The sequence below is a fragment of the Cibotium barometz genome, chromosome 6 (genome assembly GCF_041138505.1).
Source record: "Cibotium barometz isolate CiBa-2024 chromosome 6, ASM4113850v1, whole genome shotgun sequence".
NCBI lineage: Eukaryota > Viridiplantae > Streptophyta > Polypodiopsida > Cyatheales > Cibotiaceae > Cibotium > Cibotium barometz.
Window position 1 is genome coordinate 7,396,712 of NC_141051.1, and position 228,961 is coordinate 7,625,672.

The following is a 228,961-nucleotide window of genomic DNA, read 5'->3' on the forward strand; positions in this document are numbered from 1 at the left end:
GAGCTTCTGTGATGGGGCTGCCCACCAAAATGAACATGCCTACATCCTTGAAATTGCGAATCAGCCACCACCACCACATTGTCCTTCCCCTTTGTATAAGTGATCTCATGATCATGATTTTGAAATGTACGTTTGCAAATAGTGCAGCCTATAATCATGGCATATGTGCAATTCTATCTCCCTTTGCTCCCTTGGTCTCGCAGACAAATTGACATTTTCATGTCTAAAGCCTTGGAATGCTTGTGGAAAACAAAAGTGGATAGAAAAAGCCTTTTTTGTCTAGTGGTCTTAATATTCTCAATACCCATTATCATGTTCTCGTCACGAGGAAGGCGATGCTTATACCTGATTTTGTAGCATAATTAAAGCCATGGGCTTGCATGTTGGGCAGTATGTGTGTCTCCATGCGTATTGAAGCATATGGACTTTGGGTTACCCGTTATGATGATATAATTCTTGGACATTTTGATGGCAAAATCACGGTTCTCCCTATGTTACTGCTCTCATTCAAGACTGGAAAGCTTTGTTGCACCACTTACATTGGTCGACGAGCCGGCCCCCAAACTAGAGAAACTCTTTAGCTATGGAGAACATTCATTGCAGTAGGGTGTTTGAAGTGCCTCTTGCATTATTCTAGCCAAGGAAGGCCTATAACCTTTCTGTGCTTGGAATTTACCACACACATGGAATGTTCTTGATGAGCATGGTATGTTTTTTTGTTTCCTCAATAGTCTGACATTGTCATTTGGGATTGCATCATTGGTCAATTTGGAGGGTCATTATGGAAATAATGTAACCATTACAAGCCAGTGCCTGCATTTCAAAAACAAGATAAATTACATACTGGCTTTTTAATAGGAAGCTTCTTGGATATACACCTCTTCCTTTTTAATAGGCGGCTTCTTGGATATACACCTCTTCCTTTTCATCAGCTCTTAGTTTCTAGGGCATACAAGTTCCTTCCCCCCCCCTTGGATTCATGAGCATGCGAATCATCTTTGGAATAGGTCTAAATCCTTGCCTTGATGGAGAGAAACATTGGGAAGGATATGGATGAGCAATGAAGCAATGACTATTTCTATGGAGATGTGTTATGGGTGTTTTTCTGGTGGAAATTCTTTTGGCACATAGAAACATTGTTTTAACCTCTTATAGAGGTGATGCTCTCACCCATATGAGATGGTGCCCCATCTTCTATGGTACTGCTGCCACTCTTGAGCCCTCTTAGACAGATTGTCAGGGGGCCTACGAGCACAATTTCTAGGTGGACTTTTTGGGAGGCAATTTTGGCTTTTTGGTCCTCTCTCCTACATTGCCTGAGGTCTTCTTGGATTGGATAAGATTATAAGATTTTTGGACTATCTACCATGTTCGGAATCAACTACTTTTTTTGTTGTTCATATCGACCGTTTTTCCTTCTTTCATATATCTCTTTCCCAGTCTCTCAGAGATTCTTATGATCTTATAGAGCTTGCTTTTATGTAGCTTGAGGTGTTTTTCCATTTGAGTCCTGGATGTACCACTTTAGGATAGCTATGATTGTAAATTTCCTTTATTAAATGAAGTAGTGAATTCACTTTAAAAAAAGTGTGTGTTGTGAAGGTGCGATGGGGATTCTACCACAAACCAAAAAAAGGGGGGGGGGGGGAGGAAAAAAAAGAGACCCTTCAAAGAAAGTGGGTTTTTTGCGCATTTCCTCCACCCAAGAGATGCATCTTTTAATGGACTCCTCACAACTTCTTTTTTTTCCAAAAAAGAGACTTATATTAAGTATGAATTTTTTTACAAAAAGGGGAAATTTTAGACTAAGCAAGGGGGAAATCTCAACCAATCGGGTGCCTTGTGCTGCCAGCAAGGCCCCATATGAGATCGAGTGAAAAAAATGCCATGATCCCATTCTCTCATAAATTGGCCATATTTTCTCTCTGCGGGCCTCGAAGATCCCTAAATTCGGGCCTAAGTGGCCATGAGCATGTGCATAATATCACACTAGATCCTGCAAATGCACTGGGTATCATAAACCAAAGTGCCCTCCATGGCCTTAATGCATCTAGCCTTCCATATGTGCCACGTTGTGATGCTATAAATAATCTCCCATCATGTAGTATCCAACCTCTATGCTGGAGGTATGTAGCCTGACTCTGGCATGTCCTAAAGAAGACATCGTCGACCCACTTGGTTGCTAGGTAACCTACATGATCATATCTCTTTCGTTCCCTTGAAACTTGATTTGCCAAGTCAAGCTTTCTGCTACTCCAAGGCTAAAGTTTGCTTTTAATGCTCATGAGCACAGGGGCAAACTATCCTATTGGTAAGATGTTCCTGCCAACCTGCCGACCAAGATATATGGTAGCGCATCCTCTCTCGGTCTAGGTAAACCCCACATATAAACCCTGATCTGTCTCCAAAGATTCACTAATCCAAAATCCTACTAATTTGTGCTAATTAATAGAGGCACCTATTGCCATGCAAAACATCTCTAAAGAAATGCGGAATGCTAATTAATAGAGGCACCTATTGCCAGGCAAAACATCTCTAAAGAAATGCGGAAAGCTCAAAGACAAGCCTACAAAGTCTCTAAAAACATAGGCAGTATCATGCTAACTCAGAGTCCAGTAACTTCTCCTTTGTGCAAAGAGGCAGCTTGAAGCTGAGACCCTTGGGGTAGCTCTGAGAAACCAGCTTATAGCCTTCACTACTAAAAGGTAGAGTAGTGGAGCTAAGGGAAAACCCTGCCTTGCAGAGCAGGTAATCTGAAAGCGGTCACCATGCCCTCTGCAGGCTCAAATTGTGTTATGGGCCTCCCTATACATACATGAGACCCCTCCGATCCACTCCTGGGATGAGAAACCCATCTATGCCATCGTGCATTCCAAGAAGTCCCAATCCACTCTATCATAAGCTTTTTTAAAGTCTAGAAAAAGAATGGCAAGGGGTTATTGGCTAGATTTAGCCCACTCCATAGCTTCCCAGAATGAAAAGATGTTATCAAAGATACTCCTTCCTTAGAGGGAAACCATTTTGTGTATCATAACTCTCTAAAGAACAGGAAAAAGCCTCATGCTAAATGCCTTTGCTTAAATTTTGTAAGTAGAACCAAGCAAAGTATTGGTCTTATCCCCACCTTTCGAGAAAAGGTGGATAAGATTCTTGATGATAAAAGGGGGTATCATACCAGAACACCTTATCTCCTATAGAGCAGTAGTAATAACATCATCACCAATATAATGCCAAAACTGCAAGAAGAAGGAAGGAGAGAGGCCATCATCCCCTAGGAATTTTCCTTTCGAGAGGGCGTGCAAAGCATGTCTCAGCTCATCCTTCAAAAAAGGGGCATCCAAAGAGACAAACATATCATCTGTAATAAGCCTAGGCATGCTCTCCCAAACTAGCTATTGTGTAGCATCTCTATCCAAAGAGTGGGCCTACGTAGAGAGTAAGGTCTGATTAAAATCTGAGGCAATACTCCTCACCTTATTTGGATCAATATGAAATTCTCCGTGTGGGAATCCTGCAAAGCATCTCAAACTGTCCCTATTGGGCATAGGTCCATGTGCTGATGAGAAAAATGATTCGTTGCATCTACCACCCATTTGTGACCAAAATTCCTGATTAGCATGAAATGAAAACTCAGCCTGCCTTTCCATGGCCACCTATAACTCAGCTCTGTTTAGTGGACAAAAGTTCTGGGATCCAAGAGGACACAGGATGCTTCTCGTGTTCCCTCTAAAGCATAGCCAACCTGTCTGATAGCTCGCTCCTTGTCTAGAGCCTCTTCTTTCTTGGCCAAAGAAAGATAATGAGAGTGATAGTTAGTCCTCTCTACGTCTAAAACAAGCCTCTCCCATCAAAATGATCACAAAACCTCCAAATCTCTCTAACCTCATGGGAGGTCTCTGCATCTTGATAGAGAGAGTTTGGTATGTGGGCATGTGGCACACCCTTTTGGCTCCCAAGTTCCCTGATGCACAAGACAACTAGGAAATGATTTGATTTGGTAGTACCTAGCAAGATGGTAATAGAGCCTCCTCTATCCAAGCCTCAAGCATCCACATAAAATCTATCCAACCGTGTAAAGATACATCCATCCTCGCTTCTACGGTGATGCCATGAGTAAGATAAAGAATTAAGCCTCCTCTGGAAATGATCCTTTGTCCAACAATCCCTACCATAGAAGGAAAGTATAAATCTCTCCCAGGAGGCTCTCTCCAAGGAGTGTGTTCTACCCTCACGGGCACCCTTTTTGTCCAATGGCTACTCAACCATATTAAAGTCTCCTCCAACAATCCAATGATGAGCCAGGGGTAGAAGATCTATGATCATGCTAGAGGGCCACCCTCTCTCTCTCCGTACATTAGGCACATAGATATTCAAGATACTAGCTTCAGTCTCTCTTGCATAACCATAATCCATTGTACCCTAGCATGTATGATAATACCATGGCCAATAACATGTGGCAAAAGTGAAGTTAACACTGAGATGCATACCCCACCTTTGGTCCCTTGTGCACTAGACCAAAAAGTGTCTAGAGAGGATCTTACCAATTTTACCACACTGAAACATATCCAATTTGTGCTCTTACAAAAGCAACACATCCATAGGTCAACGAATAATGGCAGGCTAGAGCTAATCCTTAACAAGGCACTACCTACTATGCTTGGGAAGCCTCCCTAGACCCTACACATTCCATGAGATAATCCTCATGGTAAAGAGAGGGTTTTGGATCTAGACCTAAGCAAACTTTTGGCCAGAGTCTAGACTCACCTCTTGTAATGCTATAGAAGGGGATAGTCCTTGGAGCAAAGTCAGCATGTTCACTCTATCCTGGACTCTGCACACTCTCTGCATACGTGCACAATGCATGGGTGCCCTGTGGGACACCGTGACCTAAATCTTGTTGGCAACATGTCCAGTGTATCAATATGCACATTGTCCATCCCAAGCAAGGAGAACTCAACATAGTCATTTTGCCTTGATGCAACATCCTGCAAGGCTAATGTCAGCATGTTCACTCTATCCTGGATTTTGCACACTCTCTGAATATATGCACAATGCATGGGTGCCCTCTGGGACACCATGACCTAAATCTTGCACATCCCACAAGGCCTCATAAGATGGCAACATGTCCTATGTATCAATACCAAGTGCATCCTGCATATTGTCCATCCCAAGAAAGGAGGACTCAATATAGTCATTTTGACCTGACGCAACATCCTTCTGTGATGAGGATGACTATGCAAACTCATCAGCTCACTATGACCAAATACATTGTCACTGTGTACATTGTCTTTGGGAAGGGCCTCATCTTGTGCCCCAGTGTTCCCACTTGGAGAGCAGCCATGAGAGAATAGGCTGTGTCGCTTGGGGAGCGCATTTACACTGCCTCCTATAACCCCAACCCTAGGGAAATCCCCCGCAAAGTGCCCCATCTATGACAAACCTGGCACTATTCAGGTCTGCCAAACATCTCCTGCGTTGCTTCAAGGGACCATTAGGTCCAGGAAGCAGCAAAAAATCTTTAGAGGGCTCATTGTCATCCTGGGAATAGCATTAACTTAGGAAGTGAGACTACCCCTAGGTATTAGTAGAAGTGGGAAAACCTGTTATGGTGGGCACTTGTAGGACCAGCCCAAAGGCTACCCCAATGGCCTCCAAGAATGGCCAATAAGCATGAGGAAGACCTGGGAATCTGAGTGTGATAGGGTAATGATTCCGGTCTTCTCTGTTGATAGGGTCGAAGTAGCTAGTGTATGGTAGGAAGAAAATCTTCCTTGGGCCGAAAGGAAGGGGCTACCCTTGAGCACTTCTAATCTGTGTCAAATTCTACTTGGAAGAATGCTCTCCCAAGTAGCCTCACATCTTTAAAGTGGAGTGCGGATTCGGAAGGCCTTTATAGTACCCCATCGGGGGGCCTATATATGGGAGGGGAGTGAGAGCCAAATATTTTTTTGAGATGAGTGTCATCTTGGAGCCTTTCTCAATTTTAGTGAAGAGGAACTCAAGCTCGTCTTGTGAAAAATGGATGGTTTTCCTGGCCAGAGGTGGTTGACTAGCCATGATGCTAATCAGAATGAAAGGCCAACTTTTGAAACTTGTTCAGAAAGTTCCGTACTTGAGTGCGGTGGAGAAAGGGAAGCTAAGAAAAGGGGGGTGGAGGGGAGGGCAAGAAGGTCAAGAGACGGTAACGACATTAGCAATGGTGGGCACAAGAGAGGCGGGGGCATTAGAGAGATAAGCAAGAGTAATGGCAAGTAGAAGGGTGAGAGCAAGGCAGTGAAGGAAAGGTTGGATGGGGGGCAAGATGAGGTGAAGGGTAGGGCGAGGTGAAGGTAGGAAGAAGGAGGATGGGTACGCAACAAGAAAGGGATGGTGAGTAGGAGGTGAGGGCAAATAGGATGTGTGCACAACAAAGAAGGGGAGGTAGGTAGGAGGTTTAAAATGAAAGGAGGAGGGGAGCGAGATGAATGGAAACTGAGGAGAGGAGGCAAAGGAAATGTCATGTAGCACACAAGGGGGAAATACGAGGAGCTCTTGTGAGTGTTCTCTTCGCTTAATTTAGATGCAAACCTTGACAGCCATACTCCCTAGAAAAAAATGTATAGTAAAAGTTGTGTAGGCCATGGTAGATCAACAGATACTTTGAGAACAAACAATGCTCCTTTTGCTAAAAAGCTCCGTGAACCCTATTTCCCTTAAACCTTGACTCCTCTCAAGTTCTCAAAGGCTATCCTTGAGAAACCAACTATTGCATACAAATATTGACTCATTTGATTGCATTTTTTAATGCGTGGCGTGGCTCTTGCACCTAGCGTACAAGAAACTAGTTATTTTCTTTTGACAAGAACAAATCATGTATTCAACTTGTATAGCAATACAGTTATTTCAACACCCACAACAATGCTCTATTGTGAATATTGTCAATGTAGTGAAATAAAACCCCAAAAAAACACAAAAATATAGGGAAAATAGAAGAAACAAAATTCAACCCCATAATAAATTTAACTCAGCAGCATCTTAGAATTTAAGGATAGGGACAATCAATCCATGAATAAACAAGGGAGACATCAACCTTGCAAAAAACCTATACATAGTCTACTATCTGTCAATACAACCACCAGCTAAGCCTATTAGTAGTGTTTCTTTAAAATGATTGCCTTCTGAGGAGTGGTTTTGGCCTCCATTATGGCAAGGCCAAGAGTCGGGTTTTATTTCAATACACTCCAAGATTGGGCATCGCGCATTACTTAGAATGTCCACATACACCTCTTCTAGAGCCCCTCATTGACATGCATAGGGCATTTTTCTAGCTTTCTTGGAGAGATTTTGGAGGTAGCTTTGGGATTTGTGGAGACCACACATGACGACTTACTTTATGTGGATGTTGGCACATGCTGGTCTACCTGTGGTGGGTAGTTGGCCAGTGCAGATGGGCATTCTTCGAACATGCTCAATTTTCTCATATGGAATCTTGGAGACTTCTCATCATTATCTTTCGTCATCCCAATCCTCTCAAATGGTGCAGACAAATGTTTCTCAGCTTCTTTGATCGAGACCTCAGTTACATTACTTGAGGTGCATTTTGCTAATTGCAACCAAATTTCTAGGCTGACATCTTGGATACGAGGCTGCTCCGGATGATTTAGTTTTCCACATTGAGCATGGAATCTTTGCTCGCATGCGTTCTTTTGATATTTCCTCGTCATCACGAGCTGCATTCCCAAGAATCATCAAATGGCTTAAAGACTTTTAGTATCATAGGCACTATTATTAGCTGGTGTATTTGGAGGGTCAGATGTCACCACACTCTTGGAGGAGAATCTTCTTCCACTCGTTAGATTTTGGTAGATATTTAGTCCGACACCATTCACACGCTTCGTGATGGTGAATGGGACTATTTGATGACTCTCTCCTCTCAGTCTGGTGAGTTGCAGAGTCCCGCATAGCCCTATGGACGAGATTTACGAGCATATTGGCAGGTGTACTACATGCATCCGCCTTATATGCGTTTTCCTGCACTATGATCCCTTCCACCACCCCTCCCCCCCCCGTCGGTAGCACTACCCCACAGAACAGTTGGTACGATGATGAGTGTCGTGAGACACGAGCACAGCTACAGCGTGAGATTGCCATTGGGACTCACACACATAGACACGCCAGGATGATCTTTCGCCGCCTTGTGTGGAGGAAGAAACGAGCCTACCTGGCTAACTTAGAGGAGGAGATCTACCAACTCTTCTTAGGGACGGACAGCAAGAGGGCAACAGTTTCATTTGGTTACTCTATTTGACTAGACACCAACTTGAGGTGTACTCTCAGTTTTGGTCTCAAAGGCCCTTATGGCCTCTTAGAGACGTTAATATATCATTTCATTTCTCTCTCTCTCTCTCTCTCTCTCTCTCTCTCTCTCTCTCTCTCTCTCTCTCTCTCTCTCTCTCTCTCTCTCTCTCTACTCTACAGATGTAAAAAGGAAAAGTAACTGCCCCTAAGTGAAGTAATACTCCAAGTATGTCTTACAAGTTTTGGAGTCTAAATGAAGTTTATGTTTTACAAGTTTGGAGTCTAAATGGTTAAATGTTTTACAAGTTTTGGAGTCTAAATGAAGTTTATGTTTTACAAGTTTGGAGTCTAAATGAAGGTTTAGACAAGTTTGGTGTCTAAATGGATAAAGTACATGAACATGAAGGTAGTTGGATGTTTTCCTTTCTTAACAGGATATTGATTTCATCTCATGTGGTGAAAAACTTAAATTTGGTCTCTATCAGCATAGAACTTGAGAACCTTGTGAAATGTGTGTGTGTGTGTGTGTGTGTGTGTGTGTGTGTGTGTGTGTGTATTGGTTATATCAAGGCAGTGAGACATCATGTATTCTTGATGGTGACCTCTCTGACTCATGGTCTTTGGATAAGTCCGTGCGTCAAGGATGCCCTTTGAGTGCCTAATTATATGCCATAGGGACTCATCCTTTGCTTCTATATATGGATCATCTTACTTGGCAAGGTGCCCTTCATGATCTTCAATTGCCACCTGGCACAGGCTTATGCAGATGATTCTTTCTTCATACCATGTGCATGTGTGTGTGTGTGTATTGGTTGTATCAAGGCAGTGAGGCATCATGTATTCTTGACGGTGACCTCTTTGACTCGTGGTCTTTAGATAAGTCCTTGCGTCAAGGATACCCTTTGAGTGCCTTATTATATGCCATAGCGACTCGTCTTTTGCTTCTATATATGGATCATCTTACTCGGCAAGGTGCCCTTCGTGGTCTTCAATTGCCTCTTGGCAAGTATTTTGTGAAACAGGTTATGCAGATGATTCTTTCTTCATGCCATGAGATGATCCTCATGATCTCCGCGTTGTGGTGGATGCCTTGGATCTGTTTGGTACAGTTATAGGTCTCTGAATTAATTTCTAAAAATCCAAGCCTATCCCTCGCAAACCACAAGCTTGGCACAATCAGCTGATTAGATATTTGGGTTGCCCACTTGCATGACATACGTCGTTCAAAGCTGATTGGGTTTTGCAAACAATAAATTCTAAATTACAATACTGGAAGTTGGCCACATGGCCTTTACATGTCAGACTCCGTATTGTGTAGTCCATTCTCATTGCATATATACAATTCTTCTTGCCTCTGCTTGCTTGGCCAAATAAGCACTTGGATGAGTACATGTCTGATATACTGGAGATACTTTGGAAAACCAAACATAATTCTAAAGGCCTCAGATTGTTGCGAAAGGACAAGCTCTATACGCCAAGAAATTATTGGGGCATAAACATTCTCGACATTCGTAGTCATGTCATTGCCAAGAAAGCAACCTTGCTCGCTAATTTTGTAGCTCAAAAATAGCCTTAGGCACAAATGCTAGCAGCCATGTGCACCACTTTGAAGTCTGCCACATTTGGTGCATGGAAACCTAACTATTAGGAGGGGTGGTTTTTGGACAAGGAAAATACCAGGTTTCTCCTTCAGCTCTAGGTTAATCATGGATTGGAAATTGCTAACAAAGAAATCGGAATGGTGTGAAGATCACTGGAGTTTGGAAACACCATGCGTTTGTTTGCGTTTGTTGGAAAGCATACATTGGAGTCGGTTGTTTCGTATTCCAGTGGGCCTTCTTGAACCACAAAAAAAACGGAAAGCTTTCTTCCTCTCATAAAAGAATGTACGTTTCATGGCAGATTCGGTCAATGATAAGGGTTATGTTATTTCCTTCCCAAAAGCAAGCCAAAGGTATGGGTTGGGCATGCACTGCAGGCCTCTATGGCATCTCATACGCAACCTCTTGTAGCCTCTTCTGCAAGTGCCTCCACTAAATCATGAGGAGCTTTTGACGGATTTGCAAGTTGCACATGTGTGTGTGTGTGTGTGTGTGTGTGTGTGTGTGTGTGATGGAGAGAGAGAGAGAGAGAGAGAGAGAGAGAGAGAGAGAGAGAGAGAGAGAGAGAGAGAGAGAGAGAGAGAGAGAACCTTGAAGGTTTATGAGATGGGAGTATGCACATGGGAGTACATCCATCAAGAACAATGAGTCGAGTACACATCATAATGTAGGACCTTAAATTGAGATGGAATATACGCATTGGAGTGGATCGATTAAGCATTGTGAGAAGAGTACACACCATGGTGTATCCACAAAAATAATATTAATGGTAAAATACAGTTGAAAAACTCGATTAATTTGCTATAGAGACCTCTTGTGTGTGCATGAGTAGAATTGCCCTCCTACATGCAACCATACATCATCCATTCGTTTGTCTCTCGACCATAAGTATCTCTAAACAAATGTTAGACTCATAATCAATGTTACTTATACTCCAATGTGGCTTTAGAGGTGCTGAACAAAAAAGTCTCTAGTGGGTGCATGTGGTAGGTGTCCTACAATGTCATGAGCTTGGCATACCAAAGTGTTTTTCTTTGTCGTATGAAAGGAGGTGTTGACGTGCATGGTTTGGGAAAAGATGGGTTCACTTTATCATGGAGCCTGTTCAACATTTGAAAAATCCACCTCATCTTGAGAGGAGAATAAAAAATGCCACCTCTATTTTTTTAAACAATAGTAGTGATTGCATCCAATTATGAAGACAGTGCTTGTTTAAATTTGCCTTTTCCTCTTCAACCCATAGTGAGAAGGATTCATGTCAAGTTCAGTCAAAAATGTTTCCCAACATTGGTGATGTGTGGGTTTGTAGGAGTCATTGATCTCTTTTATAGCTCCTTCACCTCTAATAAAAATATGCCCATGCATTATTTACTAGGTGGCAAATGAGCTATGATATAGATTGAAAAGTCTCTTAGAGTAGGCAATAAGTACACCCCAAATCTCATACTAGAGATGGCATGTTGAAAGATGGTGCCACTTACTTTAATCACTCCATGATTGTAGATCTTGAATCGGGTGTTGTCTTGCATCTCAATTTGATGTGAATAGATTAGTAACTTTGATAGGTAATGTGCAAGAAATGTCGCTTGTTTTTTTGGATGTGAGATCATATACTTATACTAGATGGCCTTTTGGTAGATTCAAATCTAGAATCTCTATGTCTATTTGCATGCTAAGGGATATATTTAATGGAAATTTTTGATATTTTGTTGTAACTTCATTATGAGATTTTTACTATTTTTAATGTTGATATAGGAGTTATTTAGAAGTGTTTATCTTAGTTTGGTAACTCTTAGTATTTTGCCCATCCAATCTTAGAGAGAGAGAGAGAGAGAGAGAGTGTGTGTGTGTGTGTGTGTGTGTGTGTGCATGTTGAGAGAGATATTTAATGGAAATTTTTGCTATTTTTGTTGTATTCACTAATACAAAAGAAGATGAGATCAAGGTTAATAATGATATTCCTGAGATAACTACCAAAAAAACCAAGTTGGTTTTTCACGGCATGAATATCTTCAGATATTCACATCTAAGAAGTGTTAGCATTTGGAGATAAAAGACATTAGAATGGTCTAGTAGGTCAAAGGAGATGCAATTAATGTGTAAAGTATCATTCCTTTTTGTGATTGAGATATTCATGTCTAAAATTTTATTTTATTTTAACAAGTTTCATGCGTGTTAGTATTACATACCACTTATTAGGTTAAGTTAGTAGATCATGCAATTTTCAAGATTTTTGTGATGTGAAAAACCAAGATAGCTTTGCATGCGTGACTTTGTGGAGAAATTCACATCAATAGAAAATTAGTATTATGGTGCAAAATTGTGTTATTTGGATGTAATAAGGTTAGAGAAGATTAAAGATATGAGAAGTGATTATTTCCTACAAGTTTGACTTGGTGTGAAAAACCAGCTTGGTTTTTCACGTTAGGGAATATCTTAAGATATTCATGTCAAATTTTTTTCACAAAATTGGATAAGTAGTACATGGTTGTGCTTTGAAAGATGTGAATGTGCAAGTACATGTGTTCCCTTGATTGGAGAAAGTCATTTTGGCATGAAAACTAGACTAGTTTCTCATGATGACTTAAATAGTCAAGTTTTGTAGGTCTTTGGGGGGGTGAAGGAAAGTGAAAGTCTGAGGAAGAGACATGATAGCATGACTAACTTTAGAACTTAGTTTTATGGTTTTATCCTTAGATATGTTTGGCTAACAAAGTATGTGCTATGTATGACCAAGAAAGACTCTTTGGGGTCTGAGCTTAGAAAGAAAAAAGAACAAAGATTGACTAAGAGAGAGAAAGCTTGAGCATGTTTACATCTTTAAAAAATGGCAAACACTGACAAATGAAGACATTGCTTATGTTAACGACTATGCGATAATAAGAGACCATATCCAACCACCACAAGAAGGTGATGAGACCAACAAACAAAAAGGAAAACAATAGACAAGAGTGCATGCCCCCTACCTTGGTGTTGCAATTGACGTTGACTATTGAAAGTCTACGAGAGATGGAAGGAACAAAAGGCAATGATGATTGCAAAAAGCGACGTAGCAAGAGCAAGAACAACAAAGAAAATGCAATCAAAAGAATAAGACAACTGGAAACAAAAAACTTATTGCTCAGCTTCTGCTAAGGCTCTATTTCTCCTATGCCTTTCTAATCTAGAAAGTGACGGCTCAATCTTCTTTGGAGATTGCGATCTCTTTTGTGTCTTACTAATGATAATGACTTTTTCAAGTTCCTCACCTCAATTCTCCAAAAACTCCTCATGCACCGTTGTCACCTTGATGTATCTTGGGTGTCAGCCCATTCACTCCGTAACATGTTATTACTTCTAGTCTGATAACGCTTTCACCTTAACCATTTTCTAATGCACTTCCCTTTGAGCGATGATTCGCTATCTAAGCTTGTTGATAACTTTGATTCTAAAACATTACTAATGGTCATAATTCTTATTATTCGAAGCACCCTACTTCTTTGAGTCCAAATCGATGTACTTCATCAGCACAAAGAACTTACAATTTAGGTGGATAATGCTACATATAGATTGTTTATTCAAAGTACCCCAAATATGGCATGTTCATGTCTATTTTGATGGGAATCCATTTAGGATGGGAATCCATTTAGGATAAGTTTGTAGTGCAAGTTGGCCTAACAAGTCCCATAGCTCAAAGGTCATGAGATTATGTTCATGCCACAAGTAAAGTTGAGCTTGTATTATTTTTATTGATATGAACACTTCAATCCCAACCTTTCTTCTAGGAAGATTTAGATCAAGGTCAAGTTCAAGCACTAGAGATTCAAGCTCCATGGGTTTAGGTTGTGAGCTCATCCTATGAGTCAAAATACTCCTATATTGACCACATGAGTAAGAGACCACTTCGCACTCAAATGAGTCATCAGAGACACAATGGTGTGGATATTAAAGAGAAGGTATGGAAATGATGAATCATCTAACTGTTACCGTGCCTAGAGAATGATAAGAATGGTGGGAGTACCAGCATTACCGATAGCTCCTCAACCATTAGCCTTGCACGGGTACTCAAGTTTCCTATGCCAACATGAACCCAATCATTGTTAGGAATCCTTATGGGGACAAAGAGATTCCACCTCCAGTTTGTTACCACATCAACCAATCCAACCAGGAAAAACTCCTATGAGATTAGTCAAAACTGAGCCAATCTAGATAAACCTTCTGTGAATGAACCATATATGAGAATGCATAAGAGGCCTCTATGCCTATGCATTTCTCCTTTGGAATAAATCAATTGTTGACAACACGTGCATCCAGTTTTCACTAGAGCCTGGAGGAGGAAAGAATGCATACTTGAGCATTCTTTTGTAAGTAGACTTGGTCTAAGTCCCAATCATGCACCAATCTGGCATCCCTCATGAAAGGTTTGCCAAGTATGAACATCATATGAATTCCTTCATGGGGTTTTTCCTTGGGTCATGAACTTGAGCAGTTCCCAATTCCCATGATACTCCCCTACTTATTTCTACTCCCATTCTTAACAAATCAGATGGGATAGCTATGATCAAGACTAGAGCTAGCTCGTAAGCTAGTTCCTTGAAGTGTGCTATCCCTCTCCTTCTCTTCTCCTCCCCCTTCTTGGGTTGGGGTCCTAGTGATACTCTTCTCTAGTAGACTTCCCTATTCAGTGTATATTTCCTCGATGGAACCCTTTCTTGTCCTTGTTATAGCATTGTTTACATGTATGTGATGAACTCAAGATTAGTTATCATCATATAGAGTCGTTCTTTAGATTTTTCCTCGTGAACAGTAGTTGTTTCCCATTCTCCCATTGGATCTTCTCAGATTGGCTCTAAGAGTGGCATCCTCTCTTCCAAAGCTTATACAAGAGATTGGGACTTTGTCTCATACCTCCAATCTATCCCTTTCCTAGGTGTTTGGCTCTAGAGTTTGCATTCTTCAGAGGTTTCCCTATTCTCCTAAGGCCCTTCTTGCATCCAATTCTTGTTTTCTTTGATTTAGGATTTGTATTTGTCTCTAAGCCTCTTTGAATTTTATTTCTACCTCCATCTCAGTCGTTGGGAAAAAGGTTTCTCCAATCCTTTAAATACCTTCCATGTCCCTTTTTAATCCTAGGAGTGAAAGAGATTTGCTCATTAGCATGGATATAGGCTTCCCTCTATACACAAGTCTATAGGGGAGGTGATGCTTTGGCAAAATTCTTTCTATTAGGAACCTTTGAGTATGCTCATTATGCGACCCTCGTCTAAAATGAAGCTAAGATATGGGAAATCACCATGAAAGCTTGCATGTAATTAAGATGATAATCACATACAAATCCATGATGCCTAAGTGATTTAGCCTCTCACTACTAAGAGGATGGAAATAGCCTGTCATAAACCAAATCTACGTAGGCCAAAGGTGCCAAGATTGTTTAAAGGAACAAATGATCCGAAGATATTAAAAGATCATCCAAAGGTACAAAGTGCATAGGCCATGTGCCTTTTATAGTCCCGAGGTCACATATGTACATATATACATATATATGTGTTCATATGTATATATATAGATATGTGTGCATGTGTTCATATGTATATATATAGATATGTGTGCATGTGTGTGTTTTTGTGTGCATGTATATATATATATGCATCCATGTAGGAGATGTTATAAGTTGCTTTATATAGAGACCTTATTTGAGCGATTATAAGGCCTCCACATACATACATATACACATATGTACATACACAAAGCCAAAATCACCCATAACTAGGTATCGAAGCTGAGGGAAAATCAATGCCAAAACATGAGTCTTGTCGAAGTTGCATGACCCTCAGAATCAAATGGAAAGGAAAATGGGATGCCGTCTAAGATGAGGCTAAGGATACAATTGCCTGGATAAAAATAAAATCTATGCCATCATGTAAAATCCAAAGTAATGGCTCTCCAACTGCCCAGGTCAAATGGAAAATATAGAGAACCAATATTGATGATGAGGCTAACTATGCTTCCACCTGGATCAAAAGGAGATCTAAGGCATGTGAACTCTAATCCAATGGCTTCATGATGATCTGGATTAAATGGAAGGGATAAGAAACTACCGTTAATGACTCTTGCCTTTGTTTAACACACTGGCCTCCTTTCTTTGGGGTACTTGTGGTGTTTCTAGAGCAGGAAGACATAATAGCTTCCAAGGTGGCTTCAGTTGTTCAGACTTTAGATTGCCTCTCTTGAGTCTAGAAAACTCCACAATGGCAATATATATTTGGATCCCCTAGATGACAAGTTTGTTGTCCTTAACTACTCCGAATCCACTTCACATCCCATAGCTAAAATACAACTTCGTCCAAGTAGCATTTCCTCTTCTAAGGCATCTACAGGTATTACAAAAACCTTACACAAACAAGGGTTATTATTGGTGGAAATATTAACTTCTAAAATTCCAAAGGACCCTACTATTCTTGCATGCTCACTTTTAATGCTTATGTTGACTCTAATTTTGGTTTGCTTAGCTTCACCCATGTTTCATATGAGAGTAAGTTGTGATGCCCCTGAGTCAAGAAGATTTGTTGTTTTTCCCTCCATAGAGTTAACTTTCGGACAAGATAAGACTGTATTTCAAGGTCCTATTTTCTTCGATCAAGGTTAGAGTAGCCATGTTTATTTATAGTGTTAGCCCATTTTGTTTTGCTTTGGCTTTGGCTGCCCTTGTTGTTGCCTTAGCCTCTTTCTTGCGTCTCTCTTTTTTCAGCTTCTCCTATTTCTTTTTGTGTGATTCTTTCAACGGATCTTGGGTTAAGAGTCCATAGTACTTTTTAGTTTACTACCATTTATGTAGCCTTGCATCTCAACACCATCAATGGTTTTGATGAGACTTGTACCTTGGGAGGTGATCTCTTCCACTCTAAATAGCCCTAGCCCTCAATATTTTAGTTTTTTTCTTTTGGAGAAGAACCTACTCTGTACATATGTACCAAGTATCCTTCCTGCAACCCTTTTGATTTCCCCACTAAGCACGAGGGTATGAAGGATGTCAGTCCATACAGTCCATATGGAATGAATGGACTCAACAAGAGGGGTGAAAGTGCCCTCAATGGCCTCACTGCAATGAGCCCTCATCCAACAATACTGCTGATGATCTCCCATCTTTAACTATTCCTTGAAGTCCAAGATTCTAACAAGCTATTGGAAGAGTAGGAATAATATTAATCTGGCATGCTAGCCATGTATCCTCTAGAATCAAATGGATAGGCATGGTACACATCATGGACTCCCAAAGCCGATGTAATAACTCCCGAGTTGAAAGGAAAGCTCAAATCCGAGGGAAAGCTCACTAGCCCATCCTCATGATCATAGTGTGAATCCAAAACCCAAAGTATCCACCGAGAAAGCTCAAAACCCTTGGCCGGAATATTGAGACATCAGGACTCAAAAAAACCACCGTGTAGGCTAAGACCAAGATGTATCGCAAGTGTATGTAAATGGTGTGCCGCCACACAATCATCTACATCTCAAGTGGCATATGATGCACCCAAAAACAAATGTCCCGACTCTAAAGAAAATGAGGATCGTGTCAACAATCATGGAGGCCAAAGAAACACCTCTTATGGTTGGCATCGTGCACAAGAACAAATATGAATCAATGTCGTCCCACTATAGCTCCACTCAAATAATCTAAGGCATGATCCACTACATCAATGTGTAAATGGGCATGAACCACTACATCAATGTGTGTATGGGCATGATCCAAACTATACACCAAATCCTCATGTACAAATCCCTCTATGTGTATGTGATCCTCAATGGCAAAAGCACGATCAATAGGATCACCGTAAGTGTCATCGTTGAAGACTCACAATGTATCCACACATGAGAGATAAGTATAATCTCCCACAAAATCACTAACCATGGAATCCCCAAGGTCACTAAAGTCATCCTCATTAATTATGGTCTATCTCCATCAACATTAGATCTAAGAAAATCGCTAAGTCAAATGCAAAACTCTCTATATCCATATGTATAATCCTGCCTCCCCTATGGGGTCTCACCTCAGTAAAGTCATCACTACTCTCATCCTCAATGCATGACTGCTCAAATATATGCACTATATCCACATAAACATTGGAACATAAGCTATGAGAACTAGTAGTAGTGATATCATGAATGTCCCCACATAAGAAAGTCTTAGAAGAATAGCGTGACACTCGTAATGCTCGATGACATCCATGTCCTCAAGATTATGCCCACATGATCTAGCTCACACACATCACTATCACATGCATCATCATCATGTGCATATGTGTCCATGTAATCATAAGCATATGTATCATTATCATCATGTGCATGTATATCATCATGTGCACATGTATGTGATACATCAATATCATCATGTGTGTGTGTGTGTGATACATCATCATGTGTATGAGTATATAATACATCATCATCATTTAGATCCATGTCGATGTAGTCTATATATAATACATCATTTTATATATAAGTATATAATACATCATCATCATCTAGATCCATGTCAATGTACTCTACACCATCAAAAACATAATCATGGTAGCTCATGAGTGTAGGGCACTTGTACAAGTCACAAAAAGAAGACTCGTCCCATGCAAACAATGCTAAACCATTTTTGTTGAGTTAACCAAGCAATGTATCAATGAATTCGTCATGTGCGGACCATTTGGCACATATATCTACCTCATCGAAAGAATGCCTCAAGTGACTAGCTACAAGGTCGAATATCCAACAATGGCATAATTATACTACCTCGTCATAGCATCATGAAGTTGGAGAATGAGGATCTAAAGGTCTAAGCCTCAAAGTGCCAAAGATATGTGTCGGCAAATGAAATGTGGTCCAAGACATGAAATGGTAAGACGACATAGCGAGCATGTAGCCACAATAATAGTGCATAAGCACATCTCCCACAATCTGAATCTAAAACGGTGTCAAGGAGATGTTGATGATGATGTGAGATCACACCACGACAATCAAATGAAGAGAGTAGCCCATGATCGTGTGATGCCTGAGCATAAAACAGTAATGATCCAGATCCTGTGCAGAAGTACGAACACGGATCACCCACGCATCGAACTCTCAGAGGTGAGAAGTCGGTGTGACTATCTGAACACGGTAATGAGTGGGCTGTAAAGAGGGGGGCGCACTCACTGGAACAGGGGCAGAGACCGGTGGGGAAACATGGGTAGGAGAGGGCACTATGGACTATGAGGGTGTATCCTGTAAATAACTGAATTCATAGGTTTCCTCTACCATAAGCCATTAGAGAAGAGGGTAATGTGTGTCCACGTGATCTGGGAGGTGCTCTTAAACCCGTAAAAAGTGATATTCGCCCCTGAAGAAGATTGCCATAAATAATGTTGTTGTTGTAGGAGAAGCACCAAGGAGATGGTGGCTGGCAATCATACGAAAGTCTTCAACGAGAAGCGGCTGGTCCAAGACCAAAGTGCTTAAAGCGTAAGAACAAGGACTACCACCAATACACAAGTGCGTGCGAACAAGCCCCAATATCTCAAAAACAAGGACTAGCAATACACAAATGCGTGCGAATAGGCCCCAATAGCTAAAAAAACAAGGACTAGCAATACACAAGTGCATGCAAACAAGCCCCAATAGCTCAAAAACAATTCATTGTCACATGAAAAAGGCCCAATGTAAGGCGATGCCCAAATCACCTTGGAATCAATGTAGATGTGTGCAAACATCCCAAGAAAACATAAGGTGTGTGAACCACTCTCATAACACTAAAGAAAACTTAAACCCTAAGGTTTAAAAGGGGATTTTAAGATGCGCATGCACATGGGGGATGGGCTTAAGCATCCTAAAATCCTCTTTGTTTACAAACCTTCCCCTCCTACATAATTTCATCCTCGAAATCAAAGGGTGGTCGTGCACAAAATAGACACATACAAAAAGCTATAAACAAAAACCAAAATCACCCATAACTCGGTATCAAAACCAATGGAAAATCAATGCCAAAACATGAGTCGTGTCGAAGTTGCATGACCCTCAAAACCAAGTTGAAAAGAAAATGGGATGCCATCGACGAAGACGAGGCTAAGGATACAACCACCTAGATCGAAAGGAAATCCAAGCCATGCAAAATTCAAAGTAATGGCTCTCCAACTGCATAGGTCAAATGGAAAATGTAGAGAACCAATATCGATGATGAGACTATGTAGAGAACCAATATCGATGATGAGACTAACTATGCTCTCGCCTAGATCAAAAGGAAGTTCGAGGCATGCGAACTCTAAGATAATGGCTCTGTGATGATCTGCTCAACACTTTAACATTAGCATAGAGGTTGGTCAAATGTTAATATGCAAACGTAAAAATGTGCTTTAGTGTATGTGTGTAAATATGCCACCATCACGGTACTGGACCTGCAAATCCTACTCAATCATCTGGCCAACAAAAAAAACCAGATTCTTTGTATGTTCGGAACATGGAGTACATCTGCAAGGTACTTCACCTTACCATCCTACATGGACAATGGCACATCCCCAACATGGGCAATCGGATGAGCATTGCCATCCCCTTGTTTCAACAAAACCTAGTCTTTCAAGACTCTTCATTTCCTTGAACCACTCACCATGATTTGTCGTGTGGTTTTGAAGCTCCTAAATCAATATACCATACATCATCCTTACATGCTGCTACATCATTTCGAGACACAGCATTAACCACATGTTACATAACAAACAGCATCTCATTATCCTCATTATTTCTACTAGAGGATGCATCATTGTTTTACTGCACTTTTCCATTTTGCATGTCACTCTGCTTCTTATAGCAATTTGCATGTACATGTCCAGGCTTACCACAATAAAAACAACCTCATATATCGTTACGCTGCCTTTGCCAATTACCACGACCTCTTTGACTCCCCGCTGCCTCTAAACTGGCCTCTTCCACCTGTGTGTTGTTGTTGTGAATCCTAGGACTGTTGTCACTGCTGCTGCTGACCATAATTCTGATTACCGATTCAGCCACCACCTTGGCCACATCCACAACCTCTACCTCATCCTCTACCTACACTTGTATAGAAGGCCTGCTGCTATGCGAATTGTTTTTGTTTTGTGAAGACTGTTGATCTCCACCCAAGTTCTTCTCTTCAATGATCAGCATTGACACCAAATCTGTGAAGTTTGGAATGTTCTCCCGAGTTTGAATAGATGTCTTGAAGGCCTTGTATTGTGGCATGAGACCACGTAGACACACTTACACCATTACAACAGAAACACCAATTGATGTAAGGGATTCCACAATGTCCTTGATCTTCAAGGCATAATCATTCACTGACATATTTTTCTTCTCCACAGTATGAAGCTCATTCTTCAACTAAATCTTTCGTGCCTTGGTGTTAGTTTCATGCAGCTTCACCAAGGTGTCCCACGCCTCCTTAGGTGACTTGACATCCTATATATGCCCCATCATGGTGTCCTGTATACTAATAGAAAGCCAATACATGACTTTCCTTGCTCCGTGATTTCGATCCTTGAACTCTTTTACATCTGCAGGAGTTGGATTAATCTCCGATATCTCCTATGCCTCCTCATGTTTACCTTCAATGTAGTCCCAGTAACCTTTTTCCATCAGAAAATTTGTCAATCTAAATCTCCAAGCATGGAAGTTATTCTTATCAAGCTTCTCTGTAACAATCTAGTTTATTCCATCATCATTCGATATCTTTTCTACAACACAAATTTACAAAAAATAGCACTCTTGTTTGACCTGCACACAGACCGCTACAACCAGTGACCTTACTTTGCATACATACACTAATGGCAAATTTAAGGCCTCTTTGCAGTACACACAGTGTCTGCACAACTAATCGCCCTTCCTGCAGTTCCAAAAATAGAGTTCTGCTGAGAATGGAAACTTACTCGTAGTGCCTATGAACACCTGTGAACTGAAAAACGAAGGTCCAAACATGCCCAAATGCGTTCTCGGCCTAAAAATATTTCTCCAACGAACTTTATAGTCACCCTATAGCTTTGCTCTCACAAAGAAAGCTCCTCAATATAGGAGTTCGCTTACCGGTGCCTCCCGAAGAGCTCCCGACACAAGGGTGTAGTAGCCAACACAAAGGGGGAAGAGTAGATAAAGCTCTTATCCTCATACCGCTTCCTGTGCTTCTCTTACTTGCCGCTAAGCCCTTAGCATGAACCAGGATCTAATACCATGAAAAGATACAGGGGAGAAGAGATCTTGAGAGGTCTACAAAGAAGATAAAGTTACTAACACACATAATAGAGTATATACAAGCGGTCCATAATGTAAACACGCTAAGAGGAGTAGGTAGGTGTGGACTTGTCGGTGTAGTCTAGCTGTAGAATCTCTAGCGAAGATATTGCCAGCTACCAAACCTGCTAGTGATGTAAATGTTGAACGGTCTTGCAGGTGCCTCGTGAGTGTCAGCTCACGAGGAGCTTAACATCTCAACATTGTGACCCTACCTTGACACCAAGCATCATGGCTGGAAGCACGAGCACCCCCCTCGACAACACGGTGGCTACCATAGGCCCCTCGCTCTGCTCACCCCATCACATTCGACCTCATGGGCGAGCAGCCGGCCTAACGACATCCCTTCCTCCTCAAACCATACATATGGGACCAGTACGGCAAGGCGCCACCATAGCTCCGGATTAACCCCAAATATTTGGCGATTCACCGCCACCACTGGACATGGAATCTCTTTCAAGAGGAGCAGGTCAATATGATTTGCTCCTCCAGAGCGCAATAGAATCCTTGCACCGAAGCAAACATGCTCAAGCACCTCCATGACTTCATAGCAGATACGAGCAGGTGCCAGATCCTGCTGTGGTTGCCACAATCTGGTTCTTCAATCTTATCATCACTCTATTGGAAACCTTCCTGGATTGGAGCCATTACCATGAAGGCAGTCAAGGCTTGGCCTTCAACCTCAACAACGGCCCAACACTGAAGCAACTTTTTGGCTACTACAAGTGCATCCACCAGTGGATGTCTGCCTGACGCCTCCAAACTTTTGAAGATATGATGGAGACAACCTTCTGGACGAGTTATCGAGTCTTCCATCGAGCCTCCCCACATCCTACCTCACAATGTGACTTTGTCTGCACGTACTTAATCTACTATTATTAGATCTTTTGCCAACTCTCTGAGGACGTACCTAAACTAGGGAGGGGAGTATGTTAACACTCTGGTTAACATCATTTTTCAAGTGTGGTTACGTTTCTTGTAATCTACCATTTTGTAACCATGCTAAGCGCTTATTGACAAAAGTTATATGGGAAGACCACGCTTACGGCTTGTGTAATGCTGGTCATATAGTGAGCTAGATGTACATAGAGGTAGAAAGCCAATTTTGGGCCCCCAATTGTAAATTGGTGGCCAGCCATTGTAAAAAGTGAGCTCATGTATATAAATGATTTTATGGAATATGAAAAGGGACAATTCCATTTGTCTCAATTGAGTCTTGCTCCTCGATTTGCATGCCGGAGCGCCCGAGGGGGGGGATTTTCAGAGCGAAAATGTCTGGGATGTTCCCCTGGTCGTTGGGGTGCAGACCGTCCATCAATCGGATGCCCAGTCGTGCATTTATTAAGGTTTAAAGGTCGTCATTTTTTAAACTAAAAAAAAGCTCTCATGGGCCAATCCTTGAACTTTTTAGTGAGATGTTTGAGCCAATTTTGTCTAACATGCGAAAAACAAAGGTAAATTGGAACATAAAACACTTCTCTGCAAAAGAATTCAAGGAGTCATGTGTACATGAAGTCATATACTATCCAAGGGGTAAAAATAAATAAGCATGTTATTTTTTTGGTTCTAGTATAAACTTGATGGCTTGATGCTCGGTTGTTGCATCATCAACAAGGAATGCATTGGGTTCCCATGAGTAATTATAATCAAGAATGCGATTACGGATTGCTTTCAACCATTGCGTACTTCTTTGGGTGTCAGTTGTTAATGTGATAACCCATGCGATAGAAACTCCATTGCAATGTGTATACAAACAATGTAAACAAATGATACTAGAATAACGCATCATAGATATAAGCTTACAAGAAAATAGAAATAATGAATACATATATATAAGGTTATGAAATAAAAATAAAATATTTTACCTTGTACATATTTGTTTCAAAAGTGGAATTCGTGTGGAGATGATACCACTATTTCTATATTCATCCATCTTTTGAAGCTGCCAATAGATTTGAATACCCAATACAAAAGGCTGATTTCTCTCCTTGTCATGCTCTGGGTACATGAAAATAGTGCCAATATTCTCAATGCACCACATGCGCACACTCTGAGCATCATCTTTATGCACTTGATATTTGGTGGTTTCGTACTTCCTTGAAATATTCATGATATCTCTTATTGTGAGAAAGTCGCATGAGTAAATATGTAATTTGCATCTACCATACTTCTAGCATGCACATTTCTAATGTGTTGCTCTTGTACTTGAAGGGGTGTATACCCCTTCCATAACATTGTCGATACCCATGCCTTTTTTGCAAATGAAATCCATGGAGCAAAATAAGAATTCAACATACTTGAGTTGTTGCTATCTACACAAAATATCTGATTGGTTAGTATGCTCCATGTGGGTGTACTTGATGCAGGCCACAAAAGAAAATAAGTACAATTGATCAATGTAGAAATGACATTGACATCCAACTTGATGTCTACCTTGTTGCCTTCATGGCTTACTACCCTTCCCATTCTTTGGTGTGGAGCTTCAAGGAGGAGACTTGGGTTGTCCTTGCAAGTTTTTTGGACCATAACAACATTGATAGTTATGAAAAAAGGCAACATTATTTAAATAAAATATTAGAACACAAAAATACATTAAATTTTTGTTGGACTTGTTGCCATATGTATATAGGCAGTGATGTGTGTGAACACACTTAGGACCGCCGGGGCACTTTTTCCCTCTTTAGGAGGTTTTTTCCCCCGGCTTGTATATACACCCATCCTACTAGGGCTAACTAATCTTTTGTACATTGACACAATCTAATACACTTTGTGTTGTGTGCATTCTTGCTTCTTCTTCTCCAAGCTTTGTGTGCTTTCATGCAACCCTAATTCCAACAGGACTAAGAGGTTTACCATGTGCTGGACTTGAAGCTATCAATGCTTTCGTTGCACCTTAAGAGAGTTCTTGAGAATTGTTTTATGGTGCACTCTCTTGAAGGATGTGGGTGTTTCAGATAAGCATTCCTATCCTTGTACAAATGCTTAGATACGATGCCATGGGATATAAGCATATTGAATAACACCATAGGGTGATTTCTTACAAGACTCAAGCTTCCAACTCAATTGTTTTGAATTCAAAGTGGGACCTTCAGGATCTTGAACATTAAGGTATTTTGCCATTTCTATTTCCAAAGCATTATAAAAAGATGCATCAATATGTAGAGTTTCCAAAAAACTCTCTCTCTCTCTCTCTCTCTCTCTCTCTCTCTCTCTCTCTCTCTCTCTCTCTCTCTTAAAATTTAGGTTCGTTAGCACTTACATTTTTTTACCATTATCGATGACTAATTGTTAAACATTGCATAAAAGCTCTACCTCTTCTTCACGAGTCATCAATGCATATTAAGCTAAGCATGTTAAGATTTATGCATACTTTGGGGCACTTTCACCATATACATAATATAAACATTTGCATTTACATGAAGTGGGCATTTGAAATGTAGCCTTTAATAGTATAAATTCTTGATAAGTATGCATACTTTTGTGACAAGAATTCAGAAAATTACACACGAGAAAATATATACATTACAAGTAAAAATTATACTTGAAAACATGTCCATATCTAGTAAAAATATACGACGACTACCTTTACTCGTGCCTGGAGGGTCAAAATTGCAGATGCTTGCTCTTGAGAAGACGATGACGATGATGTTAACTCTACTCGGAGCCAAAGCTGCGTCGGGCGATGGTGGTACAATTGGTAGGTCGAAGAAGATCGATGGTGATACAACAAGGGGTACACGCTACAACACTCCAAATGTGTGGCATAATGTTAATAATTAATGCAAATTTGGATTGAGAAGGCTATGTTCAATGTGTGTATACACATATGTGTGGACTGAGAGAGCAAGTCAACTAGACCTTGTGTGATTCGCTTGGAATTGATGAAATGGCGATGAAATGGAACAGATGCAACCTATGATAAAAAAACCATGCAATTACCTAAGCAAACCTTGACTTTGGGTTCAAGGATAGAACATAAAAATAAGCAACCTACCTACAAAATGGAATAGGTACAACCTATGGAATGGAATAGGTGCAACCTATGATAAAAAAACCATGCAATTACCTACGCAAACCTTGACTTTGGGTTCAAGGATAGAACATAAAAATAAGCAACCTACATACACAAAGTAGGCGAAGTTCATGTTTCATGTGTGTCTATGTGTGTCTATGTCTGTGAGTGAGTGAGTGAGTGAGTGTGTGTGTGTGTGTGTGTGTGTGTGTGTGTGTGTGAGAGAGAGAGAGAGAGAGAGAGAGAGAGGGAGAGAGGGAGATGGCACATTAGGCATAGAGGAAAAACAATAATCATTTTTCTTTACACAATTTATGAAATGTGTCATTTATTAAAAATCAAATAATTTATGAGATTTATTTTTTATAATTTACTTTTCAAGTCTTTGTAAAAAAAATCTTATATAAAAATAATATTGTGCTTTATAAAATGTTGATTGATGTATGCTACACTTATAATGAATGGGAACTGAAGTGTATAAATGTATGTTGTGGAAATTTCTTTTTTTTTAAAATTGATCAAAACTTCTCTTTTACATTTCCTTAGTAAAAATTACAAAAAATAAGATTTTTTTCTAAGAAAAAGAGAAATTATGTCCCTAGGGTGGTAGAGTAATGGATAGAATTCCCATCATTCATGAGAGAGCACTAAGGTTTGAAAATAACCAAATGATGAGGGTTTGAGATGCTTACCATAGTCGAATGACACATCAGTGGTTCCACTTGGTGTCAAAATATTAGTATTTTTAAGAGTAGTGTAGATGTATACCTATCGTCCACCATGGAGTGTTGAATAAAGACAAAAAAGGCAATGCTAACTATAATAATAATAGATGTCCGGCACGTGTTGATAAGGAAAAAAGGAATTATCTTTCCTCAATAACATTACAAAAAAGAAAAGACACCTCGGTATTGTTAGCTTTAAAAAACCAAATGTGAAATGCTATAGTGTCTGATATTTTTGGCCCATCGTGTTTGTAGTATCAATTGTTGAGAGCATTACAACAAGCAGATTATGACATTTGGATTGCAACGTGTGGATACTGAGTGCTCATAAAAAGGTTCTCTTTATTTTTTCATCTTGCTCATGAGTTGCTCTTCAACTTAGTTACTTTGAGAAATTTGTTTTTCTTGCAATCACAAATAAATATAATCATTTTCTTTATAAAATATATAAAATGTTTAGTTTAATAAAAAATAAATAAATTATAATTTGCTTTTCAAGTCTTCAAAAATTGATTTGATGTGTGTTACATTTATATAATGAATCGAAACCTAAGTGTATAAATGTGTGTGAGAGAGAGAGTATAAAACTTGGATACTTTGAAACGCCCTCTTTGAATAATCTGCTTGAATGATGCTACAAGGGATATGAGACGAAAAACACCCAAGAGAAAACCAAGCTCAAGAGAACAAATGCACGTGAATCATGAGAAAATATTTCTCATTGCTTAGACCTAGCTCTATATGATGTTTCTTGCAGCACTGGTAATGTGTTGATGCATGGGAGTCATACTAGGGATATTGGGGAGTGTGCTTCAAGGTGTTAGTTTTATGGTCACAATTTAATATGAAAAAATATGTTGGCTTTACAATCACCATTTAATATAAAGAATTAATTATAAATGTTATTGGCAGGTCTTACTTCTCTTGTTAAAACTATCAAAGTATGTCTTTAGTTGCTAATATGGCATATAATCTTCATGAAAGTAAGGAACGTGTGCAATAGTTATCTTAGCCTTGTAGTCACCTTTTGATATGAAGAATTAAAGATAAAAGTTAATGTTGGCAAACCACTATCTTCTTGTCCTTTGCATTTGATATCTTGCACTATTCACAAAGCTTATTTGGGGATCCTTTTTGAGTAAACCCTTTGAAATGTTAGAAAATATATGATGAGATTGCAATTCTAACGATGTTAATCACCTAGATTGAGAAGCATGAACAATCCCACAAATAAGCATACACAATGCTAGTAAAATAAGTAAATAGATGCACTATAAAAATCATGAATAGACAATAAAAATCATGAATAGAGATGATAAACAATGAACACCGTGATTACCTTAGTGCAATAGAAAGAAGCCTTTTGCCCACAAAGGAACTACCAAGTATATTGCCAAACAAATGGTATGTAGCACAAAGCTAGAAAATAGTCTCCTCTCTTATACACAATGAGTGTAGAGACCTCAAATTTATAGATCTCCATGGAGGTAAACACTTAGGATCCCTAAGATGCCTCCACCTTCCCTTGATTATCTCACCAGACTCACCATAAAGTGACTCCTCAATCAAGGGTGGTTCCTACCATGCCTACTCTTGTTAACCATGGTAATTGGAGAACTTATGACCTTAGAACCTCTATCCCTAAGGTGCACATAGCATTATCCACTAAGGACTAATAGAAATGGACCCTCTCTTAATCTACATCCATACCATGTATGGTGTGTAGTCAAGAAGGTTACAATGAGTGTCCTAAAAACATAATTAGCACAAAGCTTAAAAAAGTGTATCAATGGGCCACATTGGCCTTATGATAGCTGCTCCCATTCTTCTTTTCTTCATTCTTGTTATTCTCCTCATCCCACTTCTTCTTGAAACATACCTTGGCTTCATGTACCTTTTTCTTGCAATAGTAGCAAGTCCTAAGAAACTTCTTCTTCTTCTTCTCATTTCTTCAAGGATCAAAGACGAGGCAATTGATACAAGGGTCATGCTAGATTGGTTTGCAAGAGCGGACACACATTGCTCATAAGCATCAAGCATACTAGCACGTAAAATTACCATAATGATGATTGGATGAGTTAGACATGATGCAACACTATATCAACTCACACACAATGATAAGAGATATCCTTTATCAATAAATAGGATCTTGTACAACTGGTAAAATGGTTTGATAACCAAACTAAATGATCCCTCACACAGAGAAGTGCCCTTTATATAACTGAAGGGCTATAATGAAAATCCCTATCCCAGATCCCAGTTACACAAAGTTTTCCTTCACCAAATAGATGCATATGAGTGCACATAAACTCTGAGAAATCAAGTGATTTTGCTAGGTGGTATTAATGGGACTCTGACTTTTCCTTTTTAATTTTTTGAGATTCCTTAGATAACTTGAGTTGTGCCTTGGTTTTAGTGTGAATAAACCTAGGCATTGGTGACTAAATAGACCCTACTTCACATAGAATGGATTGTAATGAGTTGTTCACAAAGAAATGTATACATTCTCCACTCAAGATGATGAATGAGAATGTGTCAAGGGTGTGATACTCACAAAGGTTTATTTAAATGTTTTAAATTTAGACCCTTAGAAGATAAGCCACAAAGGTAATTTTGAAATGAGCTTTCCCTCCTAAAATGGAGAAGGAAAGTAGGCAGACGGTGATGCTACAATTTCTCCTTCAAACGTGCATCGAAATGGGCTATTTTGATTGTGTTGCTATGCCTCAAGCTGCACCAAAGGATGATGCTAGTAGTTGCTTCAATAAGAAACCACTAATGAAGGGATAATTAGGGATCTAATTAGCACAAGGTTCTCTGTAGTGAACTACCGCAAAACCCAACTATAGAAAACATTACTGTGTGCTGTCAATATGTGCAGATTTGGACTGGTATTTTGCTAAGTCAAACCACCATGAATAGGGCTACACAAAACCTCACACCAATCATATGATTTTCTCCACTGTATGGCTAATGAAAGCCACTAAAAATGACTTTTCTTCTCTGCTCAATAGCCTTAATACCCCTGCCTGATAAATTTGACTCTAGGCAGCGATTTATAAGATGTTTCTACAGGTTTAGGGCTTCAACCAAGACGCCCTAAGCTAGGTTATAAAAGCCCTAACTAAATTCTTGCAAGAGGTGCACACAAGGAGGTATTGAAAGCCTCCAATCAAGGAGTATTTCACACTATTTTTGACACTAAAAAAAACAGAAATGGATACCTTTTATGTTGTTGCTCTATCATCAATGTTAAACTCCATTTTAGCTTGATGTTGATTAAGGGCTTCTTCTTGTTGATGATGGCCTTGAGAAGAATCTCCAACCTTAGCTTCAAGCTTGATCAAGGGATTCTTCTTGTTGATGATTTCCTTGAGAAGAATCTCCAACCTTAGCTTCAAGCTTATTTGTTGCTTCTTCTCTCTCAATGCTTCAAAGTTTGGCCTTCTCTCACATAGAGATTGTCACATAGAATGCTTCTCTCCTTTCACTCTCTTGTACCCAAAATGAAGATGAAGCAATGCTCTTCCCTCTCTTAATCTTATGCATGCCACTTACACAAGTATAGGGGGAAACAAATGCACGACAAGATAATGTTCACAAAGATAATGATACTCACTAAGAGTAATGAAGATGCTTACACAAATGAATGTGATTCTACTCACAAAGAGCTTGATTGGGGCTTCATTAAATGCTTCAAAGTGCCACTCAATGAGTCAAAGAAATCAGCCCTCTTGAAACAAATGCAATAAAGAAATATCTCACAAATTGTAAGAGAGAATGATGATGAACAAATCACTCATGATGACCCACACACCTCTCACGTAGAGAAAGCTCCCAAGAAGGGAGGCTCTAATACCATGTTAGAAAATAGGTGATAATATTACAATGCTAATGATGTTAATCACTTAGATTGAGAAGCATAAACAATCCCATAAATAAGCATACACAATGCTAGTGAAATAAGTGAATAGATGCACCAAGCATGTAAGAGACTAGACAGTAAACATCATGAATAGAGATGATAAACAATGAACACCATGATTACCTTAGTGCAATAGAAAGAAGCCTTTTGCCTACAAAGGATGATTGTCTCACCAGACTCACCATAAAGTAACTCCTTCATCAAGGTTGGTACCTACCATGCCTACTCTAGTTAACATTGGAGAACTTATGACCTTAGAACCTCTATTCCTAAGGTGCACATAGCATTATCCGCTAAGGACTAATAGAAATGGATGCTAGATCACTAAAATCTCAACATGAAATAGAAGTCAAACTATATTGAGGGGTTTCCATCATGTTGACAAGAAGTTGTGGTCTTGATCATTATCCTTTATCATGTGAAATAGCAGGTTACATGATGCTCTTCATTTTATTAACATTTACAAAAAAAGAATCATTTATTTTCATGTCCAAACCAAAAAATTATATTTTAGGGGCATTTTGGCCCCAAGCTACCACCTCCCAGTTGTGGATATCACCTTCAACTTGCGCACTGCTCTCAAGTCGAAGTGATTACATTTCATGGGTGTTCCTCTCTAGGTCCATTAAAACATCTTCCATTTTCCACATTCAAGCCAGTTTTATCACTTTTATGTGGCTGTCCGTTAGCTTTTCACATCCATTCTCAATCGAATTTGCTAGAAGCAAAGCGTAGCAATGACTCTTATTAGGCCGTTGTCCATTTTGCTGGATCATTCATTTATGTAGAAGATGATATGCCTTCTCCTGTAAGTTTTTATAAAACCTCCTTGATTGGATGATAGTGTCCCATTGAAGTTCCATGTGACCATGTGATCATGTGAAGTGAATATGAGTTCCCATACACCCCACATTGCTATATAAGGTTCCATTGAAGTTCCATGTAACCATGTGAAGTGCATATATGAGCCATACACCCGATTGAGAGCATCGTTACATGGTCTGCACCTCATGACATACATGACTTACAATCATTTTTGGGATCATGTAGCTAGTATAGGAAGTTCACCAAGAACTATGCATATATTACACATCTAACTCCCAAAGAAAGCTAATGTTTTACTCTTACCTTTGTAAATGGAATAATCATGTTCAGTGTTACCCTCTTGCTTGAAAGGATGGTTGTCCCTATCATCCTTGATCATGTGCACCTTAGCCATGTTAATCTTTCTCTTTTTTGGACAATCTCTATAATGAGTAGCCCTCTTTGTTGCCCCTATAACACCGGATGGTATGAGGCTTAGAATCCCCTTTGTTAGGCTTGGTAGAAGTATCAACCTTTTTTGTATTATTGTCTTGGTTATTACCCCTAGGCTTGTCAAATATTTTTAAAAAGGTTTTTTGAGATTCTTAGACTCCTTTGGAAATTCATTTTTTCCTCACAATTCATGGCTAAATATATGGAGAATGTGGATGAAACATATTCATTAATGGTGGGTCAAAGTCCAACTAAGAATTTTCTCTTTTTGCTCCTTCTCATGGACTTTCTCTAGAACCTACACCTGAAGAAGAGTGTACCAAAATCTATCAACATAAGTAAACATAGGATCTTTCATCAACTGATATAAAATATCCCAATGTTGTCTAGCTCTAGCCTTGTATTGTGGTGGTATAATTTTTTTCTTAATTAGTTTTTAGAGGATTTCCAAGTATAGGCTTTATGCGGCTATTCTTTGTGACATTTCACCATAAATCAGCACTCTCCACCAAGTTTGAGGTTTATAACGGCTATTCTTTGTGATATTCCACCATAAAGTAGCACTCTCCACCACCAAATGGTTAGTAGCACCCTTGATTTAAAAGGATTTCCATGTATGGGGTTTATGAAATCTATCCTCTGGACATTCTACTGTAAATCAACACTTTGAGTACACTTGTTTTTATCTCTTTTGGATAATTTTTTGATTTTAAAGGATTTCCAAGTTTATGAAATCTATTATTTGTGACATTCTACCATAAAAAGCAGCATTGTTTTAGGAGTACAGTTGATTTTATCTTTTTTTTAAAGAATTTCTCCCCCAAATAATAATCTCATCAAGTTGGCTAAGCCAAGAAAGTTCCAACACATGCATATTTCTTCTCGTCATAATTTTGAAAAGTGAAAACTTTACAGCTAATTTTGCTCTCCTTCTTAAAAAGACTATGCTTGAAGAGTTTCTTGGAGGTTTCCTACAGATGTGATCTTCTTTAGAGTGTCAGCATGTCTTTTAATCCTTTTCTAAGACTTTTTCTAATTCCCTTCTCAACTCCCTTTCAGTGGTTATTGTGTGTAAAGTGCATCGATTTTGTCTTGAATAGTGGGTATTTGCACGTGGATAATACATGTGCTGATTAGCTCCAAATCCAATAGCCCAAGTGGTAATAAAGCCAATCAATCTTCAAAAGTCTTACAAACCATGTAGCAATATTTTCTTCAAATGTAGTTAACTACAAGCCGACAATGAACAGCATGCATTTTGGAGATATTTTCTTTGATTTATAGGCTACCAAAACCTTACACATGAACTACCTCTCCTGGCTCTTGTAGATGTCCTTTGTTTTTTAAAAGGGAAATGTTTTTAAAAGGCTTGAACACCTAAAAAGGCCCAATTCAATATGCACAAGTAAGGAGATTAAGCTTTTTGCAAGCTCATGCTTTTTGGTGCCTTATGCTTAAGAGATGGACATCGTGTTATGTTCACTAAACTTTCATATATTTACATATATGAGTAGACCTTACCATGTATAAACAACACTATGTAATCAATTCTGGTTGAAGAGGTGAAAGAGAACAAAGTCCCATCATCCATTCTATTATAAGGGAAGAGGGTGCCGTTATATTAAAGGAAATAACATTTTTTCCCTCATATATTAAGCTTGTTAAAGCCTTAAGTTAAGCTTTTTGTATCCTTTTATCTAAAGGTCCTTCCCTTGCCTTCTCCTTTGCATAAGGGTCTTCCTTGTGAAGCTTTTTCCCTTACATCTACTACTACCGAGCTTTATCATTTCCCCTTGAAATTGAACAAAGCTCTGACTCAGGGGGGTTCACTATAAGTAAACCCTCTGTATCACGTGCATTCACTCAAGGCCTATTTTAAAAATCCCTTATTTGTGAATTTTCAAGAATAAAAAACATACCCTTTTTTCTATTCAACCTATGAATACCCCCTTTAAATGGTACCCTTTTGTATGTAAAAAATGTGTAAAAAAGGGGGTTTTAAAAATCCCTTCTGTTGAACCCACGTGCTACGCTTACATATTTACGAGTGACCCCTCTGAGAGCTCTGATACCACTAACATGATCTTGGTATAAGGAGAAATCTCTACCACATACTTAGCTATCAAATTAAAATCGAAAAACCTCTTGTAAATAAATCAAAACATAGCAAACCATATGTAAAGTATGGGAAAATAAAATCAACACAATGCAAGTATTATGTGCAATCCCCTCCCCTGAACATGAATTGCTCCATCTTGCTCATACGAGTATTTATGAATTTCATAATATAAATAGCTTAAAGAGCCATAAATAGCACACATTTGCAAAATTGGGATTGAGGTTTTTAAAAATAATAAATATTCATGCAACTACGATTGCAACCATATGAATCCCACCCCAATAAAACAAAATGGTCAGTGAATAAAATAATAAAAGGTTGGCACATGGCCAAGTAAATAATGAAGCTCCATTTGATACCACAAATGATAATATACTTGCTATGTACATACCTCCATTCATACGACACCCTAGTTAGCTCCATCGTAGTGTCTATTGTTACTGATAAATGTTAAACATGTTAGTTAAATAATCAATTAGAATCCTCACAATCAATCCCGACATGTCAACATAAATCAGCACAAACATAAACACTAGCTTAGTATATAACACGAAACCACCCACAAAACACTAATAACACTAGCATGCCCCCCACCAATATGTATACACACTGATGATAACATTAGCCCATTGGTATTTAATATGGCATCACCCATGATACCAATTGCTAGCATGATGCAATGGTATCTTAGGCGATATCCCAAATCTAACATAAAACGATTAGCTAGCTAATAGCTACAATGAGCTAATTCATTGTCTCCAAGATTGATTTACCTAAAAGATTCTTTATAACTACCTACTCACTTATGCCTTTTGACATACACCACTCCCTTGAATTCATCACTACTATAGATACACCAATACAATGCTTAATGATAAAACAATTCATTCTCTTAGCTACTACAAAATCCCACCTTGTTTGACTATGTAATGAAGGGTTTAATAATACCCTAAAAACATGTTAAAAAGTAGCATATGTTCATTTAGATGGAAAAAACTTATAAAGAGGGGTGAAGGCCCACCACCATGAGCTAGTACTTTTGGATCATTTTGTAACTTTTGACATTATCTCTCTCTTGGAGTACATTGGTACTACCTCTATGGCTTTCATAATGGAAGCTGGCTCATAATCCCTTTTGTGTGGGTTATCACATGGCCTCTTGGATATGGCTCAAATCCAACTATATCGTGTACTTTCTTTGCTCTATACTTCATGATGATGATGGATGTTATTGCAAATGGATGTTATACTACATGATGATGATGGATGTTATTGCAAATGTTAACTATGGCTATGGCTTTCTTGCATTTTCTTTCCACCTTAATGTTTCATGTCTCCCACTCTTTTGCATTGGTACCAGAACTTTAAATTTGATCATGGGAGTTTTCTTTTCATGTTTGGAAATAAATATTTAAAAATAAAAAATAAAAAATAAAAAAATGAGCATATGCATGCGATTTCTTGGCTTTTCTTGATTTTCGCACACTTTTCAATTTAATTGGAAAAATTTCCATAAATTTTGGGGATTTTGGTTAGATTTGATGGAGACCATCACATTAGGGGTCTCTTTTGAAGGACACCTTCAATTTTGGCTATTCTAAGCAAGAAAGATCTAATACATGTGGGCTTTGGGAAATTTTAATCACTCTTTTTCAAAAATAGGACAAAAAGGAGTCTCTCCATGAATTCGTTTTTTTTCCTTTCTCAAGATTCCATGGAAGCTCCATTATTAGCCTTTTCCCTCTTCCATGCCTCATAGAACTAAGCCATAATCACCTCAACCATATGCTAAACCCTATGAGCTTCACAATAAGTGCCATATTCACGTTGATGCCTTCGTGACTCACAATTTGCCCCAAATACTCCACCTCCTCCTCCATGAAAGAGCATACAACTTATGCTCCCTCAAGGCATCCAACACTTGCCTCAATGCTCCTTCTTAATCTTGTTATAGATGAGAATATCATTAAAGAACACCAACACCCATTTGTAGAGGAAGGGCTGATGCACCTTATTCATGAGTGCTTGGAATGTGGTGAAAGCATTTGACAATCCAAAGGGCATAGCCATGAAATGAAATAGCCCTCTTTCGATGTGAAAAGGTATCTTGAACTCATCTCCTTCTCTCATTATTTTTTAGTGATGCCCAGATTTGAGATCTATCTTAGAGAAGAACTTAGCTCCCTTAAGCTCATCAAGTAGATAATCAATTCTAGGTATAGAATTGCGATTTTTGATTGTAAGCTTGTTAAGGTCTTTATAATCAATGCACATCCTATTTGTGCCATCCTTTTTCTTCACCAACAACATGAGAGAGGCAAATGGGGATTAACTTGGTTGTACAAACCCCATCTCCATGAGTTTGTGCAACCTCCTCTCTCTCAAACCTAGAGAGCCTATACGATTTAGCATTTGGCTCAAGATTAATCATATGATCAACATCTCTCTTGGGTGGCAAACACTTAGGGAGCTAAATAAATCCTTATACTTCTCCAAAAGCTGAGCCATGGCTTTGTCAAAGGGGCTATTCACCCTCATTTTCAACATCCTTGATGAGTTGTAAAACATAGATAGAGCTCATACTCTTCATTTTCCTCTTTTGTAAGTGATGAGGGAAAGCTTTGAAAATCCAATGCCATTGAGTGTTACAAGTTGTCCACCATGCATAAACTTCATAGAAAAGTCTAATGAGATTTCCCCCAAAGCGCTCAACTAATCACATCTCCATATCACATTAATAGGCCCCAATTCCAACATGATGAGGTTGGTTTGCATAGAATATTGGGAAATGAGGATTCAATACATGGTAGCAACTTCATTCTCCCCATTTGCCATTTAAACTCTTAATATATGTGGAAGAGCCCTATGGGTTGTAATTTTAGATTTTGGATGGATTTTGAATTGACGAAGCTATGTGTACTCCCCGAATCCACCAAAATATGAGCCACTCTTCCATTGATAGTACATTGTAACCTGAAAGTAGTGGCTCTCTTGCATCCCATAAGTAATTTATGTGTTATGGAACATACATGGGCTGATTCACCACCCATATCAAATAGAAATTCATGATCCCCATAGAAGGAAAGTCTTCCACCACCTCCTTGTGATCCACATAAGCATTATCTACCACATCATCATTTCCAAGCAAATGTTATCCTTTTCCATAACAGTCATGCTCACATTAGCTTTCTTGCCTTTGCACACATGGTCTTTACTCCACTTCTCCCTACATGTAAGACGTAGATCTTTTCTCCTCAACCCTTGAATCTTTGAAGCATCCAATTGTCTTAACTTGTTGGGAGTGCATGTGGTGGGCTTCTTGTCATTGGAGAAGGGCCTCTTTTTGTACCATAAATTTGAGCATGAAAGTTGCGTATCCTTGGCTGTCCAGGCCCATACACCATTGGAAACTTGGGTATAAAAGAGGTTTATGTAGAAAAAGAGGTCCTTCCATTATTCCATGTAGTAGTAGATGACCTTTGGAAGCTCTTGTTAGCTGAAATTTGTTGAGATTGCTTGTACTTAGGCTCACAAAGCTCCGCAAGCCTCATTACTTCCTTCAAAGAGGGTGATGTTTGCACCAACACATCTGCCTTGATGAGAGGATCCAATCCATGGGTTAACTTCTTCAACTTCATGCCTTCACTAATTCCTTCCACATACATGGAAAGCTTCATGAAGCTCTTAATATACTCCTTCATGATTCTGAATTTTTGTGTGAGTTTATACGATTGTTCCAATGAAAGCTAAATTCATTTCTCTTCCCAAGACCTTAGTTCATTCCCTTCCTTCACCATATGCCTCCATATTGATGGGCATAGTCTTCCATGTGCAATGAAGCAAATTGCACCTTATCTTCCTCACTCTTTGGGTAGAGCAAAAAATAGGTTTCCATCTTCATAACCCATCCCTTCAACTCGTTGAGGGGTTGATATCCTTCATGTCCTTTGGAGTGTTGGAAGAGGGATCATCCTTGTTTGTTTAGTTATTACACATGCTATGAGTGACACGGTGCCATGGCATGCCCGCTTTGGTCACTTGAATTTTGGTAGTTTGTTACGCCTTAAAAAAGGCAAGAGATGGTGTTAGAATTGCCAAAGCTTGAGGCTCCATCAAACATGTATGTGAGGGGTGTGTTTTGGGTAAGTTATGTAACGGGCATCATTCATGAAATATGTCCAAAAATTATAGCTTATACATAGTGATGTATATGGTCCCATGAGGACATCATCGATCAAGGGATATCTCTACCTTGTGACTTTTATTGATGTGACTAATCCATGCACACTTGGGTGTAAAGTCAAAGGTTTTTACATGATTTAGACACTTCATTTCTATGGCTGAAAACATGTCTACATGTAAAGTTGACACCCTTCATATAGATTGAGGGAGGGAGTATATGTCAAAGGAGTCTCATGTATATATGGCTAAAAAAGGCATAAAACATCAATGCCCAATGCCTTATACACCTCAGCAAAAATGTGCGGTTGAGCGGAAGAACATATCTCTCATGGAGATGTCACGTTACATGTAACAAAACAATATTTTTCACTAGCACATGTACACATTGGGGTTGAGGCACATAGGCGATAGGCTCTATCTTGTTTAGAGCTTTCATGGCTAGATAGTGAGGTAGGGAAGCTACAACAGATCTCAAGGCTTGATGAGGAGACCTTTTCAGCTACACAATGATGAAACACAGAGCTTGCTCTCGAATATGACCTCTTTGATGAGAGCTATCCTTGCATGGATGAGGAGAATGCTGGGAGCAAGTAGTTTGAGGAGTAGGAGCTCAGCACAGTGTGGAACTTCATCAGGTGATGTCATCAAGACACACATGCTTGAAATGTTAGAAGTACTCATCGACAGCAAAAGAGATTAGCCATAAAAAAATCAACTGGCTAAGGCTTCACCGAGTGTGGCCCCACCACCATCGTTGCTGAAGCAGCTATGAGCACACAAGGAAGAGGAAGAGACTGAGGGGAGCTAGCAAGTCCATAAGCTTCAGTAAAGGCAGAAGCTTCGTTTTGACTATAGCTTGATAAACAACTGAGATAGTGGCAGCTTGGTTGCAACAAATAAGCAGCAACAAATCACGGGCTTTTGTGATGGGTAGCGTAGAGTTATACATAGTATGCATGCTAGCCTTTTATCTTTTGTCCTTGACTACGTGTCAAGAGAACACAGTAGCAAATCACGGGTTTTGTGAGGTGGGCAGCACAGAGTTACACACAAAGTCCATAGATAACTAGGCAGTGCAGCACAATAGTGCAACAAACATTGTTTGATGACTCAATCCTAAAAAATGACACTTGGTATTTAGTAGATTTACCTTATAGTAAAAAGGCCATTTGTATGAAGTGGGTTTATAAAGCTGATAGTAGCATTGATGGCTACAAGGCAAGGCTTGTTGCAAAGGGTTATTCTCAAGAGAAGGCTATAGATTATGATTAGACCTTTGCACCCACATCTCATATGACTACAATTAGGTATATTATTGCATTAGCTTCTAGCACATCATGGTTGGAATATGTACATCAGTTGGACTGCCTTCTTGAATGGTGACTTGCATGACGAGGTTTAGGCTTTCAAAGCATGGTATGAGAAGATAAACACATACTTGGTTGCAAATGTTTTTTGTAACAGTTTGACTGAGAGTACCCTGTATGTAAAGAGGGATTTTTTTTTTGGTCATCGTTTTATGCATTGATGACATGATGCTCTCATAGGCCCAAATGAGGAGACGATTTTAACCTTCAAGGAGGGTGAATTACATGTGTCATTTGAGATGATAGATTTGGGCTTGTTGCATTATTATCTGGGCATATAGTTTATACAGCATAATGATGGTATTGTGATGTTACAGTCAAAGTACATACATAGGTGCACAAATACACACAAACGTACACACACACACACACACACACACAAAAACACACATGCGTATACAAACACACATACTCACTCACACACACGCTTGCACACACATACATATGGATAGATGCATATACACACAACAGTCACAATGCACATACATATGCATGCACATATGCATACAAGGAAAAACTTAGGGGCACGCCACCTAATTGTATAGATAATATTTACATTCATAAAATTGATAGATGTGCTTCATTATCACGATTATCCTGGAGTGGTTACATTATCACGATTATCCGAAGGATCCTAACTATGTTAGGAGATCCAAATTTGACTTGCGCGTGAGGTCAAGTCTATTTCTTACGACCAGAAAGCCGGCGCCCCTATCCTACTCCAATCGCCCATCAGGGTTCCAGATCTGTTTTTTAGCAGATGATCTTGCCAGGTTACACTGCGGAGGTGCGGTTAACGCAGTCTATATCTCAAGCCAGCTGCTCAGCTTCGATCTGCGTCCAAGTAACATTACTGTTAGCGATGCTCGATTGGCTCTTCACGGGATTCTCGCAGATCAGAAATCGCTTTAGAAACAGTATGAATGCTTTGCCCTTCAGAAGAAAGGCCACAGGCTTTTTGGCAGTATTGTCTTCCTAGGTAGGCATGGACAATCCCGAACGTCACTACAAGGTTAAGAGTGACAGCACTGAAGTTATTGCCTCTAGATTTCATCCTAAGGTAATGCTCTTTTTGGAATATGCTAATTGTATGCAAACTTTTTTGTCCTCTGTTCTTTTTATCTCAATACATGGAGAATAGGATGCAATGCTGCCTTCCAACCATCATATAGGAGCGGGACTGCCCTTGTTGAGAAAGGAAAGGCTTTTGGCAATGCGTAGAATATTTGGTGAGGATATTAATGAGGTCTATGATGTATCAGGTGGGAAAGATTTTGACAGAGAAGAAATGGAGAGCTGCATTTGACAAACAAGGTCGACTAGACATATCCAAAGTGTTGATACGAATACAAGGAGGGGTAAGTGCAATAGCTTCCATCTTGCAGACTTTTATGAGAGAATTACAAAACAATAAGGCTTGCTGTTGCACTCAGCTTGATAAATACAAGATGGTTTCAGTCAGGCTTTAGATACTAAGCAAAGTCTACAATTGATTCACCAGTTGGGCATGATAAGTATAGTGAAGGATCTTACATGCAATTTCTACATGTTTAAGATAGGTTGTTACTTGTTGCAAATCACATTGATTGTAATTTGATAGCCACAGTCATTAGCGAAAGTTGAAGCCCAAGTTTTGCATTCAAAGTGCTGTTAGAAGCTGGGGAGAGGTTGCAAAAGCCAACTATAAATGCAGATTTGGTTATCATCGGAAACACAGAAGAGCCCTTAACAGTTGCAAACTTTTAAGCCCTAGAAAAGCTAGAGAATCAGTCCACCTTGTTTTTTGCTTGACGAGTGTTTCTTAGTGAAGGTCATATCCCATGAGATGGTTCGGTTGTGAGAGATTCATTCATTGATGTGGTGCCAATGAGTGAAAAAGAAATACTTCCCATTTTATGAAATCCTTACACGTTGACTCCAGCTCATCTGGAGGGGGGAAGTTAGGGTACTAAATCATGCAGATTTTCACCTCAAGATTAGAGGAGATCTAGGGGTTCATCCTCTTTAGGTTTTAGGAAGTAGGGTTGCGTGTGAGCCTGAGGAGCGAGGTCCTTTTTGCAAAGGAAAGTGAACTGCAAGTATAGTTGCTTGGATTTGACCTAGGCAAGAGAATTGGATACACAGGATGAGCCTGACGTGCAACAACAAAATTTATCTTGCCAATGCGTTAACTGGGGTGCACGGGTAAGAAGTTTTCCACATGTCTAGGACGATTCATACCATTTGATCAGGATCAGCTTACCACGGGCAAAGTGAAACTGCAAGTTCAGTCATTTTGATTTTGCTAAGATTCTATGTGGCTGATTGAAAAACGGTTTGGGTTCTGGAAGTATTTCTCTCTTTTGGAGTTTGCATGGAATAACATCAACGAGGAATGGTCCTGATGGGTGTGTGCAGTGAGACGTCATGCTAGCCTCCAAATTTTCAGTAGCTCAGTTGCTACATGCCAGCCCCAGCAGTGGGAAACATATGCACCTCAATTAGGCATATAAGATGTCACCATTTGGCCTCCCAATTGGTCCACCCGTGCTTTCTTATCATGTATGTACATTGGACTGGTGTCCATGGTAGTTGTATATGCCGGGGATTGATACCACTCATGTGGTACTGTGGACTTGGCTTTCCGTTGGGACTTGTGTCTCCGTGTACATGCCCAGAAATGCTTGGTGGATTGGTGTTCCATTGGGTCTGGTACCTCGTGTACTTGCTTGGAGCACGTCTATTTTGGTATAGTCTCATGAACGGGGATTGTCCATACCAATGCTGCATTGCATAGCATCTTTATTATGTGCTTGCTTGCAATTGAAATTGCACGTTGTTTTCATGCTTGCTTGACCAATGTGTAGTTCCGGGTAAGGGGACGCCCGCCCGCGAACGGTGCGTGTGAAACTGTCTGTTGACATGGTTATGTGGCATGTGACAGGTGGTAAGTATGTTAAAATTGTGACAGGTGGTAAGTATGTGACAGGTGGTAAGTATGTTAAAATTGTTTTTTTGCATGCATCTCAAGTGAGGTCGGCCAAGTCCATTTGTGGATATATAAGCACCCTAGCTCCATTGTAAAAATATATCTAATTCATTGCTGTTGTGTTGGTTCTAATACTCTCTCTCTCTCTCTCTACCTCTCTCTAGCGTTTGTGCACCCTCTTTCTCTGCCAGCGTTTTCTTTCCTCCTCTCTCCCTTAGCGTTTTCTCACTAACGCAATACTGCTTCCGTGTTGTCAACTTTGACATGGTATCAGAGCCAAGGCACGTCAACGCCTAGGGGACCGGAGCGCGAGGAGAAGGTAGATCTCGGCTGCATTTTTCAGCCGGCAGGAGAGCGATTGATTTGCTGCGTTTTCATCGCGAGAAGCACCCTTGGACCAGCGTTTTCGCTATAAGAGGGGGGCTGATCGAATCTAGCAGCGTTTTCGTCGCGGATAACCCCTTCAAATCTGCGTTTTTCAGCCTATAATCGACGGAGGAGTGCTGTTGATTTTCAGCATGAAGTTGGACGAGATTTGGGCTGCGTTTTTTGGAGAGGTGGATCGGATTGACGAAGGAGATGGGTCTCCCATGTTCGAGCAAGGACGACAAACTGAATGGCGACAATTATGCGCATTGGAACTTGATCATGAGGCTATGGTTTAGCAGAAAAGGCTTATGGGACATTGTTGATGGCTCGGAGGAACATCCCTGAAGGGATAGCAATCGGTTCACACGTCTTCAGGAGGAGGAGTTTCTCAAATCTCTTGTGGATTGGGATGCTCACAATGCAAAGGCAATGTCGGCGATTGCAGAATCTCTCACCAAGGAAATTTTCCCTGCCATACAGACTTTGAAGACTGCCAAGGAAATGTGGTCAAAGCTTGCAGGAATGTTCGATCGAGACTCAACAATGTGAGCAGTAATCCTTCTCGGCCAATTGTTTTCCATCAAGTTTGAAGCCGGGACCTCTATGCAGTCATTTCTAATGAAGGCAAAGGTTATCCATGATCAGTTATCGGCTATGAATAGTGTGTTAACTAGTACCCAGTTAGCTGCCTTGGTTCTTACAAAGTTGCCTGAAGAGTACGAGATGGTCTCGAGGGCATTATGCTTACAAGTCACGAAGGAAAAGCTGGAATTTGATGATCTCAGCTCTTTTCTCATTGAGGAGGAAGTAGTGCTCATTTTCCAAGGCAAGATTCGAGTTCCAAAGGATGTAGAATCGGCACATGCTGCATCGGAATTCAATAAGAAGTCTAGGAGCCGTTGTTATAAGTGCGGAAAGCGAGGGCATTTGGCTCGGGATTGCAAATCCAAAGCTAAAGCTCAAGGCTCGACGAATGACAAAGGCAAAGGCAAAGCTGATGAGGATGACAGTGACAGTGATACTACCAGGGATGATACGGCTTCTGTCAGTGTGGCGAGGACTACACTGGCACATGCTCTAGTATTCTAGCTTGGTGGATGGATGCTACCACGTGCTTCAGCGAGAGAGAGGCATGTGAGTGGCAGAGAGGGGTAGTCTGTGCTCCCGTTTTGACGACTTGAACCCGTGTGTCGGAGTTCAATTTCTGGGTGTTTGGATCCGTGTGTCGGAATTCAAAGCACTAGGCATGTGGCAAGGAACCAACATGGCGTATAAAACACTATGGATGTGCTGCAGTCATTCATTGTTATTTTCGGGATTATGGACAGGGTGTGTACCAAAGTTCATTATCTTGTGGAGTTTTTTGGACGTGATGTGTTCAAAGTTCATGAATGGGGATTCTTGGACGTAGTGTGGTCTACAGTTCAATGTTCCTTGAGGCAGTTGGTGCTCAGGATGGCATTTTTGGTGGTGACAAGCTGGTGGTTGCAAATCCAAGGTGTACCTAGTGGTTGGCCACTGCTGGGGTGTCCATGGTAGCTTCTTCATCGACTTGGTATTCCTACTTATGTCCACTATGAGCTGCAGAGAGGGTGTTAAAATTGTTTTTTTGCATGCATCTCAAGTGAGGTCGGCCAAGTCCATTTGTGGATATATAAGCACCCTAGCTCCATAGTAAAAATATATCTAATTCATTGCTGTTGTGTTGGTTCTAATACTCTCTCTCTCTCTCTCTCTACCTCTCTCTAGCGTTTGTGCACCCTCTCTCTCTCTCTCTTTCTCTCCCAGCGTTTTCTCTCATCCTCTCTCCCTTAGCGTTTTCTCACTAACGCGCAATTTTGACAAAGTATTGGTCATAAACCTAGCCTTATGAGTTAGCACTAATTTATAAGTGAGTGTGTACACACTTCATTAAGTTTTGGGCGACCAAAACTCACTTATAAAATTATGACCGGTGTTCACACACACTGATGTCCCGAGGTGGACATAACCCAATGTCCACCGCCTAGACCTTATCCCGGCGCCTCCTTCATGAGGACTGTTGGGCTGCATTTTCTGCACATTCTCCTTCCCAACTCCATTTCCAAGCTTGCTAAGGTGATTTTCAAGCTTCCAAGAGTGATTCCAGATGCTAATCACTCTCCTACACACTCCCAATGACTGAAATTCAGTAAAACAGCTCTCTTTATTGCTGTAATTTTTGGTCTTTTTGTTGAAAACCCTAATTTCAGCCCTCCTTTCTCAAGCTGAACCATAGGGGAAGCTTTCCCAAGGTTCCCTTCATCCTCTTGAAGACTTTTGTTGGGAAGGATTGCGACAAATTGAAGATCTCTTCACTCCAAGGACTTCCATCGCGAAGACTTCCGCTGTCATCAACTCTACTTGCAATTGGTAAGCTTTAATGCTTAAATATGGAAGCAAGTAGTAGGAGGGAGGAACCGGATTACAAGATCACATACCCTGTGTAGTGTTCTCTTGTCCTACGTGCCCTCTTGCTGATTGTTGCTATCATGTGTTGGTGGAACAATAGAGAGCAGATGGTAGGGAACATGGGCACTTGAGAGGGTAGTGTGGATTGCAAGTCTACAACGACAACCACTTGTTTGCAATACTGTATTCATATGCATTGGTATGGAAATTTGGTCAGAAATGCCCATGACACTATGTACTTGATTCTCCCAAGATCAATATACTTTATTTGAGGGAGGGGTCGGCCGTTCCGGCTCATTGTGTCTGTCTTGTCAATTCAGCAATTTACTTCTTGTATTTAAGCAAGTGTCCATCAAATCTTAGTGTATTTAAGTGTATTGATTACCATTGTGTTCAACCAAGTTACATTGGTATCAGAGCATACGGTTCTCTTTCACTTCTATCATGAGAGACGATTACCATGAACACTAGCTATCTCTACACTTAGAACATTATGGACAGCCATACAATGAATGTTGGAGATGCTAACACAAGAGGCAAAGACAATGAAATGCATGCTTCCAATGCTTTACAGGATGAGCAAACTCATATGGTGCACAATAGGGAACATGAATATGTGGGACAGCGGTCCCGTGGCAAAGAGAAGATGCAAGAAGAAGAGTCCATAGTCTTGAGGGCTGAACTTACTCGTATGCAGGCTCTTCTCCATGCACAACAAGAAGAATTGAATCTCTACCGCCACGAGGATCCATTGGTACATGGCCGTTTGAAGGCCAAGAAAGCTGAATCTTATATGGATCATGCAATGGCAATGATTGCTCAAGAGTTGCACATGCAATCGAGGGATGTAACACGTGCATACTTGGCTTGTACCCCACAGGTGCCCGAACAAGAACTTATGTCTAAGAGGATGAATCTCTATGCTATGGGAGAGGAACAATTAGTGACTTTCACACCATGCAGGAATACCTCATGTAGCCCGTGAAGGATACAATGTTTATGGCAGTGGTCAAAATGTATGTCAAATGCCATTGCCGGCTGAAAATGTGCATGCACAACACATGCATCATGGGCTGCAATTTTCTGTTGGTGCAGGTATTCCGTGTATCTCTGATGCCACTCATGCCTTCGAGTGTGCTCGTGAGGGAGAAGCTATGGCTAAAAATGTATCAATGCATGTTGAGGGGCCAGCCATGCCTCATGCTTACAGGGCACATGTATCTATGCCTTATGCATCACCTTTTGGTCCTAAAATGATGCCAGTCACATGTTATATGCAGAAGCTTCGGAGAAGAATCGGTAACTTCAATACTCAGAATTCAGCACTCCTTTCGCGACGGAAATTAACGCACAAACTGAAAGGAGAAGTGCAGAAAATAGAGAGAGAGAGGGAGAGGTGGAGAGGACATAGTATTGGGTCCCAATTACCCTTTGTAGGGCCCCCACCACGGATGGTGTATTTGCTTTATTAGAATGATGAGAAATCTGAAAGAAAATACAGCAATCTTGGACCTTTTCTTGGCTGGGAATACCCTGCCCTTGTCCTGAATCCTTCACCCCTTTGCTTAGCACCCTCTTGGCTTTGTCTAGCCTCTTATGCTTGAGCTCTTGGTGGAGAATGAGATGAATGAATGGGATTATGGACACTTCTATTTATACTATCCACACAGGAGCAGTCGGCCAGCATAGAACCAGGCGGCCAGCATTTAATGTCCCACGACTGTGAATATTCAGCAATAAATGTTGAATAAAATCCCATAAAATGCTGCGTTTTTTTTTCCTAAAGGCTGGGCATGATGCGCTTGCTTCCAGAGGGCTAGGCACAGCTTTTGCCCACAATCCAAGGACTGGGCAGCCTGTATGGGCTGCCCCATACTTGCCCTACAGCCATGTAAAGGCTGTAATCTCCTGGAATCTGCCTTATTCTTGCCCTAGGGCTATCCTACAGCCCCTCCATGGCTGGTGGTTTCAGTCTGGGCCTTCCTAGCCCTCATGGGGGTGGTTCTACATTCTACACTATTCCCATGCCCGCACTAAGATCCGGGGTAGCCCTATGGGCTGGCCCTTTGTTCTAAACACTAACTACTCAGTGATCTGGCATCCGGTACCATACTAGATACACAGAATCACTGACATCATTCTAGAGGGAGACTCATAGTGCGGATGGGCACTGTTTCATGTGCAGGATAGTGCACACCTGACCTTGGACTCATGTGCAGCAGGACAATGCACACCTGACCTCGGACGACTGAGATGGATCCCTGGCTGACTCGTCCCGGACTGGGCTCACATGGGACCAGTTCACCATCCCAGGTCCTACACCTTCTGTACAGAAGTGTCTACGTGGCATCCAAGTGCGGGATGCACGTGACATCCCCTTCTTCTTAACTTGACGGAAGCTGCATAGCCTCCAAATAATCCGTCAATAATGCCGGATAGTCTTCGAAAAACTCTTTGTCGAGCTATACTGCTTCATGGGTTCCTCGGTCTTCAAACTTTGTGAGGAACTGTCGTAGTTTTTGGCCTGAGCCATGCTTGAAACGGTGCAGAAGGATCTGTTCTGGAACCATGACTTCTGCTTCATCAACAATGTCTGGTTCCATTTCGTCTTTGACCTCTGAAGGGGGTGGACCTGCATATGGCTTTAATCAATTGACATGAAATACATCGTGCATAGTCCGGAGGTAGCTTTAACTGCATAGACACCTCATTAATCTTTTTCCTGATGGGAAAAGGTCCGAAGCTCCTGAAAGACAACTTTGGGCATCGCTTGCCCACCTGCTTCAATCTTTGCTTCATAATCCGAAGATAAACCCAATCAACTTTGGGCATCGCTTGCCCACCTGCTTCAATCTTTGCTTCATAATCCGAAGATAAACCCAATCCCCTTCCGAAAACTTCATATCCCTTCGGTCTTTATTGGCCTGTCGAGTGTAGGCCTCTTGCGCTTTAGCCAATCTGTCCTTTACTGACTCTAAAATCTCCTGGTAAGACTCCGTCACTCTGTTCGCCGCTCCAGTACTGAAGACGAAGTCTTGGTTAACAACGACTAGAAAGGTCTTCCAAACGCTGCCTCATATGGAGTCCTGCCAATAGCTGAAGAAAAAGAGTCATTCAAAACAGCTTGAACTAAAGGCAAATACGATTCCCACTTACCTTGTTGATCGTGGACATAACACTTCAGCACGTCAAAGGCCAACTGGTTGTATATCTCTGTCTAGCCGTCTGTCTGTGGGTGGAATGCACTGGAAAAATTCAACTTAGTTATCAAACAATGCCCTCCAAAAATTACTGGTAAACTTGGCATCTCGGTCTGACACTATGGTTCTAGGAATCCCGCCAATCGGGTACCAATGCCGAATGAATAACTCGGCAACATCCTCGGGCGGTCACATTGGCCCTGCAAGGAATAAGCATAACAAATTTGCTAAATATTTTACACATGATTAAAGCTATTTTTATCTTATAAACTATTGTTTCTCACAATTACTGTACTCATCTTTATTACAAATGCATCAGAAATGATCATCAGTGGGGCTGGGGGAGCAGTGCCAGAACAGTGCGAATTTTGAGCCTGCACCGCCGCTGCAGAGCCTAAATTTGCACTATTCTGGCATAGCTTCCCCAGTCCTCTAGGAGCAATCCTGATGCATTGGATGACAAACAATAACACCCAATGGGCTTATGAGACCAAAGTGATACAATAATGTCCATGGCATATCTCATCATGGAATGAAAAATAAAACAAAAAGAAAACATAAACATAGCTATCTCACTGGGGTGATACAAAACTATCCATGCAAAACTCATCATGAAATACTAAGAACATAGAAACATGAGAGCAACATCAGCTCCGAGTAGATGGTATACCACTCTCCAAAATATCAAGCATGGGACTAATGAGCATGGCCGAGAGGTCTCCCTCAGCTATGTCAGGTGGAAAGGTCGCTCGATGGTGGTGGAGCATGTACTGGATCTGTCACCATTTGGCCACCCAATTAGTCCACCCGTGCTTTCTTATCATGTATGTACATTGGACTGGTGTCCATGGCAGTTGTATATGCCGGGGATTGATGCCACTCATGTGATACTGTGGACTTGGCTTTCCGTTGGGACTGATGCCTTCGTGTACATGCCCAGAAATGCATGGTGGATTGGTATTCCGTTGGGTCTGGTACCTCGTATTCTTGCCTAGAGCACGTCTGTTTTAGTAGTGTATCATGAACGAGGATTGTCCATACCAATGCTACATTGCATAGCATCTTTATGTGCTTGCTTGCAATTGAAATTGCATGACCCTCAGGAATTGGCAAGGGCTGTAACAACCCTATCTTCCTTCCACCAGGAGCTTTCACCTTTTGACAAATGTCACAGCGTTGTACATATGTAAACACATCACGCCTCATCTTTGGCCAATAGTATTGCCGTTCCAATTTCTCCAAAGTCGAATTCATGCCCCTATGACCACCTGTAATGGCGTCATGGGCATCGTGGAGAAGAGCTGCCCTGAATGACTTCATGACACATAGTCGGCCTTTGTAGAAAAGCCAACCATCGCGTATCAGAAAATGGCATGGTCCTGTGGCATCCAATGCCTGTTTCCACTGAGCACCGAATTCCTCGGAATCCGCGTATGTGTGCTTCATGTCCTCTAGTCTTGTACCAACAAGGTCAAGTCTAGTGGTCTGAATCGTAGACACTTGTCCCTTCTTGCTCAAAGCGTCGGCCACTGGATTGGCCTTTCCTGGAAGGTACTCAATCATACCACCGAACTGCTGGAATATTTGACTCCAGTGGTGTTGTCGATCACTCCACTGTGCACTTGGCATTGTTTGAATCCAGCGTAATGCGTGATGGTCAGTGCGAACCTCGAAGTCACGGCCATACAGGAAATGTTTCTAATGTTTCAAGGCCTGTATTACTAGTGATTCCGAGACTGATGGGCAGGGACATACGGAGTGGCAGGAAGCAAGCCAGAAAACCACCTTATGCTAGGAGTTCACGATCATAAACTGAGTAGTTCTTCTTGGCGGGCAGTAACTTACGAGACATGTAAGCTACTGACCATTCTGTTGCAATACACCTCCAATTGCGATGTCACTCGCATCGGTGATCACCTGAAATGGATTGTCCCACGAGGCAAGTGCTAAATAAGGTGCTTCTGATAAAGCCACCTTGAGTTTCTGGAATGCCTCCAACGCTCGTGGAGTCATTCGAATCTTTTGTCTTCTTGTTTTCACCCCTTTAGCAGATCGGTGAGATATGCCGAGAGGTCAGAAAACCTGTCGATGTGGGTGGAATATGCTTGGCATATACCCACAAATGATCTAATGTCATAGGCTGTTTGAGGTACTTCCCAGTTGACAATCTCAGCCACTTTAGCTGGATCAAGTCGAATGCCTTCAGCACTAATTATATATCCCAAGTAATGCACCTGGAACAGATAAAATTTTGACTTCTTTTCATCGACATAGAGCTCGTTGCTTTCCAGCAACTTAAGGACTTTCTCCACATCAATGTCATGCTGTTCAACCGTAGCTGAAAATACCAGTATGTCGTCCAAAAATATGAACACACACTGTCCAATCAAATCCCGAAAAACACGCATCATCATGCGGTTAAATATAGCTGGGGCGTTCGTCAAGCCAAATGGCATGACCACAAATTCATAGTGGGCCCGTTGTGTACGGAAGGCTGTCTTGGGGATGTTCCCCTCCACAATCCGCACCTGGTGGTACCCACTCTTTAAATCAAGTTTCGAGAATACCTTTGCTCCATTCAGCCTCTCGAGAATATAGTCAATTCGAGGCATCGGGAATCTGCTCTTGATAGTTAGCTTGTTGAGTGCACGATAATCGACACACAAATGGGAAGATCCATCTTTCTTCTTGACAAATAAGATCGGTGCTGCAAATGGCGACACGCTGGGGCGGATGAAGCCAGATTGCAATAATTCTTGGAGTTGGCGGTCCAACTCCGATTCCATTGCCTTGGAAAGGCGATACGAAAACTTGCTCGCGGGTTCCGAGCCTAGGAGGAGGTCAATCTTGTGGTCCTCCGGTCTGGACGGGGGGAGCTGGGGAGGGAGGCTGTCCCGAATAAAAATCTTTTGGAACTTTTCATGGAGAACCGAGTACTTCTCGGAAGCACTGGCCACCGTCTGGGCTGTCTGGATGTAAATCATTGCACACTGTGCGCCTTTCCTGACTGCTCGCTTAGCCTGTAAGTGGCTTATGAGCAGAAAGTTCGGAATTATGGCTCACACTTAATGGTCACTGAGGCATTTGACACATTCCGATTGATCTGGAACGTGTGCTTGTCCCACTTGACATTAGGAAGAAACTTGTGAAACCACTGAATACCCAAAATTATGTCTGCTCCTACAAGAGGGGCAACCATAAAATCACGCACAAACTCTATGCCCTGAATCACTAACTTAGCACCTAGAGCTTCATACTTGACGCTCGTTGTCATGCCTGTGCTAAAACCCTCAACCTGTTTGTCCACCGAAGTCGGATCGAAACGGGCATGCCTAGCGGCCTGTTCCGTGACCACATCCTCCGTGCTGCCGCTGTCGAACAAGACAACGACTCTCTGGCCACCTATGTAGCCAAAGAACTTGAGCAATTCATTGCGCTCATGCTCCTGGTCATGGGCGCCCTTTTGCTTATCTTCGAGCTCCCCGCTAATTATTGCTCCAACTGAAGCACCGGGGTTTGAAGAACTAGGGATAGCCGCTGGGGTCTGTGTGGGAGCTGGGCTCACCACGGAAGCTGTGGAGGCGGCGGCGGCCTTTGGAGGCTTCTTCGGACAATCCCGAGAAGTATGTCCTTTTGTATGACAAAAGAAACATCTACCCTCCTCCTTGTACTGAGAAAGCTCCTCAGCACTCAACTTGCCACCTGTCTTGCCTGCCTCCGCTTTCTGGTCTGGCGTAAGCTTAGACGCATTGTTTGAGTTCTTGGAGCCAGAGGCTCCCGGGCTTTGTCCTGGGGAAGACCCCGCCTGGTTCTGGCTTTTGCCCACCAAGGCGGTAGCCCTGGGAGAAGCCGGCTAGGAAGTCTTGGGCATGCCACCATTATGTTTCATTTCTGCACTCTGCGCAAGCGAGAGTGCGTCCTCAAAGGTGGCTGGCCTAAACATACGCACCTCCCATTGGATTTGCGTGTCCAGGCCATACAAAAACTGCCTTTTCTTGTCCATATTAGATAAGCCTAATTGCAGACAAAAGGTCGAAATTGTATTGGCAAACTGAAGGACCGGTTGCGCGTCAGAACGCGGTCCCTTGAACTCGTCTTCGAGTCGCTCAAGGTAGTGGGGCGGTAGAAACCGCTGCTTAAGGTCGCGGACAAACTCGTCCCATACATAAGCTGCCATACCTGCTCTGGTGTGGGCATGAGCCCACTGAGTCCACCAAGGAATGGCCTCACCTTCCAAGTACCACCTGGCTAGGATCACTCTGTCAGTATCTGTTTTCCTAACTGCAGCAAAGTAAGCTTCAAATTGATGTAACCATGAATAAAGAGTTGTGGGATCGAGTTTACCATTATACTTACTGAAGTTCATTTTCTCGGGAAAATGATTCGAGGGCGCTGCTGGTGTCAATCTGGCGTCCAAGGCTCTGAGGTAACGCTCGTGTTCCACGCGTCGCATGGCTTCGTCTTCTCGTTGTCGGATCTCCAATGCACGCATCTGCAACTCAAGCAAAGAGCTTGGCTGCGGCGGCTGTGACCCCGCGAGAGGGTCCCTGTGTCGAGGATTTGGTATCTGGGATACGGAAGGAGAGGGGGAGGAGATGGAAAACGCGACGCTGGAGAGCGGGTACACTCCTCCGGAGCCAAGATCCGCGCCTTCTGCTCATCCAACTTGGCTATTTGTTCTGCGATTGCTCGCATCATCTGTTGGAACATATCTGTGACACTCAAGCCTGGTGCCCTAGCTGGGCTGCCTGGTGCACTCTGGTCCCATGGTTCTTGGTCTCTCTCGTCGTCGCAGCTCGCCATAGCAGGAAAATGCACTTCCTTTCCGGAACGCAATCTGACCATCCACTATCTGTGTGGGAGACGTCCTGAGGCTTCCGGAGGCTAAAAACCAACCGTCCTTCGAGGGAAAAGAGTCACTCCCAATGGGGTAGTCCACCGGCGTCTAAAAACCAACCACACGCGCGAGAAAAAATTCTGGTTTCTTTGCTGAATCTTTGTACTTGAAGCAGGCTCTGATACCACTGTAATATGCGGAAGCTTCGGAGAAGAATCGGTAACTTCAATACTCAGAATTCAGCACTCTTTTCGCGACGGAAATTAACGACAAACTGAAAGGAGAAGTGCAGAAAATAGAGAGAGAGAGGGAGAGGTGGAGAGGACATAGTATTGGGTCCCAATTACCCTCTGTAGGGTCCCCACCATGGATGGTGTATTTGCTTTATTAGAATGATGAGAAATCTGAAAGAAAATACAGCAATCTTGGACCTTTTCTTGGCTGGGAATACCCTGCCCCCTTGACCTGAATCCTTCACCCCTTTGCTTAGCACCGTCTTGGCTTTGTCTAGCCTCTTATGCTTGAGCTCTTGGTGGAGAATGAGATGAATGAATGGGATTATGGACACTTCTATTTATACTACCCACATAGGAGCAGTCGGCCAGCATAGAACCAGGCAGCCAGCATTTAATGTCCCACGACTGTGAATATTCAGCAATAAATGCTGAATAAAATCCCATAAAATACTGCGTTTTTTTCCTAAAGGCTGGGCATGATGCGCCTGCTTCCAGAGGGCTGGGCACAGCTTTTGCCCACAATCCAAGGGCTGGGCAGCTTGTATGGGCTGCCCCATACTTGCCCTACAGCCATGTAAAGGCTGTAATCTCCTGGAATCTGCCTTATTCTTGCCCTAGGGCTGTCCTACAGCCCCTCCATGGCTGGTGGTTTCAGCCTGGGCCTTCCTGGCCCTCATGGGGGTGGTTCTACACCATTCCCATGCCCACACTAAGATCCGGGGTAGCCCTATGGGCTGGCCCCTTGTTCTAAACACTAACTACTCAGTGATCTGGCATCCGGTACCATACCAGATACACAGAATCACTGACATCATTCTAGAGGGAGACTCACAGCGCGGACTGGCACTGTTTCATGTGCAGGTCAGTGCACACCTGACCTTGGACTCATGTGCAGGACAATGCACACCTGACCTCGGACGACTGAGATGGATCCCTAGCTGACTCGTCCCGGACTGGGCTCACATGGGACCAGTTCACCATCCCAGGTCCTGCACCTTCTGTACAGAAATGTCTACGTGGCATCCAAGTGCGGGATGCACGTGACATCATAGGGGCTGTCCCAATGGACAAACATGGGGGAAAGCATGTTGAGATGCAGGCACATGCATCAAAGTCTCGTGATTTCAAAGCCAGAGACAAATCCTTGAAGACAGATCACTAGAGTTTGATTGCCCAAACTAAGTTGTCAGAGAAGCATATGAGGATGGCCGATTTCCTCTCTATGTTTCATTTTTAGATCTTGCACACCCCGGGAAAGAAGAATGTAGTGGCCGATGCATTGTCACGAAAGCCGTATGAGCAGCTATCTCGGTTGCCTCTCATGGGGACTTGTCTACCATGCGTGATTTGTATCATACAGATGCTGATTTTGCCACTATTTGGGTTGATTTGATGGCTGGTCATGCACATGCCTCATCTGTGATCAAAGAGGGTTATCTCATGAAAGATAATTGCCTATGTGTGATGTCTGACATGAGGCAAAAGGTTTTGGATGAGTGCCATGCTCCTCCATATGCTGGTCATAGAGGCATAATGCCTACTATGCACATGATTGAGCGGTATTTCTTTTGGCCAGGTATACAGAAGGACATAGAGGCACATGTACGTGCATGTATCACCTGTCAAAAGGTGAAATTTGAAAGGCAAAAGACACCAGGTTTGCTTTAGCCATTGCCTATTCCCACGCAGCCATGGGAAAGTATTACAATGGATTTCATTATGGACTTGCCACGGACCCAACAGGGCAATGATGCAATTTGGACAATTGTGGACAGGTTTAGCAAGCAAGCTCATTTCTTGCCGGTCAAGAAGACCATCAAAGTTGAGCATATGGTTAAAATATATCTTGCACAAGTGTTCAAACATCATGGAATGCCGAAGTCCCATTGTGGGGGATAGAGATCCCAGGACTACAAGTCTCTTTTGGCGGGCCTTATTTGATAATATGGGCACGAAATTGGACTTCTCATCAGCTTATCACCCTCAAACGGATGGGCAAAGTGAGGCTGCAAATTCAGTCGTGTTGGATCTCTTGAAATATTATGTGGCGGATCAGAAGTCTTCTTGGGAGAAGTACTTACCGCTTGTGGAATTCGCATACAACAACACGGTGCATGCATCTACAGGAAAGGCCTCGTTTGAGATTGTTTATGGTAAAGTGGTTTTGCCACCCATCCTTCGCACAAAGGATGAGATATTTGCAGCTGATGAGTATGTAAGAGACTTGGATATTGCTTTTACTTAGGTGCGGACAGCCATTGCAAGGTCACAAGACAAGCATAAAAGGGTTGCCGACAAGCATAGAAGGCAATTGGATGTTAAAGAGAATGATTGGGTATCGCTGAAATTTTTCAAATCAAGACTTGCAAAGAGGCCTGGCAAAGAGGGTGCATATCCTAAGCTTGCAACCAGGTACTATGGGCCTTTTCGAGTGATCAAGAAGATCAACGAAGTGGCTTTCAGATTGGCATTACCTAGTCATTGGCACATACACAATGCTTTTCATGTGAGTCTCCTTCGCAAGTATGTAGGGCCGGAGCCCAGTGAAACGGTCATTGAGGATCCACCAGAAGTGGATGAGCTTGAGGAGATCTTGCAGCCAGAGCAGATTGTGTATCACAAGGAACACAAGCTTGCTGCATGCAAAGTTGTGAGGCGTTACCCTGTGAAGTTTAAGAACTATCTTCCCATTGATGCTAAATGGGTAGATGAAGAGTTCTTCAGAGATTGCCCGCATGTGCTTCAGACATATTTGGATGCTTTTCAGTTGCGGACAACTGTTTAGAAGCCGGGGGGGATGTCACCATTTGGCCACCCAATTGGTCCACTCGTGCTTTCTTATCATGTATGTACATTGGACTGGTGTCCATGGCAGTTGTATATACCGGGGATTTGATACCACTTGTGTGTTACTGTGGACTTGGCTTTCCGTTGGAACTTGTGCCTTCGTGTACATCCCGGAAATGCTTGGTGGATTGGTGTTCCATTGGGTTTGGTACCTCGTGTACTTGCCTGGAGCACGTCTATTTTGGTATAGTCTCATGAACGGGGATTGTCCATACAAATGCTGCATTGCATAGCATGTGTATGTGCTTGCTTGCAATTGAAATTGCATGCTGTTTTCATGTTTGCTTGACCAATGTGTAGTTTTGGGTAAGGGGACGCCCGCCCGCGAACGGTGCATGTGAAACTGTTTGCTGACATGGTTATGTGGCATGTGACAGGTGGTAAGTACTAAGTATTGGTCATAAACCTAGCCTTAGGAGTTAGCACTAATTTATAAGTGAGTGTGTAAACACTTCATTAAGTTTTGGGCGACCAAAACTCACTTATAAATTATGACCAGCCTGGTGTTCACACACATTGATGTCCCGAGGTGGACATAACCCAATGTCCACCGCCCAGACCTTATCCCCTTTGTACAAAGGGAGTAACCAGCCATGTGTCCACTCTAGCTTGCTCCACAAAGCACCTGCATGCCACCTACACTGGACAACTCACCACCTCTCTCCTCCTCCTCCTCTCTCTAGAGATTGGCGTCTCCTTCATGAGGGTTGTTGGGCTGCATTTTCTGCACATTCTCCTTCCCAACTCCATTTCCAAGCTTGCTAAGGTGATTTTCAAGCTTCCAAGAGTGATTCGGATGCTAATCGCTCTCCTACACACTCCCAATGATTGAAATTCAATAAAACAGCTCTCTTTATTGCTGTAATTTCTGGTCTTTTTGTTGAAAACCCTAATTTCAGTCCTCCTTTCTCAAGTTGAACCATAGGGGAAGCTTTCCCAAGGTTCCCTTCATCCTCTTGAAGACTTTTGTCGCGAAGAATTGCGACAAATCGAAGATCTCTTCACTCCAAGGACTTCCATCGCGAAGACTTCCGTTGTCATTGACTCTACTTGCAATTAGTAAGCTTTAATGCTTAAATATGGAAGCAAGTAGCAGGAGGGAGGAACCGGATTACAAGATCACATACCCTGTGTAGTGTTCTGTTGTCTTACGTGCTCTCTTGTAGATTGTTGCTATCATGTGTTGGTGGAACAATAGAGAGCAGATGGTAGGAAACATGGGCACTTGAGAGGGTAGTGTGGATTGCAAGTCTACAACGACAACCCTTGTTTGCAATACTGTATTCATATGCATTGGTATGGAAATCTGGTCAGAAATGCCCATGACACTATGTACTTGATTCTCCCAAGATCAATATACTTGATTATTTGAGGGAGGGGTTGGCCGTTCCGGCTCATTGTGTCTCTTGTCAATTCAGCAATTTAATTCTTGTATTTAAGCAAGTGTCCATAAAATCTTAGTGTATTTAAGTGTATTGATTAGCATTGTGTTCAACCAAGTTACATCAGAAATCTTCAATATCTTTCAGATTTCCACGTCACAATAGTGAAAAATATTGTAGAAATATCCATCTCAGTTGGGCACATGAAAATGTAAGAAAAGCTCTTAATACCATGTGAGAGAACATAATTATGTAGTGTATGCAAGAACTTTCGATACACACAAATCATGTTTAAGGTTACACAAAAACCAAAATTCACTTTTGGAATGTTCTTCCAGATAAAACAGATGGCTTGTAAGTTCCAGGCATGCCCTTTGTGGCTAAAACTCAAATGGCTCTTGAATTGAAGCGCCCGTGAGTGTAGTTCCAAGACCCAAACTTGATGAAGCCCAAGACTTAGTTCCACAACCGAAGATACGAATGGATATTTCACTATATTGCGATGCTGAAGAATAAAGGGGCCATAAATGCTCCAACTCATGGCCTAAAATTAACTTTACATTAGGCCCTTTTAGGGCCACAAATCATGGGCACCAAATTACTGGCTATAAGCTGTTGACAAGCTCCCATAGTGTTGTTAAAACTACACTTTCTCCATGGACCCTCCATCGCTTCTACAAAAAGTCCATTACTCCACAATAACTCTTTTGCATGTTAGTCTATTTGGCTTGTACCGGCCCTTCAAAAGCTGTCAATCTGCCATTGGTCACCAAAAGATCTCATTTGCTGTCCAAACCAGGATGTTGGGTATCTTGATTGCTCAAACACGGTTGCTAGTTGGATCCTGAGCACATACCAAGGGTGAAGCATTGATTTCTAATGCCTCTCATTGTCCACTTGAAAGTGAACATTACAATGTAGACAACATGCATATGGACCCAAATTTGTGGGTGGAGCATTGAATTGCAACATCGCTCGAAGGTACACATTACCCAAGAAATCTTGGAAACTGTCATTCGGTTGGATTTTCCACATTTACCGTGAGTTGGATAGTGGCATGGTCTTGAGTTGGAGTAGGAGGGGAGTGTTCGTAAGTTGAAACAAGAGGATTCCTACGTTGGAATTCGAGGATATCCCATGCGGAAATATTTTGTACTATGTAATAAAGGAGCTTTTTATGACATTAATTTACGTATTTTGTGTCATGCTCTGCCTAAAGTCTTCAGAAAGACCTGCCATCCCTACATGGCCCTTTTAGGGAATGATAAAGACTAAAGTGAACATTTATGAAGCTTATAGTGCTCATAATGCGAATCTCACTTAAGGCTCAGCCACGATATCTGTGGATCCCCTTCCTATAATGTGTTTCAGAGTCAAAAACTTGCATCAACTCAAGCCAGGGTGCTTTTTGACCTCTAAGATGAGACACATTGCAAAAGTATTCAAGTGAAAAGTTATCTTCAAACACTGTAAAAATTGCTTTATGAAGGTAGTATTTGTGTTTTCGTGGTGTTGGCATTTGGAGTAGATCTCTGGACAGCAGTTGGTGGTCCTCTTCTTCGCATGTGGAGTGCCACAAACTTGTGGCATCTTCAGCCTGCCTCTTCTTCGATGGATCTACCTCCTTTGTGGGTGTTTTCTAGCAAGTTTTGGTGGACTGATTGCTACTGTCCAGCCCCTTTCTCTCTCAGTTTTGAGAGGGAGCTGCTTGTTCCTCGTACCTCGTACCTCGTTCCGTTGGAGAAGTGTTGGAGAGTGGTTGTGGAGTGTTCAGATCATCAGTGGCACAAAGGCTTGCTTGTAGAGGTGTGCTATTGCCGTGGATATGGGTTCCCTCTTGGAGGAGGCATCTATCGTTGTTTCTCAGGAGGTTCCCTCCTAGTGGACATGATCAAGCACTTGCTATAGTGCAACAGACAGGACGGTGTCACTGCTACTCTTCTGGAAAGCAGGTTCTTTTGGCCAAGGATTGCAAGACTAGAGGTATAGCCTAGGCTAGGACCAAGTTTTCGACGATGGGCAACGATCGTATACAGGAGGATGACTCTGATACTTCTAGTGTCCCCAAGGCTGCAAAAGCCAGGGAGGACCTGGATGGTCAGCTTCTATAGCTATACATATAGTTCTGTCCCATGTGCTTTCAGCCAAAGGAGGCTTGTGGGCAGGAGAGGGGGTTGTTAGTAGCTCCATTTCTGGTGCATGGGACCCGTGAATCGGAGTTCCAAGCATTAAAAATATCTGGCGAGAAAAGTTCATTTTGGAGCTATGGATAGGATGTGTTCCATGTCTATTGCTTGGTGTAGCAGAGATTATGGATTGGATGTGTTCTAAGTTCATTGTTCGAGGTTTTCTGGGACGTGACGTGTTCACAGTCCACTGTTGGGGGATAATGGGCGTGTGTGTCCAATAGCTCATCATTTTATTCTTGGAGTTCACCACACACTTGTGTGGGAATGCGGAGCCAAGCAAAGTTCCTTGTTGTTCGTGGTGGCATTTTGTTTCAAGGAAACAGGTTGGTGGGTGCTCTTTCCAGTATCCGGTACTGTGCAATACTGGAATGTTCATGGTTGCATCTTCACCAACTTATCTTCTTCAAAATCTTGCGCACTATGAGCTACAGACGGGGTGTTAGAAATTGTGCATCTCAGTGTATTTGGGATATTGTCTATTTATGAGGTTTTATCCATTTATCTCTTTTTTAGTTGGTCCGGGGTAGTCGGCCAGCTCCCATAAGTAGTCGGTTAGCTCCCTTGCATCACTATAAAAGGGGCCCTCCCATATTCACTTGTTATCTCATCTAACCTATTTGACAGGCACATGTTCTACATCATTTGTTGGCTGACATTGCCATTGTAAAAGCCTCTTGCTACATAACATGATGTTCATTGTCTGATGTCTCTCTCTCTCCTTTGCTCTCCCTCTCTCATATGTTTTGCTTCCGCATTGTGCAACTTTATCAATTTGTTAGTTTTCCGAAGGCCTAAGCCTCTAGCACACTTGACTCTCTTGCCTCCATCTTCATGCACGATCAAAGAAGATCCAAAGAACGCAGACAAGCTTCCCAATAATGGAACCCTAGGAACTTTTTGGGGTCACAAAAGGGCTGGCCGATAGCATAAAAGGACAGTATAGAGTTCATTATATTCAAATCCTCATATCTCATTCTTGTACACAGGTGGTGATACCATTGGCTAGAGATTACTACTAGGAAGTTGTGAATCAACAAGTCATCTTTGTATGCATTAGTACATAGGTATGCATAACCATTATCTAAGTCAAGATCCAAGTTCATCATTTAAGTATAGCATGTTTGGCAATATACAATAGATTAGGTATTTCACTCCTTCTCGACATGGTGAGCTGTCGACCAGCGCTGGATGACCTGGATGATCTGTTGGCTGCAGCTTAAATACTGAATATTATGTCCTGGACCTGGCCGACCAGCAGTCGGCCAGTCCATGGGTGCTCTCCCAAGCCTATGAAAGGCACCAAGGCTCATTGTTGTGACTCATTCAGCCCCTTGTTGGTTGGGTCATAGAACTAGGAGTTTGTTTAGGTATTTTACTACCTTTTCAAGGCAGCCCATGGCTGCAAGGATTTGTACCATATGAAATACTGAATTTCCAGCTCTCTCTCTCTCTCTCTCTCTCTCTCTCTACTCTCCCTTTTGTTTGCGTTTTTGCATCAGCATGTTCTAGATGGTGTTTAGGGCTGAAAGAAGACTCTCAGAGCTTCCGCATGTAACATTGGTATCAGAGCATCAGGCTCAGCAAGGCTAAACACTGATTCAGTCCCATAGGAAGGTGTACAGGTTCAAGGTACAGGAAAGTGCACAAGTACGAGGCCCAAGGCAAGGAACACAAGACAGGGAAGAACTCACAGGAAGTTGGTTGGTGGTGTTCCACAAAGCCCAAAGGGGATGGCAGTCCTGTGAGTCGGGAAAGGTTTTCAGGCAACGGTTCCAAGGGAGGATGATCCTCCTGTTAGCAGTCATCTCCTGTCTGTATATTTACACCAGGGCCTCTGTTGTGGGTGTGCCCGCCCGATTTAGGTGTTTTCTCATTTTTCCCCACTCTCCATATTTTTCCCTATTTTTTCTGTAGTGTGGAGGGTTGTCGGCTGCCCACCTACCTCTGTGTGGTATCCAACATGTCTGTTAGAGCTGGCCGACTCAGGTACTGCTGGTCGACAGGATTTTCTGCAGCCGACTAGGAGCGCTGTTGGTTGGGTACCTCCAGGTGGCTATCGACTGTCTCTACAGCAAGCTGATTGCTTGTAGGGGCCATATAAAATGGCCCCTTGGCCCCCACTCATTGTATTCTTGTATTTCGGGATTCCTAGTGTATATAGTAGAGTTTCATGCCTCTCTCTCTCTCTCCCTCTCTATTGCTGTATTTTTTCTGTAGTGCACTTGCTCTTGTATTTTCAGATTCAGATTTTGTCTTCGTCTCTGTTGCATATTTTGACATGGTATCAGAGCTCTAGGCTCTTGTTCGATCTTGGGAACTGTGTGAGCAAGAGGGGGGCTGTTTTGTTGCTGACTGGTGGACTATTTTGGACTGTTCGAGAAGAGGAGAAGCAAAAGGAAGGCGGGCTGATTTGCTGGACAACCACTTGCAGGTTTAAGAAGTTCTTTTTTCCCACCCACCCACCCTTTTCAGTTACACCATCGCAATGGCAGATTTACTTGAGATGGCTGAGAGGCATGTGAAGATCCCGACACTCCCACGTTCTTAGTGGACCGTCAGTTGGACGGGAACAACTACGGCATATGGAAGGTAATGATGGAATCTATTATGGAGTCTTACGACCTTGCTGATTTCATTGTTGTTGGGGTTTCACTGTCGGAGTTAGAGAAAGGGGAGTTACCCTTGATTAGGAAGGAACGTGAGGCACATGCACAGTTATGGGATCGTGTTAATGCTAGGGTCCGTTCTTTCATTTTCCTCAATTGCACACCACAGGTAATCAATCATATCAAGCATATGACGCTGGCCAGAGGTATATGGCAGCATTTTGCTTCTCTTTACAACAGGGTATCCCCCATGAAGAGGATCTCCTTGGAAGTACAGATGCGGGTGATGAATCTTGCAAAGTCGTCGACGATGCGGGAGCACATCAACAAGCTGCAAGCTCTTCAGCAGGAAGTTCTCCAGGTTGGGAAAGAGATCATCGGAGGATATGGCCATAACGTTGCTGTCACGTTTGCCCTCTCAGTACTCAGCATTTTACTCTTCGTTGATTACCAGTGGCAGGCTCAGCACTATCACATGGGAGGAGCTTGTGTCCATGGTCTTGGACCAGGAGGAAAGATTCACGAACCCTCCACAGGGCGGAGGTTCGGAGGCCTTAACTGGCCAATGGTCGAAAGGCCGTAACAACAAGGGCAAAGGAAAGGCTTCAACAGAGAAGTCTTCTGAGAAGAAGTCCGACTCAGACCGTGAGAAACTGAAGGCAGAGAGGACTTGCAATGATTGTGGCGAGAAAGGCCACTATTGGACGTAGTGTCCCAAGCGGAGCACCGAGAAGGGTGTAGAATCCTCAGCAGCAACCGCGAAGACTCCAGCTTTTGTGCACCTGGAGGTTATGGACATCGATGTTTCATTTTCTTCGTGCAGGGAGGAGGTTGGAGGACTCTCCGCTACGGATACTTGGGAGTGGATTCTAGACAATGGTGCTTCCAGGCACATGACTCCTTCCCGTTCGGCTTTACAGGATCTCTACAGGTATTCAGGTCACATTCTTAGTGGGGATACATCCACTATCCCAATTCACAGTGAGGGTAGGTTGGAGATAGTTCCCGATGGCAGAGGGGGGAAGCATTCCTCCCAAGTGTTGTATGTTCCGTCGCTTGGTTTTCATCTGTTGTTAGTGCATCAGGTTTGCAAGACTGGCGTGCGGGTGGAGTTTGATGAGCATTTTGTTGCTCTCCGAGGGACAAGGCAATAGGCCAGGTAGTTTGGGAAGGCAGAGTGGAGAATGGAGTTTACAAACTTTCAGCACTCTCTCCTAGGTCCTCAATTTTGTGATGAGTGGCAATCTGGTAATGGCCACTTAAGTGTGGATACACTACAGGTGCATGCTTTCCCGGACGAGATGGTGGATGGCTTGCCAGATGATGGCAGCAGGTGGCAGGAACTTTCTAGTACAGATGTTGGTAGTTCTTCTGTACGCCAGTCAGAGGAAACTTTACAGGTAACCTATGCTCTGATGTCTCGTTGTATTCGGGACAAAGAAACTCTTGTAGATGAGGAAGTTCTTTTCGCGGGGACCTATCGGAAGGCCAGGCAGGTGACAATTGATTACTTTAGGTGGAGGTGGATGTTGCACATTCTCCAGGCTTTGTGGTTCCGGATTCAGAGGGGGTTGGTTACAGGTTTACGAAGGCCTTGAGTGGTCTTCGGCAGGTTTCAAGGACTTGGCATCCCACCGTAACAGTTGTTGATCCTTGTGAGCAGTATGATGCCTCCCTGACTCGGAAGCAGAATGGTTCATCGATTTGGTTAATGCACATCAGATTGGATGGGAGCTTCCTGATGAGGCTGTTGAGCTCATGTTTGCAGAGGACTCTTTGGGAGGCAGGATTGCGTATCTTGTGGTTTCTGCAGCATGCGAAGGATCTTGGACTCTTTTACACAGGAGGGGGATTGATGGATGGAGTCAAACTCCACGGAGGGAGTGACTCAGATTAGATTGGGGAGGAGAGCTAGACATGAGGACCTTGACATTAGGCTACAGTTTTTCCCTTGGCTTAGGAGTAGTAAGAGGCAGCCATCTATTGCCTTGTCGTCGACAGAGGCAGAGTACCGGGCTGCTTGTGGTGCTGCTTGCGAGGTGGTGAGGTTGCAGAGGTTACCTGGTAGGAATGGGTTTTCACTGGTGGAACCCACAGTCATCCAGAGGCATGTTGTTCGTGAAAAGATCGTTGCTGATGACATCTTGCTAGAGTTCTGTTCGACGGAGGATAGTGTGGTGGACCTCTTCACGAAGTCTCTATCTCAGGCTTTACTCCGGCGGCACTCCAGCTCCCTGGGGTTGGTTCCGCATCCAGGAGCTGAGAGGGGGTGTTAGCAGTCATCTCCTGTCTGTATATTTACACCAGGGCCTCTGTTGTGGGTGTGCCCGCCCGATTTAGGTGTTTTCTCATTTTTCCCCACTCTCCATATTTTTCCCTATTTTTTTTGTAGTGTGGAGGGCTGTCGGCTGCCCACCTGGCTTTGTGTGGTATCCAACATGTCTGTTAGAGCTGGTTGACTCAGGTACTGCTGGCCGACAGGATTTTTTGTAGCTGACTAGGAGCGCTGCTGGTTGGGTACCTCTAGGTGGCTGTTGGATGTCTCTACAGCAGGCCGACTGCTTGTAGGGGCCATATAAAATTGCCCCTTGGCCCCCACTCATTGTATTCTTGTATTTTGGGATTCCTAGTGTATATAGTAGAGTTACACGCCTCTCTCTCTCCCTCTCTATTGCTGTATTTTTCTGCAGTGCACTTGCTCGTGTTTTCAGATTTTGTCTTCATCTCCGCTGCATATTCTGACACCTCCAAGGGGTGGAGTGAGAGTGCCAGACTCATTTCACAGGAATGAAGACCAAGACGGTGTTTAGAGACAGGGCAGGAACAGAATGGGGACTGGATGGGACAGATGCATAGATCTTCTTCAGAGTTAGAGTGGATTTGGAGATCGGGCCGGGCATTCAGTGAAAAGGTTGCCAGAGTAGGAAGGATGACAAAGGGACTCCGGGAATAGAATGGGATGATGACAGTCATCCAAGAAGCAGATTGGAATCCCGTCATCAAGTTTAGCAGAGGGGGGATGTCATGTGCAAGACATGCACAGGCATACCTCAAAGCTAGTCTTGAAGAGGCAACAAGATAAAGACGAGCAGAACCAGACCTTGGAGCTTAGGTAGCTGAATTGGCAAAGGAGTTTACTGTCGGAGGACATGGTGAGTTGTCGGCCAGCGCTGGATGACCTGGATGATCTGTTGGCTGCAGCTTAAATACTGAATATTATGTCTTGGACCTGGTCGACCAGCAGTCGGCCAGTCCATGGGTGCTCTCCCAAGCCTATGAAAGGCAACAAGGCTCATTGTTGTGACTCATTCAACCCCTTGTTGGTTGGGTCATAGAACTAGGAGTTTGTTTAGGTATTTTACTACCTTTTCAAGGCAGCCCATGGCTGCAAGGATTTATGTACCTTTTTGTACCATATGAAATACTGAATTTCCAGTTTTCTCTCTCTCTCTCTCTCTCTCTACTCTCCCTTCTGTTTGCGTTTTTGCATCAGCATGTTCTAGATGGTGTTTAGGGCTGAAAGAAGACTCTCAGAGCTTCCGCATGTAACATCTCTATTGTGTCTTGCTAAATAAATTTTGATTAGGGTTAATCATTCATGTGCTGGCAGTAAGCCATGCTTAAGTCTTTTCGTGGCATCACTCTTGTAACATCGGTATCACATCACAGGTTCACCCTAGGTAGAGTCTGTGCATGTTGAATTAGGATTTTGTGAAATTAGGGTTTGTGTTTTAGGGTTTGCTACCAAAATTAGGGTTTCCCTATGTTGCAAATCAGCCCGTGCAAGTGTTTTCAGTCCTAGCTTTAGTGTGCAAAGTCCAAAAACCAAATTAGGGTTTGCGTTTTTGTGCCCATTTTGCATGTAGGAGAGATTGCATGTAGACTAGGATCAACAAAAAGTCTTAGCCTAGGTCCAACCTAAGTAGGAAATGGCTTCTTTCGAATACTCCTCCATGAAATCTTGACTGAGACAGAGGGGAATGAAGGCTTGATGGAAGAGTACAACTAGAAATGCGAGGAGATAGATTAGGGTTTGCACAGGTACAAGCCTAAGCTATGGGGGATCAAAGATCCATGGTGTGTGGAGAGAGAGAGAGAGAGAGAGAGAGAGAGAGAGAGAGAGAGAGAGAGAGAGAGAGAGAGAGTAGCGCTCGGAAGTGGTTTGCTGAAGAGATCAGCCACATTGTCCTTGGTAGAACAGTAGGCCAGTCGAAGAAGTCCCAACTCGATCCAGTGGAGCAAAATGATAATGCACTTCAATATGCTTGGATCGTCCTTGTATCACAGGATTCTGTGCTAGAGCAATAGCACTCTGAGAATATGAGAAGATAGTAACCGGGGAAGTGTCGGCACAGCACAAATGCTCCAGAATCTGATGAATTCAAAGTGCCTCAGTGGAGGAGAGAAGGTAGGATTTATACTCAGCCTTGGTGGAATAGTCTTTTGCTTTTGAGACTTCCAAGAAACCAATCTAGAACCAAGCATGAAGCAATATCCAGATGTAGAACTCCGAGTATCAACACAGCTTGCCCAATCAGAATCTGTGAAGCTACCCAAATCAGCACCATTGGAGTAGGTGATGCTATAATTTGAAGTACCTCGAAGATAACGAAGAACTCTCAAAGCTGCCAACCAATGACACCTTTGAGTGGCTGAGGACACTCATAGCATAGGAGATATCTGGACGGGTGTTGGCAAGGTAAAGCAATGAGCCAACAATTTGCTGGTACTCTGTGGAATCCACCAAGGGTGTATCATCCTCCTTGGATAACTTGGCATTGGGATCCATGGGACGAGAGAGGTACAATCTGACAAGCCATAAAGTGAGAGCAGCTTCTTGACATACTTATGCTGAGAAATGAAGATACAGTCTTCTTTCTGCCAAATTTCCAGCCCAAGAAAATAATGTAGAAGGCCAAGATCAGTCATCTCAAATGTCTCTGAAAGCTTGGATAAACGGTGAACGTGTGTGACCAACCCAGTATATGAGCCAAAAAGAATGAGGTCATCAACAAACAAAACAATGACACAAATATCTCCATCAGAAAGAAGCACATAGAGATTGTTGTTAGCATATGCCCTCTCAAAGCCAAGAGATAACAAGAAGGTATCAATCTTCTGATACCAGGCACAGGGTGCCTGTTTGAGACCATAAAGAGCCTTCTGCAGAAGATACACATGGGGCACTAAACATCATACACCTTGTCATCTACACGAATCTCCAGACTGCCTTGCTTACAAGCTTGGGGATTCTTTGGACTTGGATTTGGATATGTATCTGGATTTGGGCTTGGACTTGGACTTGGACTTGGATTTGGACTTGATCACTCGATTGGACTAGAACTTGGATTGGAACTAGAACTTGGACTTGGACTTGGATTGTACCGATTTGGTACTTGGAGCTGAGCCACCCAGTAAGTTTTCGTATCGTCTTTCCAAGGCATTGGAAGCTGAGTTGGAGACGCAACTAGCACAGTTGCCAAGGTTTGGCTTCATCAAGCCTTCATCATCTCCATTCGCTTGCTGCTTGTGCAGAAGAAAGATAAGACGGACCGAGCCTTGAACAAGTTGACAATCAAGAATAAGTTCCCTATGCCAAGGATAGAGTACATCCTTGAAAGGCTCATTGGTGCTCAGTACTTCACCAAGATCGACCTCAAAAGTGGCTATCATTTAGTTAGAATTTTCGAGGCCGATATCCCAAAGATTGCCTTTCGAACAAAACGAGGGCATTATGAGTTCTTGGTCGTGCCTTTTGGTTTCACCAATGCACCAACGACATTCAACAAGATGATGTCACGAGTCTTTGCGTACTCATTGGTATATGTCTATTCATTTTTTTGGATGCCATTCTTATTTTCTCTACCACTGTAGAATAGCACATGAAAGATGTGTAGAAGGTCTTGTAGCTTTTGCGAGACAACGAACTCTGCATTAATGCAAAGAAGAGTATATTTGGAGTTCAATAAGTCGAGTACCTGGCCTATGTGATCATTTCCAACGGCATTCACCTTGATCCTGAAAAGATAAAGGCAATTCTTGATTGGGATGTTCCAAAGACAGCCCAAGAGATACGTTCCTTCGTGGGCTTGTGCCAAGTATATAGCTCGCATATGAATCGGTTTTCTAACCTTGCAGCACCATTGACAAATTTGCTCAAGGGAGTGAAGACTCCAAGAGAGAAAGTTTCAGTCAGGTAAGGCTTTAGAGGCTTTCTTTGCTCTGCAAAAGGCGGCTTCTGAAGCACCAGTTCTTAAACTCGCATCATGGGACGATCCCTTCGAGGTGATCACCGATGCTAGTAATCTCGCCATAGGAGCAATTTTGCAACAAGAAGGCAGACCAATGGTGTATTACAGCAGAAAGTTGAATGATGGAGAAAAAAATTATTCTGTCTATGACAAAGAGTTGCTAGGGGTTATCACAACCTTGAAGTAGTGGAAACCTTTTCTTTTTGGAAGGGAATTTACTGTGAAGACAGACCACCAGGCCTTGAAGTGGTTACAAACTATGCCGAGTGCCCAGTGGAGCGACAGACAACACCGATGGAGCCAGTTGGTCCAACAATTTGGAGGAATGATTGAGTATGTACCGGGTAAGAATAACCCCCATCGCAGATGCTCTAAGTCGCAAAGGTAGTATTCAGATAGTATAGGAGTCCACTGTGTTGGAGATACAAGGAAAGGATTTAAACAGTATTAAGACACAGTATATAGATTGTCCAGAATTTGGAACTCCTTACAGAATGGCCCTTTATTAAGAACCGGGTCATTATACCATTCAGGACGGTTGGCTCTTTTACAAGGGTCGACTATGTGTTCTCAGGGAGAAATGACCGGCACTTCTCCATGATGCCCATGATTCACTTGTTCGTGGTCTCTTCGTGGTCATCGTGGGATCAACAATACCTTGGAGAAGTTAGAAACATCATTTTATTGGCCGAAGATGTGCAGGGTTGTGTACAACTATGTTTCACAATTTTCCATTTGTCAAAAAGTGAAAGTACCTCATACCAAACAGTCAAGATTGCTTCAGGCATTCTCCGTCCGTTTCATGACATTTCGATGGATCTTGTTGGACCCCTTTCTGCATCTACTGGATCTCTTAATACTCAGTGTATGACGATAGTTGATAGATTTAGTAAATTTTGTATGCTTATACCATGCAAGCAGATGGGCACAACAAAAGTTATAGCCCGGCTTTTTCTCTGACATTGGTATCCAGTTTGTGGTTTGCCGTGATACCAATGTCAGATCGGGATTCAAAATTTACATCTCACTTCTGGCGAGCTTTGTTCGATAACTTTGGTACCAAATTGCAATTGTCTAGTGCATTCCATCCCCAGACCGATGGCCAAACCAAGATTTACAATCGGATGGCTTTCGATGTGCTTGAAGTGTTTTGCCATGATCATCAATCAAAGTGGGAGCTTCAGCTCCCGTTGGTATAGGCGATTCTTAATGACACTCACTCATCTAGTGTTGGCAGAACTCCGTACGAGGCAGCCTTTGGTCGAAGATTTTCATCCCTCCTCATGAGGATGATCTCTCCTACCTTGGAAGCCAACAAGACGACATAAACTTTTCAGCCATCATTGAGTGTGTCAAAGAGCATCTTACCAAAGCTTAGGAGGCTTACACCAGACAGGCAAACAAGTCACGGAGAGACGTTAAATTCAAAGAAGGTGTGACATGTGAGGGATTGATTGTAGTAATCACAACCTTAGGCTAACTAAACTTCACTTAATGATGCTTAAGAGATAGACAAATAGTGTCAATGCAATGCAATGTAGCTATATTAGATGAATGGGTTACAATGAGATCTAAATAGATCTATGATGCTGTCCTAGATGAAGATCCTTCTCAGGAGGAGAGGGATAGGCTGAATGCTGATGATGAGGACTGTTCCTTGCTCCAATGTTGAGGTCCACCCTTGGATGCCGGCGTCCCTCTATGTAGGAGGTAGGAATGATGAACTATGTGCTGAATATGCTGGCTATACTGCTGATCTGCTTCTCCCTTGCTCCATGGATGAGAAACGTTGAGGAGAGATGAGATCATGGACTGAATATGCTGCCTATGATGACTGTATGCTGAGTGAACTGCTGTCCCGTTGACTTCCCTTGTCTCCTGGGAAGGAAACGCTGAAGAGAAGCTTGGATGCTAGACTGAATCTAATGCGCTTCTATATATATGTGTGAATGATGCTGGTCGGTCAGCTCCTGGATGCTCACGACCTGCCCATAAATGCCATAAATGCTCATAATACTTGTTGGCTACCACCTAATTGCTGTCGGCTGCCACCATAAATGCTTATGAAGCCTAATGAAGTCTAATGTGCTGCTTTAGATGATGTACTCAGCCTATACCGTGAGATACATGCCGAATACCATGCTTAAATGCCTGATAAAATGTTGGAAAATACCAGATAAATCCTGATTAATTCTTGATTAATGTTTATGATGCCATGAATGATGCCATGTCACTTGTACACCTTTCGGGTGTGCACGTGACATTCCCCTTTGCTAAACTGTTGCTGGGTGGTATACTTGGCAACCTTTTGACTCCTTTGGTGATCCTTCTCCACTGAAACCACTGTCCCCTTCTGATTTCTTATGCTGGGGTTGAGGTTGACTGTAGGAGTTAAATCCTTTGAGCCAAAGACTTGTCTACTGCGGGAATTGAATGGCAAATGTCGTAAAACTGCTTGGAAATACTTGAGTCACCCTTGACCTGTCTGTGGAATCCTTTCACACACCATCTCCGTCGTTCCTGAACCTCTGAACCTCCTGAGGCGATGTTGGAGCAAACTTCCGTCTTCGTATGTGGAAGAGAACCCCCTGCTGTTGCCAGTCGAAGCCCAAAACTTCATCTACTCCTTTGATGATGGATGTCATTCTTCCCCGGAGAACTCATGGGCAAAACATGTATGCCTTGCAGATGCAAGAGTGATTGCTAGGATGACTACTATGCAAGCCATGTGCAACCCTATATGTTGTCCAAGAATGTAGATGGATGGGTTACTAATGCATGCCTAAGGGGAAATCCCTAAGGATGGCCTGCAAGATTTCGAGAATTGGGTTTCACTGTGCGGAAGCGATTAACATGATGACTGACTGAATGAATGATGGAATGAAAAAAGATCTAAGGCTGGTTACCCTGTAACGCTCTGATACCAATGTGACTTGTGAGGGATTGATCGTAGTAATCACAACCTTAGGCTAACTAAACTTCACTTAATGATGCTTAAGAGATAGACAAATAGTGTCAATGCAATGCAATGTAGCTATATTAGATGAATGGGTTACAATGAGATCTAAATAGATCTATGATGCTGTCCTAGATGAAGATCCGTCTCGGGAGGAGAGGCATAGGCTGAATGCTGATGATGAGGACTGTTCCTTGCTCCAATGTTGAGGTCCACCCTTGGATGCCGGCTTCCCTCTATGTAGGAGGTAGGAATGATGAACTATGTGCTGAATATGCTGGCTATACTGCTGATCTGCTTCTCCCTTGCTCCGTGGATGAGAAACGCTGAGGAGAGATGAGATCATGGACTGAATATGCTGCCTATGATGACTGTATGCTGAGTGAACTGCTGTCCCGTTGACTTCCCTTGTCTCTTGGGAAGGAAACGCTAAAGAGAAGCTTGGATGCTAGACTGAATCTGATTCGTTTCTATATATATGTGTGAATGATGCTGGTCAGCCAGCTATTAAGCTGTCGGCCAGCTCCTAGATGCTCACGACCTGCCCATAAATGCCATAAATGGTCATAATACTTGTCAGCTGCCACCTACTTTTACTGTCGGTTGCCACCATAAATGCCTATGAAGCCTAATGAAGTCTAATGTGCTGCTTTAGATGATGTACTCAGCCTATACCGTGAGATACATGCCGAATACCATGCTTAAATGCCTGATAAAATGTTGGAAAATACCAGATAAATCCCGATTAATTCTTGATTAATGTTTATGATGCTATGAATGATGCCATGTCACTTGTACACCTTTCGGGTGTGCACGTGACAGAAGGTGAATGGGTATATTTAAGGATCATGAAGCAAAGACTCAAGCAAGTGGGCAAGCGCTGTCCAAAGTTGTAATTCAGAAGTTTTGGTCCCTTTTCCATCATCAAGAGGATAAGCAATGCCACCATGCAACTCAGATTGCCAGATAGTTGGACGATGCACAAGGTCTTCCACGTCTCTTGGTTAAAGCCTTCTGTTGGACCTTCATTGCAGAATGTTCCAGAAGAGCAGTAGAGGTGATAAAGCTTCAGCATATCCTTCTACATCGTTGGAAGCATGGTTCTGGAAGACATCTTCGCCAATTTTATGCAAAGTTCAAAGATCGAGGGACCCATGAAGCCATTTGGCTAGATGAAGAATTCTTCCTCGAGTATCCACAGTTATTGGCAGACTCTCTCGAAGCTATGAACGTGCCACCAAGCTAAGCAGGAGGGAATGTCATGTGCACCCATGCACTACTGTACACAGTGACAAACTGGCTCATCAACAGTGCAAGAATCATGTACAGAAGTAGTACCTTTTAGGATATATTTATCGTATGCCTTGACTCCTTTGTGAGCCTAGTCTGGGACATGTCAAGCACGAGCTACGTAGGTCAGTCTCCCAATGAGTGTCAGGTCAGTCCTGTTAACCCACTGTGGAGAATTCAGCAAGTGTTCATCATTCAGATGCATGTAGATGTCAGCCATAGTAGTAGATGCATGTTAGGCATATAGTTTCATTGCATGCAGAAGGGGCCAACCCCAAAAGGTGGCTAGCCTTGCAATGGGTAGTTAAACCCTTTGCCATGCACCAAGGCACAGTCGATAGCCTCTTTTGAGGACCATTACACAGTTGGCCATGTCCTTTAGGGCTTGGGCTCGAGTCGGGTAGGTCAGGCAGGCAGTCGACCAGCCAGTTGACCAGCCATAGTTGCTAGTCGTGGATATTTAATGCAGCTGACTAGGCATTTTATGCTAGTCGTGGCATTTATTGCTGGCCGTCAGGATGTAGGGGCAGCCGACTTGCATCCCTGAGGCATTTAAACAGGCAAGGCAAGTTCAATCCCAAGAAATGCAAGTATAGATGAGAGATTATCATCAGAAATCAAGCATGTATGCCTATAGGCTCTTGCTTATGCATACCTACAGCCATACTTGTGCTCTCAGCCCAAGGCAAAGAAGCTTAGTCTCTTCAGGAGTATTTAGCACACCTACTCTTAGTCTTGGGCCATTGTATTTCTCTCGAAGATAGCTTCACAGTCACCTAAAGCTTATGCACAATTCTGCCCAGCGTTTGGTCGCTTTGTCCTTGCGTTTGGCGGTTAGTGAGTGTTTGTCCGCTCAGTCTTGTGGACACAATTCAGCTTGTATATAGTTCTCCAGAAGAAGAAATAAAGGAAATACTCTTGCTTGTAGGGGGGGCCCTTCAGTGGGTAATTCGGGACCCCATTAGGTGTCGTCTCCACTACATCTCTTTAAAGGTTGCTAAAGACTCACACGGTCCTAGCTCGGCGCATGCTACATTGGTGCTAGAGCTTTGGGACGTGATTCAACCAGGCAACCTAGGGTGAGGGCATCTTGTGGATGGTAAAGTTGAGATCGGGAAAACCACTCGCCCATCCTCAATGGCATCAAGCTCCGAAGGCATTACCAAAGAAGAAGAACAAGCTTCCGCAAAAAGAAGATGAAGACAACCAAAAGCTAAATGAGCAGATAAGGCAACTCCAGATTCAACTCGAAAGAGTGTAGATGGAAAAAAAACTGGTAGAATCACAGGTAACCTTGGCCTAGCAGGAGACACCTAAAGAACAAGAAAAATAACTCAGACACAATTTGCAGTATTGACAAATCAGAGAGAACTAGGGCTTTCTTCGTCCAAAACAGAGATTCCCGGCACAATTTCACCCGCACGCATGCATACAAATCGTTTGGTCCCCCATATTGGACGAGTAACCTTGAGATGACAAAGCTCAAGCAGCAAATTGGAGGAAAGGTTGGCTACGTCTGAGCTCCTCGCCATTTGGAGCTCTGGTCCTCTTGGTCAAGAAGAAGGATGGGAGTATGCACCTGTGTGTGGACTACCAGCACTCAACAAGCTCAGTGTCAAAAACAGTTCCCGTTGCCTCGCATTGATGACTTGTTGGACCAGCTATCTCGATAAGTTTGAGAAGAAATACAAAAGGCGTAGACAAAGCAAGTCCGTGAGGCTGACAAATATTGTTGGGATAGTACCTTCAAAGAAGGACATTGAGTTTATCTGAAGATCATGAAGCAGAGGCTCAAACATTTTGGGGAAGTTGCTTCCAAACTAGCTCCGAAGAAGTGAGGCCCATTCAAGATTATCAAGAAGCTCAGTGATGCAGTCTTCAAGCTGGAGTTATCAAGTCATCAAAGGATGCATCCAGTGTTTCATTCAAGCAACCTTTTAGGGTATCATGGGCTAGAGCTGAGCACTCCGCCAGATAAGGATGAACCCAAGTTGTTGGATGACGAAGCATTACAGGATGTGTTAGAACCAGAGCATGTTGTTTTGCACTAGTACAAGCAGGGTTCTCGTCGAAAGTAGCTCGAGTATTTTCTCAAGTTCAAGGGCTGCCCAATCCAGCAGGCAGTGTGATTTGATGAGGGTCAGTTCACGGACAAGTCCTGGCCATTGTTGAGAGCTTATCAAGACGCCATGTAGCTGAGGACAGCTGCGATGCAAGTAGGGGAGAATGTTACACACCTACGAGTATGTAGGGCATAACCGGACATTAGATAGCAGCCCACATGCTGAGTCTTACATCGCAGGTGACACGTGGCACTACCATGTGGCAGTGATGACATGGCAGCAGTGACATGGCAATGATGATGTGGCAATTGTGTATAGTTGGCCGACAACAATACTATTGGTTGACTAGGAGCGTTGGTGCATATATGTTCGTGGGTGGCCAGATCGTCATATGCATCTTTGTCCCTTAGTGTTGGACTTCATAGAGCGTTTCTTTGTGGGCGAAGTGCTAGCCAGGAGTGTACAGTAGGTCAAAGGGTGTGATTTGACATCTTCATTATTGTACTTGAATTTCAGTTGTATTACTTCTTTCTTGTACATAATACAGAGCAATAGTTTAGGACTTTTGTGTGCTGTATATGTGATTCCACCGCACTCTTCTTTCTATCCCTAGCATATAGGCACAAGTGTCTACAAAAGGGGTTGTGGAAACCAAATGCGAAGCTGTGTTCAAACTTCCCTCTTCACATGCCTGCAAAGTTTGAAAAAGAATGCCAATGTTTCCATGTGTTTTATAGGCAACACATGTTTTTCATGTTATGTCAAACCTGCAGCAAAGAAACAATGTAGAGTTTAAAATGATATTTCTTAACCTGCACTATGGCAGGGTGTGCATCCATCAATAAGGGAGGAAGTGTGGGAGTTTCTTCTTGGGTGCTTTGCTGCCGATAGCACTTATATTGACCGTGCAGCTCTTCGAAAGTCTCGCAGGTGATGATCTCAAAGACCTGTATTTTTTTCTTGCTCAAGTTGGCTTTGATTTGGTCATTTTTGTTTGCCATTAGTACTTGGACTTGGCATAAATTTTCAAGATGACCGTGTGAGATAGATGTTGAATGAAAGCTCCAGTGTGGCAGACATATGTCGAGTGAATGCCTAGTCACATATGCATATGAAGCTCCAATTCGTTAATTTTGGAGCTCTCTGAATTTGGATACTTTCATAGCAGTAGTTTGGGAGTGGTCTTTTTTAGAGGTGTATTGTTGTTGCTTGACATGTGATCTGCTTATAAAATGCTTAAAAGGTTTTTCTGTTTGCAGAGAGAAGTATTTTCAAGTTAAAGCAGAATGTCAGGTTATGGACTCTGCTGTTGGCAGTGGAATTGTGATAACATTGCCTCGTATCAATGAAAATGGAACTGCTATCGACAACCAGCAACACAGAGAGAGACATGGGAAAGAGCCAAGCCTCAGCAGTGACAGTTCAAACAAGAGGGAAAGGTTACCGAGATCACTTCTTTCTCTATTACAACAAGATGATGTAAGGAGAGACGTTGACACTTCACAGCAGGCTCAAGTACCCATCGATGAGCATAATAAGCAAGCTCAAGGTCCTCAACTTGACAAAGCACAAATGGCACAACTACATCGCAGTTCAGCCATTAAAGTTGGACATGCTTTGGGTCTCCAAGAGGTCAACAGAGTGGCCACTGGGAAACCCATGCATGAAAAGAAAGTGATTCAATGGCGACTTACTCTACACCAGATTGGTAAGGATTTCAAATTTTTCTGGAGAAGTGTTACAATATCTGTGGAACATCTTTGTTCTTGATGCAGGTGGTATATGTGCCTGGTGTTCATAGTTATTGTCTCCAGTGTTACCATTTTCTTCAAGCATTTAACCTCCATAATTTGGCACATAGGCTCAGGGACCATGGTTGTCCTTAATCATTTGTGGCTTAATATGGCGTTTTCGAATCCTTGAGTCCAAAGTTTCTTCCTATGGATGAGTACGGAGAGATGCTGTGTTCCACCCTTGAAGCCTTCAATCCCAACACGAACAGAGTATCATTAGACAGTTGCTCATACTAGTGTTGACTCCTACAGTATCCTACACTAGATAGGCCATCAACCTGTGTATATAAGCTGCTTGCTGGTACTCTAGGTCACTCTTTCACCTGCTTTTGGCTATGCTGCTGCAACTGCACTTACTCTCTTGTCCAATTCTAACAAAGTATGACCTAGGTTGTAACTTGTAAGATGTGCTGAAGTGTGCACAAAAATGTGAGTGTGCGGATTATATGCAATTCTACTTGACTCGGTCCAGACTCCAGATTCTCTAGGTGCTTCTTTAGGCCAGGTACCTCCAGGGATTTTTTGTTAGCCCTCAACTATACTAGGTAAGGAACATGAGATTTTCAGCAAGCCGGGATGTAGAAACTGAGCTAGTGTAGACATGGAGTATTAAACTAGCAGGAAAACTGGTAATAATTGGCCCCTTCTATATGCAAGCTCTGCTATGGGGCATCTAGACATAAGGACACCCAAAACAAGATAAGACAAGAGGACACATGCTCTCACCCATTTATTTGGGACATCCTCTACCACCATTACAGGCTGCCCTAATGATGGCTACTCTCTTTCTTTCTCTCTCTCAGGCTGCCCATGAAGTATACCGGCTGTTGGGGACTGTTTTGGAGGCTTCCATCGCAAAGAAATATTGTAGCCACTCTACTTGTTGTACTAGCCATTGTACCTACCATACCAACCATTGTACTTGTTGTACCGGTTGAATGGAGAGCTGAATGTGTCATACTAGCTCTATTGCATGAAGACCCATGGTTTTTGGGGAAGAAGCAGTACCCACACAGAGGCATATGGATTATATTGTTGGCTCGGCATTTCTATAGCCTATGTCTGTTACAAGCTGAATTTTATGGTTGCCTCATGTTGGGCTGTGTTATGGCATTTGTATATGGATAATCCGGCATCTCTTTCTCTCTCCTCTTCTCTTCTTTTCCTTCTCTCTCCTCCTCTTCTTCTTCTTTTTCTTCTCTCTCCTCTTCTTCTTCTTCTTCTTCTTCTCCCTCCCTCTCCTTTTCTTCTTCTCTCGCAGCTCACCACACGCTGCCACGCAGGTTCTGTTTTTATCCCATATGGCGTTTCGATGGTCCGGCGAAGAGGGTATATAGAGGAGAATGAAGACTTGTTTGTGTTTGTCTCTTAAAGAGACATCTATGTTGCTAGTTGCTTGTTACTAGCCGATGTGTGTGCCGTCGTCGGTTGTTCGTTGATGTGTTGGGCTGGCGCTTGTTGCTGGTCGGCCGGTGCCAGGTGTGCACTCTTGGCATTGTCGGTTCTGCCAACTGTTGTGCTTCCCATTGCGCGCACTGTGCAGTGTGTCGGGTGTTGTTACCGATGTTCACTCTTACGCGCACTGTGGTTGCCGACGGTGTGACGTTCGCGATGGATACTCGCGTTGATGCCTGTGTAGTTGCTCATCACTCTCTTCCTTTGGTTGATGGCACATAGGAGTTTGGTGGTTGGTACTTGGATGTCGGTTAGTAGCTTGTCCGAGGTGCGGCCACCCCAGGAGTCCCAGTGACATTGCCTTTGGGATTGCCCGAAGGCTCAGTAGGTTTGGCAGTGGATTCTCCGTATCTTCGCTATGGACAGGGCATCGACCCAGATCATCACTTGGGATAATGTCACTTGGACGGGACTTACGAGGAGGATGGGGGAGGACTAGCCCTTCTGGTCTCCCACCATCGTATTGTAGTAGTACCAGTCACAGCCCCACCGGCAGGTGTTTGGCGACCAGGCTCATGCCAGCGATGGGAGATTTGCAGTAGCATAGTAGCCTGACACATCTTGCGTGTTAGATGTAGCGAGGCCATCGAGGGTACCCACACTTTGTCGGCTGAGACCATCACGAGCATATGGCTCGATATCATTCACACCCTCCGTGGTCTGTGGGGGAAGTTCCAGGGAGGTTCTGATCGCATGCGGAGGCGGCGAGAAGCCTTTTTGAGACTTTGGAGGCTTGGCCCTTTCCTCACAAATATAGGCGGTGACCCCAAAAGGCATTACAGACCATCTGTATGGTTGTCCCCCCCCCCCCCCCCCCCCCCCCCTCTTGTACGAGATAGCCTTCTCCTCATAGAGTGGCCAGCCAGAGGAGAAGCATCTCTTTCCCTTTGATTATTTGTCTCCCGCCTTTATATGAGGTGAGGCTGTATTTAGCTTGTCGTTGTTGTACTTAGCCCTTTGTGGTTGTTTTTCTTTAACTAATTGAAGGATCTTTTTCTAGGAAAAAAAAAAGATAAGGCTCAGCCTAGGGAAAAAAAAAGATAAGGCTCAGCCAAGGCTATAAAAAGGCCCTTGTACTTTCATTTCGTATCAATCAAGTGAAGTACTTGTAAGTTGTGCCAATCATTCTCGCACTTTTACACACACACACACACACACACACACACACACACACACTTTGAGTCGCTATCACACTGCAGAGTCTCAGACTCCTGCACACCATGTGAGCTCCAACATGGCATCAAAGAACTGGTTTGTTCCTCACGCCGCCATTGTTGAGTTCGCCTTTTGCTCCTTTGCCTGTCTTCACCGCGTTGCTCTGTCTTCTGGGCATGCATTGCCACTCCGTCGCTTGCACCGCCCATTTGCGCGGCCCGCTGGCGGACCCCATGATAGGGTGCCAGCTGGGTTGAGCTGAGCGTCACCGCTTAGCTGCTTGGGCAGATTGGCGGGAAGGACCCCGACTGAGCTGCCTGTTGACCAGGTGGCACTATAGTCCATCCTATCCATTAAGCACTCATGGATTCTTCCAGAGCTTTGGAAAAGCTTCTTTCTCTGCAAAAGTTCTTTGGAACAAATTTCTCTACCTGGCAGACAAAGATAAGATTTCGTCTCATGCGAGATGGGGTTTGGGGGATTGTCAAAGGAGATGAAGAAAAGCCTGAAGGCGCACCATGGTCACCTACGGTGAAGTCTTGGAACGAGCAGAGCGACAGGGCACTTGCTCACATCGGCCTTGGTCTTGCAAATAATCTTAGCCATCATCTTGATTTGAACAAAACAACAAAAGAGGTATGGGATAAGCTTGAGAATCTATTTGGTAACAAAATTAATAATTCTAAGGTTTTTTTCAAGCAAAAGTACTACAATCTGAAAATGAAAGAGCATCAAACTCTTGAAGAACATCTTAGCAACATCGCCTCTCCTGCAACAATTTGGTGCATTAAATGCACATCTCGATGAGGATGACAAGAAAGCTGTGCTATTCTCCAGCTTGGAAGAAACCAAGAAGCACAAAGAAACGCTTTCTTCACTTTGAATGTCCCGCGAAATGCCATAAGAAAGTATGGTAGCTCTCCTCATCAACGAAGACAGGAGACTCAAGAAGAAAAAGTGGTTGTGCTTGATTTAGAGAAATCTTTCCGCTCTAAAATCACTCTTCCAAAGAGCTAGATCAAAGGCAAGGGTCACACGGAGGACATATGTTTTAAGGAGATGGCATAGCAATAGAAAAAGGACCATGCCAACCTGGTTGCAAAGAAAGATGAAGATCCTGAAGATGTTCCGGAAGCTTCCACATCCGCAACACAGAATGCTTTAGTTGCTATTATCAAAGAACTCGACCTCGACGATGAGGATGAGTATGCCGTGTAATTTCCCCTTCATCTATGTTTTTTGTTGAGGTCAATAATGGGTCCTCTGCCGGGGTAGTCCACCGAAAATGTGTATTTCTTTGTTAGCCTGTGTGTTTCCACTGTGATGTCAGACTACTCTCTCTATAGAGTGAGGGGGGGCTAGTTGTGGGAGCCGAGGGATTTCATGTGTGATCAAGCTCCTATTAGGCATGGCCTGAGAGTGTCAGGTGTTGGTGCATTGTGATCTATCGTATCACATGTACAATCGTGGCCCAAATCATCATGAATATGAAGGCTACCCACATAACACCACACTGACTTCAAAGGGGGGTTTGTTGGGCTTCGTAGTCTGCCCTTTATGTGTGTGTATGTGGTCCTCCTAAATAACCTTCATATAGCCCTACTCTTATGAGTGTGTATACATGGGAACACTCTCTTAAGCCTTTTAGCAAAGCAATGATGTCAGCATCTTTTAGGTAGATATTACCTTCTTTGATTTAGCCAAAGATAGGGCTCAACAAAGCCTATAAAAAAGCCCATGTGCTTTCATTTCACATCAATCAAGTGAAGTACTTGTGCCAATCATTCTCACACTTTTACTCTCTCACACACACACACACACACACACACACACTCACTTTGAGTCGCTATCAGACTTTGCACAGTCTCCTACTCCTGCACACCATGTGAGATCCAACACATAAGCGAGTAATTCCTAGCACAAATCTTCTTTACTCTTTTTTTCTCTCTTGGATAAAATCAAGGGTGCTGGGGATAGGACTACTTATGAGTTAATGTGTGATATGCAGCGGAAGTCTTTGTATTGGAAAATCCTGTCACACAAATGCTCACACCGTCTCCTGTATCCTGAGTTTCGTGAGTTTAGCAATCCATTTCAATACTTCAAACTTTAAAGAGATGAGAGAGAGATATATGAGAACTTGTACACTAGATTGGGTCCCGAATTACCCACTGAAGGGCCCCCTATCTCGATAAGGAGATAGTATTTGCTTTATTTCTTTAGAGAGAATGACTGTGGACTGTAGATAAGCCAAACGCAAGATCTCGGAGGATCGGAGAGTGGCTGATCTCTACACTGCTGTAGAAACACCTCGATGACGTGATCTCGAGCCTATGCACTCTTCCCAAGGGCATGAGGAAGGGCTGCACACCTGAGGCTGAGAGAAGAAGAAGGTGGACTGTTCTACACTATGTTAGAATGCTGAAAACACTTATGAATGCTGTGGTACCTTGACCGGATGACTGCTGCATGTATGGATGATGCACAGAAGGCTGGATGCTGATGCAAACTGTTGATTCAGGGCTGGAAACTGCTGCAAATTGTTGATTCAAGGCTGGAAACTGCTGTGGACAGAAACGCAGACCTGTAGGGAAGCTGCTGAACTGAAAACGCAGGTTTTCTGAGGCTGCTGGACAGAAACGCAGAGGATCTGATGCTGCTGGACAGAAACGCAGGTGGTCTGATGATGGACAGATGGAGAAAACACTGGCTGAAACCTGGCGTTGAACTGGGGCTGATCTATATGCTGAATCAAGGCCTGAAGTGATGCTGAATGCAGGCTGTTTGGATGCTGATAGCAGGCGCCTAGGGCTGACTGAAGCAAGGGGTTCTCAAGGGGCTGGAGAAGCAAGCTTATAAGCTCCAAGGACTGGATTAGTCTAGGGCTGAAGGCAAGGATGCTCCTAGGGCTGAGGAGGAGAGCTCTTAGCACAATGAAGACTGAATGAAAAACTAAGCCCTATGCAAGCCTATTTATACTAACTGGAGGTTGGTCATTTAATAAAGTTTATATTTATAAATGCCCAATAATGCAAATAATGCTAAATAAATACTATTAAATATAGAAAAAATACCAGATAAATCCTAGTAAATTCCCTAAGACTTCTGGGATGTTCTAAATGATGCACAGGCATATGAATGCATATTATGCAGGATGCAGAGTGCTTTTTGATGCAAACCCTAAGGCTTCTACTGACTCTACATGCATGAATGATTCTCTCCAAGTGGGTTAAGGGCCTTGATTGACTGACTGACCCGCTAAGGCTGAGCAATGACCTACGTAGCTCGTGCCTGAATTATCCTGGATTGAGGATGTACAATGGGGTCGCGGCGTACGACAATTATCATCCTATTGGGTTCTAAAACTGCACAACTGTTGCACTTCTGATGATGAGCCATCTTGTCACCATGCACTGAGTGCAGAGTGCATGTGACATTCCCTCGTGATTAGCTTGGCGGCAGGTTCATGGCTTCCAAGTAGTCCGCCAATAAGTGGGGGTACTCCTGGAAGAACTCCTCGTCGAGCCATACGGCTTCGTGGGTGCCTCGATCTCGGAATTTCGTAGAGAACTGACGAATCCGTTGACCGGAACCATGCTTCCATCGATGAAGAAGGATCTGCTCAGGCTCAATCACTTCTGCCTCGTCTACCACGTCTGGCTGCTGTTCATCTGAAACATCAAACACTTCTGGACCAACATATGGTTTTAGCCAAGAAACATGGAAAACATCATGCATTGTCCAACTGGCAGGCAACTTTAATTTCATGGAGACATCACTTAACTTCTTAACTAATGGAAAAGGGCCAAAACTACGGAATGAAAGCTTGGGACAACGTTTGCCCACTTGTTTCAATCTCTGCTTCATGAAACGCAAATAGACCCAATCCCCTTCCTTGAAGTGGACATCTCGTCTAGACTTATTTGCCTGTTTGCTATATGCTTCCTGAGCTTTGGTCAAGCGGTCCTTGACTGACTCAATGTTCTCGGAAAATGCTTCCGTGGTTTTATTAGCCTCTAAAGATGGAGACACCATTCTCGTCAAAAGAGAAGAAAAACGGCGACCAAAGGCTGCTTCATATGGAGTCCGTCCGACACTGGATGAATGCGTGTCGTTCAAGATAGCTTGGACCAATGGAAGATAGTGCTCCCATTTGGACTGCTGGTCATGACAGTAGGACTTGAGGACATCAAAGGCCAACTGGTTATAAATTTCTGTCTGGCCATCTGTCTGGGGATGGAATGCACTAGACAACTGCAACTTAGTTCCGAAGTTTTCAAATAATGCCCTCCAAAAATGCGAGGTAAAATTGGAATCTCTGTCTGATCTTATGGTGCTAGGCAAACCACAAATTGGATACCAATGCTTGAGAAACAGACGGGCTACGTCCTCGGCTGTGGCCGTATGCTTGCATGGGATGAGCATGCAGAATTTACTAAAGCGATCCACAATGGTAAAACACTGAGTGTTACGGGATCCAGTGGATGCTGGTAGAGGCCCTACAAAGTCCATAGATATGTCGATGAAAGGTCCGTCGGGGATAGGCAAAGGTTGAAGTAAACCTGCCTTCTTTGTATGGGGAACCTTGACTTGTTGACAAATCTTACAGGCTTGTACATGTGCATAGACATCGCGCCTCATCTTTGGCCAATAAAAGGACCGTTCTAATTTCTCGAGGGTACTGTTGATACCCCTATGTCCTCCAACTAAGGAGTCATGGGCATCGTGGAGAAGAGCGGAACGCTTTTCCCGAGTAACACAGAGACGGTTCTCGTAGAACAACCAACTGTTCTGTACTGAATAGTGGCCAGGCTCAGAAGTGAGGGCCAAACTATACTGAGTACCAAACTCAGGGGAGTCGACATATTGGTCTTTCATACTATCCAAGTCCTTCCCCGTGATTTCGAGGATGGTAGCTTCTTGGACTGCCTGGATGCTGGACTTTCGACTGAGAGCATCTGCTACTGGGTTATGCTTATCAGGGATGTATTCAATCATACCTCCAAACTGTTGGAAGATTTGACTCCACCTGGCGTGTCGATCACTCCACTGGGCACTTGGCATCGTCTGAAGCCACTTAAGTGCTTGGTGGTCTGTTTTGACTGTGAAAGCCTGTCCATAAAGAAAAGGCTTCCAATGTTTGAGCCCTGTGATCACACCCAAAAGCTCTTTGTCATATACCGAATAATTCTTTTCGGCGACATCCAACTTTCTGCTATAGTATGCCACGGGTCTATTGTCTTGCTGGAGGACTGCACCTATGGCTACATTGCTGGCATCGGTGATGACCTCGAAAGGTTCGTCCCATGATGCTAACTTTAATACAGGTGCTTCTGAGGCAGCTTTCTGGAGTGCATGGAATGCATCAAGTGCCTTACCTGTAACTGAAACTTTCTGCTTGCGAGCCTTCACCCCCTTGAGCAAGTCGGTAAGAGGTGCTACAAGGTTGGAAAACTGATGGACATGTATGCTATAGGCTTGACAAAGACCTACGAATGAACGGATTTCTTGGGCGGTCTTAGGAATGTCCCAATCTAAGATCTCCTGAACCTTTGATGGGTCCGGTCGAATCCCATCGGAACCGATGATGTAGCCCAAATACTGAACTTCCTTAACACCAAAGATAGACTTTTTGGCGTTTATGTAGAGCTGATTATCTCGCAAAAGTTGCAAGACTTTTCTCCACATCTTTCTCATGTTGCTCCGCAGTGGGGCTGAGAAGACTAGTATGTCATCAAGGAATATGAAAACACACTTCCCAATGTGGACTGCGAAAATCCTAGACATCATCTTATTGAACGTTGCGGGTGCATTTGTAAGCCCAAAAGGCATGACTACGAACTCGTAGTGATCACGCTCTGTCCGAAAAGCTGTTTTTGGAATTTCAGCTTCAAAAATGCGGACCTGATGGTAACCACTCTTGAGGTCGATCTTAGTGAAAAACTTAGCACTGTCTAAACGCTCCAAAATGTACTCTATCCTGGGCATAGGAAACTTATTCTTGATAGTGAGTTTGTTTAATGCCCTGTAGTCTACACAAAGGCGTGCAGACTTGTCCTTCTTTTGGACAAATAGGATAGGTGCAGCAAATGGGGAGGAAGAAGGCCGAATGAATCCGGCTCGGAGAAGCTCAGATAACTGCTTTTCTAACTCGCCCTCTGAAGTCTTGGAAAGACGATAGGGAAACTTGCTAGGAGGATCTGATCCAGGGACCAAATCAATGTGATGGTCCTCAAGGCGAGAGGGTGGGAGACTGGGCGGGAGATCGTCCCTAAGCATCCTCTGGAGGAAGATAACCTCGAGTAATGCCTTCTTTAGCCTTTTCATCAGGGGTTTTCTTAGGTTCTTTATCCTTCTTATCCCCTGAACTGGAGCTATTACTGCTATCCTTCTTAGCATCTTTAGAAGATGCGTTACCTTTCCCTGTCTGTGCAGCTGATTGCTGCTGCTGGGGTTTGGTACTGGACTGAGATGCCTGCTTGGGCTTACCCCCGTTAAGCTTCATTTCTTCATTCTGAGCGAGAGTCAGAGCCCGGTCATATGTACTTGGTTCAAAGTTACGAACTGTGAACCGAATGTTAGAGTCCAATCCACGAATGAATTGCTCCATCTTGGCCTGCTCAGATAACCCTAACTGCTGTGCTAAAGTAATAACCTTACCGGAAAACTGAAGCACTGGGGATCCGTTCTGTCTGAGTCCATAGAACTCGTCTTTCAAACCGGTCATGTACTGGGGCGGGAGAAATCTGGTCTTCAGGTCATGGACAAAGATGTCCCAGTCAAAGGCTGTGACACCTGTGGCCTGGTCTGTATGAATACTAGACCAATGCTGCCACCAAGTGACTGCCTCACCAGTGAGATGGGGAGCCGCTAAGTGGACTTTGTCTTGTGGGTCTGTGATCCTAGCTATTGGAAAATGAGCATTAAACTGATGAACAAATTGATTAACTGATGAATGATCACACTTACCATCATACTTATTGAAATTTGGTTGACTGCGAATGATGGTGGTTGATGCTGCTGCGGGCTGTTGGCTAGTGACACCTATGACTGGGGAGACTGAGGAGAGCTGCTGATACCTCAAGTGTATGGCCTCCTTTTCCCGTTGGTGTTTGAGTAACATACGTTCTCGATCAAGCTTACGTTGGTGTTCTCGAGCGGCGAGTTCATCCTGACGCCGGTCTTTGTCGATCCTGCGTTGGGCTTCCTCATAGTCCCGTCTTTCTTCTTTTTCTCTTTTCCTTTAGGCCTCGTCCTCTCTCCTTTGTTGTTCCATCTGAAAGAAGAGGGAGATGTAGTCGGGTGCTGCTGGAGGTGTAGAAGGACGTGCTGCTGCTGCCTCCAAGAGTTGGAGACGCTCCATGAGCAGCTGGTTCTGAGCTCTAAGAAGAGCTATGGTGTCTGCTGTAGGCGGAAGAACAAGGTCTCCTTCGGGGGAGACGTCTTTCGGCTGATGAGTACTCTCTCCTGTAGACATGATGCTAAAGTCGGTGGTCGTGCCGGAACGCAATCTAACCATCCAAGGATACCCCCACGCTAGGATACGGTGTGTGTGGATAATCTGAATCTGATACCAATGTGATATGCAGTGGAAGTCTTTGTATTGGAAGATCCTGTCACACAAATGCTCACACCGTCTTCTGTATCCTGAGTTTCGTGAGTTTAGCAATCCATTTCAATACTTCAAACTTTAAAGAGATGAGAGAGAGATATATGAGAACTTGTACAGCAGATTGGGTCCCGAAATACCCACTGAAGGGCCCCCTATCCCGATAACGAGATAGTATTTGCTTTATTTCTTTAGAGAGAATGACTGTGGACTGTAGATAAGCCAAACGCAAGATCTCGGAGGATCGGAGAGTGGTTGATGTGTACACTACTGTAGAAACACCTCGATGACCTGAGCTCGAGCCTATGCACTCTTCCCGAGGGCATGAGGAAGGGCTGCACACCTGAGGCTGAGAGAAGAAGAAGGTGGACTGTTCTACACTATGTTAGAATGCTGAAAACACTTATGAATGCTGTGTTACCTTGACCAGATGGCTGCTGCATGTATGGATGATGCACAGAAGGCTGGATGCTGATGCAAATTGTTGATTCAGGGCTGGAAACTGCTGCAAATTGTTGATTCAAGGCTGGAAACTGCTGTGGACAGAAACGCAGACCTGTAGGGAAGCTGCTGAACTGAAAACGCAGGTGTTTTGAGGCTGCTGGACAGAAACGCAGAGGATCTGATGCTGGTGGACAGAAACGCAGGTGATCTGATGCTGGACAGATGCAGAAAACACTGGCTGAAACCTGGCGTTGAACTGGGGCTGATCTATATGCTGAATCAAGGCCTGAAGTGATGCTGAATGCAGGCTGATTGGATGCTGATAGTAGGCGCCTAGGGCTGACTGAAGCAAGGGGTTCTCAAGGGGCTGGAGAAGCAAGCTTATAAGCTCCAAGGACTGGATTAGTCTAGGGCTGAAGGCAAGGATGCTCCTAGGGCTGAGGAGGAGAGCTCTTAGCACAATGAAGACTGAATGAAAAACTAAGTCCTATGCAAGCCTATTTATACTAACTGGAGGTTGGTCATTTAATAAAGTTTATATTTATAAATGCCCAATAATGGAAATAATGCTAAATAAATACTATTAAATATGGGAAAAATACCAGATAAATCCTAGTAAATTCCCTAAGACTTCTGGGATGTTCTAAATGATGCACAGGCATATGAATGCATATTATGCAGGATGCAGAGTGCTTTCTGATTTAAACCCTAAGGCTTCTACTGACTCTACATGCATGAATGATTCTCTCCAAGTGGGTTAAGGGCCTTGACTGACTGACTGACCCGCTAAGGCTGAGGAACGACCCACATAGCTCGTGCCTGACTTATCCTGGACTGAGGATGTACAATGGGGTCACGGCGTACGACAATTATCATCCTATTGGGTTCTAAAACTGTACAACTGTTGCACTTCTGATGATGAGCCATCTTGTCACCATGCACTGAGTGCAGAGTGCATGTGACAGAATGATGAATACAAGACCCTGGGGTTCAATCTATAGGTTAACCAACCATGGCCAATAGTTGCAATCTGGACCAAACTAGGTCCATGCCCACACTAGCCCGCCCATTGGCAATTCCATGGCCTCCAAAACTAGTTCCACATATATACAAGCTAGTGTCCATGTGCCCAAGCTAAGCCAATGTACATAGGACTAAACCCAAGCATACAAATGACCATGAGCTATCTTTGGACTCTTTGTGAGGAGGTAGTCTGGAATGGAGGGAAGGATAAAAGCCAATGCCAGGGAATCTAAGGGTATGGACTACCAACCATGGCCAATAGGTGCAACCTTCCATGCACACACTAGCCCGCTCACTGGCAAGTCCATGGCCTCCAAAACTAGTTCCACACACATATACAAGCTAGTGCCCATGCATAGTTCATAACATTCGCGTTTGCTTCATGAAGCAAACGTTTGCAAGATACGTGTTTGAAACTTTTCTTTCATACTTGCTTTAAAAAAAAAAAACTTTTCTAAGGTTTTACGTTTTTTGAAAGTTGCTACGTTTTTTTAATCGAAAATCGGTCAATGCAATGAGCATTTATGTAACTTGTAAGTGATAACTTTGTAAGTTTTTATAATGGAACTTGGAGAGCTTGATTTTACAATGTATATTTGTATCTATTTGTCTAAATCTCGTCCTTTCTATGAGGTAATATATTGGTCACGTATGTTACTCGGCCCGGGACTGAAACATACTCGAAACATTCTTACATACCTGAATACGTATGCGTTTGCTAAACGTATGTTATGAACTATGTGCCCATGTGCCTACGCTAAGCCAATGTACATAGGACCAAACCCAAGCATACAAATGATCACGACCTATCTTCGGAGAGTCTGGATTCCTTTGTGAGGAGGTAGTCATTGGCATTGTCCTTCACCCTTCCCCGCATTCCTTCTACCTTGTCCAAACAGAGAAGAGCTCAAACTTGGTTCTATGGTAAAGGCATGTTTGTATAGTGGGCTCCTATGCAGAGTGGGTCTCTGGCTTTGTACGCTGTGTGTATAGTAACAAAAAAACCTGTTTCTAGCTTTCGAAACCTCGAAACCTTGAAACTTCAAAACGATTTTTAAAAACCTCGAAAATGCCTCACCAAAATAAGGATGGTTTCTCGAGATGTGTGAGAAGAGACCATTTTTTCATCATTACACTATGTTTTTAGATGGCTACTATAAGTTCTTTAAGTATTTATACTCTATGAAATTATTGATTTTTCGAAACCTCGTGGTTTCTTAGCCGAGGGATGATACCTTTCAAAACAAAACCCCAAAAACCTCGAAACGAAAAAAGCCTCGAAACGTTTCTTGTGACTATGGCTGTGTGCGGTTGCTGTTGGGTGAATTATATGGAACACTTGTTCCTAGTGGTATGGCAAAACAAACATGTCCCATTTATCCTAACTGTGGTTGTTGGGTTGTTTTGACGGTCATGGGACTACTTGGGATAGATCCAGCTCATCATTGACACCAAAATGTTTGAAACATTGTAGCGTCTGACATGGTTTGACCGCTTCTTATGGAAGCAAACCTTGAGGTTCCAGGTCACTCCCGCTCCTTCACTAGTGAGGGAGCTCAGAACATGAAGACGTCCATCACATTAAGCACACTAAATCTAACACTCCCTCTCATTTTCATGGTTGTGAAGTCGATTTCAATATGAGGATGCCGAGGCTCCTTGTAATCTCCTCAGCAATTAGAGAAAGCTTGCATCCATATAAATCTGCTCCAAACCTCCAAATGAGTAGAACTCCATGTCCTCGTCTAGTACAATCTTCTGGTACCTTGATCAACACCTGCTCTTAGAGGCCACTAGAACTCTTGATCAAATATACTTCGGAACTTGTAGTGGAAGGGACAAAACCATGTGAGCAATAACATGCTCCAGAAGTGTCACACATCGTCTCTGTGCTAACTTTTAACTTCCAGCTATTTGCATCCGACCAACTACCCAGGTCATTGATGAATAATGCTTGTCCTTTGAATACCATTGCCACGTGGACTTCCACCGAGGACAAACCTGTTTTGATAAGTCTTGGAAGCCACCGGTGACCAATCCATGTGCAACCGCATAGCAACATGAGGTCATCCCCCGCTAGTCGCTCCAGAGATGTCACCACCTCCCATCTTCCCAGCCATGGGCATGCATTTCCACCTTGCCAGTGAAGAAAATACATATCAGGACCCTATGAAATCTGTCTAGATTTGTACCAAGGACTCATAGTCCCCCTCTCGATCTCAACACATGTCAATGACAATGTCCAACTGACTCTTGGACCACCAGTATCCGACATGCCGAACCTCGGGAGGCACTTCTCCCTCTGTTCAAGCAGAACATGAGCAACCTGGATCCATGCACATGAAACTTGTACTCTCCCACATCATGAAGTCTGTACCCTATTCCTCTGCCATGATCCCAAAAGCTAAATGATCCCACTCAAAATCATCTACACACCACTATAGCTACATCACCAAGCGCCACCACCTCTGCTTTGGCACGTCTCAAGCCATCCCGCTTCCCACGTGTCCTCACACCAACAAGAAGTATGCCTTGCCTAGTTGCTCAACAACATCCAACGAGCACCAAAGAGCTACCGAAACGCAACATCCACTTTCCTGCATCCACTTTCCTGACGATACTCCACTTGAATCGCCTCCAAGCATAATACTTGTTTGCCTACCATGGCATCTCAGCCAACTGTCCGCATGGTGAAGAAGCACCCACACCTTCAACTCCAGAAGAAGACGTGTGAACAACCCCTAAGGCCTGCCCATCCATGGGACATTGGTTGTTGGTCCAATGTGAAGTCTACCATGAATGTGAAAGGGGCAACCTTAGGCTTTCCAAGGCTTGCAAGCCCACCTTGCACTTGTCTTCTTGCAGTCTTTTGCGCACCTCATCCCAGCCACTACTGACTCTCTACACAGCACGGTGTTCAACCTCTGCAATTTATGATCAACCTGGGCGTTCAATTTGTGCGTAGTAGAGAGCCGCACTCCATGGTGGTGGCTTATGGCTATCATGCTAGAATAGATGACAATGGAGTGATTGCAACAACATCAACACCAAAAATATATTGATGACAAACTAGCGGTTACAATGATCTTCTCTCTGTCCGCCTGCGCTGAGCCAAGACAGGTGCCTACTGAACCAAATTACGTCCATGCCCACACTAGCCCACCCACTAGCCAATCCATGGCTCCCAAAACTAGTTCCACACACATATACAAGCTAGAGCCCATGTGCCCAAGCTAAGCCAATGTACTAGGACCAAACCCCACCTAATCAAGCATACAAACGACCACGAACCATCTCTGCATTGTCTCCCAAGGCAGCTCACAACATTAAGATGTCCATCACATCTAGTGCACTAAATCTAACACCTATCTGGTGTCTTAAGTTTTAAAGGTTTTCTCAAGGAATCTATGATAAATACAAAGAAAGGGGAATAAGGAACTTATTCACTTACGAAGACGAATAGAAGTACAACAGTTGACTCGCAATTATCTTTGGGCAGGCAGTGATGGCAGGTTGGCTGGCACGAGCCAAGGTGGCATGGAGAGTCATTATTCAGCCTTGCCACAGAGGCGATCTTGGCATTATTGATCCTTCTATGTTGAGGAGAGCTCTCCTGGGCAAGTTGATCGTTAGAGGACTCCTCCCAAGTAGTGGGCCCTGGAAGGACTTTCTCACCGCATCTCTGTCCGCACTAGAGTTCTTGGGGTCTGTGGTCCCCGAACCCGCGATGGATCTTCATAGAGATGAGGACCCACAGCCTTAGCCCAGCCTTGGAGGACCGATTCGCAGCCAGTCTCTTCTTAGCCTGGGACCACATTCGTTTTGCTCTTCACCAGTTTCCCCCTGTCCTAGACGAGGAGAGAATTCGACAGTCGCTCATTTGGAACCTCTTGATTACGCTTCCCTGTGGCCACATGCTTGGCTCCCATCCTCACGTCTCATGGGGCGCATTGACGGGAGACCGGCCGAGTGTCTTGGAGGGTGGCGCACGTTCAGATGGCTCCTGCCAGAAGAATGTGTTTGTATGAGATTTTGTGGTAGTATAATCAGGCTTATTTTAGTCAAAAAAAAAAAAGATTGCCTTCTCTATCCTATGTTACTAAGAACTGTTTTGAACACATTATACAGCTTCAATGTTGAAGTAACAACATATAGGTACTTGCATTATCTCTCAAAATAGAGCTTATATTGGAGATGGGCTTCCATGCATAACCTTAAATAGAATGCAACTTCAATGGAACTTTCCCCTTACGCTAGCATCTAGCTTTTAGACCCTTACCCACCCACACTACATGTCATAATATAGAGGTTTCCTTTTAGCAAAGGACTGCCAATTCCAGCTTCAAAACAAAGTTAGGACCATCACACCTTGAAAAGGTATCTTATCTCTTCAACTCTTAGTCAGGTTTTTTGATTAGTACATGCATCCTTACCAAATGTAGATGCTACCACCTAATGTTTTCGATCTTAAGACATTTAAGAAAGGTAAGTGAATGAAAGAAAAATTCATAAACCCTATCTATGATAATTTTACAAATCAATAAAGATTGTTTTTCCATATGCCCACTTGCCAACTTATTTCAGTAGCACAAAGATCTTAGTGAGCAACTTGCAATGCCAAAATGCGATCTTTGATAGTGTTTTTCAGAGTTAAACGTTGTTTGAGAGAGGGGCCTAGCTGGGGTCTGAGGCAGAGACAGACTCACGCTCGACATCGACGACTCCATCCCTCTTGAGTGGCTCGTACTGGTCCAAGATCTTCCGAATCGGCTAAGTACATGACCCAGTCTCATCTCCCAAGATTGAGACTGGGTAATGTACTTAGCTGATTCGGCTGCATTTTTGGTAATTGATGGAAGGGTCTTTTCTGGGGAGAGAAAAAAGATGAATAGAAGTTCACTATAACTACATTCAAGGAGGGTGTAGAGGTATTAATAAGGCTTGTATCATGCTTTAGAAGGGAACAAATTTACCAATTGATATAGCTTTAACCTGCATGAATGCCTTCAACCTAAATGATATTTCAGCATTGAAAGCATGTGAGTGAAAGGAATATTCAACTTCTTGGGTCCCTACATATTATTGTTGTGGTAAGATTTGTAACTTGGTTTCTAGTTTTAAGCCCTTTGTAGTCCTATGCTGAAGTCGAAGGCGTGTTTGCGAGCTTGCTCAAATGTGAGGTGTATGTCCCATTACCTAGGTTCTTTTTGGAATCTTTGAAAACGAAATCACATTCGTGCAAGTTCTTGTTTGAGGCCTTCATCAGCCTTGATGTGCCTCTCTCACATGTTTTTTTTTTCCAACTAGCCTTTAGGCCCAAGATCCTCCCAGAGTTGTTGTTTTCACCGCCCGTAGGTGCTTTTTTATCTGGCGTATGCGATGCCGTTGAAGAAGCACCTTGTGGGGTTTTGAACCCAAGACCTGCTGGTCCTAGTCAAGCACCTTTACTGCTCGAGCTATCACTCATTGGCCTCTCACCTTTACTACTTGAGCTATCACCTCATTGGCCTCTCACGTGTTGCCTAAGGTGTATTATCTTGGGTATCTTTTTTGCTTGCTCGGTTTTTCCAATCTCATTCTTTCTTCTCACAAGTTTTAATACTCTGTTGAACAAGCGACAATAGAGTCTTTCTTAACACAGTTTTTGTCTTGTTTTTTAACCCAGGATTAGATGTTGTTCGCACTGATCGAACGCTCGAATTCTATGAAAAGCCTTCCAATCTTGCAAAGCTTTGGGACATTTTGGCTGTATATTCTTGGTTAGATCCTGATATTGGATATTGTCAAGGTTTGTACCCTTACTTTTCCACAGCAATTGCAGAGTCCTCTTGAGTTCCAAGTAGGGAGCGAGAGAAGTGGTGTGTTTTTTTCTATTCAGAAACTTGCTGGGTCCTTTTTGGACTATGTGTAACACTTATTGCAAAAAACAACTGATTATTTGACCTTTCACCAAATTCTAAATGGAGTACATGCTTATCTTGAGGCTGAAGCTTGATCAAGATCCAAGAAATGCAGGTAGTAGTTTACCATATCACCCCTTTAACGCATCGAGAGATCAATTTTTCTTTTATGGCAACTGTGGTGTGCAAGTGCTGGTAAGAAGTTTATCAACCATGAGCTATCACACATGATTCTATCCCTTTAAGAAGAAGAGTTATTACATGGATAGTGTTCAATGTATCATGTAATACACGCGTTAAAGTCTTTAGGATAGAGAATGCTCGCTGAAGCTCCCGCCTCCCCTCTCCCTGCTCGTCGTTCTGCCTAGCGCCTGTCGCCCCCCCCCCCCCCCCCCTACCTGCTCGCGCCCCCGCCTGCCCATCGCTCTTTCCTCCCCTCCGCCTGCATTGCCCGCCGCCTGGGTTTTCTAGCCCCCTCCCGCCTGCTTCCGTTGTTGCGCCCCCCCCTTTTTTTCCTGTTCCGCCTCGCTTCCTCTCCTCGCGCCTCCCCCTTATCTTCGCGCCCCCCCTCCTCTCTGCTGCGCCTCATCCCCCCCCTGCCGCCTGCTCGCTTCCTCCCCTTCCCTCTTGCGCGCAGCCCCCGCCTTCCCCTTTTCTGGGTTTTTTTTTTCTTTTTTCTCCTTCGCCTTCTCCCACCCCCCCCTCCTCCTTGCTTCCGCCCCCCCTTGGGGTTTGTTTTTCTTTTTCGCTCCGTATCCCGCCTCTCTGTGTGCAGTTCGGTTTCAGCAGGTTCCCGCCGTCGCCTCGCCTTCGCCGCAGCTTCAGACTCTGATGGAGGCTCCTCCCGCCCCGCCTCAGAGGGACTCATCCGCAGCCCCCCTCGCCCGCCCCCGAGGTCACCCCCATCAGGCTTTCTCTTTCGCTGGAAGAGGAAGCAAGCCTCACCGCAGAGGTGGAACGCCTCTAGGCTCATTCCACCATCTGCCGTATAGTCGGCACTCGCCCCAGCAGAGGGGAGATCAGGGATCTTCTTCAGGCCCGCCTTCTTGCAGATGTGGGCAAGATCCTGGATGTACAGCTTCTGGGCCGGGGACATTATCAGATCGAGTTCGAGGCCGCCCAAAGCGTTGCCAAGGTCCTTGCCATGAGTCCCCTTGACATCAGGGGTGCTCGGGCTTTCTTCAGACCTTGGCAGCATGGATTTGACCCAGCAGCGGCGGAGCAGGGAGAGCGCCTCTTCCATGTTACAGTTTGTTTCCCTGGTCTCCGCCGGGAGTATCTTTCGCTCCTCTCCAGGCTCGGAGCTTTGGTGGGCTTGGTACTAGAGACGGGCCCCTCAGCAGCTTCAGTGGTGGCCAGAGCAGCTGGGCTACCCTCGGTCAGAGTGTTGGTGTCTGACATCTCCTCCCTTCCTAAGGTCATTCAGCTACCTAGGATAGGGGGGGGGGGGGGGGGGTGGATAGATCAGAGAGTGGAGTTCTCGGGGCTCCCGAACCAGTGCTTCATTTGCAAGCAGGTTTGTCATCTGGCCAAGGCCTGCCCTCGCAGGAGACCTCGACCCTCACCACAGCAGCAGGCTACTGATGGCCCGCCCACAGATTCGGCTCGGCAGGCTGCCTGCGGGACACCTGCTCAGGCCACAGAGACCTTGGAGTGGCAGCCTGGACAGGGGCGCCGCCGAGGGAGACAGCCACAGCAGCACGCCCAGAGACCGCTGCAGCAGCAGCCACAGTCTCAGCCTCACTGGGTTCCCGTGAGGAACAGCTTTGCTCCCCTTCAGGAGGAGACCCCTGCAGCGACTGAGGACTGGGAGATGCCAGCTCCCCCTCCTTCACCCCCCCCACCCTCGTCCCCTCCCACCGCCTCGCTTCCACCATCGCCTCCTTCCGCCCTTGCTCCGGTTTCGGCAGCGGCTCCCTCTCCACCTCCCTCGCCTCCCCCTCCTCCCCCTCCGCCCGCCTCACCTTCCCGGGAGGCCCTGGCAGTTCCCTGGCGATCACCTGCAGTCCGGAGAGCGCTGAGCACTGACCTCGCTCGAGTATCACAGAGGAGACCTATGCCGATTAGGGCCTCACGGATTTCATCTATCCGTATAGTCGGCTGAGTCGCCTTGGCATTAGACAGCGCTCGGAGGCCTTTGATTATACCTTCACACGGCTTTTTGGAGCAGAGGGCCCCCATGAGCCAGCACCCATTCGAGTTCATGTAGTGATACCTCCGGCCCGCGGGGAGGAGACACTAGACTCAACAGTGGCCTTCTCGTTCCCTCTATGTGGACCTTGTGACCGGGAGTGGACTCTAGAGCTCGCTCTCAGCACTTTGAAGACTCAGGCAGTTGAGTTTTCTCATCACATGAGCGATCTGGAGGTGACAGATGTGATAGGCCGACTTTGGGAGTTGGCTCATTTTTTCTTGGATCCCGGGAGTGTGGATACCTCAGGGATTCGGCATTTGGTCGTGTGCATAGTGGCAGACTTGGCACGCGACCCTGGATATGTGAGTATACACGAGGTTGCTCTGTCAGAGCAGGAGGCAGTCGCCATGGGCCACAGCCACTGGCGCCTGATCCGGGATTCTTGCAGTACACCAGGTGGGCAGATTCGCAGCCGTTCGGATGGGGACTACTCTCCATCCAAGCCGCTTGCGAAGGCCCGCCGTACGGCTGAGACAGCATCCACCTCAGCAGGGCATCCATGAGGATCATCTCATAGAATGTACAGGGCCTTGGCGGAGCACACTTTATACGCTATCGAGGTTGCTTCAGGCAGGAGCTTCAGAGATGCCTGGTTGGTGGCAGCATTGACATTTTGATGATGCAGGAGCACCACTTGGGTGAGAGCAGGATCCGGAGATATGGTTCGGTGATGCCTGGTAGATGGGACACTTTTTGGTCTGCAGGGTTTGGTTCTTTGGGTGGACAGGGAGGAGTATGCATGGTTATTGCAGATGTATGGCGGCAGGCCATTGTGGATCGAGGGATCATTGTGCCTGGTAGAGCACAGTATGTCATTCTGAGGATGCATGATGAGCTATTGGGTGTGCTCAACATCTATGCGCCCAATCATGCTAGTGCCAGAGCAGAGTTCTGGACTCAGGTTACAGATGCATTGCCAGAGGCCGCACATTGGTGTGTTGGGGGAGACTTCAACATGCTTGAGGACCCGGTAGATAGGGTGGGAGGCAGTCATGTTACAGTGCACGGCACGGAGCTTGCAGCTTGGGACCGGTTTTGCATGTCACTGAGGATCACTGATGCATGGCAGCATGGGGCTTTCTCCCGGTCTCAGGACAGTCTTAGTTTCTCTCGGTCGGATCGCCGGCAGGGGGGGACTAATCTATCACGGATTGATCGCTTTTATGTGGGCGACTGGTTATGGGAGCGAGGGGCTCCGTCGGCATTCTCGCTGGCACCTCATTTTCAGATCATGCGCCAGTTATATTGACATTGGAGGAGGGGACCCGGGAGCCCAGCTTGCAGTTGAGGATCCCAGAGAGGGTACTTACAGATCCCAGTCTCGCTGAGGACATTGAGAGGATCTGGTATGATAGTCAGTGCTCTGACCAGGATGCAGCGGGCCAGTGTGCCCAGGGACTCATTGATCTTAGCTCTTTTCTACACGCTGCAGCTTTGACACGACTGGGAGAGATTCGCGAGCGGGAGCAACGGCTGAGACGCAGCCTTGCTTCGCTATAGCGCCTTCAGGAGCAGCAGCCTGCATGTGAGTGGGTGGTGTCCGAGCTGAGCCAGGCACGCCAGGAGGTTAGAGAGGTAGAGGAGCAGAGACATGAGTTTTACTATCGTCGGCAGGCCTCTCAGTGGACGCAGCTTGGTGATAGAGTGACTGGAGAGTTTTTTGAGATCACTGGACCCCGTCATGCGCGAGCAGGAGTCCGCCAGCTTGGTAGACCGGATGGATCGGTAGCTACTGAGCTCGGGGAGATCAGAGCCATTGCTACTGCATTTTATAGTGACCTGCTTTCAGCGGAGCCAGCCACTGAGGATCGGGATGTTTGCAGACAGACTGTGTGGGCCCATGTGCAGAGGAGGGTCACAGACCATATGCGTACAGTTCTAGGTGCGCCTCTGTCAGAGATTGAGCTTGCCGAGGCCTTGAGGGTCCTGCCGCGACATAGTTGCCCAGGGGAGGATGGACTGACGCCGGCCTTTTTTATGCGCTATTGGGACCTTTTGGGGCCAGGCCTCCGCAGGGGCTTTCAGCATGTTTTGGACACTGGGGTGATGCCGCAGAGCTTTTCAGAGGGCTTGATCTATCTTATCCCCAAGGGGGAGGGAGTATCAGATGACATTCGGCATTGGAGGCCTATTACGATCCTCAATACTGTCTACAAGGTCTTGGCAAAGGCCTTGATTTTGAGGATCCAGCCCTTCCTGGGGGAGTTGATTCATGCTACTCAGATAGGATTTGTCAAGGAGCGCAGTATCCTTGACAACATCTTTACTTTCTGGGAGGCGACGGCCCGAGCTAGATTTCTTGGCGAGGACTTGGTCGTGATGCTTCTCGATTTTGAGAAGGCATACGATAGAGTTGATTGGGGTTTCTTAGAGGGCACTATGCTTCGCCTGGGCTTTGAGCCAGGATGGATCAGAGGGGTGGCAGCTCTGTATTCCACAGCTCGCAGCCAGGTGCTGATTGCAGGAGGACGGGGGCCGAGTTTTGAGCTGACCAGATCAGTCCGTCGGGGGTGTCCTCTCGCTCCTTTCCTTTTTCTCTTCTTTGCGGAGGCTATGAGTATGTATTTGACGGCAGAAGAGGTTGGTTTGAGAGGTCTGCAGCTCCCAGTTCGGGGGGAGGACCTGCTTGATGCTGAGTTTGCAGACGACACGGGCTTATTTTTGCATGGCCATGAGGCCAATCTTATTCGGGCTGAGCAGTCGCTCCAGGTTTTTAGTGCAGCTTCGGGAGCATTGATCAATTGGCGCAAGACAGTGGCCTTTTGGATCAGTAGTGCTCCCACTCCGGCATGGAGCCCGGACCCCGGTTTTAGATGGATTCCTCTAGGCACAGCAGTGCGGTATTTGGGATGCCAGATTGGCCTGGATTTGTTACCTGAGCAGCAGATTGCCCCGCTTCTTTTGAGCATTCGGAAGAAGCTATTGTATTGGAGTACAGCTCGACTATCCTTGGCTGGGAGGGTGGTGGTGGCTAATCAGGTGCTATTAGCGACCATGTGGTACATTACGTCTTGCTGGATTTTCTCGAGCTCTTGCATCAGCCAGGTACAGAGGCTGATCAGGAACTTTCTGTGGTCTGGGAGGGACGGTCAGCCAACTCGGGCAAAGGTTGCATGGGCAGTTATTACACTTCCGCTGGCTCAGGGCGGTTTGGGCATTATAGATCCAGTCGATCAGAGTAGAGCCTTATGGGGGAAGCTTATTGTTCGAGGGTTGCTTCCAGGCGCTGAGCCTTGGAAAGAGCTCCTCTTGCAACGACTGCAGGCTCGGGCGCCCCCAGCAGGGGGTACTTGGGCACCAGAGATTCGCTGGATCTTCATAGAGATGAGGAGGACAGGCCTCCGTAGAGGATGGGAGGACAGATTTGCTTTGAGTATCCTGAGAGCTTGGGAGCTGCTGAGACCGGGGCTCTCTCAGCGGCCTCCTTCCTGTGTTGAGGAGCAGGCCAGGCAGCCGCTCATCTGGAGCCCAGCGGTTCGCACGGAGCAGGGTCATATGCTTGGTTCTCGGCCTCGTCTAGCCTAGGGACCTTTAGCGGCAGGCCCAGCTCGCAGTTTTGGAGACTGGCAGGCTTTCTGCAGTCTACCAGAGGAGATCCAGGTGGAGAGGCTGAGTCACTTCAGAGGGGGGTTGATTATGAGGGATGATATACAGGAGGCACTCACAGAGGAGTGGTTCACGCCTCTCGAGCCAGTGGCCCCACGGTGGATGGGAGCCTTTACACAGTTGGAGATCCTGATTGCTGTCAGAGCTAGCACTGAGGATGGTAGATGCCTCTACTATGAGATTCAGGATGAGGGCAGACTCCAGAGAGTGGAGGTGGAGTCGCCTTTGGTTGCAGAGTGCACCTTTCAGAGGTTTCGGGTAGTGGCCGCCGCTTCTCGGAAGTGGCATATTGACCCCGACCCTGCTGATGTGCTCCCGGATTGGCGCATATGGGCATATGCAGCGCGCCCCTTGGCCCGGCTACAGTGGGACCCCGGGGAGTACGAGTGGCATGATCCTTATGCATCCCTTGAGGCCACAGAGATCACCTTTTTCCAGTATACTGTTCGACTGGGACGACACATTTTGACGGGAGGAGGACGGTTTCTCCAGCGGCCGCGGGGCATTGGCGACTACAGGGACTCTCACAGGAGTTCCTGGAGGATTTCTGGGCTCGGCTCTGGGCTAGTCGGCAGGCCCGCAGGACCTCGGCTTTTCAGTGGCTGGTCGCCCACAGGGGCTCAGCAGTTGGCACTTGGCTTGTTTACAGCGGTCTTCCGGCGGCCTGCGTTCGATGCGGCCACCCTATGGAGACACAGAGACACTGCCTTTGGGAGTGCCCTCAGGCACAGCAGATTTGGCTGCGGATGCTGCGTATTCTGGCCCCCCTCTCTCCAGAGGGTATGTTTACGTGGGGTGCCGCTGCTTGGTCGACTTCGTCAGGGCCTGCTATGGACTATGAGATGGAGCAGGGCAGTCAGGCCATCAGATTTATTAGGGGCCAGCCTCGCCTGGTTCCGGCACCGGATTTCTCGTCCGCCAGCTGGACACAGGAGAGGGATTTACGATGGGAGCTCCTCAGCAGCCTCACCATCTGGTTCACCTGGAGGGCCCGGTGCTTTACGGCCTTTGAGGGGAGATTAGAGCCACCAGCAGAGACTGTACGGGGGATTTGGCAGGAGTTGATCCACACCCTGCGAGGACAGTACGACCGCATCCGGGGAGACTCGGATGAGGCGATCTTACGGCGCCAGGCCTTTCACACCACTTGGCGCTATGGCCCTTTCTACACCTTGCACACGGGATCCCCCCGTTGGCACTACAGGCCACCTGTTTGGCTCTTCCCCCCCCCCCCTATTGTATGATTTAGCCGCTCAGTTCTTTGTACTGATGCTTGTATTTTGCAGCACCTAGGGAGAGTCTCCCGGGTTGCCATGATGTATTCGCTGCTCTATCTCTCTTAGGAGCAGGAGAGATCTTTTGTAGCCCTACGGGCGTTTTTATATAACTAATGAAAGGATCTTTTCTCGGGGGGGGGGGGGGGGGGGGGGGGGGAAGTCTTTAGGATAGTTTCAAGTCCAAGTTACACTTTTGTCCTCCTAAAATGGAGCCTAAAGCATAGTTGTTAAAACGTCCAAATAGAATTGAAATGGCAACCCCCAAAACGTTTTGAAAATGGCAAAAATGAAAACAAGAACAGATCCTAACGCCATGTCATCATGCCACATCATAGGGTTCAGTTGTATTCGATAGAACAGGCCTACATGAACAATTAGGATTTTGTGCAAGATCACAACACGAGAAAAAGTTATTTGAAAGTGTTTGAAGGTGCACCACAATGGCAATGACATAGCGGGACTTGCCACCGCGATGCTCATGACCTTTCCATTGACAACTAGGTAGGATATTATTTTCACAAATAGAAGCTTTTAATAATGCCTATCCCAACTTGCCAACCAATGCTTCCAACGTTGCTGTCAATGGGGTTGGAATAGGTTGGTTGACAAGTTGGGATGCAAACATCTTGACGGGGTTGGCAATGGCTTCTCCTAGGCGAAAATGTGAGAATGGGGTTCGGGCCTTGCCAACACAAGTTTTGACAACTATGACCTAGAGTTACAGGGCTGAGAGTGACATGCAAGAGTCTGAAACATCAAATCATGATTTCACTGTGGAACGAGTGTTGAAGGCGCAAAAGACGCATATGTGTAGAGTACTGGTGTGGGCTGTCCCCTTCTTATAGAAAGTTCTTAAGGGTCTCGCTATTTTGTCCTTCTGATTGGTCAAGGGGCTGCCAAACGGTCCAGTGAGACACAAGCCTTAATAGGCCATGCTTACACACTGTCACATGTGAACGTGACATGGCGTGATGAGTTGGCCGTCCAAGCTGTACTCGGAGGGGGGGGGTTGCGGGGGGACGGTCCAACTCTGCCCCTCATATTCAAGCCGTCTGGAGGACTCAAGTAGCAGTCCTGGGAGGCAATCTGTGTCAAAAGAGTGTAGATGTGATATATGTATGTGATAACCTGAAACATGGCTTCTAGTACCAAGGGTGCTTCCCCAAACACTGTCAAGACAATCTCACGTGGCACTCAACAAGGCTTACTTGTCATTATTGCGTGAGAGCATCATGACGTGCAATCTCTCAATCCTCCTCCGGTTGTCTGCTCCTGAATCGGAGCACCATACATCACAACAGGTCGTACCAAAGTGTCAAAGAGCCAACACTTGGTACTGGGCTCCTGAAAGTGAGCATGGAGGCACTCTCTCCCCCCAAGCTGGCTAGGGCAGCATATCCTGTCGCTGGATGAGCATAGGCGGATGGATACATGGTGAAAAATGGGCCATTTAAAGTAACCCTGAGGTAGATGAGCTCAATCTCATCCCTCTCAATTTGAAGGGCTGCATGGATGGGACATGATACGAGGTATTAAAGAGCATGGTCTTGGTTTTACCAAGATTAATAGTGAGGTCCCTCTCATCTGTAAACCACCCAAATGTCTTTGCAATCCCATGACTGAATCTGAGATGAGGACTAGGTTTTCAGCATATAAGAGAACAGGTACCATTGTCTGTGTCAATCATGAACCTATGCCTCCGAACCTATCAATGAAATGTGAGATCTCATCAATGCACAACCCAAATCGTGTCGGAGAGAGTGGGCAGCCCTGTTTGACCCCGATGGTGCTACTGATCTCACCTGAAAGGCCTCCAGGTTCCCGGACCTGGTCCATCACTGACTTGTATAATGTGATCACACTCCACATCATCTCTGCTTTCCTGTAAGCGGTTCATGAGTTGTGAGCTCTTGATTGATTTGAAGGTCTTTCAAAAGTCCACAAAGCAGCAATAGGCTTGCTGTATGCATAATGCATTCCCTCTCCTCCTCAATAATGGCTTTGACAGTGAAGATGTGGTCCAATGTCAAATTATTCTTCCTGGACCTAGCTTAACTTGTGACCATCTGCCTTTCTCTCTCTGGCAAGGTGCCAATCTTGGCCTCTAGTACTGCTCCGTAAGCCTTGGCCATGGTGTGGCTGTAACTCGCCTGGGAAGCGTGGGAGTGGGTGTGCATCGCTTGACCATGGGCACTATTAAACATTTCGGCATTTAATCACAGCCATTAAACAATTGACAAAGCTGAAAATAGAAGTCGCACATATAACACTGCATAGAGGCTGGAATGGGCCGACCCCCCCCTTGGAGTATTTCATTATTCAAGGAGAAATATAACATGTACAAGCTTTGAGGGCCTTACTCTCCCCATGGGAGATGCCGGAATATCCATATACAACCATAAACCTGTCCTTCATGCAATATGGCTATCCAACATGTCCTTCCATGGGCAAACAAACATGTATAACAGTCCACATGGCTCTTCCATACGCGCATAAACTTGGGAGACAGCCCATGTGGCTCATTCATGAGCTCATAAACCTAAAGACCAGCACATGTGGCTCATCCATGAGTGCCTTAACCTGTAGAACAGCCTGTATATTGCATACAACCAGAAATTTTAGTGAGCTTTAGGACTGTTTTGTTGAAAAACAGCCATATGGGGTGTGCAAGCTGGTGTAGAGTAGTGAAAATCATCTTCCCCAAGCTGGATTTGGCTATAGTGGGCTTAGAAATGAAGAGAAATGGTGAAAAATCAGAGTTTTCAGCCTCCAAAACCTTCTTGAAGCTCAAACTCGCCCAAGAGATAACTCTCTTATATTCAAATAAGCAAGAAAATGCTACAATGCCATGTGTAGAGCTGAATTGACAAGTGTGAGGACACTTGTCTCACTTTTATCCTCTTATCTGCCACACTTCCCAAATCTAAAGGCAAAAAACGCCACAATCTTGAGCTCTAAAAATATGCTAGATGATAGCTTATTTCACAATGGCGCTTTGAGAATACTTGATATCTGTCGAATTCTGGAGGTAATGATGCGAACGGAAATTCCATCGGAGATTGCTAAAAATAACAACTTTCCCTAAAATTTAGGAGATGATCTCTTTGTGTTCCACCACATGAGAAATACATGTAAGCACCACGTAAAAACCCGTTTCATTGCTCGATCTCTTCCAAACGGGGAAATGGGAAACGGCTATACAAATAAATATATAATATATATATGATGCATATATCTCGAGAAGAATGGGCGAAATCGGCACGCGAAGAAGTTTTGAGCAGGGGAAAAAATTTATGGTCCGCAAAAAAACACAGGGTCACGAAACGGCGTTTCGGTCTTCAGAGAGCAAAGAGATAATGAAAGTGTGCAACAGTATGTTAATAAGTTTTGGAAAGTGTTGCTTGAGGTAACTCCTTTTATGCAAATCACTGAGGATGAAAGAAAGAGGAAGTCTCGTTCCGGATTGCAACCAGCTTATCGTTCGGGCATTGAATTGCACCTGAAACACACTTTGCAACAGCTTATAGCCTCTGCTCTTGCTACGGAGCAATTGGTGCTCAAAATTAAGCAAGATCAAGGGGGTTCAAAGGGCAGAGATAAGGCTGTCCCAAATCTGGAAAAAGGTGGACAGCCACCTAAAAAGAGCTTCAGGGAAGTCCAGAAGGGAGGTAAAGCTGAAAATACCTCATCCATGGATAGTGTGCTCAAGAAGAACAGGTTTGGCTTGACTCCTGAGCAAAGGGAGCAATATGCAAAAGAGGGGAAATGTTTTGCATGTGGAAGCAAAGAGCATATGTTTCGGCAATGCCCCAAATGTAAGCAAGATGCAAGAGGACAAGCAGTCTAAACCTAATGTGCATGCAGTTCCTGATATGCAGGGTAGTGTTGATCATGCTGGCAAAGAGGGAGATTCCATCCCTATTGTATCACACATCCATATTAATAAAGCAATAAAGAAGAGTCTTTTTGCGTACTTGGGTTTTTTTGTTCGTGAAAAGATAGAACATAATGATGTGAATGTGGATGTATTGACATAAGCTTGGAAAGAAGAATTTGGTAGCAGATGCATTGTCCAGGAGGCCATATGTGGCTACAGTTTCAGTGGCCTCTCATGGAGACTTATCTGCTATGCGAAATTTGTATCATTTGCATGTTGATTTTGGTCATATATGGACTGATTTGATCGCTGGTCACTCACATGCCCCTTATGTAATCAAAGAGGGTTATCTTATGAAGGATAACTGCTTATGTGTAGTGCAGGATATGCGTCCAAAGGTTATGGAGGAATGTCACGCTCCACCGTGTGCTGGTCATAGAGGTATCATACCTACTACACGCATGATTGAGAGATATTTCTTTTGGCCAAGCATGCATAAAGACATTGAGGCATATGTACGTGTATGCATTACTTGCCAAAAAATGAAATTTGACAGGCAAAAACCTCCAGGTTTGCTTCAGCCATTACCTATTCCCTCACAGCCATGGGAAAGTATTACTATGGATTTTATTATGGACTTGCCTAGAACCCAGCATGGGAATGATGCTATTTGGACCATTGTGGACAGGTTTAGCAAGCAAGCTCATTTCTTGCCCGTCAAGAAAACCATTAAAATTGATCATATGGTGAAGCTTTTTCTTGCTAATATTTTCAAGCATCATGGTATGCCTAAATCCATTGTTGGGGATAGAGATCCTAGGACTACGAGCCTCTTCTGGAGGGCTTTATTTGATAACATGGGCACTAAACTTGAGTTTTCATCAGCTTATCATCCCCAAACGGATGGCCAAAGTGAAGCTGCAAATTCAGCCGTGTTGGGTTTGTTGAAGTGTTATGTGGCAGATCAAAAGACTGCATGGGAGAAGTATCTTCCACTTGTTGAGTTTGCCTACAACAATACGATCCATGCCTCCATAGGAAAGGCCCCGTTTGAGATTATTTATGGCAGAGTGGTTTTGCCACCCATCCTTCGTACAAAGGATGAGATTTTTGCAGTTGATAAATATGTTCGTGACTTGGATGTAGCCTTTGCACAAGTACGGACTTGCAAGGTCACAAAATAAGCATAAAATGGCTGCTGACAAGCATAGAAGGGACATGCAAGTCAAAGAAGGTGATTGGGTTTTGCTGAAATTTGAGAAAGCTAGGCTTCGGAAGAGGCTAGGACGAGAAGGATCATATCCTAAGCTTTCTCTTCGCTATTATGGACCCTTCAAGGTGATTCTAAAGATCAATGAAGTGTCATACAGGCTTGCTTTACCTAGTCATTGGAAGATTCACAATGTATTTCATGTGAGTCTTTTGCGGAAGTATATCGGGCCAGATCCTGACGAGCCTGTCTCACAGAAGATCCACCAGAGATTGATGAGCTTGAGGAGATCCTCTAGCCAGAACAGATTGTCTTTCACAAGGAGAGAAAGCTACCTGCAGGAAAGCTTTCCAGGAGATACCTTGTGAAGTTCAAGAATTATTTGCCCATTGATGCAAAGTGGGTAAATGAGGATTATTTTGTTGACTACCCACAGCTCTTGCAGGCATATCTTGAGGCTTTTTAGTTGAGGACAACTCTTTAGAACCCGGGGGGATGTCACCGATTGGCCGACCATTTGGTCCATCTCCAGATTTGTGTCTCGCTCACTTGAGGCCAGGCCGGTGTCTCATGTGAAGGGGCCAGTATTTTGCATAACATGGACGGGAGCCAGACTTGTGCCACCCGTGTGTTAGCAGGATGGTGTCGTATGGACGGGAGCTAGACTGGTGCCACCCATGTATGACTTGGACTGCGTTCTATCCATGGGATTGTCACGCCATGGAAGAGCCAATGTTTGTGCCATTTCTTGCCTATGGGACTGTCACTCCATAGGGAGGCTCGTGCCTGGATCTGGATCTGTGTCTTACCTATGGGACTGTCACTCCATAGAAAGACCGGGATTTATGTTTTCTGTCGTGCCATCATTGTGCCCGACAGAAATGTTTAGTACTTGTTCCATGAACGGGAGATATGTCCATGATACTGTTTGCACATGCATTCATGTTTTGCAAGCCTGGAACTGTCTTCGCGTGATTTGTATTCTTGTGTTTGCTTGTTTGACGTGCCACTTACTGAGCGGGGATGCCTGCCAGTGAGTTGTGAAGTTTGCTCTGTCTTTTGACGAGTTTTGTTGCGTGTGAACAAGTGGTAAGTGTATTCCATTTGTTTATTTTATGGCATTATTTCTAACCTTTGTTTTCATAAGGTTGCAGGTTCACACTCATTAATGAGTGGGCAGCCTCCCCAATATCTCATGATGCCCTTGGTAGGGTGGGCACCCATTATGGGCACCGGCCATGGTGGGGAGGAAAGCCCTCCCTTAATCAGGTGTGTGGGGGTGGGTGCATGTCTACCTACCCACCCCCCTTGGGAACTTTGGAACTGGCCGCCTCCATGCAAATAAGGTGGGCTGGCCAGCTGTTCGACGTGTGCCCCTTCCATCGCTGAGGGTGATCCTCCTCTTGCATATAGGCGGCTGTGCAGGCGACCTCTTCATCTGGCTACCTACAGACGGCTGCGCACAGGTGACCTCTCCATCGCTTACCCACAGGCGACTGTTCCTGCTCTTGCTCCCCGGCGACCTTTTTCTCTGGCCAATAGGCGGCTGCGCCGAGGCACCACCTTCTCTACCTTGGAGGCGGTTGTGCACAAGTCTCACTCCTCTCTAGCCAGCAGGCGGTTGCGACCCTCTCTTGCTTGCAGACGGCTGCGCACAGGCCCTTCCTCGTTTGCCCTCAGGCGGCTGTACCTAGGTGTCCTTCTCTAGCCCCCATGCAGCTGCACTCAAGCGCCTCTGATACTTGTTCTTCCACTAGCGAGCTACAAGCGACTCTCTCACTTGCGGGCTGGCAGCAACAGCAGTAATAGAGACTTCTCCTTTCATAGGTGGGTGCCTAGTACTTCCGAAGGCCATATCCATTATTTTATAAGGTAAGTGGATTGAGATTTAAGCAAAGGTCTTTGGTGTAAATCTTACAAGGGATACCCTCTGCTGCTAACACCCGTTCGGTGCCGGGTAGTCCAAGCTTGTGGAGAACCACGGTCCATGGGTGCCGAGATCGGGAGAGCTAGGCGTTAGTATGGGAGCGCCTGTTTGTGCGTGGTCCTGGAACACCAGTGGGGCGCTCTCTGCGGATTAGTACGGGAGCGCCTGTTTGTGCGTGGTCCTGGAACACCAGTGGGGCGCTCTCTGCGGATTCGAGTGAAGGCACAGGATTGTAGAGATTAGTCTTGTTCATTTGGATCGCTCTCCTTCGAATGTCTACTTCAAGTCTCTTGTTTGGTAATTGTATTCATCTCAGTTGTACATGGACATCATTTGGTTCATTGAACCCATTGAGCATTGTATCACTTAAATACTCCCAATAATATATCATATATTGAGGGGGGGGTCGGCCTGTTCCGGCCCCAGTGCTGGTGTCCATTGATCAACATTTCATTTCATTTCAGTTTTCAGTTGTTATTGAGTTGTCCATTTATATTGTGATATTTAAGTTGTGCTATTACGCGTGTGGGTGTCCAACGGAGTCTATTCTCACTTGAGGGGATCGGTTTCACTACCTCATGATTTGGTTTAGTACTAATCTTGTTTTAGCTGTATTTAGGGCAGATTTTGGGAAGGACTTTACAACAACCCTAACGCAGATGCTGAAGAGGTATGCACGTCTAGGCATTGTAGATGTCGAGATTTCCATGTATTTTCTCATTGTTTTTCTTTCTCAAAAACGAATGCTCTAAAGAAGTTTGTACAAGGATTTGTTGGCATCAAGGATGGCGTATTGCTGTGTGTGAGGAAGAGATGCAAACAATCGCCGATTTTGTATATGCTAGGGCTTAGAGCGAGTGCTTGGTAGAAGGTCGGAGAGGTGAAACCCTATGTGTTACAGGACCATGGTACATGGAGATTAAATTATTCCACAAATTCAATACTAAAAGAAAATAAACCATAACATCATATAGCATAAATCAAGAGCATGAAAGATCAAGAACACAAGACTGGGTGCAATCTCCCCCCGACGTGTGGCTCCACTCCCACACGTGGTATTTTAATCATATTCATAAATTTAGCCGTTGGAGCCATTAATAGCATAGCTTTTCCAAAATAGGGCTATTTACAAATTTGGACCTTAGTCCAATGCTTTTAAAGCATCTCATTAAAAATAATCCTTGCTCAATATATGTACAATGGTCCAAACCATACAAAATTAAATATTTAGCACACATGTGCTTGGCTAGATAATCTCGTCCAATGTCCACCTTGGTCGTCTCGAACTCATGATCTATACTCAACATAATCCACAATGTTAGATCACAATGACTTTGGAATCACTCACAAAAATAATTATAACAAATGAAAATCATTCATTACTATGATGCTTCACACATGAACCATGCATCACACATAATTAATTGGATTCACTCCCATGATAAAATATTCTGAAAAATCTCACTCCCATGATACTATGAGCAGGGTTGGGTGAAGGTGGAGATGGTGCAAAGGGCAGGCTGAGGCCATGGCGACCAGCCTACCCTAGGCGGGCTACCTGGGTGGCATAGCTTAAGCCAGCAGCTAGCGGCCAGCCGGCAGCTCTTGGCCACCTACACCAACCTTTGCAAGGGGCGCGAATCCTTGGAGAAGGAAGAGAGAGAGAGAGAGAGAGAGAGAGAGAGAGCAACAGGTTGTATGCCAAAAGCAGCAGCTCGGATGAAATAACAGGCCGCTAGTTTTAGGAAAAAAGCGCAATCATTTTTTTAGTGTGGGAAAGTAGATGTTTTTTCCCACTATTAATATTTGATGGTTTTTTCTTTTCGAGATAGGGGAAAGCTCCAACGCTAGTAAAAGCACATGAGTTTTTTTTTTCCCCAAAATAGGGGTTCATGACAAGAAAATTCTCTAGCTGGTGGAAAGAGTTATGAGTGAAACCCATGACGTGCGTGGGCAGATTTTGAGATTATTTTTCAGGAAGAGTTTTTGCAGGCCAAAGACCGGTACAATATAGTCCCCAATTTAAAAGCTTGGAAATGAAGAATGTGCCTTTTGACACGTATCTACAGAAATTTAGAGAGTTGCAGGCTCGGGCAACTCACATGGATCCTATCAGCTTTGAATTAGGAACAACTTGACGCAAAACATCGGATGATGCCATCCAATATGCAAAGATTTATGATGAGACCGTGGTGAAGAAACAAACAAGGAGAAACCAACAACCCTCAATGGCAGACCATGCAAGATCCCAATGTAAACGAAAGTTTAAGCACGGAAAGAGTTCACAGACTTCTGCAAAGACCCCAAGTCAATCATAGACTTTGGGAGACCCTAGTTTGAAGAAATCAAAGAGAGTGGAGCAGACACTCTAGTACATTAAGGAGGGTCGATGCGTCACTTGTGGTCAACAAGGGCACATGAGGACGAACTGCCCATAGTCGAAGGGCAAGTCAAAGTCAAAGGGCAAAATCTGACACTCATTGGATTATTACATCTCATTTTGAGGGACAACCCGGGCAGAGAACCCTTGACCCACACACAAATTGATTAGAAAGCCCGACCATAGTCTTCTCATCAATAGAATTGCCACTGTGGCTGCCATTTCTTGTTCAATCTCTTCTTGTTTTTTACTGGAATGTCTTTTGCTACAAGATGGGCATGATGCTTTTCTTATTCGTGTTCCATTTTCTTGAAGCATTGAGCTTCTTTATGCCCAAGTCTCCGGCAATAGTGACACTGGATCTTACTTCCTTTCTTGTCCTTCCATTTACTAATTAGAGCTTTGTCAAGGTCAAGACTGATACCACTACTGTTATCTTCTTACTTCAATCTTCTATCTTCTTTGATAAGCATAGCCAGTATATCTTCATAAGATGTATCATGACCTAGTTGAAGAACATATAAAATCTGAGAAAAACGTGATACCTTGTGTATGCTGTTAAGAAGTAGGCTACCTTGTCATCGTCATCAACAACTCCTAAGCTAGAGAGTTGTTGTGTGACTCATCCAATATTTCCCAGGTGTTCATTGAGTTCATTACTCTCATGCATCTTTCGATCAAGGAGTTTTTCCTTCAAAGATCTTTTGCATTGACAATCCCATTTCCAAATAGATTTTCCATTTTTACCCGTAACTCATTGGCAGATTTGTGAGAAGTCATCTCCTGTCTTTATCAGACACCAGGGCCTCTGTTGTGGGTGTGCCCGCCCTTTGTAGGTGTTTTATCATTTTTCGTCACTCGTATTTTTTTCCCATTTTTTCCTATTTTTCCAGGATATGGGAGGCAGTGTAGGACCTGTCGGCTGTACCAGATACTGGCCGACTGGTCACAGGCAGTCCCAGATTCTCTCTGTAGTAGCTGGCCGACTCCACACGTGTGAGGGCCGACCCTGAGAAGCTGGCCGACTGGTGTTTTTCACTGGTCGTGGGCATTTTATGTCCTGTCGGCTGTCCCTACTGCAGGCCGACTGGTGATTTTCACTGGTCGTGGGCATTTCATGTCCTGTCGGCTGTCCCTAGTGCAGGCCGACTGCAGATATGGGGCCATATAAAATGGCCCCATGGCCCCCCACTCATTGTATCTTGTTTTCATTGCGGGATCTTGTGTATAGAGAAGAGTTACACGCCTATCTCTCTCCTTCTCTTGTGCTGTCTATTTTTTTGCACTCTACTTGCTCTTGTGGTCTCAGATTTTGTTATCATCTCCGCTGCATATTTTGACATGGTATGAGAGCCCTAGGCTCTTGAAAGATCTTGGGAGTTTTCTGAGCAAGAGGGGGATTGTTACGTTGCTGATTGGTGGACTGTCAGGGACTATTCGGGAAGAGAAGTAGCAAGAGGAAGGCGGGCTAAGTTGCTGGACAGCTACTTGCGGGTTTAAAGCTTTTTTTCCCACCCACCCACCCTTTTCAGTTACATCTCCGCGATGGTAGATTTGTTAGAGATGGCTGAGAAGCATGTGAAGATCCCAACTCTCCCCACGTTCCCAGTGGACCGTAAGTTGGACAGGAACAATTACAGGATCTGGAAGGTGATGATGGAGTTCGTGCAAGAGTCATATGGCCTTGCTGATTTCATCGTTATCGGGGTTCCACGGCCAGAAGCAGAGGAAGGGGAGTTACTGTCAATGAAGAAGGACCGTGAGGCAGAGGCACAGATGTGGGATCGTGTCAACGCCAGGGTCCGGTTATTTATCTTCCTCAACTGCACACCACAAGTAATCAATCACGTAAAGCATATGACGCTGGCTAGAGACATATGGCAGCACTTAGCTTCTCTTTATAACAGGGTATCGCCGATGAAGAGGATTTCCTTGGAAGTACAGATGCGGGGTATGAACCCTGCAAAGTCGTCGACGATGCGCGAGCACATTAACAAGCTGCAGGCCCTTCAGCAGGAAGTCCTCCAAGCTGCGAAGGAGATATCATCAGAAGATATGGCCATTACTTTGCTGTCCCACTTGCCTGCTCAGTATTCCGCTTTCTACTCCTCCTTGATTACTAGTGGCAGGCTCGGCACCATTAATTGGGAGGAGCTTGTGCCGATGGTCTTGAACCAGGAGCAAAGTTTCACGAACCCTCCTCACAGCGGAGGTTGGGAGGCCTTAATTGGCCAACAGCCGAAAGGCCGGAATAACAACAGGGGCAAAGGGAAGGCTTCACCGGAGAAGTCTTCTGAGAAGAAGCCTGATACAGAATGAGAGAAACTCAAGGCCGAGCGGTCCTGCAATGATTGTGGCGAGAAAGGCCACTATTGAAAGAAGTGTCCTAAGCGGACTGGGAAGAGTGCTGATTCTTCAGCCTCAGCTACAAAGACTTCTGCATTTGTGCACTTAGAGATAATGGACTCCGATGCTTCATCGTCTTCGAGCTAGGAGGCAGTTGGCTTCATCGCAAAGGATACTCGGGAATGGATTCTTGATAGTGGTGCTTCCAGGCACATGACTCTGTCCCGTGACTTCTTTCTGGATCTGAAACGGCAGTCAGGTTGCATTTTCATTGGCGACAACTCCACCATTCCGATTCACAGTAAGGACCGGATGGAGATTATTGCCGATGGCAAGGGGAACAAGCATGCCTCCCGTGTTCTTTACGTCCCTGCTCTTGGTTTTCATCTTCTGTCAGTGCATGAAGTATGCAAGACTGGCTTTCGGGTGGAATCTGAGGAGCATTCAGTTGCTCTACGGGACGTTGAGACTGGCCAAGTTGTTTGGGAAGGCGGTGTGGAGAATGGTATCTACAAGCTCTCTGCACTCTTCTCATTGACAGGTTCTCAGGTCGGAGATCTGTGGCACATTCGTTTTGGCCACGTAAATGTGGATGCACTGCGGGGGCGAGCTGAAAAAGTACAATAAACTGACTGTCTTACAGTAATAAGAACTGTCAGCAAGACTCCTAGATGATACTGAGTAGAAAATACTGGAAAACGTATATCAAGTAGATCCATGTATGCTGATCAGTTGAAGTGCTGCCCTCTCCTTAGATCAAATATCTCCGCCATGGGTCTGTCTTGAATGGAGAGGTCGTAGAAGCGAGGTAGGCACCTCCGATGCCGAGCACTAATGGCTTTGATCTGGCGATGGTGAGGATGCCGTGGTCGGGATCCTCGTGGGTGTGGCCGACGACCACGACATAAGACGACTGCTCCATCAGTGGTGACTCCCTGGGAGCGTGGTTGGTGCCCTCATGGCCCGATGGAGGAGGTATCAGGAGGTGTGTGGACTGGGCTGTTGGTGCTGGTGCTGGTGCTGAAGAAATCTGTCATGATCCTCTGTCTAGGTACATCATGGCTCGGTCTCTTGTATGCCAAGAGGGTCTCTCTGTGTCTCTTGAGCTCAAGTAGGAACAATCCCAGGCATCTCTGATCCTCAAACTCCATGACCTTGCGTAACGGCCCAAAACCCTCTCGGAAGAGGCAGTGATATATCCCTTGGATCTCATAATAGATTGTACATGGGCAAATGTAGTGCTCCTCTGTCTCTGCGTCCTGGTAGCATAGCTGACAAATGCGGTCATCCGAGATCTGATGCACATATCGCCTTGTCTCAATCCGTAGCTAGTGTGATGTGGTCCGGGTCTGTCCAATGGCACAACGTATCCCATGTGATAGGTGTACATCCATGTACGCTGGGTGGGTGATAAAATCATCTGGTGAGAGGTGCAGAAAATGGCTCTTGTAATGAGCCATTTTCGTGCCTAAGGGCTCAAGGGGACTAGTCCATGTCCTCTCTGTGTCCACTCGAACGATATCCATCCTAATCATGCGGTTCTACTTTGAGCGGGTGAGATCCAAAAATGGACAATCGAGGCTGTACTGAAAGGGTGGGAGTGCCTCTATCCGCAAACCATGTAGGTCAAACCATGATCTCATTTGAGCATACTAGCAATGAGTATCTCCATCCTTTGCCAACTGTATGGATGAGGTCAATGCCAATTGGGAGTACCTCTACTGAGGGAGCTCCCATAGCCGTTGTAAAAAGGTAACTGCCTCGAATAGGGCCTCGGTCAATACTGGTGCGGCACCTAGCTCAGCCCGAACAATCTCATGTGGTACCGATGATTTGCTCCGAATCATGCGGGCAATCATCATAATCAATACTCTCTCCATATGCCTCCATCCCTCATCCGTCCCTCTCTGAGATCTGTGATATATGCTGGCCCCCCGAATTGGAGCTCTGTAGAGGAGGGTCGGTGTGACAAGTGTATCAAATAGCCACAATTTGGTCCGCGGCTCCTGAAACTGTATGTGTGCACACTGCCTCTCAAGTGCCCCCAGGGCTGCATGCTCTCGAGCTAATCTAGCTGTCGCTGCCTCTTTCAGGGAGAAACGCGGTCCTGTGAAAGTAACTCCTAAGTAGACATATGACCTGACGTACTCAACTGGCTCCCCTCGGAAAGTGAACTGAGGCTCTGATCTCGTCACCCTTGCCTGTGTGGTGTTAAAACACCATAACCTTGGTTTTCCCAAGGTTCATTGTCAGATCTCTATCCGCACAGAATGCCTGTAATGCATCCAGATGTCTCTGTAATCCCTCCGGAGAGAGTGAGATTATAACAATATCATTAGCATATAACAAGATGGGTGTCACCACCCTTGCCAGGCATGCCCCTGGGCCTCCCAATCTGTCTACATAATCGGAGACCACATCAATGTACAGTCCAAAGAGGATGGGTGGGCATCCTTGCTTCACCCCTATTGTGGTGGTTAGCATATTAGATAGTCGGCCTGGAGCTCGGACTTTGCTTATGACAAACTCATACAAAGCATATATCACCCACTGCATATCCTCGGGTACCTCAATGTCATGGAATCTGTGCATAAGCCTGGCACGTGGTACGGTATCAAAGGCTTTGCGGAAGTCCACGAGCAACAATGTCTCCTTCTCTTCTATGCCATGTCCTCTTCAATAAGTTCCCGAAGTGTCAGTATGTAATCCAAGGTAGTAAATCCTCTCCTGAAGTCGGCCTGTCCCTGTGCTCGATGCCTCTCTGCCCAGCGGCTTAGTTCCGACTCCAATATAGAGCCATATAGTTTGGCCAAGTAATAACCAATCATGATCGTCCTGTAGTTGCCTGGTACCATGGGGTCCCCACTTGAGTGGTACAATGACATGCTCTGTCCAGCTCGCCGGGAAACCCTCACAAATGGCACGATTAAACACATGTACAATCAGCAAAGCCAAAGTATACCACGCATATGAGAAGTGCTCTCCAACTAGCCCGTCATGATCCTGTGCCTTTCCATTATGTAACCTATCTATCGCATCTAGCACCATCCACATAGGAAAAAAAGGTGCATCCACATAGTAAAAAAGGTGTTGCTAGCTGGTCTAGCTCCCAGTGGAGAGGGGGTGGGGGGCTGTATGGTGCATCATATAGCTCTCTAGCATAAGCATGCCATGCCTCGGAGAGAGAGAGAGAGAGAGAGAGAGAGAGAGAGAGAGAGAGAGAGAGAGAAAGAAAGAAAGAAAGAAAGATTTTATTAACGTCTTCCAAAAGACCGAACTCGGCCTATGAGACAAATCGGAGTACCTGTATGGGGTATCCTCTGTCATCCCAACAAAATGAAAAAGTACTGAACAAAAAAAAAGCTGAATCTGGGTGTGCGGGGGATGGAGCTCTACTACTAGGAGAAAAATGCAAAGCTATATGCATGGAGTATACAATCATGATATGCAACCTAGCTAGCTCCATCCTGTACCATACTGGGGGTATAGAATGGTATACATCAGTGAAGGGGGTGTCCACAGCTCCCTGAAGAACATGCCTGGGTGTGCTCTGAAGCGAGCCAGTCGCTCCGCACCCTCTCTGTGAAACTGAGCTCTGATCTCTGTCATCTCTCTCTGGTATAGGCGTGGTGTCCGAAAGCCAGGTGCCCTCTGTCTCCTGCGGGCTCTAAGTGTCTCTGCTCTCTGGAGAGTAATTCCCTGCCGTGTAGGGGCTGGGAGGGGGATGGATCTCTGAAAAAATGCAGTAATCTGTGTCTCTCCCCCCCCTCTGGAGCTGTCTGAGCGTGTAATAATGTCTCTCTGTGGCGCTGTATGTCTAGAATGTATCTCCCCAGTATGCGCTGGTCTGCTGCCTCAAAGATCTGGTGTAGGGAACGTGGCTCTCTGAATAGAATGGGATATCTCTCTCTGATGGCTGTATATGCTCTGCATCTGCATACATAATGCTCCTCACTCTCCACCTCCTCTCTGCACAATCTGCATACCCTCTCCTCTCGGGGGATCCGTGCTGCTCTGCCAGTCTCAATCTCCAATCGGTGTGATGAAACTCTGAGTTGACCAATAGCCACTCGGGAGCCGTGTGATAAAAAGCCCTCCATGTATCTAGGCCTCTCTATAAATCCATCATCAGTGATACTCATGAAGTGATCTCTGTAGTATAGCATCTTCGGTGGAAGAGGCTGTGTAGGCGATATCCATGTCTCTCGTGTATAGAGCTGCCATAGATCCTGTCTCAATACTCTGTTCCTCTCACTATGAGAGAGACGGATATGTGGTGCATCCCTATCATACTGGAATGGTGGTAGATGATCCATGTCTAGGCCATGCTGTGAGAACCAATGTGTGACCTGTGCATACCATGATCCTCTGTCTCCTGCCTCAGCCAGCTGTCTAGATGCCTCAAAAGCTCTGTATGACAATCTGTCCTGTGGCATCTCTCTGAATCTGTCTAGCAGGCATATAGTTTGAAATATGGCCTCTACCATCATAGGAGGCGCAGCAAACTCTGCTCGGATAATGTCATGAGGTACTGACGATTTGCTGCGTATCATGCGTGCCATCATGAGGGCCTGTGGTCTCTCTATCTGTGTCCACCAATGGGTAGCAAGGCCTGGCGCCCATACCGCTGCTCCATACATCAATGCCGGTGTGACTAATGTGTCAAATAGCCACCCCTTCGTCCGGGGCTCCTGAAAATGCGCCTGGTGGCATTGTCTCTCTAGCATAGCCAATGCTGCATATCCCCGTGTCAATCTAGCTCTGGCTGCTGAACCCATGGTGAAGCGTGTGGCTACTGCAGAGAAGGTAACCCCTAGGTACACGTATGATGTCACCACCTCCACCTGGCATCCTGCGAGAGTAAATGTCAGCTGACTCCTGCCCTGTCTCGATGTATGAAAGACCATAACCTTGGTTTTCCCAAGGTTCACAGTAAGACCCCTCTGTGTGCAAAAATCATGGAGTGCATGTAAATGCTGCTGTAGACCACCTGGAGACTCAGACACTAATACAATATCATCAGCATAGAGCATAATATGTACTGAGGTACCTGCTAAATCAACTCCATCTCCGCCTCCCCGTGTAATGAAGTCAGCCACCTCATCAATGTATAACCCAAATAGCGTGGGGGAAAGTGGGCATCCCTGCTTCACACCAATGGTGCTAGCAATAGTCTCAGACATACCTCCTGGACATCTGACTCGCCCAAAAACCTGCTCATATAATGCATAGATGCCCCATGTCATATATGCTGGTATGCCAAGAGACTGCAGGCGCTGAAAGAGCCTCTCTCGTGGTACTGTGTCAAATGCCTTGCGGAAATCCACAAAGCAGCAATAGAGCTTTCTCTTCCTCACTCTGGCCTGATCAATCATACATCTCAAAGTGAATACATGGTCGGTGGTAGAGAAAGCTCTCCTGAAGCCTGCCTGCCCTGATGAGCGTAAACCTGCTCGCTCAGCATATAAGCTAAGCTCCTGCTCCAGCACTGCACCATACAGTTTGGCCAGCACGTGGCCAACCATAACCGTCCTGTAGTTGCTCGGATCGAGCATATCCCCTGTTTTGTGAATCGGCACAATGGTATGCATCGTCCACTCTGCAGGCAAACCTCTGCTAGTGCCCTGTTAAACAGGTGTGCAAGAAAAGGAGCTAAAGAATCTACTGCATATATGAGATGCTCACCCTGCAGGCCCATATGGTCGGCGGCCCGTCCATGCTGTAGGCGGCGGATAGCTTCCTGTACCATCGAGTGGGTAAAGAAGCTAGCTGTGGTAGGTCGAGGCTCCTGTGGCTGAGGTATAGGTGGCTGCTGTGGGGCATGGTATAGTCCCTCTGCATATGTGTGCCATGTCTGTGGGTCTGCAATAGGTGTCGGGGTCCGGGGCTCTCTAAAGTGCCGCCATGAGACAGGGCTATCTCTACTCATGAAGAAATGAAAGATCTCTAGCTCCTGTATCTCTGCGAAGGCCCGCCTTTTGCGGCGAGTAAGTCTCCTCATCTCTCTCCTCGACTCCTGCTCTGTGATGGCTCCCAAGGCTCTCTGTATGCGCAGCCGTGAGTATAGGGCTCTGCACTCGTCATCATACCATCTGTTCTGGGGCATAGTCCCAGGTCTCGCAAGCTCTCCTGAGTGTACACGATGTGGGAAGCTCTGTAATGCAGCCGTGTGTAGGAGTGATGCGAGCTGGGCTGTAATGGTATCCATAGGTGCCAGGGGATCCATGAGTAGGAGCCCATCCTCTACTCTGCCAGTGTATATGTCTGCCATGTCATGTGTGAAGTAGATGGTAGTGTGTGGCGTCGGTATGTGGGGGGCTGGTGATACTGGTGATCCGGCTAGTGAAAATGCCAAGTATGTATGATCTGCCCCAATAGGACGAGGTGGAATGGAGAATGAGGTGACAAGCTGTGATGCCTCCAAAGACCCCATAATGTAGTCTACCACCGTGCCTCCGGTCCGTGTATGACCCCCATGTGGAAAGCATGTCAGCCCTCCTGATCCCGGCCACTGTAGCATCCCGTTATAAATAACGAGACGATGCCTGGCTCCCAACTCTAGTAAGTGGTCCCCATAATGTCCTCTATCTGGTCCAGTGTCCTCTGATGCCCGACTAGCCCCTATCTCATCTGGATCCACAGGGTGGAGGATCTCCATGTCATCATAGTCATACACCTCACACTGTCTGCTCTGTGTGTGGGCATTGAAGTCGCCCGTAAGAAATACTTCCCCTAGTGTAGAATAATGCATAATCTCCTCTGACAGACAAGTGTATGGCGAGGCTCCTGTCTCCTCCTCCTGTGGCATGTCCTCTGTAATGACATAGGAGGATCCTGATGGAGAAAAGTAACATAAAGCTATGTATATAACCCTGTCCTGTGAGAGCTGTAAGCTGATCCACATGTATCTAGCCTCTGGATCCTGTGCTACCACTCTCAGTCTCCCCTGTAGCTCCCGTCTGAATAGGACTGCTACTCCCCCCGACCCTCTCGAGGTACCCTGGCGTGTGGTCCTCCTGTATGCTGACTCCCACTGGAATCCCTCTACTCGAGGTAGCCCTCTCTCTGGGCTCTGATGTGTCTCTGTCAGAAGTATGATGTCTCTCCCCACCATAACATGCTCCAGTCGTCCAGGCTGCACCCATAGTGAACCATTACAGTTCCATACTGCCATGTGTATCTCTGTCAGTGGCCTGGTTTGTGTCCCATAGACCCCAAACCGCTAATCCATGGGCCGGCCATCAATGATGACCCGACCATCTCGATAGAAGGCCTTCTTGCCTTCTCTCCTCGCGTGTAAGACTCGTGGCATGCAAGTTCTCCTATGCTCAAGCTGCATCCTCGTGAGATCATCATCCAAGAAAATAGGAGCTCCCTCTAAACCCCGTAGTACGACCCTCTTCCTCATGAAGGTGACCCTCTCCGTCTCTCCTGCAAACTGCAGGATGAGGGCTCGCTTGCGTGTTGAGTCTTTCCCGGCTCTCCACGCTTTGGTGAAGGGGAGAGGGTGCTCTTCCTTGTAGCCGAGCTTCATGCATAGAAGCTGTCCATCTTTCTCGGGGGTGGAGTCGGGTGTCTCGGCTATACCTGTGACTCGAATGTTGAGGCGGCGAGCATGCCTCATCTTCTCCTCCTCAATGGTGGTGTGAATGATTTGGTGTTCTTCCCTTTGAGTCTCCTCCCTCACTTCTTTTCGGATGTTCTTCTTCACCACCTCGACCCATCCTGACTGCTTGGCTTCGAGCTTTCCCTCCATGTCCTTTGTGATCTCCTTGGAGATCTCTTCTTTGATGGCCGTGAGAGTGTTGTCATTGATCTCCCCTTCTTCCTTCTCAGCATTCTTGATGGCTACCATTTCCACTTTCAATGCACTCACCTCCTCCTTGAGTGCTGTGTTCTCTTGTTCGAGGTTTGTGACCCGTGCTTCGAGAGCTATGATGTGCCGATGTAGTTTGTTTTCCACCTCATTGAGGTTGGAATCGGCTGTCTTCTTGTTCTCCTTGATTAGTGCCTTCATTGCCATCTCGAGGGCCTCGAGTTTCTCTTGGAGACTCGGGGCCATTCCTCCAGATCACTCTGCAGTCCTTCCCACAGGCAGGGAGGAGAGAGAGAGAGAGAGAGTTATGTTGCTGCCTTGGGGCCTGGGCAAGGGTGGGTGGGGAAAGGCGAAGTGGCTTACACGGGCGAACTGGCGGGCAGAGGCGAAGTAGCGAGCAGAGCAGAGGCGAACTGTGGAAAGGGGCGGCAGCAGCGAAATGGCTTACACAGGCGAAAGTGGCTTACACAGGCGAACTGAGGGGAGGCGCGACAGGCGAAGTGGCTTACACGGGCGAACTGGGGGGCAGAGGCGAAGTAGCGAGCAGAGCAGAGGCGAACTGTGGAAAGGGGCGGCAGCAGCGAAATGGCTTACACAGGCGAAAGTGGCTTACACAGGCGAATTGAGGGGAGGCGCCACAGGCGAAGTGGCTTACACAGGCGAACTGGCGGGCAGAGGCGAAGTAGCGAGCAGAGCAGAGGCGAACTGTGGAAAGGGGCGGCAGCAGCGAAATGGCTTACACAGGCGAACTGGCGGGCAGAGCAGAGGCGAACTGGAGAGAGAGAGAGAGAGAGAGAGAGAGAGAGAGAGATTAAGCGCCTACAAAAGACCCAATGGGCCTACGAGACCAACATCAATTGTGGGAAAGTAGGGTTATAGTGAACAGCTATGGAGGCTTGAAGCAGAGGCTTGAAGTTATCCATGGTGAAGTGTAGGATAGAGAGAGAGAATAGACAAATTCAAAAGAGAGGGACAGTGATTTGCATGCCTGAATATTGCTTTTATTGATATGATAACCTTACATCAAGTACATGCTTTCATAGGCTAATAGCCTTATCTTTGACACATCACATAAAAGGAGGCAATGACACTTGGCGCCAATGACATCACGGCTGATCACATACACACATAAACGGCTATAAGAGGTTGTTCACACACTCTTACCTACTCACACAAGTGAGTGTTAACACATACCAGGGCTATTCTCACAGAGACACAAGGGGGTACACAAACAGGGGTACATGTATACGATGGATGCACACACAAAGACTCCGAATACCCAACATAATCAAGATAGTGGAATCTTTCTTGTATCTCATAGTAGGCTGGTGAGCTAAACATTTAGTGTGCCTCATACTCTACCACTCCCGTAGTACATACTTTGCATCCTCTCCTACGAGATATGCTCGGCTTGACTAGTCTCTACCTTGAGGCTGTGGGAGGGCAAATCATGATGGCCAGCCGCGATACGCATAGCATGTGAATGTATCTCCGGATCTCATAGAATCCATCCTCAGAGTGTCTCAAGAAGTGATACGCATAGCATGTGACATGTGCATGTGAATGTATCTCCAGATCTCAAAGAATCCATCCTGAGAGAATGTCAAGAAGTGATCTCCAGAACTTACAATTCTTACCAATCTCTCATGGGGCACCTACATCTGATGTATGTGTAGTCTAAGTAGATCTAGCCGGATAATCGAGTTGATCTCTCCTACCATGAGGGGTTGAGGTAGGGGGAATCCAAGCTGTATTGAAATGGTGGGAGATGGTCCATCTGAATGCCACGTGCATGAAACCATTGAACTACCTCCAAATACAATGCATGTGCAGGTAGTGGTATTGCCGTGTCAACAAGGAAGAGGGGAATCCAGCCCGTCTGAACTGTCTCCCCCCCCCCCCCCCCTCTCTCTCTCTCTATATATATATATATATATATATATATATATTTATATCTGTAATTGCATTGAGGATTCTAATGCTAGATACGGGAAGCGGTCTCTTTCAAGAGTGATATGTAACCAATGGGGTCACCCCATAGTCACTAGAAACGTTTCTGAGTTTTGAAACGTATATATATATATATATATATATGAAATTTTAATTTATATATACATAGTAGAGAGAAGAGAGGAAAGAGAAGATCAGGGTAAGGAGGGCAAAGAGGGGGAGGAGGAGAAGAGGGGGCAGTAGTGGCAAGTGCTCATTGCTTAGAGGGCACAGAGGGCAGCAAGGGGCACAGGGCGCAGATGTGGGGCGTTGGGGTCTCCAGCATGGGCAGATGTGGGGCCTAGGTGCAGTAGCATGGAGACTTAGAGCAGACTTGCTCGAAGGTGAGGCGGTGATAGAAGCGCGCAACGGGCATATCGGGGGTAGTCGACAGTCATATGCGTTTTTTGGGAGAAAAAAACAAAAAAAAAGGACTTTTTAAAAGTGAACAAAACGTTTTGTAGAAACATTTGTCACAAAACGTTTTGTAAGTTTCGCCAAACCAAAACGGGTTTTTTGGTGACTATGGGTCACCCCAAACTCTACACGTATAATGTCATGTGATATTGATGGCTTACTCCTGATCATGCATGACAACATCACTTGTAGCCTCTATGTTCCTCCAATCATCCTTCCCTAGGCCCGGCCCCCAGAAGGTTGCACCATGCATAGTTGCTGGTCATATTTAAGTGTCCAAGAGCCACACTTAATGTAGGGCTCCTCGAAATGTGCCTGAAAACATTCTCTCTCCAGACAGGCTAGAGTGTCATGCCCCCTCAATAGTCGGTCAGTGGCAGCTGTGGTCATGCAAAACTTGGGACCTGTAGAAGTGATGCCAAGGTATATGTACTTCTGCACAATCTCCACTGGGGCCTCTCTATAACGATAATCATGAGGTGACCAAGATGTGTTGAAGACCATAACCTTAGTTTTACCCAAATTGACTGTAAGGTATCCCTCCTTAGCCTACTTTTGATAAATTGCTAGTCAGTCGAGTGGAAGTTTAGTCGCTCTGAAAAAGAATTGCTGCAGCCTGATGGAGTGAAAGGTGAATGATAGAAACAAATAGGTGCAAAGAGAAAAAAGAAAAGGAGAGCATCAAGGGTGGACTGGAATAGTGTGGCAAGATTCAAGCAAAGAAAAAAGAACCAAGGGAGTTAGATTTGCCTTAGGGAGTTAAACTACAAGAAAATGTGGGGGAACACTTGAGGGATGTGGTGAGCAGCTGAAGGCTAAGAAAGGCATGTACTTGGAAGGTTGGCGTTGACGAGGTTAGTTGTACGCGCATATGTGCATGCATACCATGAGGTGTGAGATGTGAAAAGAAAAAAGAAAGAAAATATAAATTATGATGCCCACAATGAAATACCATGAGGTCGCGTACCATGGGCCAGGCTTATGCAGGATCTAGGGAGTCACATCCATGTGAGGCACCACCTGGCTCATCATGATGAAGTTCCTTTATCGACAGTTTGTTTATTGGATGATGCCCACATGTCGCATCACGACGAAGTTCCTTTATCGCTAGTTATTGGAATGAGGATCTACGGAGGATCAAAGATAATCACAACCATTATGATGCAATTAACTTAATTAAACTTTAATTAAATTAGGGATAATCAAAACATTAGACCTAAAACCACTCTCATTCTCAGTAGCTTGAGGCTCTTTAATAACCATGAAATGATACATCAAATGTGACCAAGTTTATCCCATAATTGTCACTATTTGGGCATTCTCTGTGCTTCATGCTTATGGACGAGTTCCATAAGATGGACTGGCATGGTCGAGGACTTGTTGTTAACACCAAGAGCTAGTAGGTTGGTTATGTAGGCTGGGAATATTGATCCGTGCCCATATCCAGATATGGTACCATGGGTTACTAGCTAAATGAAATGGAAAACTGTTCCATGGTGCATTCTTGCATTGCATCTATGCATGTTAAGGTTTTGAACCTGTTTTCGCATGAACTGTTTTGTTGCATGCGTGAATTGTGCGTGTAGTTCATGAGTTGGGGAAGCCCTCTTGTGAACCGTGCGAGTGAAACTGTCTTCTTACCTCGCTTGTGGATGGTAAGTATACTACTTTACTCTATGTTACTCATTTTATGAGCAAATGGTAATTTTTTCTGTTTTGGAGATCCACACTTCACTTAAGTTCGGGCGGACAATTCATAAAGAGATTGGACAAGTTTCCACTCCCAGTCGGCCAGGCACATATTCAGGCACCTTTTTTTGCATGTTACGAGCTTTGGGCTGTCTCCCACATGTCAAGAGGAGGCATGGTTTGGACGGATGGCCCAATAGGCACCCTCCACTCATCCTTTACATGTTGGGAAAGCTTATCTTTCCTCTCTCTCCTCTCTCTAGAAGTGGGCGTCAACCATATGGAAGCTTCTCTTTTCTTTTTTGGACACATACTTATGGGAAAGCTGGTTTTCTTCTTTTTCATGATTCCCATAGCATGAAAGCTTGAGAAAATCTTGTTTTCTACTTATAGTCTCCACATGATCACCAATTTGCAAAATTCCTCTTCTATTTATGAATATGGACCTCCTAAGTATTCTATCGCTCCCAAATTTTAAACCCTAATTTATAAAAATCCTAATTATGTCAGAAACCCTAATTTTGGGACAATCATAGTACATCTATAGCCCTTTGCTTTGGGAATCTTTTGCTCCTAAAAACCCCAATTTCGGAGTCCAAATACCTATTGAAAAATCCTAATTTACTTTACACAAACCCTAATTTCAGCCGGGAGTGAAAATGGACCCTTGGAAGTGTGGACATCAACCATACGATGGTTGTAATCAAATGCAAGAAGCAAAATTGCGGTAAGAGATCGTTTAAGCTCTCTTTCACTTACTTAAGATCCGAATACTAGTCATTATGGTCCTATGTCTCGGTCTTGGCACATACAATGTTTGTGTATGGGTGCCAATGGAGCATAGTTGCATTTGATTAGCTGTGAGGGATCAAGGTTTGAGATTGTGAAATCAAACGGAAGCTATGGAAGCAATCAATTGCATCAACAACCATGTTTGCAATGCTGTTTTCATTTGCATGAATGCCTATGGATAGTTTAGCATGTGAATGCCCGTGAAGCTTGTAAGAGGAACCTTGATAATACAATCTATTACAAGAGGAGTCAGTCCTTTCCGGCCCTAGTGCAGTGTGCAAGTGATTTCAATTTTCAGCTTTGTTAGGCTTTATTTTGTGGTCTCATTTTCAACTTATTTGATTGTGTTAATTGCTTAAGTGCAAGGCAAAATTGTTAGGCTTTATTTTGTGGTCTCATTTTCAACTTATTTGATTGTGTTAATTGCTTAAGTGCAAGGCAAAATTGTGCTCAATCCCGAACAGGGGAGTCTCATTGGTATCAGAGCCTAGGATTTCCTTTCTTCTTGGGAGGAAGACGATCCGAAATCTTGCAAACACTAGCATTTAGCATTGTTAGATAATATGGCAAGCTAGACAAGTACTGTGCAGGATGTAAATGCAAGACAATATGTAAATGTGGAGCATGGAGAAGAGAATGTGCACAGTGATGCTCATATGCATAAATAAGATATGGCTGAAAATGTCTCTCATGCATTTCATGATGGCAAAGTGCATGGTGGACAGTCGCCGCATGCTAGAGAGGAAGACAATGTAACATATGTACATTTGGGACAGCCGTCCCATGGCAAGGAGAAGGCTTTGGAGGAAACTGGAGACAAGCTGAAATTGCAACTCTCAAGGAGCAACTATGTGAAATGCAAGGCCAACTCAAAAGCATGCATGAAGGTTCACAAACTAAGAATGTATCTCATATGTCAAGGCAGCCCATCTTTGTGAATGATGCATTGGAATTGGGAGTGCAGGCAAGAGATCTGGCCATCTCTTATCTTATGGGACAAGGTGATGTAATCACAAGTAAACAAGGTGGGATTATGTTCAAAAAGCCACCTAATGTAAGTTGGCCTTTGCTTGTGGCATCAAAGTTGATGGTTGTGCATAGGAAAAGAGAAGAGGAGTCTGCAACCTCTCATTATGCCTCTACCACAAATGCCACTTTCTCTCGTAGGCCCCCTATACCACTTGAAAACCTTCCCAAAGAGCATATGCATTTATCAACCCCTCCAAGTATGGAGCATGAGCGATATGTGCCTACTTTGGATACAGGGAAGTGGCCAGCCATGGAACATGAAGAAGAAACCCACTGCCATAGAAAGAAAGCCAAAGAATTTGATGTGAGTGACAAGTATGCAAAATTTGAGGTTTATCATGGGGAGTATGATTCGAGTAAAGCATTATCTTTCATCTCCCAGTTTGAAATTGCATTCCATGAAGCCAACTATTCTGAGAGTAGGGCACTGCTGCACATTGGTGGTTGGCTGAGAAACTTGCAGGCAATACCGTCGCTACATGGGTTGAATTCAAAGAGAAGTTTTATGAGCAGTTTTTGCCTCCAATTTTTGTCAGAGACATATGCTAGAAATGGGATAGGTTGGAACAAAAAGAATGGCAATCTCTTTTCTCTTATGTGTCAAAGTTTTGGGAGGTGCTAATGGAAGTAAGTACCTTCATGAAGATAAATGAAGAGGAAGTTTGAATCGCGATTGCAACGTTATCTTCCAACGAGGACTGCAAGTTTATTCCAATCAAACTTTACGCCAACTTATAAACTCCGTCAAGAGCTAAATGTTAAATGGGTGCAATCGAGGATTGATTGTGAGCTTGGAAAAGGGCAAGGACAAGGCTGGCCCTTTTGTTCAAAGGAGTGGACAGCCACCAAGAAGAGATTTTGGAAATGCAAAAGGTAAGCATAAGGCTGAAAATTCTGGTTTTAAGGATACTAAAGGCATGTATAAGGCCGAAGATGCAAAGGAGAAGACGCAACCACCCAAAAAGAGCACTTTTGGGTTATCTCAGCAACAAAGAATGCAATATATGCATGAAGAGAAATACTTTAAATGTGGTAGTAAAAACCACATTTCTCCTCAATGGCCAAACAAGAGCAAGAAAGAAAAAGAGCCCAAACCACGTATAAACATGATACATGATGTGTAGGGTATTACGGGCCATGCAAGCATGGATAGAATGGTATGTAAAGCCCGCCTTATTTATGTTTGATGATTGCTCTACTGACAACTTCATCTCCACTCATATGGCTGCCACCTTGGGGATTGAAGTAGGTGAAATGGGACCCGAAATAAATGCATGTTCAGCCTTTATTGAGAAGGATCTGAAGGTCACTTCTCTTATTGGAAAGTTGAGAATACACATCCAAGGCTATGTCGACCACAAGAACTTTCTCATTGCTCCTCTTAGTGGATGTGATGTGTTACTTGGCATGCACGCCTTGAGTCCCCACCAAAAACTACAAAACCAACAAGATCTCTTTTATGTACAAAGGTAGAGAGCATTGTATAGATGCCGGTGTGTCAGGTGACCCTTTATCCGTTGTATCTCATGTACAAATCAATAAAGGAATGAAAATTCCTTTCGGAGACTCACTATTTGGGACACACAGTCTCCAAAGATGGTGTGAGAATGGATTCCACAAAGATCCAAGCCATCAAAGATTGGCCAGAACTCAAATCCATACATGAAGTATGCTGTATTATTGGTTTATGCTCATACTAGAGATTTATCTTCCATTTCGCAATGATTGCTTTGCCGCTGCATAAATTGACCAAGAAACGTGCTATGTTCAAATGGACGAAAGCTGAAATTAACGCTTGCAATTCTCTCAAGAATGCCATTACTATTGGGCCAGTCTTGATCATACTCGATTTGCATAAGCTGTTCATTGTTGAATGTGATGCATGGGGCAATCGTATTGGTGCTGTCCTAAATCAAGAGGGACATGTAGTTGCATATGAAAGCAAGAGATTGCGTGATGCCGAGCTTATACTTGACGTTTATGAGGAGGAATTATTGGCCGTTGTTCATGCACTTACACAGTGTGGAAACACTACTTATTGGGAGCTGAATTTATGGTCAAAACCGACCATCAAAGTTTGCGATACTTTCTTACGCAAACTAAACTCTCCAAAAAGCAAATGAGGATGGTCTATTACCTCTCAATGTTTGATTTTCAGATTTTGCATACTCCCGGCAAGAAAAGTGTGGTGGCTGATGCATTATCAAGAAAGCTCTGTGTGGTTGCAATTTCAATTGCCTCTCATCAAGACTTGTCTAGTATGCGAGAAATGTATCATTTGGATCTTGATTTTGGGGATATACAGGCTGATTTGATGGTTGGTCATGCAGATCTATCTTATATGGTTAAAGATGGCTATCTTATGAAGGATAACTGCCTATGCGTGGTAAAAGACTTAAGGCCAAAAGTTTTGGATGAATATCATGCACCTCCCTATGCAAGACATAGGGGAATATTTCCCATTGCACAAATGATTGAAAAATATTTCTTTTGGCCAGGTATGAGGAAAGAGATAGAAACTTTTGTTCGTGCATGTATCACCTGTCAAAAGGTAAAGTGTGATAGGCAAAAGGTCCCAGGTTTACTTCAGCCTTTGCCTATTCCTAACGAGGCATGGGAAAGCATCACAATGGATTTCATTAAAGATCTTTCTCGTACACAATATGGTAATGATGCAATTTGGACCATTGTGGACAGGTTTAGCAAGCAATCACATTTCATACTTGTCATGAAGACCATAAAAGGTGAGCATATGGTCAAACTCTTTATGTCATAGGTGTCTAAGCATCATGGTGTGCCTAAGTCAATTGTGGGGGATAGAGTTTCCAGAATAACAAACCTCTTTTGGAGAGCTCTATTTGATAGCATGGACACCAAGCTGAATTTTTAATCGGCTTATTGTCCTCAAACAGGTGGACAAAGTGAAGCCGCAAATTCAGCTGTATTGGAACACAATGTTTGTGTATGGATGGCAATGGAGCATAGTTGCACTTGATTAGCTATGAGGGATCGGGGAATGAGACTTGCTAAAATCAAATGGAAGCTATGAAAGTAATTAACCGCATCAACAACCATGTTTGCAATGCTGTTTTCATTTGCATGAATGCCTATGGACAGTTTGGCATGTGAATGCCTGTGAAGCTTGTAAGAGGAACCTTGATAATACAATCTATTACAAGGGGGGTCGGCCCTTTCCGGACCTAGTGTAGTGTGCAATTTCAGCTTTGTTAAGCTTCATTTTGTGATGCCATTTTCAACTTATTTAATTGTGTTAATTGCTTAAGTGTAAGCAAGATTGTGCTCAACCCGGAACAAGGGAGTCTCAACAATCATCTCCTTGATTCACTCCACCTTTGCCATGAATATCTCCACATCCATTGAGTCTCTCAGCATCCCATATGGCTTTTCGTGCCTACATCATCACTTACATCAAGCTGGGAATCTACCCTTTGACTTTGACGTTCATCCTTTTACTCCTCACATTTACACTCACCATAACCTTTGATCTTTGGCCCCTTATAGTCCATAAATTCATGTGTCCGATGTCTAATGTCCATGACAATAATCCATTACCCAATGTCCATTCTCAGCCAGTAAATGCTGTAGGCTGCATCTTTATAAGCTCTAATGTAGATTTGGATCTTATGTCATCGTTCAATCCCTTTCATTCTTTTCAATGGACTTTAACCTAAGAAGCAATGCCCTTTTTAACAGCCCTTTTTTCTAATGCCCATGTTCTTTTGTGTGGAGCATTGTCTTGACCTGAATGTGGCACCTTACTTGTTTAAACCCTATGTAGTGGCTAGACTGGTGATTAATTTGCAAGATGCTGTGTGGCATCAACCAAATATGATGGCCTGAAGGGCCTTCTTCTGTTTTGGTGGCTAAACAGGCATGAGTGATCTCTGCTCTCCAATGGTGGTGCTATTTCAGAATGAAGCAGATGCTTTCTGGTGCTTTGAGCGACTGATGCATCGATTGGTATGTACGTTGAAGTCATAACACAACATATTTCTTTTCAATCATTTTCACTCCTGTTGTTCAAAATTCTGAGAGATTTCAGTTTGAAACGTGCTCCCATCTAAGGCTTTATTGATATGCTTCTTGCCTGTGTCTGATTTTATTCATGATGTATATTCTATTGTTTTATAAGAATTGCTTAGTATTTTTATCTGTTTTTATTGCTTTTGGTTATATGTGTACCTATCAAAGAGACTTGAGAAACACCATGTAATATGGTCTGGGTCAAGATTATATATGTACCTATCAAAGAGACTTGAGAAACGTCATGTTATATGGTCTGGGTCAAGGTTGGCTGTGAAAAGCTTGTTTAACCCATAACGACCATTGACTACTTTGTTCTACACATCTCATTTTTGTTTGAGTGGCATGCACCATTGTAATATTCTTGTCAAGAGATCTTTGGTGGTATATGGAATGTCATATTTGGGTCCAACATGGATTATCATATCAGCACTGTATGTCCGTGTCAGTCTATATGGCAGTCACATCAGCAAGTGACTGGCATTTTGGCAGATATTTACACATCAACTCTTCGAAAGTACAAAGATTATCAAGGCTCCATCCTCGAGTATAATTTGAAGAATCCCATCAAGCTCTCCTTCGTAGACTATGATTCTGCTGGCTATTCTTGTAATACAGTGTACACATCCATTACGATGTCACCAAATATCTGCCACATCATCAAATGTCTTGTTTTTGGAATCTTTTAGATCTTCGGTCTGAAGAAGCTCATCAAATAGAATTCATCTAACCTCTACTGGGCCGAAACTTCTTGGCACTTCCTTTGCGAACTCTCAAGTTAGAAATTTGAAGCTAGTATGGAAGAAAACTCTTTGAGCAGTCTCCTGTGAAGAATAAAATCAGTGGTGAGTTCTTATTGGGAGGTATGCCTTGATGTGCTTTGAATGAGGGATCAGACTATGATGCAATAATGATATGCAGTAGAGAAGTCACGGTGCTTCATGTGGGGACACTGGAGTGACCATCTCGGATCATGCCCTAGTTGATTGGTGGTGGTAGGATTGTCAGCAGTCAGCCAGGATCTCTGGTGCACTCGCATAGAGGAGACCCGGGAGTTTGTCTTTTTTGCCCGGGACTAACCATCACTGCTCTGGACGGCCCCCTTGAGGAGGTCAGGTCTTTCCATCATGACATTTGATTAACAAAGATAAACGAGAGAGAGAGAAACGAAATGAAATGTTATATTAACGTCTTCAAAAGGCCATAACGACCTATGAGACCAAGAAGTTACATCATGGTGGATCTGATACAATGTTTGGATAAAAAACCAGAAAATGAAAAATAAAGATGATACTACTGGCACCTAGAAAATGAAACTGGAACTGGAAGGTAAACAGAAACCCTTATAGGGTGTGAATATAGTGAAAGGGAGGGGGGGGGGGGGGGGTACGCTATGGAGGTGAGTGGAGTACAGTGAGGGGATACAATATCATGTGGGACGGGGGGGTACACCATGGAGGTGCCTCGATTTCATAATATGTGCCGCATCGGACGCTGGCGGATCTCCTCAATATCCTCTGTGGTCAGCACCCTGACAGGGTGTCTCGCATGTCTCGCAAGAATAATCCGAATCCGCCGCTGCAACCTCCGTCTATGCTGGGATGCCCTCCTCCGTAGTCGTGGGCGTCTGGACCACCCAAGCTCAATCGCACGATCAATCAGTGTACCGCTGGTGTGGGCGGTATCCATGTCCTGCTGCTGCTGTTCTCCATCTGGCACAGTGATGGCTGGACTAAAGAAGTCTGTAATGTGCCTCTGAGTCTGGCTCTCTGTGCGCCTAAGCAGGCTATCTCTATATCTCCGCAGCTCAAGCAAGAACAATCCCAAACACCTCTGGTCCTGGTACCCCATGACTCTGGAAAGTGGTCCAGAAGCCTCTCTGAATAAACAGTGGCATATCTTGGCCTCAGTTGGTATATCTCTATATCCGCCAATCTCAATCTCAAGCTGGTTTGAGGATGTGCGAATCTGACCAATAGCACATCGTACTGCATGAGACAAGTGTACATCCATGTAACTGGGTTTGATCACAAAACCATCTGCTGTGAGCTGAAGAAAATGCTCTCTGTAGAAAGCCATCTTCGTGCCCAGCTCCTCAGTCGGCTGTATCCATGTCCTCCTAATGTCCAGCTGAACTAAATCCTGACGGATGAGTCTGGTAATCTCTGTCCGTGTGAGAGTGAGAGAGGGTGCCTCCAGAGAATACTGGAAGGGAGGCAATCTGTCCATGCTAAAACCATGTGCCTGGAACCAAGATGTCATCTGTCCATACCAACAAGCCGTGTCTCCCTGTAAAGCTAACTGTCGGGAGGACTCAAGGGCGAGGCGTGCATATCTGTCTCGCGGGAGATCCCACAAGCCATGTATGTAGGAGACTGATCTCGTAAGAGCCTCAATCACCAGAGGGGCAGCCGCCAGCTCTGCTCGAATAATCTCATGAGGTACCAAGGCCTTGGCTCTAATAATCCTAGCAATCATAGATACCAAAGGCCTCTCCATACCTCTCCACCCGCCTGCGCTGTGATGGCCCACTGAAGGTCCCCATATTTGCACTCCATAAAGCATAGCTGATGTCACTAGAGTGCCATTATTAAGAGGTAGATCACTACAGTTGCCATAATAATCTCTTGTATAACCAACCAAACCGGATTCTCCAAGAACCACACTAGTACAATAGTACTCGATAATGACCTTGAAGATATATTCATAGATCTTGAGCATGAGATATTTTCATCTTATGACTAGCATGGCCCATGTTAAGAGGAATTTGATTCATATGGACATTCATAAAGAGGCTGCAACCATCGAATTTGCCTCCTAGTTTAAAGCTATTATGTAACAGTAAGCGAGAGACATCGATAATGACCTCAATAATTATTGACTCATTTTTTACCATGTAGTTTATTCAAACTATCAATCTTCATAGTTGTTATTTTTGAAAGCCCCAAGAGTAAAATCATGGCATTAAGGTGTTGCTATGCATCAGCATTATGCTAGCAAACTAAAAAAACATCCAAAAAAGCTTGAAAAACCTAAAATCATTTAAAAAAAAAGTATTTTTCTTTGAAAATTTTACATTGTCGACTAGATTTTGGATCCACATTATCAATTTGAAGTTCGAAGATTAGTGATTAACCAAAGTTGAAAGTGGGTATTAAGGGACAAGCCATGGTAATGATCTTCATTTCCATATACTTAAGTTGAAAAAAGAGGGTTGTCAATGATACAAATTAAATATTCTTTAACACAAATTAAATATTCTTTGATACAAATAAAATATTCTCTTGTAAGAGGGTATAAAGTGGTCTAAAGACGCAAGATGTACCTAAAGAGGTACACAGAATGCGACACCAACTACTGACAACGCTAGTGACAACCATATTGACAAAACACACTGCATCTTCATTGTCAAAATAACTGTCAACTATCTGATTACTCACGTGTGCAGGCTTCATGGTGGGACATTGTGAATGCGGCTCATCCTGTCCGTATTCGCTCATCTCACATTTTATCGCATATTCTCCTTTCTTGGCATGAAGTTCTACTATTGGCTCGGTGGGATCCTGGTCATGAAAGACTACTTTTGAACTCTTTGCAGTTCGAAACATTTGTGGAGTCGCGTGTCATTGTTTGGCCAGACAGAGATGCTTCATGCATACGACTCAACCGCATGGTCAGGTTAGGCTTGGTTAGAATCCGAGATGCTGTGATACCTGGTCGTGACAGGCCATATTCGTTTCGTCGTATTCGGCAGCATTTTAGGGTTCCTCGGACATTTCAGCCACTATGGGTTGACATCATGCATGCAGTTGAGCCTTTTACTCCATTGCCTCGGCCATCTGCAGATCAGCCTTGGCTTGATTGGGCACTATGTAAATCTGGTGACTTGATATCACTTTCAGCTAACTAGGTCTATCATAAGCTCATATCAGAGAAAGATTGGGTTTCAGCCAAGGCCAATAAGGTGTGGGGATTACGCAAGTCTAAATCATGGTGGCAGAAAACTCTTATGCGTGGTTGGCAGTCTAAACTCCCTTACCAAGGTAAGGTTTTCATTTGGAGGATGTTGGTGGGAGGGTTACCTACACGGGATCAGCTTAGCCGTCATAAAATTACATTGGCCTCTTGCTTCTTCTGCACGACACGCACTGAAACAGTTATGCATCTGTTCATGAGTTGTCCAGTGGCCCGTCAGATTTGGTCTTTTGTCTCTCGCGTCTGGGAGGCAGTAGAGAGGTCTACTGCTCGGCTCATCAGTGGATATTTGGGATTTGTCCTCAAGTCATTACTTCGGATAGTCACCTTGTGATATTCCATTTCCTGAGATGGACAGGACTTTGGCATATTTGGACTACACGGAATGGGTTCATCTTTGATTCCTTGTCTGGAATACATGGGCACATTCTAAGTATCCGCAGTCTGCTGCTTTGGCAGTTTTCTTCTCTTCTCTCAGCTCAGCTACTGGATGCAGATGTAGAAATGAAATGATATATTAACGTCTTCAAAAGGCCAAAATGACCTAGGAGACCAAAAAGGTTACAACAATTGGTGGATCTGATACAATGTCTGTGTAAGGAAAGCTAAAAACAACTAAACAACTAACTGAAACTGAAACAACTATGAGGAAAAGTACGGTACTAGGAGCTCCTAATGGATAACATCTGGGAAGAAAACTCCAGCAACAAAGGTAAGCATCATACACATCACTATCCAAAGATGTCTCTCATCAGTCGATGGCGGATATCCTCAATGTCCTCCATGGTGAGTACTCTGACTGGACGTCTCCCATGCCGTGCTAGTATGGGCCTGATCCTCTGTTGTAGTCTCCGCCGGTGTCGAGATGGGCCTCTCATCTTGGGGCGCCTGGACCGCCCCAGCTCTATAGCCCGATCAATCAGTGTTACTCTGGTGCGGCTGTACTCTGGGGCTAGCTGCAATGCCTGCTGACCTGACTGCTCAATCTCTGGTCGAAAGAAGTCTGTAATCTGCCTCTGTAGGTGTCTCTCCCTCTCTGATCCCCTCCCTCTCAGGAGACCCTCTCTATGTCTACGCAGCTCCCGCAAGTACAATCCGAGGCATCTCTGATCCTGGTATCTCATGACTCTAGAAAGTGGTCCAAAGCCCTCTCTGAACAGGCAGTGAAAACGGCCTCGTATCTCATAATATACTGGACAATGACATATGTAATGTAACTCTGTCTCTGGCTCCATCTGGCACAGCTGACAAATCCTGGCCTCAGCTGGTACTCCTCTGAATCTGCCAGTCTCAATTTGAGAGAGAGAGAGAGAGAGAGAGAGAGAGAGAGAGAGAGAGAGAGAGAGAGAGATGAGATGAGATGAGATGAGATGAGAACGTCTTTAAAAGGCCATAATGACCTATGAGACCAAAAGTTACATCATGGTGGATCTGATACAATGTCTGGATAAAAAATAACCCAGAAAATGAAAAATAAAGATGATACTACTGGCACCTAGAAAATGAAACTGGAAATGGAAGGTAAACAGAAACCCTTATAGGGTGTGAATATAGTGAGGGGGGGGGGGGGGGGGGTACGCTATGGGGGTGAGTGGAATATAGTGAGGGGATACAATATCATGTGGGACGGAGGGGTAGAGGTGCCTCCATCTCATAATATGTGCCGCATCGGACGCTGGCGGATCTCCTCAATATCCTCTGTGGTCAGCACCCTGACTGGGTGTCTCGCATGCCTCGCAAGAATAATCCGAATCCGCCGCCCGCTGCAACCTCCGTCTATGCTTGAGAGAGAGAGAGAGAGAGAGAGAGAGAGAGAGAGAGAGAGAGAGAGGGAGAGAGGGAGGGAGGGAGGGAGGGAGTTGTGTTAACGTCTTCAAAAGGCCAAAATGACCTATGAGACCAAAAAGTTACATCATATCCATGAGGTACATCATCCGGGTTACAAAATAGTAATAAAGAAAGATAACAAAAATCTAGAACTTTAAAATTTGATCTAGGTACATGAGGAGAGCTCTCATATCACCCTAATACATCCCTCATGGGCCGGTGTGACATGGTGCTGAAGGTGGTAAAACTGAGCTGGTGCGAGAAGGTCCTGCGATGATGGGAGTTGATAGCCTGGATCTTCTTGTGGCGGCGTGGCCGTGGGCAAGGGCCATGGGGTCTGGGGCGTCGAGCTCTGCAGCTCTGTCAAGTGTCACACCTCTCGGCCGAGCTCCTACACTAGCCTGTGGTCTGGGTATGATGGGTGGATCGGCCCTCGGAGTGCTGGTATGGAAGAAGTTGGTGAGAGCTCTGTGTGTTGGTTCTCGAGCAAGTACAGCTGATTTGGATCTCACGAAGGACTCCCTATGTCTATGGAGCTCTAGAAGAAAAAGTCCCAGGCATCTCTGATCGGGGAAGTCCATGATCCTGGAAAGTGGTGCGAACCGAGCTCGGAAGAGGCACTGGAACCTCCCCCGAATCTCATAGTATACAGGGCATCAACATATGTAATGGTCCTCTGTCTCAAGCTCTCAGGCTGTGTGTGATAGAGCTGGCATATCCTGTCCTATGGTGCGGCCGCCCTAGGCCCATATCTGGCAGTTTGCACTCTCAGCTGGTGGGACCAGGTGCGGATCTGGCCGATTGCACATCTCACCCCAAAGGATAGGTGTATGTCCATCCTCTGTCAGGCATAGGAGGTGATGAACCCATCCTCTGTCAGGCATGGAGGTGATCTCTTCAGAAGGCCATCTTTGTTCTTAGTGGACGACTAGGTGAACTCCATGTCCTCTGAGTATCCAGCCTGACAATGTCCTTCTTGATAACCCGTAGCGTGGACCGATGATGAACCCATCCTCTGTCAGGCATAGGAGGTGATCTCTGTAGAAGGCCATCTTTGTCCCCAGTGGACGACTAGGTGAACTCCATGTCCTCTGAGTATCTAGCCTGACAATGTCCTCTGAGTATCTAGCCTGACAATGTCCTTCCTGATAACCCTGTTCCGCTCTGTGCGGCTGAGAGCAAATGACGGGGCCTCTATGCTGTACTGGAAGGGGGGGAATGCCTCCATCTGCATACCATGCATGCCAAACCAAGTGCCTATCTGTGCACACCAGCACTCTGTATCTCCCTCAAGTGTCAACTGTATCGAGGACTCTAGGGCTAGCCGGGGGTATCTATCAAGTGGAAGCTCCCATAGCCTATGCCAGTATGTCACTGTCTGGAATAGAGCCTTTGTCACTATCGGTGCAGCCCCCATCTCTAACCGCACAATCTCATGTGGCACTGATGGTTTACTCCTAATCATGCGTGAGATCATCGCCACTAGGGGCATCTCCATCGGCTTCCACCCATCATATACCTCCTCTGTATGTGTCTCGGCTGGCTCTCTCCTCTGTCTCCTCCTGTGGTATAAGCTAGGACCTTAGATGGGGGCACCATACAGTAGTGCGGGTGTAACTAGAGTATCAAATAGCCAAAGCTTCATCGTCGATTCCTGAAATTGTATCTGTGAGCATTGCCCGTCTAGTGAGCCAAGGGCTGCATATCCCCTCATCAAACTAGCATTGGCCGCCTTCCGGATCGTTAACTGAGGTCCAGCAAAAGTGATCCCAAGGTATACATATAAGGTAACATACTCCATAGGCTCGCCACTGTATGTAACTGTACTGCAGATCTACTAATCCACTGTGAGGAGGTGTTAAAGATCATGACCTTGGTCTTTCCAAGGTTCAGAGTAAGGTCCCAGTCCTCGCATAAGGCTTGTAATGCATCCAAATGCCCCTACAGCCCCTTTGGTGAATTAGAAATAAGAACCATATCATCTGCATACAAGAGGATCGGTATCACGACTCCTGCCAAATGTGCTCCTGGTCCTCCTTGTCTGTCTATGTAATCCGAGATCTCGTCAATGTATAGACCAAATAGAGTAGGAGTCAAGGGGCAGCCCTGCTTCACCCCGATAGTGCTGTGTATGATCTCTGAGTCACCTCCTGGAGCCCGTACTCTACCTGTGAGACTGACTCGTAGAGTGTAATGATCCCCCACAGAATCTCTGCTAGCACTCCTCTTCAGTCTGGCCCGTGGGACAGTATCAAAAAATTTGCGGAAATCCACAAAGCAGCAATATATCCATTGCCCGTGAGGTCTCGCCTCCTCAATGATCCCCCGTAGTGTAAAGATATGATCTAGTGTGGAGTGCCCTCTCCTGAAGCCTGCGTGCTCCGGTGCTGTGAGTCTCTACTCCTTGAACCATCTACTAAGCTCATGCTCCAAAATTGAACCATAAATCTTGGCCAAGGTGTGTCCAATCATGATAGTCCTATAGTTGTTGGGGTCCATGGGGTCACTTGCTTTCAAGATAGGTACAATAGTATTCGATGACCAGCCGACGGGGAAGCCCTCACATAAAGCCCTGTTAAACACGTGAACGAGTAAAGGTGCTAGCGTGTCCCTAGCATGGGAGAAATGCTCGGTTAGGAGTCCATCATGATCTTGTGCTCTCCCAATCTGCATCTTGTCATTAGCATCTCTCACCATACTTAGGTGAAAGAAGGAAGAGTGTAGGGGACGAGGTTCGGGTGGATGGGGGAGAGGTGGCTGCACGGGGACATGGTAGAGAGAGGTGGCATAGGTGTGCTAGGTGCTAGGTGAAGTAATCGGAGTTGGAAGGCGATGATCCTTGAAGATCCTCCCGGCCTCCTTACAGTCCCTTCCGAGAAATAGCTGGTATAGCTCGTGCTCAAGCCTGGCTAGGTAGGCTCTCTTCTTTCTCCGTGTGAGACGTTGAAAGATCACTCGTCCCTGCTGGTGAGTGGTGGATCCTAGTGCCATCTCCCGATGTAGACGGGCTCGGGTATCACGACATTCCTCGTCGTACCAGCTATTTTGTGGGACAATCCCTCTTGGTGATGTAGGGGTGGCTCGGGAGTGTGGGAAGGTTGGTGCAGCGGACATATGGAGGGTGGCTGAGAGGTGTGTAGTAAGCTCATCAAGTGGGATGTGGGGGTCGAGGACGGAGAGGATGCCGTAGATGTGATTAGAATAGATGGAAGAGGTCTCTCTGTGAAGTGGTATCTTGGATGGTGTTGGGGCAAAGCAATTGGTTGCATGGTGTATTGGCATGTGAGGGAGAAGGCCAGGTATGCATGGTCAGCTGCAACACCGATGGGGCGAGGAGAGATGGTAAACTCCAGAATGAGTGGGATCAAAGAGAGGGATCCCATTAGATAGTCCACTGTATTAGCTCCATCTCCGAAGGGGTAGGAGGGGGAGGAGTAAAGTACACGACTCAATGATGTGACATTAGCATGTATTCTTTCAATGAAGTACATATACCTTTATAGGTTACAAAGGTTCTCTTATGACATTATTGCTTATGTCATAACACACATAGATATCTAGATATTATTTTTACTCCCTCGAAGAGGTGGTTCACATAAGTGGGTGTTTACTCTTTTGCTAGAGGGATGTTCATATACGCACACATATTCAGGCTTAATAGCTGTTCACACACAGGACCATGCTTAATAGCCTTAGACAGAAACATATTACCACAATTATATGAGTGTGTACACACAGAGGTAAGAACTTCATTTCCAACAATCACCCCCTCAAGGGATTACCTCATATTGTGTCAAGGATAAATCTAGGCTCATGGCTATAGTTTCTCATGCCAATTATGGGATCCCAATGGTAGAGTACACATAGGATCAGGTCACAGACTCACAATAGGAAACATTACAGAACTAAATAGAACACAAGACATATTTGGACTTTAAAAAGCGCTTCAACAAACGCACATAAATTTGACATAATGTGCTGAATAGAGAGTGCAAGAGGGAGAGAGATATGGAGAAAACTATGCTGAATATACTGAAGCAAAACAGTCCCAAGCAAGAGACACTACAAGTCTCATAAGTGAGGGAGCAAATATGTACAAGACTGAATGAACAATGAAAGGCCAGCACCTCCTATTTATAGTTGAGGTGCTGGCTGACTGGAGCTGCAAAACAGGCCGACTGGAGCTACTGGGCCGGCCGACTGGAAAATGCTAGAAAGGTTGGGAAAAATCCTAGAAAAATACATAAAAAAGGCCAGCCCACTAGCAAGGGCCTTGCAAAAGGGACCAAATGGGCACCATAAATGAGCAGAAACGGGGGATGAATGTGCCAACACTGTCGTGGGGAGATATGGATGCCCGTGTAGCATCCAAGATAACGGACTGGAGTGCCCCTCAGGATCCATAGGAAAGCCTCAACTAGACTCCAAGCCGGGGCAGGTGGAGAGCCAACCCAAATACCACATGACATTTGCTAGTTGATCTACAATGCTGATGGGCGATAGAAGATCTCTATCGCCTCTCCTGAGTATGGATAGGGAGATGCAATCCTTGAAGTTGAGTCTCTGAGAGAAAACTACTCGTGGCCTCGGCGATGAATAGAAAGAGGTAAGATGCTAGTGCGCAGCCTTGCCGGACTGAGTGAGAAATGGGAAATCTGTCACCTCTAGCTCCTTGAATGAGAACTTGACCATGAGAGGCCGAATAAAGTCCAGAAACACCATGGATTCAGTTCACTGGAAAACCCATCCGATACATTGTGCCTTGCAACAAGCCCCAGTCAACTCTATTATAGGCTTTCTTGAAATCGAGAAGGAGCACAATGAGATCCTATTGCGGCATCCTGGCTGAAGCCGTCGCCTCCCAAAAAGTGAAGATGTTGTCCAGAATGCTCCAATCTTGAAGAAAACCTGTTTGAGTGTCATGGATCAAGTCGGGGTTGATGGCGGTAGACACTGACTCCAAATCCCAAACTATTCGGGCGGCTGCACTCAAGGGGAAATCGTGCCACTCTCTGGTGTGGATGGCCCTGAGTGATGAAATGCCACACAGATCCGAAAGGGAGGCATCGTCTCCACGAAAATTCGAGTTCCTTCCACAGGGAGATATTGGATCCATTGGCTGCTCCAAGATCCTTTTTTGGGGGGGGAGGGAGGGGGACTCGGCGACTGTGGCCGGAGAGCTTTCACCAGTGGTGGCGATGAATCAAGCGGCAGACTGAACTCGCTGGTTGCCTCCGCTTCGGGTTTGGTGCGGTTGGAGGGCAGTGGGAATGCTCAGGAGATGTGGAGGGAAGGGGAGTGTGGGCTCTGAAGAGGATGGAGCATGGGGCGTTATTGCGGAGAGAGTCAGAGACGAGGGTTGGGGATCTAGAGGGGGGATGGGGAAGCAGAGGGAAGTGGCAGGGAGGAATCTTGGAGGGAGGGTGCGAGGAGGGGCCCTTTGAAGGCTTGGTGGGACCAACTAGCCTCATTGGAATTTGAGAACTTGAAGAGGAATCTTGGAAGGGTATCGGCCTCCAAACCGGGGTAATTGGAATCTTGTAACTGGCGAGGACAAGCTCTAGCGTGATGTTCCATCTGCTTGCATATGTATCATTGGCCTGGGAGGCGAGTGTATTCTTCTCTCTGTAGAATGGGGGCTCCTCGGAGGCAAGGAAGAGATATGACATGCGGCATTGTCTCTCGGGAGGCAACGTAGATGCGAAGAGATGGAATCCCGGCTGACGAGCGAGGGCCAAGGCAGGGGTGGGGGGGGGATTCCATCTGTCACAAATACGGAAACCTGTGCACAAAAATCTTATCCCACACATAACATTAGGGCATAATACATAGGCATCTGACAATACATAATCATGCTTTGAAACCACTGAAACATCAAAATGAAAAACGTTCACAAGACACATCAGGGCATAATACATAGGCATCTGACAATACAAATCGTTCACAAGACACATTGAAGTTGGGCCACAAAGTGTTCCAGTACAAGAGAACGGGTGCCAAAGAGTAAACACTCTACAGACTGGCACTAGATACATCCAGAATATGATGAAAACAAATAAAAGAGTTGCTTGAGGCCTCAATCTCAGCCTTCCAAGAGTTCTTTGGGCACAGCTGTACTCTAGTACGTGATCCCACCCTCTAGTAGTAGTGCTATTCCGAATAACCAGCCATAAAAACCCTAGCTCTGGCCACCCGAAGGTTCCACCCTTAGAGCCACAGGCTTCACGCAGTTTTAGATACTGTTTGCCTTTGAATTTTTCGCGAAGAACCTTACTGAATTGGACTGCACACCACTATTTTCAGCCCACAACATACTGTACAGGTCACCCCAAGAGATGAGATGGTTGCCGTGTTGTTTGCCTTGAACCGAGAGCCTTTCCAGCATCAAAACACAGCCCCGAAATCTGTTGTAGAGCAGTCAACTAGCCTTGTAGAGGAGCCAGAAGTAGTCGCCTCCGTCAAGAGAGAGAAGAATGGCTTCTATCTGTAGCAACTATGGAAGCAAGTGATTATCTTTAAATCAGCCCTGGAAGGAGTCGATCAGCCTTGGAGAAGCTGTCCAGCATGCCAAACTGGCATGTTAAGAACCCTAGAGTGTTCCACTCCACTTGATGTGAACACTTTATAAACTGTCCACCTAAACTTAAGTGTATGTGAACACTTTATAATTTGTCCGCCCAAATTTAAGTGTATGTGAACACTTGCACTCATAAACCTTAGTATAATAAAATATAAGCTGTAAATTGAGTTTGGGGTTACTTACCACCTGCAAAACACATAAGACCATTGCCTCAGTCCCAAACAGGTGTACACACATGCGTCCATAGGGTTTCTAGGCGTCCCTCGAGTCCATGGACAATCACAAGCAGAAATACCAGGTATTGTCCAGCTAAGACGAGTCATTCATGCATGTCAAAACACACATAAATGCTTTATGCACACTATTTTGGATTCCATCTCCCAACTTGTTCATCTTGTATCGAACCTGTCTGAGGCACCGTATAAAGAATGCTGACCAGGGTGTCCACCCTTTCATGAGACTTCATTAGCATGCCAGGAACTCACTAGGGTATCTACCCTTCCATGAAGCCCTTCCAGATGTACTCAGCCATGCAGGGAACTCACATCAAGATATCGATTCTTCCATGGAGCCCTTCTACATGTAACAAACCATGCTAGGAGCTCAATCCATCCATGGAGTCCTTCCACATGTACTAAACCATGCTTGGAACACACACCAGGGTCTTTAGCTACCCTTCCATGGTGTTCCTCCACATGTGTATAGTCAGAAATATGACACCATCACTCTCCCGATAGCACCACCAATCACCGCGAGAATAGGAAGGTATTCCTTCACGAGGCGTGGAAAGCAGATTGTCACAAAAAAGCTTGAAATGCTGGCTAGTGGGTCGGATGTTGGATCAAAGCCACCTCGTAAAGAACGCCCGGACAGTATGTAGTGCAACGGGGCTGAGCTGCATGATTCTATCTGTTGCCCTTGGCGAGTCAAACTCAACCTCGTAGTAGCCATGCCCCAAAGGATGAATATCAGTAATCTTTCCAGGTGCGCCAAGGAGGCTAGCCTGTAAAAGATCCTTGAGCTGCCCATGTGCCAGGTGGCTACAACTATCTTGCACACCAGAATGGAGGCCTCTAGGGATGTGACTGTCGAAGTGAGGAGCTAGAGGTCCGCTTCTGAAAAGGATAGGCAAGGGATGGCGGCCTCGGTCGGGGATGACGGAGTGGCTTCCATGCTGTCCTCCTGAGGGATAAAGACTAGAAGAGGCCGAAGCTTGTAGAAAGATAAAGATGCCTAAGAACTGAAAAAACTGCCTGCTGAGTACGGAAGGGAAGAGGTGAGAATGGCAGAGGCGAAAAGAGGCCGCAGGGGAGAGGCGGAGGGAGGTGAGGGAGGGGGGATCAGCACGCTGGAGAGGGGGAAGGCGGGAGGAAAGGGGGGGTGGCGGCCAGCGGGCAGGGAAGGCACCTAGGGTGACATGGGGGGTGGGGTGGGAGAAAGAGGGTGAGCAAGGAGGGGGGGGGGGGTGGCATGGTGGGCAGGTAATGTCGTTGGGGAGGGGGGGGGGGGGGGTGCTCTCCGTTGGGAGCTTTTCATTATTATCTCTGCCTGGCATATTTGGTGTGCCAGATACCATGAGGTGATCAAAGAGAGTGAGGATGTCCTCCATTCATGTGTCGAACATTCTTCATCCCAAGAGAGGGGGAGGGGGGGGGGGGAGCCTGGCCTGGCCTATTCCTCACTCTGGGGTCCTAGTCAGAGAGATCCCGCCTTGTATATTTCTACTACATGTGGTTTGAGGGTTGTACTTATCGCTCCACCTGAGAGCTGGTTTGTAGTCCGTTTTTGCAGATGTGCTTTCTTTTATGAGTAATGCACGAGAAAGTGTTAGGAGCTGAAACATGCTGCGGTGTCATGAAATTCTAGATCTTTTCTTACAACTGCATAGGTATTAGGTTCAGATTCAGTATTCTTCAATGTACTTATGTCAGAAAGCTGGTCATAGTTGAGGTTCTATCTTCAATTAACTAAGCATTGATGAATGGTGCGTATGTTCAAAGTGAGGCTGGGAGAAATTGAAGCTGCTTTTGTCCGAAAGTTTTTTGCTCACTACTGACACCTTTGATTGCTTTTGTGTTGCATTTATCAAGCGTGAAAATTTCAAGTGTACAGAACAAGCAGTTGGAGTGCAGAAGCAGCTTGCAAATCTTGGCTTGGTCTTGCAGGTTATTGATCCGAAGCTTCATAAGCATTTAGGTGAGCTCTACTTCTCTCAGATTTTCAGATTTGTGACTCACTTGGTTCACTGGCCTACTTTAATAAGGTTGGTTTCAAGGTAACTACAAGAAGTAGAAAATGCCTTATTAGGTCTTTTTGATTAGCTTTACATGCACACACATTTGTTTTCTGCATCTGCCCAAAGCATTGATAAATATTCAGTCATCCATGAGATGTGAGATCTAAGAAATGGTCGTTGTGACAGAAACCCAATGTGCCCTCTAAAAAATGCCACTTACATGATACTTTTGTGTGCACACTTGCTAGTTGCGCTTTGAAGTCTATTAGCATAGTCTAATAGCCTGTTGTGGTCTTTTGTTAGAGATTGATAAAAGCTTAACCCCTGCTCTGCGTGTGTTTGTGTTTGTGTGTGTATGTGTACATGCATATCGCACCACCTGTGACACCCAGCACAATATGAGATTCAATGGAGATTCTATTTCTTGTTCTGAGAGGGATTTTCTCCTCTTCACCAAGGCACCAATTATGAGGATCATAGATGTGCGGCCCTATACTTGCATCAGATTTAGAGATATGGAGACGATAGGATTATAGTCAGCAGGCACTTATACATCTATTCTTCCAAGCATCGAGAATGACTATACCAAGACCGTAGACGAGAGCACAATGAGAGCAATGATGTTTATAGGGCACCCTCACCACCATATCCAGACGGTTAGAGCTTCCTTTTGGTGTCTAGAGGTGGCAGGCATTGCCTGTTGGAGACCTGAGACCCAGCAGACGAAGCTCCCTTTGGCTTCTGAGACCTCTTGTCAGACATCCCGATTGGAAACAGACATGCCCACTGGCAGATTGAAATCTTTTTGAACCCATTGGGTTTTTAGAGGAGATTGTGAGATGACTGTGCAACTCTATTAGTGCATGACGGATGCATTGAAAGACTAGTGATTCTATGGTTTCCTTTTCTTTTTGATGTGTTCTAAGAGGATGCCTTATGCATCTTCTATCACAGTAAGGCTAAAGAAATTAGGATTGCTGATCTCCCCTCTCAAGATTGAAATGAGTCAATGTTATGATAATACACATGATTGGATGCTCCTTCAGGGGAAAGCCTCTCTCCAGCATGGTTGACATATACGTACGTACGGATCCGATCCGATCCGTACGGCCGTACTGTACGGATCCGTACGTGTACGGATCGATCCGTACGTGAGGTTTTTTTTGGGGCTGAAAATCGTTGTGCGTTGTCTGATTGGGCGCCCGCCTGGCCTTTGGGTACATACTAGGCCTTTGATTAATGTACATTGTATTGTATACACTTATTGCAGAGAGCGTGCGTTACAGAGAGCAGAAAATTATCGAAAAAGACCAGGCGAAAACATTTGCACGCGTTGGAACTTTGGCGTGCCTGTAGGTAAACTGAGCATCTTCCTCTCTCTCTCTTTCTCTCCCTCTTGAGTCTTATCTCTTTCTCCGTGTCACGCAAGACCTCTGGCTTGCCGCTTATAAGTTATTCCTGAGTCCTTTGCATATGTGCTGCGCACTTGGCAGGTGCAGACAAAAGTCTCAAGAGCCATCATGCCTAAGCCAACTAACCCGTATTGGCAAGAGCACACCAATGTCATCCGCATTGTCAACACGCCAGGGCAAGGTGGATCTGGCACGCGACGATGGCAATGCAAGTATGGGGACTTGCTCTCTTCAGGAGTGTCATCATCCTCATCCGATGAGGAGTTTTGAGATTCAGAGAGTAGAGTCTCGAGAGTCGAGTCGAGACTCTTTGTTATTGCTTAGTGTTTTTTGCTTTTGAGTCTTGACATCAGACATTTATGATTTGTTATTTGTATGCTCTAGTATGAGCCTTTTAGGTTGACATCAGACATTTGTTATTTGTATGCTCTAGTATGAGCCTTTCTACGTCTATTTTGTCTTGACAGATATACAATGTGCCATTGTGTCAAGTATATGATGTGTGTTTTGAAATTAGTACATGCAAAGTGGTTTATTTTGATTCTTGAATGTTTTATGTACCTTAAATGTAGAAAGGTGTTGAATGTCCTATTGTTTGCCAATGGTACGTATTTTTACGTACATAAAAAATTTTACTGTACGGAACACCGTACAGTACGTACATATACACAACGTACAGTACGTACACATCAACCTTGCTCTCCAGACATTGACTTTCATATATTGAATCTACACCTTGGACATATACAGCCTCCCCTGGTTGGCATTGGAATCATAGTTGCATGAAACGGAAACGACAACGGCAACGGCTGATCTCTGGGAAACGGCAACAGCTCAAAACTAGGAAACGGAAACGGCTAGGAAATGGTGGATGTATGATACATAATATAAAAATTATGAGAAAATTAATAACCAGGGAAAAGTTTGAGGAGTACACCATCATAATTTGAAATAAATAGTAAGCAAAATTTGTAGAAAATCACTAAGAAAGCACTAGATGAGACAAATCAAGGGGTGATTTTTTTTTTTTTTGAGATTAAGAAACGGAGAAACGGAAACAGAAACGACAACTCTCGGGAAACCGTGTTTCCGCGTTTCCGGGCTAGGAAACGGCAGTTTCCTGTTACTATGATTGGAATCGTCTAGGTGACTAGCCAAGACGGGACATGTTACGGTTTAGTATGGGGTTACATAGTGTTTCCGATCAGAGGGGCTTCGTATGGATTGGATACCCCCATTCCACTACAGTTTGGATGCACCTCTACTACCTTTCATTTGACCGGACAATAGCTGACTTATCCGCACCAACCTCACCAGACTACAGACCCATGTCACCTGGCAAGATCCGCTTTAGCTTCCCCTAAAGATGCACTTCTACCAAGATCACTTTGTGAGGGTTATGGAGGATGGATTTATTGGCCACCCTGGCTATCTTCATAGACACATGTCACATGCCATGAGGTTGCGATCAGCCAGATTAGAGTCTCATAACATCGCCTGAGGGTGGAGATTGGGCAAGGAGCATGCAATGCTAGAGAGAACAGAGTTTACTGAGTCTATTCACTAGAGGTTGGTTGCGGTGGAGGAAGACTATCCTTTTAGATACCCAGTGTACTATGAAGTACGAGGGAGATTGTTTTGCCTCTTCAGGGAGAAATTTGGCCAAGTAACATGGGTCATTGCATCACCTTGGATAGAGGTCACCGAGTATCTCGGGTTATTGGCCCCCGTTTGGCCATGAAGATGTGGCTTATCATTGTCCTTTGGATTATGCTGGTGAGAAATAGCTGGCAACAGTTGCAGAAAGGACACTGGCGAAGGCAGGCGCTACAAAGGCGGCAGCAGACAGAAGGCGGCGCTGCAGAGGCAACACCGGGCTTGCCTACACGCGCGCGCGCGCACACAAAAACACTCACACATGAGGCAGCACCTAGGGTGGCATGATCAACAAGACACCTCTTAGACCTCCATTTTAGAATTTTTGAGAACCACACAACGACCATAACCCTGGTAACCCAATTTTTTTTTTTCGTAATTACGAAAAAAAACATCCAGAAGGTCGCATGACCGCTAAGAAACATGTACAAAATCAGGCCGCATGGCGACCAAACAAGAACGTGCAACTCGGAGTGGCAAGGATGCCCTGCGTATAGCTATAGACCAAGGATCAGCCTGCTCCCTTGTAAGACATCTAGCAAACACCAAGGAAAAGAGCTGCCACAAGAGCAAGCCTCTCAAGCTCTCTGTGGAGGAGGCAATAACATTGTACGCATAGCTGCACACCAGGGATCAGCATGCTCCCTAGTGAGATGACTGGCCGACACCAAAGATGAAATCTGCCATAAAAGTAGCCCTCGTAGATGGCCTACATGGCCATGAACTCCATGCTGAGCATCAAAGAGGAAAGCATTCCTCATTGTCCAGTTATGCGATAAACCCCAGAATCTCATGAAATCAAAGAGCATGTCGAAGTGTTAAGGATGGTGGCCGTGTTGCTGCCCCGAAAACCCATTGACGTGGAGTTAGTGTAGCAGATGTCGTGGATCTCCAGATAGCTGAGAGAGATGTCCAAATATGTCCGGCCACTGGACACACGAGGAACCTATGGCGACTATTCTCCGGGGAGGTAGTGCAGAAGAAGCATGTACCATCAGAGATCATCAAAGACGTGTCTTTTACAAAGAGCATCAGCTAATGGCAGCCCACCAATCATCACCCTGGTAACTCTCTCTCTCTCTCTCTCTCTCTCTCTCTGTAGAGCTCCGTAGACACAGGGAGTCCTTAGTGAGATCCAGATTAGCTGCTCGAGGACCAGCACAGAGAGCTCTCACCGACTTCTTCCATACCAGCACTCCGAGGGCCGATCCACCCATCATACTTAGACCACAGGCTAGTGTAGGAGCTCGGCCGAGAGGTGTGACACTCGACAGAGCCACTGAGTTATGCAGAGCTCGACGCCCCAGACCCCATGGCCCTCACCCACAGCCATGCCACCACATGAGGATCCGGGCGTCATCTCCCATCATCGCAGGACCTTCTCGCGCTAGCTCAGTTTTACCACCTTGAGCACCATGTCACAGTGGCCCATGAGGGATGTATTAGGGTGATATGAGAGCTCTCTACTCATGTACCTAGATCAGATTTTAAAGTTCTAGATTTTGGTTATCTTTCTTTATTACTATTTTGTACCCAGGATGATGTACCTCATGGATATGATGTAACGTTTTGGTCTCAGAGGTCATTTTGACCTTTTGAAGATGTTAATACAACTTTCTTTCTTCTCTCTCTCTCTTTCTCTCTCTCTCTCTCACATGAGGCAGCACCTAGGGTGGCACACCTAGGGTGGCAGGATCATCTGGACACCTCTTAGACCTCCATTTTAGAATTTTTGAGCCCGACAATGACCATGACCCTGGCTCACCTGGACCAGAGACAACATATGCGTCACAACCGAGCCCGCAACGCTTTGGTACTATGCACCCAGTGAGTCACTAGAGAGGGTGCAATCCGTCCAAAGAGTCAGACGTCCCTATCCTTGGACATCACTGGCCACTTGCAGATTCAGGACGTCCCGCAACGCTTTGGTACTATGCACCCAGTGAGTCACTAGAGAGGTTGCAATCCGTCCAAAGAGCCAGACGTCCCTATCCTTGGACATCACTGGCCACTTGCAGATTCAGGACGTCCTTAGACATCACAGAGGTGTACCAACACAAGAGGTGGGCATTCATACACTATACACCATTTTGGAGGAGGATGACATTTGATGAGCTTCGTACAGGTGGGCCTATTTTCTTTGGTAGATGTTTCTTTTTTCAAATTTGTGACCACCAACTCCGCAATGTGGAACCTACTGTCTCCCTACCCGCCCTCACATACTCCCTACCGCCAAGCCACCTTTCAGTTCCATGCCTCAAGACTATTGGTATGATTACGAATGCCGAGTCACACGCTCCCATCTTAAGCATGAGCATCTTAAGCATGAGGTACGGATTGGGCAAATCACAAAGCACCAAGAGCAAAGGCCTACCCTCGCAAAGAGGATGAGTTTTATCGACTCTTCTTAGGGCCGAACTACAAAGAGGCATGGAGGAAACTTCGAGAACATCGCCCCCCGACACCCATCACCTGCGCGGACACATGGCATTCCTATGCACTCTTCCTCATGATATCCCCCATCAGCTACCTCTACTTCCACCACTAGATCCCCACCCCACCACCTCCACCTTCTTCACAAAGGCCACTATCCTCAAGGCCATTCGTAGACTACATAATGGGCGATTCCAGGATCATGAGGGACTCACTGCCGAGTACATCTCACATGCCGATGATACCCTGGCGCCCCTACTGGCCTACGTGTTCAATAGGGCCCTTTGTGAAGGATTTCCACCCTCTTGGTCCGCTAACACCATAACCCATACTCAACGCTGGGGATCCACTTGATCCTTATAATTATAGGACGATCATGAATGGCCACACATTGGCCAGACTCTACGGATGGGTGCTAGAGGCGTAGTGCAGTTCATTTGCAGAGAGACAGGGATGGAGAGTCTCAAGACATGCAGGCCTTCGGAGGAGCTACTCTACCCTCCGTGCCATCATCGAGGAGGGTAGAGCATCACACTGCTGCTATGTGGACAAAGCTTTTGATAATGTACACTTAGCCCGCCTCGTACACCGTCGAGAGGAGGTAGGAGTCTCATTTGACATGGTTTGGTGCATCATCGCCCATCATTGGATGAATGAGAGCCCCAAGAGGTACATTGAGGAGATTTGAGATTTCCAACACTATTGGGGTGAAACACGGCTGCACTCTATCACCCACTCTTTTTGGCCTCTACATTGATAAGATCTCGAGCTTCATTGGCAAGGCTGGTCCCACACTGGCAGGCATATTGATCCCCCTACTACTTTATGCATATGACATTGTTGTCCTTTCAGATTTAGCCAAGGGGCTTCAGAGACAGTTGGATGCCTGACATCGTCTCTGTGGACACCCTCTCCGCCTTGCGCTGCCAACTGCTCTACCTTGTTCGCACATCAGCTATGTTGTTCGGTGGGCTGTTGTGCACTCTCGCTTTGCCCATTGCCCATTCGTTGTGCTGTTTGGTGCAATGTTGCGCATCGTCTCCGCCCTCATCTCACTCACCTTGTTCGGGCTCCCAAGGTAGAAACAAAGGGGGAATAGCCAGAATGAATCTACAAGAGTCGGAGGCATACATCAAGACGGTGCATGACAACACCAAGAAGGCATCCGGTGAGTAGATGTAACTTGGTTGAACACAATGCTAATATTTACACTTAAATACATAAATACACTAAGATTTAATGGACAACATGCTCAATACAAGATGTAATTCGCTGAATTGACAAGAGACACACAATGGGCTGGAACGGCCAAATCCTCCCTCAAATAGTGTATATCTAGCTTGGGAGAATCAAGTACATAGTGTCATGTGTATTTCTGACCAGATTTCCATACCAATGTATATGAAAACAGTATTGCAAACAATGTGGTTGTCTGGGTAGATTTGCAACTCACAATACCCTTCAAGTGTCCATGTTCCCTACCATCTCCTCTCTATTGTTCCACCAACACATGGTAGCAACAATCTGCAAGAGAGCACGCAAGACAAGAGAACACAACACATGGTATGTGAACATGGAGTCCTGCTGCTCCCATCTACTACTTGCTTCCATATTTAAGCATCAAAGCTTACGAATTGCAAGTAGAGCTGATGACAACAGAAGTCTTCGCGATGGAAGCGTTCGAAATATTGAAATCTTCAATTTGTTTCGATCCTTCACGATAAAAGTCTTCAAGAGGATGAAGGGAACCTTGGGAAAGCCTCCCCTATGGTTCAACTTGGATGTCATTTCAATATATATACATAATGAGAAGTAAAGGTGGATGAATTGGGTGGCCAAATGGACATCTCTTTCGACTTCTAAACAGTTGTCCGGAACTGAAAAGCATCCAAATACGACTCAAGCAATTGCAGGTAATCTCTAAAGAGCTCTTTATCTAGCCATTTAGTATCTCAGGAGGTTCACCTAAATATATATAAGTATAGCAGGTGAGTTCAAATGAAGGGGTTTTTTAATTCAAAATTTTACAAAAATACATTTATGGAAGGTGTTTTTTAAATCGAATTTGGAAAAAAAACCAGTAAGTCCACAAAGAAAAAGGAATCATTTTATTCATGTAAATTTCATAGGTAAGGGGTTTTTAAAACACCCGTTGAACGCATGTGATACATAGGGTTTCTTAGTAGTGCACCCCTCGAGTTTAGCATTAATGGGAACTTCACAAGATAACACTTGATAACTTTGCTTGTAGCAAGGTTGGGTTCCTTGTGATTCACAATCTGTTCTGGCTGCAAAATCTCCTCAAATCTCCTCAAGCTCATCCACTCTGGTATGAATAGGCAATGCCAACCTGAAAGCCGCTTCATTCATTCTCTCAATCACTCGAAGAGGCCCATAGTACTTGGCTGCAAGCTTAGGGTATGCATCCTCTTTGCCAGGCCTCTTTGCATGTCTTGCTTTCTCAAATTTCAGCAATCCCCAATCATTCTCTTTGACATCAAATTGCTTTCTTTGCTTGTCGGCAACCTTTTTGTGACCACGCAATGGCTGTCTGCACCTGAGCAAAGGCAATAGCCAAGTCTCCTACATCTTTATCAGCTGCAAATATCTCATTCTTTGTGCGAAGGATGGGTGGCGAAACCACCTTACCATAGACAATCTATTTTCCGTAGATGCACGCACCGTGTCGTTGTATGCAAATTCCACAAGCGGTAAGTACTTCTCCCAAGAAGACTTCTGATCCACCACATAATATTTTAAGAGATCCAACACGGTTGAATTCGCAGCCTCACTTTGCCCATCTGTTTGAGGTAATAAGCTGATGAGAAGTCCAATTTCGTGTCCATATTATCAAATAAGACCCGCCAAAAGAGACTTGTAGTCCTGGGATCTCTATCCCCCACAATGGACTTCGGCATTCCATGATGCTTGAACACTTGTGCAAGATATATTTTAACCATATGCTTAGCTTTGATGGTCTTGTTGACCGCGGCAAGAAGTGAGCTTGCTTGCTAAACGTGTCCACAATTGTCCAAATAGCATCATGACCTTGTTGGGTCTGTGGCAAGTACATAATGAAATCCATTGTAATACTTTCCCATGGCTGTGTGGGAATAGACAATGGCTGAAGCAAACCTGGTGCCTTTCGCCTATCACACTTCACCTTTTGACAGGTGATACATACACGTACATGTGCCTCTATGTTCTTGTGTATACCTGGCCAAAAGAAATACCGCTCAATCATGTGCCTAGTAGCCATTATGCCTCTATGACTAGCATATGGAGGAGCATGGCACTCATCCAAAACCTTTTGCCTCATGTCAGACACCACACAGGTAATTATCTTTCATAAGATAACCCTCTTTGATCACATATGTGGCATGTGCATGACCAGCCATCAATCCGTATGATAGAAATCACATGGCAGACACATTAGAGGCAACCGAGATAGCTGTTACATTCTTCTTTCTTGTGGTGTCCAAGATCCGAAAATGAAACATAGAGAGGAAATTGACCATCCTCATATGCTTCTCCGATAATTTAGTTTGGGTAAGAAAATACCTCGAACTTTGGTGATATGTCTTCACAGTGAAATCAACCCCAAGAAGGTAATGTTTCCATATGGTAAGCGCATGAATTACAGCCAAGAGCTCTTTCTCATAAATGCCAAGAGAGAGCTCTACATCATGCAATCTATGGCTCTCATAAGCCACGGCATGTCCCTCTTGATTTAGGACAACTCATATGCAATTTCTAGATGCATCACATATCACACTAAATGGCTTTTGCAAATCCAGAATGATCAACACTGACCATGAGTAGTTGCCATAGTCACAAGAAACGTTTCGAGGTTTTTTTCATTTCGAGGTTTTTCGGGTTTTGTTTCGAAAGGTTTCATCCCTCAGCTAAGAAACTGCGAGGTTTCGAAAAATCAATAATTTCATATAGTATAAATACTTAAAGAACTTATATAGCCATCTAAAAACATAGTGTAATGATGCAAACATGGTGTCTTCTCACACATCTTGGGGAACAATCCTTATTTTGGTAAGACATTATGGCAATTTTGCTTCATCAGATGCCACAAGTTGTTCAATCAAGGACTCTTAAGAAATTGAAGAAGAGAAGGTAGAACTTGGGAAAGATTAAAGACATTGAAGGACGGTGTATGAAGAAAAAGGGGAAAGAAGAGAGGAGAAGAAGAGAAAGAAAGAAGAAGAGCAAGGGAGAAGAAGAGGAGAGAACAAGAGAAAGAAAGAAGAAGAGAATGAAGGAAGGTGGAGTAGAGGTGAAAGAAGTAGCAGAAGATGAAAAAGGAAAGGAGGGAGGCAGGAGAAGAAGAGGAAAGGTGATATGGAAGAAAAAATAAAAAATAAAAATCCCAGAAAAATCGAGAAAAAAAAACGAAACATGAAATTTGGGCGAAACTACCGTATTGGAGAGATTTTGAGGTTTTTTAAAAACTTTTCAAAGTTTCGAGGTTTTGAGGTTTCGAAAGCTAGAAACAGGTTTTTTTGTTACTATGGTAGTTGTATCCTTTAATTTGAGGAATACATTCCCCTCTACATTAGTCCATCTGAATGTAGCCTTCTTCTTTGTCAAGTCATACAAAGGAGAAGCTATCCATGCAAAGTGCCGAATGAATCTCCGGTAATAAGAGCATAATCCAAGAAAACTATGGATCTCATGCACTAATCTCGATTCTCAATTCGAGCCAATTCCAAATTGCATCAATCTTTGCAGGATCCATCCACACTCCATCTCTAGACACAATATGCCCAAGATAATGTATCTGTGCCAAGAAGAACTCACTCTTCTTTGCATTTTTGAAGAGTCTATGCATGCAGAGTTCTTCAAAAACAATAGCCAAATGAGTTATATGCTCTTCTTCGGTCTTGGGAGAAGACTAAGATGTCATCAAAGAAGACATTTGTAAATTTCCTGTACCCATGGAATTTGCGATCTAGCATTCTATTGAATGTAGCTGGGGCATTCGTAAGACCAAAAGGCATAACAGGATACTCAGAAAGCCCAAATGCTGTCTTGAAAGCAGTTTTATGTACATCCTTAGGCACCACACGCACTTGATGATACCCACTCTTGATCAATTTGGCTAAAGCATGTGGATCCATCCAACTCGTCAAAGATGTCATCTGCGTGGAATTGGAAACCGATTCTTGATTGTAAGCTTATTCGAAAGTGTCACATGCACTCTGCACTGTAGTGCATGGTTACAAGATGGCTCATCATCATCAGTGCAACATTGTACAATATTAGAATCCTTTAGGATTGATATTTGTCATACGCCTTGACCCCATTGTAATTCTCAGTCCAAGATATGTCAGGCACGAGGTACGTAGGTCATTCCTCAGCTTTAGTGAGTGAGTTAGTCAATTTCAGTCCCTTACCCACTTGGAGAGAATCATTCATGCATATAGATGTCATAGAAGCCTTAGAGTTTGCATCAGGACATGTGTGCATATATGCATAGCATTCATCGCATATGTATGTAGGCCACCTGGACCATTGCAGAAGCTTTTGATCTTTATCCGGTAATTTTTTCATATTTTATAGTATTTATTTATCATTTAAATACCATCTATAACCCATTTATCTTATAATATCCAGTCATGTAGTATTAGAGATCCAATCGGCCAACCCTACAGCCAACCAACCAGCCCCTTAGCACTCATATAAATAGCATCCAGATTCATACCTAATCTATCTCATAATTCAGCCATCAAGCATTCAAGCGTTTGAACCTTCAGCACAAGGAGCATAAATGATTGACCATTCAGCCCATAGATCTCAGGATTCCTCAACGTTTTCAGCAAACGATTCATCCTCAGCCCAAGGAGCATCATCGTTGGAGCATTCAACCTTCCCTCAGCAAAACACAACTGTCCATAGCATTCAGCCCTCCAAAAGACCTTGCGTTTTGTGCATACAACCAGTTTTCTGCATTCGTATCATCATCGTTTTGCTACTTCACTTCGGTGAAGGTAACCTGCATGCATTCATTTGTTCACAACATTCATACATAGTCTAGAACAGTCCCAAACAGTCCATATCTCAGCCTCAGATTTGTAGCCTTCCTATATTCCATTGGGAGGAGTGCATAAGCTCGAGATCGGTCATCATTGGTGCTTCTACAGCCGTGTACAGCTCAGCCCGACTCTTGGTCTTTCAGAGATCTTGCGTTTGACTTATCTATAGTTCAAAGTGAGTCCAAAGTCATTCCCTTCAAAGTAATAAAAGCAAATACTCCTAGCAATAGGAGGGGGTCCTTCAGTGGGTAATTCGGGACCCAATCTGGTGTACAGTTTCTCTCTCTCTCTCTAAATCTCTTAAAGTTAAAGGTCATAAAAGTGGATTGCTAAACTTGCGAAACTCAGGATACAGAAGGCGGTGTGAGACTTGTGTGAGAGGATCCTTAATTACTAATACTTCTGTTGCATGTTACAAAAGCTCTATAATCTATACACATACGAAAAGATCCATCCTTCTTTCGAACCAAGAGGACGGGTGAACAATATGGGAAAGAGCTTAGCTGAATCAAACCCTTCTCAAGAAGCTCATTTACCTGCTTCATGATCTCCTCTCATTGGGATGCACTCACATGATAGGTTGGCCTATTAGGTGGTGAGCTACCTAGCACAAGATCAATGCGATGATCTTCCGGTTGTGCGGGTGGCAACTCATTTGGTAACTCATCAGCAAAACAATCATTGTACTCTTGCAAGAATTTCAGCCTATCATTACTAAGAGTGTTTACATGCACATTGTTTTCTTCAACATGATTCCGTACAAAAATCAAGTACACAAGACACTCTTCTTTGTTTGTTTATTAATTTGTACATGAGATACAAGTGGAATGGTATCACCCTCTTCACGAGCATCAATCAGATGCTCTCGGTATTTATGCATGAAGGTGATCCTGTTGGTCTTGTAAGTCTTGCGCGGATCAATGTGCATGTGCCAAGGCTTCCCAAGCAATACATTACGGCCATTCAAAGGTGCTACAAGAAAGTCCTCATGATCCACTTATCCTTGAATGTGTATGTGCAACTTGCCAATAATGGGCATAATGTGCACTTCTGTAATAACAAAGGCTGCCCTTGCTTCAATTTAAGGACCCATGTTCTCTACTTTAATACTCAAAGCAGTTGCCATCTTTGTAGATACGAAGTTCTCAGTTGCACAATCATCAAACATGAACAAAGCAGGCTGATCCTTGAGCTGTCTCCAAGCTTTACATACAACCCTATCTTTACTATCATGTGAAGTGTTGCCTTGCACATCCGGAACCATATGCACATTGCAGGTTGATCTCCCCAAGCTTTATATACAACCCTGTCTTTACTATCATGTGAAGTGTTTCCCTACATATCCTCAACCATATGCACATTGGGCTTTGATGGATTCACATTATCACACTTCTTCTTGTTTGGGCATGCATTTGCAATATCCTGAGTTTTAAAGCGGCGGAAAGCCTTCTTGAGACTTTGGAGGTTTGGCCCTTTTCTCATAGATAGAGGTGGTGACTCCATTTGGCATTACAGACCACTTGTATGGTTGGTCCCTCCCCCTCCCCTTGTATGAGATAGCCTTCTTCTCACAGAGCGGCTAGTCGGAGGAGAAGCATCTCTTTTCTATTGCTCATTTGTCTGCCGTCCTTATATGAGGTGATGCTGTATTTAGCCTGTCGTGGTTGTACTTAGCCCTTTGCGATTGTTTTTCTTTAACTAATTGAATGATCTTTTTCGCGAAAAAAAAAAGTTCAGCCCTCAAGGCTATGGACTTTTCTTCCTCCAAGATGTTATCCATTAGGAGCTCCTAGTACCGTACTTTTCCTCGTAGTTGTTTCAGTTTCAGTTAGTTGTTTAGTTGTTTTTAGCTTTCCTTACACAGACATTGTATCAGATCCACCAATTGTTGTAACCTTTTTGGTCTCATAGGTCATTTTGGCCTTCTGAAGACGTTAATATATCATTTCATTTACCACGGGATGGCTGTCCCACGTGTTCTTGCTCCCTTGTGTGCACTACATGAGTTTGCTCTTCTTGTAAAGCATTGGAAGCATGCATTGCATTGTCTCCACCTCTTGTGTAGCATCTCCAACATTCTCTCTACGGCTGTCCATAGTGTTCTAAGTATAGAGATAGCTAGTGTTCGCGGTGATCGTCTTTCAGGATAGAAGTGAAAGAGAATCGTATGCTTTGATACCATTGTAACTTGGTTGAACACAATGCTAATCAATACACTTAAATCTACCAAGATTTAATGGACAACATGCTCAATACAAGATGTAATTTGTTGAATTGACAAGAGATGCATAATGAGCTGGAATGGTTGACCCCTCCCTCAAATAGTGTATATTTATCTTGGGAGAATCAAGTACATAGTGTCATGGGCATTTCTTACCAGATTTCCATACCAATGCATATGAAAATAGTATCGCAAACAATGTGGTTGTTTGTGTAGTTTTACAACTGAAACTACCATCTCAAGTGCCCATGCTCCCTACCATTTTCTCTCTATTGTTCCACCAACACATGGTAACAACAATTTGCAAGAGAGCACGTAGGACAACGTAACACTACACGGGGTATGTGAACATGGAGTCGTACTCCTCCCTCTTACTACCTGGTTCCATATTTAAGCATCAAAGCTTACTAATTGCAAGTAGAGTCGATGACAACTGAAGTCTTCGCGATGGAAGCGTTTGGAGTATTGAAATCTTCAATTTGTCGCGATCCTTTACGACAGAAGTCTTCAAGAGGATGAAGGGAACCCTAGGAAAGCTTCCCCTATGGTTCAACTTGAGAAAAGAAGGTTGAAATTAGGTTTTTTAGAAAAAAGACCAGAAATTACAGCAAATATAAGAGCTATTTTGCTGAATTACAGTCATTGGGAATGTGTGGGTCAGTGAACACCACGTGGAAACACTCTTGGAAGCTTGGAAAATATATTAGCAAGCTTGGATATGGAGTTGGGAAGAAGAAAGTGCAGAAAATACAGCCAAAAGACCTCATCAACTTCTAGAGAGAGAGGGGGAAGAGAGAAATGGTAAGATGTCCACCCTAGGTGTCAGATAGAGAGGACAAGTGACTTGTGGTGCAAGTTGGGATGGACACATGGTTGGTTGCTCCCCTTGTACAAAGGGGATAAGGTCTGGGCTGTGGGCATTGAGTTTTGTCCATCTCGGGATACCAGTGAGTGCAAACATAAGGCTGGTGATAATTTATAAGTGAGCTTTGGTGGCTGAAAACTTAATGAAGTGTGTACACACTCACTTATAAACCCATGTTGATTCCTAAGGCTAGGTTTATGACCAATACTTACCACCTGTCACATACCACATAACCATGTTAGCAGAGAGTTTCACACGCACGGTTCATGGGCAAGCGTCCCCTTGCTTGGAACTACACATTGGTCAGGTAAGCATGAAAAACAACATGCAATTTCAATTGCAGGCAAACACAGAGATTTCACGCAGTGCAGCATTGGTATGGACAATCCCCGTTCACATGAGACTATACAAAAATAGACGTGCTCCAGACAAGTACACGACGTACCAAATACAATGGAACACCAAGCCTCCATGCATTTCCGGGCATGTGTACACAAGCACACAAGTCCCAGTGAAAAGCCAAGTCCACAGTATCACATGAGTGGCTCAATTCGCGGCATAGGCAACTGCTATGGACGCTAGTCCAATGTACTTACATAATGAGAAAGCACAGGTGGACCAATGGGGTGGCCAAATGGTGATAGCAGAAGGTGTTGGATAGGGTCATGAACCAACATGAAAAACAGTTGGAAGGCCTCCACAAGGAGTTACAAGGCAAGAATAACAAGATTGCATAATTGGAGGCAAAGGTGAACCGCTAGGAGGAGGAGATTTGAACGCTGAAAGATACCATGTTGCAACAACAAGGAATGCCAGAGGCTGGCCCAGTGATAGGGGAACTTCGGGCAAAAATGGCTATTGTCAAGGACCATGCAGTGGAGTAAGGGAAACTTAATATACAGGAGGGTCTAAGGATGGACGTGGAATATCTGAAGGCTGCGAGTGATAAGTTGCAGGAGACCACCAAGAAAGAGTGGTTGGAGATGGTGAAGAAGCACAAACCCCCATAGAGCATCGATGATACATGGGACTCGCGAGGAGGAGAAATGCACGAAGGATAGGGCCTTCCACTTGCGAGTGCGGGGGGCTACAGGTGGGGATTCCCCCTCCCCTTTTCCCCCTTTTGGTAGGTACATGGAAGACTGGAAGGATATGACATGAGAGCGTCCCCTCATCGTTAGATTCTATGATGCCACGAGCAGACATGCCTTCCTAGACATACTGGCTGCTCTCGAGGGCACACAGGTCTACATGGGGGATGATCTCACCCTAGCACAAGTGGCACATTGGGATGAGGCGATGGTGATAGTTCATAAAGCCCATAGGTGGAAGTGGGCTATCTATAGAGATGGCAGGCTCATTATCATTGAGCGCGCAGTCTTGAATAGGGACGCGTGGTCTATGAGAACTGCAATGTCACCATGTGGTCAATACCAGGAGATTTGAGGGAGATTCTCATAGGTAGGGATGCCATTTTCTATACACACACTTATCAGAGCCCTGAGAGGGGTTTACCATACATAGTCGGGTATCAGTGGGAGTTAGATCTCCGAGGTGAGACCCACACATCATCAGGAGTATGTTGTTAGGGATGCACCGAGCCATTCCCCTTATGCCGCACAACATGGCCAGTCACCATTATATGGGGAGTTCACAGCTAGGGGAAGTCATCCTGCTCGGGGAAGTTAACGCTACTTGATCTGGACGACCCTAGTAGACTGTATAGGAGCTGGTCATCACTGATATGGAGTTACAGAGATCATCACAGGACCATGAGGAGGAGCTCATGATGTATGGGAGACATTTCTTTGAGCTGGGAGTTGCACATGGTCTTGTTATCTATAACGGGATGTCCCGATGGCGCTCCTCCGATGCCCTCACCTCCTTCTCTTGCTTGAAAAGTACCAGCACCGTGGATTACTTGATGGGATCTCTGGCCGGCTTTGGCACGCCTTCTCCTAGACTTCTCCATCCCACCACCCCCCTTTGATGCTGACCATGCCTACCTCTCTTTCACTCTTACTTGCACACCACCCGTCCCCCCACCACCACCACCCCCCATCTCACATTACACCCAGGTTCATTTTGATCACGAGCTTGAACTTGTTTACTCCAACCACATCTACCGCCAACTCCAGGACCGCCAAGGCACCTTGCGGTCGGACAAATCACGAACCGCCAAGCGAAACTGATTTCTCAATGCCTCACCCAACGCAAGAAATGGGTGTTCTACGCTCCGAAAGAGGATGAGTTAAACGGACTCTCCTTAGGGCTGCACTACAAAGAGGCCTAGAGGAAAGTCCGAGAACATCCCCTCACCACCCCCCCCCCCCCCCCCCCCCTCCAAATCTATGCCTGGACACATGGCACTGCTATGCATGCTTGCTCTTATCATATTCCCCATCAGTCACCTCTACCCCCACCACCGCTACCTTCTTCACAAAGGGCATGGTCCTCAAGGCCATCTGTAGACTGCGTAATGGGCAGCCTCCGATCACGAGGGACTAACTACCGAGTACATCTCACATGCTGATGATACCTTGGCAACCCTACTAGCCTTCATGTTGTATAGGTTTGCTTCATAGGGTAAGTTACCCTTTCATAGATGTCAATATTTCTCTCATTACCGGCACACACTTGCACTGGCTCAATTTTTTGTTTGTGTAGCTTTGGCATGCATGAGCTAGATTCATAAATACAAACATGTACCTTGTCTGGACTATTCTCTCTTTGTTGTTTATGCCATACCAACTCATTAGTTGGTGATAACGATTCTCAGATATATACAGCTTCATAAGCATGAAGTACATGGGTTCTATTTTTGAAAACAAAACATGGATTTGTAGAGTTCTCTTGTTAATATTCAATCTTAGTCAGTAAATAAAAAAAACTAAAGTTTGTGAGTCGTCCCTCGTCTTTCATGCTGGTTGCAGATGACCTTGGTGGTGGCAGTTTCATATTTGCATTTCGAATGCTGATGGTTTTATTTCGTCGGGAGTTTTCTTTTTCTGATTCATTATATCTTTGGGAGGTTTGTATTCATTTATAATACCTAAATGTTTGTTTTGAAAATGCTTGCCATTTACTTCTTGTTTGTATGGAAAGCTGGTATTGCTGTGAATGTGTTGTCGAGACTTGCCAACTCTTGTTTGTCTGGAAAGCTGGTATTGCTGTGAATGAATTGTTGGGACTTGCTAACTCTTTTTTTTCTTGGAAAAAGATCCTTCAACTAGTCAAAACAAAATCAGCCACAAGGGGCTAAGTACAACCACGACGGGCTAGATACAAACTCGCTTCATATAAGGGCGGGAAACAAGTTATCAAAGGGGAATAGATGCTTCTCCTCCGGCTGGCTGCTCTGTGAGGAGAAGGCTATCTCATACAGGGGGTGGGGGGTGGGGTGGGGGGGGGGGGGCACAGGTGGTCTAGAATGCCAAATGGGGTCACCGCCTCTTATCTGTGAGGAAAAGGCCAGGCCTCCAAAGTCACAAGAAGGTTTCCCGCCGCTTCCACATGCGGTCAGAACCTCCCTGAAGCTGCTCCCAGAGGGTGTGAATGATACCGAGCCATATGCTCCTGATGGTCTCAGCCGGCGGAGTGTGGGTACCTTTGATGGCCTTGCTGCATCTAGCACACCAAATGTGCCAAGCTGCTATGTTGCTGTAAATCTCCCATCTCTGGCAAGAGCCTGGTCACCAGGCACCTGTCGGTGGGGATGTGATTGGTACTGTTGCTATACGATGGTGGGAGACATGAAGGGCTAGTCCTCCCCCATCCTCCTCATAAGTCCTGACCACTCTAGCCTCGGTTGCCCAAGCGACAGTACCCTGAGTGATGAATCATGATCCGGGTCGATGCCTTGTCCATGGCGAAGATGCAGAGAATTTGCTGCCAAATCTGTTGAGCCTTCGGGCAATCCCAAAGGCAATGTCCTTAAGACTCCTGGGATGGCCACACCTTGGGCACACCTTGGGCAAGCTGTTGACCAACCTCCAACTGCCAACCAAGTACTGACCGCCAAACTCTTGTGTGCCATCAACCAAAGAAAGAGAGTGATCTTCCTCGGCCGGAAGCTGTCCCAAAGCCTCTTCCAGATATCTGAAAGGAAGCATTGTGATAGGCCCCGAGACTGCCAGTGTGCTGTTGTTGCCGAAGTGCCATCTATCTCAGGCATCTGGATCTTGCGGCAAAGCCGCGTTGTATATGCAAAGAAGGGGGCATCCAGAGTCTCCTCCCGATCTGCGGGATCATGCCAAGTCCACTCTCCTGGGTCCCATTGCAGCCGTGTGAGAGGTCGGCACTTCCAAATCCATAGCCGCCATAGTCTCTCCCTGGCCACCTTGGTCGGTGCTGGATCTATGTGTCATTCCCGCGCTCGAAAATCAATCACCCTCATCCTCTGCAAGGTGCAGCCTTTGAGATCCTCCAAGGGGTGTTTTGATCTCTCTAGTTTGCCATGGGATCTAATAGAGAAAGTGAGTAGACCATTGTCCTCAACTGCTCCAAGGACCGCCACAAGAATGTCGTGTGTGGTAAACACGCCTAACCACACTGGGTGGTCGGGTCTGGAATAGTCATGGTGGCTGAATGATCACTCTCCATGCCACCGTGGTCCTGGCTGGCCGCCCATCACTTCCGGCCCACAAGAAGTTCTAGATCAAACGCAGTACCTGGCCAATACATGCCTGAGAAAAGGCCCAACTCGAAGTGATGTACCACATGGTGGCAAGCAGTACCTGGTTCACCACCACCACTCTGCCTGCTAAGGATAGCCTCAGCGAGCTCCAGTATAAAAGCTTCTTCCGAATACTCAAAAGAAGCGGAGCGAGATGCTGTTTGGGAGAGAGAGCAATGCCAACCTGGCAACCGAGGTAGTGAACTGGAGTGTCCCTCGACTGGTCGCCAAGTCGGGGCGGGTGCTGAGCCTACCCAAAAACCACGCGACTTGTGCCAGTTGATCTGCGCTTCTGACGCACGACATAAGATCTTGATCTCTGGAGATTCCCTACATCTCTTTGCGAGGTAGGCTGCTGTGTTGTTTGCAAGCTATGAGTCCAACAGCTCCTCCCGCATGCAAAGGGGAAGGCGCAATTCCTAAAGTTCGATCTCCTGGGCGGAGTGAAAACTACACATGGCCTCGATGACAAATAGAAAGAGGTACGGTGCTAGAGGACAGCCCTGTCGAACCGAGTGGGAAAGGGGGAATCTATCGCCTTGGGCTTCGTGAATGAGAACCTGGCTGTGATGCTGAATAAAGTCTTGAGACTGCACAAATCCACTCCATGGGGAATCCCATCCGGCTCATAGTGCCCTCCAGAAAGCTCCAATCCACCCCGTCATAAGCTTTCTCAAAGTCTCGGAGTAGTACAATGAGGTCTTGTCGCCGCATCCTGGCCAAAGCCGTCGCCTCCCAAAAGGTAAAGATGTTACCCAGAATGCTATCCTGAACAAACCCAATGTGAGTGTCCTGGATCAAGTCAAGGAGAGAAGGTTTAAGTCGCATGTTGATGGCCTTGGCCAAAATCTTTTAGGCCGTGCCTAGAAGTGTGATGGGTCTTCGCTGCCGGATCTCCAATTTGTCACCATGCGCCTTGGGAATCAAATGTATCAAGCCCTTTGTGAGCCTCGTTTGCATGGCACTTGTGAGCATAATCTCATTGAAGGTAGTGTGAGGGCCACCTTCCATGAGGTCCCAATGGTGAAGAAAGAAAGAGACAGGAAGTCCATCCGCCCCCAGGCATTTACCCCTGGGTAGTGCTGTCACCGTCTTCGCCAGCTGCTCTGAAGTGAAAGGGGTCAATAAGAAAGATCGAAGGAAGGGAGGAACCACCTCTCTCGTGTGCCTTCAAACTCTCTCGTGCGTGTCCATCACCTGGGGGGATAAAGGGGCACCAGTGAGACAAGATTGGAATGTGGTGGATCAGAAACAATAGGGAAAAGAAGATGCCATGGTCCCATTCCTGCATAAATATCACATGCTTCCCCTGCGCAGAACGAGAGGGGCCATGAATGCGAGCCCAAGTAGCCATAAGAGTGTGGATGATATCACCCCATATAGTACTAATGCACTGAGACCCAAGAATCTGGACACCCTCAATAGCCTCCGTGCATCTAGCTCTCCAGATCTGCCATGCTGTAATACTGGCAATAATCTCCCAACTGGTGTGGGGGTGTATAATCAGAGTGAGGAACATCCTGCAATAAACCATGCAGTGCAATATCTCTACGAATGAAAAAAATAGAATCTGTACCACTGCCTTCATAAAAAAGTTGTGGACCGGACTGGGTGAGCCAAGCAACTGCCCCCCAAGTCACATGCATGGCTTGGCCACTCAATTTGCCCATAAGTTGGGCTACAGGACCCCAAATCTACTATGCCATGCTGCATCCCCATAGACAATGTTGTATGGACTCAGAATCTGCCGCACATCTAGGACAGGAAGGTGCTACACCGAAAGCTGATCTCCACTGATTGGTGGGGAGACCACCATGTAAGAATAACCAAAAGAAATGAGAGATCTGGCTCCTTCTGTATGAGTGCCAAAGTCTATGCCAATATCTGCGCTGTATCACTGGAGAAATATCATAGCTCTCCCAATGAGGCTTGAGAGTAGGGATCCTATGCATATGTCCAGTGAGGAGAAGCCTGGCATTCCGAAGAGTGAAACTGAAAAAAGGAAGGCTTTTCAAAGGATCGAAAGCATCAATCCACTCCCACTCTCCTGGATTATCCCACTGAAGATATCTGATAGGACTGCCACCATATAGCCACAAACACCAAGAGCCATGAGTCAGTATATGAGGAGAAGGGTCAATGAACCAGTGCTTCCCCGAGCGACCAACAATCCTAACTGGACTAAGCCTAGTATTTGGTATAATCTCCTCCATACTACATCTCCTCAATCTCCCACCAAGCATGATAGAATAAATGAGGAAATCTGTATTCTCATGGCCTGGCAGAGCAATGACCTGCAGAGGTATGCCTATGCTCGAAAAAACTCCCAGCCAGCTCGGATGATAATCTCCGTGAAAGGTCCGAGAAAGTCACTCATGCGGAATAGCTACATCAATTTGATCAATATGAATGTGAGAGCCCCTAAGATGCTGAGTGGTGTAACTCTCCGATCCTCCGGAAGACTCTTAAAGGTCTTCGAAGCAAGAATTGTGTATGCGCATCTCTCCCATCCTGACCATTGCATATAACGAGCTGCACCAAGTGGCCGACCAGCCTCATCCCTAATGAACTCGTTCCACATAATAGGTTGTCGGTCAGCGTAATCCAAAGACCTAGGAAGCCTTTGTCGCAAAAAATATCTCATGCTTCTCCATGCTCTTACAATGGCTGCAATAAGAGGGGAAGATGGTGCCCTAATATCAGCCTCTGTGAACAAAAAACGTGTGTTGGGCATCCAGTCTCTCCGGACCCTGGGTGTACATCTGGAAATCTGAGACAGGAAAAAATCCTTCCAAGGCTCAGTGCTTGGTAGGAAACCTCTGCCCACAAGTTTGCAAAGCATTGCCTTGCACTGAACATCCGGATCGATAATATTCAAGCCCCCCTCTCTTTTGGGCTGAATAACTGAGAGCCAAGCTACCCTGGCACAAGTGTCTGAGGTGCCATCGAAGCCCGACCAGAGAAAATTGCGGATCAATCTCGGCAATTGGCCAATGCATGCACGAGAGAAGCGCCAACAAGAGGCAATAAACCAAGCTGAGGCAAGCAAAACCTGATTACCCACCAAACTCTGGAGGCTAAATCTAATCTCCTGGAGCTCCAATGGAGGAGCTTCTTCCGGATACTCATAAGCACCGGAACAAACTGCTATGCAGGAGAAATATCAATCCCAACTTGGCATCCCAAATATGTAGCAGTGCATCCTCTGCTGATCCAAGTAAAACCAAGCTCTGCACCCCAATCAACTCTCGGTGAATCACTAACCCAAAAACCAACAGATTTGTGCCAATTAATGAGTGCCCTTGCTGCCAAAAAGAACTCCCCCAAGCCATCATCCTTAGTGTAGCTGCAGAGCCCGAGGAAAAGTCCAGTCCTGCCCATATCTGCTCGATCCCGCTACAGATCGCGGGGTCGTGAATGAGCCTGTCGGGGATCTTGGAGCTCGCATGCTTGTCATGCCTCCATGGGTCCCTCTAGGGACAAAATAATTGGGGCATGATATGAGAAAGTAGTGCTTGCCAGAATACCAACCATGCCTCCACGGTTGCAAGCCCACTCATCGACGTAGACCTGTCCAGCCGAGAGAGGTTGGGGCTAGTGCTCCGCCCATCCCATCGAGAGAAACTCAGAGTCCTAGGGCTATGCCCAAACTCTAGGAGATGTCAAGGGTCTTGTCCCCTAAGGATAAATATCATCTCCTCCCAGGCAGAGTATTCCGCTTCTGAGATTGTGGCCATGCCACCTCCAAGTCTGCTGTCCTCTGCTGCCTCTATCATATTGAAGTCACCGCCCATGCAACAAAAATCAGCCTGGCGAAGGGCTTGTCAGACAATGCTCCAAAAGATAGCTCTATGTGCAGGCAACAATATTTGGGGCATAAATGTTGAGGAAGCCAACGCTATCCTCACCCATTAGAATGATAACCCACTGAGCATGTCGGGGAACTATGAGTCCCGATCTTGTCATAGATGGCAGAAGCTGCTCACTGACAGAGAGACACTCCTCCCTGTGCCCATGAAGGGCCGAAGGATGGGGACCAAAAAGTATGACTCTTGCTTGGTAAAATCTATACGCAGCGGCGGATGCGCCCCTCAGTAAGGTGATGCTCGTGGAGGAAAAGAATGTTGATAGGTCCCCCCCACTTTAGCTCGTTGAAGCTCTCCTCTAAGGATGCCTCATCTATGAAAGCACTAAGGCCCCCCTAAACTTTGAATGTTGCGTGAGACAATCCTCATATCAATCTCTGTGTGAGGCGGAACTATCGGAACTTCCCTCCACTTGAAGAGTCTTGGGCCCGGGTTTAGATGGGGAATAGTCACAATCTGTCCTGGTGCGAAGTCGCGCCAAGTGGGCGTGGATCTTGCCCTCCATGTATTGCCACTCTGTCCGAGCGCGAGAGTATGCATACTTCGTCCGTGCTCCATCGATCACAATGAAGATACCTGTAAGAAGGGGGGACAGGTAGTGCGATGGAGGTATGCATGAAAATAAAGAGTAGCACCTCCAGGTTGGTGGTCTTTGTGGGCTGATCCACCAAGCTCCATCTTGGCCAGAGGCCATAAATGAGTAAAAACGTCGGTGTTGCGGAGATCCTGAAGATGATGTGATAGCTCAATTGCTTGGCCGTGAATGGTAGTGGCCACCGACTCCGGATCCCACTTTGTCCCCAGGTTTGCGCTCAAGGGGAAAGATAAAATCATCGCGCCATTCTCTAGGCTAAAAGGTCTGGAGTGGTGGAAGACCACGCATATCTGAATCAGAGCTACGGTCTCCTCAAACCTGTCTGTCCCTTCCGTCAGAAGACATCGAAAGAAGCTATAATCCACAAGCTGCCCCAAGATCCTAGGGGGCCCGCCTGGATACTCAGGTGGGAGAGCCCTCACCGGCGATGCCGTGATGGCCATCTCCACCGGCTCAGAGAAGCTGAAATCAGGCAACGAACGGAGCTCGTTGGCTCTCTCTCCTCTTTGGATCAGGGGTTGCAGGGGGCCGGCAGGAATGCTCTGGAGAGGAGGAAGGGAGGGGGGGGTTGCGAGGGGAATGGTGGGCACGAGAGAAGAGGAAGGGGCAGATGGAGCGATTGCGCGGGTAGAGTCGGAGGCGAGGGTGGGGGAGGGGTGTGAGGAGGCGAGGGGGAGTGGGAAGGCGGAGAGGCTGGAGAGGGACGTTGCTAAGAGGCATCCATCAGAGAGGAAAGTTGCTTGGGAAGGCTCGACGGAGAGAGGGTGGGCTCTACCGGCCCCACTGGGCACTGAAGCTGGAAGAGGAGTCGTGATGAGGAATCAACCACCAAATCCTGGGGGGGGGGGGGGCTCCGTGACTGGAGGGGGACCCGCGTGTGTAGGCGGATGCTGTGATAAGTGCTCGTATTGGCTGTTTGACAGAACCCAATCCTCGTGCATGCTGCCAGCCTGGCGTGCACGGCGGTGACGCCCAGCTTTGGTGCTCAGCCCGCGACCCAGGCGAGGGCGAACCGGCCGCCACTCTCTGGTTGGTGTGTCATGCATGGTCGGTACCTGGTGCTTCACGGCCTGGGAACCTGGTTCTCCCTCGGTCCCCTGGTGCGGATCTGAACGGGAAGCAGAAGGAGGAACCACAAGGGACAGGCTAAGTGGAGCCCAGATCTTCACAAAGATAGATCTCAAATCAGGGTATTATTAGATCAGGATTAATGAGCAAGAGTCTCCTAGACTGACCTCAAGGGCAAGCTCTAGCAAGTGACCCATTTTCTTGCAAATGAAACATTGGCTTGGAAGGCTTGAATACTCCACTCTCTGCATAATGGGGTCGCCCCAAAGACTAGGAATAGATATCATGTGAGGCACTGAATCCGGCGAGGCAACACAGATGTGGAGAGATGGAATCCGTGCGAGGGTCGAGGCAGCAGGGGGGGGGGGGGATTCCATCACTCTCCCGATGGCACCACCAATCATCGAGAGAAGAGGAAGGTATTCCTTCCTGAGGCTTGGAAAGCAGACTATCACGGAAAAGCCTGAAACTCCAGCTAGAGGGTCAGATGCCAGGTCGAAGCCATGCTACCACCGTGCAAAGAAGGCTGGGGCTGTACGCAATGCAACGGGGCTCAGTGGCATGACAAGATCAGACGCCGCCAGTGAATCAAACTCAACTTGGTACTAGCCACGCCCCAATGTATGAATATCTGCGATCTTTGCAAGCGCACCTAGGAGGCTAGCTTGAAGGGTATCTCTGAGTTGGCTATGTGCGAGGTGGCTACTGACAATCTTGCATACGAGAGTGGAGCCTCTAGGGATGCTATAGTTGTAGCGAGAAGTTGCAAGTCCGCTTTAGAAAATGAAAGGCAGGTAACGACAGCCTCGATCGGGGGAGACGGAGGGGCTGCGATGGAGTCCTCCTAGACCAGAAGAGGCCGAAACTTACCGATAATAGAAAAAACCCTCAAGCTAAAGGTACTGCCGATGACCAAGGAAAAAGGGGGGGGGGGCCACAAGAATACGCACAAACGGAAGGGGGGGGGTCGTCCGAAGGTAGGCACAGGCGGATATAGCATGTGTAATTGTTCTAGCTGGGTGTTTTCTCGCATTGAAACCGAGGTGAAGGGAAGCCCAATTCCTCTCTTTCTTCATTTGTCTTGTTTTAACATTTTAAACAAACAAACAAAATGTCAATTTGTTGACATGTTATAACAATTGATGAAGGGACCTCAAGGTTTTAAGTTATGAGAAAGGCTACTTAGCCAGTGGAGCCATGGCGAGGGAGGTTTTCAAGTTGCGTCATGCTCAAAGGACTTGCATACTTTTAACAATCTCTAAGCAATCAGCTTGCTGGCCTCTCAGGGTGGCTCGCAGGGGGAGGGGGGAATATTTGCAAGGCAATAACTTTTTAGTTGGAGAAATAGATGAGAAGAGAGGAAAAAGCCTTCAGAATGAGGGTAACCACCATATGATGTGTTTCGCTACACAAAGGAGGATGAATCAAAGCTTGCTGCAATCATAGAAGTGCTAGCAAGTGTGTTTTAAAGGGTCATGAGTCATGTGGGAAATGCTTGAACAACTTTCTTGTTGACTTTACAAGATATCCATTGATCCTCTCGGCATAGAGCCTTTTAGAGAGCAAGAACGTGAGAGGATTCATAGCTTATGGGAGCTATCTACTAAAGATGGGTCAGGCATACATGTTCACATCATTTTCAATAGGCGTTGGGATCCTAGGTGTCTCACATCCTTTCCACATGGAGAAGGGTTATGCGTTTGGATTATTTATTCATTGTTTTATAAGTTCTTCAATTAACTTTTGGCATCGCACATCTTGCCTTGCTTGTGGGCAATAGAAAGTTTTCTCGGCTTCGGAGTTGACCCAATATCACACCCAGTCTAGACCCGTTGACTCACCTTCTTGATACTCCGTGTACACACCGGGTACAAGGGTATGCAATGGGTCTAGAATTGCTAGGTTGCGGCCACCGAATGACTCCTCTTCTTGCTAGCGCCCTTAGCCCATGTGTGAACCCTCCACATCGGCTTAGCTGGGATGTAAGGTCTCCACACACCACGCCCAAGGATTATTTGACATAGAACCCAAACCCTAACAAGGTTTTGTAGACCCTACATTGCCGTACACATCACATGACGACGATGGATTGTGGCTTCTGACTCACCACCCAACCGTAGGTTCAATGCCTTGAACCACCCCCGAGCCCGAGGTCTATTTGCCATGAGCTTGCTTGGTACCGATGGCCCCAACCTAGGCGTCCCATACCACTAGGTGGAAGCACCTACCTTGTTGCTCCATGGCCTCGGGATCTTGCACGTTTCTTTGGTAGTCGTAAGACAGATTGTGACTACTTGACCTCTTGTGTCTAATAAGTGATCCCAAGGTCACATGTATAGTAATACCCCGGCTATTATTGGCCCTTGCTTTATTTATTAACTTTCCAGCTTTATCTATAAGCTTTTAGCCATTATTAGTCCTAGGCTATTAATTATAAGCTCTTAGCCAATCTAGACCCTTCTTGGTAGGGCCCTTAGGTAAGGTGTGAACTGCCCCGCCCCTGTCCCTACCCCTACGGCTAAGACCTTAACCCTAATCATGGTTTAACCCTAACCCGAATTCTAGGTTAGCACACGTCCCTAGCCCTAATCCTAGGCATGTCGGGACCTAGCATACTTCCCTCCTCCTATTCAATTCACGTCCTTGTGAATACATAAGGAGAAGCCTATGTAAGTGAATCCTCAAATGTTGACATCCGTCAATAGAATCTTCTCAAGTCTACTTCCTCTTACCTAGGCCAGTGTAAGACTCCTCTTGCAGACCTTGCTACAAAGATCCAATTGCTTATTGTCAATCCAACTCTCATCGAAGAGCTGAATCCCAATAGGACAGACCCATCGCACAACGCAATTGTCATACGAGATGGCACCTTGCATTAGTTTTCGGCAAACACTAGTCCACTTAATGCACAAACAAGTCTTAGTGTCGTGTACTTCAAGTACAAGATAACCCCTCTCCAATCCTCATTTAAGACTCAATGGAGATTGTGTTTTCACATAACAAGTGAATACTCATGTCTACTCTTAGGGCAAGCATAAAACTCCCCATCAATTTCTATGTACGTCCCATGTCCACAAATAGCGTGAAGATAGCATATGGCTAACAACCACTTTCACCCCACCAAATTGGAAAGAACCACTAGGCAATCCATTAACAGAGATTGTGAAGGACAATGGTTATAACATATTCCACCTCTAACATGTCCATGGTTACACCCCTCAAACATGTGGAAAATCCACATGACTCCAAAGTTGTGGAATCAAAATAAGCCCATAGAACTGTGTCCACACTGGGGTATCAAATGGTCCAACTGTCAACTGATCTAGACATTCAGTCAAAGACCGAGAAGTTCCGAACTTCTCATCTCTCTCATGTACAATTTCGATGCATCAATTTTATATGGCCATCACGAGACAGTGTGTGAGGAGTAACATACTACGGGTAACATGTCATGCTCAAACAACCAAGAAAATTCGTCATGTTTTTGTCCCTCATAGACCAACACTGCTCCTCACAGTTACCATAGGTTAACTATGTCAAAGCGTAGTGTCTTGGACAAGAAACCCACGAAGCCTCGGGAGATCCTACATGAGAATACACTCTAGCGTTCCATACCACCAACGCACACTCCACATAAAACCTCCGTTAAGCAAGATCATAGGTGGAATGGCCAACTTTCCCCCCTACAACCCAAGCTTGAAGCAACTGAATTCGCCTCTGAACACCAAGGTCAAACCTTATGTTATCTAGAGGGTGAATCTAATTCATGCAAACTCAAGGATGAAGGATACCACCATGTGCACACCCCATTCAGTGTGCCTAGCTCTCCTTCAATCAGCTCCAGTGGTTGTTTATAAGTCATCCGAAAAGCTCGACCTAGGCATCCTAGAGTATGACCATCACCACAAGATTGTCTGACTCAACATCCTCTCTTGGGTTAAGTCAACACCCAACAACATTGCATCTGCCACCTGCCACCTAGTGGCTATCCGGATAATGCCAAGGGTTCATGGTAAAGCCTAGTATCTGTTTTCCCTTTCGACACACATAAAAGAAATAGGAGTATGCAACAAAATGATTCCATCACGGTTCGGAAACTGATGGAATCAGCAGGTTGAATCCTAATGCTAAGGGACTGGGTGAGAGAAAGAGAGAGTAAGTGTACAAGACATGGATGATTGGACACAACAATACTAGCTTGCTTGATTGATGAAACAAGTACAATGCTGCCCCTTTTTTATGGGCTGATTTTACAACCTTGTCTTTTGACCTCCTCGTTGTGCGTTCACATGAGAGATTTCTTCCTTTCTTGCTTTCTTGTAATAGTCCCAAGTAGGCTTGAGCACAATCTTGTCACACACTTAAACTATTAATACTATTCAACAAGATGAAATGGCACAAAACCAAATATGATAGCAATGCTGAAATTTAAATGACACTACAATAGGGCCGGAAAGGGCTGACTTCCCTTGTAATATGTTTGTATTATCAAGGATTCCTTAAGATACAAGCTTCATGGGCATCATATGCCAGATTTCCAATATCATCCATGCAGTGAAAAATGTTTTGGCAAAGTAAAGGTTGATTCCACAGCTTTTGTCACGAAGAACCTCACTCCCCAATCCACAGTGTCTTGCCACACGTAGCTATGCTCCATTGGCATCCATACACAAGCATGTGCGTGCCAGGCCGAGTCATAGAAGACCTTAATGGTCAAGCACGCAGATGAAGAGAATTTGTGAAAGCTTTTACTGCAGAATTTTGTGATTTTGAGAGAAGAAATCAGCTTTTGATCAAATTGTCGACGACAGAAATGCTCCAAAGAATTTTTAGTAGGTATATATCCAAGAGATAGCACAAATCCATGATAAAATCCATGGCAATGCTTTCCCATGGCTGGTTTACAACTGGGATCCTTTTGCCTATCAAATTTCACCTTTTGACAGGTGATACATGCATGTACATGTGCCTCTTATGTCCTCCTGCATACCTGGCCAAAAGAAATACCGCTCAATTATGTGTGTGGTAGTCATTATGCCTCTATGACCAGCATATGGAGGAGCATGGCACTCATTCAAAACTGCCTCGTGTCAAACGCCGAGGAGGACTCTGAGGTGGACTAGAGGAATGGGGTGGTGGGACTAACAAGGCGGGTGAGGGGTAAGGCAATGTCGGCATACATGCAGATGAAGCGACGATGATAGCCGGTGTGCCCAACAAGGACCTGAGTGCCCTTAGGAGTGATGGGCGGGGGTAATCTCAAGATGGCAACTATCTTGTCGAGATCTGGGGCGAGGCCTTGGGTGGGGACTGTGTGACCCAAAAGTGTACCTTGCACAACTAAGAAGTGAAATTTGAAGGGGTTGAGATGGAGATGAGAGGAGCGACACTTACTAAAGACTAAGGCTAACTAGTGAGATGGTTAGCAAAGGCTTCCAGAGTCCAGACACGTTGCAAGATGTGTGCCGGTGAAGTTGGAGAAGTCATCCACGAATGCTTTGAGTAAGCTGGTGAGAAATTCCCGAAAGATGCTGGTGACGATGCGTTGGAAGGTGGCCGGAGCGTTGCACAACTCAAATGGCATTTTGTTGTAGAGGTAGGTGCCCCATTGGGTGACGAAGGCTGTTGTTGACCGGTCATCCAGATGGTTGGCCACCTAGTTGTAGCCACTGAAACCATCCATGGAACTGTAAAGAGCGTCACTAGCTACATCTTCCAGCATCGTGTCCATGAAGGGGATGGGGAATCCATCTTTGATTGTGACTTGTTTGAGACCATGGAAGTCAACACAGACTTGGATTTTGTTAGTCTTCTTCTTGGGGATGATCACCATGGGGGAGAGCCAGTCCGTGTGTTTCACTGGAGCAAAGCGGCCTCTATTTTCTCGAGCTCCACCTTCACGGCTTCTGCATACTTGGGGTTGAGTTTGTAGGCACGGCCTTGGATTGCTGGTCGGGTACCCTCCTGGAGAGGGATGGTGTGTACGCCTATGTCGGCTGGCACGTCGTCCAGATCCTGGTAGGTCGAGGCGAATACGTCCTTGTGAGAGTGGAAAAAAGTGGTGGGCTGGTCGAGTAAAGCAGGGTGATCCCATAACTAGGAAGCCAGTAGAATGGAATGTGGATCGTGAGGGGTGCCTAGGTTGAAGAACTCCTTGACTGGCTCTGACATGAAGGAAGTGGGAGGGGCTCTCCAGTGGCTGCGGAGTAAAGGATGCGGAGGTCATGTGCTGGTTGTTGGTCCAGGGGAAAGTCACCAAATTGCTTCATTGTCCAAGATGGGGGGGTAGTTCCTCTACAGGGATTGGGGGCTCCACAGTAGCCGTGACCTTGGACTGGCCCGAGATGGGTTTGGCTATGGGTGGATTTGAGTGCGCCTTTGTTGTGGCGGATCCCTTGGTGGTCGCCGATGGCTCAGATGTGATGGAGGTGGAGTGCTTGCCACGCCTCCTATTAGTGATAGGCTCTCCTAGGCTAATCACCCCAAAGTGCTTGATCGTGAGGTCCTGAGGGGTGGAAGTGTCATGAACCTCTGTGATGTCCACCATGTAGCAGGAGAGATCCCCTACAGCTTGGAGCCAGTCCAGGAGTTCTGAGTCGTCCCCGTAAGGCACTATGCCTTCCTCCATTGGTATGGGTGCAACCACCGCACCCCGCATGGCCTGGTTCTGGACCTTCTTCAAGTTAGAGCTCTTTTTGGCCATGGGACTGAGGGATCCACAACCTATCGGTACCCTAGTCATGCAGCACGCCGGCACCTTGCAACCATGGCCGGCCAATCAGTAAAGAGTATGCTCCTTTGACTTCACGAAGATGGATGACCATAAAATCTAGAGAGAAGACAACATCTTGAATTTGGATTAGTGCTCCCTCCACGAGCCCTAGAGGTGTCACCTCACGCTGGTCTGCCATTCGGACATGGAAGTTTGGTTTGGTGATTTGCAGTCCAATGCCTTTGAGAGTGAACTCCGGCATTACGTTGACTACGGATCCGCCATCCACAATGGATCTAGAGAGAGGGGTACCATTGTTTTGTATTGTGAGGCGAGGGGTCTTGAAATCGGTGAGGGCGCTGATTGCATGAGTGATGCCCGACATTTTGCAGCTTGTAGGCCTGCGCGAATCCGTGGCTCGCCACTTGGAAGGTTTGACCCCTCCTCTAGTTGGTGTAGTAAGAGATCCAATTGCATTCGGGCAGCCAGGTTAAATTGGAGCACTTGGTAGAGTGACATCCCCACCTTGCTCTCGTTGAGGAGGTCAGCGAGGGAAGCCGTTGAAGAAATGCCAAGGGGGGTAAGCATTCCTCCCGTGTTCTTTACGTCCCCGCTCTTGGTTTTCATCTTTTGTCAGTGCATGAAGTATGCAAGACTGGCTTCTGGGTGGAATTCGAGGAGCATCGAGTTGCTCTAAGGGACCGCGAGACTGGCCAAGCTGTTTGGGAAGGCGGCGTGGAGAATGGTGTGCGGGGTGGGGAGTCACATCAACATGCCTAGTAGGGAACATGAGTGGAGCCTCTTGAAGGTCTTTGATAGTTTGCAGAAAAGCATGGTCTACCACATTATGAGAGATGTGAGAGGGGACTTCACCTTGCTCTGTGGATGGTTGGGGTTCACCAAGGGCTCACTTTTGAGCACAAGCGACCACACCTGTGGTGGGGTGCTCCACATGAGATGAGGGTGGTGGCTTGTTTGAGTAAGGGGACACTCCCAAGGTGAAGGATGAGTGAACTGGAACCAAGGAAGGGGTGTGTGCAGCACTTCCCATGGAGACCAAGTGAGTGGAACCTTGCGCTGGAGAGGTGAAGTCAATGGAAGCACCAGCTCGTTGCTTCAGGCAGTCCTGGGTGGTCTGGTGATCCTTGGCCTCGGGGCAGTGAAGGCTCGGGGGTGTCCCTTCTGGATGAGGACATCAACCTTGGTAGTGACCATATTCCCCACAGTAGTAGCATAAAATGGGACGGTTACGCGGAGCAGATGGGTGGGGGGCAGGGGTGATTGCAAGGGTGGTGGGTGTAGGAGGTGGTGGGGTGGGCATGAGGGGTGGAAGGTAAGGGTTAGGGGGTGAGGGTGGGTGTGGGTATGGAGGAATGGCGGGTGGATAGACAGGTGTGGGTGCGGGGGTGAAGGATGTGAAATGACCGGAGGGGTTGGGTGGCGGATGAAACAGTTGCTGGTGATGCAACTGGCGAAAGCCCTTCAAATAGTAGCAATCCTTTTCCTCATGACCACCTTTCTCACAGAAAGAGCAATACTTTTCCCGTGGGCACTCTTGAGGGGAGTGCCTGGGGGCTCGGCAAATGGTGCACCACAGTTTTCTTTAATTCTTGTAGCCCTTGAGTTCTTCTATCTCCTTCTTTAGCTGGGCCAGGGTGTTGTCTTCACTTTGCACCAAGGTTGATTCCGTACGTACGTACGGATCCGTACAGTACGGTACAGCCGTACGGTACGGTACAGTACCGTACTGTACGGATCCGTACGGATTTTTTTTTAAAAAAAATTAATAAATGGCGTGGCGTGGTGTGGCGAAACGCGTGTGGCGACCATGCGCTTGTGGATAAGCGACCAGATTTTGGGCATTAAGCGACCAAATTTTGGGCATTTGTGAATACTTGCACAATCGTGTGTACCTGCAAAACTTTGCAGAGTAACTTCTTCGCTCTTCTTCGCTCTCTCTCACGCCCAAGCTTCATCATGCCGCGCAAGACTAACCCGAACTGGGCAATCCACACCAATGTCCTGAGGGTTGTTAACACCCCTTCTCAGCAAGGGTCAGGTACTCGGCTATGGGCATGCAAGTATTGCGGGGAGCAGTACACTAGCACCATAACTCGCATCATCAAGCACATGACAGGTATCGGGTGCACCAATCAATGTGGTCCATGTGATAAAATACCACAAGCTATGAGGGACCAATTGATTGCGGAGAATTGTCCTGCAATGGGTGGTGCAAGCAGTGTTAGAGGTGGTGAAAGTACGCAAGATGCTCTCCATGATGCTTTTATTGGAGATGTTACAGGTTCAGGTACAGTAGATGAGGGTGAAAGTCTTTCGGCTTCAGCCCAATCCACCACAGGCAGGAAGAGGGCACGTATTGCTGATGATGAGGACCTTCTGCCACAAGATGCGAGAGGTACAGGGGAGGCATCAAAGCAATCCACTCTGCGTTCTTGTATCTCATCACAAGCTTGGGTAAAGGAGCGGCAAAGGGTGGCAGAAATGGAGATTTGTCGCACTCTTATTGAGTGTAATATATCCTTCAATGTGTTAAGGACAGACGAATGGAAAAGAATGGTGAAAGCAATTGCGCAGGTAGGGCCTACTGAGACATGGACAGGTCTTCAGTATACGAATATGCGTACATCCATGTTGGATGAGCAGAAGGTGTCACGACCCTGTGTTTTTCTCTGGACAAGATGCAGATGTGCACGGGGACATGGTGGACAGTGTGAATGGCATCAGGTGGGAGTGAAGATGGAAGCCCATGTGTGGATAACCCCATGTGTGAAAGGGGGCAAAGAGATTTTAGCTTTGAAGGTTTAAAAACCTTTAAAATCATTTATTAAGCCTTTCATTAAAGAAACGTGGCCCATAAGCTATTTTGGGGCCACGTTGAGCTTTTTGGTAAAAGAGGGGCTGTTGGGCAGAAAAAGCAAGGAGGCGCCTATCTTTTGTGTGGGTGTGCTTTTCCAGTCAGGAGGGCTGCTCATCTGGATATTCAGGCGCCTATCTGAAGAGGAAGCGTGTGCTTTTCTGGGAAGAGGTGGACTGCATGCTGGCTGCGCATGGATAGGCCTATGCAGGTAGTGTACGGCTGCTGTCTGCAGGTACAGCCCACGTGGCAGGTCTGTGTACGGCTGCTGTCTGCAGGTACAGCCCACGTGGCAGGTCTGACTGCTCTGCAGGTGCAGATTCAGGCGATGCAAGTACAGGTGGCGCAGTCAGGTATAGCTACAGGAAGTCTGCGCTGCTGGTCATATCATGCTTTTTGGAAGGGCTGCAGGCGGGCTATGCTACAGAAGCTTCAGGCGCATGCTTTTTGGAGACTAAAGGGCTGGCTGCTGTGCTGTGCTTCAGAACAGAGACACAGGCCTCCTTTCTCTCTCTCTCTCTCTCTCTCTCCCTCTGCTGAAGAGTAGACAAGGGTTGGTTTTCTCTGGACACAAAGGTGGACAAGGGCTGTTTTTCCATGAACATAGACATCATGTCGATGGCGTTCAACTGATGGAACTTTCAGCCTTTCTATGCTTTGATTCGGGACTGTTTTGGGACAGTTTATGGGCTGTTTTTGTTTGGTCGCAAATTCAGCAATGTGCTTGGGTTTTTGGCTGCAAGTACAGGTCACTTGAATATGTTTCTTGGCATGGGAGTGATGCAAGCTCGGATGGCCGCGTGCTCATGGAGCAGATTGTTTTTCTCTTGCTAGAAAGGAACAGTGGGACCTACAGTTATGGGCATCTCTATGTTGCCAGATGTTTCATGAGGGAACAGGTAACTAGATGTATGGGAAACAGGACAGATGTTTCAAAGGGAAACAGGCCTAAGGGTTTCATGTGGAAACAGGTCGTAGGTTTTCTCGAAGAAACATGTTTTTGGGTTTCTCCAGGAGATAGGTCACATGTAGGCAGAAGGTACAGGAATGGACACATGTTTGGTATAGCCTTGCTACTGATAAGACAGGGGACAGGAGATCCATGACAAAGATGGATAGTACCCTTGGAAGGTAGAGAGGGTTTGTACAGGTGTGTCGACTGTATGGTATGCTGTGCTGTGATGCGAGTTCTCTTTTGAGAGACAGTTTGGGAGTTTGCGTTGTGATGCAGGAGCACTGGATGTGTCAGGGTGTGATGCTGTTCATAGTGTGAGAGGCTATGGATGGTTGTGGCAGCCTTGATCATGGGAGAAAGCTTCTCTATGCAGACTCAATGTGAGAAGAGTTTTTCGATATGAACAATGGCTGGATTTGTTTGTGGATGCCGTGTGGATAAGAAGCCAGATGCAAGTTCTTTGCAGGCTTCAGGAGTTCTACTGGGACGGTTGAATTACCAGTCTTATATTGTAATCAAAGCTCTTAAAATCAATTAAAGAAATACCGCAAGGGGCGCCACTGCGATTTGGGGCCAATCGGTGTCCGTGTACTGTTTGCAGGAGCACTCTAGCTCCCCCTGTTTGTTTTCCTTTTCTAGGTCCTCAATGGCGTTGAAGTGTTTTATGTGCGAGTGTTTTGTTTCACTGCCCGTCAAGGCCGGTTTACAGAAGGCCTTGATAGACAAGGCGCTCACACCTGTGAAAGCAGGTTGGCAGGAGTTTGGATGCACTATTATTTCAGATGGGTGGGCAGACATTCGCAAGAGGCACATAATCAATATCCTTGTGTCATCTTGCTTGGGCACCTATTTCTTGCGTGCCGTGGATGCAAGGAGAGCAGGCGATAGGATCACAGGGGAGTTCATTTATGGCCACATTCGACAGGCTCTCCTTGAGGTTGGGGAGGACAATGTTGTGCAGATGGTGACCGACAACGCCTCTAACTGCAAGGCAATGGGTCAAATGGTCGAGGCAGAGTTTCCACATATAGTGTGGACTCCATGTGCTGCCCATTGTCTTGATTTACTTATGAAAGACATTGGGAAGCTTGTTTGGGTGCAGCCCATTGTTGCAGATGCTGTAAAGATCACCACCTTCTTCCGCAAGAAGCATCAGGCTCTTGCCATCTTTCGGAGCCATAGCCCTTTGGATATGGTGAGACCATCCAAGACCAGGTTTGCCTACATGTTCTTGGTCTTGGATAGGCTCTACAAGATAAGAGATTCACTATCATCAACAGTTGTGGATCCAAGGTGGCGACAGATGCATAATTCAGAGGATGAGCGTACAAAATACTTGCAGAGGCGGATCCTGGATGATGATTTTTGGCAGCAAGTTCATAGCCTTTCAGTTGCACTTAAGCCCGTGTATGTCCTTCTCCGACTTACAGACATGGAGGGCTCAACTTTGGGGCTGGTCTTTCATTTGTTTATGCAAATGAAAGACCATGTTGCTCAGTGCTCCATGATGACTGCTCAACGGTAAGCAATAGTTCTAATTTCTTCCTCTTTCTTTGATTTTTATGACTTCTCGATTCTCGATTCTCTTAGCACTATAACCTAAGACATGTATGTTCAATCTCTCATTTTCAGCCGAGGTGAGATCCTAGACATTGTAGACAAACGGTGGACATTCATGAGCCGTCCCATCCATGCGATGGCTGCCATGCTCCATCCTCTCTACAGGTCGCCAGAGCTATGGAATAATACTGCTTTGAGCATGAAGCAGTCAGAGTATGTGGGAAGGATGTTCTCAGAGGAGGAGCAACTTCAGATTGATAGAGAGTTCACCACTTACATGAGTGGTATTGGTGCTTCATTTGCGAGACCTGTGTCATTGAGGAAGGAAGCCATGAAATTCCCTTTGACATGGTGGCACTCTTATGGAAGGGTTGGTCTTCCAAACCTTTCACGAGTTGCTCTTCGTGTTCTATCTCAGGTAACTTGTAATTAATCTCTAAAGTATACTCTTCGGAAATGAAGATTGATGTTTTAGCATTGAAAGATTTACAAATTTGCTCGCATTGCACTCATTTTTGCACAGGATTGCTCAGCTGAAGCATGTGAGCGGAACTGGAGCTCATACTCCCTTATACACACTAAGATTCGGAATCGCCTTAGTACTTCTCAATTAGAGAAGTTGGTGTATTGCAGAGCTAACATGAGGCTCGTGCGAAGCTACCATGCTTTGGGGTCACCGAAGCAGGTATACATTGAAATTTGGACTCAATAAGAACTTAGAAGTAGAAATTTTTTTGTAGTTCAATGGATGTCCATTGTCCAATATGCAATTTGTGGCATGTTTAAACAGGTTGATCCAACACTACTCAAAATGGTAGATGAACCCAGCCCGGAGCTTGTGGATCGGCAGATTAGAGATGAGCAAGAGGAGATTTTGAGAGCTTTACATAGAGAGCTTGAGAGCGTGGATCGTTGTGTGACCCGCTCACGTGCACGATCTCTCAGCATTCCTCTACGCCCGGCAGCTCCAGATCCAGGCTCTGCGAGACGAGAGAGCATTCGCAGGGGAAAGCTTCCAGTTCGTCGCACCCAGCAGAGGCGTGCAAATGAGGCTGTCGAACTCATTCACACTCAGATTCCCGAGGCACATGATGAGGATGCAGTGGAGCTTGTTGCTGCTGAGCCAGAGTTCGATGAAGAGGGCAATGGTATCAATGATGGAGGCATGCTCTCTTCAGAAGACTCATCATCTTCATCTGATGATGAGATTTGAGACTCTTGCGTCTAGACTCTAGAGTCTAGACAACTGTGTAGTGTTTCATTGTTTTGCTTTTTGCACTTGTGGACCTGGACATGTGCTGGCAGCTGTAGACATGATATTTGTACTCTCTTTTATTATCTATGACTTTCATGGTTCTTGCTTATATCACTATGACTGTTAACATGAGGTATTGTGTAATGGGCTTGGTAACTGATAATTGATTTAAACTTTAAGTAATGAGGTTCAGTCTCTTTATTTTAAGTATTTTGGTTGCTATGTCTACAAAATATTCAGGTTTCTAGGACTGTTTACAAATGGTACGTACTGTTTACGTGCCTTAAAATTTGTTCCGTACAGAAGTACGTTCCGTACGTACTGATAGCGTACCGTACACTACGTACCTTACCACCTTGCTTTGCACCTTGTGATGCTTTAGGGCGTCCAACTCCCTTGTGAGTGTGGCCACAGGGTCGGCGGGTGAGGACGTGACTCCAGAGGCTGAAGAATTGTTGTCACGTTCAAACATCAAGCGGGAATTCTCCAATTGAGAGGCCAGCTCTTGGAAGTCTAGTAAGGTGGTTGGTGCAGGCCTGCTTTCTTTGATCTTTTGTTGGGTGGTACGGGGCAGGGCTTGGAGCACCCATTGCTTGACCATAAAGTCAGCTGGGTAGGTTGGCAGACGAGATACCAAGACCCTTGTCCGTGTCATCGGGTCAGACACTCTCTCCCTGGGCAAGAGTTGAAGTCTTCCCAAGTGTTGGAGAATGCGGTCTTCATAGTTGACTAGCCTGAAGGTGCGAAGGAAGGTATTTGTCAAGGTGGGCTAGTCCACAAAATGGTCACTCGCGAACTGACTAAACCACTTGTCAGCGGAGCTTTCTAGAGTGGATGGGAATAAAGCCAAGTAGGCATCCTCCCGCTCTAGACCACGACTTTTGCTTATGGAGATGAAGTGCCGCACATGGTCATCCCCATCCTCCGAGGTGGAACCCTTGAACATGGGAAACTTGCTGTTTATCTGGCCCAACACCACCGACAAGGGTGTTCGAATCGGAGGGTTGTTCTCGGGGTGACCTTGATTCATGGCAGCCAAGGGTAGAGGGAGAGGAGCAGGAGCACTTTTTGGAGATACAAAGTGGAGTGGCCGCTTGCGGCTATAGCTCTTGACAGAGAGTGGACTCTTGATGGTCCTGATTGAAGGAGAACTCCATGAACGTGATTTTTGGTCATGTAGAGATGATGAACTATGACAGACTCGAACTACTGACTCACATGAGTGTCAAATCCCCATAGGATCTCCTCGTAGAATGCTCGTGGTACAAGACTCGAAACCCGCAAACAAAGGAAACAAATGTGAAGGGGGTGCAGGCCTGACTCACCTCCCAACCTTGACAGCCGTGGGCAAGCTCGCAAGAGGCTATCCCTACCGAGCCACGAGCTGAGCTAACTAGATGGACGTATCGACCAATCTCTACCTCGTGACGTCCCATATAGCCACGAAGCTATCCTCGCGGTCCTCGAGACTCCTGCGGGCCTTGGCTGTGTGAAGCAGGTGCATGTCTGCACGAGATCCAAGCTCTTGACTATAGAGCTCTCACAAAGTCACGCGAGACTCTATATGACTAATGACTAACCTTGGCCACCCTTTTATAGACTCTTGGCTGGTCATCGGGCATCCACAGTTGCCCGCTCGTCCATACTTGGGTGTCTGCCTGTTAGTCTATCCCTAACTCAGCTCGCCAATCAGCCTGCCTAGCTCCAAGCTTCCCCAACTTCGAAGCTAGTCTTGTGTGCGTATAGCACACGGTAGGTACACACTGTGCACATGACATACTTCCCTTCCTCTAAGAGCTCACTCTTGAGCTCACTAAAAAGCCAGGGTAATCTCTGTGAAGAGTAGTCAATGTCTCCCATGTAGTGTCCTCCTCAACACGATCCTTCCACTTGATCTTGTATTCGGTGATAAGCATATTACGCAATCTTCTTTCATGAAATCCAAGAATCTTTTCAGGTTCGTGTGGAACAAATGTCATGTCCTCGACATCTATGATTTCTTGAGGAGTAACTAACTGGTCTGTTCCACCCAGTACTTTCACATGAGAAGGCAAATCCAATTCATATGCAACTGAACCAATCTGTCGAGATCTATGATTTCTTGAGGAGTAACTAACTGGTCTGTTCCACCCAGTACTTTCACATGAAATACAGGATGAACTTTCACATGAGAAGGCAAATCCAATTCATATGCAACTGAACCAATCTGTCGTGTAATATGAAATGGTCCACAGTATCTAGGGGATAATTTTGGAGATCGACTTGTCCGTAAAGTCTCGAAATCTTTCGGACCCGCAAATACACCATCGTGTCTTCAGAGAACTCTCTTGGTGAACGATGTCTATTAGAATAAAATCTGTCTCGGTCTTGAGCACTTCTAATAGATTCCTTCACAACTTCTTTTAGACCGTGGTAGCTCACACAACTTTGTTAATTACAATCTTGTGCAGAAATTGGGTCTTGACACAACGCCCAGCGATCATACCTATGAGGTACGCCTACCTGCGGGTCGGCAAGTATGGGATTGAAAGGTGGAGACGCTACCGATCCGGATTCAAGACTACAAAGATACTCTGGAATGCTATATTATGCACCTAGAACATGTAGACTTGTTATTAGGGATTCAGTGGTTTAAGACTCTTCAAGTCTAGATAGATTGGTCTAGTCATATTTTTTCTTTTGAACATAGGAACACCCAGTATAGTATCTTAGGTGGTTGTATACATCCCTCTTAGAGAGCTCCTGTAAATACAGTTGATTTTGGCAATATAATGTTTTCTTCTTTGTATACTGCTTTTCATTGTGTATTGATTCCACTTTCTTCATTTCTCATACCTTCTATAGATGTCAATGAATTAAGTATATTTGAAAGCAAATAATTACAGAAGATACTTGATTCGTTTCAAGATGTATTTTCTAAGGAACTGCCATCGGGCTTACCACCTGAAAGGGCAGTAGATCATTGTATTGACCTGATCCCTGGTGCTTACCCTGTTAGTATTCCACCTTTCAGGATGAGCCAAGCTGCGGAAGATGAGTTGGCTAAACGACTCGAAGATTATTTGAGGATGGGCTATATCCGTCCATGTAAATCACCTTGGGGTGCACCTGTGTTTCTTATGAGAAAGAAGGACAACACCTGAAGAATGTGTATAGATTACAAGAGATTGAACACGCTGACAATTAAGAACGGTTATCCTCTCCCTAGATCAGATGACCTGATTGACCGATTAGCCGGAGCGAAATATTTCACAAAGATTTACGTACTGGCTATCACCAGATACGTATTCATGAAAGGCATGTCGAAAGAACCGCCTTTCGAACTAGGTATGGCCATTACGAATTTCTCGTATTACCTTTTGGGTTAACCAATGCTCCAGCCACTTTTCAGCAAATGATGAACGATCTTTTTCGTGAACATTTGGAAAAATTTGTGGTTGTGTTCCTGGATGATATTTTGATATATAGTTGTACTCTTGAGGATCACGTTAGACACCTCACGATTGTCTTAACTATTTTAAGATAGAATCGACTATATGCTAAATTAAGTATATGTGAGTTTTTCATGACAGACATCATTTACTTCGGACACAAGATCACTAGAGATGGATTGAGCATTGACTATGACCGAGTTTAGAAGGTTCTGGACTTGCCTATATTGCGAACAGAGAAACAACTTCGTTCTTTTCTCGGTTTTGTTGTTTTTCTTCAGAAATCTATGCGGGAGTACTCTCAGCTCACACTACCGATGACCGACTTGTTGAAAGGTCGTGGACGTAAGTCAAATCAACCTATCACTTGGAATAACGATCTGGATATGGCCTTCAGACTTTTGAAAGATAAAGTCAAGGAAGCACCTATCTTAGCATTACCCGATTCTAGTCGGCCTTATGTTCTTGAAACTGATGCTAGTGACTATGCCATCGGGATTGCTCTATTTCAAGATGGTAGACCTGTTGCTTTTGAAAGTAAAAAGCTAGACGACACTCAATCTCGTTGGCCAATCCTTGAGAAGGAGCTTTATGGTGTGATTCATACTCTCAAGGTTTGGAGACATTATTTATATGGCTCCAAGTTTGTGGTATTGATTGATCATCAGTCAATCAAGTATGTGTGTGATGCGGATGATTTGAGAGGAAGGAAAGCTCGATGGGCTGAATTAATGCAAGACTTTGTTTTTTAGATTCGTAATAGAAAAGGGTCCATGAATAGTGTTGCAGATGCGCTTAGTCGAATTAGAGCGGTGAATACTTTGTCGTTGACTGAGATTTCTACTGACTTATTTCAATCATTGAGAGGGCTTTGCAGGACTGATAGTTATTTTGGTCTATTTTTGCAGAAGATCCAGGACGGGAGCTCATTGATTGACCAAGACTCGATTACTGAGCAGCCTACAATTCAGGCTACAGGAGGCCAGTGGATGATTTGGAATGGTTTACTCTTCCGTCATGACAAAATTTGTGTACCACAGATCTCGGACATTAGGTCCAAGATTCTTAAGGAGTGTCACGACGCCTCTTCTGTTGGACACCCTAGGGTACACATGACATTATCGTTAGTGAAACACACTTTTTATTGGCCAAAGATGAAAGGGTATGTAGAAGATTATGTTCTCAAGTGTCAAGTTTGTCAAGCAAATAGCCAAGAAATGTTACAAGTTGCGAAGGAATCTATTATAAGTGCTCAAGACTGAGATAGATTTTATTCTAATAGACATCGTTCACCCAGAGAATTCTCTGAAGGAACGATGGTGTATTTGCGAGTTCCGAAAGATTCCAAGACTTTACGGACAAGTCGATCTCCGAAATTATTCCCTAGATACTGTGGACCATTTCGTATTACACGACGGATTGGTTCAGTTGCATATGAATTGGATTTGCCTTCTCATGTGAAAGTTCATCCTATATTTCATGTCAATAGACTTAAGGAAGTACTGGGTGGAAGAGACTAGTTAGTTACTCCTCAAGAAATTATAGATGTCGAGGACATGACATTTGTTTCACACGAACCTGAAAAGATTCTTGGATTTCGTGAAAGAAGATTGCGTAATACGCTTATCACGGAATACAAGATCAAGTGGAAGGATCGTGTTGAGGAGGACGCTACATGGGAGACATTGACTACTCTTTAGAGAGATTACCCTGGCTTTTTAGTGAGCTCAGGAGTGAGCTCTTAAAGGAAGGGAAGTATGTCATGTGCACAGTGTGTATCTACCGTGTGCTACACACACACAAGACTAGCTTCGAGGTTGGGAAAACTTGGAGCTAGGCAAGCTGATTGGCGAGCTGAGTTAGGGATAGACTAACGGGCGCGCACCCAAGTATGGATGGGCCGGCGCCCAAGTGTGGATGCCCAATGACCGGCCAAGAGCCTATAAAAGGGTGGCCAAGGTTAGTCATTAGTGATATAGAGTCTCGCGTGTCTTTGTGAGAGCTCTATGGTTAGGAGCCTGGATCTAGTGCAGACGTGCACCTGCTTCATGCAGCCGAGGCCGGCTGGACTCTCGAGGCCCCCGAGGGTAGCTTTGTGGTGGTATGGGACGTCACGAGGTAGAGATTGGTCGGTAGGTCCATCTAGTTAGCTGAGCTCATGGCTCGGTGGGGACAGCCAAGTCTTGTGGGCTGGCCCACGGTTGTCGAGGTTGGGAGGTGAGTCAGGCCTGCAGCCCCTTCACGTTTGTTTCGTTTGTTTGCAGGTTTCGAGTCTTGTACCAGTAGCATTCTACGAGGAGATTCTATGGGGATTTAACAGAAACGTGAAGGGGCTGCAGGCGTGACTCATCTCCCAACCTCGACAGTCGTGGGCAAGCCCACAAGACTTGGTTGTCCCCATCGAGTCACGAGGTGAGCTAACTAGATGGACATACTGACCAATCTCTACCTCGTGACGTCCCGTACCGTCACGAGGCTACCCTCGTGGGCCTCGAGACTGCTGCCGGCCTCGGCTGCATGAAGCGGGTGCACGTCTGCACTAGATCCAGGCTCTTGACCATAGAGCTCTCACAGAATCACGCGAGACTCTATATGACTAATGACTAACCTTGGCCACCCTTTTATAGGCTCTTGGCCGGTCATCGGCGTCCACACTTGGACGCCCGGCATCCACACTTGGACGCCCGCCCGTCCATACTTGGGTGCCCGCTGGTTAGTCTAGGCTTTCTTTTCATTCCCTCTTAGTTTAGCCGTTACTCCAAACCTGAACGGTTAGCTGCTTTGTTCTTGTTGTGCCAGTACTCATTTTGCTGCTTCTCTAGATCTTTGATAATTCTTGTTTGCCATGTGTCTTCTACTGCTTTTGAACACTTTGATAGTTTTGTTACTGTCTCCCCCGCTCTTACTTCAGTGGTTCTGCTTGGTAGAGATTACTTCTCTGCACATGAATGATAAGTTATTAAAATTCCTTGCGACATTTCTTGGCTCTGGCTTGGGTTCTTGTTCTTCCACAGTGATTACCAGGTTGATACCAGGATTGATTGTTTTGCCAAGCCCTCCGTGTTCTCTAGACAATTTGTCTTGATACGGCCAACTTTTGCAGGCAATGGCATTTAATGTTGGTGTCTTTGGCTTGTACCAACAGTCTTGCGTGAAATGCCATGCTTTATTGTAGTGAATGCTGGATTTCTCCTGGCAATTTCCAGCTGTATGTCCTGCCTTTTCACATCTAGCAGACTTTGATTAAGTAACTTCTTCTTTTTGGTAGTCTATGACAATTGTTTAGTGAATTTTGCTACTTGCTTCTTCAATTTGTTTGGTTTCTTTTTCTTTCTATCTTCTTCAGTTGTCTGAAGATTCTTAGAAGATTTTGAATCTGTTTTTCCTTTCATTTTCTTCTCCTGCCTGACCTTCCTTTGTCATGTGGTTCTTTCTTCTTCACTTTCTGGACTAGTACCGCTTTCATTCTTCGTGGACTTAGCTCTTTTGAAAGTTGTTTCTCCATCTCTAATGCTCTTTTTACTAATTCTTCCAAGGTCTTGGTTTTGGTGAAGCAATCATACTCTTTGACTCACTGATTCTTAAGCCCGCTCATGAACCACAACCATTGGGCCTTCATAATTTGTGGAGTAGAATTCGCCCACGTATCTACTTTATTCAGGGTATGCACCCATCCACTCTGAGGGTGCACACGGGACCAATGGCACTCCACTTTAGTGGATCAGAGGTGAGTGTATTAGTGGAACTCCGCTAACCCAAAGGACGTCGAAGGTGTTTTGGGAACATCCAAGGGCCATCCATTAGACCAAAGGAATTGAGGAATTTAACTGCTACTTCGAGCAGTGTGCATCAAATTATTCCACCGCAAGTCACGGGGGACACTGACCACTGCACCACCTACCAGGTTCCACCTATTGACTCTCCAGGCTAAAATGGACTCTCCAGAGTGGGGAGCAGGGTAGAGGTAGTAGTCCTTTCTCTATTGAGCACTGGAGTCATTGATGTACCATTCAAGAGTTCTATACCTAGTATCTTACATTTGGCTTCTAGCAGAGTCTGTGTCGGCCTACCTCACTGCGACCACTGCGAAGTGGGCATGGTGCAATGCGTAGCGCTCTAATAGTGATGAGAGCTTAATGGAATGAGTTTTGAGTACCATGCTCTCCATTGTGTCTTGTCATCTTGTTTGTATTGTTCAATTGTGTGAGAAAGCTTTAGTATGCTAATCTGTGTGATCTCCTTGTCGTGACTCCCGGACACATTGCCCAGAGACAACCGTCCACTCCCTAGTAGTGTGCCGGGCATCCAGTCCTGCCTACAGGTACACAAAAAATTTGGCACGCCGGGTGGGACTAGCGAAACTTTGGGAGTGTAACCTTTTGAGTCTTTGTTATCTTGTCTCTATGTACCCTCCGTATGCCCAATGCACGTTCTAGTGCTAAACTGATCAGTCCTGTCAAAAGTCTTCTCTTAGCACCTTGGTATAGCCATAGGAGGCAGGTCCTGCCTACAGGTACACTAAAAATTTGGCACGCCGGGTGGGACTAGCGAAACTTTGGGAGTGTAACTTTTTGAGTCTTTGTTATCTCGTCTCTGTGTACCCTCTGTATGCCCAATACACGTTCTAGTGCTAAACTGATCAGTTCTGTCAAAAGTCTTCTCTTAGCATCTTGGTATAGCCATAGGCGGCCAGTCCATTTTGTATGTCCTAGAAGTCCCCCTACACCCCTTCCCATGGCTGCTAATCTTGGTAACCCCACTTTTACTGGTCCGGTGCTTCACACCCTTAGAGTAGAGTCCCACTGATCTGGTGATGCTCAGTGGCTTTAGGTATGATCTGTGGGGAACTGGTTAAACCACTTAAATATCTGCAGAGCCTTCCCGGTGGATGGGAAGAGCACCACATAGGCGTCTTCTCAGTTTAGATCCTGGCTCCTGCACTTGGAAGCGCCTCACATGGTTCTCAACGCCGTCCGTAGCAGAACCTTTGAAAATGGGCAGCTTGACATTGACTGACCTGGAGGGTTGGCTTGACCTTCTGCATTGTTACCAAAGGAACTCCACTTTAGTGGACCAAAGAAGAGTGGACTAGTGGAACTCCACTGTCCCAAAGGACTTCGATGGTGTCTTGTGATAACTCCCAAGGGCCAACCATCTAGTAGACCAAAGGAATCAAGGACTTCAATGGTAACTGGAAGGGGCGCACATCAAATTATTCCACCGTAAGGCACTCAGGGATGCTCACCACCACACCACCAACCAGATTCCACCTACTGACTCTCCAGGCTAAAAGGGACTCTCCAGAGTGGGGAGCAGAGCAGAGGTAGTAGTGCTTTCTCTATTAAGCATTGGGATCATTGATGTACCTCTTGGGAGTGCTACACCTAGTGTCTTCCATTTGGCTACATGTATGGACTGTTTTATTGGCAGATATTCTTCCTCTTCGGATCTCACTAAAGAGAACTGGAATTTGACATAACAAAGGGTGCTAGGTCAGCAGTGTATAGCATCAAGAAATACTTCATCTTGCTGACATGCGTGCAATTTTGTTGTCTGCTTCTTCTGTCTGTTTGAGAAAGTTTTAACAAACATTGCATATGATTCTCTGGCCACAATGGATGGTCACAAGTTTCCATAAGCTCTCACACAATGAAAGTTTGATCACAAGTTTGTGTAAGTACGAGAAGAAAAGTGGTGGTGTGATTGAAGTTAAGGAGCTTTCTCCATATTAACAATACTATGCATCATTATCTTTGAGTTTATGGTTGTGTGTTTTACTGTTCAGATTATGTGGTCCTTGGAGTATGACCCTGATCTGGAGCTTCCTGACGCTAGCTTCCAACAGCAACGAATTGGTCATGTTTCAAAGCAGGACTTTAGTAATGGCTGGATCATAAGAAAGGGGAAATCTCTCTACAGATGGGGCAAGTTTGAACGGCAAAATATCAAGTATGGGCAAGGCGACTCCCACGAGATACCTTTTGTGGTGTTCTGTGCTGCTAGCATATTTGAATCACAAAAATCAAGGCTTCAAGAAGCACCGGGTCTTGATGAGGTTTTAAAGGTATGGCTTCTTTTTCTGAAGTTTGGAGTGGTAGCACATTCATGTGTTCGGCCTTGGCCAAGATTGTCTGCTATACCGGAATTAATTTTTTACCCATATAGATGTTATATATATATCTGTGTGTGTGTGTGTGTGTGTGATGGTGTGAGAGAGAGAGGCTGCCTTGTGCGGCCTGCATCCTGTGACCTGCTTCCCTGTTGCGACCTGCGTTCTGTGTGACCTGCTGGGATGTGCAATTGCTGCACGACTGCATCTGTAATCTCCAGCATCACTCGCCTTTCGATTCTCTTCTCTGTTCATACCCTACTAAGTTTGTGTGTGTGTGTGTGTGTGTGTGTGTCTGAGAGAGAGAGAGAGAGAGAGAGAGAGAGAGAGAGTCTCTGCTTCGCTGGTCACCTGCCGCCTACCTTCGCTACTCGCCTGTCGACTACCCTTGCTATTCGCGTACCTAGCCTCTCGTCATCTCTACTTTTTTGTCAATTTTGTGTTTCGAACACCTACTGTCTAGTGCTTGCTATCAGCTCGACTGTCTCCTCCTTTCGTCTAGCAGTGGAGACATGGCCTCTTCTTTGAATGGTGCTGCTGCAGATAAAGTGTATACTTGACGTGACCCTTCTGTGGAACCGAAACATAGACAAATTGCTACTCCGAGCGACAGCCTGGCACCTATGGATGTTGCCAGTGAAAATCTTGCACCTCATGTCAGCCCTGATGCGCAGTATGTTTATGATGTGCTTCAGGAAGATTTTCAGCAGAGCCGTATGAGCTGGGACAAGCCCATATTGGCCTTCACTTACAAGATTGCTTTGCCATCCAGTACCTCCTGTCAAAAAGTACTGAGAGAATGCAATCATCAAATTTTTCCCAGGGAAAATGCCATCAGCGGATGATGTTGCAAAATGGATTAAAGCTGTACTGCAGGGACGTGGTTGATGGAGTATATTTTGCTGCGCCGGGATTCTATGAGGTGCTCCTCACTGAGCCTAAGCATCGGAATGTATTACTGGAGGCATCGCCTTTGATGTTTGGCATGCAGATGGTACAAGTGTTACTGTGGTCCCCTACAAAAAACTATCAGGGTCTTATTCGTCATAGCTGTCCGGCGTGGGTGGAGGTGGTTAACCTCCCTGAATATATGGGGAAAGATATCCCTTTCATTGCCGCCTCTCTTGTTGGCAAGGTAGTTTGTCCTCCTCGTCCGACAGGGAGTCGCAACAGATTTTGTATCTCGTGGCACATAGATAAGCTTATTATCCCCTCTATTGCTATAGAGGTTGAGAATGTAAAGATGGGTGCTAAGTATTTTGAACTCAAATGGGGTGTATTTGCGGGTGCCTACTACAGATGTCACAAGTTTGGTCATGTGTCTGGGAAATGCCCATTGTTGTTGCATCAGCCTCCCCTAGTGGCATTACCGCAGTCTGATTTGCTTGCATCTAACAAAGTGTCTAATGCTGTGTCTGTAAATGCAAAGGGCACAGGCAAAACGGGGAATGCATCTGCTCCTGTGCAACAGTCCCCACCAATGAGAAATATAAAAGAGATTGCTAAAGAGAAAGTGTCATGTGCATCAGCAATGCCATGGACTTTCTCAAGACTAAATCCAGAAGGGGCAAGCAGATAAAGATTATGAACAAGTAGAAGATGGACATGGAGCAGGACTTGGAGCAAAACATAGAGCACTCTTGGCAGTGTAGATTGAAGCAAGGCTTGGAGAAGAACCAAAGGGATGCTGTCGGCTGCTCCTAGAACCAGTCGGCTGAGTCAGAGGACATGGGCAGCTTCAGGCGCATCAAGGACAAGTAGATCCTCCAGTCGGGCAGCGTTTGCTAGTATGTGTGGACATGGAACTGGCCGACCAGCAGTCGGCCAGCACAAAAAGGGGTCCAAGACCCATATAAAAAGGCCCCCTTGCTCCTTGTTTTAGTCATTCTCTCCCACTAGGGGATTGGATCATAGGAGGTCCCATAGGGGACAGATTTTAGGGTTAGCTACCTTTTTATGAAGGCAGCCCACGGCTGCAAAGATATGTACCTTTTTGTACCATAGTATATACTGAATTTCCAGCACTTTCTCTCTCTCTCTCTCTCTCTCTCTCTCTCTCTCTCTCTCTCTACCTGCGTTTTTGCATCAGATGGTGCGTTTTTGCATTAGAAGGTTTCCAAGAGTGTTTAGGGCTGAAAGAAGACTCCCCAGAGCTTCCGCGTGTTACATTGGTATCAGAGCATCTGGCTCAGCAAAGCTAAACACTGATTCAGTCCCATATGATGGTGTACATGTCCAAGGTACAGGAAAGTACACGGATTCGAAGCCCAAGGCGGGAACACAGATCGGGAAGAACTCCCAGGAGGTTTGTTGGTGGTGTTCCACAGTGCCAGATGGGGATGGCAGTTCCGTGAGCCAGATAGGTTCTAAGGGAACGGTCCCAAGGGAGGTTGATCCTCCAAGGGTGATGTGAGAGTGCCAGACTCAGTTCCAGGAACGAAGACCAAGACGGTGTTCAGAGTTAGGGCAGGAATGGATTGTGGACTAGAGGAAGACCAGATGCATAGATCTTCATCAGAGACAGAGTGGTTTGGAGAACAGATCGGATTTTCAGAGAAAAAAGGTTTGCCAGGGATGGATGATGAGAGAGGGACTTCGGAACAGGATTGGGATGATGACAGTCATCCAAGAGCAGGTTGGATTCCCGTCATCAAGTTTAGCAGAGGGGGCATCAGCAATGCCATGGACTTTCTCAAGACTAAATCCAGAAGGGGCAAGCAGATAAAGATTATGAACAAGTAGAAGATGGACATGGAGCAGGACTTGGAGCAAAACATAGAGCACTCTTGGCAGTGTAGATTGAAGCAAGGCTTGGAGAAGAACCAAAGGGATGCTGTCGGCTGCTCCCAGAACCAGTCGGCTGAGTCAGAGGACACGGGCAGCTTCAGGCGCATCAAGGACAAGTAGATCCTCCAGTCGGGCAGCGTTTGCTAGTATGTGTGGACATGGAACTAGCCGACCAGCAGTCGGCCAGCACAAAAAGGGGTCCAAGACCCATATAAAAAGGCCCCCTTGCTCCTTGTTTTAGTCATTCTCTCCTACTAGGGGATTGGATCATAGGAGGTCCCATAGGGAACAGATTTTAGGGTTAGCTACCTTTTTATGAAGGCAGCCCACGGCTGCAAAGATATGTACCTTTTTGTACCATAGTATATACTGAATTTCCAGCATTTTCTCTCTCTCTCTCTCTCTACTCTCTCTCTACCTGCGTTTTTGCATCAGATGGTGTGTTTTTGCATCAGAAGGTTTCCAAGAGTGTTTAGGGCTGAAAGAAGACTCCCCAGAGCTTCCGCGTGTTACAGAAAGGAAAAGACAAGGTGCAGGAGGATGGATGGCAAACCCCAAAGAAATTGGCACGTGCTTGCATGAGGCCTCAATTATCGAAAGCATGGGATGAGTGTGAGGTTGCATCGGGTCAATCTGCAGCGCTCTGTGATGTAAATGTTGTTGGTGCCCTATGGACGGACATTGTAAAAAGGAAGTCAAATGTGGATGTTTCTAGTCACCCTAGCTTTGATATGATGGTGGATAGCATGGATTATCTGGCACATGATGCCTGATAATTTGCTCTTTTGACATACATCTACTGCAGTTTATTTCCTTCATGTATATACCTCTTGAATGCATGTCATACAATGTCTAGGATCTCTATGATCCTAAAAAATGGAGGCTCTTTTGGCATTATGCATATAAAAAAGATCACAATCAACATATGTTTGTTGGCCAACATGGGCATTTTGCAGATTATGACATCTTTTATGCTTGATGTGATGGATATTCTGGTACTTTGATGCTGGTCAAACATGAACTGAATCCGTGTGTTGCTTTCACACATTCTGGTGGAAGATGGATGGTGGTTCAATGTCTCTTGCATGGGGAAATATATGAATTTGCATCGGTCTATGCACCTCAGAATTCAGCTCAGAGAGTACAATTGTGGTTGGAGATTGCAGCTTACCCATGGCTATGCAATGCTTTCCTTTGTGGAGATTTTTACAATGCTCCAAATCATGATGATAACACGACGCATAGATCGGGCATGCTGAATATGGAATGCAACTCATGGGCTGATATGCTATCTTGCATCAATGCTTTTGATATTTTGGTATTGTCCAAACCTCATGACAAAGGATATACTTTCCATCATAATGCCCATTCTCATTATGGGGGGAGATTAGACCGGTGGTATCTGCTAAATGTTGACATGCATTATGACTTCACATGTGACACGTGGGTGGACCACTCCATAACTCTTGCGGATCATGCACCCCTTTGGTTGGGACTTTATTTTGGTATGAATACGTATGCATGTAGATTGCATATGCAAAAACTTCTTATTGTTAACAAGAGCTACCTGGAGCACCGGCAGTTTGTTGACATGGTAAAGCATGCAATCCGCCCTTTGCTCCCTCAAGCATGTGAAGATATGGATGTAGCATGTCATTGTTTTGTAATGCGAATGCATCAGGTTATTGCATGGGACACTATCTAGGTGAGCATAGACAGTAGGTAGTAAATGCAAAAGAAAAAATTCATGAATACTCGCAATTATGTCAGCAAAGACCGCTACAATAATGTGAGATGCTTGATCTTTTGGTAGCATAGAATTGCATCACTCAAAATGACAGGAGAAAACTACAGAAATCCGTGCGTGTCAAAAATCCTTTGAGGATATGGGCTGCTTATCCAAAGGTTTCTTCATAGGTTTGCATGCAACCAGACAAAAGCAATCTATTGCTCGGGTTAAGAAACTGGATGGGAGTTGGACCATGGATAGCTTTGAGTTAGAAAGTGACTGTTTGAACCATTTCCAACAATTGTTTGTAGCCCCACTACACCTTCTTAGCGTGAGGTTGCAGCCAGAAATGTGTTGTTGGATGAAGTGACTACTATAGTATTGCCTGAAGATGCTCTCAACATGGACATGCCTTTCTTGCAGAGGGAACTTTATGATGCATTAAAATCTCTTGGCACATGGAAATCCCCAAGATGGGATGGACTCACAGTGCAATTCTTTCGTACCTATTGGGATGGACTTAAGGATACGATCCTTCACATGGTTAATCACTATTGGGAGATTCAGCTATTCTTGTCCTTGTGGAAGGAAGGCTTGGTTAAGTTGGCCTCGAAAAAGCAACTGTGTGAGTCTCTTGTTGATCGGCGTCCGATAACATTGATGCCCATTATATATATGCTCATAACTAAAATGCTGGTCAATCAGTTGAAAGGTGTCCTTTATGCGGGTCTCCATTTGGCTCAGTATGGTTTGTGCTGCATAGGCATATTAATGGTAATATTGCAAATGCCCACATTGGCATTGAATATGTCAAGTACACCAAACAGGATGTGCTTATCATGCAGGTAGATATTGCCTAGGCTTTTGATATGGTGCAGTGGAAATACATTGCTCAAGTAATGAGAAAATGGGGTTCGGTCCTAAGATGAGTAATGTTATATATTTGATGTATAAGGATAGCACTGCTAGATGCATTCTTGGTGGTGATCTTTCTCGCTCCTAGATACTTGGTATATCAGTAAGGCAAGGTTGCCCCCTCAGTGCATTGCTTTATGCCATTACCACACATCCATTGCTATTGTATATGGATGCACTCACTGTTGTGGGCCGTTTGCATGGGCTGCAGATACCAGATGGAAAGCATTTTGTCGCTCAAGCGTATGCGGATGACTCTTTTTTCTTCCCTCGCAATACTGAGTCTGACCTGTGATCCATTATGGATGCTTTGGATTTGTTTGGATTAGCTGTTGGGCTGCAAATTAATTTCCACAAGTCAAAGGTCTTGCCTTTGAATGACATTTTGTGGCCAAGGAATATTGTGCTACCAAGACAAATCACACGACATTTGGGCTATCCCATAGAATGGTCTGTTTCGCTCAAAGATGAAACCCGATGGGTGATGCATCGCATACAACAGAAGCTAGATTATTGGAAGCTCTCAACATGGCCTTTGCATGTCCGCTTGACAATTGTTCAATCGATCAGTATGGCGTACATACAGTTTTACTCACCCCTTATACCATGGAACAAAAAGGATTTGGATGCTTTTATGTCACAAGCTATGGAATGTCTATTACTCCTAGCCAATTTGGCATAGCCTGCGAGAGTTGCTTCAACCGTTCCTGCCTGCCCCCATGCTAGAGATGTAGAATCGTCTGGATGATTGGAAACTGGATCGGCAAGAGATTGGTTACACTGCCATTCCTATATGAAGGAAATAACAATAGCAAAGGTCTATAGGCTATTGATTCCCCCACCCTCGATAAAGCAACATGCCAATAAGCTTTGGAGGCTTGATAAACCTCTCAGATGGTGGACTCGATGCATACGTTGTATATGGAAGAATGGTCTTCCTTTGAAGCAAAAAGTTTTCATGTGGAGATGTCTACACGGGGTGTTACCGGTGGGGATGACATTGGCAAAACGACGTATTGCTATGTCACACTGTGCGCTGCTCCTGCTGCACTGAGACCGTTTCACACCTATTATGACAGTGTTCGGTTACCAGGCAATTCATTGCGGTATTGTTGGCATGCTTGCAAATTCGTTTCCCGTCGAAATGTTTCTTGAAGCAATTTTGGCTCTTTGGGAAGTTCCCCTCATCGATGGACGCATATGCCCCTTTCTTTGATTGGTTCAGATTTACTCCCTTCTAGACTATCTGGCATGATAGGAATCATCAGACCTTCATGCATGCCCCCTTAGATACGTATGCATTTTTTCAGCTATTCTTTGCATACCTCTCTATATGATGCCTATCATATAAGAGGCATTTCTTTGTATATCTTAGAAGTGTTTTCCCACTGTTTCTTGCTTCAATCCGCTCTGGATGGTTGCAGTTCTACATTAAGTTAATTAAAATCTGTGGTTTCACTAAAAAAAAAAGTGTGATTGGCGTCCGATTACTCTAATGCCAGCGGTTTATAAGTTGGTTTCTAAGATGCTGGTTCTCTGGTTGTCCCACATTTTGTATGCTGGTTTGCACCTTGCTCAGTATGGTTTTGTGCCCCATTGACAGATTCTTGATAATTTTGCTAATGCTTACATTAGGATAGAGTATGCCAAATACACTGGTTAGGATGTTCTCATTATGCAGGTAGACATTGAGAAATCTTTTGATACCGTTCCATGGGATTTCATTGCAGCTATTCTCGCCCAATTGGGCTTCGGGGGTCGCATGCATTATGTGGTGCATTGGCTCTATGTAGATGGCTCTCTGCCCGTTGCATGTTGGCTGATGCTCTCTCCTCCTCCTGGACATTGGGCCGCTCTGTCTGGCAAGGCTCCTCTCAGTGCCTTGCTATATGCTATCGCCACTCATCCATTGCTGCCATACGTGGATGCTTTGGTTTCGAAGCAGCGCTTGCATGGCATTGCTATCCCTGGGGGGATGCCTTTTGTTAGACTTATGCTCATGACTCCTTTTTCTTCTTGCGCAATTCTCAGTGAGATCTTCAGTAGCTTATGCAAGCCCTTGATCTGTATGATTTGGCGACGGGGTTAAAAGTTAACTTTGCAAAATCAAAACTCCTACCTTTGCATAAGCGTGACTGGCATCGTTTCTTGTGGTCAGGCCTTTTGCACCCTCCTGATCATGGGGTGCGGCATTTGGGGTACCCCATTGGTTGGCACATTTCTTTGGCAGATGAGAGACAGTGGGTGCTTCGAAAGCTTTACCATAAGCTCGACTACTGGAAACTTTCCACTTGGCCACTTCATGTTCACCTTCGGAGTGTCCAGTCCATCATTATGGCTTATGTGCAATTTCATCTACCGCTTATTCCTTGGTCCTCTTCAGCTATTCGGCATTTTATGTCTAGAGCGATAGAATGTTTTTGGTATACCAAAAGTGACCGTAAGGTGGTGCATCTTCTCAAATGCAGTCATGTTTGCACGCCAAAGACGCATGGGGGCTTGAACATCCTCAACATAAGGTGGTGCATCTTCTCAAATGCAGTCATGTTTGCACGCCAAAGACGCATGGGGGCTTGAACATCCTCAACATATATAATCATGTGCTTGCTCGCAAGGTCATGCTCTTTACTACTTTCTTGGAACAGCTTCAGCCCTGGACACTCATGCTTTCTCGCTTGTCTGCCTCTCTCAGGACAGCAACATTTGGGCATTGGACAACAGCTATCTCGGATGTTATTTTTGGGCATTCTCAAGGCTGCATTCCTGGCTATGCTTTTTCTACCCGTTTGCTTTCCGTTTGGTAGCAGCTTTTGGCACATTATCTTGGTCTAGCCGCCCTCCGGATCCGGGCAACTCGCTTCATCAACAGAGTCTACACTGGAGTCGGGTCTTTGATTCCCCTTTGGCACTTTTTTAGCCTCGTAAGACTTATTTTTCTGCATCGCTGGGGCATTTCTCTGGTGGATAATGTAGTGGATGACAGTGGCTGCACACTCTCTTTTCCATAGACCCGGACACGGTTTCATCTAGGGATGCATCACTAGCCTATATGGTGTGCTATCGCTGAGTTGCTACAACCTTTCTAGCCGGTGCCTCGCTTGTTTCTCCTCTTCCACTGCTCAATTGGACGTTTGATCGGGCTACCAGGTTATTCCAGTTTTTCTTTTACTGATCTATCTGCCAAAAAAGCATACTATCTTCTTCTTTCGCAACCATGGATTCAAGAGCAATCGTTTTTGGCATTTGGATAGGCTGCTGAAGTGGTGGAAAACATGTCTTTATCGTATATGGAAAAGTAACCTTCCCCTCAAGTAGTGGGTCTTTCCGTGGCGATGTTTGGTGGGGTCCTCCCAGTGGGTGTCCTTCTGGCTACCCGAAGTATTGCCGCCTCAGTTTTCCCTGCTTGTTCACATCTGCGCGAAACAGTCCTACATCTTCTATGGGCTTGTCCTGTTGCACGAGATTTCCTCGCTCGTTTGACAGTTCTTCTCCATGCCCGGTTTCCTAGGCAAGCACTTTTGGCTATTTGGTAGATATCCCTCTACCCCCAATTATGCTCTCTTTTTTTCGTGGTGCCGTTATTGGGCCTTATGGAGTTTATACTATGTGCGCAACACTCAGTTGTTTGGGCACACTTTGGTGGATGTCTTCGCCTTTTTCAGATTCTCCTTGCTCCAGTCTCTCGAGGATGCCCACTTTCTTGGAGACCTCTCTGCGGCCCAGTTGGACGTGTTTTATCACAATTTCTAGTTTTCCCATAGTAGCTTCTCCATGTTGGGGCAGCTATGAATGTACATTGCATTTATAATGAAAGAGTGGTTTTCACAAAAAAAGTGCGTGTGAAACAATGGTTTTCACAAAAAAAGTGCGTGTGAAACAATGGTTTTCACAAAAAAAGTGTATGTGTGTGTAAGTGTGTGTGTGTGAGAGAGAGAGAAAGAGAGAATAGAGGAGCGTTGGGAGAAGAAGTTTTAAGCGAAGTCTTGTGTGGTTTGTGCCCTGGGCATGCGTCGCGCGCGCATTTGTGTCTTGTGCTGCACGTATGTGTAGTCGTGTGTGTTGGTGCATAAGGGAGAGCGACCGTCAGTATTTCTTCTTCTGTGTGGCTGTGAGGTGGCAGGTAGCACCTTAGAGTTCGCGTGGTTGCTGGAGTCGACAAGGTGGTTGAGCATGTTTGAATCCCTAAAATGCCTGGAGGACTGAATATCTTGAAGTTGCATTATCATGTACTCGCTTAGAAAAGTAGCATGCTAATATATGGAGACTTGTTGCTCTGTTAGCAGGACATGGGGATATGTTCTATATATCGGTTGGGCAAAAACAAGATGATTGGCTGCTAAAAAACACTGGACGAGGTTATATTACGGAGTTTCCTGTTTATGGAGCGATGACAACGGCAAGGGCATATAGTTTACTGCGTCCACAATCATGGATAAATGGACATGTGGATGAAGTGTGGCGCATGCATAAATCCTTAGGCTGGTGGAAAGTAATTTGGGGAAGTTATGGCAAAGCAAATTGCCTTTAAAACGTAAGGTTTTTTACGGAGATGCCTCACGGTAGGAGAGTATTTGGCAAAGCGGAAAATTGCAGCTCCAAATTATTTGCGGTGCCATTATCAAATAGAGAGTACTTATCGTTTTGCTATGGGCTTGCACTGACAGGAGGGAGTTATTGAATCATATATCTTTGGATATGCGAATAAGATTCCCTGGGGTGACATTTGGGAAAATGTTTTGGATGTTTGGAAGATATCCTTGCAGGAATACGCTCTTTTGTTTGGTTGCGAGATATTGGGCTTTATGGACAATATGGTGGATCATAATTATGAGGTGTTTGCACAACCTCGGATTGACAAGTATATTTATTTCCGTCGATCATTACGTCATTGGATGATAGTTTTGAGTTGCAGAGCAGATTGATGAGTAGAACTATGAAGTGTTTTTCCACTGTTTTTAGGTGTACTTCAGTGAGAGCGTCTCGCTTTGAGGGTTCTTCACTATAAGATAAAATAGTGGTTTCACAAAAAAAAAAGAGTGTGTGTGTGGTGGTGGAGCGATCTGGTGGTGTAGGGACTTGCGTCCTGTGACTTGTGTCCGTCCTCTCTACAACCATCTAGCCTTCTATTGTGTTGTTGCATTGTCAAGCCTTTCATCTTCCTCATCTTCATCTTCATCTTCTTCTTCTTCCCCTTTAGGTCACCCTCTCGATGGCATGGAAAGAAAGAGAAGAAAGGTAAGTGTAAAGGTAAGGAGAAGAAAGGTAAGTGTAAAAGTAAGGAATTTAAAGGAGGAGGAAGGACGGTGCGGTTTACACCATATGATGGAGCTTATGGTTACACAGACAAAGCCCTCACTTTTATCCACCAATTTGATATTGCTTTTGGTTCCTAAAACTGTTCGGAGTCATCTAAGATTCGCATGGCTAGTTTACATCCTATGGAGATAGCCAATGCATGGTGGGGTGCACTCATGGTTGAGGAACATCCCCCAAGAAATGGAAAGACCTTTAAAAAGAAGTTTTATTATTAGTTTTACGTAAGAAGTTTGAAGATGATGTGCAGCTTGCATGGGAAAGATTGTGGAGTGAGACAATTGATCATTACAAGAAGAAATTTTGGGATGCATATCTCAAGATTACTCCTTTTAAAGGGATTTTTGAGAAATCTAAGTTAAGAAAGTATCGGGCTAGTTTGCATGACAACATTCGAGATTTTGTGAATGTATGCCCGAATGATACCATCCAAGATTTGATGCATTCAGCTTCAGTTTGTTTTCTAGCCTCGGGTTTTGAAGTGTTTCCGAATACGTGGGAAATCCCACCAACCACTAGCTTAGACTTTTCCTTGTTCTTCACTTGCTCTCTAGGTCCCTTGGGACGATCCGGACATTGGGCCGACATGTGTCTCTCTTTGCCACATCTAAAGCATTTCCCTTCCTGGCGGTAGATCTCTATTTGCTCATCGGTCAACTTGTGCTTCCTTTGAATGAAACCTATTCTTGGAGTTCTCACGCTTCTCTAGTACCGAAGACTTTTGATCTCTAATACTTGTCTTTTCCTTTGGCTCATCTACCATGTAGTACAAGAGTCATGGGACTAGCCATCTCATGGAGGCACTATTATCAGTGAAGGAAATTAAAACTGAGTACATGGATATGAATAATGTTAGTCTAGTGTAGTCAAACACTAACATGGGTAGTTGGACCACAGTAGGAACTAGTGTATAAACCAAGAATTTGGTGTCAAAACCAAGGAACTGTTTGTGCATTCATTTATTTAGTTGATTTATGCTTGTGAGCATATTTGTGTATGTGTGCCAAGGGTCCGGGACGCCCGATTAAACCCAAGGACGAGCATGTGTGCACGTGTCTGTATCTTCTGACATATTACGGGTGCGTGTTGATCTTGATAGGAAGAGAATCATGCTGGGAAACTCCTGCCTGAGTGTTTGCCAGAGAGGTCAAACCCAAGGTCACTCTATGTGGGCTGAAAACTGTGAGGGCAAGATGCTCCCCAAAGCCAAGCACAAGAGAAGAGGAGGACATTCTGCATGAAGAACTATGTCTCAAGAGCTAGAGAGAGAAGAGTTAAGTCCACAAAAAAGAAGAAGAGAGAAAAGCAAGACCTAACAGTTGAGGACAACTGTTTAATAAGTTGGGGGGAGATGTCACGGAAGCACCAAAATATAGGTTACTGATATGTAAAAACGCAACGCGCGGTTGCTATCCTGCCACGTCACCATAGCCACATCATCATGTCTCCCATGCAACATTAATCACGGTCAAGAACGGAAGTTTAAGCTCATATCAGAAGGCAACAAAGAATTCGACTGTCACACCATCCCAACCAGGTGACTTCCAATGTCCCATGCCATATAACTCATGTGTTAGCTCTTCCTCAATGAAAGTCAGATCATATCTCAAAGCAGATTTAGTGCCAACAATGTGATGCACACAATTTAGGGAAATTTTGCGAGCATCATGGACATCAGTATCCACACTAGATGAACTTTGAAATATGTGTTGATAATGATTGACACATTCAGTTGCAAGCTCCATTTTTGTGGATGTCCATGTGCCATCAAATATCTTAATACGCATAATTTTGTGTCTCTGCCTATTAGCATGCCTTTATGGATGAGCAACCTTTTATCTTCGATTTGCTTACATCTCGATCGGATTTGCCATTTTTGTATTTTTCTTTGTTGATTCACAGAGACACATGCTTTAGCTTTGCACAACACATTTTGTTCATCTTGCATAAGAGTTTGACGATGACTGAGTGTCGTGAGCGACTAGATTTGTCGCTTAGCCATTTCAACTCTTTGCATGGCGTCAACAACACAGCACTTGACATAGTCAGCAATGTCTAATGTTGGAGAGAAGGTTCCCACACGGGCATAAGAAAATATAATGCCAACCATAGTGGTGTATGATCAGAGAGTGTTGAGGCATAGTCAACGCAAAGGTTACATGAGAAAGAGTCATAATGTCGAGTGTGTAACAGATACCATATGTCCAATCTAGGCCAGTACTGAGCAAGAGCATTATGGTGATATGTGAATCTTGGAATTCGAGCAGTAGTAGAAAGCCAAAGATTAGAGGCATTTGTTTGCAAGAAGGAATTGTCCTTAGCCTGACGTTCAACATGTAACATATGAGAAGAGCCAGATGTATTATCGTCTCTTTGTGGAGAGTTGTTAAAGTCTCCAGAAACAAAAGCATTTGTCAACCAAGGATAGGAATTGAAGAAATTCCAAATCCTTTGCCGCTCATGGGAAGACTGAGATCCATACACTCTTGCAAACTCAAAAATTTCACCTGGCAAAATACATTGCACAATCATACATCGACCCAATGAATCATTATATTCCAATGGTGGCTCCTATTCATGTTGCAAAAGAAAAGCAATGCCTGAGAATTGTTTGCTTCCCGCATAGAAAATTTCATATCCAACAAAATGGCCAATTTGGCCACACCATATTCATGCTAATTATGTTCTTGCAAACAAACTATACTCTTCATATGTACATAATCCCATAAACATCTCCATTTATGAGGATTGCAAATACCCTGTACATTATAGGTAACACACTTTATTGGTAGCATCTTATGTACATGACAGAGAAATGAGTTTATTTAACTCTCATCCGTATGTAGAGATCTCCCTGAATCCCGCAATACATTCCAAATAATATCATGCTTATCAAAGAGCTGAGTACCTCTAGTACAAACTTGAACCCAATTACTTGAGACCACGTTGGCAGTTGGAACATTATGAGCTACATTCTCCTGGGTCTGGGTCCAATTACAAGTGTTGTACAGAGGCGCCGTGAAAGTCTTTTTTGGAGCAACAAAACCATCCTTATCCGCTGTAACTTTTCTCTTTAGTCTTGCCAGATGGCACAGCCTTACTGGTGGAGGCTTGCTGATTATCTACAGGCAATGAGCCTTTTGGTTTTTCTTGGTGCTTAGCCATAGTAGCAAAGGGCGACATAGGAAAGGCATTTGCAATAGAATTAGAAGGCAAAATTGATGCCACCAGAGGTTGGGCCACAGCTCGTGGTTTGTAAATGACAGTGGGGTCATTTTTGGAGATATGCCCGAACTGTTTACATTTAAAGCATGCACAAGCAAAGGTGTCCCAAATAAGCTCATAATTCCGATGGCCAATCCCAAGCTGTCGAAGCTGTCTATTATCAATTTTATTCCAATAGAGACCGAGGGAACAACATGCCTAGTTGTATTCTAGAGAATCATAAAACGATTTCCATCTTCAATACGTTGAGGAGGATAAATCACCTTACACTATAAAAGAAGCCAAAATAGGAAAATGTTCATGGAAATGCTCTGGGAAATGCTTCACTGTGACCCACACCGGGCATTTATGCTTAATGACACTTTCGTAGTCTGTAATCGTCGACCACGTTAATACATGAACCAACTCAGTGCCAAACATTAGAGGTGATGTAAACCCAGTAGGGCGTGCAGCGACAGACTCAACCACATGTCAAGGAGTTATAGAGAAAGAGGGGGGAGAGAAAGAAGGGTGAAGGGAATCTTGCACAGTACACCACACTGAGGAATAATCCACGAGCTTTTCCAAGCCAGGACCAACACAATTAATGAATACATTATCAAACAAATATGTCGATGTAGAAGGTCGGGTGGAAGTCGGTGTTGAGGCACAAGATCTATGATGCCTAGACAAGGATGATCCACAAGAATCTCTTCACCGGGCTAGTACCAAAGTATGAGTCAAATTTCCAAATCTTAAAAGATGACCAAGAGAACTTAATCCCCAATTTGTATAGATCTTTAAGAAATCTCTTCGAAGGAGCAAACACTAAGATGATGCTTTAACCCTTCTCTGTTGGTGAAGTTTTGAACCAAGTATCAAATCCTTGGATGAGAACTTAAGAGTGCAGTACTTGGCGGCTAGTACCAAAGTATGAGTCAAATTTCCAAATCTTAAAAGATAACCAAGAGAACTTAATACCCAATTTGTATAGATCTTTAAGAAATCTCTTCGAAGGAGCAAACACTAAGATGATGCTTTAACCCTTCTCTGTTGGTGAAGTTTTGAACCAAGTATCAAATCCTTGGATGAGAACTTAAGAGTGCAGTACTTGGCGGCGGCTGAAGGTGGCACCATTGCACATGGCGATAGACAATGGCTCAGGGCGGCGCTTCAGAGGCAGTAGGTGGCTCTGAGGAAAAGGTAGCTGGCAACTTTTGCGTTGGTGCCAGCGGCTGGCTGAATCAGGTAGCACAGGCGGCGACAGGCGAAACAGTATTGCGCAGAAGGTACTAGGCGGCACAACACTGACAGAGCAAGGAGCGACAAGAGGAGCAAGGCGGTGGTGGAGGCAGAGGGCGGCACAGTGCCGGCGAAGCTGGCAGAACAGGGCAGAAACTGGCGGAGTTGTTGGCGACAGAGTGCTGTACGGAGGCAGCCAGATAACGATGATGATGAAAAAGACGAGCTCCAAAATAATCTCCACACTCTTGGTCTATGGATTCAAGAGGGATCCATGCTTCTTTTATACTTGTGAGAGGCCCTACTTTTTGCCAAAAGTGGGTCTAGCTTTTCTTTTTACTTTTTTTAGTCTGCTTTTGTCTTATTTGACTTTAAATAATAAAATATTACTCAACTTTAATAAGAGTTGTTTTGTTATGCTTTTCCAACTTCAGAGCCTTGCTTTTTGGCCCTGGGATTGCTTTTGGAAAAGCGGCGCTCCTTTTTGGTTCAGCATAGTCCCCTTGACTTTTTGCTTTTCCATGCTTTTTGACTAGAGCTGGTGCTTTTTCATGAGCCAACTTCAAGATCCCTGACCAATGTTTTCATCCATCAGTCCATGTGTCCGCGCATGAGTTCCATCATGTGAAAAAGAGCTAGGAGGGCACAGTTGTCCTTAACTGTGGGATACAAATGTTCCATATGTTCCTAGTACATATAGCCATATTTTCTCAAGTACATCATGTACATTCATATGTTTCTTTATACTAGCCCCATCTGGTGGTCTTGTGCATTTGTTCTTTCCTCATATATGTGGTGTCTAATGCTCATTTGGCAACATCTCCTTGGGTTGTCGGGCATCGTTGCCATCCAAAACTAGAGCATGTCCAATTAACCATTACATAAGCAAGACAATGATCAATTCCATTTCAATATGAATATATACAAAGAAGATGAAATATAGGTACAATCTTTCCCTCTTAAATCTGCCTTATTCACGAGACGTCTATGCACGTACTTCAAATTCATATGGACCAACCGCTTCCAAGAATCTCTGGATAGTCCTTAAAAGTATATTTCTGGCATCCATTTCGCATCCAAAGGCGAGTAATTCTTAAACTTCAAGAGGAACTTTCTGACCACCGTCTTTTCTCTTTTTCTCACGGAATGGAATACAATTTGTTCCGGTTGCAAAATTTCTTCTTGTTCTTCCACACCTAGTGGATCCTCCAATATAGACTCCTCTAGGGGGTAGTCCTATATATGGTTTCAATAGGCTGACATGGAACTCATTATGTATCCTCCAATGATCTGGAAGGTCCAATGGATAGCGAACATCGTTGATCTTCTCGGTAACCTAAAAAGATCCATAATATCTAGGGGCAAGCTTGGTTCCTTGTGCTCATTAGCTTTAGACTTTTTGAGTTTGGGTTTTTGGAATCTCAATAAGACCCAATTCCCTTCTTCAAAAGTGACCTTCTATGCTTATCTACAGCTTTCTTTTGCTTGTCTTGAGATGTCTCAATAGCCCTTTAAACCTATGCAAAGGCTGTATCCAAGTCTTGAACAAACTCGTCCGCATGGAAGATCTCTTCCTTGGTCTTTAGAATGGGCAACAACAATGGTTTGCCATAAATAATCTCAAAAGGAGCTTTGCCTGTCAAGGAGTGAACGATGTTGTTGTAAGCAAACTCAACCAAAGGCAAATACTTCTCCCATTGATTCTTAGCTTTAAGAGCATAACACACCCACATCAAAAGTTACATTCTTGCTCTTAAAAGAAAACCTAATCTTGTTTCTAGCCCAATCAATGGTCGGACCTATCTTCTTATGCTAGGGTATACCCAAAATTACGTCACAATGTCCAACTTTGCCTACGACAAAGTTCTCATTTTCACTGTCTCCAATCTGTAAGCGAAGCTTTCCCAAGATAGGAGTCACCTGCAAAAATAGAAGCTCCAAACCTATCCGTTCATAGCTTCAACCACTCGGGGATGAATATAGTGGTGGATAGCACCACCGTCGAAATGGATAAGCACGGGTTAGTTAGCCACTTTTTCCCGAGCCTTGAAAAGTTGCCTTCTCTCTGGCAGTGTATCATCCTGATGTTGAAGTTCCTTTGGCAATGCATTGGGCTGGGGCCGCTTGGCTTCTTGGTTTGGCCAGTCAGTACTTTTTACAGCCATATGTCCCTTCTTCCCACATTGGAAACACTTTCCTTCTTTGACATATTCTTCAAGTCGCTTGTTGGATAACTTCTTTTAGTAAAGTGTAGGTTTATCCCCCGTCTTGTCCTTCTTCTCATGTTACTCATTTCTTGATTGAGATCCTGCTTTGAACCTCTTCTTTTGGGTTGGATCTTGATTTTCGTTCATTGATTTGCCCACCATCCAAGGCATGTGAAGGGCTTCAGCTTGCAGGGCTTTGTCTTGTGCTTCTTCCAAGGTTTTCGGTCCCGCCATGTAAACTGCTTGCATAAGCTTAGGTTGCAATCCATTCACAAACTTACGCATTTTCATTAGTGATGGAATGGGAGTATAAGAAGTAAATTTCAATGAGAGTTGAAAAATTATTAAGGTTAAGTTGCCACATTCTCACCGACTTTTTGTTTTACCTCATCGCATTCCTTCTCCACATCTTCTTCAAAGTTTGCGAGAAGAAACTTCTTGTTAAACATGGTCTTGAAGTTGGTCCATGACTTTGGCTCGGTCCCATCTTACACCACCTTTAGCCACTAATTCAAGACGGCATCCTTTAAATGCATACGAACCATGCGATGTTTGGACTTTTCGGAGAAGTCCTGGCCTCCAAAGACAGCATCAAGCTGTTTGATGAAGGATAAGACTTTTTGGGTGTCCCACTTTCCATAAAAAATATTTAACTTGACGCTGTTCTCTCCTGGCTTGAAGTCCTTTTTGCCAGTTGGAGGCTCTTTTTCCTTGCTTGGCCAAAAGAAGTTGCATTGGAGAGAGGAGGCCTAGGGGTAGTCCCTCTATTTCCTCCATGGGTAGTGGATCGGGTAGCTCTGGATCCTTCTGCAATAGTGACTCCTTTGGCTTGAAGATAGGGTTTGGCAGCTTTCACTCTTTTAGCATCGGTGGCTTGGTCTTTGATGAAATCTTCGAACATCTGAGCCCTTCTATGATCCTGTTCCTTCTTGGCTCTCCAATCTAGGAACTCTTTATCTTGGAGAAATTGTCTAAACTGCTAGAAATCTCGGTACTCAGCCACTGTCATAGCTACTGTCTCATGAGAGAGAGATTGTCGGTCTTGGTTCCCATCTTGAAGTCGTGGGTTGGCCTTATGATTGTCCCTTTCAATAGGCCCTTGGTATCCCTCTACTCTTGCCATGGTTCTGTCACCCCAAGAAAGATTTCCTTGCTTTGATACCACTGTAAACCTAGTGGGGCGTGCAGCGAAAGACTCAACCACGTGTCCAAGAGTTATAGAGAGAGAGAGAGGGGAGACAAAGAAGGGTAAAGAGAATCTTGCACAGTACACCACACTAAGCGGGGAACAGTCCCCGTCCCCTTTTAGGAATTTATTTAGGAACAATCCACGAGCTTTTCCCAATACAATCAATGCATACAATATCAAACAAATATGTCGATGTAGAAAGTCGGTGTTGAGGCACGAGATCTCTGATGCCGAGCACACCACAAGGATGACCCACAAGAATCTCTTCACTGGGCTAGTACCAAAGTATGAGTCAAATCCCCAAATCTCAAAGATGACCAAGAGAACTCAATACCCAATTTGTAGTAGATCTTCAAGAAATCTCTTCGAAAGAGCAAACACTAAGATAGTGCTTTAACCCTTATCTTTGTTGATGAAGTTTTGAACCAAGTATCAAATCCTTGGATGAAAACCTGAGAGTGAAGCACTTGGCGGTTGAAGGTGGCACCATTACACACAACGGTAGGCAATGGCTCAAGGTGGCACTTGAAAGGCGGGAGGTGGCTCTCACCAGAGGTGGCAAGCGAATGTTGCACTGGTGGTGCTAGCACTGTTGGTGCTGACGGCTGGCTGAATTAGACAATGCAGGCGGCAACATGCGAAACTGGGCTACACAAAAGGTACTAGGCAGCGCAACGCTGACAACGTAGTTACCAGAAGTTTCAGATTTGCTTGATTTGAAACGGGTTTCAAAAACGTTTAAAGTTCCATATTTTTTTGAAACGGCAAAAAAAAGTTTCAAACAAAAATGCATATATATATATATTAACATAGAATGTTCAACAGTACAAGAAACAAGTGTTTAGGCCTTAGCCTATTTCAGCAAGCAAAATACTTGAAAAACATGACTCGTGAGAAAACACATTGGATTCATTATTATTCAATGTAAACAGTGATTCAATGCTAGAAAACAACACCCATATTCATCTATCTAGAATCTACATTCCATACATGATATTGGGCAGCCAAGAGGCTGGTACTTCACTTAACACAATGATAAAAAACATCATAATAAAGATAAATCATGATGACTCCCAAGAGTCACGACAATCACACAATGTCCCACGGTCCACCAAATCCAAAAAAAGTACATAGATAAATGACTCGAGACTCATGAGAGTTCAAGACTCATCCTCCTGCCCATCATCCTCATCCTCCTCTCCATCATCCTCATCCTCCTCTCCATCACGTTGATTCTCACTCACGAGAGTTCAAGACTCATCCTCCTGCCCATCATCCTCATCCTCGAGACTCATGAGAGTTCAAGACTCATCCTCCTGCCCATCGTCCTCATCCTCCTCTCCATCATCCTCATCCTCCTCGACTCATGAGAGTTCAAGACTCATCCTCCTGCCCATCATCCTCATCCTCCTCTCCATCACGTTGATCCTCACTCACGATTAGTACCGTTGGTTGAGTCCTCAAATGCCTCATGCTCATGGATCTGCTAGTGTCGCACTGGTACTAGCAAGTGCCCAGAATCGTGTACCATGAGATGTAGTTGTAATCTCCTCATACAACATGGAATAGATCTCTCTCTCCTCCTGAGGGATGTCGAGGATCTCCTTGCACTTTGTGATATCAATCAGGATTGACTTGGCGAGGCTCGATAGGGTTACCTTTCTGCTCTATCAATCGCAAGTTGCAATGAGAGAACACAAGCCTCTCCAACTGTGTAGTTGAGAGCCTATTCCTCTTCTTGGTGTGGAAAAGTACCCATGTACTCTAGTTTTTCTCTCAAGGTCCTGAACTCCAATCTTGTGAGAGAACTCTCATGGCAATGCGTCTCTGCAAATAAAAATCACCACCATTCATCATTGAATAGAAGTATAAGACTGAAAATATTCTTAGACAAGTTATACTTAGTAACTTGTTACTTACCAAGTCTGGAGTATCAATGCCATATTTCTCCCACCAAGACACAAGCTCCAATTGTGTGTTCCTCAGTTCTCTTGTTGGCCGTCCAAACATGTGGCTATTGTTTCGATATATGAGAAGCTCATCCTCTAGCTTTCTCATAAGTTGCACATTAGCTCTTCACTCAAGTACTGCTCCTCACTTCTCCAAAGAGGATGCAAAATGTGTGCAACTGCGTGGATTGGCCTATGAAACCAATCCTAGCGTTGGTTCTATATCTCCCTAATTTCTTGAACTCTGCATACGAGTTGAAAGTTGCAAGTGGAAAACCAAAAAGTAAGCAATGAGCATATAATTCAATCTTCTAATTTCTATGATCTATCTAACTTCAAGAGAAATACCTTTTAGGAGACAATAATGTACAAGCATCGAGGGCTTCTCCAATCTTGTCCATGAACTCATAGAGGAGCCCAATCGTACTCCCCTCCATGTCTGTGAGTTGAAGGACACTATACATGGGATTGAGTGTCTTGACAAGTGCCTGCACATCATTTCACCAAGTCTCCCTCATGACCATACGAGCAAATGAAACTGACTTTGGTGCATCTGTCATCCCATGTTGCCCATTCACGACATACCACTATGCGCTTCAGGCCATGGTATAGCCTCTGGACCACAATGAACATGTAGGCAAAGCGGGTTTTGGATGGCTTCAAGACTTTACATCAAAGTACACCCATACTTTACTCAAGTAGTCTTAAGAGACTCCATCTTTGTCTCAACTGCTAGCTTCTCTCTCCGAAGCTCTGTAGTACGCAAGGCCTCATATGAGGGACCATCCCACTCAACCTATGCATGAGATTGCTCTAATTGTTGTCCTCCATCGAGGAGTCTACAAAATATTGAAGGACAATGCACACTGCACAAAAAGCTTGGTTATCTCCCTTGTTGCATCCTTCATGGCAACCTTTTGAAACCCTACATGCCCTTTCTTCAACAAAGGTAAAGCTGTCCTCTCTGCTCAAGGTTGTGAGCGAGAGCTACTCCTAACAGTAAAAGTCCCATGATGCTGACTTTGCATGTCACCTACTATAGAATCTTGCTCTTCCACAGTCATGGCAGGCTCTCTTAAATGCTCAAGATCCATGATCTCCTCAACAGGAAGGCCTAGTACTATCCTTAGCCTTCCAAGCCTTAAGGCTTTCATAAACGTGCCTTGGTAGGACCTTGACATGGCCCTTTGTATGTGTGAAGTGTGCCTTCAACAGTGTAATGCTGCCAGGATGCACCTTTGCACAAAAATTGCACCTTCATTTTCCTGAACCTGAGCCTACATACTTGCTCTCCCATGTGACATTGCTCCACAAGGGATCCTATGTGCGAGGCATCTTGCAAAGTTGCAAGAGAAATACCCTGTTGCCTGCATAGGTTATGGGAAAAAATCCCCATTTTAGTTGTAGGAAAAAAAGCTTGATTTTACACCCTTATAAATATTGCCAACACAGAAGGCCATAGGCTATAGCTGCACATATATAGAAGCATATGCCAAAAAAAGGGATATAGGCTACAAGCAGCAAGCCAGTGCAGCATATATAGTTATTAGTATAGAAATATATGCAAAAGGAAAATGAAACACCTAGGCTTACCTTGAGGCTTGGTAGCAGGCTAGGACAACAGTTGTGAAGGTGGACAGGTCACAGTAGTCGGCCACAGCAGTCGGCTATGAAACGTGAGGGTGGACAGGTCATAGGAGTCGACCAGCAGTCGTGAACGGGTGGAGTTGACAGCAGTCGGGACTCCGGACTCTCGGTCAGTAGTCGGGTGGACAATAGTCTTGAGATGGCCAACCATACACAGGCGGCACCAATGAGAATCTGCGGTTCTTCCTCTAACGGAAAGTCGGCGCATATGTGATAAGACTTTTTTTTGGAAAAAAGGTTGGATAAAAAACACGTTTCAGTAAATGAAACTTTTACGAAACGTTTCAGTCTGTTTTAATGTTCTGAAACACGTTTCAATGCTACATTGGCTGACAAAGCAGGCGGCGATAGGAGGAGCAAGGCGACGCTGGAGGCACAGGGCGACGCAGCGCCGGCGGAACAAGGCGGAGATTGGCAGAGCAAGGCGGAGATTGTTGGCGGCGGAGTGTTGTATGGAGGCAGCCAGATAACGATGATGATGAAAAAGACGATGAGCTCCAAAATAATCTCCACACTCTTCTTTTGTCTTTTTTGACTTTTAATAATAAAATATTGCTCAACTTTAATAAGATTTCTTTTGTTATGCTTTTCCAACTTTAGGGCTTGCTTTTTCGAACAGCGGCTTTTAGCTTTTTGGTTCAGCTCAGTCTCCTCTTTCCAAGAGTGACCTTGGCTCACGGTCAACCAATTTCTATTTTTCTGTGCTTTTTGATCAAAATTGGTGCTTTTTCATGAGCCAACTTCAAGATCCCTGTTCCAATGCTTTCATCCATCTGTCCATGTGTCCGGGCATGAGTTCCATCATGTGAAAAAGAGCTAGTAGGGCCAAATAATTACAGGCGATTTCTCTAGCAAAGCTACTTTGTGTTTGGAAAGAACATCATAAAATCCTCTTGCAGCCCAATACACACCATCAACTACATTTCCGTGCAATTATGATTTTATCCATTGTGCCACCTCATTCGCAAGAGGCATTTTGCCTGGAAAAAAAACCACTGCAGCATTTTATGAGAGCTTCTTGAGTGGTGAGACCACCGAAGGGAGAGGGATATCAAACCGAAAATCAAGATCGAGCAATTGTGAATCCTCTTTACTGTCCACAAGTCATCAAGTAGTATATCATGAACAAAACGTTCCTTAGGAGATAACTCCTAGAGAGATTTGCCAAGTTCAGTATAGAGAACCTTATTCCTATGCTCATTATTCTTGTGAGCATGATGATAAACCTTGATATTCACATTCTGGTCTGAATCCAACTGATCCGAAGAAGAGTCCATATTGAAGCACGCACTGAAGTGAGATTTTGTTGTTCAGTACACGCACACCCACACCCACACACACACACACAAAGGATTGTACACGGAAGAAAAAGCGAGGAGCAGGTGTTGAGCAGAGAGAAAAAACAGAGCAAAGAGAGAGAGCAGGTCGCAAGCAAGGGTGCGTCAGAGTACAAAGTTGCATGAGGTTGCATTAGAAGGGTTGCAGGTCGAGAGCACAGTGTACACCTGTTCACGCACACGTGCGTGCATGAAGGCATGTACATTTGATGCATAGGAGCAGAGTAGATAGTGCGGACGAGGGTGCCGCAGAATCGGAAGTAGGCAGAAGGCGCTTTGCAAAGGTGCTTGCAAACGCGCATACAAAGGACTTCTCTCACCTCACACTTTTTTTTTTTTAGTAATACATTATATTACTAGTGGGAAACCTCCAAATGGAGGAGAAAACCCACAATCAGAACACAAAAAACATGAGGTAAGTTACCAGCCTAGCCGTCCAACTATGAAAAGGCTAAAATTCAAAAGCAATCAAAGAATACTTGTAGCTAATGCAAGGGAAGACCTCCAAGGTCAAAAGAATCTTGAAGAGATAAAAGAAGGTACCTCCTGAAGAAAGAAAAAGGGGGAATATCTTGTGTGGCAAAGATCATCTGAATTCTTGTGTGATAAATGGACCATAGGGCCCAAAATCTAGTCCACGCAATGAAAGTTTCAAATTTTGGCAAAGTGGGGGAAATGTTGCCAAATAGCCAAAAAAAATTTTTTTGCCAAAAGATCTACCCACAAGTCTCACAGGAAGGTGTTCTGGCAATCTATCTAGAAGTGCACGGGAATGGGGGCAAGATTATAGAAGATGACAGATTGTCTCACGTGGATGCGAACATCTTCTACAAGATGCGGGAGCAGTATGTCTTTTGGCTAGAAAACTGCCAACCGATAAAGCACCAATGAGGCTTTTGTAGAAAGAGACTTTGTGTTTGAGGGGTAATTTACTCTTCCAAATCTTCGAGAGACACCCTCCACCACCCAGAAGGCTTGATGTGCCATAATGAGTTTCCATGAGCTTGTATCCAAGGAGGAGGAAGAAGCAATTTGTATACATTGGCTGCAGTCAGATTGCGAAGGGGTAGTATACGGTAGCTTACATTTTGACACACCAATATCCAATCATTCAAGCTATGACTCAATTCTTTTTTTTTTTTTTCCAGAAAGAGACTTCTATTAAGTATGAAAAAGACATACAACAATCAGAGCTATAAGCTCACCCCAATATGTAAGGTGATTTCAATCACTGAGGAGCATCATGATGATATGAAAGACCTGTGGGACTAGAGGAAAAGAAGATGCCATGGTCCCACTCCCGCATAAATATTACGCGCTTTGCCTGCGCAGAACGAGAGGACCCTTGAATACGAGTCCAAGTAGCCATAAGAGTATGGATGATATCACCCCATACAGTACTAATGCACTGAGACCCAAAAATCTGGACACCCTCAATAGCCTTCGTGCATCTAGCTGTCCAGATCTGGCATGCTGTAATATTGGCAACAATCTCCCAACTAGTGTCAATCCTCTGTCTTGGGGGTGTATAATCAGAGTGAGGGACATTCTGCAATAAACCATGTTGGGCAATACCTATACGAATGAAAATAGCAGAATGTGTACCACTGCTCCATAAAAAAACTATGGACCGGACTTGGAGAGCCAAGCAACTACCCCCCAAGTCACATGCATGGCTTGGCCACTCAATTTGCCCATAAGTTGGGCTACAAAACCCCAAATCTATTGTGCATTGCTGCATCCCCATAAACAATGTTGCACAGTCTCAGAATCTGCCACACACCTAAAGCAGGAAGGTGCTACACCGAAAACTGATCTCCACTGATTGGTGGGGAGACCACCATGTAAGTGACTTTTATCACACATGTGCCCTGTCTAAGAGGCAAGAGGCCTTGGATTTAGAAAGGGAGCTATTAGACATAGATTGGCTGCCTTACTACAGAAAGAGCACGAGAAACATCCTCATGCTCAATGGGTTGTAGATTCTTTATGTATTGTTAGGGAAGAACTTCATGACTCTCTTGAGGAGCGCGCGGAGTACCGTTTCCATGCCCAGGAATCCTTTTGGACACAGATGGGTGGCAGATGCAACAAACATTTCTTTGCTACTCACGGCCCATCTCATGCCAGAGATTGCGCTAGGCAGTTGCAGAATTCACATAGCACTCTTCACTCAGATCCTCTTATGGTTAGACAGATTGCCATTGATTTCTATTGCCAGCTTCTTAGTGCTGAGCCGCACTCTGATTTGAGACACAAGGCATAGAGGAAGGTTTGGAATGCATTGCCACATTTGATCACTGAGGAGATGTGTGCCGCTCTGGATGCCCCTTTTCTATGCAGGAGTTCAGTCATGCTCTTCATGCCTTACCTCATGGTAAGTGTCCAAGGGAGGATGGCCTCTCCCCTGTTTTTTTCTCATTACTTCTTGTGATGAGATTGGGGCTGAGATCACATTGGCTCTCCAGGAGATGTGGGACACAGGTTCTATGCCATCTTCTCTCACTGAGGGGCTTATTTATCTTATTCCTAAGAGTGGGGATAAGACATTGATTGGCTAGTGGAGACCTATCACCTTACTTGGGATTTCATATAAGATTCTTGCTAAGGCAGTGAGCATTAGATTGCAACCAATTTTGCAAGATGTCATTCATGATACTCAAAATGGATTCTTACATGGCAAGAGCATCTTTAATAAATAACATTTTCTCGTTTTGGGAGGCCGTCGAATGGGCTAGAGCGAGTAATCAACCCTTAGCCATTCTGCTCTTGGATTTTGAGAAGGTCTATGATAGAGTGGACTGGGACTTCCTTGAGGGTACTCTTAGCCATATGGGCTTATCTTAGAGATGGATCAAGGGAGTTTTATGCATGTATCGTGATGCCCTCAGTAGAGTGCTCACTTGTGGTGAATAGAGGAGAGTGGTTTCAGATTCTCGCTCAGTACGACAGGGTTTCCCTTTAGCCCCATTATTATATATCGTAGTTCCAAAGGCCATGAGCATCGTTCTCCGCTCCACTATTGGTATTTCTAGATTGAGGCTGCCTCTTTGTAGTCAAGAGGAACTGGTTGACTTTGAGTTAGCTGATGACACAACCATGTTCTTGGAGGCTTCACATATATGCTTATGATCCTTCCGGGTAGCACTAGAGGAGTTCTGTTTGGCAGCAGGGGCTCTCATTAATTGGCACAAATCTGTTGGTTTTTGGGTAAGTGATTCACCGAGAGTTGCTTGGGGTGTAGAGCTTGGTTTTACTTGGATCAATAAAGGATGCACTGCTAGATATTTGGGATGCTCAGTTGGGATTGATATTTCTCATGCACAACAGTTTGCTCCGGTACTTACGAGTATCCGGAAGAAGCTCCTTCATTGGAGCTCTAAGAGAATAGATATAGCTTCGAGAGCTTTGGTGGCTAATCAGGTGGTCTTTGCCTCAGCTTGGTTTATTGCCTCTTGTTGGTGCTTCTCTCGTGCGTGCATTGCTCAATTGCAGAGATTGATCTGCAATTTTCTCTGGTTGGGTTCGGATGGCACCTCAGACACTCGTGCCAGGGTAGCTTGGCTCACAGTTATTCAGCCCAAACGAGAGGGAGGCTTGAATATTATCGATCTGGATGTTCAGTGCTGCAGGGCATTGCTTTGCAAACTTGTGGTCAGAGGTTTCCTACCAGGCATTGAGCCTTGGAAGGATTTTTTTTCATTAAAGATTTCTGGATGTACACCCCTAGGTTGGGAGAGACTGGATGCCCAACACGATTTTTGTTCACAGAGGCTGATATCAAGGCACCATCTTCCCCTCTGATTGCAGCGATTGTCTGACCATGGAGAAGCATGAGATCTTTTCTGCAACAAAGGCTTCCTAGGTCTTTGGATGAGGTTGACCGACAACCTATTATGTGGAACAAGCTCATCAGGGATGAGGCCGGTCAGCCACTTGGTGCATCTCGTTATATGCAGTGGTCAGGATGGGAGAGATGTGCATACACAGTTCTTTCTTGGAAGACCTTTAAGAGTCTTCCAGAGGATCGGAGAGCTGCATCCATTCAGCATCTTAGGGGCTCTCGCACTCGAATTGATCAGATTGATGCACCTATTTTGCATGAGTGGCTCTCTGGGACCTTTCATGGAGACTATCGTCCGAGTTGGCTAGGAGTTTTTTTGAGGATAGGCATACCTCTGTAGGTCATTGCTCTCTCGGGCCAAGACGCTACAGATTGCATCATTTACTCTATCATGCCTGGAGGGAGATTGAGGAGATGTAGTATGGAGGAGATCATCCTAGATACTAGGCTTAGTCAAGTGAGGATTGTTGATCGTTCGGGGAAGCATTGGTTCATTGACCCTTCTCCTCAGATAATGACTCATGGCTCTTGGTGTTTGTGGTTATATGGTGGCAATCCTATTAGATATCTTTAGTGGGATCCACGAGACTGGGAGTGGATTGATGCCTTCGATCCTTTTGAAAGCCTTCCTTTTTTTAGTTTCACCGTCTAGAATGCCACGCTTCTCTTTACTCGACAGATGCATAGGATCCCTACTCTCAAGCCTCATTGGGATGATATTTCTCCAGTGATACAACACAAATATTGGCATAGACTTTGGCACTCATACAGAAGGAGCCAGATCTCTCATTTCTTTTGGTAGACCTGTGAGAAATCATGAGATCTCCAAATATCAAGCATACGACGTGATAGCTCTGCATCTGAAAACAAATGATCAAGCATGCGTACATGGGGTGCTGATCCATGGCAATTCGGATCTCGAATACATAAAACCACTGGGCAATGAGCCGATTTAGAGGTGCCTATAACAATAAAAGTATGCCCCCCTCTGTCAGGCACCCAATCATCCACATAAAATCTGTCTACCCGTGCATAAATACATCCTGCATCCCTTCTCTTGTTAGACCATAAATAAAGAAGAGTGGATGGTCTCCTCGAAATGTCATCCTCATGCCAACAATCTTTGCCATGAATGGAGAGTATAAACCTCTCCCAAGACGCTCTTTCAAGAGGATGCGCCAAGCCCTCATGTCCACCTCTTTTATCCATTGGCATCTCAACCATGTTAAAATCCCCACCAATAATCCAATGGTCGGCCGACTTGAATCTAGTGGGCGATCGACTTGAATCCAAATAAAAATGCTGCTTAAATAAAAGGGAAACAGGGGAGGACAAGGCGGGTGTGGCAAGGTAGAAGCAGAATGCGGGAGCAACAAAGGCGGGTGCCCTATGACTCAATTCCAAAGGAGGTAGAGGCTGAAAATCATGCAGTAAAGAAGCTATGATTCGCCATATCGCTCTATAATGTAAACCTACATTGTAAAGTGTTATATCTTGTGGAAAAGAAAGAACATAGCTCCTATCATTCACCACATCCTCAACATATCTAATTGCTTTGGTATAAAGGAAATAAGCCTTTCGCGGCTGTAAAAGAGCAAGAGGCTGTTGAAATGCACGACTGCAACGAATGCTCTCTGTGTGAAGGGAGTTGGCTTGATCAGGCGGTCTACCAGACCACATCAGAGTCTGCCAGTCTTGAATTAATTTTAGTGGAAAATGGGCATCCAGGAATGCGCCCCTCTAAGTATCCAAATATAACCTGAGATGAGTAATCATCCAATGGCCAAAAGTTAAGAGTTTTCATTGCTGCAACAAGACTTGATAACATTAAAGTCGAGGGTTGTTTTTGCTCCAAGAAACTCAAAAGAAGAGAAGCTTTTCTAGGAATAACATGAAAGTGTAAATTCAGTATATTGAGGCCACCATGCATTCTTGGAGTACATACCAAATGCTTTTTGAGTAGCGGTGTAGCCTAATGGGAATTGTGTCCACCTTAGTAGGCCACAAACATGCTAATGTTGCAAACATGAAACTATCCAAATCGGCCAAAGACCAGGGAACAAGAGGCAAGTGAAACTGAACAGCCAGGTAGATAATTTCCAATATTGAAGTTTGAAATTCAGCTTGTCCAACACCTATTGTCATTCTCTCTTTAGAGAGACTTTCCAGCTCAGAGGATACCCAAGATGTGTGACCATCTGTTCTAGTGAAATTATCTGGCCCGACCAAAGAATAGAGTGCCAATCACAATGCTTAAGTTGTAGAAGCTTGGTCTAAGCAAAATTAATTTTCAAGTGTGCCGCAAGAGCATTCAGATCCAAAGCATCCATAATTATTTTAATATTATCTTGAGTATTGCTTGGAAAGAAAAACGAGTCATCCGCATAAGCTTGGCTAACAAAGTGATTTACACCCGAAATCTTTATGCCATGTAGCTTGTTCTCTGCAAGCAGTTTGTCCATGAATAAGAGCATGGGATGAGTGGCTATTGCATAGAGCAATGCACTGAGGGAGCAACCTTGTCGCATTGATTTGCCTAGAGACCAAATATCTGAAAGACCCTTGTGTAATATACATCGAGCAGTTCCTCCTTCATAGAGCGAGGAAATAATATTTCTCATCTTAGGCCCAAATCCCATATTTTTCCATGACATTGGCAATAGACTGCCATTGTACCGTATCAAATGCTTTTTCTATGTCAATTTGCATTCTGAGTACATCCTGTTGAGTATATTTCACATATTCAATGCCAATGTAAGCATTGGCAATGTTATCCATTATTTGCCTTCGAGGCACAAAATTATGTAGCTTGTTCTCTGCAAGCAGTTTGTCCATGAATAAGAGCATGGGATGAGTGGCTATTGCATAGAGCAATGCACTGAGGGAGCAACCTTGTCGCATTGATTTGCCTAGAGACCAAATATCTGAAAGACCCTTGTGTAATATACATCGAGCAGTTCCTCCTTCATAGAGCGAGGAAATAATATTTCTCATCTTAGGTCCAAATCCCATATTTTTCCATGACACTGGCAATAGATTGCCATTGTACCGTATCAAATGCTTTTTCTATGTCAATTTGCATTCTGAGTACATCCTGTTGAGTATATTTCACATATTCAATGCCAATGTAAGCATTGGCAATGTTATCCATTATTTGCCTTCGAGGCACAAAATTATATTGTGCAGGGTGTAGACCCTCATATAAGATGTTCTTCAAACGGTTAACCAGCATTTTTGCAACCAGTTTGTGAACCACAAGCATAAGAGTTATTGGTCTTCAATCCGATAAAGATGCGTTTGGGAAATAAACGAACCAATCCCTCTTTCCAGGAAGAAGGGAGTCCCTCCGAATGCCAACCATTAACCATAAAAAGCAGCTCAGATTTCAATATATTCCAAGACCCAGAAAAAATTCTACCGTCAGGCCATCCCAGCCAGGGGATTTCCATTTACCCGAATTGTGTAGTGCATGTTGTAGTTCATCCATGGTGAATTCAACCTCCAAATTAGATGCCTGATGTTGGGACACAGTTCTATTTACATTGCGAAGCAATTGGTGCCTTGCATCCATAATTCGTTGAGTTGGTTCATTGGGGGCAGTAAAAAGGTCATTGCAGTAGCCATAAACTTCCCTTTCTAATTGTTGCCTACTGTCAATCCAACAATCATCCTGACTCTAAACTCTAATTCATTGCAAAGTCCTGGAAGCATGTAAGCCCCTGAAAAATCCTTTAGACGAGCAACCTGTCTTTTAGAGGTTTTTGTCTGAACCTGATTTGCTTGTTGTGCAGCTTTCTTCATCATTTCTCTTAAGACAAATGCTTACTTGCATCAATGCCTCTTGCTCTGAATTATGAAGACTTGTTTGATGACTACATTCAGTAAGTTGTTGAGCTACGAGTTTGGCATCCTTCACTTCACGTCTTTCTTCTCCCAAAAACCGTTTACCATAATAAAAAATAACAGCGTGCATGCGAGTGGCGAATCTGCGCCAAGCCTCGTCAATATCAACAAACATATGCATCTTCAAGGGCTGCATTGCATGAGCGACCAAATCAATGAAGAGTTGATGTTGTAGATAGCTATTGTTGATCAGCAGTAGCCTTTTTTGTGGGAGTGGTTCATCCATAGTCAATATGTCAAAATACAGCATTATCCACAATGGGTAATGATCTGAAAGACACATTGAGTAGTCCATGGACATTTTGCTAGCGAAAGTATCATATTGATTTGCATTCAACATGCACCATCTGTTCAGACGAGCCATTGTGATGAAAAGTATACCCTTGCATGGTAGGCATCAAGTGTTTCCACAAATCACATGCTCCCATATATTAAAAAAGATAACCTCACACCCCCCCCCCCCCCCCCACACACACTTTTTTTTTTTTTGGGTAAATCCATGAACAATATATTATCAAAGAAATTTACATGAGAGTCTCCAAAACGGAGAGCCTCAACGGGAAATCAGAAGCAAAGAGAAACTCTTTCCAAGCATGACTGATGAAGATCTCCTTGGTGGCAAGCATCATAAACAGATTGCCGTAAGGAGCTTCTAAAATACTGATAAGATTGCAAAAACGGTTTCCCAAAATATCTCATGTTGTGATCCTTGCATATGGTCCAGAAAGCCCAATATCCGACCCAGTACAAAAGTAAAGAGTAATGGACCGTGGTTGTAGGGAGTATGCCAAAAAGCCAAAAGTGTTTCCCAAAAAAAGAGTTAGGGAAACAAAGGCGAAGTAACATGGAAATTTTGCGGATGAAGGCTCCTCCCCCCCCCACACACACACAGACACACACATTTATGTATGTATATATACATATACACGTATCTACATAGATGAGCTTAACATCTACAAAGTATTATTTGTTTCAAAATGAAGAGGCAAACTATGCACACTGTAAGCGTTTGTGACATTATAATATCCTTCTTTATCTAAAGAACAGATTCTCCTCTCCAGCTTTTGAACGAAATCACGGGGAAGCTTGATGCCAAGAAAGCTTGTAAAGAGGCACTAAAGATTCACAAGAAATATTTGCTGAAGGTATGTTTGCGTGTGGATTATTGTATTTTCCCCTCGTTTTCTACAAGGCATGGATTTGGCTAAGTTTTTGTAAGGATTCATTCAGGCTTGTATTTTTTGTGTAGGCAATAAACCAGAATGGACAAATCTAAATGCCAGCAGTCATTTATAAGCTGGTGATTTACAAAGCTTTGAAGTGTGCCTTTGATTCCATAAATGTGTTACAATGCTGATTCTCTTCATGTTACAGGAAAAATCCTCTGTAAAGTGATGCGAGGTTGCCCACGCTATTTGTATAAAAAGTTTGAAAATAATCATTGAATGTGTGGTCATTAAATATTAATTAAAAAATAATGTATTGAACTAATAGATAAAAGCTGCTTTGCAATACAACAATATGTCTTCAAATCGTGCAATTGCACTTGCTGAACGAACCTTAGGGACTTTGATTGACTATGCGATATTAGTCACACTGTTTAATCAATTACATGGTGAAAAGAGAGATATATTTTGCACGCATGGGGAATATGGGTTGGAACATCTGGCCCTGAAGCATCTGTTTGAAATGGAAATGCCCTACCTCTGAGTGCATTTTATTTACGTGTTCGAAAAAGTAATCGACCGGGTCAGAAGCTGGACCCATGAACCTAGCACTAATTCAAGATTCTTGAATCTTTTAGAATAAACCTCATTGGGGCAATTAAAGAGGAACAGTAGCAGATGTCTAACAGCTTTTAAATACCTATTGGAGGTCACTGATGAGTAGACGATTTTTTCCTGCCCAAAAAAGAGACTTCTAGTAAGTATGAAAAAGTTTTACAAGAAGGGAGATTGCATACCAAGGAAGGGAAAAATCTCAACCAATCTGGTGCCTTGTGTTGCGAGCAAGGTTGCATATGAGAGAGAATGAAAGATGCCATGGTCCCATTCTCTCGTGAATTGGCCATGTCTTCTATTTGCAGCCCTTGAAGATCCTTGAATCCTTACCCAAGTGGCCATGAGCGTGTGGATAACATCACACCAGATCCTACAAATGCACTGTGTATCATAAACCAAAGTGCCCTCCGAGGTGAATTTGGGCATGTTCATCTAGGTATATAATATCACACCAGATCTTGCAAGTGCACTATGTATCATAAACCAAAGTGCCCTCCATGACCTCAGTGCATCTAGCCTTCCAAATGCGCCAAGCCATGATGTGGTAGCAAAATGATCTCCCATGCAGTGTCCGAACTTTGTGTTGGAGGTATGTAGCTTGACTTTGTCATGTCTTGAAGGCGACCCACTCCTTGGTAACCTACATGACCATATATCTCTCGGTCGTTCTCTTCAAACCTGATTTGCGGGCCTGATTGTATCAACCAAAAAAAAAAGCACCAAAACAAATATAGGCATCTCCCCTCATTCTTCCATAAAGGTGTGTTATAATAGTCCATAATCAATGGTAGAGATTGTCTTTGAAGCTCCTACACATCTTCGACAAGCTGGGCTAGCACCAACAACCAATCTCCACTAGTTGGTGGCAAGGTCACCATGTAGAGAAAGCCAAATAAAAGAGGAAATCTTTGTTTCCGTGTACAAGTGCCACAACCTTTCTTTTAATGTCAAGGGTGATCCTAGAAGCCTCCCAATGCGGTCTAAAAGTAGGGACTCTGTGGATTTGTCCCAGAACCAAGTGTCTAGTTACATACGAGTGTAACTAAAGAAGGGAATGCTTTTCATGGGGTTAAAATCATTCCTCCACTCCCACTCACTAGGTCCCAGTGCAGAACCAATTTTGTGTATCATGAATAACTCTCAAAAGAACAGGCTAAAGTCTCATACTCACTGCCTTCACCAAGATTTTATGAGGAGATCCAAGCAAGAGGTATGGGCTTTGACTCTCTGATATTGGCCTTGTCTTACCTTTTGGGACAAGGTGGATCTCTTGCAGAGTAGTAATAACATCATCACTAATGGATTCTCAAAACTACAAAAAAGGAGGATAGAGAGATACCATCATTCCTTGGGCATTTGCTTTTTGAGAGGGCTTGCAAAGCATGTTTCAGCTGGGCATCGAGAGAGGTGCACATATCATCTATAATAAGCTTGGGCATGCGCTCTCAGACTCTCTGTTGTGTAATATATCTATCCAAAGGGTGGGCCTCTGTGGAGAGCAAGGTCTAAGAAAAATCTGAGGCAATACTCGACATATTTCAATCAATGTGAAAATCTCCCTGAGAAATCTTGCAAGCATCTCAAGCTGTCCCTATTGTGCATAATTTTGTGTGCTAAGAAAAACAGTTTGTTGCATCTTCCACCAATATGTGTCCTAGTGCTTGATTAGCATGAAATGCAAACTCAACCCGCCTATGCATGGCCACCTGTAACTCAACTCTAACAATGGACAAGAGATCTGGGATCCAAGGGGACTCAGGATGCTTCTCGTGAAGCGCAGCCAACCTGCATCTCATATCTCGCTCCTTGTCCACGGAAGGCAACAAAGTGATAGTGGTGGATAGTCCTCTGTAGGGCCAAGGCAAGTCTCTCCTAGGGTTTAGGATCATCACAAAGCCTCCAAATCTCTCTCACCTCCAAGGAGGTTTCTACATCCTCATAAAGAGAGGATAGGATGCGAACACGGGGTACACCATTTTGCCTCCCAAGTTCCTTGATGCACAAGACAACCGGGTAGTGATTTGATTTGGTGGTACCAAACAAGATGGCAATACAACCTCCTCTATCCAAGCCCTCCTCATCCACAAAAAATCTATCCAACCGTGTAAAGATGCAGCCATCCTTACTTCTACGGTTATGCCATGAGTAAGATAAACAGTTAGGCCTCCTCTTGAAATTATCCTTTTGTCCAACAATCCCTACCATAGAAGGAGAATATGAATCTCTCCCATGAGGCTCTCTCCAAGGT

General features: G+C 44.8%; 2 protein-coding genes across 3 annotated transcripts; both read left to right on the forward strand.

Moving 5' to 3' along the window:
* The first annotated feature begins 40,306 nt into the window (after positions 1–40,306).
* On the forward strand, positions 40,307–226,573 carry LOC147637388 (rab GTPase-activating protein 22-like). Of its 2 annotated transcripts, none has more exons than XM_086799189.1 (11): positions 40,307–40,777; positions 40,980–41,075; positions 76,168–76,271; positions 76,601–77,049; positions 94,486–94,608; positions 131,162–131,250; positions 145,786–145,891; positions 163,499–163,596; positions 193,343–193,621; positions 225,994–226,077; positions 226,182–226,573. In XM_086799189.1, exons 1-11 carry the CDS (start codon positions 40,703–40,705, stop codon positions 226,206–226,208), a joined length of 1,530 nt encoding a protein of 509 aa, XP_086655315.1. In that variant the 5' UTR covers positions 40,307–40,702; the 3' UTR covers positions 226,209–226,573. The 2 variants fall into 2 exon arrangements, 1 of the variants encoding a protein (XP_086655315.1); XR_015266031.1 differs by having other exon boundaries at positions 40,321–40,777; positions 225,980–226,077; positions 226,182–226,204.
* Positions 177,687–184,152, forward strand: LOC147637389 (uncharacterized). Its single transcript, XM_086798823.1, has 6 exons — positions 177,687–177,876; positions 179,349–180,148; positions 182,024–182,832; positions 182,944–183,289; positions 183,395–183,556; positions 183,662–184,152. Exons 1-6 carry the CDS (start codon positions 177,687–177,689, stop codon positions 184,082–184,084), a joined length of 2,730 nt encoding a protein of 909 aa, XP_086654949.1. The 3' UTR covers positions 184,085–184,152.
* Positions 226,574–228,961: the final 2,388 nt, after the last annotated feature.

Excerpts from the sequence above, each read along its gene's own strand:
- LOC147637388 (XM_086799189.1), top strand. The coding sequence starts at position 40,703 with ATGGACAATCCCGAACGTCACTACAAGGTTAAGAGTGACAGCACTGAA. Across the intron at positions 94,609-131,161 it reads TGATATTGGATATTGTCAAG|GCATGAGTGATCTCTGCTCT; the intron begins GTTTGTACCCTT and ends GTGGCTAAACAG. Across the intron at positions 193,622-225,993 it reads GTCTTGATGAGGTTTTAAAG|CTTTTGAACGAAATCACGGG; the intron begins GTATGGCTTCTT and ends TCTCCTCTCCAG.
- LOC147637389 (XM_086798823.1), top strand. The coding sequence starts at position 177,687 with ATGGAAGTTTGGTTTGGTGATTTGCAGTCCAATGCCTTTGAGAGTGAA. Across the intron at positions 177,877-179,348 it reads TGCCCGACATTTTGCAGCTT|CGACCAAATTTTGGGCATTT; the intron begins GTAGGCCTGCGC and ends TTGGGCATTAAG. Across the intron at positions 182,833-182,943 it reads TCCATGATGACTGCTCAACG|CCGAGGTGAGATCCTAGACA; the intron begins GTAAGCAATAGT and ends TCTCATTTTCAG.